A 288,358-nucleotide genomic window follows, 5' to 3' on the forward strand; every position below is an offset into this window, starting at 1 on the left:
TAGGCATAGAGGGTGGTGTTTGGGCAGCAGGATTGAAGGGGGATGGTACCAGCGGGGCGCACGTGTCGAGCATAGCACCTGTGGCAAGCAGCCTGTCAGAGGATGTTCCTACACCTGCCAAGTGGTGTATCCAGAAACAATGGAGGCCCAGCTTATAATTCTTCAACTGTGTGCAATGTTTAGAGAAATCATTGTACCAGGAAATAACTCTGCCTAAATGGGGCAGTCCACACTGGCAGGAATGTAGGCTGATCTGTCGACAACCGCCGAAGAATGACCTCAATGTTAAAAATGCAGATTCCCGGGTCCCACCCCAAATCTCATCGGAAGACCGCATTTTTAACAAGACTCAAAGGTTCGGAATTAGTGCCGCTAATTCTCTTCACCGGGAAGGAAGATTTTGCTGTAAAGGCCTAGCAGCCTCCTGTCAGCCAGTAGACCTAGGCTGAACCTGATGAGAGGAGGAAATTTTTCTACTATTAGGCAAAAACATATATATAAGAAACAGCAGATTAGGAAAACAATTAGGTGCCAAAGTGTGTAGTTCAAACCACGCAATGTGGGAGATCACAGAGAAATCCCTGTGGGAGGGGAGTGTTAGCCACCATAAATACCTGTTGAGGTTTCTTCTCTGCAGGGCATCTTTTTTTGGAGGTACAGACCTGGTTCCCAGGGTCCCTGGAGGTAAGATTGGGGTCTGTTATGTACTTCATATCTACTGTGAAGTCAGGCAGGTGGTCACAAGGAGCACAAATCCTGGAGTCGAACCTGAATTTAAATTTGCATTCTGCCACTGTGGCCAGGGGTGAATTACTTAAGCTCTGTATAAGATGGAGCTGTTGAAATCAGCATCTCCTGGGTTTGGGGGTGGGGCAAGCATGTGTTAAACAGAACAGTGCTTACAAGACAGTAAACTTCAGTATAGATTGTGAAAAGCCAAAGGCCCATTTCTGCCCACAGTTTCTTTGGGCAGAGAAATATTGAAAGAAAGCAATGTTTACTAAATGATAAGCTGAGAGAAGGTAGTTGTCTTGGGCCAGGATAAATTAGGGAGACCCTAGCGAAGAACCAGAAATAGGTTCAGTGTCTTCTAGAAATAATAAGCTCTTGTCTGTGTAGAATAGGAGGGGATAATTAGGTTGGACCCTGAGACACCAAGCTAAATGGTTTGTGAGATGTCCCTGAAACTTGCTGGGGGAATGGTTCCAATGCCCTGTAAAAAGTACACATCATTTTCCTCAAACCATTTTCCTTCCCACTGCTTCAAAGGCAAAGCTGGCATTAATTTGTAGAGTAATGATTTAGGTAGCAAGAATGGATAGGATAGAAAGACGGGCAGCTTAGAAAAAAGGCAAAAACAGCAGTTAGAAAAATGCCTCAGGTAAGCAGGTTCTAATATTGGTGGGGAAGTAGTTATCAATAGAAATTCATATAGAAGGGGCCGCCAATGCAAGAGAGATTGAAACTGCTTGAGGAGGTGAGAAAAAAAGATGTATGAAATGAGAGGTCAGACCTGGTGATTGGAGTATTTGCAAGCAGAAATACTCAACAAGTAGCTTGAAATAGAAGACAGGGAATCAGCTACAGGGAGACAAGGAGAGGAAAGGGCTAAAGACTGAGCTTTGGGGTATAACCTGGAGGTAAAGGGATCTAGTCTAATTGTTCACCGCTATATTTCTAGTGCCTGTCACCATACCTGACATACAACAAGGGCTCAGTAAGTATTTTTGGAATGAATATGAAGGACACAGCCAAAGAAGAAGCAATAAAGGCAGCAGGAGAGAAACCAGAATAGCACCCTTGAAAATGGTCAAGGAGGACAGTTTCAAGGCCAGTGGAGTGACAATAAGGCAGTAATTGCAAGGTTTAAGGTTTATTGGACATCTACTAGGTGCAAAAATACTTTGAACTAAAACTCTTAAAGTTTTGATGCACTTGGGAGATGTGTAATAGCCCATTGTAGTTAGAGCATAGTACTTAGTAAGGGAGAGAAGGGGAGGTGGAGGAAGCCATGGAATCATTTGAGACTACATTATAAACAGCTTTCAATGCCAAAACAAGGGTTTGAGCTTTATCTTGAAAACCAGTCATCTCCAAATATTTTCTTAAAGTGTACCCCTTTTATAAAAAGTCATTCAGATCAGATCAGTCGCTCAGTCGTGTCCGACTCTTTGCGACCCCATGAATCGCAGCACGCCAGGCCTCCCTGTCCATCACCAACTCATCCTTAGGAAACAGAATTTCAGAAGAGAGATGTAGAGAAGCCAGATTGCTGCAGGAAAGGAGGGCCTGGGGGCCAAGGCAGTGAAGACAAGAGTGTAGATGGCTCAAATGCTTGGAACAAAGGAGGAAAAGAAATAGGACAATAACTTGGGGGAAAACTGGGAGAAAGGTCTTCTCTTTTTTTGTTGTTGTTTTTGAAAGAAACCTCAGTAAAGGCAGAGTATTAAGGAGGCAGCAGAAAGCTGAAAATGAAAGCTGCAGGTTTGAGAAGACTAAATAGAGCACTGGGGCAGTGACTGTCAGATGTCCCACAAGTTTGACTATTACAGTTGAATCCACTTTGTCCCCTCTCTACGGGCCCTCGCACTTCAAGAGTCCTCGCCTTTCTCTTTGGGGCAGCTTCAGCCCACCCCGTCCTCTACTGGACTGAGGACTGGAAATGGATGCACACCCTCTGCAGTTGCTGTGTTTCTTCTCACAGCCCCATCATTCCTACCACCAGCTGTTAGGCCCCAGCCACTGCCACAGTCTGGAGGAGGCTAAACAGCTTGACAAGCACCTGTTGTGTCATACCCCCGAAGTTGTCCCCTGTATTTAGAAGGCCAGTCTTCCCCCAAACCCTATGCCCTCCATTGCCCCACTCCGCACACGTATATCACCATCATGTACCCCACCCCTGCCAGCAGAACCACTGGGCAATGCATCACCATTTTAGGGTTCACCCCCTAGAGCAGTTATGTATTCTCTGTCACTTGTTTGCCAAGAGCTTGAGGTTTGTGAGCTGAATCCACCTCACCACCACCACCCTCACCCCACCCCCCAGCTACCCCAAGTAGTGAACCACATATGGTCCAGCATTTCTGGGCTGTCACCTCCTGCCAAAAAGACAGCACCCAGCCAAACATATAAATAGGCAGTCACTGTCAGAGAAGCTGCCCACTGCCGAGTCCTCTGGCCACCTTGCCTGGCCTGGTCACCTGAAGATTCCAATCTGACCACATCACTCCCATGCTTAAAGGCCATCAAGTCCCACCTCCACCCATGGTCTTCAAAAGAAAATCCAAACTCAGTGGAGTTTCCAGACCCTTTGGGATCTGTTCCCACCAGTGCAAAGCCTGCCAGCTTCTTAACAGTTCTCCAAAGTCATTCTGTTTGGACATCCTTGCATTTGGAAAAGCATTTGTTTCTTCATAATCTGTCCCTGGATGTCCTCTTCATTACTTTCCTGGGTTCTGGGGCTCCTGCTCTTTTAGCATGAAAATTCTGCAAGCACTGATTTATACTGATGAGCAAGATACCTGAGTTCTAGTCCTGGCTCTAGGTGATTTTGGACAAATTGCTCACCTTTCTGGGTTTCAATCCTTCACCTGAGATAACTGGATAAGATAATATCCATGGTTGCCTGGGGAAATGATACTGCCTTCGTGGGTACCTACCTCTGCTGCCCTTCCTGCCACAGGACTGACTTTGACACACACACATGCCTTCTGTAAACACTCTTAAGAAAAAGGGAAGTTAACAAAAACCTGGCAGCAACAAGCCCAGCTTGGCATTTTAGATAACTATTCAACCAGGTCTTGATGGAGGAAAAAGCAGAAAGGAAGAAACTACCAGAGACATTTGCTCTAAACATCTGAAGGTGCTGGCACCTTTAGACTTTATGGGGAAGCAGAGAGGGCAGTAGAGGGGAAGGCACAGGGGTCCGTGCCAGGGAAGGTTACACACAGGCAGGCAGGGTAAGCCGTCCCACCAGCAGACCCAGGCCCCCACGCTTTCCTTCCCCCACTCTCAGGCCCTAGCAGTGAAGGCTCTATGAAGTGGCTATGGCTCCCCTGAGTGTCCCCTGGACACTAAAGTAAGGAGAAGATAACTCTAGCTGCCCCCTGCTCCTCCCAGCAGCCTCTTAAGACTCCAGACATCTGCCTCGAGGCTGAGCACATCTTGGTGGGGAACTGAGTCAGCTCTTCTTCAGTGAAAGCAAACACATTCCCCAGTTAGTCACTCAGGTGGTGGAAGACCCCAAATCACTTATTCCCTGAGCTATGCAGCCGCAGCAAGGAGATAGACGCACTTCCTTAAACCTGCCTTCATGGAGATGAAAACCCATGCTGTCATTCATTAGTTTACCTCTATTTCAGAAAGCATTTCCAGGACTTGTTCAATGGGTCCTTAAGAGAACCTTCTCCCACTGGCTCCTGACAGGATGTCAGTGAGGTCAGATGTGGTCATTCTCCAGCCTACAACCTGAGCCATGCCAGCAACATCTCCAGGACTGGCTAACATTTATCAAAAGCTTGGTTTGTGCAAAGCACTGCTCCAAGCACTTTAAATGAATTAACTCCTTGAATCCACAAGGCCCTGTGAGGTACATATTCTGATGCCACTTTACAGGTGAGGAAACTGAGGCACGCAGCAATGAGATGACTTGTCCAAGGCTACAGAGCCAATGGGAGGCAGAGCCAGTATTTGAGCACAATGTGGCTCTCAAGCTGCTTTCTAACCACCATTTTGGTTTTGTTTTTTTGGGTTTTTTTTTTAATGTTTATTTACTTATTTCTGGCCATACTGGGTGTTGACTGCTGCTCCGGCTTTCTCTAGTTGTGATGTATGGGTTTCTCGTTGTGGTGGCTTCTCTTGTTGCAGAGCATGGGCTTTAGGGCGTTAGGGCTTCAGTAGTTGGGCTCCCAGGCTCTAGAGCACAGGCTCAGTAGTTGTGGCACACGGATTTAGTTCCCCTTGGCGTGTGGGATCTTCCCGGATCAGAGATCAAACACATGTCTCCTGCATTGGCAGGTGGATTCTTTACCTCTAAGCCACCAGGGAAGCCCCTAACCACCATTTTGGGTTGTCCCACTAGGCCAGAAAAATTGCCCCAAGAGAGTCTAAATGGTCAGAGAGTCTGAACATTGTTTTATTTTGTCTTTTTTTTTTTTAAATTATGAAAGTATGATAACAGATTTTGCCCCAGGAGAGTCTAAATGGTCAGAGAGTCTGCATATTGTTTTATTTTGTCTTTTAAAAAAATTTTTTTAATTATGAAGATATGATAACAGATTTACAGGAGGCTTGGAAAATACAGAACAAGTTTCCATATAGTTCCACTATATATTACAATTATTTTTAAGTAGATAAATAAAATTTTTAGTTGGGGTTTTAATATCAAACTCTCAAAACTTAATAGAATGAATACCCAGAGAAGTAGAAGGATATAGTAGACCTGAAAAGCTCTGTGAACCAATTCAACATAATTAAGATTTATAAAATTTCACACAATGGTAGGATACAAATTCTATTCAAGTTGCCATAGACTGTAAACTAGGAGACACTGGAACATATCCAGGGACATAAAACAAGGTACAAAACTTTCACAGTATAAAGGTGTTGAAATCATACAAAATCTGTTCTCTTATCACTGTGGAATTATGTTAGGTATCAATATCAAAAGATATTTGAAAATAACCCACATATTTCCAAGTGCAATGTGACATTTACCAAGAGAGATCTTTGACTTAGTCATCAAAAGCCTCAATAAAGCTAGACTAAAAAAAACACAGAGGGTGATTGCAGAGAATAAAGCATTTAAATGAGAAATTAGTATCAAATTAATATTCAAGATACTTTAAACAAAATCCCATGTATTTTGTCTTTAATAACTTATTGCCCAACTTTTCAATTAACACAGCAATACATATTTTATAGAACATACATAAATATGTAATACATATGAAAACCCATATTACTACATTATTATGACTAGAGGTTAACATTCTCTAGTCTTTTATATACTGCTCTTTTAAAGTAATATATATATTAGCCTTTTAAAAATGGATCATACTCTACACACTAATTTGTATGCTATTTTCCTTTTTATTAAATTGAGATATCCTTCATATACCATAAAATTCACCATTTTAAAGTATACAATTTTGTAGGTTTTAGTATGTTCACAGCATTGTATAATCATCACCACTATCTTATGCCAAACGTTTCACCACCTTAAAAAGAAAACCATACCAGTCACTCACCATTCCTCACACACCCCATCTACCCTAGTGCCTGGCAACTAGAACTTCTTCCTGACTCTACTTCCAATAATCTACTTCCTGACTCTATGGATTAGCTTAGTCCGGATATTTCATATAGATAGAGTTATCTAATATATGACCTTTTGTGTCTAGTTTCTTTCACTTAGCATAATGTTTTCAAGGCTTCCTCCATGCTTCCTCCATGCTTCCTCCATAGCACATATCAGTACTTTGTTCCCTTGTATGGCTGAGTATATTCCATTGTATGGCTGTAGCACAGGTTGTTTATCCATTTATCAGTCAATAGACATTTGAGCTGTTTCCTCTCTTCGGTTATTATAAATAATGCTGTAAGGAACATTGCTTTCTAAGTTTTTGTGTGGACGTATGTTTTCATTTCTCTTGAGTATATACCTAGGTGTAGAATTGCTGAGTCATGTGGTAAATCTGTTTAACTTTTTGAGGAACTGCCAAATAGTTTAACATGGTGGCTGTACCATTTTGCAGTGAATAAGTGTTCCAATTTTTCTACCATCTTGCTAATGCCTGATAGTTTTTCTGTTTTTTTTTTTTTGGAGTCATCCTAGTGGGTGTGAAATAGTACCTCATTGTGGTTTTGGTTGGCATTTCCCTAATGATTTGCATTTCCTTCGTTGAGCATTTTTTCTTGTGCTTATCAGTCATTTGAATATCTTCTTTGGAGAAATGTTTATTCAAATACTTTGCCCATCTAAAAAATTAGGTTATCTTGCTGTTGAGTTGTAAGAATTCTTTATATATTCTATATAATAGAATCTTATCTGAGAGATGACTGCAAATATTTTCTCCCATTCTGTGGGTTGTCTCTTAACTTTCTTGATAGTGTCCTTTGAAGTGTAAAAGTTTTTAATTTTGTTTAATTTTTTTTTTTGGCCACACCATGCACAGCTTGCAGGATCTTAGTTCCCTGACCAGGGATTGGACCCAGGCCCCGGCAGTGAAAGATCCAAGTCCTAGCCACTGGGCCACTAAGGAATTCCAAAAAAGTTTTAAATTTAGATGAAATCCAGTTTATTTTTTTCTTTGTTGTGCCTTTGGATGTCATAGCTAAGAAACCATTGCTTAATATACAGTCATAAAGATTTATACTAACTAAGTACGGTTGGGCCTGGTTAGAACTTGGATGGGAGATTTATACTAATGTTTTCTTCTGAGAGTTTTATAGTTCTACCTCTTACACTATAAAACTCTTAAAAGAAAACATTAGTATAAATCTTCATGACCTTAGATTTAAGCCTTTGATCCACTCACTTTGAGCTAATTCTTGTATATGGTCTGAGTACAGATCCAAATTCCTTCTTTTGTATGTGGATATCCAATTGTCTCAGCACTAATGGTTGAAAAAGATTTTTTTAATTATATCCTATTTTTTAACAATCAACTATGACCATTTTCACTGCAATAAATCAATAAATACTATTTTATAGTAGTATTTTTATTAGCCATATGTGCTTCATCACATTGATGTAATTTATTTAACTCATCTCCTATTTACAGAATTTAAATTGTTTCTACATTTTACTGTCTTAAACAATACAATGGTGAATATACTTAGAAAAATATCTTGAGATTCATCTCTATTTTCTTATGAAAAATTATCAAAACAGGAAAGTCTGGATTAAAGGGTAGCTTTATTTTCGAGGCTTTAGATGCACACCATCACCTTGCTCTAGAACAGTTCTCAAACTTTTTGGTCTTGGGATCCGTTTACATTCAAAACCCACTGTGGTTCCTAACAGGCTTTTGTTTGTGTGGATTATTTTTATTCATATTAACCATCTGAGAAATTATGTGCTGTGCTGTGCTGAGTCGCTTCAGTCATGTCCAATTCTCTGCGACCCTATGGACTATAGCCCCCCAGGCTACTCTGTCCATGTGATTCTCCAGGCAAAAATACTGGAGTGGATTGCCATGCCCTTCTCGGGGGATCTTGAAATTATAGCATTAAAAAAAATTAAATGTTTTTATATTCATTTCAAAATAAATATAATGAACCCATTAAGTGTTAACGTAGGTTATATATAATTTTATTAAAAACAGTATTTTCCACAACAAAAAATGTTTAGTGAGAAAAGTGGCAGTTTGACACTTGTGCAGAGCCTTTTAATATCTGGCTTAATAGAATATTCTGAGGTGTCATATCTCCTTCTGCATCAGTCTGCTGAGATACTGAACATCAACTAGCCTCTGAAAAACTGCTCTCCACACTAATGGGAGAGAACAAAATGGCAAATGACATCTCAGTGTTATCAAAAAAATAGTTTTAAAAGACTGCCCGGCAGAGCTGAGAAATTGTTTAAAAAAAACATTTTTTTAAATAGCTTTGACCTCTCAGACCCCTAAAGAGTCTCAAGGAGCCCTATGGGTCCCTGACCACTCTTGTAGAAATACTGCTCTGTGGAAAAATTTTTCCAAATTACACTCTTACAACTGTCTTCTTTTCTCTGCACTTCCACCAACACTGGGAATTACCTTTCTTTAAATTTTATTTTATATTGGAATATAGTTGATTAACAATGTGTTAGTTTCAGGTATACAACATAGTAATTCAGTTATGCATATGCATTTATCTTTTCTTTTTTGAATTATTTTCCCATTGAGATTATTACAAAAGATTGAGGAGAGTTCCCTGTGCTGTACAGTAGGTCCTTGTTGGTTATCGATTTTATATCTTTTTTTCACATTTACTAATTTGTTAAGCAATAAGTTGGCTCTCTTTATGATTTGAATTTGCATTCTGTAATTTCTAATAATGTTGAAACTTTTTTCATGATTTTTATAATTTATGTTTTTCTTTTATAGGTTGCCTCTTCATATCCTTTGTACATTTTCTTCCTGAGATGAATATCTTCTATCTTAATAATTCTTTTTTTTTTAATCTTAATAATTCTAAGAGCATTCTATATATTTAGGAGTTACCCTAAATATATAAGCTGTAATTTCTAAGGCAGTTAATATAAATAAAAATAACCCACACAAGAAAAGCGTGTTAGGAACCGCAATAGTTTTTGAGTGTAAAGGGATCCCAAGACCAAAAAATTTGAGAACTGTTCTAGAGCAAGGTGATGGTGTACATCTATTATAGCCTAAATATATGTGCATCTGAATTCCAGGGATTGTGAATGTTGAAGTTTTTTGATGTGCATGAGTTTTTTTTTCCATTTTTTTTTTTTGAAGGATATTTGTACATGAATTTTGTGTTGTTTTATATAGGCAAACCTATCAGCAGTTTTAATGGTTTAATCCTTTCCTTTTGCCCTGTGCTGTGCTGTGCTTAATTGCTCAATCGTGTACGACTCTGTGACCCCATGGACTATAGCCTGCCAGGCTCCTCTGTCCTTGGGGATTCTTCAGGCAAGAATACTGGAGCAGGTTGCCATGCCCTCCTCCAGGGGATTTTCCCGACCCAGGGATTGAACCTAGGTCTCCCACATTGCAGGTGGATTTTTTACCGTCTGAGTCACCAGGGAAGCCCTCCTTTTGCCCTACCTATAGTCAAAGAAATTCTCCTCTAATTTAATTTCCCACCACCACCAGGTGAATGGGCCTGTTTGGCCTAGGAAGGCATTGAGAAGTACAGGATTAACGCTTTTATAGTATTAATAATATCTTCTTATTTTCCTTCTATTGATTCTGTATTACACAGTGAAAGTGAAAGAAGATCTTTAATGTAATCATCCCAGGACTTCACCCAACCAAATGTCCTTGGGGGAAAGTTCCTGCCTCCTCAGAACAAGGTGACAAAAGTAGGATTTATTCTTTGTGTATCTGATGAGGTGGATCTTACCTGCTCAGAAGGCTGGAGACTGCTGAGTCTCCTGTTCCTCACTGGGGAGGAGATAGCCCATCTGGGTGGGCCTCCTGGCCTCATGCCAACACTTTGGTGCCCAGCAGGTGGCTGTCTCAACGTACCTGAGATGGGGCCAATTTTTACCCAAAAATTTAGCAAAGGATTTGGGTCTCCAAGAAGTCAAAGCTTTATTCAGGGACAGTAGCCTAAGCACTCATGACCCATTTCTTAGGAAGAGACATTTTAAAATAAGAAAAGGAAACTAGAACTTAGCAGACTGACAGGATATTCTAGCTAACCACAAATTTACAGAATTATAGCTTAGCTACAGAGATCTTCTCCTTTTGCAACTTTTTGCAAATCTCTCCAGTAAATGCTACCTTCTAGAACCTGACTGCTCTCTGAAAAAGGTAATCAGAAACCATTACAGAGTGGATTTTTGCAGCCAAGATGGCTAAACTGCATTAAGCAGGGATTTTCCCAATATTGTTTCCCATATTCTCAAGCAGACTAGAGATTTTCTTTGCCAATCTGGCAGGTGAAAACAAATGTCATTGCATTGTGTGAATTTTCATTCCTTAGATTATTGGTGATTAAAAAAAAAAGAAAAAAAATATGTTTCTCAGCTGTTTGCATTTCCCTTTTGGTGAATTACCTATTAACATCTTTTTTATTTTTTTATATTGGAGTGGTCATATTTTTCATATTGATTGAGGAACTCATTATATAATAAAATAGTAATCCATCATATACTGCATTTTTTTCCCCTCAATTTGTCAGTTTCCTGTTAACTTCTGCTCTGCACAAGTTTCTAATGACTAAGAAGCTAAATCTATCAATCTTTAACTTCACGGTTTCTGCCTTTAGTGTCACGCTTGGGAAATCCTTGCCGAACCACAATTATTAGAAAAAAAAATCCTGTTTTTTCTTCTAGTGTTTTATATTTTCATCTTTTACATTTAAATCTAATCTACCTGAAATTGATTTTGGTATATATGGAAGAGAAAGCTAATACTTTTTTCCCCAAATTGCTGGCTAGTTATCCCATTGATATTTCTTGAATAATCCAGGAATGACAAATATGTGCCTTAGTGTAGTTTTCTGTTCCTGGGCCCCTGGAAGACATTTCTAATCAAATGCAGAGCTCCTGGCTAAGCCTAGACTAGGCCTCACAGCCCTGCTAGCACTTCAGGGCAGCCACCTCCTACTCCTACCTGTGAGACTTGGTATCAAGATGAAACTCTTTGTCATTCACATGACTGAACTGACTTAGCAGCAGCAGCAGCAGCAGACTAATCCTTAGGGCTTCCCTGGTAGCTCAGCTGGGAAAGAATCCACCTGCAATTGCAGGACTCCTCAATTCAGCTCCTGGGTCAGGGAAGATCCCCTGGAGAAGGGATAGTCGACCTATATTCTTGGATTTCCCTGGTGACTAAGATGGTGAAAAATCCACCTCCAGTGTGGGAGACCTGGGTTTGATCCCTGGGTTGGGAAGATCACCTGGAGGGGGCCATGGCAACCCACTCCAGTATTCTTGCCTGGAGAATCCCCATGGACAGAAGAGCTTGGCGGGCTACAGTCCATGGGGTCGCAAAGAGTCGGACAGGACTGAGCGACTCAGCAAAGCACAACACAGACTAATCCTTCTTCTTCTTCCCTATTGATATGAGAAGACCTTTATTAGAAATTACATTATTTTTTATTCTAGACTTTCCTTTCTGTCTTATCAATATGCCTGTCTTTTCCTGTGCCATCTCCACCTGTTGGTTATTACTTCCATGTACTAGAAGGTAATGACTGGTAGCATAAGGTTTACACACTTTGCAACACATTCTTGAATATTTTCTCTCATTTAAACTTCTAAGTTTATTGAATCAAAGTGCCTCCAGAATAAGTTAACAAAACTTAAAATTCATTTTCATTTAAATTTTATTTAACTCATTAATTTTAATGAAAATTTTAAATTCATTCCCAAATTAGGTACACAGTATTTCTTTCCATTTTTAAAGATTCCCTTTATGTTTTTGAGGAGTCCCTGGTGGCTCAGACAGTAAAGAATCCACCTGCAAAGCAGGAGACCTAAGTTTGATTCCTGGGTTAATAAGATCTCCTGGAGAAAAGAATAGCAACCCACTCCAGTATTCTTGCCTGGAGAATTCCATTAACAGAGGAGCCTGGCGGGCTACAGTTCATGGGGTCGCAAAGAGTTGGACACAACTGAGTGACTAACACATTTCTGAATAGTTTTATTTTAAGTCCTACACATTACTGGTTAACTTTGTTCCTAGATATTTATTTGTGGTGAGACCTTTTTTACTAATATAACATCTAACTTCTTATTACCAGAGTGTAGGGTTCATGAGAGCAGAGACTATATACGTTTTATTCATAACTGTAGCTCCCCTGTAGGCTCTATATAAATTTTTAAATGAGTGAAGGATAATAGCATAAAGCAGTCCTATGGTCTTAGTGTGTTGTTAATTTGTAACAGACAACTTTACTAATTTGATTAGCTTTGTTTTTCATGTGATTCTCTGGAATTTTCCACATTTAAAAATATGGCAATTATCTTCTTGCCAATATGTATTGTTCTTATTGATTTTTCTTATAAGACATTGAATTGAATAGATTTTTCTATTCAGGTTTCTATTGTCCTTTGAGAACAATCCTAAGTTATAGGGATTTTGCATTCCTTTTATGGTAATACTTCTAGTGTTTCACTGTTAAGTATGATGACTAGAGTAAAAGCAAATTTGATGGAAAAAATATAATGGTTCTATTCTGGACATGTTCAGAGGGATATTAGTGTGGAGATGTCCAGGAGACAGCTGGACACGTAAGAAATCTGGGCTGGAGACAAAGATTTGGGAGTTCACAGCATGTAGGTAGGAGTTGAAGCCTTGGGATAGATAAATTCACAAAGAGAGAAGGCCAAGGATAGAACTAGAGAACATCAGTCTCAAGGCTGAGTAAAGCCAAGAGGACACCATCAAAGAGATGAGAGGAAATCAGTAAAGAAGGAGTCACAGAAGACCAAAGGAATTTCTAGGGAGAGGAGGTGATCAACACAGCCCAACGGTGAGAAGAGTATGATGGAAAATAGGCCAAGGATTTAGTGTCTAGGAGGTCACCCATGACCTTAGCGAGTGTCAGGAGTGTTCATATTGTGATGGAGCTGAGCTCACCTGTGGCAGGTTGGGGAGAGGTGAGAAAGTACAGACCACCATAAGGACTCCTTCAAGAAGCTTCACAGGGAAGAGAAACCAAGAGATACAAGACTAAATTGAAAGGGAACAGAACTGAGAAAGAGATTCCGATTTTTCAGGTGGCAGTGACACGAGAATGTTTGTAAGTTGAAAGTGAAAAGACTATGAAACAGACTAAAAGTTTGAGAAAGAAATACAGGGAAAATATAGGTAAACAAAGCACAGAGGGCATGGAAAGGATGGGCTCCTGGGGGCCCCGTTGGCCTCAGTCTCCACTTTCTCTGAAGGGCAAAGAAGGATGCAAGATGGGTGAGGACTGGGCGTCTCAGGAGAAAGTAACTACCCACCTCTGTCCTTTCTGACCCTGACTGGCAGAGGAAGGAGGATGGGAGTCTGGACGGCAGTGAGGGTGCAGAATTACAGGCTGGGCCTGCTGAATAGGGAGGCCTGAAGGGCTACCGGGCAGACTTAGGCTTCCAGCTGAAACTGGAAATCATAAACCCACCTGGTCAGAGTAAAGGCCTAAAGAGATTCCAGTTTAATTGGTCTGGTTTTTAACTTGGGTATCAGGAATTTTAAAAGCTGCCCCTTGTTAAACCACAAGGTCCTACTATATAGCATAAGGAAGGAACTATGCTCAATATCTTGAGACAAACCATAATGGGAAACAATATAAAAAAGACAGTATCTGTATGTATAACTGAGTCACTTTGCTGGATAGCAGAAAGTAACGCAACATTGCAAATCAACTGTACATCAATAAACTAAAAATTAAAATAAATGAATGAATAAATATGTATAAATGAAAGAAAAAGAAAAAGCTGCCCCAGTGATTCTAATATGCAACCATGGTTGGGTATTGCTGGGGTCAAAAAGTACCTTTATGGGAATTCCCTGGCAGTCCAGTGGTTAAGACTCCATGCTTAACCAATGCAGGGGGCCCAGGTTTGATCCCTGGTCAGGGAAATGAGATCCTGTAAGCCACACTGCAAAGACAAAAAATAAAGTACATTTTGCATACGGAGACCCCAAACCTAGTTGGGAGGATAAAGAGAGGCTTGGCAGTTCTGACTGAAGCCTCAGTGTCCTGTGGGGGTGTGGACATACCCCCAAGTCACAAGAGGACAGATTCCTGCCTTGTTCTGCCCTTTGGTCAGGATCTGAATTCCTTTCCTGCCTTAAGTTAAAACACAGAAAGTTTCCCTGACAGAGAGACCCAGGAGCCCCTGGAATGGCAGTAGAATGCCAGGCTGAGGAATATGACAGTAGTTAGGGCAAACAATATGCTTTTCCGCTTAAGAACCAAGCCCTCGGCCTGGCTCACTCAGAGTATGTGTGTGTTTCAGGCTGCCTATTCAACTGAAAAACAAAAGCGGCTCTGAGACCAGAGTGGAGGTTTGAACAAGTGACCAGGATGACTCATGCTGCTTGGCTGCAGAGGTCAGGAGGCTGCCACCCCTAGTGGGCGGGGTGTGGGCGGGGCCTGGGCAGGAAGCGCTGCAGGTACAGTGGCTCCTGTGAACTTCCCACTTGGGCAGGCTGCCTTTTGGGTCAAGCAAATATTTTTACAAAAATTAAGACAAAAAATGTAACTTTCCAAAAAAAAAAAAAAATGTAACTTTCCGCTTACGGCTGCAAATTTCTGGTGGAAGCACACTAGCTGAAGCAAGGATGAGGCCAATGTCTCTTACAAAGCCCTGGGGATGTTCACATAAAGATCAGGTTATCAACATTAGGTCAGAAACTGACCTTTTTCAACACAGGCTCCAGTGGGAACAAGAGAAGGGCTGCCTAGCATGGATGCCCCTGTGAGGGGTCAGGAGGTAGGAACAGCCCAGAGGAGCACATTTAATGGACACTTTCAATATGCAGGTTTTGAGACATGAAGGAAACATTGAACCTATGCTGCCCATCGCATATGTTGCCATATGTGGCTGGTGAGCATGTGAAATGTGGCTGGTTTGAATTAGATGTCAAATGGACACCAGATTTCAAAGATGTAGTATAGAGGGAGAAAAATGTGTAAAATAGCTCATTAATCATTTATTGATACTTTTTTATACTGACTACACAGTTGAAATAATCATATTTGAACATAGTAACCTGTGTTATTAAAATTAATTTCACCTGTTTCATTTTACTTTTTAAAATGTAGCTATTAGCAAAGTTGAAATCACATTTGTGGCTTCCCTGATATTTCTGTTGGACAGTGCTGGCATATGCCCTTCACCCAATGAAGTTTTATTGGACACCTACTTTGCCCAAGGAAGCATGAAGGTACAAAGCCATATAATATTAATAATGGCTCCAGTTTTTACAAGGCTGACTACTTGCCAGGCACTTTGCACTGATTTAGTAACTTGCCCTAGTTAAGAAAACGCACTGACTTCCAGAACCCACATTATTAACCAATTGGCCAAACTACCTTCCTGATGGTAAAGACCTTGGGGTCCAGCTGGGGTACATCACAGATGCCTGCCCTGACATCATAAAGAGACTTTCACACAGCCGAGAATATCCAAGTTAAAAACTTACCCTCAGGATCATGTACATTTTAGATGTTTTTTTTTTTTAGCATAATTGAAACACACAGCCATCTAGCTGCATTCTCTTTCCCTTTTTTTTTTTTAACAAAGATTGCCAAACGTTTTTGACATGCTGGTCAGAGGAAGAGGTTCAGGATGTGACTGAGGAAAGAACAGTTGTTCTCCACTTGGCTGCCCAGTGCAATAAGCTGGGGAGCTTGGGGCAGTGCTGACACCTGGGCCCCATCCTTAGAGATTCTGATGTAATTAGCCTGGTTTCGGGTCTGGGTTTGGGGTTTTTTTTAAGCTGCTCAGGCGGAGCGGGGGTAGGTTCTAATGTGTAATCGTGGATGAGAATCACTGGAGTAAAAAGTTAACTGGTCCATATGGAGGTTGGATCTCCCGACCCCAGGCTCTCTCATTTGTTTGCTTCTGGTTCATTCTGCCCACCGGACCAGCTGAAGGTGTGCCCATGTCCTGAACTCATGACAGTGGGCTGCTGGGGTGACCGGAGCTCAGTACAAGAAAGGGGACAAAGCCCTAGAGCTTTGTAAAGCCTGAGCATTTTGACTTGGACTTTTTCTGAACTTGTGCATTTTTTAAATACAGCTACCCTTGGGCAACTCTATTCCACTGTATTTACTGCTCAAGTTTTATGTATTTATAAATCTATACCCACATACACATATGCTAGTGGATGAAATCAGCAGGAAGTTGTGGAAAGTACACTGGACAGAAAGCCAAGAGTACTTGCAAAGAGTAGTAAATAAGCTTCAGAGATTTACTGCACAGTGTAGTAAACAGTAGACAACAGTATTGTTTTATAATCCTCATATCTAATGAGATATCATAACTTAATGTCCAACCACTAAAAATAAAGGATAATTATGTATCATTACAGAGATGCTAATTATTACTGCAATGGCAATCATTACAATATATAAAGGTACCAAATTAACATGTTGAACACCTTAAATTTACACAGTCACACAGTGTTATATGTCACATATATTTCAATTGGAAAAAAATTTTTAAAAAGCCAAGAGCACTCCTTTCCAATTCAGTCTGCCACTTCAGAGATCTTAATTTCCCCATCTGTAAAATGGGTACGAGTTGGCTTAGGCAGGCCTAAGACCTCTTCTTTTTCCAGTAGTCATGTATGGATGTGAGAGTTGGACTGTAAAGAAAGCTGAGCGCCGAAGAATTGATGCTTTCGAATTGTGGTGTTGGAGAAGACTCTCGAGAGTCCCTTGTACTGCAAGGAGATCCAACCAGTCTATCCTAAAGGAAATCAGTCCTGAATGTTCATTGGAAGGACTGATGTTGAAGCTGAAATTTTGGTACTTTGACCACCTGATGCGAAGAGCTGACTCATCGGAAAAGACCCTGATGCTGGAAAAGATGGAAGGCAAGAGGAGAAGGAGATGACAGAGGACAAGATGGTTAGATGGCATCACCGACTCAATGGACATGAGTTTGGGTAAACTCTGGGAGTTGGTGATGGACAGGGAGGCCTGGCGTGCTGCAGTCTAGTTCAGTTCAGTTCAGCTGCTCAGTCAGGTCCGACTCTTTTCGATCCCATGAACTGCAGCACGCCAGGCCTCCCTGTCCATCATCAACTCCCGGAGTTTACCCAAACTCATGTCCATTGAGTTGGTGATGCCATCTAACCATCTCATCCTCTGTTGTCCCCTTCTCCTCCTGTCTTCAATCGTTCCCAACATCAAGGTCTTTTCAAATGAGTCAGCTCTTCGCATCAGGTGGCCAAAATATTGGAGTTTGCTGCAGTCCATGGGGTTGCAAGGAGTTGGACACGACTGAGCAACTGAACTGAACTGAACTGAAGACCTCTTCCAGTGTTGAAATTCCAGAATTCTATTTATTTGGCTGTGCCATGTGGCATGGGAACTCTTAACTGTGGCAAGTGGGATCTAGTTCCCTGACCAGGGATGGAACCCCAGGTCCCCGAATTGGGAGCTCAGAGTCTTAGCCACTGGACTACTAGGGAAGTCCCCATTCCAGAATTCTAGATTGAGGGCAGACTCTGCCTTAAACTTTGTGTCTGATTCCCCAGGGCAAGTCCCCTCTCTACAGCAGATCCTGTGCTGTTGGCCATGATGGAGATATCACCTATGAAACAAAAATTTCCCTCTGTATCCTATCATGCTTATCCCACCCTTCCCACCCCCACCCTCCTCATGTAAATTAGCCTGGGGACTCAGATCGAGAAACTTTGATCTCTTTATCTGGAGGCATAAAGATAGCATTGCAAAGCCTGTGGCTAGTGTGGAGGTGGCATGGTTCTGCATGCTTCACATTTTTCTGGCAAGTTTTATTCCTACCATATTCTCAGAGCAGGGACTTTCCTCCAACAAGACCCTGGGGAAACTGGTGATGGAATGTAGGGAAGAACAAGGACAGGGTGGGGGAGTCTTTTTGGAAAGGAAACATCAGCAAATTCTGATATGCAAAGATTTGAAAAACCGTTCACTTCAAGGTCACTCAGAAAGAACAAGGGACTGAGCTGTGGACTTGGTTCTCTCACTGTATCATTTGAAAAACGATGTTTCATGTTTCCAAGCATTAGGTGCCAAAAGGCCTCTCTCCAAACCCCCGAGTCCCATTCTGGGGCCCTCCAGCCCACCATCTGTCTGCACGCTGCCAGTGCGTGCTCTGAAATGAACATCTGACCATGTTCCTCCCTAGCTTAGAATCAGTCCCCAGCTTGACTCCTACCAGACCACCTCCATGACCAATAGAAAAAAAATCAGTAAAATCTAAGTTCTTCTCCACGTCCTTTGAAGCCCTTCACAATCTGGTCCCAGACTACAATTGTTATTCCATCTCGTGTAGATCTGTGCCTTTCTCCTACTCTCCAGCCCACCGAACCTTTTGACCTCCTACTGTCCCGTGTGCCATATTCCCCTCTGGGCAGCATGAGCTCCAGCAGGACGGACAGTGGCTGGACCACCCCAGCTGTGTCCACCCTCCAGCACCCATCCCGGTTCTTGGGACACAGGCTCAGTTAAGGTCTGCTGCCTAAATAACCAGCTAACTGAGCTATCATGTAGATTAAGGCCCCTGGACAAGACAATTCCTAAATTCTCTTCTGGCACTAGCTTCTGAGAACTGTTCCCCTGGGCTGAGCTCAAACCTGCTTAGAATTTGACCCAGTTCATACTAACAGTCACTGCAGTTTCCAATCCAGAAAAAATAGAGACAAGTGGTCTGACAAAGGGTTTGAAAGGTTTTTGTTTATTTTTAGTAAAGCATAAAAATGTTTAGTAAATCCTCTGGTTGCATAACAACGTGAATGTACTTAATGCCACTGAACTGTACGCTTAAAAATGGTTAAGACAGTAATTTTATGTTACATGTCTTTCACCACCATTTTTTCAAAAGGACCATTCTGAATGTTCAGTTGCTACCATAATGCCTCCTAAAGAAAATGGAGAAAGAGAAGATTCCTGGTCTAACAAAATGTTCAAGTATGATGATACTCAGAGTACCTTAATACCACTAATTTCCAGAAGTTTCAGCTGTCATGCAGCCCATATCTAAGAAATAAGCAAAAATAGCCTCTTAAGTGACCACAATAAATGTCACTAGACTAATTAAAGAGCTGATTTTATGAGGTCGGCAATCTCTACTTCATGGTCAAGGAAATTGAGGCTTAGAAAGGGTAGCTTGTCTAAATTTATACAGCTGGCCAGTTAAAGAACTAAGATTCAATACTACTTCAGGTGTGGAAAGATTTTTAAAAGAAAAAAAAATTCAAGTTCATGCTGTTTCCATTTCACCATGGTTTGACTTCCTGGATGCTGTAATATTTATAATGTCTTCCTTATATCACTTGGTTTGGTTTTTATTTCATTTTGTGCCATTTTTATTGAGGTAGAGTTGATTTACCATATTATATTCTTTTCAGGTGTACAACTTAGTGATTCAAAATGTTTATAGATTACACTCCATTTAAAGTTATTGTAAAATACTGGCTACATTCCCTATACAATATATCCTTGTTGCTTATTTATTTTATACATAGTAGTTTGTATGGTTTTTGTTTTGTTTCCCCAAAACAACTTTGACTGCCTGATCCAAATAGGACTTTACTGGAAGGAGACTAGGGGCTCAGAGAACTGAAGGAACGGCTAACAAACAGGGCCAGACTGGCAGGAACCAGGCAGCTAGGGGACCTTCTCTCTAGAATGCAATGGTTCATGTGACACACACTTGAGCTTGCCAGGCACAGAGACTCTCTATTTAGGTTTCAAATTCTCAGGAAGGAGAATCTGGTTTCCTGCCTGGGTTAGGTGTCTCCAGATCTATCAATTAGCTCTGCCAGGGAAATGGAGTTCTGGACCCCAGACTTGGCCACTGGAGCTCATCCTGGGTGCTGGCTCTCTTCTCAGAGAAGTTCGGGGAGTCCCTGTGGGCTAGGCAGACCTCTAGGTGTGTCCCTAGAAGGAAATTTTCTGGAGGAGGGAAGAAGGCATCAGGAGTGCCCTGTCACCCCAAGAGGCCCCTGTGGAAATAGGCTCTGAACTATATAGGCTCTGAACTATATAAATTCAGCCTAAGCTCTGCATATTGTTCCATTCATGGTTTCATCATTATTCGGAGTTACAAACTTTGGCAGCATATCTGCAATTTTAACCTCAGCGGACTTTTCAAAAACTGTTAAAATTCATCTCACCTGTGCCAAGGTGTCTCCTCTGGGGTTTGCCTTCCAAAGGCACCCTAGGGGGTTTAGAGGGTCAGAGGGTTGCTCAGGGGAGGAAGAAATGAAGGCCTACTACAATCTAGAAAGCTCAGAGCTGGCTGGGTGGCAGGCTGTGTTCATTCTCCAGGAACCCCGGAGGGCTCTCTGAAAAAGACAATTAATATGTATTTCATGCATTTTACTCCATTTAGCTGTGTGTGTTTGGGCCCATTGCATAGAAACCTGCCCCCACAGCCAGTCTCGTCTAGCAATAACCAAGCCTGGCCTAAATTCTAAAACTCATTTAAGGTTATCAGAACCATTAACTCTATCTCAAGTTCAGCTTATAGACACAGATCACTAACTACATTAAATGGCCAGCCTTTCAAAGTCATGAAGGCCTGTGAGTGAACCTGCAGCAGCAGCAACTACCCTTGTACAACACCTTACTGCCGGTTCAACTGCATGTCTCTACGATCCTGAGAAAGCTGTTATTACAACTACTGAAGGATGAGAGAAATGAGACACAGAGGAGTTCTAACTTGGCCCTAGAACAGAATCTTGGGGAATCCCAGACAAAATAGGGACTTGACTTCAGTCATCTGACCCCAGAGTATGTTACCTAATGATTGTCTACCTTTACACAGAGGGGCTGACCTCTCCATACAAAGGTACCTTTAAAGACTGCATCGGATTAGTTTCTCTGCCCAAGAAAATAGTGTCACCCTTTCCCTGTGTTCTGATTGCAAGAACAGCTGAGCTGGAGCAGATCCTGTTGACCATTTGTTGCCAAATCTCGGATTACACTGTAGACAAGAGGGGTTTTCTAGGACTACGTTAAAGTGAGTATAGTTAAGGTAAGGGTTTCAGGACCATGAACTAGAGAGAACCTTATTCTAAACCTCAGGATTGAAATCCAAAACCAGTTTTTGCTTTTGCCTGTTAGGTGTCAATCAAAACTTAGTTCAGCTTCAGTGCTTATACACAAGGTCTTCAGTGTTCTCTATGGATTGATGATTGTCTGGCCTCTCGGTCACCCCTGGGCGTGAGAGATGAGTGAAAGTGGCATGGAAGTGGGTAAGATTTGGGGAGACAGAAAAGCAGCCTCTTCGTGGTTCTGATCTGTGTTTTACAAACTCTGGGTCAAGCTTCACTGATGAGCTAAGTCAATTTACTAAGATTGATACTATTTTATTTTTAAAAAACTTTTGACCACACCATGCAGGATCTTAGTTCCCTGGCCAGGGATTGAACCCAGGCCCCAGAGATGAAGGTGCTGAGTCCTAACCACTGGACCACCAGGTACTTCCCTAAAATAATTTTTTAAAATAAACATTTTTGAGGGTAGTGGCTTGAAATGTAAAACCCTCCCTTTTTTTTTTTTTTTACAACAAGTCAGTTTAAAAGCCACTGGCTAGGTGGATTGAGAGCTGGAATGCCTAGGTTTATAATCCTCTGCATTTTATACTAGGTTTCAGCTGTCAGGAAATATCATGGGGGTTATTTAAAACTTGCCATGTAGAAGCATGAAGCCAAAACCAAAAGCTGGAAAGAAAAGATTTAGAAACTTGGTTTTAAAAATATTCCTAAATTTCCTGCATTAAAAAGTATAAAAAAGAGGGTTTCCCTGGTGGCTCGGTGGTAAAGAATCCACCAGCCAATGCAGGAGACACGGGCTGGATCCCTGGTCAGAGAAGATCTCACATGCCGTGGAGCAACTAAACTCATGGGCCACAACTATTGAGCCTGTGTTCTAGAGCCCAGGAGCGGCAACTACTGGAGCCTGCGTGCCATAGAGCCCGTGCTCCACAGCCAGAGAAGCCACTGCAATGAGAAGCCTGCACAGCACAACTAGAGAAAAGTCCACAAACCAACGGAGACACAGCACAGCCAAAAATAAATAAATAAAAATTAATTAATTAATTAAATTATTTTTAAAAGTATAAAATAGAATTGAAAGGTAAAAAACAAATTGAAGAAAATACTTGCACACACATTTCAGAGTCAATGTTCTTAATATAAAAATGACTATACTAATATAACACTGTAAATCAACTATACTTCAATAAAATACTTTTTTTTAATGGTTATACATAAAAGTCTGCATTTTCCAATAGAAGGAAAAAGGGCAGAGGCAAATCATTCAAAAAAGGGAGAGAAATATAAAGATGTCCAACTTCACCAATAATGTTACTTAAAACAAAATATTTTTTCACCTCCCAGTGTTTTTTAAATACCCAGTTTTGTCAAAGATGTAAGAATATAAAAGGCATCACATACAGCTGGTGGGACTATAATTAGATAAACTGGAGGAAAAATTGGCAATCCCCACCAGAAGCCTTGAATATCATGTACCCTTTGACTCAATAATTCCTCTTCAAATAATTTATCTCAAGGAAACAATGATGGGTGTGTTCAAGGTTGCTACAATAGTAGAAACTTGGAAAACACCCTAACTGTCCAACAATAGAAACGTTAAGATCTCCTTTGTGTAAAAACTGAAATAAATAACGTGCATAGCAGAGTGTCCTAGTTAAGTCCAGCCTGGGCTTAGAGTCTGGGCCATTTGTGGGGCTGGAAGGCTGTTAACTCCTCTGGAATTCATTTCCCTGAGCTGACAGGTGAAGGCAGGAGGAAGGAGAAGTAAAAGTGAAGTTGCTCAGTCGTGTCTGACTCTTCGTGACCCCGTGGACTGTGGCCCACCAGGCTCCTCCATCCATGGGATTCTCCAGGCACGAATACTGGAGTGGGTTGCCATTTCTTTCTCCAGGGGATCTTCCCGACCCAGGGATTGAACCCAGGTTTTCCGCATTGCAGGCAGGCGCTTTAACCTCTGAGCCACCAGGGAAACCCCGGAGATAGTTAGAAGGCTACAGCAATAACCCAGGCAGAAGGCAGTAACTTGGACCAGGATGATGGCAGAGGAAATGGTAAGAAGTGTTCATATCCTAGATAAATTTTGAAGGTAAACTGGCAGGATCTGCTAATGGATGGGTGAGATGTTGGTTTATGTGTGTTTGTGTGTGAGTGTGTGTGTGTACATGGGAACCCCACTTCATCCCAAGTGAATCAGATTGTCTGCATGCAGATAGTTCATATTTCTTAAAAGCTTCCCAAGGAGATGCTAACCAGGGTTGAAAACCACAGCTCTACATTGGTCATAGGTTATAGGAGACGCTCTTCTTTAATCTTTATTTTCTATAATAAAAGTTGTCATCACCGGGAAGGACATTTTAAACAAAACATCTCTCCTCCCCCACTCTGGGATATAAAATATGGGTAAGATAACAATCACAGGGCTTTATTTTAGTATCTCCCATTGCCAAATTCCTACCATCCTTCCATGGCTAGCAGACATGCTACCTCCTCTCTGGAGTCCCTTTAGCTCCCCCAAGCCCCTGCGATGGCTCATTTTTGCTTATTCATTTTTGGAGCGTAGTTCTCCAGATTTTGTGTGTGGAGCTTGCATTTTGACTGGAGGGAGTGGTCCTATAAACCCAGTCTGGAAACTGTCAAAGCAGGCCCTGGAGGGTTCTATTTGTCTGGAGGCCACAGTTCAGCTGGAAGAAGTGGTAGGGAGAAGGCCCGGAATGTTAGCCAATGGGACACAGACAGGCCAAAGGCTGGCCCCGGATCTGGGGTAGATCTGGGGTAGGCCGCAGCTTCCCCTGAGGCACTGGGCTCCTGGTTCATCCATCCTGAAGCCCCTGAAGGCAGGGAGTGAAATATTTGTATAAGCCATGGCCCAGGAATGTATCCCAAGTTCTCTGGCAGCAGACTCCTGATTTGGAGGTCTAATAAAAAGTTATGAAGAGAAATGGAGAAAGCCTCTTTCCCTCTTAGACCTCGGCTCCACACGCACTGTTTAGTAACCTGCTTTATAAGCTTTCAAGTCAAATTATGACTAGTTTTCCCATGTCAATACACATTCTTCAAAAATATAATTTTGATGATCACATGTATTATTCTCGTTACCTAACCATCCTTTCGGAGAAGGCAATGGCACCCCACTCCAGTACTCTTGCTTGGAAAATCCCACGCACGGAGGAGCCTGTTAGGCTGGAATCCATGGGGTTGCTAAGAGTCGGACACGACTGAGTGACTTCACTTTCACGCATTGGAGAAGGAAATGGCAGCCCACTCCAGTGTTCTTGCCTGGAGAATCCCAGGGACTGGGGGAGCCTGGTGGGCTGCCATCTATGGGGTCGCACAGAGTCAGAAACGACTGAAGTGACTTAGCATAACCATCCTTTAATCACTCCCCCATTGTTAACGTGTAGAGTATTTCTAGCTTTTACTTCATATTAAATACCATATATCTGATCTAAAAGGAAGGATTAGGATGCAATCCTCAAATTTTGAGACTACAACCAAGAGGAAAAGTTCTTTCATTTTTCAAAGATTTCCCTACTTTTTAAAAAAATTCTTCTTTGGAAGGGCAATCACTCTTGCCAGCATCTGAGTTATATTTGTCTTTACTATTATTATTTATATCTGTATATAGCTCTACAGTTCATAAATCTCTTTTCCCCACGTCATCTAATGGACCCAACAACACTATGAAACAGGCTGTTATTCCCATTTTACATTTGGAGAAATGAGGCTCAGAAAGGCTACATGTCATGTTCAATACAATTATTGAATGTCAGAACTTAGACTTGGGCCCAGGTCTTCGGACTCCTAAAACCACATCCTCTACGATATGCAAAGTATTAGGCTAGGGTGTCCTGGGGGAAGAGATGGACAGACAGCAGTAGAAGGACAGGTATGGAACAACTCTACAAAGCAGTGTGGTGAATGCCACTGAAGACATACAGATAAAGTAGCACCAACACGGGCCTTGCAAGGACAAAGCAGTTCCTCTCATTGGGGGACACTGTAGAGGTTTTTGGAGAAAAATGACTAAAAGTCAGATCTTTGAAGAGGAGTAGGATCTGGATATAAAGTAAGAAGGACTTTCCAGAGGCGCAGTGTGAGCGAAAGGAAAGAATGGCTGATTGTGGAAAGGAGCAGCACAGAGAGGGGTAGGTGGGGTGGGGCTGAGAGGAATGCAATGGTAATTGTAGCCTCACAGAAGTTAGAGCCAGAGGGCTTTGGAGCTCCTTGGCTGAGGAAACCAGAGATGGGAAGGAATTTGCTGAAGGCAGTAGGAGGCGAGCAAAGGGCAGGTTCTTGATTCTACCCTAGCCTCTGGCCACCCAGGCCAGTGCTTCTTCCCTGCAATAAACTTGATTGATCTCCCAAATTTAAGGGGCCATTTCCATGGCACAGTCTTTGCGATGGATCAAGGACCTGCAGCAAAATGAGAGATCAGCACCAGACCTTGGGAGAAGAGCCAGGAGGCTACCGCAGTGGCCTGGCAAGGTGACAGAGGAGGTCCGAAGAAGGAGGAGTCAGAGGAACAAAGAGGAGGGAACTGGGAGATAAATATTGCAAAGGTCACACAGCCAGGACCTGATCAGATAAGGGAGGGAATGGAGAAGGGACTAGATCTGAGTTTCCACCCCCTCAGAGAAGGCAGCTTGATGCTGTGAGGGGGGGTGGGGGTGGGGAGAAGTCAATGAGGAGCCAGAGAGACCAGGTAGACTTCCAAAAATTCCTGCAGCATTGCAGAGCAGTCTGCACCTCTGGCTACAGTTTGTGAAAGATATATAGGTTGCTATAGTTGTTCTGGAAAAATACACAAAAAAGTGGTATCACTCAGGGCCTTGGGAGAAAAATGGGTGGTTAACAGACAGGGGTCTGTCTGGGGTCTCTCCCTTTCAGATATACCTTTGGATGATGAGCCACGGGCATTAATATCTAATAGCAAAATAATTAGAAAAAGGTTTTCAAGTTGTATAGAAAATGGAAGGAAAGAAAATAACACAAAGGAGTAATGGTTCTTTTTTCCTTTGGAAGAGGAGACTTGAGCACCTTGAAAATGTGAGGGGGAGGGGATAGTGAACCGTGGCCCGGGAGTGCGAGTGGGAGGAGAGAGCTCCGAGGCCCCCGAGGAAGTCGCGTTGCCAGGGAGGAGGAAGACATTTAGGAAAAGCAGGGTGGGAAAGAGGAAAATGGAGGGAGTGTTGCTCGCGGATTCCGCTCAGAAAGCGAGTGTGACACTGACAGCCGGCGGGCCCGCAACACGCCCGTGGACCTGGGGAGAACGACCTCTCAGATCTCCCTGGTGAAAAGCGGAATTGCTCCTGCTCTCGGGGCTTGACATTCAAGGCAGCACTATTTACGGTGGTAAAACGGCAGAACTGTTAAGTAAACCGGCATGGCAGGAGGTCCCTTCATGCCATGGATTAATATTAAGTGAATCCCAACTGGGATTTGGGGTTTCCATGAGGAACAGAAAAGATGCAGAGCAGTGTATATTATATGATGCCGTATTGGAAAACAAAAGGAAATGCCGTGTGTGCGTGCCTATGTGTGTGTGTGTGAGAGAGAGAGAGAGAGATTTTACGTGGTCATGGGGGAAATCACGGAAGTATATAGGTTAAAATTGGGATAGTGGAAGACGAGGAAGGGAGAGGGGGCACTCCTTCCTACTTACACAGTAAAAAGGAGCAAGTGCTAAACAAAAGCAGAAACCACCCAGTACCGAGATCCGCGGTAAGGTAAAGTCCCTGAGGCCAAGGAGCCGGGGCGCAGGCCGAGTTGCACTAGAGCAGAGGGAGGGCCCGACAGCTTTATTTCCAATTCTTGGGCTTCGCTAAGGGCTTCCTCCCGGCTCTTTGTTAAGGAGGACCGGGAGAGGGCAGGGCGCGTGCGCTGCCCGCCCCTGCGGAAGGGCAGGGGAGGGTGCGCGGGCTGGGGCCCTGCCTCGCTCTGTCGCGCTGCAGGTCAGCCGGGCCCTGCGCCCGTCCTGGCGTTCCCCCGCGGTCGCTGCTCCTCTGCTCGGCCCCGCGCCTCCCACCGCCGGGCCGCCGCCGCCTCCCGCCCGGATAAAGACACCTGCCTCGGGCGCGGAGACTCGCCGCCCCGCTCTCCGGCCGCCCAGCAGCCCTTTGTTCCGCAGTCCCTTTTTCTTTTTTATCCCCCTCCCCCCGCCCCCATCTCCCTCAGCTCCTGGTAACCTCTCATCTACTTTCTCCGTCTTTACAAATCTGCCCGTTCTAGATATCTCGTCAGGAATCTCACAGAATTTGGCCTTTTGCGTCAGGTTTATTTTGCTTTGCATTATTTTGCATTTGTTTTAAAGCGTCCCACAGAGTCGGACACGACTGAAGTGACTTAGCAGCAGCAGCAGCATGTTGTGTATGAGGACTTCATTTTTTTTTTTTGCAACCTAAAATTTACCACTTTAATGCATATTTTAAAAATTAATAAAAGGAAGGCAAACATTAAGAAAATACACAAAATCCTAGAGATTTCAATTTAACAAATTTATAAAAAGGCTTGCTTTCCTCCATCTGAAGACACAGCAAGAAAATGGTTTACCATCTGCAAGCCAGGAAGAGGGTTGTCACTAGACACTGAATCTGCTAGCACCTTGATCTTGGAATTCTCAGTCTCCAAAACTGTGAGAAATAAATGTTCGTTGTTTACACCATCAAAAAAAAAGAAGCCAACAACATGCAGCTCGAAAATAATCAAGGGACAGCAAAGACTACACCCAAGTGAAGGATGGGAGTGGAGGAAAGCAGTTAGAACTGTCTTGTCAATAAAAATGTAAAGTGATTCATATTTCATTTTTTTAAAAAGGAAAACAAAAAAAGTAAAGTAAAAGAGTGAATTCTCTGACGGTCCAGTGGCTAGGACTCTGTGCTCTCACTGCCTAGGGCGTAGGTTCAATCTCTGCTGGGGGAACTAAGATCCTGCAAGCCAAGTGGGGTGGCCAAGAAAATAAAATGAAATAAAGTTTTCTAGTAACCACATTAACAAAAATTTCAGAGCAGTAAAGCATTTTACTGAGTCCAATGTAGTAAAAATATTATTTCAACATATAATCAATTTAAATATTAATGAGATATATCTCATTCTTTCATCCTTGGGCTTCAAGATTGGGGAGGTCACATAAGTGCTCAATAGCCACATACAGCTACTGTATTGAACAGTCCAGGGTTGGAACCTGGGGTGGGTGTCAGACAGGTATCAAGACCCATATTTCATCCCTTCCTAGGCTGTGTAAACACAAATTACTTGTCTTCTTTCACCTGTTTCTTCATCTATAAAATGGAACTAACAGCAGTACCCACCCTATAGGGTCATTGTAAGGATTAATGGTAGATGGGGCTTCCCTGTTGGCTCAGACATTAAAGTATCTGCCTGCCATGCAGGAGACCTAGGTTCCATCTCGGGGTCAGAAAGATCCCCTGGAGAAGGAAATGGCAACCCACTGCAGTATTCTTGCCTGGGAAATCCCATGAACAGAGGAGCCTGGTGGGCCATAGTCCATGGGGTCCCACAGAGTGCAACAGGACTGAGTACCTTCACTAACACTTTCAATCGTGCATGAAGCATTTAGTACGCACTCGTAAATGTAGATGATTATTAGTGGTAAATTAGATAACTACTAATTTGAATTAGTGAATTTTGGTATTATTGTTATTGTGACTTCATTCATTCCCATCGGATGTTGTGCTTTGGAGACAGTCCAGAGGGACAGTTAAAAGAAATGGACAAACTGGGAAAACTTATTTGCAACATATATGATAAGCAAAATATTATTTTTAATATGTAGAAAGCACATGCAAATAAATAAGAATATGAAGAATTTAAGTGGAGAATTCAAAAAAGGACACCCATATCTGATTTTTTTTAAAGGAAGACCCATTTGAAATAACTTCAGCTATCCTAAGAACTGAATGAAAATAAACACATTATACCATTGCTCAGTAACAAACTGGCAACAACCAGAATTGGGTGGCACCTAATTTTGAAGATGAGGTGGGGAGATCAACTCTATTCAAATCAAGATTTTCTGAAGTTTCAATCTTCAGATATACTCCTAAATTATCAAAGTAAACAAGCAAAGTTCTGGCTTCAAGGGGAAGCTAGCCAGACAGCCTTTCTATCCGCCTCATCCCTCTTCCAAACAAAGCTGAATAGCCACAAACACCTTTTGGCAAGTTTGATTTATGTTTACTTACCCCTTGTGCAGTCACTACATATTTGCTTTGGTAACAGTCCTTCACCACTATTGTTGACATTTCATGTACCTTGAAATAGTCCCAACATTGTTCCAAATTTGGGCAGGGCTAACTGACATTCTTACTTAAGCCACAAAACCCCCAGAATATTCTTAGACTTTGGCTAATTCCTTCAGGAATGCTCTATCTGCCAGCAGGTTCAGATACGTATTTGGGGGACCCAGTGTGAAATGAAAATGTGGGATCTCTTTTTCATAAAAGAAGGAAAAAAGCTTTATCCTTTCTTCTGCAGTCTCTGCCAACCTGTTATATTGTTTGCTTTTTTTTGGTTGTACTTTCAGGCATGAGAATACTCAAGGGGCAAGTGTGGACCCTCCACAGGTGCCTGGGGCCCTGCACTTTTCAATCTGGGAAAACTTGATGTAGGGCTGCGGGAAGAAACTCCCTCAGACTAAGTCAGCCTTTGGGTCTCTGCATTCTGCTCTGTGGCAGGAGCCTTGAGGTGAAAGATGCCTCATGGTACAGTCATCTCAAAGGGAGGGAGGGTTACAGGAAACAGGAAAAAAAAATACGTTGGTTAGGAGGTCAGAATATCATCCCTGCACGTACATGAGTATCTGAAAGTTGGATTAATGAATCATCTCCCAGAGAGCTGATCCACTCTGTGTGTTAATACATGAGGTCTCAAGCCAGGCAAGGCTAAGGGCCAGTCTAACTAAGCCCTGAGGTGAGTTGACACCATGGGGAATCTCTGTGGATTGGCTGGCCAGTCTTCGGCAGTGACCCTATTCTGTCTCCCTTCATACACTTCTAGGAAGTTTCCTAGACTGTTCAGGGGCCCAAATAGGAGAGAGGATGGTTAGTTGAAACCCTGCTTTATTGCATTACAAAATGCCTCTCTTGAGGCACTTCCAGGTCCCACCTTGGAGGGAAAAGCCGTCTGAACATTCAGTAAACATTCTAAAAGATAGTTGTGTTGGAAGCCAGGGCTGGGGATGTCTTCAGTTACAGCCCAGGGACCAACGTGCCTCACTCCATGTAAAGCCGGCTTCCATATGTGGGTGTTCCCTGCCTCCCCCATTCACTGGGAGTCCAACATTAAAAGAAGCCAACACAGGTCCCTCACTTTAGTCAGCCAAAGGATTAGAAATGATTCTTTCCTGACTCAGAGGGAAGGGCCCAGCACCCAAATACCGGCAACTACATGAACCAAAGAGGAGGGTGGGGTGGAGGGTTGGGAAAGCACCAAGTGGGCCTCATCTAGTGTCCTTTCCAACAGCTCCCCAGTCCCCAGTGTCCTTAGGGTTCGACTCTTCCCAGAGATGGTTCTCTCCTGTCTGGTCACTATGGTCAGCCCTGTCCCACCTGGAACACGTTCCTGTGACCACTTGAGTTTTGGGAAAAAGAACAGGGAGAAAGCAGAGAGCCTCTTATTGGTCAATATTACTCTTTTCCTCTCACCAGCATTTATATTATTAACCATCTTCTTCTGAAAAGCCTTTTTTCCTTTTTTTGGGGGGGTGTGTATGTGGGTGGGTAGGGGGGGAATATAGCTCTCTTCTGGTTCATTCATTTTTTATTCACTCGGTCGTGCCTGCTGTATGCCAAGCATAGTGATGGATGTGGGGGACAAAAGGGTGAGACTCCTGGTGTCTGTCTTCAGGTTCACTCACAAAGGGCCTCCCCTTTCCCTGGCTACTCTTCCACCTCTCTTACTTCCTCCTGTTTTTCCTCTCAGTTCGCAAAGATGTCCTCTCCTGAGGCTTTTTCCTTTGGTCCTCTTCTTTTCTCCTGCGTGCCTTCCTTCATTCCCATAACTCCAATGTCTCAAAAATCTCTTAAATCCTACCCCCAGTAGAAAACTCTCTCCTGAGCTACAGAACTGATTTTCCAACAATTGACCAGTTATTTGTACTTGAATGTCCCATAGTAACTCAATATAATCCAAGAAAACACTTCTCTAACTTTCCATCACTCCCACCCCCTCCTGCCTTACCCCTCGTGACCACCTTATCCTTGTGACTGCAATGCTTATGTAAACAAAAACACTCTTTCCCAGGACAAAAAGTATGGTTTGTTTGACTTTACCCATGCCCCTGATCTTCCACGGCCAATCAGTGGTCAGTTTCTACAGATTCTACAGCCAGGCTGTGTCCCACAGATGTCTCTTTATTTTCATTCCTGCCTCCACCCTGGTTGAGTCTCTCCTGGACTGTTAAAAAGCCTTTTATCTGGTTTCCATGGTCCTGGCTTTATTTAAAAAAAAATATTCTACTGAGTATTTTCCCAGGTGCCGCAGTGGTAAAGAATCCATCTGCCCATGCAGGAGATGCAAGAGACTTGGGTTCGATCCTTGGGTTGGGAAGATCTCCTGGGGTAGGAAATGGCAACCCACTCCAGTATTCTTGCCTGGAAAATCCCACGGACATAGGAGCCGGGCGAGCTACAGTTCATGGACTCGGGCTTTCTCTAGAGTGTGGGCTCAATATTTGTGACGCACAGGCTTACCTGAACCTGTGTCCCTGCGTTGGCATGTGGATTCTGAACCACTGGATCAACAGGGAAGTCCCTGACTTTTCCTGTTTTTAATGCAGAGCTCCCAGCAGGCCTTTTTCTTGTCTGCAAAGTCTTCAGGGATTCATGCTATCACCAGAATAAAATACAGAATCCCAAAGTTGACATCTAAGGGCTCATCAAAACAGGCCTGTCCTTTGCCACATATTCTATTTTCCATCAACACAGGCCATTCCCTTCTCCAGGGAATGAAGCCTAAGATTGAGGCAAAAAGAGTTGATTTCCCATGGCTACATCTTCTAGGGCCTAGCACAGAGCCTTGTAAGGAATCGCAACAAAATGAAATAGAAAAAATAACAACTTAGAATGAGAAGCCCTGGTTACTAACTGTTATACTTAGGTCACCTAATCTTTCTCAGCCTGTTTCCTTATCTGCTGTTTCCTTCCCTGTGGCATTTACTGTATATCAAGTAGATATATATGTGAAAGGTTTGACAGATAGCAAAAATAACCTATGTGAATTTTTTAGTCGATAATATTTATTCATTGAAAGTGAAATGGTTGAGGAGAATCACAGAGGGAACATGAGAAGCTACTCAGGAATAAGAAAGCACAGTGGTAAGCACTGCTATAGAAGGCTTCTTCTAAGTTGCCTAAAGATTCTCTCCTCCAGTTGCACCTGGTCACATGGTGGAGACAGTCATCTGGCCCAGTCCTAGCATGAGTGGGGCCAGGGACAAGAGTGTAAATGGAGGCCCCTTTACCAAATGCCACATACCTTCACAAAACAAAACCACAAAATATGAACTATGGTTTTATACAACTCAAAGTTTCACCAAAGTCGACTGAATTTAATTAATTTTACATAAATTGGGGTATACCTTGATAAGACTAGCAATATACAGTAATAAAATAAACATAATTCTTTTTTTTTAAATAATTTAAAAAAATGTCTTTTTGACTGCTCTGAGTTTTCGTTGTTGCGTGGGCTTTTACCTAGTTACGGTGAGTGGGAACTGCAGTGGTCTTTCTTGTTGTGGAGCATGGGCTCTAGGGCACACTGGCTTCAGTAGTTGTGGTATGTAAGCTCAATAGTTGTGGCTCACGGGCTTAGTTGCTCCTCAGCATATAGGATCTTCCTGGACCAGGGATAGAACCCATGTCTCCTGAATTGGCAGGTGGATTTTTTACCACTAAGCCACCAGGGAAGTCCTCAGAAACGTAATTCTTAAATTATCATACATCCCATGAAATTATTTCTCTTGTGCTCATTTTGGCAAAACCTCTAATGATGTGTGTGTGAAAGTCGTTCAGCTGTGCTGAGCGACTCTTTGCGACCCCATGGACTATATAGTCCAAGAATTCTCCAGGCCAGAATACTGGAGTGGGTGGCCTTTCCCTTCTCCAGCTAAAGATGTGTGGTAAGTGTAAAATACAAATGGATATTGAAGACTTGTTGTGAAAAAAAAAAAAAAGAAATGCACAATTTCTCATTGAAATATATATTTATTATATACTGAAATGATAATGTTTTGGATCAGTTCAGTTCAGTCGCTCAGTCGTGTCCGACTCTTGGCGACCCCATGAATCACAACACACCAGGCCTCCCGGTCCATCACCAACTCCCGGAGTTCACTCAGACTCACGTCCATCGAGTCAGTGATGCCATCCAGCCATCCCATCCTCTGTTGTCCCCTTCTCCTCCTGGCCCCAATCCCTCCCAGCATCAGTCTTTTCCAATGAGTCAACTCTTCGCATGACGTGGCCAAAGTACTGGAGTTTCAGCTTCAGCATCATTCCCTCCAAAGAAATCCCAGGGCTGATCTCCTTCAGAATGGACCGGTTGGATCTCCTTGCAGTCCAAGGGACTCTCAAGAGTCTTCTCCAACACCACACTTCAAAAGCATCACTTCTTCGGCGCTCAGCCTTCTTCACAGTCCAACTCTCACATCCATACATGACCACTGGAAAAACCACAGCCTTGACTAGAAGGACCTTTGTTGGCAAAGTAATGTCTCTGTTTTTGAATATGCTATCTAGGTTGGTCATAACTTTCTTTCCAAGGAGTAAGCGTCTTTTAATTTCATGGCTGCAGTCACCATCTGCAGTGATTTTGGAGCCCCAAAAAGTAAAGTCTGACACTATTTCCACTGTTTCCCCATCTATTTCCCATGAAGTGATGGGACCAGATGCCATGATCTTTGTTTATGTTGAGCTTTAAGCCAACTTTTTCACTCTCCACTTCCACTTTCATCCAGAGGCTTTTTAGTTCGTCTTCACTTTCTGCCATAAGGGTGGTGTCATCTGCATATCTGAGGTGATTGATACTTCTCCTGGCAATCTTGATTCCAGCTTATGCTTCTTCCAGTCCAGCATTTCTCATGATGTACTCTGCATAGAAGTTAAATAAGCAGGGTGACAATATACAGCCTTGACATACTCCTTTTCCTATTTGGAACCAGTCTGTTATTCCATGTCCAGTTGTAACTGTTGCTTCCTGACCTGCATACAGATTTCTCAAGAGGCAGGTCAGGTGGTCTGGTATTCCCATCTCTTTCAGAATTTTCCACAGTTTCTTGTGATCTACACAGTCAAAGGCTTTGGCACAGTCAATAAAGCAGAAATAGATGTTTTTGTGGAACTCTCCTGCTTTTTCGATGATCCAGCAGATGTTGGCAATTTGATCTCTGGTTCCTCTGCCTTTTCTAAAACCAGCTTGAACATCAGGAAGTTCACGGTTCACATATTGCTGAAGCCTGGCTTGGAGAATTTTGAGCATTACTTTACTAGCGTGTGAGATGAGTGCAATTGTGCGGTAGTTTGAGCATTCTTTGGCATTTCCTTTCTTTGGGATTGGAATGAAAACTGACCTTTTCCAGTCCTGTGGCCACTGCTGAGTTTTCCAAATTTGCTGGCATATTGAGTGCAGCACTTTCACAGCATCATCTTTCAGGGTTTGAAAGAGCTCAACTGGAATTCTATCACCTCCACTAGCTTTGTTCGTAGTGATGCTTTCTAAGGCCCACTTGACTTCACATTCCAGGATGTCTGGCTCTAGGTCAGTGATCACACCATCGTGATTATCTGGGTCGTGAAGATCTTTTTTGTACAGTTCTTCTGTGTATTCTTGCCACCTCTTCTTAATATCTTCTGCTTCTGTTAGGTCCATACCATTTCTGTCCTTTATCGAGCCCATCTTTGCATGAAATGTCCCCTTGGTATCTCTAATTTTCTTGAAGAGATGTCTAGTCTTTCCCATTCTGTTGTTTTCCTCTATTTCTTTGCATTGATCGCTGAGGAAGGCTTACTTATCGCTTCTTGCTATTCTTTGGAACTCTGCATTCAGATGTTTATATCTTTCCTTTTCTCCTTTGCTTTTTGCTTCTCTTCTTTTCACAGCTATTTGTAAGGCCTCCCCAGACAGCCATTTTGGTTTTTTGCATTTCTTTTCCACGGGGATGGTCTTGATCCCTGTCTCCTGTACAATGTCACGAACCTCATTCCATAGTTCATCAGGCACTCTATCTATCAGATCTAGGCCCTTAAATCTATTTCTCACTTCCACTGTATATTTTAAGGGATTTTATTTAGGTCGTACCTGAATGGTCTAGTGGTTTTCCCTACTTTCTTCAATTTAAGTCTGAATTTGGTAATAAGGAGTTCATGATCTGAGCCACAGTCAGCTCCTGGTCTTGTTTTTGTTGACTGTATAGAGCTTCTCCATCTTTGGCTGCAAAGAATATAATCAGTCTGATTTCAGTGTCGACCATCTGGTGATGTCCATGTGTAGAGTCTTCTCTTGTGTTGTTGGAAGAGGGTGTTTGCTATGACCAGTGCATTTTCTTGGCAAAACTCTTAGCCTTTGCCCTGCTTCATTCTGTATTCCAAGGCCAAATTTGCCTGTTACTCCAGGTGTTTCTTGACTTCCTACTTTTGCATTCCAGTCCCCTATCATAAAAAGGACATCTTTTTTGGGTGTTACTTCTAAAAGGTCTTGTAGGTCTTCACAGAACCATTCAACTTCAGCTTCTTCAGTGTTACTGGTTGGGGCATAGACTTGGATTACTGTGATATTGAATGGTTTGCCTTAGAAACGAACAGAGATCATTCTGTCATTTTTGAGATTGCATCCAAGTACTGCATTTTGGATTCTTTTGTTGACCATGATGGCTACTCCATTTCTTCTCAGGGATTCCTGCCCACAGTAGTAGATATAATGGTCATCTGAGTTAAATTCACTCATTCCAGTCCATTTTAGTTCGCTGATTCCTAGAATGTCGACATTCACTCTTGCCATCTCTTGTTTGACCACTTCCAGTTTGCCTTGATTCATGGACCTGACATTCCAGGTTCCTATGCTATATTGCTCTTTACAGCATCGGACCTTGCTTCTATCACCAGTCACATCCACAGCTGGGTACTGTTTTTGCTTTGGCTCCATCCCTTCATTCTTTCTGGAGTTATTTCTCCACTGATCTCCAGTAGCATATTGGGCCCCTACTAACCTGGGGAGTTCCTCTTTCAGTATCCTATCATTTTGCCTTTTCATACTGTTCATGGGGTTCTCAAGGCAAGAATACTGAAGTGGTTTGCCATTCCCTTCTCCAGTGGACCACATTCTGTCAGATCTCTCCACCACGACCCGCCCGTCTTGGGCTGCCCTACGGGCATGGCTTAGTTTCACTGAGTTAGATAAGGCTGTGGTCCTAGTGTGATTAGATTGACTAGTTTCCTGTGAGTATGGTTTCAGTGTGTCTGCCCTCTGATGCCCTCTTGCAACACCTACCATCTTACTTAGGTTTTTCTTACCTTGGCCTTGGGGTATCTCTTCACTGCCACCCTTCCTGACCTTCAACGTGGGATAGCTCTTCTAGGCCCTCCTGCGCCCGTGCAGCCACTGCTCCTTGGACGTGGGCTTGGTCCCCTGGCCGCCGCCCCTAGCCTCGGGCGTAGGGTAGCTCCTCCTGGCCGCTGCCTTATTAAAATTAATTTTACCAGACTTCCCTGGTGGTAGGGGACATGGGTTTGATCCAGGAAGATTCCACAAGCCACAGGGCAACTAAGCCTGTGTGCCAAAACTACTGAAGCCTTAGCACCGACAACCAGTGCTTCCCAACAAGAGAAGCCATTGCAATGAGAAGCCTGTGCTTGTGACAATTAGAAAAAGCCTACAAGCAGCAACCAAGACCCAGCAGAGCCAAACATAAATAAATACTTTAAAAAAATTAATCTCACCTATAGCTTTTACTTTTTAAGATATATGACAAAAAGTTTATTTATATTTTTAGCTTGCGTTATATTGCTATAGCATAGTGCTGACCTAAGGATTAAAAATTAAAATGAATTTGAAGTGTATAAAATCTGAATAACTCAAAAATTTTAACAAATGTAAAATATAAAAAATTTAAATTATTTTTCAAGTTTTCACAAATATTTCTTCTAAGACACTGAAAAATATTAAAGTTAAGGGCCTTCCTTGGCAGTTAGAACTCTGAGCTTCCACTGCAGGGGGTGAGGGTTCAGTCCTTGTCGGGGAACTAAGATCTCACATCCCACGTGATGTGGCCAAAAAAATAATTTTAAAGTTTTTTAAAAATTAAAAAGAAAAATATAAACCATAATTAATGAATATCAAACATTTAAATAAAGTGAATCCACACTTTAATTTTTAACAAATAGTTTAAACAGAATGACATATTAATTTCTATAAAACTAGAACTATTTATAATTCTAGGATTATATATATATTGACTTGACAAAGAATTATGCACATCACAGATACATTTATGAAAATTTAACAGTAATATGAGTCTATAATATTGAAAAAGTTCATTTCCTAAACTGTCATGTGCAATGCTGTGAGTATTTGGTAAGCTATGAGTACATCAAGAAGAAGAAAGAAAACTGATGATCTGCACTACTGGGAAACCATACTGTATTTTTCAGGAATCTGTTGTATCTCTACTATGGTATATTGATGGTGGAGAAGGCCTTATCCTAATCACCAGAACTTCGGAACGTGTTACTTTTTATGGCAAGAGAGAGTTTACGGGTATGATTATGGCAGGGATCATGAAATGGGGGGCAGTATCTTTGTGGGCCCAGTGTAATCACAAAGGTTCATATGCGAAGAAGGCAGGAAGGTCAGAGAGAGAAAGATAGAGAGATTGGAAGATGCTACATAACTGGCTTTAAAGATGGAGGATAGGCCACAGCCAAGAAATATACTTGGCCTCTAGAAATTAGAAAAAGGGGAGGAACCAGGTTCTCTTTTAGAGCTTCCAGAAGAAACAGAGACCTGCTAACATCTCAGTTTTAGGACTTCTGACCTCCAGACTGTAAGATAATAAACTTGTGTCGTTTAAAGCCATTAAGTTTGTGATAATTTGTTATAGCTGCAATAGGAAACTCTTGCCATCTGAGAAGAAGGATCCAACAATTATTTTTAAAAAAATAGTTTCAATGTTTATTTATGTATCTGGCCGCACTTTGTGGCATGAAGGATCTTAGTTCCCTGACTAGGGATTGAATCCCTGCCCCCTGCAGTGGAAGCACAAAGTCCTAACCACTGGACTGCCAGGGAGTCCTTAATTTGTTTTTTTCTCTTAATAATAAAGTGGTCTGTTCCTCATATCCTCCCTGAATGCCAAAGCAATCTTCCAACATAGAGGCACACAACCCAGAATTTTCATTGCATTTGGTCGCAGTCCCCTTTTGAGAACACAGGTTAACAGATGGAGAACAGGGTTTCTAAAGGCTTGAATACAGTTAGTAATAAGAGTAGATATTTAGGTTTATGAGTGGGACTGGACTGGCACTGAATACAAGATACTCAATGACAAAGATTCCTGTGAGTTCTTTAAATAATTTATTATTTTATGTGTTTGTGATATATGAGGCCCTGTGGCTCAGTGGTAAAGAATCTGCCTGCCAATGCAGGAGACACAGACTCAATTGCTCGGTCAGGAAGATTCCCTGGAGAAGGAAATGGCAACTCACTCCAGTATTCTTGCCTGGGAGCCTGGAGGGCTACAGTCATTGGGTTGCAAAAGAGTCAGACATGACTTAATGACTAAAACAATAACAAAGTATAGGTTACAGAGCAGGTACTTCTTGCTTGAAAGCAGGGTAAAAGAGTGAATCAGTTGTGTTTGCATGCCTGCTGAGTCGCTTCAGTCATGTCCAACTCCTTGTGACCCTATGGACTATAGCCCACCAGGCTCCTCTGTCCACAGGATTCTCCAGGCCAGAATACTGGAGTGGATTGCCATGCCCTTCTGCAGGCGATCTTCCCAACCCAGGGATCAAACCTGCACCTCATGTCTCCTGCCCTGGCAGGAGGGTTCTTTACCACTAGTGTCACCTGTTTGCTTGTTTAGCACTGATCTAATTAATTTCAAATCTAAGCAAAGGCATTGATAGAAGACCTGTTTATGATTAGAAGATCATAGAATCTTGTAAAAGTTTTCAAACCAATAGTTTGATCATACTTTTAAAAAAACTTTCAATTTATTATTATTTTTGGCTGCACTGGGTCTTCATTGCGTCACTCAGGTTTCTAGTTGGGGTGGGTAGGCTTTGTTGCCCCGAAGCATGTGGGATCTTAGTTCCCCAATCAGGGATCAAACCCTCATTCCCTGCCTTTCAAGGCAGATTCTTAACCACTGGATCACCAGGGAAGTCCCTTGATCATACTTAATGGTTACTTAGTAATTCTAGAGTTACTCCTTTAAAGTCTAAAACAAGGAAAGAATGCTCATTATTTTAAAACATTTTTCTATAAATTCTAGCCACTGCAGTAAGACAAAAAATAGGAGCTCTAGATATTTGAAAGAAGACAAAAGTATCAGTATTTGCAGATGATATGCTACGTTATCTGAAAATACTAGAAAATTTTCTGAAAACTCACCTAGCATTAATAGACAAATTGTTAATTATGTATATCCCAGTTATAAAATAGCTACAAAATAAATGTACAAAAAATGATAGATGTTTCTATATGCCAATAACATACAGTTAGAAAATATAATGGTTTTTAAAAAACCCTCAAAAACATCCAGAGCCTATGTGAAGAAAACTCTTAAATATTATCCAAAGACTTAAAAGAATATTTAGAGGAACATTCTGATTTGCATGGAAAAATGATTATTCCAATGTCTGTGTTTCCAATGCCACCAAACACTTCTTTAATTCTCAGTAGACACCGACAACAAATAATTCTGACACTATCTTCTAGAAGGTGGTGTTAGATCCCATAGTTTAAGAGCTCAGTTCCACAAGACTGCTCCCATTTCAGATACCAATTCCAAGTCCAGATTCTTACCTATGCTTCTGAGTGACCAGCTATAAATTGGAGGTTCTCATCACCTGCTCCTTTGATTCAATTACTTTACTACAGTGCGTCAAGGAACTCAGGAAAACAATTTACTTAATAGATTACTAATTTATTATGAAAGACTTTAAAGGATAGGAATGAACAGCCAGACGAAGAGATGGGAGGGACTTCCTTGTTTGCCCTGTGGTTATAACTACGCCTTCCAGTGCAGGGACATGGGTTCAATTCCTGGTGGGGAGCTAAGATCTTACCTGCCTTGTGGCCAAAAAACCAAAACATAAAACAGAATTAATATGAACTTCCCTGTTGTACAGTAAATAAGAATCTGTCTGCCAATGCAAGGGACACAGATTTGATTTCTAGTCCAGGAAGATTCCACTTGCCTTGGAGCAACTAGGCCTTGTGCCATAACTACAGAACGGCAAACACCTAGAGCCCATGCTCCACGATAAAAGCCGCCGCTGTGCGAAGCTGGAGCACCACAACAGAGGAGCCAGAGCCCACTGCAACTAGAGAAAGCCTGAGCACAGCAATGAAGACCCAGTGTGGCCAAAAATAGATAGATACAATTAAACAAATATATAACAATAAAAAATAAAAGTGCTGTACTACCAAAAAAAAGAGAGAGAGAGAGAGAGAGATGCATGGGACAATGTTTAGAAGGGCCCAGAACACAGTAATTTTTGTCCCCATGGAGTATGGCATATGCCACCCTCCTGGCAAGTAGAAAATTCTGATTAACCAAACTGGAAGCTCTCCAAATCCCATCCTTTTGGACTTTTTATGGAGGCTTCATTACATAGGTATGATTGACTAAATCATTGGTCTTTGGTGACTGATTTAACCTCCAGCCCCTCTCCCCTTCTGGGTGACTGGGACTGCAAGTTCCAACCTTCTAATCACATGGTTTGTTCCCATGGCAACCAGCCCTCATCTTTAGATGCTTTCCAGAAGTCACCTCATTAACATAAACTCCAGTGTGGTTCAAAGGGGATTGTTATGCAAATCAATACATCTATTTTGCTCTTATTACTTGAAGGTGTTTCTTCTTAAATTTTTTTTTTTTTTTTAATTTAGTTTTGGCTGTGCTGGTTCTTCATTGCTGCATAGACTTTTGCTAGTTGCAGTGACCAGGGGGCACTCTCTTCTTGTGCACAGGCTTCTCATTGTAGCGGCTTCTCTTGTTGCAGAGCATGGGCTCCACAGCTCACAGGCTTCATTGCTGCACAGGCAGCAAAGTAATTGTGGCACACGGGCTCAGTAGCTGTGGCTCCCGGGCTCTAGAGCACAGGCTCAAGAGTTGTGGCACACAGGCTTAGCTGTTCTGTGGTATGTGGGACCTTCCTGGAACAGGGATCAAACCCATGTCTCCTGCATTGGCAGGTGGATTCTTTACCACTGAGCCACCAGAGAAGCCCTGCTCTTAACTTTTAGAAATTCCAATGGTTTTAGAAATGGGATGAAGACAAAATGTACTTTTTTATTATAATAAATCACAATATCCCAATTATAAAGATGTCAATTTTTCCCCATGGGAAACTGAAAAATGGTCTCCTCAGACAGTAAAGCATCTGCCTGCAATGCGGGAGACCCGGGTTCAATCCCTGGATGCAAACAGTTGGACAAGACTTAGCACACACGCATTCCTATTTAATTAGGAGCAATCAAAGTATCTTCAAAGTCAAGGAAGGCCAGTAGCCACCAGAAACTAGAAGAGGCAATGAATGGATTCTCCCCTCCAGCCTCCAGATGGACTGTGGCATTGCTGACACCTTGAGTTCAACTCAGTGATACAGATATCAGACTTCTGGCCTTCAGAACTACAAGAATTCATTTCTGTTGTTGTTAAGCCATAAAGTCTGGTCATTTGTTATAGCAGCCATAGGAAACAAAAACATCCCCAAAAGGATATTTAAATTAAATACAATTCAATTTTTCATCCAATTCTACTTTTCTAGAATCTGTAAAAATTATTCTAACATTTTGAGAAAAATAAGAAAATTAAAATGGCCATAACATTCTTGGAAAGAAAAAAATGTAATGAAGAAGGACTTATACCAGCAGATATTTAAGTGTGCTTTAATGAAATTGTGATTACTACATGAGAATAGAGAAGTCAATCTATAGAATAGAATAAAATCTAAAATCAATTCTATCTATGCTTATATAAGGATTTAGAATATGATTAAGATAGCATTTCAAACTGGTGGGGTAAGTGTGGCTTGTTCAATAAAGGATGTCAGGCAAGTTGCTAATTAACCACTTGTATAAAAAAATAATAATTTATATTACTTAACTCATATCATGAATCACCATTAATTCTAGAGAGGTTAAATAAATATTTATGTATAAGTAAATTCTCTACCCAGAGAGAATTTTTAATAAATTATAAATTATTGTAAATCCAAAGGATGCCATAGTAGGCAGTCATTAAAAACAATGAGAAAAATATTTTATGACATGGAGAGATGACTGCAAGCACTGTTAATTGAAGAAGGCAGGTTATAAAAAAGTATGTACTGCACCATTCCATTCAGAATTTTTTACTATATGCATATATGGTTAGAGAAACAACTCAAAAGACAGATCCAAACATATCAGTAATTTTTTTCAGTGGTACAATTATGTGCTGAGTCACTTCAGTCATGTCCAGCTCTTTGCGACCCTATGGACTGTAGCCTGCCAGGCTCCTCTGCCCCGGGGATTCTCCAGGCAAGAATACTGGAGTGGGTTGCCACACCCTCTTCCAGTGGATCTTCTTCCTTCCAATCCAGCGGTCAAGCCCACATCTCTTATGTCTCTTGAATTGGCAGGCAGGTTCTTTACCACTAGCGCCACTATAGGCTATCTGTATTTTCCTCTTTTTACTGATCTGGATTTTTAAAAATAAATATACATTGGTTCTGAAAAAAAGTATTTAAATTTATGTGATTACTCTAATTAGGAGTAATCAAAGTATCTTCTTTTTCAAGATAAAATTCTAATATGCTTGGTTGCAAGGTATAATATATTGGTTTCACTGGGTACCTACTTATATTACTTAATCTTTCACAATACTGTTGAGACAGATAATAAAAATATAAAATAATCCCCACTTTACAGATAAGGCAATGAAGGCCTAAAGTCAAGCATCAGACTAGGATTTGAAGTCACATCTGTTTTTAAGGACCATGCCCTTATTTGTAATACCAAAACACTGGAAATAACCTAAACCTCCTTCAGGGGAACCAGATAAATTACACTACATTCATACAGTATAAAACTCTGCAGCTACAAAAATAAAACTGAGAATGCTCTCTGTACACGTAGAAGGAAATGTTTCCAAGATACAGTGTTAAGTGGGGGTGGAGGATGGGGAACCCAACAAGGTGCAAAAGGTTTGTATAGCATGGCACCATTTGTTAGAATGGAGTAAAGAAGAAAATATATTTTAGCTTGTATATACATAAAAGGCTTCTCAGGTAGCTCAGTGGTAAAGAATCTGCCTGCCAATGCAGGAGACACAGGTTCAATTGCTGGGTTGGGAATATCTCCTGGAGTAGGAAATGGCAAGTCACTCCAATATCCAGTATTCTTGCCTGGAAAATTCCATGGACCAAGGATCCTGGCAGGCCATGGTCTGTGGGGTTGCAAAGAGTCAGACATGATTGAGGGACTGAGCATGCACACACATGCACAGAAACATCACTAGTGGGATAAACAAAACCTAGTAACAGAGTTTTCTGTTTAGGATGGGGGAAATGGGCAGACTGGGAACAGGAACAGGAGAGAGACTTTTTGTTCAGTCAGTTCAGTCGCTCAGTCGTGCCAACTTTTTGTCATATACATTTTTATACTATTTTAGTTTTGAGCCATGTATATAAATTACCAATTCAAAAAAGTAAATACACATAAACATTTTAAAAGCAAAATAAAATAAAACAAAACTTTGTCCTTTCTGCTCTTCCACATGCCTTAGACGTCTTTGGAAGGTAGTCTGCATCCGCTTTTCAATGAGACACATGGGGTAGCAGGCCTCAGGATTCCTCCAGTGGCTGGAACAACAGCGTCAGCACAGAGATCAGGAAGACGGCCGGCCAGCAAGCAGTGCCAGGCCAAGCACGCCCTCTTTCCTTACTCCTAACTTAGAAAAACAAAACCAACATAAACCCACTCATCAGCATTTCTGTAGCCAGCTGTTAACCAATCCTCTTCCTGCCCTTTCCTTTCTTTTCTTCCTTTTTCCAGAAAAACCTGGAAAGCTCTGCAAAGCTTTGCAAAATGACTTACTTGCTCTGGCTGCCTTGTTTTTCTTCTCTCCTTTGGCCTGTGTCATCCTCTGAGGCAAGGACCGCAGTCTGACTTCCTGCCAGCTGGCCTGCTGGGTTCATTTCAGTGTCTTCAAAACACACACACACACACACAAAACACAACAACTGTATTTTCCTAAACCTACAAACCTCAAGTTAGGGGTCATTTTGTCCAGCTTCATCCCAAAGTAGAACATCTCAGTTATAAAAATTTAGGCGAGTAAATGTATTTGGTTTTAAACACAATCCCTTGGTTTCACTTTGTCTACCCAATCAACTCGGAGTGACAACTCTCATAAAATATCTGCTCGAGCTAGGAATCCCATGGGGCAGGACTAATTGTGTGTCGAGTTTAGCAGAGCAGAGAGCCCCAGTAAATTTCCATTTAGCAATTCAGTGACTGTCAGTTGACACCTAATATGTATCCATGGCTATCTGAGGCCCTGTGCTGGAGACAAAAACAAATGTAAGACCCAGCTCCGGCCCTCAATCTCTAATCCCCCGTTAGGACATCTTCAGCTCATAAATGTGTCTGGACTCATTCGTTTTGTTCTTTTAAATCCATTTGCAAGCTATCTACTATATCACTAAGTTGTGAACATTTTCATGGTTAGCCGTGTTCAGAAATATGATTTACAGGAATGGTTTTCTCTAGCTTCTCCCTTTTTAAAGACTTTTGAGAAATAGCTTTTACATTATAAAGATCATAGCAAGAGTTCAAACTCTGGGTAATGTAATCCACACAAGATTCACTAACCTTTCAGGGTGTTAATTAGTTATAACAGTGTCATAGTGTTCAGCTTTCAGTAGCTAGAATTCCTTGGCTAATATGCAGGAAATTTGAGATGTATGCCAGATGCATTCAATGAAAGGTTCTGCTCAAATCAAATGTGAGTCAAAAAGCAAGTCATTCTCAGCAACGTTGAGCTTGGCAGGGAATCAGGCGTCTAGAATCATATAATCCGCCCCAGCCCCGCAGAGTACTGGGCTGGAACACTGTCATTTAGTGAGTGCTGCTAAATGTGCTGGGAACACAGAGCAGAAGGCACCACAGAGACTGTAGGCCCACATGTATTACACATGCACAGCATCCCCAGGAATGACACCGTGAGATTCATCTGCCCTGGCTTAGTCTCAGGGAAAACCCCAACCAGGCTGAGGATCATGAACACCACAGACTGAAAGTAGCAGCCAGAAGCCACTGCACTGTTGTGGCTTCCACAGATCCTACAAAACACAGCGGCAGGAAGGAGTGTTGCCTTTCTCAGGTTTCCCGTCAGGACATCCTGGCTTGAAACACGGTTTTGTCACTGAAAAATCTGAGCTAGTCAACAGATGGGAGACTGCCAGATTGTGTCCTTGAGAATCTCAGAAAATTGGTCAGTTTGCAAAAGAGTTCACAAGCTGGTATGAAAATCACCTATTTCCATTAATAACTGGTAGATTTTCTTCCAGGCAAAGAGCGAGCATGAACCGATTCAAGGAATGGGGTCTGGAGAAGACTCCATGTACACATTCTGAGCAGACAAGGTCTTTTTTTTTTTTTTTTGGCAATGCTGTGCGGCTTCCAGGATCTTAGTTCCCCAGTTCAGTTCAGTTGCTCAGCTGTGTCCGACTCTTTTTGACCCCACGAACTACAGCACGCCAGGCCTCCTGGTCCATCACCAACTCCCAGAGCCTACCCAAACTCATGTCCATTGAGTTGGTGATGCCATCCAACCATCTCATCATCTGTCGTCCCCTTCTCCTCCTGCCCTCAATCTTTCCCAACATCAAGGTCTTTTCAAATGAGTCAGCTCTTCTATCAGGTGGCCAAAGTACTGGAGTTTCAGCTTCAACATCAGTTCTTCCAATGAACACCCAGGACTGATCTCCTTTAGGATGGACTGACTGGATCTCCTTGCAGTCCAAGGGACTCTCAAGAGTCTTCTCCAACACCACAGTTCAAAAGCATCAATTCTTCGGTGCTCAGCTTTCTCTATAGTCCAACTCTCACATCCATACATGACTACTGGAAAAACCACAGCCTTGACTAGATGGACCTTTGTTGGCAAAGTGATGTCTCTGCTTTTTAATATGCTGTCTAGGTTGGTCATAACTTTCCTTCCAAGGAGTAACCATCTTTTAATTTCATAGCTGCAGTCACCATCTGCAGTGATTTTGGAGCCCCCAAAAATGAAGTCAGCCACTGTTTCTACCGTTTCCCCATCTATTTGCCGTGAACCAGGGATCAAACCTGTGCCTCCTGCAGTGGAAGTGCGGAGTCCTAACCACTGAACCATCAGGGAATTCCCAGAGCCCTGTCTTAAACAGCCTTGGACCAAATTTACGACAGGATTTAACAAACTTGGGGTATAAGCATTACCATATAAGACAGTAGGTACTGTTTCACTTTTGACTCTGAAGATCACCTGTGAATTCCCCATTGCCCCATGGGTTTGCCACCCACATTGAACAGATCAGTTCAGCAAAACAGCCATCTCCCTGGGAGAACCACAAGATAAAAGTTGTTTCATCAGTAAATAATGTCCAACTCTTTCGCAACCCATGGACTATAACCCGCCAAGCTCCTCTGTCAGGGGATTTCCCATGCAAGGATACTGGAGTGGGTTGCCATTTTCTTCTCCAGGGGATCTTCCTGACCCAGGGATAGAAGCTGCATCTCCTGCACTGGCAGGCAGATCCTTTACCACTGAGCCACCAGGGAAGCCCACAAGATAAAAAGAGGATCCATTAAAAGGAGAGGAGACTGTAAGCCAGAGCCCTGTTCCCCAGGCTTGTCATGGCAAGCTCCAGATCAGAGCACTCATCCGTTAGTTCATTTATTCATTTACTCATTCAACAAACATTTATAGAATACCTCTGAGGTTTTAAGCACTATGCTAGGGGGTCTGAGAACACAAAGGCAAATCAGACCCAGTTTCCTGCCTTTGAGAAGTTCACAGTTGAAGATGGAGAGCCAGGAAGATCAAGTACAGTAAGGCACTGTGTGGGTATTGAGTGTGACTGCCCTTCTTATTGTGTGCATGCCTTGTTTCAAACATGGTGGTGCACAGAGAGTTAGGGAAGAGTGATGCCTGAGCTGCACACCTGAAGAGTAAATAGAACCAGGTCAGGGGAAGTGGGGAAGGAAAGAATGTTCAGGCAGTGTTAGCATCATGGGCAAAGGTACAGAGGAGAGAGAGAAGCCATGGCTACGTGGATTGAGAATAGAGGGCGGGAAAAGTGGGGTGGAAGAGATGAGGATGGATGGGGAAATTAAAATCAGGTGATCGAGGCCCTCGTTGTCATGCTAAGGCAGGAGCTGGGTCTCCCTTTGTGTCCCCCAGGGGATGGAGACACTGGTACATATTAGTTGCCAATAAATATCTGAAGACAACGAGGTGCCACTGATGGGTTTTAAGCAGGGGAGTAACATGACCAGGGCTGCATAGGAGACAGGCATATTCGGGGAAGACTTGAAGACACTTAAAGTGCATGCAGGAAGACCAGATGACCATAATGACCTGCAGTCATTGAGGTAAGAGATGAAGACGGGCTGAACTAAGGCAGTGCCGGTGGGAGTGGAAAGAAGTGAGTGCACACAGGATCAGTACTTCAGACAGGAGAGGGGCTGCCATTTTTAGGTCAAACAGTATGCTTGATGTTTATCACATCTCATGGGCAAAGCCAGACCACATGTGGAAATTACTGGCCAACCTGAAGATTCTTCAAGACCACAGACTGAGACTATAAAGCTGGTGGTCTCCATTGCCCATTAGTGTCTGGGCAAGATGCCCCTTCTCAGGTCCCCACAGAACTTCTCTTGTGCTTATTCCCATTGCCTCTTCTGTGGCAGAGGAAGCAAAAAAAGGAAAACACTGTTCAGAAAAGGATGACACCCAACTATCTCTAAGTGACCAATCTCTGTCCAAATGAACAGGTTGGGTTAAGATGAAGGGGCCCCAATCTCTTTACAGAATGTCAGAGGGAACAACAGAGATCAATTCAAGTCCTTTGTATACAGAAAGGAAGCTGGAACTCCAAGAGGGAGAGAGACTTGCCCAAGGACAGACCTAGAGAGGAACAAGAGAACAGGGAGGGACAGCCAAGAACACAAGTATGATCTCTACTCCCTGCCCCCGCCGCCCCCCCCCCCCCCATTAGGAAGTCCTTTAAAGTTCCCCTAACCTTATCATTAACAGAGGGGAGGAGGAGACAGGTAAAGCCAGTGTGTAAGATGAGCCAACTCAGCTAAGCCACACGTTTCCCCAGCTTCAAAGAGAAGAGAGATGACTACTGACTCTGACTGTTGTTACAGGTCAGTGTAGACTTTTGAGGCCCTGTTGTCCATCTCTCAGCTGTGTTCTGGGAGTACTATCTATTAACACTAGTATTCATACTATCCACCTTTGCTCTCGCGTCAACCACAAGTTTCTACTTCTACTATTCTGTAAGTCATAAAAACATTTTTACAGTGCTAATATTTTTGTCCCAGTTTCACCTCTGGCAGCAAGTAGTATGATAAACTTTATAGCTCTGAGTCTTGGTCAGAAAACAGTGTTGTCTGTTGGTGGGAATGTAAGCTGGTACAGCCACTGTGGAGAACAGTACAGAGGTTTCTTAAAAAACTAAAAATAGAACTACCATATGACCAACAATCTTACTACTGGCCATATACCCTAAGAAAACAATAATGCAAAAAGACATGTGTACCCCAGTGTTCACTGCAGCACTATTTAAAATAGTCAGCACACAGAACAACCTAAAAGTCCATCAAAAGATGAATGGATAGAGAAGATGTGGTACACAGACGGCTGCCATGGCGCACAAGTGCGGCTGCCTGAGGGCAGGGGCAGTGGCCGAGAGGAGCTACCCTGCATCAGAGGTAGGAGCAGCAGCTACGCTTTGCTGGAGCAGCCATGGAGAGAGACCCCACGTCCAAGGTAAGAGAAACCCAAGTAAGACTGTAGGCACTAAGAGAGGGGATCAGAGGGCAGACAGACTGAAACTACAATCACAGACAACTAGCCAATCTGATCACATGGACCACAGCGTTGTCTAACTCAATGAAACTAAGCCATGCCGTGTGGGGCCACCCAAGACGGGAGGGTCATGGTGGAGAGGTCTGACAGAATGTAGTCCACTGGGAGAAGGGAATGGCCAACCACTTCAGTATTCTTGCCTTGAGAACCCCATGAACAGTATGAAAAGGCAAAAAGATAGGACACTGAAAGATGAACTCCCCAGGTCCATAGGTGCCCAATATGCTACTGGAGAAGAATGGAGAGATAACTCCAGAAAGAATGAAGGGATGGAGCCAAAGCAAAAACAACACCCAGTTGTGAATGGGACTGGTGTTGGAAGCAGGGTTCGATGTAAAGAGCAATACTGCATAGGACCCCGGAATGTTAGGTCCATGAACCAATTGGAAGTGGTCAAGCAGATGACAAGAGTGAACATCGACATTCTAGGAATCAGTGAACTAAGATGAACTAGAATGGGTGAATTTAACTCAGATGACCATTATATCTACTACTGTGGGCAGGAATCCCTTAGAAGAAATGGAGTAGCCATCATAGTCAACAAGAGTCCGAAATGCAGTACTTGGATGCAATCTCAAAAACGACAGAACGATCTGTGTTCGTTTCCAAGGCAAACCATTCAATATCACGGTAATCCAAGTCTATGCCCCAACCAGTAATGCTGAAAAAGCTGAAGTTGAACAACAAGACCTTCTAGAACTAACACCCAAAAAAGATGTCCTTTTCATTATAGGGGACTGGAATACAAAAGTAGGAAGTCAAGAAACACCTGGAGTAACAGGCAAATTTGGCCTTGGAGTACAGAATGAAGCAGGGCAAAGGCTAATAGAGTTCTGCCAAGAGAACACACTGGTCATAGCAAACACCCTCTTCCAACAACCCAAGAGAAGACTCTACACATGGACATCACCAGATGGTCGACACTGAAATCAGACTGATTATATTCTTTGCAGCCAAAGATGGAGAAGCTCTATACAGTCAGCAAAAACAAGACCAGGAGCTGACTGTGGCTAGGATCATGAACTCCTTATTGCCAAATTCAGACTTAAATTGAAGAAAGTGGGGAAAACCACTAGATCATTCAGGTATGACCTAAATCAAATCCCTATGACTATACAGTAGAAGTAAGAAATAGATTTAAGGGCCTAGATCTGATAGATAGAGTGCCTGATGAACTATGGAATGAGGTTCGTGACATTGTACAGGAGACAGGGATCAAGACCATCCCCAAGAAAAAGAAATGCAAAAAAGCAAAATGGCTCTCTGAGGAGGCCTTACAAATAGCTGTGAAAAGAAGGGAAGTGAAAAGCAAAGGAGAAAAGGAAAGATGTAAGCATCTGAATGCAGAGTTCCAAAGAATAGCAAGGAGAGATAAGTAAGCCTTCCTCAGCAATCAATGCAAAGAAATAGAGGAAAACAATAGAATGGCAAAGACTAGAGATCTCTTCAAGAAGATTAGAGATACCAAGGGAACATTTCATGCAAAGATGGGCACAATGGAATAGTACTCCGCCATAAAATGGAACAAAACTGAATCATTTGTAGAGACATGGAGGGACACAGAATCTATCATACAGACTGAAGTAAATCAGAAAAACAAATATCATCTATTAATGCATATATATGGAATCAGAAACATGGCAAAGATGAGCCTCTCTGCAGGGCAGGAGTAGAGACACAGAGGTAGAGTGGACATGTGCACAGGAAGCGGGGAGATGGGGGCGGGGGAACTGGAATACTGGGGTTGACATATATACACTGTGCTCAGTCGTTCAGTCACGCCTGATTCTTTGTGACCCCACGGACTGCAGCCTGCCAGGCTCCTCTGTCCATGCAATTCGCTAGGCAAGAATCCTGGCATGGGTTGCCATTTCCTACTCCAGGGTTGGTCAGGACCAGACTTTTCAGTTCAGATAACTGCCATCAAATATACACTATCATGTGTAAAACAGATAGCTAGTGGGAACCTGCTGTATATAGCACAGGAGGCTCATCTTGTGCTCTGTGGTGACCCAGAGAGGTGGAAGGGGTGGGAGGTCCAGGCGGGAGAGGATATATGTATACACACAGAGATACACATACAACAAACCGTACTTTGTTGTACAGCAGAAACCAACACAACATTATAAAGTAACTACACAACATTATAAAGTAACTATACCTCAATTTTAATTTTTTCCCCAATTTTTAATAAAAAAAAGAAAAAACAGTGCTGTGACACACAAGGTGAGCAGGTTGAGATCCCTCCTGAACTTCGTATCTCCGGCTTCACAGGCACATCTGTGAACAGTGAACCTCTCGAGGAAACACATGTGGTCTCTGCAGATTCCACAGCCACCTTGTCTCAAGGCCTGACTTCCTCCCCTCCCCCTCCCCCAGACCCACCCACCCTGAGCAGGAAAAGGAGCAGAGAAGCTGTTTCTTTAGCTCTTTCCTCTTTCCCCGCTTAGGTCTATCACATCTCACAAGGTCAACACCTATTTTCTTAGAACCATAATATTCATATTTAGAGGTTTAGGGTACAATTCTGTCCTCTATCATTGCACCTGGTTTTTCTTGCTTTCAGAAGAGCTCCATTCATACATCATGGCTTACTGTTCCCCAGGCAGTGAGTCATATTCACAGACAAATTTTATCTTCTGGGTCACAACCTGGTCAGCTCCCCCTTCTCACAGAAAATGATCAAAGGCCCAGATCCGAGTCTTTAGCTTGCACATATATTTTACCTTTATATTAGCTTGTACATAATTCATTAAACATTTAAAAGAAGAAAATGAAAAAAAAACTTTTTAAGAAAAAAAATCCTCAGTACATCCTCCAACTTCCCCAACCCTTGTTTTAATTTTCTCCACAGCACATCTGACATACTATATAGCCCTTCATCCAACTCTTCTTCTTTCCCACCTTCCTTCCATAGTCTTTCTCCTCACTAGAGAGAAAGGTAGGGCTTTTGTTTGTTTTGTTCATTTCTATATCCCCCGGACACAGCTCAGCGCCTGGCACATACTAAAAACTCAAGACATGTTAAATAAACAAGCTGCTGACTAAACAGTTCATTTTCTTTCCTTTTCTCTGGGGCCTACCACTCCCTCTCCTGCCACAACAGTGTTTTTTCTTTGGCTTAACAGCTCAGAAATCAGATGACCATACATTTTACATCAGCTCTAGAGGGACTTCACTGAAATGGCAGAGGCTATTTCTTCTCCATCTCCAACATCTCCATCTACTGAAATCCTATCCATTTGGCAAATCCTACCCACCTCTTCTGTGACACCATCTTTTCTTTAACCTCTCACAGCAATCTCCCCCCACCTTGGAATCCATAGCACTTGATGCCTGTATCTCTCATCTAGAATTTAACACTTTCTGCCTTGTGCTGATAATTTTCCTGAACGTGATTGCAAAAGGAAGGTCAACAATAAGACAAGGGTAGTATTTCCTTGGCAAAGCTAGCTTCCTGCCCCTCCTCCCCAACTTAATTTCTTGCTGATTTAACAAGACCCAGACCTGGGCCTTACACTTTTAAGCCATCCCATGTAAAGGGATCCATCTCTGAAACACCTATTAACCAAGTTCACACAGAGGTTGCAGGGCATACAAACCAAATGCCAATGTAATGATTCATACCAAGGAACTGTGGACATTCTAATGGACTAGAATGCTTGAATTGGCCTGACTGGCTGATCTTTTCCTCAAGGGCTAAAGAGTGCTTGGTTAACAGAAACTGAGAACAAAAGTAATCAACCTAAAGTCACATCTCTCTTTATGGCAGGGCCCCCTTCCCTGCTATAAGAGCAGTTTGATCAAGGCCATCACAGGGCTCAAGTTCCCTCAGATAAGGCCTGCCCTTCCTTAGGTAGTACCAGGGCCAGTGCTCTACTTCCAAGGATGGCCAAACCCCTTCTCTCAGTTTAGACTCTAAACTGCTTTATCACTTAACCTAAATTACAACCACGTTCCAGCCTTTTCTTCTTGAGACTGCTCCCAGACATCTGATTAGTGCTTGGAGTGTCTTCAACCATTTGGGCAACAAATTTACAGACACTTCATAGGTTTACTCTCACGGAGAACTCATCATCCTTTACATGTGGATTTTACTGGTATGAAGGCAAACTTACTTCCTGTCACTGGGGTGTGTAAACTGCACTGACAAAATAGAAGACATTTCTCCAAAAAGCACCAGGGGGACCATGCCTTGTAGGTTTCAAACTAAGGTCCTAAGACAGGACAGAAAGAATTGCTTTGGCAGCAAAGAGGAAGGAAAGAACACCTTCCATTTAAAGTGGCCCAGAGTCAACTAACAAGGCTCATCTGCTCTCTCAATCTGAAATACAACAGCTACCTACCTTGTTCAAAACCAGGGAATATTCACCTACTAAGTCCTGGGCTTTGAGGAACGATTTCGAAATACCTAGGCCCTGATTAGTTTGCCTTATCCCAGGAATGTGTCTATCTTCTGCTCTAGCCAAGTTCAAGATTTTACAAAAAGAAAGCAAACAAAAGAAAATGGAGAGAGGACTAATGCTTTTGTTGCCTTACTTGGGTCTCTTGCAGTTCCACAGAAAACTAGCAGTGGGTATGGGTTGTCATTCTCAGGAAGTTCAGAGAACACCTCTCTGAGATAGCAGTAAACCTAACTTATACTCACCACACTTCTGTCTTTCACACTGCTGACTGGCAAACGAGCAATGGTTTGTACATGGAGCAGGTGCAGGAGAGGTGGCTTCTGCCAGATGGTGCTAAAAAAAGGCCCCAGTCTGATACACAAGTCTTTCCATTAACCCATCCATGACCAAAGCAAAGTGTGTATTGGGTGATCCTTCTTTGTTTTTGCGGACTTCTAGGGTCTCAAAGGCTGCCCTTCAGCGCTCCATCACTTAACCTGCTTTTTTGCCTTATACACATGGCAGGTGTAGCCAAGAGACTGGGATATGGAGAGGGTTTTAGTGTAATATGCCTTCACTCTTGCCCTCTCGGTGGTCCTGAGCACCTCATACTCGAGAAAAGGGCTGACTCTTCACTGTCTCTTCCTTGCCCGAGTCCTGCAATGGGACTTTAGTAGGGCCTCTGGGATCACTTGCTCTATCGCATTCTTGCTTTAAGAAGTGATGCACACCATTTACCCTGTTGAACCAGTTTCCTCCTCTCTATAAAAGGATAATTCAAACCTAGCTCACAGAACCAGCTGTGGGAATCTAATGAACTAACTTGCGTGAAAAGGCAAATACAGTCCCTGCTACATAAGCACTCCAGGATACATTCGTTTTCTTCCTTGCAGGAGATGGTCCTACATTGCTTACTCTGTTAGACCAGCTTCCTATAAGCTACTGGAGAGTGGCTTGTCCCCATGGCTCACTCATGCCATCCCAGGAAATGGCCATAGCACTGTAACATGAGATGAAAAATTCTAGGAAGGAGCAGCTAGAACAGAAAGACAACTGCACGGTGCCACAAGGCAGTGTGCCCTAGACAAGGCTCCCAGCAGGAAATCCTGTGGCCTCGCAGTATCACAGGTGCTGGGGCCCAGAGAAAATTCCCCTAACCACCCTTCCGTAAACTCTCATCAGGCCCCACATTCAACTCATCAGATAATGGATGAGCCCTCTACCACCTTTTCTTCTTAAGCCACTCACTGGACAGGCTGTGGAGCTCATGCTAGGAAAAGGGAAGTTTCTCTCCATTAGAACTCAGTACTGGGGAACCACACAAAGCATTTTAAGAACTACCCAGGGATTAACGGCCCTGCAACGTGGCCCTAAGGGTTAGGGTGACTCTAAGCCGGTGGGAAAAAGTGGAAAAGCAACTTTTTACATTTTGACTGGCCAACTACTACTAGGCTGCTAGGCACAGACTAGTGAGTCTGTGCAGTGGACGGTGTTTTGAAAACGAGATCTGAACGGCTCACTCAGGGGAGACAGGCCAGCCAGAGGCCACGCTCCCTTCTCCTTCCACAACAGGCAGGACAGCCAGGGCGAGGCTTGGGCGGGGAGGGGCCCGGGGTCTGGCGCGGCGGCTCTGGGTGCAGTCAGGCCCCACGTGCCCCGCCGGCCCGGCGGACCAGCCGGCCAGAGTCCAGGATCGGCCCCAACCGCGCGAGGTAACAGGAAGTCGGTGCCCGGCCTTACATAGGATGTGAAGGTTAGGGTGACGCCTGAGCGGCCTGGCCGGCTAAAGACTTCAGGAGAGACTCACGCCGGGCCGCCAGCACCCCTCCCCTCCGAGCCCGCCTCCTCAGCACCTTTGCCGCAGCTCGGGCAGCCGGCCCGGCCCCACTGTGGGTCACGAGGCAGCGTCGGCGGCGGGCGCGGCCGGGTCAGTCCCGGCAGGACCTGTGCCCGGCGCCACCCACGGCCCCCACCCGGCGCGCGCCACGTCCCCGGCTCCGCCCCGGGCCCCGAGAGCCACGCGGGGAACCCCGGTGACGTCACCGTCCTCCAGCTCTCGCCTTCCCGCGCTCTCCAGAAAAGACGCGAAGGTGGTGACGTGTCCGGGGCTTTGACGCGGCTGCGCAAAAGACGTCGGCAACAGAACGTCCTGCGGCGCCGCCTGGTGGAAGAAAAGCCCCAAGGTGGCCGGAAGCGGCGGAGCCGGCGAGAGGAGAACGTGACTGACGTCAGCTTGCGGAGCCGAGGGGGCGGTGGCCGCGTGATCAGCCTCCGCCCTCGGCGCCGGAGCGTCTTTCTTTTGCTACTTTTATCAGTACAGTGTGGTAGCTTATTCCCCTTTCTTTTAAGGTTATAACCTTGCCTTTTCTCGAGCTTAACAATGTAAGTTACATTGTTGGTTATAGAGAGTTCGGGGGGGGGGGGGAAGCAAAGGAAAATATATGAAGGAAAGGAATAGCAATATCCCTTTTCGTGTTTACTTCTGGCCTTTCTTTTGCTTTAATCAGGTTGTGAACTCGCTGTATGGCAATGGTTTTAAGTACAAAAGCTCTTGAGGGACGAAAAGCACCAAAACTGTTAGAAAAACACGATAGAGGAGAAACAGAATAGGTTAAGGGTAATAGTATTTAATGAACGTTTAACAGACTATCTCATTTACTATGCACATCATCCACAGGAGGAAACGGGCTCAGATCTTTTAAAAACTTGCCTAAGGTTACACGGTTCATAAGCGGGTAACGGAGTAAGGGGTTTGAACCCAGCGGTTGAACTCTGAACTTTAAGATGGAAGTCTGGGGAGAGGGTGAAAAATTGCATGGAAAATAGATGGTGGCAGAGCGGCTTTGTATTTCTATAACCGTCAGATGGTGACTAGTTCCCAGGAGCAAGGCTTCATCCGTAGCATCAGCTTTGCAGTAGTGCGCCATAAAACAGCTCCCACTAATATGTGCCTTGAACCACACAGCTATGTGCTTGTTACTGACCAGAAGCACTGCCCTCTCCCATTAGCAGTGAAAGGTAAGGGTCTGCACCAGCGTTGGTGTTAGATCCTGCAATTCGAAGTGCAACCTGCACTCTGGGAGCATTGCTTCAGTCCAGCACCTTGCTTCATCCAGCTGGATGATGAAATTGCAGGCTCCTGGACCCCACCCTGGAATTTCTGAATATATGTTCTGACTATATCCATGGGTGACTTCTGTGCACATTAAAGCACTAGTGTAAACATGTCCTCCCGCCCTTTCCTGTTGAGATAGGTGGGATGGTAGAAAGATGTGAAGGGAGCCTGGTGTGGGAGGGCAGGCAGATAGGAGGTTTTGTTTTTTTGTTTACCTGACAAGCCACATGACTTGTGGGATCTCAGTTTCCTGACCAGGGATTGAACCTGCGCCACAGCAGTGAAAGCCCGGAATCCTAACCACTAGACTACCAGGGAACTCCCTGTAAGGAGGTTTAAAAAGAGGATCAAATAAGGAATGTCAGGAAATATCAGGAGACGGGCCAGAAGAAAAGTAGGAAATCAGAATCTATAAAAAAGAAAAAGGGACTATGTTGAGTAAAGCAGGTTCATCTTGGGAAGTTCACGGACAACATAGACACAGGGCTGTTCTCTGTGACTGACTTTTCTGTGTTGTCTGTGACTTTTGGCTGGGAGAGTCCATTCATTCAAAGGGCTGGAGGAGGGCAGCCCCTGCCCATTCATTCCCTCACCTTCAGTGGATAAAGCAGGAGTTCCCTGAATTCTAGTGGAGGGCAAATCTTGGCCTGTTTCTGACATAGGAGACCAGGCAGTGATAGAGGAGTTCCTCTGGGATGACATATACAGGTTGCACTCTCTAAGTGGCCTGGCCTGGGGGCTGGTGTGGGTGCCTGTGTATGCACATGTGGGCTGGAGGGAAAGGGAAGTGATTGGCTGACCAGACAGAACAGGAATCAGTGAGAGAAGAGGGGGACCTTCCGCAGAAAGTTACAGAGCTGATGACCTCTGGTACCTTGAGAGAGCCAGGTGGCAGGCCTACAGAACTTCCCTTAGGTGGGTGGTTCTTAGAGTCAGATTTTCTGAAGGTCTCTGGCCTCTCATGCCTCTGAATAGTAGCAAGCTGTTGAGATGCTAGCAATTTTGGTGGAGGCAGATGTGAACCAAAGTGTCCTGGGTGTAGGAGTAGCAAGTAGTTCTCACCATACCCACTGTGTTAGGGCCCTGGCTATGTTGCCTGAAGGAGGAGTTAGGATGCCCATAAGTATACACTCAGTCTGAAGATGGTCAGTCTGTGCAGTAGGCAGGAGGCTGTGTGGACATGGGAAGGTTTTGCACTGCCCACTCCAGAATACAAACAGTGGCTGCAGCATGGAAAGGCAGCAGATGGGCAGCCCTCAGAGTTGGGAGAGACCAGCAATTAATGGAGGAGGTGTGCAGCAGATGGTACAGGTGGGAGTGTGTATGGGTGGGTGCAGGGTTTGAAGAGCACTGGACTGATGGGAGTATCTAGGCCCCCTCTACTCATGTAGTGAGGGGCAGGTCTGAAATGAAGTCAGTGCTGATGCTGTCCCAAAGGTATTTGGATGCTGGGAGTGGGTGCAGCAACCCTACTGGTACTCTTAGGACTGTGCTCAACCTGGTAGATGGTGTCAATGTAACTCCGAACCCATGCCAGATTTTGATGGACTGTGTTGATGGGCCAGGGGGGGGTCCTGGGTGAACACCCCAGCACTGGAGAGGCAGCCTCTTTGAGTAAATTATTTGCCCCAGCTATGTATTTTATGGCCCATGTGGTTCTAATGGCTCCCAAGGTTAGAGTCAAGTACTGCTAGACTGAGCCAGGATTTGCCTGTCACTCACAGGTTTAGCTTGATCAAAAAACTGTGACTGATGTCCTCAAAGACTGAAGTGAAGGACTTAGGATAGGCCAGCCACTATGTTTCTTTGGGTATTTTTACTTTTCAGGCAGGCACTCCGCCTCACCTAGCTTTAATGTCTCCTCTTCTCTATACTTATCCAAGCCCTTCCTATCTTTATTTTGTCCACGTGGCAGGGTTTGTGGGGTCTTAGTTCCCCGACCAGAATTCAAACCCGTGTCCCCTGCAATGGAAGCATGGACCATCAGGGAATTCCCCTTTTCCTCTCCTTTAAAGCCCAGCACAAAGTCTAATTCTCCCTGGACCTCTGGGTTCTCAAGGATCTTCCCCATTGTCTAAAGCACTTGAGAACTCTCCACACAAGCCAGCCCCTCAATTGTAGAGGACAAACAACCCTTAATTTGCCTACCCATCTCCTTCATGTAGGGGCACATGTCCTTCTTTTACCGAAAATGCTCATAGACCCGTCTCCCACCTCAATTAGGTCCATCACACCTTTCTTTGGGGACTTTGGACTTTGTACTTTCGAGCTGAGCAGAGCAGTCAGTCCTGCTCTAGAGCGGAAGTGATAGCCATAGTTCCAGGTGCATTTATTGTTGTTCAGTCACTAAGTCTTTTCCGACCCTTTGTGACCCCATGGGCTGCAGCACACCAGGCTCCCCTGTCTCACCATCTCCTGGAGTTTGCTGAAATTCATGTCCATTGACTTGGTGATGCTATCTTAGCATCTAATCCTCTGCCACCCCTTTCTCCTTTTGCCTTCAGTCTTTCCCAGCATCAAAGTCTTTTCCAATGAGCTGGCTCTTCACATCAGGTGGCCAAAGTATTGCAGCTCCAGCTTCAGCATCAGTACTTCCAATGAATATTCAGGATTGATTTCCTTTAGGATTGAATGATTTGATCTCTTTGCTGTCCAGGATGTGTTAGGAGCCAGATATCCTACCAGAAGGAGCTGCACTGTGTTGATAGTAATGAAGCCTCAGGAGAGGTAGAGATGGGTCAGATGGACCCTGGCTGCGGGGTTCTGAGGCCTAACCACACCCCCGCTCCACCCAAGGATAGTTGTCTAGCCCTATTTTAGTGTTCATGAACCAGTCATTCATTCCTGTTTTTGCCTGAGCTGGTTAGAGTTGGCTTTTTGTTATGTGCAATCAAAAATGCCTACCTACACACTTCTCTTGTCTTCCAAAGATAATGAATTATGAAGAATTTATAATTATAAAGCAATATGATAAAGTGGAAAGAACATGCACTTTGGAATAAAATGAAACATTTTTAATGCTATTTCCAGTAAGATACTTAATCTCAGAGAGACTGTGTAACTTTATAAAAGGAGTGGTGGCTAAATTCAAATAATGATGAGGACTAAATGAGAAAAATGATTAAGTGAGATTATAAATGAAAATGCCTGGGATGTAACAGGCAAATAGGAAATGTTCCATTCTCTTCTTTTCTCCTTAAAGGCAGGCTTCTATTCTGTGACTTTCAGTATCTCCATTCTGTGATCAGTGAATTAAAAAATAGAAACTGAATCTTACCACCTGTTAAGCTTTTTGGAGAGTAATGAAGGAAATAAAAATGAAGTGAACAAGCAATTACAAGCATTAGTTTGAAACGTCAATCAATATTGCCTTGACACCTGAATCTCTTTTTCCTAGTTCACTATCACCTAAATCTCCCAAAAGGTTTATACTTTTATAATTAGGCCAATACAAGATATAATTTATAAAAACTAGTGACACTGTGCTTTATTTGAGAAGAAAATAAAAGGATATGATTGGAACTCTGTCAGGATGATCTTCAACATTTTGCCCTAACCAAGGTATTATTAATTTTCCAACATGTTAGTATAAGGTGGAGTGCTGCTGACTTCTTAGAGAATTAGGAAGAGGTTGAAACAAACTCTAAAGGTGAGTCCTTCAGGAAGATAAGTGAGCTGGTTTTGTTTCTTTAAAAACTCTACCTAGGAATATCATCCAAGTTAAATGTAGACTATACAGAGCAGCACCAAAAGGGCTATTTACAAGAAGAGTTTTTCTTCAAAAGAATTCACTTGAATGCACTGAGAAACTGCATCTTAGCTAAAAGTAGTTCACTAAGGAACAGAGCCATCTAAGTGTCTAACTAGTATTTAAAGTTGTCAAAGGGTGGGGATGTGCAAATTTAGCAGCAAAAGACTCTTGTTTTGCTTCAAGGAAAAGTGATGGTGGTCAGCGGGGCCAGTTCCAAGGGCTGGTCCAAGGGGGGCCGCTGGTCTTGGTACTCTGCCACATGCCCGTTGCGGTGGTGCCCATACTCAAACTTGATTCGAAGCTCACCAATCTTGGATTGGGGAAGAATATCTGGGATCCACTCAATGATGAAAGGTGTTGGCTCCTTTTGATCTGGGGAAGTGTTGCCTGAAGATAAAAAAGAAAAGAAAAAAGAATTGATTAGTACAATTCCAAAATAAATTTTCACAAATTTTAAAAAGAAAAAGAAGTTAAAAAAAAAAAAAACTATATGAGAAGGAAAAAAGGTGGGGGGTGGGCAACAAGAATAATCAAGGCAAGCGAAAAGTGATTACTGCTCTATCTATCCAAAATAAAATTTCAGGGAACTGTCTGGCATTCTCAAATAAAATAACACCCAGCCTGGATGAAAATAGGGCCAAAAGAATCATAAGGAGAGGCCAGGCTAAGAGGGAAAGACAGCTGGATGAGATGAAAAGGGAGACTAGCAAGAAAAGGTCAAGTTTCAAGGAAACCAGAAAGAAACAGAATTAAAATCCAAATGGTTCTAAAATATATTACAAATCCATAATAACCACAAGAGAGTTGTAATGGCATATATCTAGACAGAGGAAAAGAACAAAACAGAAAGATCCAAAATGGATACAAAAAGAAGAGGAATTTAAGATAAGGCCAAAGTGGTATTTTCAATTAGTGTAAGAAATACAAGTAAGTGTTTCTTACAACAAACGGGGTGCATCAACTACATAATTATCTGGAAGAAACTAAAAGATGACAGAATCTTACTTCATAACTTACATCAAGATAAAGTCCAGAATATTAAAGATTTAAATGTGAAAAACTCAGATTAAAGAATGCTCTTGAATAAATATAAAGTACTAGCAGAATTAAAAATAAGCATATGGTATCACCTCTAAAACATGGAGACAATAAACATAGAAGACATAGTCCATTTAGCAAAAAACAGAAAAAACAAAAAGACAGGGGGTTTTCCTGGTGGCTCAGTGGTAAAGATTCTGTCTGTCAGTGCTGGGAACACGGGTTCAGTCCCTGATCTGGGAAGATCCCCCGTGCTGAGGACCAACAAAGCCCATGAGCCGTAACTACTGGGCCTGTGCTCTGAGCCAGGGAGCCGCAACTACGGAAGCCTGTGCGCCCTACTGCTCATGTTCCACAACAAGAGAAGCCACGGCAGAGAGAAGTCTGCACAGGGCAACTGGGAGTAGCCCCTGCTTGCTGCAAGTAGAGAAAGCCTGCACCGCAAAGAAGACCCAGCGCAGCCAAAAATATTCAGTAATAATAATAAAAAACAAGAAGACAGAAGGCCAACTATATTAATTATGGTAAAGGGGATATATTAAAATCAGAGAAAAAATAAATAAAATACTGATAAGAGTTTCAACAAGAACAAAGTGTCACAAAAAAGTTAAAAGGATGGCAATCATCAGAAAAATGTAAAACAAAAGAAAGCTGGTGTCACTGTTGTAATACTGAATACAGACAAATTAAAGGCAAATGTTATTTTTAAATTGATGAACTGTTGCTATAGGCTGAATCTATATTCTCTAAAATTTCTCCCTAATATTATTGTATCCTCCCAAAATTTATAAATTGAAAACCTAATTCCCAATGTAACAGTACTTGGAGGCGGGGCCTTTGGGAGGTGATTAGGTCATGAGGGAAGAGCCCTGATGAGTGACATTGAATGCCCTTATTTAAGACCCCAGAGACATCTATGCTCTTTCCAAAATGTGAGGACACAGAGAGAAGCCTGCTGATGGCTATCTTTGAACCAGGATGCAGGCCCTCATCAGACATCGAATCTGTAGGAACCTTGGACTTCCCACCCTGCAGAACTGTGAGAAATAAATCTCTGTTAAGTCACCTAGTTTACAGTATTCTGTTACAGCAGTCCAAAGGGACTAAGATAATATATTTACATTGACATCTATCAATAACTCTGCTGCTGCTGCTGCTAAGTCACTTTAGTTGTGTCCGACTCTGTGCGACCCCGTAGACGGCAGCCCACCAGGCTCCCCCGTCCCTGGGATTCTCCAGGCAAGAACACTGGAGTGGGTTACCATTTCCTTCTCCAGTGTGTGAAAGTGAAAAGTGAAAGTGAAGTCACTCAGTCATGTCCGACCCTCAGCGACCCCATGGACTGCAGCCTACCAGGCTCCTCTATCCATGGGATTTTCCAGGCAAGAGTACTGGAGTGGGGTGCCATTGCCTTCTCCGGTCAATAACTCTAATGTACCAAAAAACATTGCATTACAATACTTAAAGGCTTTTGCAATATCAGAAGGCATGTAGAGAAACAAAACTGTAGTAGTAAATTGTATTACAACTCTGCTATCTAAGTTTTATAAATCTTAAAGCTATACAAAATTTTATATTGGATAAATAATACGTTTGCTAGCACAAATTCATATCATACATTAGGTTAGTGAGAAAATATTTTTAAATTCCTTAAAAAAACTGAAAAGGCACATCTTCTGAACTCAAAATAATAAAAGTAGGAATGGATACTTAAGAATATAGAAATCAAAAGCCTCAACCAAATAGAAATTTTAAATACAAAGTATTGGGAACACAGAAACTAAACTACGATTATAGACTATTTAGATATTAATAAGAAGAACCTTAAATGTTCCTATTATCAAACATGAATTTTAAAAGTTAACTGATAACTCCAAAAGGTATAAAAATTAAAAAGTTCCAAGAAAATGTTAGAAAAAGTTTTTAAAGAGTTCAGAAAGTTTAACAGACAAAAGTGGAAAATAGTTCAAAACACACAAATCATTTTCTATATAACTACTACCAAGACCCAAAAAAGATAGCCTCCAAAAAAGAAATTGTAGGCAATTAATAACCCTCTTTATGAAAGTGAAAGAGGAAAGTGAAAAAGTTGGCTTAAAGCTCAACATTAAGAAAACTAAGATTGTGGTATCTGGTCCCATCACTTCATGGGAAATAGATGGGGAAACAGTGTCAGACTTTATTTTTCTGGGCTCAAAATCACTGCAGATGGTGACTGCAGCCATGAAATTAAAAGATGCTTACTCCTTGGAAGGAAAGTTATGACCAACCTAGATAGCATATTCAAAAGCAGAGATACTACTTTGCCAACAAAGGTCCATCTAGTCAAGGCTATGGTTTTTCCAGTAGTCATGTATGGATGTGAGAGTTGGACTGTGAAGAAAGCTGAGCGCTGAAGAATTGATGCTTTTGAACTGCGGTGTTGGAGAAGACTCTTTAGAGTCCCTTGGACTACAAGGAGATCCAACCAGTCCATCCTAAAGGAGATCAGTCCTAGGTGTTTATTGGAAGGACTGATGCTGAAGCTGTTTGAAACTCCAGTACTTTGGCCACCTGATGAGAAGAGCTGACTCATTGGAAAAGACCCTGATGCTGGGAAAGATTGAGGGCAGGAGGAGAAGGGGACGACAGAAGATGAGATGGTTGGATGGCATCACTGACTCAATGGACATGGGTTTGGGTGGACTCCGGGAGTTGGTGATGGACAGGGAGGCCTGGCGTACTGTGGTTCATGGGGTCGCAGAGTCAGACACGGCTGAGAGAATGGACTGAACTGAACTGAATACTTATGAATAGATAATAAAAAATCCTAAATAAAGTATTAGCAAATAGAATCTACATATATATTAAAAGAAAAAAGACCACATAGGATTTATTCCAGAAATGTAAGATTATTTCAATATTAGAAATTGATTCCTAAAATTCATATTGGACATCAACTGTACTTAAATTTCATTGCACTTGGGTCAGTAGAATTTATCTTTAGAGGTTTCTCAAAAGATGGTAAAAGGTATTTAAAAAAATTCAACTCCAGGGAGCTGCCTGGTGGTCTAGTGGTTAGTATTTAGCACTTTCACTGCTATGGCCCAGGTTCAATTCCTGGTTGATGAACTCCTGCAAGCTGTGTGGCAAGGCCAAAATATAAATGAATAAATAAAAATATTTTTTAAAAACTATATTAAAAATAAAATATAGCTCCAAATAAAAATAACTTAATAAACTAAGAATATGATATGCTATTAAAATAAAAAAAATTTATCTGAAATTAATAAACAATAGTTCATTATTTACTAGTGAAACTTAGAGCAGCTTTTCCCAGAAATGTATTCTATATGAAATACTAATGGCATTCCCCTGAAAAGAGTTCACTGGTCAAATAAATTGGGGAAAATTTAAGTTATATAAAGTTCAATACAAATCTTTATTTCAGGATCTTTTTAATATGCAAATTTATAGGATGAGTTACTAGGAGAGATACATTATATTGTAAGACACAACTCACTACTGCCTCCCTACTCCAATTGTAACATTTTCTGAGATCTGAGTGTATCTTACAACTAGGGAAGTTTTCATATGGCAAAATTTCTTTTCCAACCAAAAAAGTTATTACAAAGTTGACTGAACATCTTACATTCAAGGGTCTTCAAATCAAAGAAATACAGTATATAGCATTTTTCAAACTTATCAGATCACGGAACACTTTTTTCAGAGAATATTTATCACTATCTCTTCTTCAAGACAGTTGGAAAATGCTATGCTGGGGGAATTTTACTATAGTAAAAACAATAATTTATAGTACTATAATAAAATGAAAATCACAGCTGCTAGCTTTACTATTATTCATTGTTGCTCTTGAAGTTGTAGGTAATTTAACAAGAAAAAGACAATGGTATAAACATTTGATAAGAAACAAATTTGTCATCATTTTTCAAGTGATATAATTAATTTCCCAAAAACCAACAGGGAAACAACTATCATCACTAATAGGAAGTCATTAAGGACAGCAATTTGATAGTAATTATACCAAAATCTGGAGAAGGGCATGGCAACCCACTCCAGTATTCTTGCCTGGAGAATCCCATGGACAGAGGAGCCTGGCAGGTTACACAGTCTGTGGGGTTGCAAAGAGTCAAACACGACTGAAGTGACTTAGCATGCATGCATACCAAAATCAAAAGCTTCCCATACACTGGCAGTAACCAGTTAGACACATGACAAACATCTTACTCACAAGAGTAGTTAAAAATATATTTCACAGGAGTTTGACAAAATAATTACAAATTCTAAATTTCTCCATGACATAGTTCACTGCCCTGAAAGTGCTTATAGCCTAGTTAGTGGAAAGACAGGTGAGTGAGTACTGACTGGATGGCTAGGACTGAAGGCTCTGACTGCCTGGGGTTGAAGATCAGCTCTACCACTTCACTAGCTGTCTAACTCTGGGCAGGTTACTGTACCTGTCTTCCCCTCGGTTTATTCATCTGTAAATGGGGATCACATTTACAGATGTGATCGGCCCTGAGTAGGCCGATGAGCATTAAGTGAATTAATCTATATAAAGCACTTAAAATAACACCCAGCACAGAGCTCATTAAGTGCATTTTGTTGCAGGTGTCATTATTACTAAAATCCCGCAGTTAAAAATAGACAAAGCAAAAGCAATTCATCAAATACAAATGACTAACTGAAAAACTTACTCATTAATATTTGAGGGTAATGTACATTAAAAGAATGATAGGATATTTTTTGCCTATCAGATCAACAAAGATTAAAAAAGAGAAACTCTTTCATACACTTTAGCAGGAGTAAAGTGTAGAATTAGTACCATCTTTCTGGAGAGCAGTGTGACAAAAAAAATCAAAAGTCCTAAAAATGTAAATAAACTTGGACTCTCCAATTTCACTTTTCTCTTTTTAAATACTTTTATTTATTTCTGATTGCACTGGATCTTCGTTGCTGTGCAAGGGCTTTCTCTAGTTGTGGTGCCTGGGGGCCCCTCTCTAGCTGTGGCGCTCGGGCTTCTCGTTGTTGTGGCTTCTCTTGTTGCAGAGCTCAGGCTCAGTGGTCGTGGCACCCAGTCCAGTCTTAGTTGCTCTGAGGCATGTGGAATCTTCCCAGACCAGGAATCGAACCTGTGTCAGGTTCGATTGGCAGGCGGGTTCTTTTCCACTGTGTTACCAGGGAAGTCCTCCAATTTAACTTTTAAGAATTTATCCCCCAAAATATCCTAAATAAGTTAGGAAATAATTAAGGCCATAAAAGCTTCTTCTAAAAGGAAGTTAATTATAAAAGGAAGCATTGTTTATAATAGCAAAAAGTCTGATATAACTTAAACTCAGGGTTGATCAGAGTGAGATAACTTAATGAATGAATTTTATGCAGCTGTTTAAAAATGTCATATTCACAATAGCCAAAAGATCAAGCAATCCAAGTATCCAGACAGATGAATGGATACACAAAGTGTAGTCTATACATATAATGAAACATTTCTCAGCCTTAGAAAGAAAATTTGACATATGCTACAATGTGGACGAACATTGAAGACATTATGGTACATGAACTAAACCAGTAACAAAAGGACAAAAATTGCATGATTCTAATTTAAGTAGTCAAATTCATACAGACAGAAAGTGGAATGGTAACTAGGGTTGGGGGAGGCAGGAATGCAGATTAGTATTTAGTGGGGACAGTTTCAGTTGAGGAAGATGAAAAACTTTTGGAGACGAATGGTAGGGATGGTTGCATAACAATGCCAAAGCACTTTGTGGCAGAAAAATTTTATGCTTAAAAATGGTTAAAATGTTCAGTTTTATATTATATATGTTTTATAATAATAAAAAAGTCTAAAATAATGTTGAAGACAGACATGGAAAGTTGTTCATGATATATTTTTAAGTGGAAAAAGCTATTTAGATATGATACCATGTTTCAGAAACTCTTTCTATGTACAGAAAAAAAAAAGAGTGTACACCAAAATCTTAATGGTGATGTCATCTATGGTGGGTAGGATTGTGCTGTGTGCTAAGTCACTTCAGTCATGTCCAACTCTTTATGACCCCATGGACAGAGGACCCTGGTGGGCTTTTCCTGCAGCCTTCCAGGCTCCTCTGTCCACAGGATTTTCCAGACAAGAATACTGGAGTGGGTTGCCATTTCCTCCTCCAGGAGATCTTCGCGTCTTCTCTCTTACGTCTCCTGCATTGGCAGGCGGGTTCTTTACCACTAGGGCCACTTGGCAAGCATGGCGGGCGGGATTATCGGTGGTTTTTACTTTTCTTTATGCTCTATAGTGAAATCTATGATTTCTATATAATGAACAGGTATTACTTCTCTACTTTTATTTTAAAAGCAGTGGCTCAAATGAAACAAAACACCTTATCCCATGACTGCCTTTACAAAATGTATGAATGTGTCTTCTTCACTTAAGGGCAAGACCCAAAGTCCAGGACAGCATAATACACACAGGTGACCTTCAGAGGAAGGTCTGCTATTGAAACCACCAATTTACTTACCAACTTTGAGAAAAGTTTTTAGTTCCAAGGGTCGCAGCACTGGTTGCTTTTCTATACGACCGTAGGTTTCTGCTATGCTCTCTACTTCTACTTTAGGACATTTAAACAGCTCATAGGTCCCATCTCGGTTCTGGATAAAACTCCGGGTGATTTCCAAAGGCATCTGGAAATGGAGACAATACCCAGAAAGGTGAGAAAGGAAAACCTTTACAAGTAGACAAACAATGGATGACAGTAGGTTTTATTCATTCTTTCAAGTGCACTCAAGACTTTCCCTTGTATTTTCAAGTAAATTTTTTCAACAATTCTGCCTTTTCTCCTATATATTGTTCATGGCTTTCCCTTTTTTCTACAACTTTAATTTGAATTCCTGCCAAACCCTAGTGAACTGAACCCCTAATACCTTCATGGCTACATAACTGCTGCTGGCAGAGATCTGCTCTAAAGTCACTTTATTCCTTCCTCACTGCTCTGCTGGCAGCAGTCTTCTCCTAAAAACTCTATCGACAACACCTACAGCGCATGTCTTGTGTTTCCACCATCCTTGGCACTGAGTCAGACAACGCCTGAACTGAGTTTTATCTTTGCCACTAAACAGCAGGCTGAGCTTCCCACAGCCTGTTTATCATCTGCAAAACACAGTCCACACCAAGTCATGGCTGTGAGCTGGAATAGGGTGATATAGGTAAGTGATGTGCAACAGACAGAAGCTCGGCAACTTGACTTTACTCTGGGTTGTTTCGGTGCCTCCCTGCGCACCATGTGTTTCTTTCTGTGACATCCTGCATTTAAAGAAGTTCCTCCATTGTCTTTATGTCAGGCTAGGGCTAACATAAGTCTTCCCTAGTGTTCACATGTAAGTTCTACAAACACCAATTTATTATTTTTCTGAACATAACAACGCCTTGCAATCAAGCTAATCTTAATGTATGAAATCACAGGATGTTGAGTTTTCCACAATATTTCATTATCATAGGAAGGGAAAATCCTCAAGTTTTTAGGATCTGCTTGAAAAAAATGTTTAAAAATGTCTAATACTATCCCTGTAAAAAGGAACACAAACTAAGAATCATTTCTCTAATGAGAACTCAACTGCAGTTTGGAGAGGGACACCAAATTGTGCTGGACCTACTGACTTCACAAGTAGCATATCATCTCAAATTATACATATACTTCCCAGGTGCCTGCCAGTTAATCTAGGGCTCACCACAGATAGTAAGGGAGCATTATTTAATTTACAAGAAAAAGCATCCTTGTTTTCTCATCCCAAAGGAAAAGAAAAGAGGATGCTCCAATTGAAAAAAGAATACAACCTCAGGTTCCAGTGAATACCTATTAAAATCAGAGTTGGAACCATAAAGCCACAAATGTTCCTGAATAATCTCTTAGGATGAACAAAAGGAATTCTCTGTAGTGTCCGTAACTCAACGAGCTGGTGCTTCCTGCACTTGCTTCTCTCTCTTCCCCACTCTGCCCTCCCAGTGTTGTAGAAATCAGCTCTTACCTCCGGGGTATCTAAGATTTGTTTAACCTGCAGGATATTCGTGATATGCCAGGTATACTTGGAAAAGGTTCCCAGTGGCAAGGCATCTTTGCGAATAAAAGCTTTAAAGTAAAAACAGGGGACAAAATTAAGTACTGAAAAATAATAGCATTACCTGTGCTCTTTCACTGAATTTGTCATTTTAGTTTCTAGAGAGTTCAGTGAAGTGATATTCGTGCCTTATAGAATTTTGCCCTCTAAAAAAGAAATCCTGGGCTTTCCTGGTAGCTCAGTGGTAAAGAATCTGCCTGCCAATGCAGAAGACCTGGGTTCAATCCCTGGTCCCAGAAGATCCCACATGCTCTGGAGCAACTAAGCCCGTGTGCCACAACTACTGAGCCTATGGTCTAGAGCCTGGGAGCTGCAACTACTGGAGCCCGAGTACTCTAGAGCCCATGGTCAGTAACAAGGGAAGCCACTGCTATGAGAAGCCTGTACAATGTAACTAGAGAGTACACCCCGCTCTCTACAACTAGGGAAAAGCCCACAAGCAGCAAGGAAGATCCAGCACAGCCAAAAGTAAATAAATAAAATTAAAAATAAATCCTATTTTTTCTTTTTTGGCTGTGCTGCATGGCTTGCAGGCTCTTAGTTACCTGACCAGGGATCAAACTCAGGCCCTGGCACTGAAAGCACTGAGTCCTAATCACTGGACCACCAGCGAAATCCCTAAAAAAGGAATTCTAGAAGCAAATCTATGAACAGGGTTTTGGCAAAATGTGGAGAACCAAATGATATGGATTTTTGCTATATGAAGTCTCTGATGCTTCCTTGAGATACTAATTTTGGGCATCTTAGAAACTTCTTTCTTTGTTTCATAAAACTACAGACACAAGACTCTATTATAAAACAGCTTCTTACAACTTTAGATACATCAGAGGTCAAATCAGAGTCCTTAAAATAATTACACAGAGTTTAAACCTTGCTCCTGCAGTTGCCAATCTATTACCCAGCTTCGCGATTATAAAGCAGTTCTACTGAAGGGCCTAAAAACATCTAAGGGATGGGTTAAAATTAATACATTAGACCTCAAGTGTAAACGGGAAGAATCAACATTGTCTCAAACGTTAGAGAGATAAGGTGTAAAGATGGGAGATTTTTATGGCCCTAAACAGAGTGATTCACAGTATGTACCATTTAAAGTGAAAGTGAAAGTGTTAGTTGCTCAGTTGTGTGCAATTCTGTGATCCCGTGGACTGTAGCCTGCCCGGCTGCTCTGTCCATGGAATTCTCCAGAATTCCTATTATATCATCAAATAACAATTTACTGACGAAATAGCTCTGATTTCCAGCTATAGACACTCTTGGGCTATTAGCCCCTGAGCAATTTTTTCTTCCTCCTTTTTCCTCCCTCATTTTACTATACTACCTAATAAGTATCTTGAGATCTCTAGTAGAAAGATATTATATAAAATCAAGAAATAAGTACCAGAATACTGTAATGGTCAAATGTACCAAGCCTGAGAATCACTCCAAAAAGAAAATCTCCCTCTATCAAAAATCAGGAATCGTGAAAAAAAAGTTTTAGTGTTTGACACATACTGTAATATGCTTCTAAGAAGCCAACCCAAATAACAACTGGAGCTTGCAATGCTTTTGTTGAAACTGGCTCATATCTAGAAAATACCCAACTTCTTGGTGGGCACCTTCACTGCCCTTCATTGGTGGTTCTTTCATCAAGTTGTGCTTTCTGAATCTTTCCGTCAACTCTTACTAGAATAAGCATGAGGCCTTCGAAGTGTGATCATTATTCTAAGAGCTGATGGGCTAAGGCTTCATGCTCTGAGCATGTAACTAGAAGACCTAATCCTGAAAATCCTGCACAGTTTTTCCCAAACATAATTCTGTAAGGTCCAGACATCTACAGCTATTCCTAAAGAAACATCTCGTACCTGTGGTAGAGTTGGGAAGCCGTTTCTTCGCGCTGCCGATGGATATTCTCTGTTGCAGGGCATCAAAAAAGGACTGAGGAATGTGGAAAACCAGTGGCTCTGGTTTGCCTACAGGAAATAAGAGGAATTCATTTAAAGAAACATAAGTGGGCTTTCTGGTGTGGAGGGAAAAGTAGAGGAAATGGAACTGATGAGCAGTAATAACTAAAAATACCACCGAGATTTCTTTATACAGAGGCAAAAACGAGCTTTGATGGACCTTTATGAGTCTAGCACTGCACTCGCCCTACTCCTGATCCCTTGCAATTATAACCGATTCTTGTCATCTACCAAAAATAACTTTTCTAGTCCTCAATTTTGTAAACGCCACCACAGCACAGACTTCTCCCTTTAAAGAGGACATGAAATGAGATGAGGACATTGAGGCTGAGTTGAGAAGGTAAACTTGATTCACTCCTGCTCACTCTCCCAGGCACTTGCTGCTTGTGTTCATGCTCTCAGATGGCCAGAACTGTGAGTGCCAGAGACTGCAAAGTTAGTACACTATCCAATAAGCATCAGTCTTCTCTCTGATCTGAAGATAGGAAAACTGTTTGAAAATACTTAACAAACTTCTTTTTAAAAACTTTCAAAACACTAGGTCAACAAAACGTCAACAAAAAATAGTGTTCAGGAGAGAGGCTGAAAAAACTCAGAGTTTTTCTTACTAACTCTGCCCAAGGGTCAAGCTCCAACACAGCAAAAACATCCAGAACCAAGTGGATTAATAGGTAACTTCCATCTCCCTGGATGCAACTTAAAGAGCAGTTCTTAAAGACAGTTCAGATACCTTTTTTGCAATAAAGATCAAATCAAGAAAAATAAAAGGTTTTCTGGAATTTCATATTAAGATTTTACATCCTTTCAATTGATTTTACCTGCTTAATTGAATGTAGAATGTCAATAACAAAACTGTCATTGCTTTTGAGCCACTATAATATTAATATAGGGGCTTCCCTGGTGGCTCAGATTGTAAAGAATCTGCCTGCAACTCTGGAGACCTGGGTTCAATCCCTGGGTTGGGAAGATACCCTGGAGGAGGGAATGGCTGTCACTTCAGTATTCTTACCTGGAGAATTCCATGGACAGAGGAGCCTGGTGGGCTATAGTCCACAGGATCACAAAAAGTCGGACACAACTGAGTGACTAACACACTTTTGAATATTAATATATATGCAGTTGATTTTATTTTTAGCCATGTGGCATGACTTGCAGGATCTTACTTCCCCAACCAGGGATTGAATCTTCGCCCTCAGCAGTGAAAATGTGAAGTCCTAACCACTGGACCACCAGGGAATTCCCGTATAGGCAATTTAGAGAAGTCACTGAAGAAAGGAATTTTAAAGTTTCATCTTGAAATTAGATTACAGGCTACATGCAAAGATCATTACGACTCTAAAAGTGCTAACTCACCAGAACTCAGCTGATGGGATGCTAGGGTTTAGGTTTATAAATTAATCTTGAAAAACCCTTGTAAAAGACACAGAATCACAGTGCTGGAGGGAGCTGATGGTGACTTTGACAAAGGTGGTGGTAACAGAGATGGTGAGAGAGGGTGGTATAAGGAATGGGATGAAAAAGGGCCATAGTTTACAGCTTACATTATTTTCAATGTTCTATTTTATGTTTTGGGAGGTGGGTTAGTAGATATTTATTATATTATTTCAAAAAATATATAAATAAATGAAATTTTAAAAGAAAAGAAAAACAGACTCTCTTTTTAATCTTCCCCAGTTTTGTTTTTTTTTTTAATGATCTTCTACCTTTGCAGCATGCAAAATCTTTAGTTGTAGCATGTGGGAGCTAGTTCCCTGACCAGGGATCAAACCCAGGCCCCCTGCACTGGGATTGTGTCGTCTTAGCCACTAGACCACCAGGGAAATCCCTAAACTTCCCTAGTTTATTTTGTTTTTCTAAAAGTAACTTCTAAAATTTTATTTCTGGATAAATTTTATTTATTCTGAACCAAGGTATATAAAACTAAGCATGTATTTCAACACCTCCATTCTTGTTCCTTTCTTCACCATGAAGCCACAACTGTTCCAATCCTTTAACTCATCTCCTCCTACTGAGTGTCTGCTGTTGGGCTACTATTCCCTTTGGGGTGCTTTGTATTTAAAATGATATTCATAAAGTTCAACATATTCAGCAAAGAACATCAAAATGTTGTGAGGTTTATAAATAATGCCATGAGGAGTGTTTGAAGACCTGAGATGTATCACTTGGAAAAGAGAAGACCTGTCATGCAGGCCAATGGGTGTGTGTGGTAGCAGGGCCTGTTACTCGAAAATGGGAACAGAAAATTACTCCATGTGGCTGGAGCGAAGACTAAAACCAACAGGAAGTATTATTAGCAAACATTTCCCCTTAGTATGAGGAAGACCTTCCTCACAGCTCTCACTGTCTAACAATGTTAGGAGCTGCCTCAGAAAGGAGTGAACTGCTCACCACTGCACAAAACCTGAAAACCATCCATCAAGGATGCTTTTCAGGCAATGGGCAAGGCCTGGTAGATGGTCCACTTCTGAAATTGCTGAGGTTCTATGAGGCTATCATGATCAACCCGAATGCAGCTTGTGTTCTCCAATCTTCCTTAGCAAACCTGTGCTATGTGCTGTGCTTAGTCGCTCAGCCATGTCTGACTCTTTTCGACCCCATGGACTGTAGCCCACCAGGCTTCTCTGACCAGGCAAGAATAATACTGGAGTGGGTTGCCATGCCCTCCTCCAGAGGATCTTCCCGATCCAGGGATCGAACCCAGGAATCGAACCTGCATTGCAGGTGGATTCTTTACCATCTGAGCCACCAGGGAAGCCCTTAGCATATCCATGTAATTTTATATAATTATCTTAGTCTCACGGACTTCCCTGGTGGCTCAGACGGTAAAGCGTCTGTCTACAATGCAGGAGACCTGGGTTCGATCCCTGGGTAGGGAAGATCCGCTGCAGAAGGAAATGGCAATCCACTCCAGTACTATTGCCTGGAAAATCCCATGGACAGAGGAGCCTGGTAGGCTACAGTCCACGGGGTCACAAAGTGTCAGACACGACTGAGCGACTTCACTTTCACTTTCATCTTAGTCTCACATATTTAGATTTTTTTCCATACTTTTTTCCTCTCATGCTTTAAGTTTGAGGGTTTAGAGTGACCTTCTGAGGCTTGTTATCATCCTCATCAAATACACACCCTAAGACCAAGTCTGTCTATTTTTATTATTATTTGCTGTGGTTTTTCTTTTCCATCACCAAATTCAATTTTGTTGGTCCTGCATTTTAATTATGTGATTATTCCTTTATTTCATTTAGATTTCTACCGTCTTGTGGTCCAGTGACCTCTACACTGAAGCCCAATTACTTTTTTTTTCAAAACAGAGTAGAGCTATACACAATCACTTTAATTTCTCTGACTTTCAGCAACAGTGCAGTTAGATGACCAACACTTACCATCAAACTGATAGTGCATGGTTTGATGGATGCGTTCTGTGACACTGGCCAGCCAGTCTTGGAAGGATAAGGTCACTTGTGCCTCATCTAACAGCTGACCACAGGCTAGGAAAACGAAAAAAAAAACGTCATTAATTTTTATCTTTTCTTACAGAATTTAACAGTTAACTGAACTCTGAAAAAGCTAAGGAGTTTATACTATACAAAAGAGCAACAAGCCGAAATTCAATGACAGTAGGTAAATTAAGTGAACTGGAATACTGCAGGGATTTTCTTTTTAAAAATCCATCTAAAAAAAAAAATCCATCTAGAGAAAGAAAAAAAAAAAGAAATAGGAAGCTCTGAGAGACTAATAGGTTTAAGATTATTAACCACAGAAAGTTTGCAGCCTTTCAACATCAAACTGCAAACTGAAGAATGGTTGGTATAGAGTCATTAATTGACCAGATTCCCGATGAGTGTGTCTATATACTGACCTACCGTTCTATTTCTTCTCCTGAAATGTCTTCACATGTCTGAAGTATATATCCCCTTTTTATAAAGACGTAAAGATGCCAAAACTACTATTCATTTAAAATTAAAATTATCATAGGTAAAAGCATCTAATGATAAGCTGGATGAAAAACTATTTTCTTTTTTCTTTGTATCAAAGTGATACTTCTAATTTGTTTACTTCCTGACCTTCTACAAACATTTGTTCTTAGAATGTGTAAGTTCTTAATTAAAATTGAGATTTGGTCTTGTGCTATTTGCTGACATGACTGAAGCGATTTAGCATGCACACACACACGCACCATCTGCTATTTATATATTTATTGGTCTTGTCTTCAAAACCAGAGTGTGAGCGTAGAGATGACGTCTAATTTTTAATCATCCCGCCAAAGTATATGAGAGTTAAGAAGATGCTGATCCCCAAACATACAGGCTTAACTCTTCTGCACAGAAAAGTGATATATATATATATATATATATATATATATATAAGTTATGTTCAAATAAAGTCATTCTGTCTCAAAAATTCAGAATGATATTCCTGTTACTGCCTTTCAGTGTTTTCAAATTTCACTAATTTTGTATTTCTTAACAAATATTTATCATTGTATAACTGTAAAATATGTTTCTTCTTCAGTTTTGAACCACCTATACCAACTACATGTGGGTAATGAGCAACAAAAATAAAATATTCTATAAAATCCATGATGCTAAATCATGTCAGTAATTTTTGTTGCATTTGTTATTTAAAAGACAATTTGTTTGTGAGCTTGTTTTGAGGCAGTGGGAGGGATTGCACAGATCTTGGCCTTGGTGCTTGCTATTGTTTATCTAGGGGGACAACATGCAACATTTCACGTGATTATATTCCCCTGGGCTTATTTAGGATAATTTTCCACCTCTTTACCCTATTCTGAGGAAGGGACACTTACCCTGCCTTTTTAACGAAGAAGCAACCACAGGCTTCTTCAGGCCACTTTTCCTTAGATTACTGCTCACTGTATCTGGAGGTAGCAGGGAACTGTTCGTCTGTGCACCTAAACCACAATCATCATAGTGTTTAACAAGACGTCTGCAGAGTATAAATCAATTCAACGTTAATTTCTGAAGTCTAAAACATATAAAATGCCTGTTAATTTCTACATTAGCTTAGCTTCAGTTTCTAAAAGGAATTAGCATTAGCCTTTATATATAACATTTAAAGTGTCTTACACTCTTTACAGGAAGTTGGTGGGGGGACTAGAAGTGAAAGGAAGAAAATAAATTCACCCTTTGTTCTACGTCTCAGACAATCACTATCAATTTTCTGGTGAAGCAGTGTTCATTTTCTTTTTTATAAATAGTTTATTTTGCTGGTTTTGTGATTTTAAGGACCTGTGATTACATCCGCCTTCATGGATCACTGCCTTGCCGTGGCGAAGGGGCTTGCGTAACTCAATGAAGCTATGAGCATGCCATGCAGGGCCACTGAAGACCAATGGGTCATAGTGGAGAGTTCGGACAAAATGTGTTCCACTGGAGGAGGGAATAGCAAACCATTCCAAGTATTCTTGCTGTGAGGACCCCATGAACTGCACAAAAAGGCAAAAAGATAAGACAACGAAAGATGAGCTCCACCCTCCTTGCTCCCCGCCCCCCCTGAGCTCAGAAAGTGTCCCCTGGGCTAATGGGGAAAAGTGGAGGGCATCACTAATAGCTCCAGAAAGAACGAAGCAGCTGGGCCGAAGCAGAAATGATGCTCGTTGTGGATGTGACTGGTGATGGAAGTAAGTCTGATGCTGTAAAGAACAGTATTGCATAGGAACCTGAAATTTTAGGTCCATGAATCAAGGTAAATTGGATGTGGTCAAGGAGAAGATGGCAACAATGTTGAACATCGACATTTTAGGAATCAGTGAATTAAAATGGATCAGATCAGATCAGATCAGTTGCTGAATCGTGTCCGACTCTTTGCGACCCCATGAATTGCAGCACGCCAGGCCTCCCTGTCCATCACCAACTCCCGGAGTTCACTCAGACTCACGTCCATCGAGTCAGTGATGCCATCCAGCCATCTCATCCTCTGTCGTCCCCTTCTCCTCCTGCCCCCAATCCCTCCCAGCATCAGAGTCTTTTCCAATGAGTCAACTCTTCGCATGAGGTGGCCAAAGTACCGGAGTTTCAGCTTTAGCATCATTCCTTCCAAAGAAATCCCAGGGCTGATCTCCTTCAGAATGGACTGGTTGGATCTCCTTGCAGGCCAAGGGACTCCCAAGAGTCTTCTACAACACCACAGTTCAAAAGCATTAATTCTTCGGTGCTCAGCCTTCTTCACAGTCCAACTCTCACATCCATACATGACCACTGGAAAAACCATAGCATTGACTAGATGGACCTTTGTTGGCAAAGTAATGTCTCTGCTTTTGAATATGCTATCTAGGTTGGTCATAACTGTCCTTCCAAGGAGTAAACGTCTTTTAATTTCATGGCTGCAGTCACCATCTGCAGTGATTTTGGAGCCCCAAAAAGTAAAGTCTGACACTGTTTCCACTGTTTCCCCATCTATTTCTCATGAAGTGATGGGACCAGATGCCATGATCTTTGTTTATGTTGAGCTTTAAGCCAACTTTTTCACTCTCCACTTCCACTTTCATCCAGAGGCTTTTTAGTTCGTCTTCACTTTCTGCCATAAGGGTGGTGTCATCTGCATATCTGAGGTGATTGATACTTCTCCTGGCAATCTTGATTCCAGCTTATGCTTCTTCCAGTCCAGCATTTCTCATGATGTACTCTGCATAGAAGTTAAATAAGCAGGGTGACAATATACAGCCTTGACGTACTCCTTTTCCTATTTGGAACCAGTCTTTTGTTCCATGTCCAGTTCTAACTGTTGCTTCCTGACCTGCATACAAATTTCTCAAGAGGCAGATCAGGTGGTCTGGTATTCCCATCTCTTTCAGAATTTTCCACAGTTTATTGTGATCCATACAGTCATAGGCTTTGGCATAGTCAATAAAGCAGAAATAGATGTTTTTGTGGAACTCTCCTGCTTTTTCGATGATCCAGTGGATGTTGGCAATTTGATCTCTGGTTCCTCTGCCTTTTCTAAAACCAGCTTGAACATCAGGAAGTTCACGGTTCACATATTGCTGAAGCCTGGCTTGGAGAATTTTGAGCATTACTTTACTAGCGTGTGAGATGAGTGCAATTGTGCGGTAGTTTGAGCATTCTTTGGCATTGCCTTTCTTTGGGATTGGGATGAAAACTGACCTTTTCCAGTCCTGTGGCCACTGCTGAGTTTTCCAAATTTGCTGGCATATTGAGTGCAGCACTTTCACAGCATTATCTTTCAGGATTTGGAATAGCTCAACTGGAATTCTATCACCTCCACTAGCTTTGTTCGTAGTGATGCTTTCTAAGGCCCACTTGACTTCACATTCCAGGGTGTCTGGTTCTAGGTCAGTGATCACACCATTGTGATTATCTGGGTCTGAAGATCTTTTTTGTACAGTTCTTCTATGTATTCTTGCCATCTCTTCTTAATACCTTGTGCTTCTGTTAGGTCCATACCATTTCTGGCCTTTATCGAGCCCATCTTTGCATGAAATGTTCCTTTGGTATCTCTAATTTTCTTGAAGAGATGTCTAGTCTTTCCCATTCTGTTGTTTTCCTCTATTTCTTTGCATTGATGGCTGAAGAAGGCTTTCTTATCTCTTCTCGATTCTTTGGAACTCTGCATTCAGATGTTTATATCTTTCCTTTTCTCCTTTGCTTTTTGCTTCTCTTCTTTTCACAGCTATTTGTAAGGCCTCCCCAGACAGCCATTTTGCTTTTTCGCATTTCTTTTCCATGGGGATGGTCTTGATCCCTGTCTCCTGTACAATGTCATGAACCTCATTCCATAGTTCAACAGGCAGTCTATCTATCAGATCTAGGCCCTTAAATCTATTTCTCACTTCCACTGTATAATCATAAGGGATTTGATTTAGGTCATACCTGAATGGTCTCAGATGACCATTATATCTACTACTGTGGGCAAGAATCCCATAGAAGAAATGCAGTAGCCCCCATAATCAACAAAACTGTCCGAAATGCAGTACTTGGGTGCAGTCTCACAAACTACGGAAGTATCTTGGTTCATTTCCAAAGCAAACCATTTAATATCACAGTAATCCAATTCTATACCACAACCACTGACAGTGAAGAAGCTAAAGTTGACCAGTTCTATGAAGACTTATAAGACCTTCTAGAACTAACACCAAAAAAAAAAGATGTCCTATTCATCATAGGGGATTGGTATGCAAAAATAGGAGGTCAAGAGATACCTGCAGTAACAGGCAAGTTTGGCCTTGGGAGTACAAAATGAAGCAAGGCAAAGGCTAACAGAATTCTGCCAAGAGAATGCATTGGTCACAGCAAACACCCTTTTCTTACAACACACAGATAACTTTACACATGGACATCACCAGATGGTCAATACTGAAATCAGATTGATCACATTATTTGCAGCTGAAGATGGAGAAGCTCTATACAGTCAGCAAAAACAAGACCTGGAGCTGAATGTGGCTCAAATCATCAGCTCCTTATAGCAAAATTCAGGCTTAAACTAGAGAGAGCAGAGAAAACCACTAGGCCATGCAGGTACAACCTAAATCAAATTTCCTGTAATTATACAGTGGAGGTGATGAATAGATTCAAGAGATTAGTTCTGGTAAACAGAGTGCCTGAAGAACTATGGATGGAAGTTTGTAATATTGTATAGGAGGCATGGACCAAAACCATCTGCAAGAAAAAGAAATGCAAAAAGGCAAAGTGGTTGTCTGAGGAGGCCTTACAAATAGCTGAGGAAAGAAGAGAAGCGACAAGCAAGGGAGAGAGGGAAAGGTATACCCAACTGAATGCAGAGTTCCAGAGAACAGCAAGGAGAAACAAGAAGTGAAAGTGAAAGTTACGCAGTCGAGTCTGACTCTTTGTGACCCCATGGACTATACAGTCCATGGGATTCTCCAGGCCAGAATACTGGAGTGGGTAGCCTTTCCCTTCTTCAGGGGATCTTCCCAACTCAGGGAGCAAACCCAGGTCTCCTGCATTGCAGGCAGATTCTTTAGCAACTGAGCTACAAGGGAAGCCCAAAAATATTGGAGTGAGTAGCCTTTCCCTTCTCCAGCAGATCTTCCTGACCCAGGAATCGAACCAGGGTCTCCTGCATTGCACACTATTCTTTACCAGCTGAGCTATCAGGGAAGCACACAGAGAAACAAGAAGGCCTTCAATGAACAATGCAAAGAAATAGAGGAAAACAACAGAATGGGAAAAGACTTGAGATCTCTTCAAGAAAATTAGAGATATCAAAGGAACATTTCCTGTAAAGATGGGCATAACAAAGGACAAAAACGGTATGGACCTAATAGAAGCAGAAGAGATCAAGAAAAGATGGCAAGAATACACAGAACAACTGTATAAAAAAGATTTTATTGACCCAGATAACCACGATGGTGTGGTCACTCACCTAGAGCCAGACATCCCAGAGTGTGCAGTCAAGTGGGCCTTAGGAAGCACTGCTGCCAATAAAACTAGTGGAGGTCATGGAATTTTAGCACAGCTATTTAAAATCCTGAAACATGATGCTATTAAAGTGCTGCACTCAATATGTCAGCAAATTTGGAAAACTTAGCGGTGGCCACAGGACTGGAAAAGGCCAATTTTCATCCCAGTACCAAATAAGGGCAGTACTAAAGAATGTTCAAGCTACCAGACAATTGCACTTACTTCCCATGCTAGTAAGGTTATGCTCAAAATCCTTCAAGCTAGGCTTCAGCAGTACTTGAATCGAGAACTTCCAGATGTACAAGCTGGGTTTGGACAAAGCAGAGGAACCAGAGATCAAATTGCCAACATTCGCTGGATCATAGAGAAAGTAAAGGAATTCTAGAAAAACATCTTCTTCTGCTTCATTGACTACACTAAAGCCTTTGACTGTATAGATCATAACAAACTGTAGAAAGCCCTTAAAGAGATGGGTATACCAGACCACCTTACCTGCCTCCTGAAAAACCTGTATGTGAGTCAAGAGCAACAGTTAGAACCTTACATGGAACAACCGAATGGTTCAAAATTGAGAAAGGAGTACAACAAGGCTGTATAGTGTCACTGTGTTTATTGAACTTATATGCAGAGCACATCATGAAAATGCAGGGCTGGATGAGTTGCTAGGAGAAATATCAACAACCTCAGATATACAGATGATACCAACCTAATGGTAGAAAGTGAAGAGGAACTAAAGAGCCTCTTGATGAGGGTGAAAGAGGAAAGTGAAAAAGCCGGCTTAAAACTCAGTACTGGAAAAATGAAGATCAGGGAATCTGGTCCCATCACTTCATGGCAAACTGAAGGGGAAACAGAGGAAGCAGTGACAGATTTCCTCTTCTTGGGCTCCAAAATTACTGTGGATGGTGACTGTAGCCATGAAATCAGAAGATGACTGCTTCTGGGAAGGAAAGCTATGACAAACCTAGACAGTGTGTTAAAAGCAAAGACATCACTTTGCTGACAAATGTCCACATAGTCATGGCTATAGTCTTTCCAGTAGTTATGTACAGATGTGAGAGTTGGACCAGAAAGAAGGCTGAGTGCCAAAGAATTGATGCTTTCAAAACTGTGGTGCTGGAGAAGACTCTTGAGAGTCCCTTGGACAACAAGGAGATCAAATCAGTCCATCCTAAAGGAAATCAACCCTGAATACTCATTGGAAGGACAGATGCTGAAGCTGAAGCTCTAATACTTTGGCCACCTGACATGAACAGTGGACTCATTGGAAAAGACCCTAATGCTGAGAAAGATTGAAGGCAGAAGCAGAAGAGGGTGACAGATGATGAGAAGGCTGGATGGCATCACCAATTCAATGGACATGAACTTGGGGAAACTCCAAGAGAAGGTGATGGACAAGGAGGCCTGGCAAGCTGCAGTCCATGGGGTCGCAAAGAGTCGAACAACAACAACAAAAATTATACCAGGATTACCAGATTTAGCAAAAACAAATTTTTTAATTTCAAATAATTTTTTATTATAAATGTGTCCCAAAAATTACATGGAAATACTTACACCCAAAAAATTATTCACTGTTTGTATGAAATTCAAATTGAATTGAGTATTCTGTACTTTATCTGGCTACCTGAGTGATCTAACACTTCTACAAACTCCTTACAGTCAATTTTAATGGCTGCCTGGCATTCTCTCAAGTGGTTTGTTTAACTATGCCCAGTGGTTTGGCCCCTTAGTTGCTTCTAATTTTTCATTACCATAAACAAATACCCAATGAGCATCTCTGGACAAAATGTTTTTCCTATATCAAGGATTATTTCCTTTAAAAAAGATTATTTAAAAGTAGAATTACTGAATTACAGGGTATACATTTTTTTTTTTAATTTCAAGTTTTCTGGGGAAAGACTCATAAGTAAACATTTAACCACAATCTCTGCTCTATATTGCTGCCAGAATTCTCTCTCAAAAACACAGAAATAACCAAGTCGCTGTCTCTCCATCTTTCTCCAGCGTCCCAGCACCTAAACCACACACAACCACTTGACCCGCCTCCAGTAATACTCCCTCTGTGGACAGGAACATTTTTCAAGGTTCTTAACAAATACTGCAAACTACTTTTACAAATGACTAAAGCAACTTACCCTACATTAGCCATGCTGAAGAGACCAATTTGCCTGTGGTCTCATCACGTAAAAAAAAAAAACTTTGCCAACTTGGTATCCAAAAGTATCTTGTTTTAATTTTGTTTTTATAAAACATTTGCATTTCTCTCTTCACTAGTGAGTCTGGAGTTTGGTCCACATGTGCAGACCAGGTAATATTTTCCTTTCATTCAGAGTCTAGGTCTTTTAACACTTATCAACTACGCCACTTTAGCATTTTCACATTGATTTATATGAGTCCTTAACTGACACTGATATATTTGAATTAAAAAAGAAAAAAAATACACATATAATGCCGCCTACTGAAAATGCAGAAAACAAAGTATATTTCTAAATTATCATGGAAAATATAATTAAACACTATCACAAATTTTTAAACAGACATCTATCAATGAAAACTTTGTAAGTCTATCCTAAGGCAGATTAAGGTGTAAAACTAGTCTGAAATGATTCAGGGATGAACAAACATATCAATAATACAAGCAGAGTTTGAGTGGATCTTATACTTGGCCAACAGAACCAACTCTTAGCTTGACAAAGAATTATCAATAAGGGTAAAACTTTTTTTAGACAACAACAACATTACCTCTTGTATTTGCTGAGATTCAGTGAAACATATAAAACACAGTAAAACAATATCTAAAGGTCACACCACCAACAAACGAAACAGCTTCTCACCAGATACTTCCTCCTTTTTCCTCTTCTTTGGCTTAGAGGCGGTAGACTCACAAGCTGATACTGGTGATTCTGAATGGCAACCTAACTGGGGCACAATAACCTCCTTTAGACCTAAAATAAAACAAATTTCTGAATTATTAATACTATCCATGAATAACTATGGGTCCCAACCTAGAGAAAAATTAATTTCTAAAAAATCCAAATCCCCAAAACAAATTACAGCATGACTGCCTGCTTAAATCAGTTCGTTTAAAGAACTCCCCAAACATACGTTCTTGTTCATGGGCCATTAATATGATAAAAGGCTCTACAGAGAAATGTAAAACAAAAAATTTGGGAGTTGCTGCAAGCTAAAGATCGTTCAGAAATGAAAATAAAAGCACAAGATAAAAATGTTAAAAACAACGTTAAGTCTTGATGTAGAAACTTTAAAAGATTTTTTGAGTAAGGTACTAGTTTTCCCCATCTTCAAAGATAAGAAACAAGCAAGTGAGACAAAATAGAAGGTACTTTTTGTTTTTTCTTTGTTTTTACTAACATAGGGCACCTGTAGAAAAGTAAAAAAATCAAAGCAAAGCTAACTTTGCTTGATTCATTGACTCAGTGAAAATGCCCAAGTTTCATTATTGTTAATTTCAACCAACCAACCAACCTTCATGCAAGTGTGCTGACTGGAATTAAAAGAAGGAATGCTTTTCTTTGGATTTATCTAGCAACTGCTTCTGAAGGTTGCTAGGACAATCTCCAAATGCCATCAGTGGGACTCTTTCATCGCCGTTTTAGAAAAACAAGAGTAAATGTGTCAACCACACCACCTACCGCTGGAATCAAAGTTTAGGAAGTCTGAGAATTCCTGAGCCAATGTCTCGTCACTGGCAAAGGCACAGATGCAAGCAAAGAAATGAATGCATCTCTGGACCGCCTCATCCTTGGAAGCATTCGACTTGTGTGACTTTAGAGTCTGGCAGGAGCAGAAGAAACGGCGTTCAGGCAAGCTTTTGGCACCAATTTTCTGCACAAAGGATGTATGTAAATACCCCAAACTATGCTTCTGGCTTGCTTTGCATTTCACCACCAGAATGTTTTTAGTAATCCTCTGTACAAGGGGACCTGTGGGTTCCGTGGCCAACTGCCAGATGGTTTGCTTGGTTTCTGGGGAGGCCTGCATGGCATTCAGGACCGAGCTCTTTAGAGTCAGAGGGGTGGCCTCTGCCTGGCAGTTCACTGCCAGCTTGATGTGCTGGCACTGGTTCTCCACAACGCCCTGGGTGGCAGCTTTCAGGCATGAGGGAACATAACACCGGCCAGAGCTCAGCTGAGTGATGATGGTCCCGTCCACCGTCTGGATGGTCGTCTCTGAAACACCTAGCTCCACAAAGCATCGGTAATCGGGGCCCCGGTCTCTTTGCCGCACTGAGTAGACTTGCAGATCGGAGCCTGTGATGATTTTGACAGCTTCAACACTAGGCTGCTTCCGGGCACCGTACCGGAAAATGGTCCCACATGTCTTGTTCTTACAGCTCAGTCCCCGGGTTCCATTGTATGTGCCACATCGGGGACACTTTCTGATCCCCCTCAATGTGGCCTTCCCCAAATCAGATAAGAAAGCTGGAACTTTGGTCCTTAGAGAGTTTGGTTCCATTTTTCACAGGTTCTAGAAAGGACAATAAGCTCATCAGCCCGAGTATACATGTACAAACACACACACAGTTAAAATCACTTACAATATGTAGTACAGAAAAGTAAAATGAAAAGAAGCTATCCACTGTAGAAGCTATCAAACTGTACCCTCAAAGAAAACATCCATTTAAACCCTCAAATAAAATAAAAGTGTAGGAAACTTTGCATTTTGCATCTCTCTAGTTTTAAGGCCTAATGTAATAACTGAAATATTTCTCAAGATTCAGTCTTGTTTTATACAACAAGCTAGGTTAACCTAATCTTTTTTTGATCACACCAAGGGATCAATGGCAGTGGAAGCACAGAGCCCTAACCACTGGACTGCCAAGGAATTCCCTAGTTAACCTGATTTCAACATGCACAGATGTTTGACTTGAGCAACTGGATGAGTTCTTTCTCTTTCACCATTCCCCACAAAACTCAGACCAATCTTACCTGTATCAATTGCCAGAGTATCCAGAAAACAGTATAACCTGAATTCGTAAGACCTAAAAAATGTTTCATTAGTTTGTGATGATCATAGAGGACAAATGAAGATGCAACAATTTGCAGAGTAAAAAACACTGTTTAACTCAAGTCTTCTGAAGTTTGAACTCTGTGGTGTAACAATGGAGACATTCTGCCTCCTCCTTCTCGGCCAGCCAATGGCGAGGCTCATGCCCAGTGTTCCATAGTCAAAGATTCCCTCTGCCCTAAGTGGAGACCATGGCAGCCTGTAAGTAAAACAGGAAAAAACTATTAAAGTTATACAGAGAGTGATTCTTTCCTTTTAGAAAAGAAAAGTCTTTCACAAATATTTGAGAAATATTTGATAGAAATTATCATGGTTGTTTTATACTTCCAATCACAAGAAGGTAAAACAGTGCTAATGTCACTACACAGGGAGCTTTCAAAAACACCTAGAGCCAGGTATGTAAATAGTCGAACACTCAGCCTTCCTAAGAGTAATGCACTGCCTTTTTAGAGCACTTTATGCTTTTCAACATGCTTTTATGCTCATTATTTCATTTGAACCTCACCGTATTAGTGTCACCATATTTGAGCCAAACAACAATGGCTTTTCAGATGAAAATCAAAAAGTTAAGTAACTTGCGTGAGGCCACCTATCAAAATCAGCAGTGTGGTTGCCACTAACCCAGTGTCTGCTAAAAAGAATGTGAATTTCTGTTTCTGATTTTCCCCCAACATTATGAACATTTTCAAACATATAAAAAAACAGAATTATACAGTCAACCTTCATATACCCACCCACTAGATTCTAAAATTAACCTTTTACTATATTTGTTTATTACATATCCCTTTCTTCATCTATCAATCCCTTTCATATTTTGATGCATTTCAAAGTAAGCTGCAGGTATCAGCAGCATGCATATTATTAACTAAAGTTGAATATTTTTAATGCTTTTTAAAAAGGTAAATCTGCTTATGATTTTGAAGTAAGGTGTGAGATTTGCTTTTGCTCTCTGACCCCAAAGAACAGTCTTTTTTTTTTTTCCCAGGTGTGCTGAGTGTTGCTGTGTGAGGGCTTTCTCGAGTTGCAATGCATGGGCTTACTTGTTTACTTTCCCTGCAGCATGTGAAGTCTTCCCAGACCAGGGATCTAACCGATATCCCCTCCATCAGCAGGTGAATTCTTAACTACTGGACCGCCAGGAGTTAAGGATCACCAGGGAAGTTCCCAAAGAACGGTCCTGATAAAAGACTCTCCCTTCACATCTTCTCTAGTCCACTGATTAACCAATTGAAAAGTACAAATAAGAAAAATCTAGGAATGCCTACATTTTGGTGCTAAGAACTAATCCCCCATGTAATATCTGCTGAGTGAATGAAGTTTTGTGATATATGATTGATAGTAGGGTTCCTCCACCTTGGCACCACAGACATTTAGGGCTGGATACTACAGGGAGGGAGCACGGCCCCACCCATCAGCAGAAATTTAGATTAAAGACTTACTGGGCATGGCTTTACCCACCAGAGCAAGACTATTTTCCCCACAGCCAGTCCTTCCTATCAGGAAGCTTGCACAAGCCTCTTATCCTCATCCATCCGAAGGCAGACAGAATGAAAACCACAATCACAGAAAACTAACCAAACTGATCACATGGATCACAGCTTTGTGTAACTTAATGAAACCATGAGCCATGCTGTGTAGGGCCACTCAAGACAGATGGGTCATGGTGGAGAGTTCTGACAAAACGTGGTCCACTGGAGAAGGGAATACCAAACCACTTCAGCATTCTTGCCTTGAGAAGTATGCTGCCATGAGCAGTATGAAAGGCAAAAAGATGTAATGCTGGAAGATGAAGCCCCCAGGTCTGTAGGTGTTCAATGTGCTACTGGAGAAGAGCAGATAAATAGCTCCAGAAGGAATGAAGAGGTTGAGCTGAAGTGGAAACGACACCCAGATGTAGATGTATTTGGTATTGGAGTAAAGTCCGATGCTGTAAAGAACAACATGGCATAGGAATCTGGAATGTTAGGTCCATGAATCAAGGTAAATTGGATGTGGTCAAACAGGAGATGGCAAGAGGGAATATCGACATTTTAGGAATCTGAACTAAAATGGATGGGAATGGGTGAATTTAATTCAGGTGACCATTATATCTATTATCGTGGACAAGAATCTCTTAGAAGAAATGGAGTAGCCCTCATAGTCAACAAGAGAGTTTGAAATGCAGTACTTGGGTGCAATCTCAAAAATGACAGAATGATCTCGGTTTGTTCCAAGGCAAACCATTCAATATCACAGTAATCCAAGTCTATGCCCCAACCACTAATGCCAAAGAAGCTGGAGTTGACCAGTTCTATGAAGACCTACAAGACCTTCTAGAACTAACACCAAAAAAAGATGTCCTTTTCATAACGGGAATGTAATGCAAAAGTAGGAAGTCAAGAGATACCTGGAGTAACAGGCAAGTTTGGCCTTGGAGTACACATGAAGCAGGGCAAAGGCTAACAGAGTTTTCCTGAGAGAATGCACTGGTCATACCAAACACACTCTTCCAACAACACAAAAGACAACTCTACACATGGACATCACCAGATGGTCAATACCAAAATCAGACTGATTATATTCTTTGTGGCCAAAGATAGAGAAGTTTTATACAGTCAGCAAAAGCAAGACCAGGATGACTGTGGCTCATATCATGAACTCCTTATTGCAAAATTCAGACTTAAATTGAAGAAAGTAGGGAAAACCACTAGGTCTTTATGACCTAAATCAAATCCCTAATGATTATACAGTTGAAGTGACAAATAGATTCAAGGGATTAGATCTGACTGAGTGCCTGAAGAATTATGGATGGAGGTTCATAACACTGCACAGGAAGTGGTAACCAAAACCATCTCCAAGAAAAAGAAATGCAAAAATGCAAAGTGGCTGTCTGAAGAGGCCTTTCAAATAGCTGAGAAAAGAAGACAAACCAAAGGCAAAGAAGAAAAGGAAAGATACATCCATCTGAATGCAGAGTTCCAAAGAATACCAAAGAGAGACAAGAAAGCCATCTTAAGTGAACAATGCAAAGAAATAGAGGAAAACAACAGAATGGGAAAGAGATCTAGAGATCTCTTCTAGAAAAAGGGAACATTTCATGCAAAGATGGGCACAATAAAGGACACAAACAGTATGGACCTAACAGAAGCTGTAGATATTAAGAAGAGGTAGCAAGAATACACAGACCTATACAAAAAAAGGTCCTAATGACCTGGACAACCACAATGGTGTGATTACTCAGCTAGAGCCAGACATCCTAGAGTGTGAAGTCAAGTAGGCCTTAGGAAGTACTGCTAAGAACAAAGCTAGTGAAGGTGATGGAATTCCAGTTGAGGTATTTCAAAACCTAAAAAATGATACTGTTAGAGTGCTGCACTCGATATGCCAGCAAATTTGGAAAACTCAGCAGTGGCCAGAAGACTGGAAAAGTCAGTTTTCATTCCAGTCCCAAAGAAGGGCAAAGCCAAAGAACATTCAAACTACTGCACAATTGCATTCATTTCACATGCTAGCAAGGTAATACTCAAAATCCTTCAAGCTAGGCTTCAACAGTACGTGAATGGAGAACTTCCAGATGTACAAGCTGGGTTTAGAAAAGGCAGAGGAACCAGAGATCAAATAGCCAACATCTGCTGGATCATAGAAAAAGCACAGGAATTCCAGAAAAACATCTACTTTTGCTTCATTGACCACCCTAAAGTCTTTGACCGTCTGGATCACAACAAACTGTGGAAAATTCTCAAAGAGATGGGAATACCAGACCACTTTATCTGCATCCGAGAAACCTGTATGCAGGTCAAGAAGCAACAGTTAGAACTGGACCTGGAAAAACAGACTGGTTCAAAATTGGGAAAGGAGTACATCAAGGTTGTCCCCTGCTTATTTAACTTATATGGAGAGTACATCATACGAAATGCTGGGCTGGATGAAGCACAAGCTGGAATCAAGACCGCTGGGAGAAATATCAGTAACCTCAGATATGCAGATGACACCACCATTATGGCAGAAAGCAAAGAGGAACTAAAGAGCCTCTTGATGAAAGTGATAGAGGAGAGTGAAAAAGCTGGCTTAAAACTCAACATTCAAAAAACGAAGATCATGGCATCTGGTCTCATCACTTCATGGCAAATAGATGGGGAAACAATGGAAACAACTGACAGATTTTTATTTTCTTGGGCTCCAAAATCACTGCAGATGGTGAGTGAAGCCATGTAATTAAAAGACGCTTGCTCCTCAGAAGAAAAGCTATGACCAACCTAGACAGCATATTGAAAAGTAGAGACATTATTTTGTCGACAAAGGTCCATATAGTCAAAACTACAGTCTTTCCATCATGTACAGATGTGAGAATTGGACCAGAAAGAAGGCTGAGTGCCTAAGAATTGATGCTTTCTAACTGTGATGCAGGAGAAGACTCTCGAGAGTCCCTTGGACAGCAAGGAGATCAAATCAGTCAATCCTAAAGGAAATCAACCCTGAATACTCATTGGAAGGACTGATACTGAAGCTGAAGCTCCAATACTTTGGCCACCTGATGTGAAGAGCTGACTGATTCATTGGAAAAAACCCTGATGCTGGGAAAGACAGAGCAGGAGGAGAAGGGGATGACAGAGGATGAGATGGTTGGGTGGCATCACCGACTCAATGGACATGAGTTTAAGCAAATTCCGGGAGATAAGGAAGGAAAGGGAAGCCTGGCATGCTGCAGTTCATGGTGGTCACAAAGAGTCAGATGCAACTGAGCAACTGAACAACTATTATGGGGGGCTATCCTGTGTGTCACAGGATGTTTAGTGGCATCCCGGGTCTCCACCACTAGATCCCAGCAGCAGTCAACGTGCCCTCCCCAAGTTATAAAAAAACAAAAATGTCTCCAGATATTGCTAAATGTCCTCTTGGGGGGCAAAATCACCCCTTTAAAAACACCTAGAGACATTAGCCTGTTTACACAGCATTTCCTTCTGAGGTCAATACATTTTTTTGGTAGGTATTCTCAATCAGTCAAACGTGGGTTCTTAGGAACGAGAACCCAAAGCTGATTATCTCTATGACCAAATCTTTTAAATTCTGAGCTTCAGATTGCTTTATATATAAATCAATTTTAAAATTCACTGATGATGATGATTTCATATTATTATTAAAGTGAAAAAACAGAACAACTTTGCTTATTAAAGGAGGAACTATTTGCCAGTTATAGTTTATTTTGTATATAAATAAAGTCTATGATCTTGCAAAAGCAGACTAAAGGACTAATGACCCTTTTATGCTCTACTTTCACTATCCCCACTTGCCCTTCCACCCCACAAATCCTCACTTTTCAAGAGTAAATACAGTTAACAGGCTGGCATATATCCATCAGACTATTTTCTGTGTTTATGAATAAATAAATATATATATGTACAAATGTGGGGTTTTGGTTTTAGAAAAATTGAGTTACATTATACTCAGTGTCCTCAAGTTTGCATTCTTAATATTTTACCACAGTTGAACCATCTCTATCAGTGAGTTTTAGTTCTAGACAATGTTGCAATTAACATCTTAAACAATGACTTTAGTATATAGGTGCAAGTATTTCAGTAGAAAAGATTCTGAACATTGTTTCTAGTTTTCTTAATTTATTGGCTACAGAATAAAATTTTATTGGGAGACAGAAATTTGACTTCTAAAAATGTTATTATTGTCTTATTCATCCTATCTCACTTTCTGTTCTCAAATACATTCCAAGCAGATAAAACATTCAAACACACACAAACAATGGAACCATCAATACACTAGAACAAAAAGAGGAGGGAATTTTTTCTTAAAATATTTTTTAAGGATGTCAGATTGAAGATGGCCTACATGACACAAAACCCAGAGTCCAGAAAATAGTAAACATTAAATCTAGAAATGATTAATTTTTCCTATTTAAGAAGCACAAGCTGGAATCAAGATTGCCAGGAGAAATATCAATAACCTCAGATATGCAGATGACACCACCCTTATGGCAGAAAGTGAAGAGGAACTAAAAAGCCTCTTGATGAAAGTGAAAGTGGAGAGTGAAAAAGTTGGCTTAAAGCTCAACATTCAGAAAACGAAGATCATGGCGTCTGGTCCCATCATTTCACGGGGAAATAGATGGGGAAACAGTGGAAACAGTGTCAGACTTAATTTTTTGGGGCTCCAAAATCACTGCAGATGGTGATTGCAGCCATGAAATTAAAAGACACTTACTCCTTGGAAGGAAAGTTATGACCAACCTAGATAGCATATTCAAAAGCAGAGACATTACTTTGCCAACAAAGGTCCATCTAGTCAAGGCTATGGTTTTTCCTGTGGTCATGTATGGATGTGAGAGTTGGACTGTGAAGAAGGCTGAGCACCGAAGAATTAATGCTTTTGAACTGTGGTGTTGTAGAAGACTCTTGAGAGTCCCTTGGCCTGCAAGGAGATCCAACCAGTCCCTTCTGAAGGAGATCAGCCCTGGGATTTCTTTGGAAGGAATGATGCTAAAGCTGAAACTCCGGTACTTTGGCCACCTCATGCGAAGAGTTGACTCATTGGAAAAGACTCTGATGCTGGGAGGGATTGGGGGCAGGAGGAGAAGGGGACGACAGAGGATGAGATGGCTGGATGGCATCACTGACTCGATGGGCGTGAGTCTGGGTGAACTCCGGGAGTTGGTGATGGACAGGGAGGCCTGGCGTGCTGCGATTCATGGGGTTGCAAAGAGTCAGACATGACTGAGCGACTGAACTGAACTGAACTGATTGGGGTATGTTTTACACACCATAACATAAACCCATTTTAAGTGTAAAATTCAATAATATTTATTGTTTATAGAGTTGGGTATCCATCACGACAATTAAGTTTTAGAACACTTCTACCACCCCATAAAAGAGCCCTCTTGCCTTCTGGAGTCAATCACCACACCCACCCTTAGGTAATCACTAACCTACTTTCCATCTCTATAGATTTACCTTTCCTGGACACTTCATATAGATGGAATCATACAATATGAGGCCTTTTATGTCTGGCTTCTTTCACTCAACATCATGTTTTCAAGGTTCTACCATCTTGTAGCATGAATCAGTACTTCATTCCTTTACACTGCTGAATGGCATTCCACTGTATGGCTATATCATTTTGTTTATCCATTGATCCTTATACATACTTGGATGGTTTCCACTTCAGGGTTATCATGAACAATACTGTCGAGCACATTAACATGTAAGTCTTTATGTAGACAATAGTCTTCATTACTCTTGGGTAGAAACCGAGAATTAGAATTACTGAGTGGTAGGGTAATTTTACATTTACCTCAATAAAGAAGTTAAAAAAACAACACTGATAAATAGGAGTAGTCAGACTTCCCTGTAGCTCAAATGGTAAAGAATCTGAGTGCAGTGCAAAAAAACAGGGTTTGATCCCTTGGTCAGGAAGTTCCTCTGGAGAAGGGAATGGCAATCCATTCCAGTATTCTTGCCTGGAGAATCCCATGGACAGAGAAGCCTGGCGGGCTACAGTTTGTGGGGTCACAAAGAGTTGGACACGACTGAGCAACTAACACTTCGGGGTAAGTTTAAGTGTAACGTTTTAAGAAACTGCCAAAATGTTTTCCAAAGTGACTGTGCCATTTTACATTACACCAGCACCATTATACATTCTCACAAACTTTCTCCATTTCCTGGCCAACATGTGTTATTGTCTCCTTGGTTATGGCCATTAGATTATAATGGGTGTGAAGTGGTACCTCACCATGGTTTTTACTGCATTTCCCTAGTGAATAATGATGTTGGTCACATTTCACATGCTTATTTAGTCATATGTCTATCTCTTTGGGGAAATAACTATTCAAATATTTGACCCAGTTTAAAATTATGACTCATTTGATTACATGAAAATGGTATTTTTCTTTATGGAAAAAAGTACCTTAGACTAAGTTCAAAGATGAAAACAAACTAAGCAACCAAAGCAGTGGAAGACTTGTACAGTGAAAACTACAAAACATAACTGAAAGAAGTTAAAGACCTAGAAAATGGAAAGGCATCTTTTCATGTTCGTGAACCAGAAGAGTTGATCTTATTAAGATGGCACTACTCTTCAAACTGATCTACAGATCCAATGTAATGTATTCCTATCAAAATCCTAGATGCCTTTTTCTGCAGAAATTGACAAAATGATCCTAAAATTCATATGGAAATGCAAGGGATCTGGAAGAGCCAGAAAAGCTTGAGAAAGAAAGTAGAAGGACTCTCACTCCTGATTTCAAAATTTACTACACAGCAAATTAAGACAATGTGGATAGAGAAGGAACAAATACTGTATTACATCACTTACATGTAGAACCTAAAAAGACTAAACTCACAGAAGCAGAATGGAATGGTAGTTGCCAGGGGCCTAGGGCATTGGAGAAACCAGGAGATGTTAGTGAAAGGGTACAAACTTTCAGTTGTAAGACGAATAAGTTCTGGGAATCTAATGTAGAGCATAGTTACAGTGGTTAAGAATCCACTTGCAACACAGGGAACCCTAGTCCAGAAGATTTCACACACTGTGGGGCAACTAAGCCGGTGTGCCACAACTATTGAGCCTATATTCTAGAGCCTGTGAGCCACAGGCTGTGCACCCTAAAGCCCTTGCTTTGCAAGAAGACAAGCCACCAGAATGAGTAGCCCACACAGCACAGCTAGAGAGTAGCCCCTGCTCACTGCAACCAGAGAAAGCCTGGGTGCAGCAATGAAGATACAGGGCTTTAAAATCTTTATTCCAAAAAGAATAAATGATTTTTAAAAAAGAAATGGTAATTATGTGAAGTGATGGAAGCATTAGGTAATGCTATAGTGGTAATCATTTTGCAATGTAAGTGTGTTACACTTTAAACTTACACAATGTTATATGTCAATTACATCTCAATAAAATTGGGGGGGGGAAATGACAATGTGACAATAGACATACAGATAGATATAGAAACCAATGAAATAGTATTGAGAATTCAAAAGTAAACTCTCTCATTTATGGTCAGTTGATGTTCAACAAGGATGCCAAGATCCATTAGTGGATAAAGGACAGTCCCACCAACAAATGGTGCTGGAACAATACATAGCCACCTGCAAAGGGATGAAGTTTGGATCCCTGTTTCACACTGTATATAAAAATTAACCCAAAGTGGATCGTAGACATAAATGTAAGAGCTAAAACTATAAAACTCTTAGGAAGAAATACAGGCATATATCTTTGTGACCTTGGAATAGGAAATGGTATCTTAGATATGACACCAAAAGCCTGAGTGACAAAAAAACAGAAAAATTGATCTTAATCAAAATCAAAAACAACTGTGCTTCAAAGGATGCATTAAGAAAGTAAAAAGATAACCCACAGAATGGGAGATCATGTTTGCAAGTAATATATATGATAAAGGACTTGTATCCTGAATATATAAAAACATTTATAAGTTAACAGTAAAAAGACAAATAACCCAATCTTAAAATGAGCCAACGATATGAATGGATATTTCTCCCAAGAAGATATACAAATAGCCAATAAACACATGAAAAGATGTTCAAAATCATGCCATTAAGGAAATGCAAATCAAAACGAGATGCCATTTCACCAAGATGACTAAAAAAATACAGACAATAATAATGATAAAGAAAAATTGGAACCTTCATACATTGCTGATAGTATTATAAAATGCTGCAACCACTTTAGAAAATTGGTGGTTTTGTACATAATGCTCATTGTAGTAGTATTCATAAAAGCCATAAAGTAGAATCAATCCAAATGTCCATCAACTGATGAATGGGTAAACAAAATGTGATATATCCATACAATGGAATATTATTTGGCTATAAAAGGGAATGAAGTTCTGATATATGGTATGGTATGGATGAATGAACCTTGATATACTATGCTACATGACAAGAAACCAGACATAAGAAGCCGTACATTGTATGATTCCATTTAAACGAAATATCCAGAATCAACAAATGTATAGAGACAGATGAGTGGCTGCTAAGGTCTGAGGGGAATGGGAGGGATTACAAGTGACTGCTAATAAGTGTGACGTTTCTTTATGGGGTGAAGGAAGGTTGCATTACTCTGTGAATATACTAAAATCACCAAATTTAACATTTTAAAAGGGTGAATTTTATGTTATATGATTTATATTTCAATAAATCTGCCACTAAAAACAAAAGGATAAATTGAAAATCAACAAGGACCTACTGTATAGCGCAGGGAACTCTACTCAATACTCTCTAATTACCTGGATGGGACAAGAATCTGAAAAAGAGTGGATATATGTATGTATATACATGTGTGTACAGAATCACTGTGCTGTGCACCTGAAACTAACACAGTACTGTAAATCAACTATATTCCAAGATAAAGTAAAAATTATATTTAATGGGGAAAAATAAATATTTGAAATGCAAATCAGATCAGATCAGATCAGTTGCTCAGTCGTGTCCGACTCTTTGCGACCCCATGAATCGCAGCACGCCAGGCCTCCCTGTCCCTCACCAACTCCCGGAGTTCACTCAGACTCACGTCCATCGAGTCAGTGATGCCATCCAGCCATCTCATCCTCTGTCGTCCCCTTCTCCTCCTGCCCCCAATCCCTCCCAGCATCAGAGTCTTTTCCAATGAGTCAACTCTTCGCACGAGGTGGCCAAAGTACTGGAGTTTCAGCTTTAGCATCATTCCTTCCAAAGAAATCCCAGGGCTGATCTCCTTCAGAAGGGACTGGTTGGATCTCCTTGCAGTCCAAGGGACTCTCAAGAGTGGTGTTGGAGAAGACTGGAGTTTTTACAAATCAATAAAAAAGAAGCAATCCCACTAGAAAAATGAGTAAAGGGCGTGGAAAGACAACTTATTAAAAAAAAGGAAAGAAAATTTTTTTTCTGGTGGTGTGGCTTGTGAGATCTTAGTTCCCCAACCAAGGATTGAATCTGCCACTCAGAAGTGGCAGAACAGTATCCTAACCACCAGACCACCAGGGGATTAAAAAAAAAAAAAAAAAGTTTTAAATGTCCAAAACTCACCCTTGCAATAAGCAAGAAGCAAATTAAAACAGGACTTCTGCAAAGTGACAAAAATGTTATCACAGGAGGATGTGGAGAAACACACTCTGCATTGTTGGTAGGAGTGTAAACTGCAATATCGTCTTCAAAGGGATGTAAATGAAACTTAAAACACACTTTGACATAACAATTCCACTTTTAAGATTCCATGAGTTCAAGTCTCACATGAACATGAAACATGCACAGGGGTAGTCCATGCAATGTTGTCCAAAACTGCACGAGAACAGAAGCAGTCTAAGAGCTAACTAAATAAATCATAGTGTAACTATAAAATATGCTACTACAGAGCCATTAAAAAGTATCAGATCTATATGTATTGATAAGGAACAAATATCAAGATACACTGTGGAGTAAAAAAAAAAAGGTATAAAACTTCGTGTTTAATGTGATACTCCTGGTTTAAAAGAGAAAAAAGGAAACAGGGAAGACACACACCTATATAACATATTGCCTCAAAAGAAGTGACGGGGGACTTGGGAAATGGAAAGAGGGAGGGATATGCACATTTCACTGTTTTGGGAAATGGAAAGAGGGAGGGATATGCACATTTCACTGTTTTGTAAGACTGAATTTTAAACTTGTACTAGTATCATTTAGGATTCCCAGATGGCTCAATGGTAAAGAATCCGCCTGCCAATATAAGAGATGCAGGAGATGAGGGTTTGATCCCTGGGTCAGGAAGATCCCCTGGAGGAGGAAATGGCAACTCACTCAGTATTCCTGCCTGGAAAACCCCATAAACAGAAGAGCCTGGCAGGCTACAGTCCAAGGGGTCACAGAGTCAGACACAACTTAGCAACTGAGCACGAGTATTACTTCTTACAGAAAGCATACATGAACAAGTAACACAATTTGTAAATGACACAGATAGAGTAGGATAATTAGTTAAGTTTAGAAATCCTACTATATTTTAGTATAATTTACTAGCCTTTTGCTAATATACAAATGTCTTAATTAGCACCAGGACAGTTCCAATTAGGCCAGAGAGGGTCAAAGGAGGAACTAATGACGTAAGCCCTGATGCAGGTCCAAGAATGGGGGAAGGTGGTCTTCTCTCTTCCCCACTTCTCCTTTGATTATAAAAATGCAGCCCTATTGAACAGTTCTCAGGGTTGTGCTCCCTTGCTGGCTTGCTTGTATCTCTCAAAAGCCTCCTATGCTAATAAACTCATTCTTTACCCGCCACTTTGCCTCACACTTAACTCTCTGAGCTTCACTAAGTCCTGACACTAGTTGAACGGTTTCAATTAAAAGATCAATATAGTGAGTTCCCATTTCCTCCTAAGTCAGGGATCTTGGGTTTAAGTCCGAATTTGAGTTTTGGCTGAGTCCCACCTGAGAAGGAATGCAGATTCATAAAGAATCTGTATTTGAGTTCTGCCTTAAGGGTCTCCTTTTCTGGGCAAGTTTTCTGAACAGCCTCCTCGGATGGTGTAGAGGGACTGGGGCTGGAAGAGCTACCCCATGAACACTCCCTGTGGTGGAGGGCTTTCAGCCACGTGCCATTTGGCTGTCGAGCTATATTCAGGTCGCTGAACGCTGTTTAACTCTTGTGAAGCACAGTAAGTGAACGAGCACCATGAATAAAACATAAAACTTGCTAATATTTATTGAGTACAAGTAAGCCCTTTCCATACATTTACTCATGTAATGCTCACCACGATCCTTTGAAACAGGTATTATTTTACCAGTGGCTCAGAGAAAGCAGGGATTTGATTCCTGTTCCTCGGCCAGCCTCTAGATAATCTAAGGTGAGTTTGGAATCTGCTGGATTCTTTGTCAAACCAGAAAAGAGAGGAAGGGGCAAGACTCAAGGCAGAACTCTCAACTTCAGGTCCAGGCTGCTTCCGTTTGCCCTGCGCTGCCTCGGAACACCGGAGAAAGCTCAAGATCCCCTGTCACCCGGCCAGCGGGTCCCGCACCTTCCACCTGGCTTCCAGGACGCAGCCCGCCCCCAGACGCATCACCCGGGAACCTATTTCCCGGCATCCTCCCCGTGCGACCGCTCACTTCCGGTCCTAAGTAGGCCCGAGTAGAAGCATCACTCGGCTAGCACCCTGCTCTTGGGAAACGCTATCTGCCGGGATTCCCGGCTGTACGCCCCTGTCCCACTGCCGCCCACGCCTTCGGTCAACACAGTCCCCTTACCTGCCCTGCGCCCCCCACCCCGCGGCCCCGGGCTCCCACGCTGATGACCGCCCTCACCTCCTCTCTCTTCGCCTGCCGCGGCCTTTTACAAACGCGGCCAAACTGTTCGCTGTAACGACAGTCGTTATTGGTCCGAGCCGCCCCGCCTCAGTTCGCGTTGTCTGACGGGAGTTGTAGTTTACTCGTCCTAGAGGCAGCGGACAACGGCTGCGGAATCAGGTGGTGGAATCTGCTCCTACCAGGCGATTGTACCACTTAAGTTTTTTTTTTTTTTGCTATGGCAAGAGTGCTCTGGACAACTCTGCTGGTACTGAAAGGCATAGACAATTCTAGGGCTGGTCATGGCTAGATTAGGCCTGAGTGAGTCCTGTTTCTGAGTAGAATTCCATCCGTCATTGATGCAAGTCTTAGATTTTATATATTTTTAGCAACGTCGGCTGCGATTTAGTGTTTTGTCAAGGGAGTGTTGTCCACCAAAGTATTCGCTGTTTCTATCACTTGTGTGTTTGTATCAAGTTATCTTTTCTCCCTTAATTATACTCTGACGTATTACTTGAACGTTTTCCCTTAGAAGGGGTTGGAATTGAGTTAATTGAGTTCCGGCATGACCTAGTTTTGGTCCATGGAATTGCAGAATAAATCTACATACTCTTTGTTGACAATAGCTGCTGAGTACAAATGTGTTAAGGGTGAGGCTTGTATGTACTGGAAAACCCCGAAATGAGATTTCCTGCACCTTTAGCCTTCATCCTGCTACTTATTAATCGTTGCACTGTGGACTGGTCACCTGAGAACTGTCAAATGAAATAATATGAATAAATAAAAAGGTGAGAGTTGTGTTTGTTATATTCAGGGACTTACTGAGGACTGTAGTCAATGAGATAGTCTCTCAGCTCTGAGGAAGTGATGTGAAGAGGTTAGCGGAGGAGGTTAGCACATGTATGATTTTGGAGAAGGGGTATGTGCATCAAGCACACGTTGGTAGAGGGGTGCTTCTGGTGACAAAGCACAGGTATATTAGTTAATGATTTTAGTGTTTTGCTAAGTATGGAAAGATGCAGGAAACTAGGTTCATAAAATCTGAAAATATCCATATGAAGTCCTATTCTCCCAATTTTTCCAGAGCAGAGTGCCTTGTTTCTGATCTCCACCCTGAACTCCCTTCAAGGTGTGTTGAAGGTCAGTGGCTAATAACTTAATCCTTACAGAGCCAGATGGTGAGTGGCATTCTTTAGCTGGCAGAACCTTAGTCTTCTTAACTATTAATAAGAGAAGAGGTCCCTTCCGTGATTAAGATTTGATATGTTGTTTCCTAATCTGGAGGTAAGAGGGAGAAGGGCACATTTTTCCTTTTCCATGAAATTTTTCCAATTTTGTCTTTCCATTTCAAGTTTTAAAATGATCATCAGAATATCCTGGATCGGGACTTCCCTGGCTGTCCAGTGGCTAAGAATCTGCCTTCCAATATACAGGGGAGGTGGGTTAAATCTCTAATTAGGAAACTAAGATCCCACATATGGAGGGACTAAGCCCCTGCACTGCAACTACTGAACCCACACGCCCTAGAGCCCATGCACCACAAGAAAGAAGCCCACAAACCACAACTAGACAAAGTCCACACTATACAATGAACAGCCCGTGCAGCCAAAAAAAAATTTTTTTAAGTATATCCTGGATCATCTAAATGATCACCTATTAATACAGTGGGGTTTCAACGTCTGGTTGTGTTTATGATTATATTAGTGCCAAGTGGTTACACAAAACAGTTGTTCTCAGCTGGGAGCACTGCTTACACATCTAGTAGATGCCATAGGTGTTGAAGATCCTCCAATGCACAGGACATCCCTTACAACAAAGAATTATCTGGACCAAAATGTTAATAGTGTCACAATGAAGAGACTCTGTTGTAAAGAGAGAGTGTTTAAAATTTTTTTCCAATGGAATTGCCCAAATGCATCCTAAGAGAGCTGTGGGTTTTCCAGCTGATACACATTATGTTTCAAACAACCTCATTCTAAAAGAGGTTTCTTTCTTCCAAGCCAGGCATGCTGGGTTCTTCAATTCCTTCTTCAAATAAGGGCTTTATACAAATAAGGGCCTTCTTTATTTCAGTATGCTAATATTTTTTTTACCCACTTAATTCTCTCATTGTTTTTATAGTATTTTTCTAATTGTCATAGGTTTGGGATTTTTATTTTTCTTTCTTCTTTGGCTCTCCTGGGTCTTCATTGCAGCGTGTAGGCTTCTCTTGGGGAGCACAGGCTCTAGAGTGGATGGACTCTGCAGTTGCAGAGTGTGGGTTTAGTTGCCCCTAGGCATGCGGGATCTTAGTTCCCTGATCAGGGATCAAACCTGTGTCTCCTGCATTAGAAGGTGGATTCTTAACCACTGGACAACCAGGTTAAGTCCTGGAAATACTTAATTAATAAGGTAATAGTAGATAACCTTGTCTTCCTGACCTTAAGAATGTTTCTAGTTTCTCCATTTGCATGAGCCTAGCTTTCACTCTAATTATACTTAGTTAAGAAAGATGTCTAGTTCAAAAATATTGTTTCCAAAACTTCCTCTATTACTTTCAAAGATAAATGTTATCTTTTTCCTGCAACTTGCTTCTGTCACTTAACATAAGATACTATGATCATATTTCTTTAAAAATATATATATATATTTTTTGGCTATACTGGGTCTCGTTGCTCCAAGGGCATTTCTCTAGTTGTGGTGAGTGGGGGCTTCTAATTGTAGCGCACAGGCTTCTCATTGCGGTGGCTTCTCTTGTAGTGGAGCACAGGCTCTAGGTGCATGGGCTTCAGTAGTTATTTATTATTCAATTTGCAATCACTATGTCTAAAAGTCCTTGGAGGTCAAACGGACAAAGGACATAAACAGAAAAGTCACAGAAAAGAAACACAAACAACCAATTACCATGGGAAAAAAATCACTAACTTTACTTGCAATCAGGGAAATAGAAGAGATCATTTTACATGTCTCAGATTGGCAAAAATGAAAGCTTAATAACAATCAGCATTGGTAAAAGCCAGGCAAATGGGTGCTTTCAGACATTTTTGGTTGGAGTGTAAAATGATACAACTTTTAAGAGGGCAATTTGACAATATGTATCATACAATTTTTACACTTTAAATTCTTTAATCCATCTCTCAATTCTAAGTATCCTAGAGAAATAGTACACACATGCACACAAACACCTTCTTGAACTGCTGTTCCAGTTTTTTTATATAAAACAGAGGTATTTTTTTGTTGTGTATTTCCAAATGGGTGAACAGTAGAGGTTTTGTTTTTGGTGATCATTTACTTACCTTTGTGATTTATTCATAATTTATTGTCTTGAGATGTTAAAAAAATTATTGCTTTCTTAAATCTATCTGCTCCTTCCTCTCTGCTTCCTTTTCTCTACAGCCCACTAAATCAGGAAGGCAGTCTGCACTGAACATCTCCACCTCCCACTCCCTAACCTACTGCATCCACATTTTGTTCCTACTGTTTCACTGAAAGTGTTAGTTTTTAAAGTCACCAGATACTTCTTTATTGCTAAATCCAGTGAACATTTTTCCCCTCTGCCACGCTTCACCCTTGACTACTATTTCCTTGAGTGGTTTCCTTCCTGATCTCTGCAACATTATTGGCCTTCAGTATTTCTCCCCTGTCAGGCAGCTCTTCCTCATTCTCCTTTGCAAGCTTAGCTGTCTCTGCCCCCTTCCATACAGATAGACCTAAGAGTTCTGTCCTCAGGCCTCTTCTCACTCTACTGTCTCTCTGGGTGACTGCCACTCCTTGGGTTGAACTACCACCTAAATGCTGATGACTCCCATCTCTACTCCAGTCTGGATCTCCCTTCCAAATTCTACAACATTGTCTACTGGATATTTCTACCTGAATGTCTTACGTGCCTACACCCCACATTTTGGAAGGTAGATCTCATAGAATTGGCCCTGGTGTGGTCCTTTAGTTTTAGCTCTTATTACCTCATGCCCAGTATTTTATCAGCACACAGCAGAGAGCCATTTGTTTAAAATGAAATTGAGATAATTAAATTAATTAAATGATTTACTACCTACAGGGTATCTATACAGCACTGAAGAAAACAGTCACCAACTTTTAATGGGGAACACAGGTTTTAAAGATATAATCGCATAAATACATAATTTAAAATTATGACAGATGTTCTAAAGGGAAACTATAAGATGACGGGAGAGGCTCCTGATTTAGATTGTGGGTAGAGAAAGGAAGAAGTTTTAGAGGAAGAGACATTTAAGTGGAGAGCTGAAGACAAACAGCAGACAGATAAAAGGCATTCACACGGCAGGGTTCTGCAATGGGAGTTCTGATCCCCAATCCACTCTGCTATGCCTTGCTTTGTAAAGCATTTCACCTGTGCCAGCTGGCTCACTATTAGGCTCTGCCAACAGAGGGACCTAGAGGAACATGCAAGGCAATGACAGGAAGGAATGTTCCTTATGGGTTCTGGTTCAATCTTTGTATTCAGTGTGCAATCCAATGGATCGGTGTACAGAAGACCCAGGGGTGCTCCCCTCAGTGGTTCTCTGGACCTGCCCCTGCTGCACCCTCAGGCTACACTTTTCCTCACTTGCAGCTGCTTCTATGGCAGCTTTGGGTGCACCAGCCTGTAATACCCTCAAAGGCTGACAGATAAAATACAGGACACCCAGTTAAACGTGGATTCCAGTTAAACATCATATAACTTTTAGTTTGTTTCATGTAATATTTGGGACTGTGCTTTCACTTGCTAAATCTGGCAACCCTAGCTCCCTCACCTGGTGGACCATTTCTGAAGATCAACTCTGGCCAATGGTAGGCAGCTTCTAAGGAACAGGTCTGGCCCACACCTTCTGGCATGTTTCTTACCAGGCTGCAGGTTCCTGCGATAATCAATAATCAAGCCCACTTTGAAGAGGTCAGAAACTTCAAGTGCTCTCCTAAACCCTTAGCACTGTCCACTCTGCTCAGAAGTAGTATCTTTTTTTTTTTTCACTTGCAATTTTTGCACTCCTTCTAGGGGTTAACCATTTTTCACTGTTTACACTAAAATTTCCCTTTTCAAATTTTAGTGGTGGTCTCTGTATCCTGATGGGATTCTGATATATAAAGTGGCTTGTAGTGAAGTTGGGTAAACACAGACTACTTTAGAAGACAACTGCAGGCTGTGTTAAAGATTTTGGTCGTTGTTTTTCAGTTTCTCAGTTGTGTCAGACTCTTTGTGACCCCATGGACTGCTGCATGCCAGGCTTCCCTGTTTGTAACCATCTCCCACGTTTGTTCAAACTCATGTCCACTTAGTCAATGACGCCATCCAACAATCTCATCCTGTTGCCCCCTTTTCCTCCTGCCCTCAATCTTTCCCAGCATCATGGTCTTTTCCAGAGATTTTAGATTACATCCTAAATATAATCTGAAGCAAAGACTTTCAAGAAGGGAAGAGTCATGATCAGATCTACATCTATGAAAGATTCCTTTGGGCTTCTGATTCTGGCAGAAAGGTAAGTAGTCTGGTACCTGGATCTTTACCCTTCTCCTGGAAACCACAGGGAGCAATAAGGAAAACCTATGACCACCAACTCCCACAAACAGTATCTTAAGTGAAGCCAGAGATACAGAGAAAACTTGACACATTGAGAAGAAGTGTGGTACTGGATGGGAGGCCAACTGAGTTTTGTGGGGGAAGGACAGGGAGTGAGGAGGGGGCCAGTAGTGGCAGACCTCAGAAATCACTTGCAAATATTCAGTCTGAGAGCCAAACCGTGAGTGGAGCCAGCTGTCAGAAGGACTGAACTAGTATGTGAGTACTGGAAGAGGCAGGGAGGGAAGATGTGTTAAGTGCCTAAAAGATCCAGAGGAGATGTCTTTCAGAAAGCAAGTTAGGGGATCTCCTTGAAGACAAGAGTTTTGTCACTTAATGGAGCACATGAAGCAATCAAGGGTGCTCAGCTGGCACAGAACTTCTGAACAGGGCCTCATCCCAGAGAGGAACCATGTCTACACTTTTAAGCAGACAATTCATTGTAGCCACAGAGAAGGGAGGTAAGAAACCCTGACAGGTTCTTTCCCCTTCATCCTCCTGCTGGTACTTGGTCTAGAAAAAACCAACCATTTCAAATATGAATAAACAGAAAGATGTAAGCACAGCATTTGTACCAAGACACTGTAATTAAAAATAAGAAAGACAGCAAAACTTACCCAGAGTTTCCCCGGAGAAAACTCACAAGAAAATGTTCCCATAAAGCAGTTGAAAATAATACACTGACATTCCAATGTAAATTTTAAAAATCTAATGAAGCAAATGCAGCTAAGAAATGTAAGAATTCAGGGAAGAGCTGTCCCTAAAGTGAAACAGAAATTGGTAGAATTTAGGAAACAGAAAAAAAAATTTTTTCCCCCCAGAAATGAAGGTTACATTAAAGGAACACAACTGAGTCAGGATACCACAGGAAGCACATTAAGGAACAGAGATTAGAGATGAGAAACGCAGGGACTTCCCTGGCGGTCCAATGGTTAAGACTCCACGCTTCCAAAGCAGGGGACGCGGCTTCGATCTTTGGTCAGAGAACTAAGATACCGTATGTCACGGTGCCAAAAAAAAAAAAAAAAGCAAACGAAAAGATAATTAAGAACAAATGACAGAAAGTGATGACAGGCAGAGGAAATCCAACATACAACTGGAGTTGCCAGAGAAAACCAAAGCAGTGGAATAGTACAAATATTTATGAATATAATTCAGGAAAACAAGAAATATTAGCTTGGTGCATGTACTTGGCTCAGGGAATGTTTCTTTTCTTACACAATGTTTTCCCTGGCTTGTCTCTTCCCATTTGCCTGATTTTCCAGTATTTAGTCTTTTCACATTCTCCATAGTTCTGTGAAGCTTCTCATAATACACAGCTCGACCTCTAGAGAGCCTTAAGTCTGGCCTGCTGACCATCAATCTGGATTGGCTGCCAGGTCTCTTCACAACCGTAATCCTAGGACTTCCTATTATCTCACTCCTGTTTGATCCTGTTTCTAGATACTACATTGTATTTTTTTCCATGACTTGTTCTGATGGAGTTTATCCAGTTTTTCCCTGAGAATCAGTCTTCTATGAACTTACATATCTAGTCTTTATTCTATTGTGACCCATGACCATAATTCATTTACACTTCTAAAGATAGTGCCCCACTGATTCCTAGGTTCAATGTTGTCATTGGGTATTTTTCTTAATCCTTTTTCTATCTGGTAAATTTTAGGATGGGCCCCTTACAGGCCTGGCATCCTAAAATTTTATAGTGGTATGGCTTCACATGAATCTTTCCTATTTATTGTACAAACTCAACATTAGCCTTTCTTCAACCTTTAAACTCAAAAAATCATCAGGGAAATTTCCCTTTATTTAATAAATTCCACCCACTCGCCTATTTTCTGTTTTCTTCTTGGAACACTTATTGATTTTATATTATAAACCTCCTGAATTGATCCATATTTATTTTTTCTACTTTTGATTTCTGTTCTAGGACATCTCCTTGTCTTTTAATACTCCCACTGAATTTATTTATTCTCATTTCTTGTTGTGACATTTTATTAGGATTGTTCTAATTTCTTGAATACAGTGTGAGTTTTCAGATTCTTGAGAGCTGCTTTTTATTTAGCTCTACCTTTTGCAGTCAAAGTTTTTCTCAATTTCTGGTGACCTTTGGCTGACTTCATTGAAAAGTGAAGCACTAAAAACCTGTTTGGAAGGTTTGTGTACATGGGTAGGGCTTACTGGTCAACACACTCCACTCTAAGAGGATTGGTGGCCAGTTACTTTTTGGTTTTGTTGTTCAGTTGCTCAGTTGTGTCCGACTCTCTGCGACCCCATGGACTACAGCGTGCCAGGGTTCCCTGTCCTTCACCACCTCCTGGAGTTTGCTCAAACTCATGTCCACTGAGTCGGTGAGGACCTTCAAATATCAGCATGTGTCTTTTCCCTCCAGAGCAGCTTAGTATTTCCACAGTAGGAGCCTCTAAATCTTGCATGTTTAAGTATGGTTATTGGTCTTCTAGAGCTGAAAACAGATAAGCTAGGGATCTCATTTATCTAGTATATAAATCTGCTTAACTCCTACTTTCTGTGCAGTAACTCATTTAAGCATATTAACCCTGAGTCAAAAATCTACTTTTTCCTTTTTTAGGTGAATTACTATTAGAATAACTTCGGCCTCCAACTTCAGAGGCCATAGGGTAAAGTACTACTCAACTGAGACTCATTCATATACATTTTACTCAAGGTTCTTAAAATTTGTGGTTTTAGAGGTATGTTCTTCAAGTTCTAAACAGTCAAAATGTAGTCACTGGAAAAAATGCAATAATCCTGTACACAAAGAAGATTTTGTGTTTAGAAATCATCACTCTTTCATTGAAAGGGTTTGCTCTTTATTTCCTACAAACACAGTTTATTTTTCCAATTCAACTGTAACCTCAAGAGCACCCTGTATCTCTTGGTAAACTCAATTCTAATTCTCTATGCAAACTAGTCCTTATCAACCGCCTTTTCCAAAGTAATAGAACTCTTAACACACATACAAAAGGAAGCTAAGCAAGCACAGAAACAAAACAAGAATAAAACTAGAATGTGAATCTCATTTTCAACAGGGAGAGAATATCAACAAGGAAAATGAGATCCTGATTTCATATAATAAGTTTTCTACAGCAATTCTTTGCAGTATCCCAATGCAAAGCATGGTTTCTGAAATAAGATTAAAAAGAAATATAACAAATACCTGAGTGAATATAACAATATGGCTAGACCAAAAAGAAAAAAAAAAATCTCACACACAATAATCACTGCAAGAAGATCCCAAAGGTTATAGAAAACATAAATGAACTTTAATATCCAAACAGTCAGGGCAAAGAATACTGGATTAATGAACCCCTTAAGTGTGAACCACTTCAGGTTCTTTACAGTACCAGATGTATTTTAAAGTAAAATCTGAATGCATATTGCAGAGAAAGAATTCATTTTAAAAACTGTAATTTCCTTACTGGATACTAATACCAGTATGATTTTTAGACTGTTAATTTTTAAAATGATTTAACACTGAGAATAAGATTTAAAGCAAAGTCAGCAACGTTCCTGAATTGCAAATGTGTTCAGTAGTAACCCTTTGAGTAATACTACTTTCTTCTCAAAAAGTAGTCTGTACATTTTAGAATTGTGCAATAAAAAAATATTGGCTAATAAAAAGTGTTATTACTTGAGATAGTCAAAATGAAAGGAAAACTACACTTTTGCTTAGATTATTTATGCCCAAATAATTTACCCTGCAGTCCACAGATGTACAGGACATAAAATTTTTTTGAATAAGAGAAAAACAACGAGGGTCCTAAAACAGGAACATAAACCAGAAGAATCTAAAAACAGCATCCTATTATTTCATTTTTTGAGTATTTCATTTAAGCTGCTTTTGGTTGCATGCCCTGATCTGTAGAAGTTAACAAGGAAATAAAATTTCCAAGTGTTTACAACTGCATAGAATTGAGCCCCAGAGAATTATACATTTATGAGCTGTCTTTCCTGGGCTCTGGTTTACTAGAGTACTGGCTTAGAGACCAGTTCAGGCTCCTATGCTGCTACCTGGAGAATACAGGCTAGAAATCTCTTAAGATTCCACGGGCCTTTTCTGTTCCTAAACAAAATACCGGGAGCTCTCTGGTCTTAAAAAGAACAACCAAGCATCCAAATAGGTATAGTGGGGATCCTTTTCCTTTGTGAGTCAAACAGGAGAGTTTGTGACTTTTATTGAAAACAAAATAAAACAAAATCTCCCACTATTGTTCTAAGAGACTCTGAAATGTACTAGAAATTTCAAAACTAGAACAATGCCATCACAGATTAAACTTCTTAATGCTTGGAGCCAACCCAAAATAAAACTGGGAACTCCAGGAAAACAGGTACCAAAAGAATCAAAGTAATGATTGCACTGAGGCTTCTCCTCTTCAAAGGCTGTTTAAGGAGGTAGGATTTCAAGGGTTTTTGTTATTTTTTTGTTGTTGTTTATCTTTTGGCCTCTGAACATTTAAAAAATGCTTCGCCCGGCTGGTCATTCAGGCTAATTTTGGAGTTCACAAGGAACCACCATGCCTGACCTAAGGATATTCTACAGTTTCACAGCTATCATTTGTACATTAAAATCAAGTTGATTTACTCTTTTTGAGTAAATGTAACTAGAATATGGCAAATTAATATATTTTTTTACATACAACTTTGTGTCTCAAAATTCTTGAAAAACAAGAGCTGATGACTTTGTATTCAAAGACTACCAAAGTGTGTATTTCATATTCACATGCAAACAAAACTTTATAAATCTCCTGTCGACTGCATGATGCCTTTAAGGATGAAATGACATACAAAGTTTGGTAACTGTGCAAAATATTAAATTGCTAAAACATTTTACATAATGAAATAATACATGTAATTATAGAAGTTGACATATGAAATTAACATGGGTTCATAAGAACTTATCACATTTCAGAGATTTTCTTTAGTAAGTTTTTGTTTTTATAATTCCTGGTACACAGCAAAGTTTATCACAGAAGATAAAAACCCTTTTAAACAGATTCAACAGGGAATTCTTGAGGCACCTTCTCATATAAAACACAAGATGTATACAATTATCAATCCATCTGAGAAAAGTTTTCAATCTAAATGAACATCATTTTTTTTTCCATTTAAGTGTATTTTACAGAACTTTAATAAGGCAAGACAAATTTATGAAAAAATGTAGATACAAAAATGATGTAAACTAATAATTTATATTTAAAAACGGCAGAGGGAAACCGTGGCGATGGGACAGCTCAAACAATGTCTATTTCAAAAAAACCTAAAACAGAATTGTGCATTAGCTGAAGATTACAAAGAACTTCTAGACTCTGCACAGTTTTGGTTTTTCTTTTTTTTTTTTTACATCTTTATATTACATGTTTTAAATCATATCAGGAATGCAAACTAGAACTGCACACTACTTCAGTGGAAAAAAGTTCAACATTGTGCAATTTTCTGCCTCAATTTTAAAAAAAGTGGCAGCAATCCCTGCATTTGTATTTGAAACAAGGATCTGAGAATCTTTATCAAAAAAGGTAATGAAGGCAAAAATTGGCAGACATCCAGCATCTTGTTTCTTTTTAAAACAATGTGGATGATTAAGTAATTTCATGATTGAAAAATGAATCTTTTAAATAAATACACTGTATCTGACATTTGCACTGACTGATTTGATAAATCTGTAAGTAAACAACGGCTTTACTACTCCCTGTAGCCTAAAGCCCCTGACTTTAGATTCTGGAGTCCTTTTTCACTGGGTTTCATACCCTGCCACTCGATACCCTGCAGGCTGATTAGGCATCATGCTGCCATTCTGTCCTGGAGGTGGCTGCACTCCATAATTTGGTCCCATCCATGGTGGAGAAGACTGTGTCTGACTGGTGGAGAATGTGAAAGAAGCAGAGGGGAAGGGAAATCCACTGATTAAAATAAAATGTAATGCCAAGAAGAAATTACACATATGTGGGAAATATCCTTTTTCTTAAGCCCAAATATAAGAATAATTGTTATGTCAGAGAAAGCAAAGGCAAAAGGTTTTTTCTTTTAAAAATAAGTATCCATGTAGCTTTAATGTGTATGGTTTAATTCTGTTAGTTTAACTACAGCTAAGAAAATACCCTTTATCTATAAACATTTATTCCCTTTGAACTCAGAAAAACTCATCTCTAATCTCAGAACTGTTCTCCTGGGGTTTGACATACATTGAACAAGCCACTGTCTGAAAGAATCTTGATCATCTGGTATAATACGGACTTGCATTTATATTACTCAAAGAAGAAATTAAAGTATCTATTAGTATATGTAAGCTTATATTTCAACATAAGATTAATTTTAAATAAAAACTGTAAAGTGTTTTTCAGAAATTTAAGTAAAATTACATAATTCAGGATGTATAAAGAAGCTTTTGTATAACAATGTATGAATAAACCCTTTTGCACAGGAAAAAAGCCTAATGAATAAAGCAACTAGGATCGAAATAACTGTATCCAAGAAAGGCCAGTGACCATTAGTCACATAAAAACCTTAACAACTATTAAGTTCCTATTTTCTTACTTAAATATTTGTTGAGTCATTCAAGCATTACCAAAGTGCTTATAATGCTGGTTATATATCAAAGCAACACATTTGCAGGCAATTTTTAAAAGATATACACTTAAAACTATAAAGTAAAAAACTCTCTAAGTCCTTCAAAGGCTATGCTTTAGATAGAAGGCCACATTACCTGCTAATTACTTAAAATCTCTTCCTAAGTTCTTGACATTTTCAAAGGTTAATAATAAAGGAAAAGAACAAGTGTGCTTACTTAAATCCTTGCTGGTTCCACGGCTGGCCATACATTCCATATGCAGGTACTTGCCAACCATTAGGCATATACTGGCCAATTTGTTGTGCATTCCCATACCACTGGCCCCACTGGCCGTAAGCTTGTGGATATCCAATTTGATTCTGCTATTAAACAAAGTTATAACAGATAATTTAGTATTATTTGAAATTATAGGTGCATATATAGTCCTTATATACCACAAATACATAACCATAACAGATAGGGTCATCATTACAATGAAAACTAAAGGATAAGCAAGAGTAAGTTGTCACTGCTAAAAAATAGCAAGGTCATACTGCTTCAACTCTACAGTGATGCTCTAAATGCCATATTCTTTGAGCCAGCAGGTAATGCCCTAGAAATAAATATTCAACTCAAGAGAACATTTAAGTGTTTTGTAAATTATCCATATGACTGTTTCCTTTAGATAAGGAAGATATGAAGACTATTCTTATATTCAGTTTACTTAAGAAAGTTATATAGTTTAGGATTTTCTCAATCCTATCTTGATGTTTCATTTACTATTTCCTCATAGACATGTTTGTGGGATCAAGTTTGAACTACTAGAGCTGCCTGGAAAAACAAAGGTGGCAAAATCTGGAAGAAAATGCCAAGGTCCTAAATATATTTATAGCTTTTGTTTCAACTGAACTCAAACATGCTTGTGAGTTCTCCAAATAGTATGTAAGTCTACTAAGAATTAGAAAAAAATTTAATACCCTGTCAGGTTTGTTAGAACATTTTAAAATCCAATGTGGTGTGAGTATGAGTCAGTTGAGGCAGTCACATTCATCATGTCACCACTGCATCCATGAACCATCACTCTGGAACTATAATATTATACATGTAGGAAGAGCCCCTATATGCCATCATTGTAGCTAGAAACATTAACAAGAAGCTTTAACAATTTCATTTAAATATACCTATTAGCCCAGCCATTACTTTGCAAAGTCAAGAACCCTCTCACCTGTTGCACAGGATTTATCATATCGAGAGTTTCTTTGCCCCAGTAGCATTTCACAACATGGCCTTCAATGGTAGTTCCATTAACAGAAACAATTGCATGTGCTGCACTTTCATGGGAATTGAACCTATTGAAAATAATATTAAGAATTACAATGATATTACAATTACAATGATATTACAATTACAATAATATTAAGAATTACAATATAAATTGTTTAAGGTACTTATAAATAAAACGTATTTGAAAAAATCAAACTGGGCCTGAGGTAAAACAGGAAGTTAATATAAGAGAATAAAATGGCCTATGTTTTCAGTTTTTGGAGAAAATTCTCTTAATAGAAAATGATTTGCCTTTGTATTGGAAGGAAGGAGTTATTGTGGCAAATTTAATAAAAGCTAGATTAATTTCTATTTCTTTATAACCAAAGAAAATTTTAAAGAAAACCACTAACTTAAAAGTTCAAAAATGATCTGGAGGTAAAAGTTTTTTTAAAAACCACACCTACCGAACAAAAGAATATCCTTTATCTGGAAAGACTCGAATTTCCATTATTTGTCCAAATGGTGAAAAAGTCTGACGCATTAGTTGTTCTGTTACACAAAAACCAAAACCGAATTGCATTAAAATCCTACCAATATCAAGTACTTTAAAATTAATCTTAAGATGCCACATAGGTAAGGTCCCCGCACCTGTCAGCCCCGAAGTGACGCCTCCACAGTACACAGTACAGTTGCTTGGACTGGACTGATTTACGACCTCATCATATGATAGCTGTTTGGTGTTTGCTGGGGAGAAAAGTTTAATATTTTTAGTTCACAAAATGTTCAGAAAGAGGAAAGCAATATTAACTATACTACTGTAATGGTAATATTTATCTTGATCAAAATGCTTGTTTAATACATATTACAATTTGATTGAGGATTAAACCTCCCCCAAGAATGTCTAAATATTATTCAGTATTCTCTAATTAATAGGAGACTTGACATTAGAGATATTACTTATTATTTATAATTACAAAAATGAAAACTAAGTACATTTTTGAACAGTAGTCTTGATTTGCTTCTCATCTATTTCTGCAATAAGTCTCCGGGAACAGCTCTAACATTTAAAATCTAGTGTTTTTTCCTCCAAAATTCCACATTTCCTTTTCTTCTCCAATACACCTACACTCATATGTACTCTTTGGAGCTGGAGGCTTTCGGGTTGCCCAGTTAGTTCTGATTTGTCTTCCACCAAGCCACTGGCCACCCATCTGTTGAATGGCGTTTTCGGCATCCTGTTCCACACAACATTAGAAATGACAAAGAAGCCACTATTAGTTGACGTTAAACAACTGTTTGCAAAAGAGAAAACTCATGGTTGCGTTCCACAAATGTTTTCTTAATGGAATACTTTATGATATTCACAATATATGACAGCTTTCCTAAAATACAATGGTGCTTTTATTTATTTTACAATGGCGCTTTTAAACTGTCTTTCTTTTACCTCATAAGGGCTTTTGGGAATTTTTAATCACCTGAAAGACGTGAACTGTCAAGTTCATGTAACAACCCAGACTATTATGGATGAAAATCTCACTTTATACAATCCAACAAGTTTTCAACAACAGCGTTTGGTTACTCATTCATCTTACAAGTAAATACTGAGCAGTCATCATGTTCTAGACAGCAGTTAACGTTAAGTGCTGGGAATACAGTCAAAGAGGCAGACACGGTCTCTGCTACCATGGAGCTTCCATTTTTTGGAGGAGACAAATTAAGTAATTATTAGTTGTGGTAAGTGCCATGACAGAAACAAAAGGCTGAGAGCAAGAATATGCCATACTGAGATTCCTTAAAAAACTGGAAATAGAACTGCCTTATGACCCAGCAATCCCACTGCTGAGCATACACACCGAGGAAACCAGAATTGAAAGAGACACGTGTACCCCAAGGTTCATTGCAGCACTGTTTATAATAGCCAGGACATGGAAGCAACCTAGATGTCCATCAGCAGATGAATGGATAAGAAAGCTGTGGTACATATAGACAATGGAGTATTACTCAGCCATTAAAAAGAATACATTTGAATCAGTTCTAATGAGGTGGATGAAACTGGAGCCTATTATACAAAGTGAAGTAAGCCAGAAAGAAAAATACCAATACAGTATACTAACACATATGTATGGAATTTAGAAAGATGGTAACGATAACCCTGTATGCAAGACAGCAAGAAGACACAGATGTATAGAACAGTCTTATGGACTCTGTGGGAGAGGGAGAAGGTGGGATGATTTGGGAGAACAGCATTGAAACATGTATAATATCATATATGAAATGAATCGCCAGTCCAGGTTCGATGCAGGATATAGGATGCTTGGGGCTGGTGCACTGGGATGACTCAGAGGGATGGTATGGGGAGGGAGGTAGGAGGGGGCCTCAGGATGGGGAACACGTGTACACCCGTGGCAGATTCATGTTGATGTATGGCAAAACCAATACAATATTGTAAAGTAATTAACCTCCAATTAAATAAATTTATATTAAAAAAAAAATTTACCTTAGGGCAGCACGATTAGGGAAGGTCTCTTAGAAATGACTTTTAAGCTGAGGAAAAGGAGCTAGAAAAGTCAAAAAACCAGAGTGTTCCTGGTAGAGGGAAAACCACTGCAAAGTGTGTTAAGGCAGGCATGAGTTTGGTACACATCTAAAAGAAGCATGTGAAACACAACTAGTTTCACTGGAATCTAGTGTGCCAAAAGGAAAAGTGTGAGAAGAAAAAACTGATTATTTTAAGTAAGAGATTATCATGATCCAATTTATGTCTTAAGAAGACCATCCTTATGTTTTAAGGAGAACAGTTTGGGGAGATAGACAGTAAAAAGACACTTTTTAAGACTAATATAATATTCAGATTAAAAAAGAATGTTGGTGACCAGGACTAATACAGTAGCAGTGATGTAATCTAAAGGAAGAGTCAACAGAATAGGGGTGGGGGGGCCGTGTGCACAGTAACTAAAAGGGCAGGAATCAAAGCCGATTCCCAGGTTCCTGCTTGGGCAGCAGGGAGGACAGTGCTAGCATTGACGGAAATGAGAAGTCTGGGAGGCAGTGGAGGAACAAGTTTGAGGAAGAAACGATTATTTAAGACACATTAAGTTTCAGATATATGTAAGACATCTAAACGAAGATAATTTGTTAGTTAAGTGTGAAGTAAATAGAGCTGCAGATATAAGGTTCAGAGCCATGAAGAAAGGCTGGAGAGAAAAGAGTGTCCTAGAATAGAGCCCTGAAAAACAGCAAAATGTGAAAACTGGATAAAGGAGAAATTGCGAGCTAAGGTGACTAAGAAGGAATAGCTAGTGATGAAGGAAGAAACCCACAACCATGTACTGTCCAGAGCCAAGCAAGCAGAAATCCATAGGTGAACCTGAAAAGAGTAGGCCTGGTATAGAGTAAAGAATAAAGCCAACTTAAGAGTAGACTGAAAAGGACGTGGGCTTCAGCTTTGGTTTGCCTACGTCAAATGTGGGCTTCACCTAGCACAAAACAACAGGTAAATTTAAGGCTAAAAGCTGTTCTTAAGACACATAAAAAGGAAATGATTCTTCTTAAAAAAACAAATATTGCTTTCCACACTAACCAGTCTGAACTCTGTAAGATGTTTAATAACTATCTGCTGTTGGATGAACTGTGTCACTTAAATTTATATGAAGTCCATCCAGCCTCATAACTGTGAAAGTGACCTCAATGCATTTGAAATAGGGTCTTCGCAGGTATATTATTAAGATGTGGTCATACAAGTTAGGGTGGGCCCTTTTAAAGAAGGGCTGTTGTAAGAACATGAGAAGTTAATGAGGACACACACAGAGGAAAGAGGGTCATGTGAAGACAAAGGTAGAGACTGGAGTGATGCAGCTACAAGTCAAGGATGCCAAGGATTGCCAGTTACCACCAGAAACTAAAGAGGGAAGGAAGGATACTTCCAGCATCTTCAGATGGAGCATGGCCATGATGACAACCTGATTCTGGACTTCTATCCTCTAGAACTTAGAGACTCTTTCTATTACTCTAAGTCATTCAGCTACTTTGATACAGCAGCCCTAGAAAACAAATATAATTACATGCTCATATACAACTACAGGAAAGAATTCCTCCACTGTAACAGGAGGAAGAGGGAGAAGGTGAGAGCATTTAATGTAGGTTTGGTGGTAAAGCTGAGGGAATTTCTGTATGATAGCTTTTACTTTCTCATTTGAAGCTCAGGGTGATGATGGAGAAAAAGAGGGAGGAATATTTGAGAAGAAATGAGGGAGCATGAAACAGTTTTTCAAAGAACAGGAAATCAATTTTACTAGAGAAACACAGGTTTACAAAGACAGTACCATGTGTTTATCTATGTGTAACTGCTAAATTAGAAGTGAAACCAGCTGACTCAATTTCTCTATAGCAACACTCCGTTACTTCAGAGTAGGCAGGGAGGTATGTTCAACCAGTACTGGAGTCTGCCTAGGACACACAACACAGGAGAGGCAAGGGAGCCAGGGGCAACTGCAATCAGTGCTGTGGCACTTCTCAACACCAGGAATGCCTGCCAGTTACATAGCACAAATTTATAGAAACTAAAACATAAACTTGGGAAGATCAAATTGTATCACTTATGCAAAGTTATATACCTTTTGTGTGATGACTGTCAGGATTATAATCCATGTCTGGTAACTACAGAGGTCACACACAGACATCCTCTGCTATATCTGACTTCCATACTAACTATGCATTAAATAGTGACATATAGCAGGGTAATATATTCCATAATCCCAAATGCAAAAAAGTGAGTTTTTACTCCACCCAAAGACCTCAACCTGTATCACCAAGTATCACAAAACATTGACAACCTATTTATCAATCCTTTAAGGTAAATGTGGCTATCAAATTCATTGCATGAGGTATTCTTCTACCTTCCCTAAATATTATGCTGGGATTAACAGTAAAGCTTTACAAACTAGTTACTGTCTCATAGTTTTTATTTTTTCATCTCCTTTTACACTTGGTAGATGGGACCATACATGACAGAGCTTTTACATCTTCATCTCTCAATATGCTTTACCATTTGCAATTTTTCTTCTAATATATGGATTTTTCCTGACCTCTTAGATTAATACCTGCTTCTTAGAAGACACTTTCGCTTCATTAGAGGAAGATGATAGTTAGAATGTGATCGAAAGATACAATGCCTCTGTGTGAACAGCCGACACACAGTTACGGTGCATTCTACCTTCTTTTGCCTTAACTTAAAAGCCGTGTTAAGGACTTCCCAGGTGGCGCAGTGGACAAGAATCCGCCTGCCAATGTAGAGGACACGGGTTCGATCCCTGGTCCGGGAAGATTTCACATGCTGTGGAGCAACTAAGCCTGTGTGCCACACTACTGAAATCTGTGTGCTCGAGGGCCCGCAACAAAGAGTTGTGCCCCCACTCTCCACAACTAGAGAAAGCCCTCTCGCACCAATAAAGACCCAGCACAGACATTAATTAAACAAGAAAAAGGCCACGTTAACATTTTTAGGGCTGATTTTTTATTTGAAAAGTAAATTTTGAAAAAGTAAAACTGCTGCAAGCTGGCTGTTATAGTGAATATCTGGATAGGGAGGAATAACCAGACATTAGTTTCAATACAGGCAGACACAGAAACTAGAAAATATAAGATAATTTGACACTAGTTGGCATAACTGCAAACAGTTGTTTTTAAAAACTCGGAAGGAACTGGTACAATAAATGATGCTTATAAATTTCACCTAAAGTTATCAAGAAATGATACCTATTTCAAATACTCCCTTTACTAAAGAAAATCCTTTCTAAAATACATTTCATAGTATCAAAAATTTTAATGGCTCATTCTAAGGGACTCTTGCACAAAAAATACAGTATTTTTGCACTTATCACTGGCAAACAATCGTAACATAGAGGCAATACAATAAAATTAAAGGTTAATGGAGCCTCAGTATATAATCCAGGATTAATGCATATAAATTCTCCTACCATCCACCCCTATATTTTTAGAAGTGTGATATCTCTGCATTTAATTGTTTGGAACCTCGAGTTATCACACTAAAAAAACTATTTACTTGAATTAGTAATATATTTACAAGGTTCAAACTTCACATAGTACAGTACAGCTAGAAGTTTCTCGCCCTCCTTCCCATGTGCCTCTCATTACCTGCCCCACAAACAGGAAACCTTACAAGTTTCTTGTTAATCTCTGCAGGGGGAATGCAGGGGGAAAAGAAATCACCCCCACCCTGCCCCCTGCCACGCATACACACATAATGAGATCTCTTCTTTTTTACACAAAAAAGTTTTTTTACCTGACAATTTCCCATGGAAATCTTTCCATAACCAGTACTTACAGAGGTTCCTCATTCATTTTCCTTTTGAAAACACCACAGTATTACATTGTATGGAGAACATACCAAAGATTTTATCCAGCTGTCATATATGTAAGCCTTTCCTTCTCTATAACCGCCTTTCACCTCTCATTTGAGAAACTATGCTATCCTTCCTTTTCTCTGCAAAACTCAGAAACTTCAAGCCTATACAAATTCATGTTCAATAGTGTTTACTGAATGAAGGAAATGATGAGACATTTTCAAATACATTAATATACTCTTTTTAGAAAAATTCCCATCCACTGGAACATTTTATTAGTTACTTTTAAATTAACATGGGAATATAAAACAGGGAGAAAACAAATCAAATATATATGAGATACTCAATATCCGTCCTATCTTTGGATGATGATTTAAACACCTCTACTTTTTATATTCTGAAAACATTTTCTCAGTACTTTGCATGCTGCTGCTGCTAAGTTGCTTCAGTCATGTCCAACTCTGTGCGACCCCATAGACGGCAGCGTGCATCAGGGTGCTAAATACATGTGCTTAGCTGCTCAGTTGTGTCCAACTCTTTATGAGCCCATGGACTGTATAGCCTGCCAGACCCCTTTGTTCACAGGATTCACCAGGCAAGAATACTCGAATGAGTGGCCATTCCCTTCTCCAGGGGGTCTTCCCGACCCAAGGATCGAACCCCAGTCTCCTGCATTGCAGGGGATTCTTTACCATCTGAGCCACCAGCGAAGCCCAAGGTGCTAAATAAATGTTGACTAAATAACCAAACAGGAGAAAGAAGGTATCCTCTAGTAAGAGTACTAATTATCATGACATGAACAAATGGTAGATGACAGAAATGACTAATAATCAAAATGAAACGAACATTTTTGTTCTTTCTTCTTATATTGCACATGCACTTTTTATTGAGCTCACCCATTTGTTGAAAAAGGAGACAAAGCCATATCCCTTAGACTTTCCTGTCGCCATGTCTTTTACCACTCGGGCATCTCTGAAATCAGAAACAATCAGAAGTTTAGGTTTGCAAACTCTCCTCTGGATATCAAGCGAGAATTTCATACACAACTCATTTTCATGTTTCATCTTCATTAAAATGAACCTTTAATACAAATTTACCTTTTATTCTATAAAATTTATTATGTAGTAGCAAATGAGGCTTAATTTTATAAACATGCAAATCAAAAACTTTAAATATATATGTATACATTTTACAGAAACTGCCTCCCACTTCAAAAAGTTTTTACATTTTTAAATATTAAGCATGGTAAAAGCAGCTATTCACATGAATTACTTAACTTATAGGGTTCACTGGCACACTAAATGAATGGCTTTCTTTAACCATGCAATTTATAATTTGCTATTTTACACTATATACTACCTAATCATTAAAAAATTAAAATAGAAAACTGGAAACTAAAAGAATGAAAAAGATGTATATTCCCTAAATCAATTAATTTTTTTCATTTTCTCAGATCAGTTCATACCCCCCTTCTGAACTATGGGTAAATTTTGAGAACTTGACATTTTCAGAAATGTTAAACTATTGAAGAAAAATACTAGACACACACTTTAGTCTTATTCTATATAAGAAAAGATTTTACACTAAATTCTAAAATAGCAATCATATAAGATTGATTGGAAACTACAAGATATAAAAGCAAAATTTTAAAAAGTCAGAAAGTAAAAAAGCACGCCAACATTTATCCACTGTGAACCGTAGCTTGTAGTTAGCCAGGGCAATTCTGTCCATTCTTCAGAGATACTCTGCAAAATAACCAGAGCCCTATTATTTGAGATTGAGTGAAAAACCCAGCCATGATAGCTAAAACTCCATACCTCAAAAAATTGGACTCAAATTGTGCTTCGCAGGCAATCTGCTTTTAAGTTAGCCAGGTATGTCACAATGCTTGTTCTCTCAGGACACATGAACAAAACAGGCACTTTCACAACAAAAACCCAAGTCAGAAAGCCATGCAATATAATTTTATATTAAAGTATACATAAGCATATTTTGATAAATTTAGGAGTGATTTATTAAGTGCTTAGGGTCAAAATGACAAAGAGGTGATGGTGAAAGAGGAAAACTAATGCAAGTCACTTCTCAATATGTAAAAATACTTATGGTACACATGCATTTAATTTGTTGCTGATTCTTTTCTACAGCAGAATCTGTTAGACTACCCTAAACTCAAGGAACAGGAAAAATTTAAGCTGTATAAATTAGGGAAAGAAAGTGCTGTAATTTTTATACCCAATATTTAATAGGCCAACACTTACTACACAATTTTTATAAATCAAGCACTGTTGTAGAATCTACAGACAATACCTGACTATCATGAGAATCTCTCAATGTATGTATTTATCAATGTATCTCCTTTAATTAAAAAAAAAAAAAATCAAGAAGTGATGCTACCAACTGAAAATGGTTCCTTCAAATTTAGAAACACTAACTCTTAGGATAACCTAAAGCTTAGACATTATCTCAACTGAAAATTATACAACTTAAAGGTCTTATCAAGAAAAAAATCATATATACATCAGTAATCATAGTAGACTCTAAGAAAACCTACAGACTACAATTATGATACCAACATATTTAACAAAAAGAAATGATTGATTTTTGATTAAAAAGTAATGAAATTACTAAAATTTGGATGTCATTTAACTTACACTCACCAATTGTTAAACAATCTTTATCTTAACCCTAAACTAAATATCCACGCTTTCAGAAAAGCGACTTCAATCAAAATCTAAACATTTAATAATATAGCATTTAATCTGTTAAAATGTTAGAAAAGCCTTTTCTTCTTAAAGTTAAGTTTTACGAAATGTTAGCCTTGATTCTTATATTATCTGAAAGAATGCTCTAAAGAAGAAGTAGCAAAGATACAGATCAAAGTTCTTTAATCCTTTACAGTCCTGTGACTATGCTGAAAGTGGATAAAATTTACAAAGATACTACACACCAAAATGAAAACAAGCACAAAATTTTGTATACAGAAATTTATTAAGCCTTTAAGAGGTAAAAGGTTAAGACTATCCAATCTAGATATTTGAAAGCCAGCTAACCATCATCAAAACCCTAAAACAGACTAAAAAGAACAATCAAGAAATTAGAACTTTTCCTAAAGTCAGTTCTAAGAGATCAAGAAAAATGTTACCTAAAAGAAGAGCCCACCTATAAACTCTCATCTTGTGACTGCCTTTAAAGTTGGCCCCTTACTTATGATCATTCTTTGGTCACTATCCATTTTCATCCTCCTACCAGTGAACTAAAACTCTTCAAATGAAAATTCCCAAATTCAACATCAATATCACCAGCATTTACTTTCCAGTCTCCTTCTCATCTCTGCTGTTGGTCTGTTCATCAAACTAAATCAAAGCTAGAATTTCCTTTTTTCTACTTTTCTAGCTGGAACACCAATAATAAAGCAACCAGAAACTCTAAAAACTTTGTTTTCTAGATTCAACAATTACTTCTAAGAAAGTGCAATAATCAACTTATTCTTACTCTATTACAGGCATGCTTTTCAAAATATTAAAGTTCTTTTATGATGAATACTCAAGTGAGCTATTTATAACAGGCCTAAACTGTACAATTAATAACAACGCAAGCAATATAGTGCTTCACAAAATAGTAAGAGGCATTATTATTGTTGTTAATAGCAACAATAACAACAACAAAATGTTAAATGGAATTAACATTAATAACTGCTTTTTAAACTATTAAGGTTTCTTTTTGTTAAAATATATTAACAGAAAATGCATGGTATCATAGAAGTGCCAAAGGGTCTAAACTCCTTAGTCACAGCACAAGTTCACTAAAGATAATGACCAGGCTAGCAAGACACTCATACAAGAAACAGGATGCAGGACAGCACATTCATCTCTTAAAAACTAATGCTAATTGAAAAAAAAATTTAAGATAATTGAAGACCAAAGATTTATCAATGGGAAAATAATCTTTGGCTGTTAACTACTTGAATAGGCTCTAAACAATACATTTATTCAAGTAAATATTAATACATTACATTCAAGTGTCAAAATTTATGTCCAAAAACATTCACAACAGATTTTCAAATTACTTCTATATGATTGTTTCTAATTAAAAGCATTTTAAAATTTATCCTCTGTTACTTACGATATTCTTCCAAATGGTGCAAAAGCAGCTTTTATATCTTCAGTTGTAATTTCTGGACTGAGATCACCAACAAAGACATGGAAATGATCTTATAGGGGAAAGGAAGGGGAATTGAAAAGAAAAATACAATTTTAGAATTTAAAAAAATGCTAAGATCTATTCAATAAAGTATTCTTAAAATAATTTATGTATTACAATAAAGTATAAGTAAAACACTATCCTATATCTAGACAAATTCTATCAGTTTTAAACATAATGAATAATGAATCAAGGTGACAATACAGGAAAGATTCTCCTATGATATATCTAATGGGAGACTGACAGTTACATTTCTACTTATAACCAATTATTATACTGGCCAAAATAAACTATTAATATATAACAAGTTTTGCAAAAAAAAAAATATATATATATATAAAAATAAATGACTTATTTACCATTCTAATAGTAATTATTCACATTTATTCAGTTTACCACTACATTAAATCTTTACAAATTAAAATAGTGGTATTATGAATTATTAGGCTAGATTTGCCTCAGTTAAGACAGTTTACTGAAGCTAGCTATGCGATATACTTGGTTTAACCATATTTTGTGAAGAACAATCAAAGAAATACCTTGCATTGCAACAGTTTGATGTTAAAGTATTTGAGTTTTCTCAAAAGCCAACAGTTTTGGTTGCCCAGACATTACACCATTCAGTTTATGTGAATCCATGTGCAAGTGAACTAAGACTGAAGGCAACAGAATGAAAACAGTAATCCCTTCACTTTATATCAGAGTCATTAAAAAAGCACTGGAGAGAAATAATGATCCCATATATGAAGTTTTCTTAAAAAGACAATGCTCAAAAAAAAAAAAAAAAAGAAACACTTTAAATATACAAAATAGTTGGATCAACACTTTAAATGGACATACACATCAATTCTGACAAAGTATATCTGGAAAGAAAAGTTACCCCTACTTGGCAGGCCTTAAGCAACATATTAGGTTGCCATTTGGAAGACACAGTTTCAAGTGCAACTCAAGCAATAAGAAGATCTGGGTATGAAGCACAGAACTTGACCTCAAGGAAACAGGGTATCTTGCCCTTCAGTGGTGAAGTATTTCTAAGGCATCAGCTGCTACCAAGGGGGGAATCAGAGAACTTGAAATAGCACCCAAGTAGCGGACAAGCCACACTTGGTCAACACTGGGAAAAAGGGGGAAAAATATTGCCAGAGAGACAAATAGAAATACGATCCCTCCCTCCCCGCTCCCCACAACATCAAACAAAAAAACTTCAGGTGGTTAGTGAATACCCTTTCAAGAGATTTCATTTTATGTTTAAGAAGATACAATTACCTTGTGAACGCTGTGTGCTGACAACGGTACTACCTGATGACAAAGATTAGATTTGTTCTTAAATTTATTAACACAAACACAGTCAATCATATCTTAGGATAACGATCAAAACATTACTGCAAATGCATGATGTTTATATGTTTACAAGAAAACTACTATGTACAATAAACACAAAAGTTCAAAGAGTATAAAATATACTTACTGCTTGTGTCTTTCTTTTGACTGCTGGGAGTTGTTGCCCAATTCACTTTGACCTCCTAAAAAAATTTTTTCTACATTTATATTTCATAAAAATAAAGGTCATAATCAGGTGTTACAAGATTTGCATCTATGAATACAATGGTATTTGTCTGACAAGACGCATTCAAAATTTTCTGGTCAAAATTTCAATACTTTTAAAAAAAGAATTAGCAACTTTGTTTCATTAAGTAAGGACATTAAAAAAATCATTACCATCTGTTATCATTGTTATCATTATTTTTTTTTTGAGAAAAGGCTTTTTTAACATTAGGAAAAATGTAGAAAGGACATAATCTCAGAATTATTTCATTTTTCCCTTAAATATTTATTTTTTAATGTACAGTTCTGCAAATAACAAATCCTAACCATACATAACTTCTCTATTAACATTCAACTAATCTGCCTAATTGCACTCATCTCACACACTAATAAAGTAATGCTCAAAATTCTCCAAGCCAGGCTTCAGCAATACGTGAACCGTGAACTTCCTGATGTTCAAGCTGGTTTTAGAAAAGGCAGAGGAACCAGAGATCAAATTGCCAACATCCGCTGGATCATCGAAAAAGCAAGAGTTCCAGAAAACATCTATTTCTGCTTTACTGACTATGCCAAAGCCTTTGACTGTGTGGATCACAAAAAACTGTGGAAAATTCTGAAAGAGACGGGAATACCAGATCACTTGACCTGCCTCTTGAGAACTCTGTGTGCAGGTCAGGAAGCAACAGTTAGAACTGGACATGCAACAACAGACTGGTTCCTAATAGGAAAAGGAGTACGTCAAGGCTGTATATTGTCACCCTGCTTATTTAACTTCTATGCAGAGTACATCATGAGAAACACTGGGCTGGAAGAAGCACAAGCTGGAATCAAGACTGCCAGGAGAAATATCAATAACCTCAGATATGCAGATGACACCACCCTTATGGCAGAAAGTGAAGAGGACCTAAAAAGCCTCTTGATGAAAATGGAAGAGGACAGTGAAAAAGTTGGCTTAAAGCTCAACATTCAGAAAACGAAGATCATGGCATCTGGTCCCATCACTTCATGGGAAATAGATGGGGAAACAGTGTCAGACTTTATTTTTTGGGCTCCAAAATCACTGCAGATGGTGACTGCAGCCATGAAATTAAAAGACGTTTACTCCTTGGAAGGAAAGTTATGACCAACCTAGATAGCATATTCAAAAGCAGAGACATTACTTTGCCAACAAAGGTCCGTCTAGTCAAGGCTATGGTTTTTCCAGTGGTCATGTATGGATGTGAGAGTTGGACTGTGAAGAAAGCTGAGCGCCAGAGAATTGATGTTCTTGAACTGTGGTGTTGGAGAAGACTCTTGAGAGTCCCTTGGACTGCAAGGAGATCCAACCAGTCCATCCTAAAGGAGATCAGTCCTGGGTGTTCACTGGAATGACTGATGCTGAAGCTGAAACTCCAATACTTTGGCCACCTCATGCGAAGAGTTGACTCATAAGAAAAGACCCTGATGCTGGGAGGGATTGGGGGCAGCAGGAGAAGGGGACGACAGAGGACGAGATGGCTGGACGGCATCACCGACTCGATGGACATGAGTTTGGGTAAACTCTGGGAGTTGGTGATGGACAGGGAGGCCTGGCGTGCTGCGATTCATGGGGTCACAAAGAGACACGACTGAGTGACTGAACTGAACTTGCCTAAAGTACCAATAAATTTTTTTTCTTTTATTCTTCCCCATTAGTAGTCAGCATTCCTATATATTTCAATAAAGCCTAGTAATTCAACAGTTACTTCAGTATTTACCATATGCAAGGAACCATGAAGAATACTAACATAAACACATACTCTAAAAGCTTTACCCCATCTTTTTAATATTAGTTGTGATCGTTTTATGTAAAATAAATACGATGCTTCTAAAATGGAAATAAAACCTTTTACAACTTAGAATTTTCCAGTGCATGTCACCTTCTTTAATTACGATAGCTTACCTTACCCATTATCTTCCGCCCATTCATAGCAGCGAGTGCTGCAGCTGCATGACGATGCTCATAAAACTCCACAAAACAATATGGATCATTTCCGGCTGTCTGTTGAAGAAGAGACACAAAAGTCAGTTTTATGCTTTATATACTCTCCTTACTTTAAAACTATACAAAGTTTTATATAGCTCAGTATCAGGCCATGGAGAATGAGGGGCTGTTCTGCAAGTAAATGTTTAAGATAAGACAGTAAACAACAACAAAAAATAACTATTTTTATAGAAAGCTATCGTTTTCAACAGCTTGTATTATATACTATATGTAATTTAATCTTTTATTAATGACTAAACCTTCTAATTAACCTTCTTAGACCTATTATTAAAATAGAAGTAAATACACTCTAAAAACTGAAGACATTTTCAGATAAGTAAAGTTTTAAAATAGGTTTTAGAACGTGCACTTTATGACATTAAAATTTTTGCCTGCTTAGAAGGCCTTTAAACATAAAAATTCTTGAGAATTCCCTGGTGGTTCAGTGGTTAGGACTCCATGAGTCCACTACGGGGGCACGGGTTCAATCCCTGATTGGTGAACCAAGATCTTGTAAGCCACTGTGCAGTGCAACCAGAAGGAAACTCTCTCCTCTCTTCTGTTGGTGATCGAAGTAGTTGAAGCCTGATGACAGGCAAAGCCTGGGTGTTTTCTTACAAGGAAGTAGAAAAAATACCCAGTGTTTTCACACCTCTTGGTGTAAAACACCAAATGGCTTCATAGTCCATTTTACAATTCTTTCCATAATCGCCCAAGCAGAATTGTTAAAATAAGAAACTAATTCAAAAGACTACAATGATAATAAAATAAAGAAATATGCCATTTTATTTCATGCACAACTAACAGTAAAAAAAAAAATGTCCCTGGCAATGATTTCAAAGAATTTTAGGGTAAAGAGGCAACCACCAAATTGATGACATTGAAACTATCCATTATTTATTTTTAAAAGCATTAGAGAATATATAAGTGTTAATTCAAACTAATGCTATTCTTAGTGGGAGTTCTACTACCAAGATCCATGTTGACAGGCATCAGAATCAGAAAACTGGTTAAAAAAGTGGCTTACACGTAAGAATATGGCAATCAAATAAATAAGAATGTTCATTTCACTTGTGTCCAGAAAAATAAAAACTATACTTTTTAGATTAAAAAAAAAATTCTAAGCATATGCATTATCAGCCTTTGTACTCTAAAGTCTTAGTCACTCAGTCACGTTGAATTCTTTGTGATCCCATGGACTGTAGCCTGCCAGACTCCTCTGTCCATGGGATTTCCCAGGCAAGGATACTGGAGTATTCCTTCTCCAATTCATACTCTGCTGCCAAGTCGCTTCAGTCGTGTCCGACTCTGTGCGACCCCATGGACTGCAGCCTACCAGGCTTCTCCGTCCATGGGATTCTTCAGGTAAGAACACTGGAGTGGGTTGCCATTTCCTTCTCCAATGCATGAAAGTGGAAAGTGAAAGTGAAGTCACTCAGTCGTGTCTGACTCTTTGCGACCCCATGGACTGCAGCCTACCAGGCTCCTCCATCCATGGGATTTTCCGGGCAACAGTACTGGAGTGGGGTGCCATTGCCTTCTCCCAATTCATACTCTAGGGAGTATAAAATTAATAAATATGAACATCAGTCCAACAGTGTGATGTGAACAGACTGGAATTTAGACTTTAATAATAATAAAATAATGATAAGCAGGAGAAAGAGTAGTGAATCTAAGTCTTTGAGTGACCAAAGTCCAATTTATACAAAGCGGTAGAGGCTCCCCTAGCTAGTCTTTTTCTGTAGGTGCAGCAGTCACTAACATTTTGCTAGCGATCTTTACCAGAAAATTGAGAAAGACCTAGACAGAGAGAGAATAGCACCCTATAGACCTATGGAGAGAATAGATCAATCTGGGTTTACATCCTTGCTTTGCCTCATTTTTGTATATATTAAACAGGAATAACATTTGCTTTGTAATGTTTCTATTTAGTATTTTTGATGAGGCATCAGTATAAAAATGATAGGCAGTAAACATTTAGTAAATGCTATTACTAAGATAAGGAAGGAGACCCAGAGGAAGGAAAGACTGGTTTTAAATTCTCCATCATTTCCCTTTCTCTCTCCCTCTTATCTTTCTCTATGGGTATGGGAATCTTTCATTCATTATCCAAAGGCATACAGATATTAAATATGATTAACAGAACACTTCAGAAGAGTGTAAAGAATAAAAACATCGTTGAATCCATCTGTATTATGTGTGGGTGACTCTGCCACATTAGGAGAAAAGTTTTGACATTTTAAAATACAAGACAACAAACCAAAGCCAACTGGCTAAATAATTACTTTTAAAAATACCAAGGTAAAAAACATTAAACTGGAATATAGTAGAAGAGAAAGTAGTAGATACCGATACATACATGACTTTCTTTCCTGGAGAAACAAAAACTAAACGTTTAAATGCAGGAAAGACCATGGGATAAAAGGATTTCTCTTTAGTACTGTTTTTCTCATCAAGAGAATTTGAAGCTGCCTTTTTACACATATTATGACTCAGGATTAATAACGATTACATGAGTGAATTGATGTTTTTTCTATACATTAAAGTCTGATGATTGGAGAAGGAAATGGCAACCCACTCCAGTGTTCTTGCCTGGAGAATCCCAGGGACAGGGGGAGCCTGGTGGGCTGCCATCTATGGGGTCGCACAGAGTCGGACACGACTGAAGCGACTTAGCAGCAGCAGCAGCCTTAGAGTCATGTGTATAATATCAACATTCCAGTATAGATTGGGTTGTGCCAAGTTCAGTCCTGTTCCTCATTACTGTCTCTTCCAGTATAAAGTGAAAACTCTGACTCCTCTACCCTGGGGCAAAAGCTCTGGATCTCCTGCAAGCAATTCTTTAATAAGCCCACACCCATCTCCCCAAGATAAGCCCCCTTTGCTGTAACCATGAACTCTAGGTATAAATAAAATCAAGAAACATTTCTCACCACCGAAGCAAAACAGCCTCAGTATGCAGATTCAGTTATCTACATCTACTTAGAGTCCAAGTACTGATTAAGACTTACGTCTAAAACATCTGTATCCCTTGGGAGGGGAGTTTGGGGGAGAAGGGATACATATACGTATGGGTGAGTCTCTTCACTGTTCATCTGAAACCATCACAATATTGTTTGTTAATCGGCTCCAACCCAATACAAAATAAAAATCTACATGCTTGTTTTAAAAAAAAAAAAAAAGTCTGATGAATGGGCACTGCCACAATTCAAGAAAAACTTGAATTGTGACCTTTAAAAATAAAGTTTAAAACATCTTCACAGTATCAAAGTCTATTATTTCTTTTGCCTAATTTCCTATTTTAATTAATAACTGAATTTCTAGATTTGCCAATCAACTGACACCACATAGAAAACAAACAATTCTGATGCCTCAATACATTTTAAAACAAGAGTCCCACATATAGTTCTCATCCGTTTTGGAAATGATTAGATCTAGTCTCTCTTTACTGAGTCAAACAAACTTGGTGGCCAAAATGGACTTACTACAAATTTACTGAAACCTTTATGAATTTAGACTGTATAAACCAATTTAAGAGATCCTGGAAATAATGGATTTAAAGAATGTATTTAAAACAAAAAAAAGAAGAAAGTTAACTAAGTAAAATACCCTTACATCCATAATCATTTTGCAGTTTTTACAAGGTCCAATCTGGCTAAAGAGCTGGAGAATTAGAGCTTCTGTGACATCTCTGGAAAGGTTACCAACGTATCTGAAACACAAAGAAAAACAATTCACCACTTAAAATTTGCTTCTTTTAAATCAGTTCTTAAAGTTGAATACTGAACAATGAATTGGGGGAATAGGCAGATCTTTGCTGTGTACTACACTATTTAGGAACTTAAAAAAGTTTGAAAACTTCAAAATCTCTTACAAAACAGATGTAATATATGTACTTACAAATATACTAGACAGTTTAGTAGAGGGAAACTAGTAAGTATCTGTTTTTAGTGCAGGTTGCACAAATAAAACTTGTTGCTTTAAGTTTATAGGCTTACCTTAGGAAGATATGCCTAAAATCTCTCAAATGAATCATTTGACATGTAGAACAATTCATACAATCAATCCTAGAAAACTCTGCAAGTATTCTCCTTCTACAGTATTACTGAGAACATTAAATAAAATTTCCTCAATGTTTAATTCACATGATTGTCCTAAAAGTGTCCAATTGAGGTATACTTTGGTTTAGACAGTAAACATATTTTTGAAAGATGAATCAATCACTATCGAACTGTTACACATGCTCACAAAATAAAGGGAAGCCTTTTAATGAATATCACTGATCAGTGGAAGCAGAAAGGGAGTAGAAAGATTCTAGGAGAGACTTTTAACAGATAATATAAGTTGGTGACTAACAAAATTACTGTAAATAATGTATTACAAGACAACATGACTGGGATGATCCTTACTTTTTTGGGGGGAGGAGGATGATCCTTATCTAAGGGTTTATAAATATTCAAAATGGGATTTTGAAATGAGATTACCTCAGGTATGTTAGTTTTATTACTTCTGAAATCAGAGAATGTAGTCTCCCAACAACTATAGATGTCTTAATTCTTCTGCTAAGAATCCTTCAGGGAATGTGATGAAAGGTATGGACCCTCTCCCCAGAAAAATAAAACACCTATACGTGCCAGAAAGAGTGGATTCAATTCCTTCCTTCCATTTACCCATTCAACAGACTACTGAATGCTTATTATGAAGGCATAGGAATAGGCTAAAATGGCAAAGATAGAAGTGCCAAGTCTTAAGAACAATGAACAATTCCTTTACAGAAAAATGCTAGACAATAATCTTAGACAGACAGCATTAAATTAACGATGTGTAAGCTCTACTGAAATCATTGATTCAGGCATGAACCATCAATAGATGTAAAACTTAGGTGAAAGGCTGGTAAGAAAATGGATATGTGCAGGGTGCCTAAAATGTCACATAGATTACTTAACATATGCAAAGGGAAAACTCACCTTAAAAGTGAGAACTCTACACCGGTCAGAATGGCCATCATCAAAAAGTCTACAAACCATAAATGCTGGAGAAGGTGTGGAGAAAAGGGAACACTCTTGCACTGTTGGTGGGAAAATAAATTGATACAGCCACTATGGAAGATGGTAGTGAGATTCCTTAAAAAAACTAGGACTGAAACCACCATATGACCCAGCAATCCCACTGCTAGGGATATACCTTGAGGAACCCAGGGTTGAAAAAGACACATGTATCTCATTGTTCATTGCAGCACTATTTACAATAGCTAGAACATGGAAGCAACCTAGATGTCCATCTACAGATAAATGGATAAAGAAGTTGTGGTACGTATACACAACGGAATATTACTCAGCCATAAAAAGGAACTCATTTGAGTCCATTCTGATGAGGTGGATGAACCTAGATCCTATTACACAGAGTGAAGTGAGTCAGAAAGATAAATATTATATTCTAACACACACATACGGAATATAGAAAAATTTTATTTATTTACAGGGCAGCAATGGAGACATAGAGAATAGACTTATGGACATGCGGAGAGGGGAGGAGAGGGTGAGATGTATGGAAAGAATAACATGGAAACTTACATTACCATATGTAAAATAGATAACCAATGGGAATTTGCTATATGGCCCAGGAAACTAAAACAGGGGCTCTGTATCAACCTAGAGGGGTGGGATGGGGAGATGGGAGGGAGGTTCAAAAGGCAGGGGATATATGTATACCTGTGGCTGATTCATGTTGAGGTTTGAGAGAAAACAACAGAATTCTGTAAAGCAATTATCCTTCAATAAAAAAATAAAAGAAAAAAGTGAGATCTGTGGGCCACTTTGACCCTGTGATCAAACTTTAAATCATGTTATGAACGAACAATGACACATTGTGTACACAATATGAATTATACAATATCATATATGAAATATTCAAGTCAGAAAGATCTAACTTGAATTTAGCTAAGCTTAAATTCAGATCTAAGTTTACAGGATATTGGGCATATAAAACAATTACACAAATTCAGATCTGGGATATTATATAAGGTGACTTATTTGATATCTTAAAGATTACCCTCCTTAAAAAAAAAAAAGTAAAAAGGAAGGCTACTTTTGATTAAGAGGGACTTAAAAGACACTGACAACTTAATATTTACAATGAATAATCCTTGACTGAATCCTAGATTAGCGAGGGGGTGAGAAATCGCTTTTTCTTACAGAATTCTGATTAATAAATGTATAAGAAATGAGGGAAATCATCATTAAAACACCTTAGTAATAATGTTACGGGTAAGAATTCTTTGATACACCTCCCTTTATGAAGTGAGGCTTAATTTCCCTCTCCTTGAGTGTGGGCAACTCTTAGTGCCTCAATTCTGACAGGGTATGTTGAGAAAAAAGGTAGTCACTATACAGTGGAGATAAGATCACAGCATCCGGTCCAATCACTTCAAGGCAAATAGACAGGGAAACAATGGAAACAGTGACAGACTATTATTTTGGGCTCCAAAATCACTGCAGATGTGACCGCAGCCATGAAATTAAGACACTTGCTCCTTGGAAGGAAAGCTATGATCAACCTAGACAGCATAATAAAAAGCAGAGATATTACTTTGCCAACAAAGGTCCATCTAGTCAAAGCTATGGTTTTCCCAGTAGTCATGTATAGATGTGAGACTTGGACTATAAAGAAAGCTGAGCACTGAAGAATTGATGCCTTTTAACTGTGGTGTTGGAGAAGACTCGAGAGTCCCTTGGACTGCAAGGAGATCCAACCAGTTGATCCTAAAGGAAATCAGTCCTGAATATTCATTGCAAGGACTGATGCTGAAGCTGAAACTCCAATCCTTTGGCCACCTGATGTGAAGAACTGACTCGTTAGAAAAGACCCTAATGCTTGCAAAGATTGAAGGCAGGAGGAAAAGGGGCCAACAGAGGATGAGACGGTTGGATGGCACCACTGACTCAATGGACATGAGTTTGAGTAAGCTCCAGGAGTTGGTGATGGACAGGGAAGCCTGGCGTGCTGCATGCAGTCCATGGGGTCGCAAAGAGTTGGATACAACTGAGCGACTGAACTGAAATGACACAGATCAGTACCCTTCATAAGTGCTACAATGAAAGATATCTCCTCACATATTACAGGAAAGTAAAGAGACATGACAACTAAACACAATGTATTTTGGATTAGATGTTGGAATAGAAAAAGGACATTAGTGGGAAAACTGGGGAAACAGTAACTGGGGAAAACAGTAATAAAACTTGCAGTTAATAGTATTGTACCAATCTATTAAATTCTTAGTTTTGATAATCATACTATGGTTATGTAAGATATTAACATTGAGGGAAGGGTGAAGGTGAAAACTCTGAACCATCTCTTTAACTCTTCACTGTCTATTTTTACCCAACTCATGTGCCTATAAGAAACCCTAAGGATTGCATATGTCTAAGGGAAAAAAATGGCTCTTCTGAAAATTTAATTCTAACATCTACTTTGCTAAAGCTAGGTAATTCAGTGATAAACTGACAGTATGTAGGGAACCTGGAGTCTGTCATTTACTCTGCAAAACTTCAAGATTTTTCTCAAATTTTTTCTCAGAAACTCAAAATTTCTAAGTGATTTTCCTAGTTTGAAGATAGCTAATAATAAAAGCTACTATAAAAAGCATTAAGGTCTGTACTGCCTTTGTATCTATTTAATGTGGCCAGCTATATAATGTAAATTCCTGGAGCCTTTATCAATTAACTTCACACAGCTGTTTATTAAGTCTCTTCAGAGCAAGTTACACAAACAACTTTTTCTCAACCTTTGACACCATTACAATAAACCTTAAGTTAACATATGTAACAGTCTCAATTTTATAAAACAAGTTTCTTTGGTTATCCCATACTTTGTCACATATTATTCTGTTTCTGAAGCGAAGGATTTCCTATTAACAGCAGATTTAAGTTACATATGTTGTTTTTTTTCTTTCAAGGCTGCCAAACATCTTCCTACATTTAGAGAAATCTTTACCCTATGGCAAAGCCTGACTCTTCTTCAAAAGATGAAAGGCTAAATATGGTTATATAGTCTACCACGCATATGATCTGGGCTGGGTCCAATACTTTGGCCACCTCATGCGAAGAGTTGACTCATTGGAAACGACCCTGATGCTGGGCAGGAGGAGAAGGGGACGACAGAGGATGAGATGGCTGGATGGCATCACTGACTCGATGGATGTGAGTCTGATTGAACTCCGGGAGTTGGTGATGGACAGGGAGGCCTGGCGTGCTGCGATTCTTGGGGCCGCAAAGAGTCGGACACGACTAAGCGACTGAACTGAACTGAGGTCATATTAGAGATACCAGCCCTGAACACAGAAGACAAAGACAGGGGTTAGAAGCAGAAACGGAAGAGAATCCACTTTGGTGGCAAACAGCAGCAGAGTCCCATGTCCAGTGGAAGTTGAAGTTGTAATACCAGGCCCTCACTGTATGTGGTAGGAGTATGCTTTCTGGGATAGTCTATAGCTTGATTAGAACTGTGGGCCTGACAGTTGTCTCTCTTTCCTGAACATTTTCTAAGCCAGGTTCCATAAACTTCCTCCAAATTCTGAAAGTGTCCTCTCTCTCTGTATATATATATTTTTAAGGAAGCATGATTGAACAATTCTGAAACTACTTTTTGAAATTCTAAGACTGAGCAATAAGTGAATATACTGGGAATATATATACTGGCAATAGAAGCCAAGTTCTTCACAGTTGGGAGAATGGAGTTACAAATACAGAGAGGGGAAAGAACAGAATGAACTCTGTAGCATCAGACTAGAATTGGAAGTATCAGTGCAAACTCTTGGGCATGTGTATCTCATTCATTTCCCAGCTCTAACCTCCAAGTGGGCCTGGTTCAAGGACCTAATGAAGCTCAGCTTCTTGATGTCTCACTGCGGAAAGAACTCAGTGAGACAAAGTGATAGGTAACAAGTGGATTTATTCACAGAGAAACACTTCACAGATAAGAGTATGGCCCCAGTATCTTTTTCTTAAAATCAAATTCCTTTCATGCTTAAATTTTTTTGCAGCAATGCATTTAAAGAAATTCTGATGGATACCAAAATTGATTCTGGAGCAGCTGAAAGCCAAGATTTCTTGTCACCATGTTGAATAGACTACTAAACCAAAATGTACATTTCTTACATTTATGTAGTTATAGTTTTTCAAGATGCTTTTTATTCAAAAACATTAAAATATCCTTTTCTAGGTGTTCCATGAACTTCTTGTTAACAGCCTAGATTGAAGTATGTCATGTTGATATTTATAACATCACCTCTGAGATCATGCACCAATCTCATACAAAACTGCAAAGTAAATGTTCTCCTTAGGCAACTGGATAAAATATGAACTATGTATTGGTTAAAAACACTCTATCAATGTAGTTTCCTTAGTATGAAAATTATATTGTGGTTATATAAGAGAATGCCCCAATTTTTAGATTTATTTAAGCCCTAAATGTATTGATGTTTTCTCAAATGGTTCAGCAAATGTGGCTATTAGCAATTGGTAATTCCACATGAAAGGTATCTAAGTCTTAAATGCACTATTTTTGCTACATTTCCATAGGTTTTAAATTTTTCAAAATAAAGTTACCTGAGACGTTTCAATGGAAAAAGTCATCAATGCCAGTAAAAACTTGACAGCTCTGGGATAGGACTTCATGTCAATTTAACATATACATTATTTTAAGGTGATATTAAGTTCAAATAGTTATAACACTAGAATCTAGAACACTTTAAGTATTTATTAGTACAGCTCTGGAAAATTTAACTTACAAAGAAAAATCTGCAAGGCAGAATGCTGTATTGGGTTTGTTTTGAGCCACAATCATTGTATAAAAATGTAGAATTTGATATGAAGCCTCTGAAAATTTGAGTGAAAAACATGAATAAATAGGTTTTAATCTAATGATAAATTTCATAAGAGTAGAGACATATTTTCATTCATATCTACTACTTAGAACTCTGCCTGGAATATTCTACGTGCTCTATAAATACTTGTTAAAGAGATAACTGTAGCTGATTCACTCGGCTGTACAGCAGAAACTAACACAACACTGTAAAGCAATTATACTCCAATAAAAAAATAAAAATTTAAAAGAGGTAACTGTATTCTCTTAGAATTATTTTTGAACATTTGCAATGTGATAGAAAATTAATCCATTTTGCTGGAGTTATTCTAGTTCAGGGGTAGAGGTGTATGTCTCTTACTAATTATGAAATTATGACAAGGATATATTGTACACCACAGGAAATATAGTCAACATTTTATATTAAAATAGCAATATATTTTATAACTATAAATGGAGTATAACCTTTAAAATTATACACTAGTAATTTATATAATACAGTGTATCAATTATATCTCAATTAAAAAAGGAATTATGTACAACAGTAAATACTTGTTTTACATACTATGTATGTATTAGTCGCTCAGTCGTGTCTGACTCTTTGCGACCCCATGGACTGTAGCCTCCCAGGCTTCTCTGTCCATGGGATTCTCCAGGTAAGAATACTGGAGTGGGTTGCCATCTCCTTCTCCAGGGGATCTTTCTGACCCAGGGACCAAACCCAGGTCTTCTGCATTGCAGGTAGATTCTTTACCATCTGAGCTGCCTGCGAACCCCCAAAGTATCTGCAGCTCAAGACAATATTCTGGTTTCCTTTACATCCAAGTCCTTTACCTGGGGTTTGCTTCTGATGGGAGGAGGGACACCTTTTGCTGCCATGATGGGCTGGACAGGCAGAGGAGGATAAAATGGGTGCAGGCCAGTGTCTGTTCTTTTCTCATGTGTTGGGGAGATGATTCTGCTCTTGCCAGATGGTATCTAATCTCTCCATGAACAATCTAGCAAGCTCCATTGAAGCTGAGGATGGAACTTGGTAAGAGCCATGTGGCACATAATATAAATATTATATGCCAGCATCATAACCTTGTAACAACTGTCTCTTCTTCACAAAAGACCGCTGCATGATAGCAGAAATCCTTTATTAGTTGGCATCTCCTTCACTTGGATATCAGACCATATGCAGTCATCCATCCCTTGTTACTCTGAAGGGATTGGTTCTTGGACCTGCCTCTTCCCATGGATACCAAAACCCATGGATGCCCAAGTTTCTTCCATTTGGCTTGTCATATTGAGGGTTTCACATCAGTGGATACAAAGGGCCAATTGTAAACAAATCAGTCTGAAGAAAAAACTTGCCAGGTGGCGCAGAGGTAAAGAATCAGTATGCAATGCAAAAGATAAGGGAGATGGGAGACAAATTCGCTCCAGTATGCTTGCCTGGACAATCCCATGGACAGAGGAGCCTGGCGAGCTACAATCCATGGGGTCACAGAGTCTGACACAACTGAGCACACGCAAACATGCCCTGAAGACTTACTAAGACATTCAGGCTCTCAAGGCAGTTCTCATTTTTATTTTGCAACAAACTAACATTCTAGATGACTGATAATTACGCATTTGCAAATTAAAGTTATTGTCGACTTCACTCTCACATTCAACATCAAACCACTGGCAATTCCTGTAGCTTTATTTTCAAAATGTATCCCGAATCAAATCGCTTCTCACAATATGGTTGACCCTTGAACAACATGGGTTTGAACTGCATGGATCCATTCATTCATATACATGTATTTTTTTCCACTAAATATGTACTACACAATCCACAATTGGTTGAATCCACAGATGCAGAGGCCCAACTGTAAAAGTTCTGCATGGATTTTTGATTGCTCAAGGGCTATAGCTCCTAACCCTTGCATTGTTCAAGGGTAAACTGTACCATTTCCAGAGTACTGCTGACAAGAAACTGAATCCTGGTGGTCTCCAAAGAGGCAGTGCTGAACACGCATTTGGGGCAAATGAAGGTATTTCCTCTAAGCCATTTAGGTACACAGGCAATACTGAAATTCAGACTATATCTTACCCTCAAGAATGAGTAAATCTTGATTCACTGCTTGAAACTATACCCGTTTTTAAAACAATTTTATTGATCACTTACCATGGATCAGACATTGCCAAGAACATATTAAGAGTCTCTGACTCCGAAGGTTATTCACACAAACATTTTGTATTAAAAGTAAAAACGTTGCTGGCAAAACTTAGGGATGAGTACCTACTCATATTTAATCAGGATTGGTTTGACTGGAAGAATGGGAGCTTTGGTTGAGAAAGGTAGAAGCAAGGGAGGAGATATTAGGAAATGTTAAAGTATGGACAACTTGGGGAAGATTCTTGGATGTGGTGTTCTGGTAGTATACAAGGCAAAATCAGTCATAAATGTGAGTCAAAGCTGAGGACTGCAAAGTGGCAGGCTGATGAACAAAAAGGTGTATGACTTGGGATGACTTACTTAAATTCTAATCTCAGCTTTTCCTCAAATGCAAAATGGACACATTTACTGCAGAATTCTGATGAGGATTAAACAAGCACATGAAAGGCTTAACAGCGAACGCAAGTATTTGTTGAATAAAACTTCCTTCATTAATTCTCCCACAATGGCTGGTCCTCTGTCCCCAGACTAGTACTGCATGTTTCTGTAGACTGACCTGGGAAAGCGGAAGTTGTCTTCATTATTTGATATTCCCAAATCAACATACTAAAAAGGTTAAGTTCTCAGATTATTTTTGGCAGTTTCTGAAATTAAAAATTTTGAAATAAGAACCTTGAAGACATCATAATATAAAAAAAGACAGGCAGTTTCTTAATTCAGTATGCTGTTGGATATCATACTTGCAGTGAAGAGACAAAAGGGAAAAAAGGGTTCCATAAACTCTATGGGGTTAATGATTTTTTTTTCCCCAGGGAGTATTCATCTACAGATACAATTTTTCAAAAAACAAAAGTCATGTGCTAATTGCTGCATCCTAGTACTAAAGGGCACTAACATGAGATAAAATAGCAAAAAATTGTACTTATTTATTAAGAAAAGAGTGACTATATTTCTCATAGATTACATAACAAAACTATTTTTTGGCCCTAAAAAAATAATTGACTACATTGTATTTCATAACAACTATAATATGCAGAGTTGCAAAAAGAAACCTAAGAGTGTATTTTTTTTTAATGCAGAGGGTTCTCAAATTGCCAGTATTCGAAGAATAAAAATAAGAAAGCTACGTCAAAAATTGGGCTTTTTCTTATTTTCGAGAAGAGTAACAAAGGCAGGATCACCTCATCGGATAGTACTTCGAAAAACAAAGGAGAATGCCTGGGGCGGGGGGAAAGCTACGCTACAAAGAAATGATCCCAAACTAAAACCACTTAACACTACAAAAATTCAGAGGTGACTAAATATTTTAGTTAAGGTACTTATCAATTGTTGCTTTATTAAAAACTCCCCGCTCCTTCAACGACATGTCAATCACAAAAGTAGCAAGCGAAGATAAAAGAGCATTAAATCCACTTCCCCTCAGTTGATATATACCTCCGGGTGAGAGTTCCATTTTAAAAAAGCAGTTTCAAAATCCTTAGGGGTCCGATTTGGGGCTTTTTGATCGGGGATGGGGGGTTGCCACAGAAAAAGAGCCAAAGTTTAAGAAAAAACAATTGACTTTTTCCCAGTTGGCAACTGCGAGAATAAAGTTTACACCCCTGAAAATGAGTACACGGATTTTCAAGACAAAAATTCTTATCAATGAAAAGAAAATGAAAGGAAGAGTATCTGGAGAAAATCAAAGTAAAATGAAAGCGAGACGGTTGTAAAAATCAGAATAGGTTAATCAAGAAGCGGGGGAAGGGATGCAGGAGAGAAAGAAAGCATGGGACAAAAAGGCTCGCCGAGTTCTAAAAAGAGGTTTGAATGAAAGTCTCTTCTCCAGGCCGAAGGCCGCCGAGGGCCCGGGACGAGGCCAAAGGCCAGGCTGTAGGGGCAGTTAGGTGTACGGACTAATTTAGAGGCTGAGCCCCATCTCCTTCCATTTGGTTCTCACTGCCTGGGTGTCGGTCCCTAGACATCCAGGTGAGCGCCAGAGAGAGTAACCTTGATAACGCGGCGTCCACGGGGAACAATAGGCTGGGGAGCGGCGCAGAGCCGAAGGCTCGCTCCGGGACGATCACCATCCCGCCCCCCTCATCGCTGCCCCAGACTCACAGAGTCTTAGGCATTTCGTCCTCCATGGCTGCTGCTGTCGCGGCGGCGCCTCCAGGTCCAGCTCCCTACCCTTTACTACCTCACAAATCTTTTGACCAGCTATGGCTGAGGGGTAGCCGGGATTCTCGGCTGACCGGAGGTTACCCCGCCTCCTTCTTCGGCGGCAATTACACTCAACTGCCGGGCCCAGCGCGAACAATGAAGCCCCAATACAAGATGGCGGCGAGCCGGGAGCCTTGGAGCAGCCAGGGAAGTGACCCGGGCCGCGCAGGCGCAGAGAAATTTTGCACTTTCAACCTCCTGGCCGCCAGGCTGCACCTCAGTCCTTATATTCACTTGTTGCGCAGCCGTGCTTCCAACGACGCCAGGGGGTTGTCTCAGACTGCGCAGGCGTAAAGGTTAACTGTTTAATGACTTGAGTAAACATTTTTGAATTCCACCTCCAGATTCGAATGTGTCAACAGTGATTTATAGTAAAATATAAATCTTCATGGAAATGAAAAGTTGTGTTTCTAGAAGAAGAAAGACTCTAAAAATTACCCAAAGCGGGGACAAAAACGGTGTGCGCCGCCCGGGAATCGAACCCGGGTCGCAAGAATGGGAATCTTGCATGATACCACTACACCAGCGGCGCTCACGGAAGCTGGTTCTGCCGAAATACCTTAGGACCAAGTACACGAGGACGTTCGTTCCCAAATTAGGAAGATTTAGTCATTTAAAAATAAAAGTTTACCGAGAGTCTCCATAATCTGTTACTTTTCAGGTAAGAGATGATTTCTTTTCTTTCATTTTGGTACGGTTGAATGGATGTTCCTACTTTTTCTGTATGAAAAATCTCACTTAAAAAAAAATTTTTTTTTTTTTTTTGGAATTTAAAAGAGTTTCCGGGAGTTTGCTAGTAGTCCAGTATTTAGGACTCCACGCTTTCACTGCCGAAATCAGGTTTAAACTCTGGTTAAGTATTCCCCAAGTCACGCGGCGCAGCCGGAAAAAAAAGTAAGAGTTTCATTAAGAATTTGTCCTCTTGGTGTTAACCAAATTTTTGAGCCAGGAATATATTCCAGATCTTTGAGGAATTTTTCTTTATATTTGAATTTCCTTGGTATAATCAATGTACATTGGAAAATATTTAAGAAACAGTTATTAAATACAGATCAATCCAAGAGTTCTAAAACTGAAGGAATAAGAGGATATACAAATTTTTATCCTCTTCCAGGGAGGCAGAAAAATGTATGTCAGTATACTCATTACGCATTTTGTATTGCATTTTAAATTATGTAAAAAATTTTTTAAACATTGGGAAATGTACATGCCCAAAAATGTGATGTTTTCTTTGAAGTAGTTCATTTAGACTGCAGCATTTTTAGATAATCATTTTTGAAATTGAATTTAGACTCTGTGGTACATTGTTGGGATTTTATTCAAAGACATCAAGTAATAATATTTTGAGGGTGAACAATATAAATTTTTAAAATGTGTAATTCAGGAATTTCCTGTGGCCTAAAGGTTAGGGTTCTGGGGTTTTTTTTTTTACTGCCATGGCCTCGGTTCAATCCCTGGTCTGGAAACTGAGATACTGTATACCATCAGTCAAAGGAAAAAAAGTGTATAATCCAATGGTTTTTTAGTATATTTACAGAGGTATGCACCCATTCTATAATCAGTTTTAAAACATTTTCACCCCCCGCCCACCAAAGGAAACCCTTACCAATTAGAAGTCACTCCCAATACCCCATCTCACTCCTCCTCCCCAATCCACTGATCTTCCCTCTCTACAGATTTGTCTGTTCTGAACATTTCACATTGTCCACAAAAAAATGATTAATGGTTAATCTAAGAAAGAAATAGAGGAACCTCCTTGGTGGTCCAGTAGTTAAGACTCTGTTCCCTCATCAGGGAACTGGATCCCATGTGCCACAACTAAGAATTCAAATGCCACAACTAAAGAGGCCACAGGCCACAACTAAAAATTATATATTATATATATATATGTCTCCTGCATATGGCAATTAAGACCTAGTGCAGCAAGATATTAAATAAATAGGTAATTAAAAAAAAGAAATAGAGAATTTTATTCAAGCCAATTTATAATCAAGAGGATTCTAACCCAGGAGACAGTCTCTCAGCAAGCTCTGAGGATTTTCTGCCCATTAGAGGTTAGTGCTCAGGGCTGCCCCATGCTGCTGCTGGTGAGGGAGCTCCAGCCCTTGTGCACAGGAGGCCACCCCGGCCTGGTGGGCCCAATCAATGGTGGATCTGGAGGTGGTGCCTGAGCGCTCTCTGGGGAAAGAGCAATATGTATTGGCACTGGTCTCCTCTTTTAAACATGACCTCATCCATAACCTGACTCGGGAGAGGATCAAACTACTGTTTGAAGCTTTCAATCAGAAACTTAAGGTGATTCAAATATATCACTTGACTAATAGATAGGGAAACAGTGGAAACAGTGTCAGACTTTATTTTGGGGGGCTCCAAAGTCACTGCACATGGTGACTGCAGCCATGAAATTAAAAGACGCTTACTCCTTGGAAGGAAAGTTTTGACCAACCTAGATAGCATATTCAAAAGCAGAGACATTACTTTGCCAACAAAGGTTCGTCTAGTCAAGGCTATGGTTTTTCCCGTGGTCATGTATGGATGTGAGAGTTGGACTGTGAAGAAGGCTGAGCGCCGAAGAATTGATGCCTTTGAACTGTGGTGTTGGGGAAGACTCTTGAGAGTCCCTTGGACTGCAAGGAGATCCAACCAGTCCATTCTGAAGGAGATCAGCCCTGGGATTTCTTTGGAAGGAATGATGCTAAAGCTGAAACTCCTCTTGCGAAGAGTTGACTCATTGGAAAAGACTCTGATGCTGGGAGGGATTGGGGGCAGGAGAAGAAGGGGACAACAGAGGATGAGATGGCTGGATGGCATCACTGACTCAATGGACATGAGTCTGGGTGAACTCCGGGAGTTGGTGATGGATAGGGAGGCCTGGCGTGCTCCAATTCATGGGGTCGCAAAGAGTCGGACACGACTGAGCTACTGAACTGAACTGAAAGTACGGTTAAACTATTGTGGTGTGCATTTTAATTGAGCAGATTGACCAGTCTTCGGTGCAACCCATCCTGGAGTGGACAACTCCACTGCACAGCTTTTTCAGCTCAACCTCAGAGGACTGTCTTTCTCTTTTCAGCTAGACTCATGCACCAAGTTTCCTGAGTATGAGCCCAATTTTGCCCATGTTCTGGCTTCTCTCCAGGTACCCCACAGAGCAACTGTGAGATGAATGTACATGTACAGTGGAAACAGCCTGCAGGATACTGAGGCTCCCATGATGCCCCTGAGATGTTTCCCAGGCAACATGTATGCTGAGAGTGTAGATAATCTTTGATATGAAAGTGGATCCTCAGGTTTACAACTTTGCCTACTTGCCACAGGTGTGGACCCAACTTATTACCAGATGGCCCAGATGCAGGTATTTGAAATCTTAGTATATTTTGGCGATTCCTGCCAAGATGTTCTTAGCACGCTTGACTCTCCACACAAGGTCTTCTACAAGTCAGAAGACAAGATGAAGATTCTTTCTCCTTCGCCTCACAAGCAAGTTCCATCCAAGTGTAATGACTACGGTTTCTTTTTGGCTGCTCTGAGTCTTCCTTAACAGCTTGTGAACTGTTTTGTTGTGGAGCACAGGCTCTAGAGCATGTGGGCTTAGTTTCCCTGGGCTATGTGGGATCCCACCAGGGATGGGACCCATGTCCTGCTTTGGAACGTGGATTCTTAGGTACTGGACCACCAGGGAAGTCCCATGACTGCTTTTTAACTACTTCACTCTCAGAATGAACATCTGCTTTGATGGGAATACACACAAAATGAAGAGGTTTGTCCTACACACCAGTTACCCTAGACATTATAATTTTAATATGTATCACTACAGTGAATTCAAGATTCCACTATCTGTAAAGAGAGAAAACACAGAGGGTCAGACAGAAACACACATGACCTACAGCAAGTGGGACAACATTCAGGAGCTTCTGGGCCATCCTGTGGGGTGGGGGTGGGGGTGGGGGGAACCTGTTGTCTTGCACAAGTCCTCCTGCCCAAACAATTCCAACCCATTTGGCTCCACATTCTGCTTTGGCCTTAAACAGATGGTCTCTGAGGTCAGGCAGAACAGCCACATTGCCTTGGTAACTCCCTATGGCCCTCCAGGCTTGGTGCCCACCTGAGAACCATGGAGCTGTACTCTAGGAACATCAGGACCCATGAAACTGCTACTCCATGAAACTGTACCACATACTATTCAGCAGGCCACCCTGTGGGTTTTCCTGGACACCTCGCCAGTGTGGAAGGGCTATTGTGATATGTTAAGGTGGGGCTCAGGCTGGGTGCTCTGCCATGAGGTGAGAGGTCCAGATATTCCTCTGTCCCCCATTCTCACCTGCTGGTGCCAGCAGGGGACACAGACTACAAAGAGAAGTGCAACTGTGCATCTTGATACCCAGACCCAGGAGCTCTCAACTAACATGTAAGGAGACAGGGCTCTGTCTTTCCTGTCCCACGCACCCTGGGAAAAGTCTTTTTGGGGACTCTTTCTGTGATTGAGGACACAGGCATTCAGGATAAGAACAAGGTCCTGCCTTTGGCCCAGCATGGCCATGTGACCATCAAGGCAAGCAGGAGCATGCCCATAGTACTTAGTGGTGACTTTTTTTGCACTACATCCACATTAGTTACTTGATGAGCTGGTGGTGGCCAGGACGGCCCACCTACCCTTCCCTGTTTCTTTCTTGTATGTGCTCCCTGCCAGGCCTAGTGGACACACCCAACTGGTTGAAACACAACTTTCTACCATCAAGGTATGTGCCCAGACCTGGTTCCCACTGCTCTTGGAGCCAGCCTGAAAAGTTGCCTGTTTCCTGACTCTTCCCCAAACTGGCTGGTAGGACTGCATGTTTCCATCCTGTTTGCCTCTTTCATTTAATGCCAAGGTTTTAGCTAAAGACATCTTCCTTCTTTTGCGTGTGTTTCAGCATTCTGTTCTGCACTGTGGGCTTGGCTCTCCTGCCCTGACTCTGGACAGTGTCTCCTGGCCAGGCCCATTCATGGTGCAAGGCCTCTGGGGCTCAAGGAGGGCTGGGCTGCTCAGTCTCTCTGTGGGATTTGCTAAAGAAAGTAGCATATGTGTTTTAAAAAATTAATCCTTTTGAAAAGAATTGAGAAGTTTATAATTTTACCCTGTTTTTAATATTTTGGCTTAGCAACTTGTGGCACATAGATGAGAATTTTGAGAGTTTTCACCTGTGTGTACAGATTTTTGTAAGTACAACTCTTTTGTAATAAACTTATGTACAGCCTCACCCTGTAGAGTTTTTAACAACGAGTGTGCAGAGGACCTGCCCTGGGCTCCTTTGTGGCGCCCGGGCCGATAGCCAAGCTTATGTGGCATTCCCATAACTTTGTGACTGATTGTTTTCCTATGTAGACTGTGGCCTGGCCAAAGACCCGCACACATCCCGCTCTGGGGCAGCCAGAACTGTTCCCATCCTCCTAGAATGAGGGAACATTCCTCATGCCCTGCCCATAGTCCTCCTCCTATGGCTTCAGCAACAGCTCACCTTGTGCTGTTGCTGGAATGTTAGCACTTAAAAAAAAAAAGAAAAAGAAATTAATGCAAAGTTATATACATTTTAAAGACAAAACAAATGATGACAGTTTGCATCGTCCAAATCTGCATGTACAGATGCAGATTAAGGATTAAGAAAGAAATGTGGGAATTCCCTGGAGGTCCAGTGGTTAGGACTCAGTGCTTTCGTTGCCCAGGACTGTGTTCAATCCCTGGTTGGGGAACTAAAATCATGCATGGTGTATGGTACACCCCAAAAATAATAATAATAAATAAAATAAGAAGAACATTTGAGCTAGAAATGAAAACCCTCTTCAGTTGAGAAGGAAAAGAAATAAAACATCCCCATGCTCAATCCCTCACGTTATATCCTAAGGAATTACTTTTCTGGTGCCAGAAATACTTGCTCTTTACCATCAAGCAGGAATTCCTGTGTCTTTTAAGGAAATCTGGTTAACACATAATTGCAGAAGCACAGTGCACACTAAAGAGAAGTAGTGGCCTAAGTGAGCAGAGAGAGTTTTATGTTTAAATTTTTTTGTCGTGCCTTAAAAATGATTTTATTTCATCAACTCCTTCTTTTGATCCTTAATCTTTTGATAGGAGGCATTTGGTAATCAAATATTTGGTTCCTTGATGCCACCCAGAATGGTTGCTTACCTGCTCTAGGACCATCATATCCCTCCATTCCTGGTTCTAAAAGTCTGCTCTTTCTTTCCTTTTAGGGGGGATTGTACTAGTAGAGGGGCTTCCTCTGTGGCTGAGTCGTAAAGAATCTGCCTGCAGTGCAGGAGCCACAGGAGACTCGGGTTTGTCCCCTGGGTTGGGAAGACCCTCTGGAGGAGGACAAGGCAACCTACTCCAGTATTATCTCCTGGAGAATCCCATGGATGGAGGAGCCTGGTAGGCTGCAGTCCATGGGGTCACTAAGAGTCGGAAATGACTGAGCAACTTCACTTTCACTTTTCACTTTCATGCATTGGAGAAGGAAATGGCACCCCACTCCAGTACTCTTGCCTGGAAAATCCCATGGACGGAGGGCCTGGTGGGCTGTAGTCCATGGGATTGCTAAGAGTCGGACACGACTGAGCGACTTCACTTTCACTTTTCACTTTCATGCATTGGAGAAGGAAATGGCAACCCACTCCAGTGTTCTTGCCTGGAGAATCCCAGGGATGGGGGAGCCTGGTGGGCTGCGGTCTATGGGGTCTCACAGAGTTGGACACGACTGAAGCGACAGCAGCAGCAGCAGTACTAGTAGAGGGGCTTCCTCTGTGGCTGAGTGGTAAAGAATCTGCCTGCAATGCAGGAGCCACAGGAGACTCGGGTTTGTCCCCTGGGTTGGGAAGACCCCCTGAAGGAGAACAAGGCAACCCACTCCAGTATTATTGCCTGGAGAATCCCATGGACACAGAAGCCTGGTAGGGTATAGTCTATAGTGTCTAAGAAGAGTTGGACAGGACTGAAGCGAATTAACACGCATGCATGTACATATTGGTAGAATGTCTGGCAAGGACTAACGGTCAATCCAAATTGTCCAATAGAACTTAAGCCAGTTTTACATTGTATATGCATTGTGAATGTTCATTATTTTATAGGGAACTATAGATGTGATCAATAATTTCAAGCAGTTTAGATGTTACTGTCTTAGTAGAAGTTGGTGATACACAGCATGAAATGCAGGAAGCCATCACTTTATAAGTCACACAAACTGTAATCAAAATTACCATCAATAATAACAATGCCAGGGACTTCTCTGTGGTCCAGTGGGTAAAACTCTGTGCTCCCAATGCAGGGGGCCTGGGTTCGATCCCTGGTCAGGGAATTACATCCTGCATGTTGCAACTAAGACACATGAAAATTGAAGATGCCCTGTGCTGCAACTAAGACCTGGTGCAGTCAAATAAATAAATATATTTAAACGAGTAACAATACCGTTAGTAAAGATTCGACCTCTTCCTTCCCAAACCAAACCATTTTCCTCGCATCTCCCCTAAACTCGAAAGAAGGTCATTCAGAGTGGAAATTGGAGTCTTCATTTGTGTCACAATATGGGTTATATTAGAAGCCTCTTGGGAAGCAGTTAAAAATATCCAGGGCCACGGAATTTTCTCATCATGGAAACTTATGAATTAAGCAAGCTAATGACTTGGTTACTATCATTTAAGGCTTGCTGGGTGAGTTTTGTTAAAGTCTCTGTGAATGATGACATCTTCAAATGAAGGAATAAATTCGTTGACTAAGTGATCATACCAGTGGAAGACTGATCCCTGTGTGCTCACTTTAAAGGCAGATTGACAGGGGCAGTTTCAAAGGCTACCTCCTCTACGTGACCTTGAGCATGAGTAAAACTAATAGTGCATCTTTCTAACCAGCCTGGGGAGAGCCAAGGCCATAAATTTGTTCCATGAATTCACTGGATCTTAGTAGGAGCTAACTAATATTTTAGCATCTAGTGAAAAGGAGTATTTATGGCCATACTCCAAACAAATGTCATTAACTGGCTGGATAAGAGAGTCCCACTTAGTGATATCAGCAGTAGCTTATGCAGTCCTAGAGTATCTTTCTTCTAAAATAAAATTTCTAAGCGCCATCCAATTAGAGCCTTGGAGAGAAGTCCACTACAGTACACTAGGAAAAGTTGGACATAGACTATTGACTGTAAAACAATTGAATTAATTTAAAACTCTACATAGGATTTGTGTCCGTGATAGAAAAAAGTTGGTTTATACAAAAGTCCAAGAAATCAGTAAAAAACTATAAATGATCATACACGTCAGGTCCAGCATCTTAGGATAGCTGTCTACCTCTGATATTATCTTCTTGTCCTAGTGTGGGTGTCCGTTTCCCTTCTATATGAGCAATGTATTAAAGTGAGTTGAAGTCAGCAGGTCTCTCTACCAGCCCAGTGCAGGACCCTTTTGAAGTGGGAAATAAGAATCCAAAAGTCAATTTCCTTCAGTTTTACTGTATGTGAGTTAGTTAAGAATACCTGGTAAGGATCTTCCATCTAGGTTGGAGATAATCCTTTAAATAATGCCTTTCCTAGTATACATAATCTGCCTGATTACAGGTCATGGGGTACTTGATCTTCACCCAAAGATAGATTTCTGTGATAAGCTTCAGAAAGAAACTTAGAATGCTCTTGAAAAATTTAAAGTTAACAATAATATAGCATAGTAATGAGAAGCCATTCAGGAAATGAATGTTAGGCAGTAAATTAAAAAAAAAAAAGAACACTAAAATTTAATATCCACAAAGTTATATTGTTGAAACATAATTTTTTTTCTCTCTAAAATTATCCTCATTTCCTGATTTGAGAGAATAGCATTGAAACGTGTATTATACGTGAAACAGATCGCCAGCCCAGGTTCAATGCATGAGACAGGGTGCTCGGGACTGGTGCACTGGGATGACCCTGAGGGATGAGATGGGGAGGGAGGTGGGAGGGGGCTTCAGGATAGGGGACACATGTACACCCATGGCTGATTCATGTCAATGTATGGCAAAAACCACTACAATATTGTAATTAGTCTCCAATTTAAGTAGATAATTTTTTAAAAATAAAAAAATAAAAGGTATCTGGAAAAATAAAATTATCCTCATTTCCACCAAATATAGCCAAATTAAGACTAATTTGTTTGCAAAATAAACCTGGTTTCAATAATTTGTCTTGATTATTCACGTAAGGCACTAGTGATAAAGAACCTGCCTTCCAGTGCAGGAGACATAAGAGATGTGGCTTTGATCCCTGGGTCAGGAAGATCCCCTGGAGGAGGGCATGGCAGTTCACACCAGTATTCTTGCTTAGAGAATCTCATGGACAGAGGAGCCTGGCAGGCTACAGTCCATAGGGTTGCACAGGGTCGGACATGACTGAAGCAACTTAGCAGCAGCAATTGATTCTATAGGCTCTTTAAATTGGCTTTTCTGGAAGTTTTCATAAGGAATCTCAGGCTGAATGTTTAAAAGGATTCTCAAGGGCGGTAAAGCCACCCCAAGGGCTTGCTATTAGATTCTCACTGCGCAGTATCTATAGATTTGGGTGAATTCCTGTCTTCTAGTGGTCTCCAGAATATCTGGAGATTCCTTTACCAGCCAGGAGGTGGAGTTCTTTCTTTACCTAGTAAGGCTGCTGAGAACCCTGCAAGCAGAGTACCAGGTTGTTTCCAAGAGGCTTTATGGTGTCATAAAGTTCACGTTAGATCTTCAAAGCTGTTTGGTCATATTTGATTCTATAAATACCCTGTAATGCGACATTCAAATAAAAGCCAAAGTAATATTACCAGTGTTTCCAGTTATGCACTCTTATAAGAAAACTTCTCAAATAACTATATTGCTTAAAAATAAGAATATTCACTAAGAGTTTCCAAATTCTGGAATGAGCAGTTATGGAGAAAGGATAAATATTTAAATTCTGCTTAAAAAGGTACAAGTTTCCCTGGTGCCTCAGATGGTAATCTGACAGAATTACCTGGTGCCTCAGATAGAATCAGCCTGCAATGCAGAAGACCCTGGGTCAGGAAGGTCCCCTGGAGAATGGAATGGCTACTCCACTGTTTTTGCCTTCAGAATTCCATGGACAGAGGAGCCTATGGACAGTCCATAGGGTTGCAAAGAGTCGGATACGACTGAGTGACTAACACCAAGTTGCTATAAGTCTTTATTAGCTTAAGGGGAAAGATTTCCTTAAAACTGGAAAACAAATATTGAAAGCCAATAATATTTCAGACAAATAGTTATAAAAATTATATTCATCAGTCCATTCAGTCCTGTTGTAGCTAATTCTTGTTGATCTTGATTGTCTGTTAAGAGTTTATGAAACCATCATCAGTTTTCCATTAGAATTCTTTAATTTCTTACTCAGATTAGTGGTATGATTTGAAAGTTATTAGAAACTGTACTTGTCAAAAGGTCCTTACTAAGAATATTCTTGAAGATGAAATATCTTTTTCCAGAGTATCAGAGAGCAACAATAGCTGTCTGTTAAATGACAAAAGACTTTAAAAGGGGTGGTTAAAGATCTATTTACAATATAATTGATGAAAGAATCTTGGTTTCATCAGATCAAGTTCTTTTTCTTGCTAATTTTTTTGAACATATAATAAGACCTTATTTGACTTATAGTAATGCCCATCACTTCATGGGAAATAGATGGGGAAACAGTGTCAGACTTTATTTTTTGGACTCCAAAATCACTGCAGATGATGATTGCAGCCATGAAATTAAAAGACGCTTACTCCTTGGAAGGAAAGTTATGACCAACCTAGATGGCATATTAAAAAGCAGAGACATTACTTTGTCAACAAAGGTCCGTATAGTCAAGGCTATGGTTTTTTCAGTGGTCAAGTATGGATGTGAGAGTTGGACTGTGAAGAAAGCTGAGCACCGAAGAATTGACGCTTTTGAACTGTGGTGTTGGAGAAGACTCTTGAGAGTCCCTTGGACTGCGAGGCGATCCAACCAGTCCATCCTGAAGGAGATCAGCCCTGGGTGTTCACTGGAATGACTGATGCTGAAGCTGAAACTCCAGTACTTTGGCCACCTCATGCGAAGAGTTGACTCGTTAGAAAAGACCCTGATGCTGGGAGGGATTGGGGACAGCAGGAGAAGGGGACGACAGAGGATGAGATGGCTGGATGGCAGCACCAACTCGAGGGACATGAATTTGGGTAAACTCCGGGAGTTGTTGATGGACAGGGAGGCCTGGCGTACTGCGATTCATGGGGTCGCAAAGAGTCGGACATGACTGAGCGACTGAACTGAGGTGAACTGAACTGAAAACTGTTTTTGAGTATTTTTCAAATCATATGAACCTAAAATTCATTTGAATTAGTTTCTTTTCTATTTCTGAGTATTTACGTAAGAGTTTAATTTTCTTTAAGCCAATTAAATACAGTTAATTTACAAGTTAATTTTGGTAAAGTCATTCACAGTAAAGGTATATCATATCTATAACTTACATACATACAGGACTTCCCAGGTGGCTCAGTGGTGGAAAATCCACCTGCCAATGCAGGAGCCACAGGAAACATGGATTTGATCCTTTCCTGGAGGAGGAAATGACAACCCACTCCAGTATTGCAGAGTCCGACGTGAATGAGCACGCACACATATATAGACAGACACAACCAGAGATTTCATGACTTCATTTTCAAATCTAGTCATGAATCAGGGATTACAGTATAAACTCACTGGTTTGTAAATAGCAATTGGAGTGCATGCATGCTAAATTGCTTCAATTGTGTCTGGTTCTGTGCAACCCTGCCAGGCTCCTCTGTCCATGGGATTCTCCAGGCAAGAATACTGAACTGGGTTGCCATGCCCTCCTTCAGGAGATCTTCCTGACCCAAGGATCAAACCCACATCTCTTTTGTCTCCTGCATTGGCAGGCAGGTTCTTGACCACTGTGCCATCTGGGAAGCCCCAAAATTGGAGTAGTTAATTTTATTTGCGTGAGTTTAAAAAGGCCTCCTTTCCATTTTTTTCTTCTTAGTCTCAGGAATTGCAGATGGTTTAGATAGGAGTAAGCTAAGACTTCTGAGACCCTTGGTAGAAAATTTACATATCAAGGCTTAGGGAGAGAAAAGCGAGTTCCTCCTAGAAGAACTTGTTCCATTAGGGTCTGAATTCTGAAAAGATGTTGATCAAGCTGGCATTATGTAAATGAATGTGCAAAGCCAGCCTGGAAAGGTGAGAAGAGCCCCATCTTAGTCATTTTGGGGGCGCAACGTTCCTCAGTTCCCAAATAAATAAGCATTTGCAAGTATTTTGTCCATATTTCAGTTCAGTTCAGTTGCTCAGTCGTGTCCGACTCTATGACCCCATGGACTGCGGTACACCAGACTTCCCTATCCATAAGTGTTGTCCATAAGCCCTACTGGGGTGCCCATAGGTGCCTGTCAGCGAGCTGTTAGGCTTTCGAGGAACAATTTCCTATTATTAATTTGGTACCCTAACTCAGATACGATCTGAACAATTTTCTGAGAAGAGTGTGGTGGATCAGATGTGTACTGTTTCTGAGTTTAAGCTCCCCAAAGAGTTAGCCTTGGATTTTTGACTCTTTGACATGTCTCTGTTTTTCCCTCTGGTAGTTTAAAACTGCTTTGGGTGCTCAGGGCACTAGATGATCAGTCTTTACATCGTGCGTCTCAGGAAGAGCAGCATTTCCTTAATGGTTGTGCTGGGATTCCCTGTGAGACTGGTCCACGTTGGAAGGATTGATCTTCAGATGCTTCCACTAGGTTCTCAGTTGCCTGAGGACACCTTGTGGCCAGAAGGAGCAAATGTCCCTTTTCTTCAGAGCAGAATAATTCACCTTTCATTTCACTAGCAGTTTGTTCAGACCATGTATCTACTTGTTTGTCAATTAAGCCAGATTTAACAAAAACATGGCCACCTATGTTTCCTTGAGCACTCCACTCATATCCCACTACGTCCCTGCCTAAGAAACGTACAAGTGCCCCTTAAGTCTCCAAGAATAAAATTTTCAGGTCATCATTTGATATGATTTGGGGCTTCCCTGGTGGTTCAGTGGCTGACTTTGTGCTCCCAATGCAGTGGTCCTGGGTTCGATGCTTGGTCAGGGAACTAGATACTACATGCTGCAATTGAGTTCACAGGCTGCAACTAAAAGTTCCCGCGTGCAGCAGTGAAGACCTGGTACAGCCAAATAAGTAAATATTTAAAGCCAAACAAACAGTAAGATCTCAGCATGAGAACTCATCGGGATACCTGCAGAGTACTGAGAAGGCAGCTGCAAAGAGTTCCTAGAATATGCCACGATGTATTCAATGGCAAATTGAATAAATGACCATAAATAGCATTCATTGACATAGATTCAAGGTCCACTGTTCTTGTTTTATTATTATTGTTTTTGTACCTCTTAATCTCACTTATCTATTTCATTCCTGCTCATGACCTCCACCTCTGACAACTACCTGATCATTCTCTGTATCTACAACTCTGTTTCTGTTTTGTTATGTTTATTCATTTGTTTGTTTTTTAGATTCCACACATGCGTGTAATCATACAGTACTTCTTCTAAATCCATTCATCTATTGATGGGCACTTAAGATGCTTCCGTATCGTGGCTGTTTGTAAATAATCCTGCAGTGAACATGAAGGTGCACATATCTTTTTGAATTTTTTTTTTTCTGGTAAATACTCAGAAGTGAAGCAGTTGAATTGTATAGTAGTTCTGTTGTAATTTTTTTTGGGGGGCAGCCATGTTGCACAGCTGGTGTTTTTTTTTTTTTTTTTTTACTATCCAAATGGTTTACCACAGTGGCTGCACCAGATTACACACCCACCTACAGTGTACAAGGGTTTCCTTTCTTCTGCATCCTCACCAAAAGTTATTATTTGTTGACATTTTTTTTTTTTTGTCTGTGCTGCTTGACTTACGGGATCTTAGTTCCCCAGCCAGGTATTGAACCTGGGCCCTCAGCAGTGGGAGTCTTAACCACTGGACCATGAAGGAAGTCCTGGTGAGTAGGATGTTAACATCACTACTATTACTGCATTTCAGTCAATGTCTTCCTTAGGTCTGTTATTATTTTATATCTGTTTTTCCCCCTATACTACAAATAATGTTGCAATAAGCATCCTAGTATATATATCCTTGTAACTAGCTCTTTTATTTCTATAGAATAGATTTCGTATTTGGAAATTTTTCAGAAATTTGGGATTTTTGAAATACGTGTTATCTCTCTCTACATATCTTAAAACTAATGTTTTTAAAAGGTTTTATTCATTTACATCCACATGAACAAAGTCAGTTCCTGAGATCATCAACTACTTCATCTCATTTTCTTCTGCATTAAATTGTTTTTAGTCTTAATTTTTGCTAATATGAACAATTAAGACTTGTATCTCCCTGTTTAAGATCAAGTGCATTCATCTAAAGTACTACTTTCCTTGGGCTTCCCTTGTGGCTCAGCTGGTAAAGAATCTGCCTGCAACGTGGGAGACCTGGGTTCGATCCCTGGCTTGGGAAGATCCCCTGGGGAAGGGAAAGGCTACCCACTCCAGAATTCTGGCCTGGAGAATGCCATGGACTGTATAGTCCATGGGGACTGTATAATCCATGGGGTCACAAAAAGTCAGACAAGACTGAGTGACTTTCACTTTCAAACTGCTGCTGGAGTTTAGCATCTCTTCATGTGTGTTTTTTTGACCAATGGTACTAGCTTTCTCTTTTTTGATTTGCCTTTTATATACCTGCTGATAAGTCACTTCAGTTGTGTCCGACTTTGTGCGACCCCATAGATGGCAGCCCACCAGGCTCCCCCATCCCTGGGATTCTCCAGACAATTTATTTTATATACCTAGTGTATTTATATTGAGTTGTTTACCTCTTTCTATCCATATGTAGAGCTCTGTGTATATTTCTGATATAAACTACAATCTTGCCTGTCACATTAGTGACAGATTTTTTCTCATGTCTTTTTAAAAACTTTAAAAATTCTATCTCTAGCTATCTGAGAATGTTTAAGTTTTATGGAATCAGATGTGTTTATCTTTTCATATTGCTTCTGAATTTTCTGTGTTGTTGCCACATCCAGCACAGCGAGTGAGAAAGACCTGAAACAGGGGCAAGCGCAATGAAAGGACAGGCACGTATAATTTGGCAATCGAGGAGTTGGGGCCTTCCTGTTCTCCATGGCAGGAAGAGAGAATGGCTCCTTTCAGTCCACACTTTTATTACCAGAAGTCACATGAGATCATTAGGGAATAGCTATACTGGGGAGCTTGATTAATGAAGGCTCTGCTGTTGATCAGGAATATCTTGTTTTGTTTCCATGAGGACAGATGCAGGGGTGGGCAGTGAAGTGGAGCAGAGAGCATGTCCCGCCCCAAAAATGTCCCTTCAGCATGCTTGCTAGGACAATCAGGAGGGAACAGTTTGCCGCACCCTCAAGTCATGAGGCAGGTCCTGATCTATGCCCCACCAGGCTGCAACATGCTGTCTAAGACAGAGTAAGTAATCATTTAGACTACTTAGAATAAGAAAGAAATGAGCTATGGGGAAATGAGAAGGTAGAAAATGAATTTCTTCAAGGTGGTTTGAAAGAAAGAAACATGGAGCTTTGGCAGAGTTATAAATATCAGTGTTGTCAAAGATAAAAAAAAGTTGGACAATATTTAAAGTTTAAATTGTAGTCAATAATATAGTATCACAATAGGGGAAGGTTCAGTTTGAATACAATGTGGACACTAATTAAGTTTAAATTTGTATTAGTAATATACTATTGCAATACAGAAATTCCCATGTGAGTTGAAATCAATTTCAATTTGTACAGGGGCTTCCCTGATACCTCAGTTTGCGCCCCATTCCTGTATTCTTGAGCTTCCATTGTGGCTCAGCTGGTAAAGAATCCTCCTGCAATGCAGGAGACCTGGATTCAATACCTGGGTTGGGAAGATCCCCTGGAGGAGGGAAAGGCTACCCACTCCAGTATTCTGGCCTGGAGAATTTCATGGACTGTATAGTCCATGGGATTGGAAAGAGTTGGACACAACTGAGCGACTTTCACTTCACTTCAGTTTGTACAGAGATGGTCTGCTCTTTTAGAAAGGCACAGAGAATAAAGGGAGTGGAATGATTTGGAGCTCAGTAGTACTTTTGAACTGTGGTGTTGGAGAAGACTCTTGAGAGTCCCTTGGACTGCAAGGAGATCCAACCAGTCCATTCTGAAGGAGATCAGCCCTGGGTGTTCTTTGGAAGGACTGATGCTAAAGCTGAAACTCCAATACTTTGGCCACCTCATGCGAGGAGTTGACTCATTGGAAAAGACTCTGATGCTGGGAGGGATTGGGGGCAGGAGGATAAGGGGATGACAGAGGATGAGATGGCTGGATGGCATCACCGACTCAATGGATGTGAGTCTGAGTGAACTCCGGGTGTTGGTGATGGACAGGGAGGCCTGGCATGCTGCGATTCATGGGGTCACAAGAGTCGGACACGACTGAGTGACTGAACTGAACTGAACTGAGAGTCAAGGAAGTAAAGTTTTGGAAAATGAGAAGCAAGGGTTAGTTCAAGTGAAACTCACAGGGTTTCCTTAACTTGTGTTTATCATAGTTAGACTCATACCATTCCTAAGAGGCTAGAAGATAGGGGCTGTATCTCTCAGGTTGCTCAGTGATAAAGAATCCACCAATCAATGCAGGAGATGTGGGTTTGATCCCTGGGTCAGGAAGACCCCCTGGAGGAGGAAGTGGCAACCCACTCCAATATTCTTGCCTGGAGAATCCCACAGATAGAGGAGCTGGTTGAGCTACAGTCCATGGGGTTGCAAATAGATATGACTTAATGACAGCAGGCATGCACGTACTCAAAGTGTTTGCTGGAACAAACACTAATTTCTTTTTAAAAAAAATTTATTTGGCTGTGTTGGGTCTTAGTTGTGGCCTGTGGGATGTTCATTGCATTATGCAGGATCTTTTGCTGAGGTACAAGGACTCACCAGTTACAGTGCATGGGCTCAGTAGTTGTACTGCACTGGCTTAGTTGCTCCTGGGCATGTGGAATCTTAGTTCCCTGACTAGGGATGGAACCAATATCCCCTGCATTGCAAGGCAGCTTCTTAACCACTAGATTACCAGGGAAGTTCCCACAAACAGTAATTTCTTTTGGCAGCTTTGTGTTTTCTCAGGCACTAAAAAGGGCACTAGGGTCATTCCCAAGGATGCAGCTTTGAGCTGTTAGCAACTATGTTAATGTTTTGTTCACTTTTTTTTTTTTCATTTTTTTCATTTTACAGAAACAATTGACTTAGACCACTGTGTAAATTTAAGGTATACAACATAGTGATTTGACTTACAAAAACGACAGAATGATCTCTGTTTGTTTCCAAGGCAAACCATTCAATATCACAGTAATCCGAGTCTATGCCCCAACCAGTAACACTGAAGAAGCTGAAGTTGAACGGTTCTATGAAGACCTACAAGACCTTTTAGAACTAACACCCAAAAAAGATGTCCTTTCATTATCAAATCAGAGCAGATCAGATCAGTCGCTCAGTCGTGTCCAACTCTTTGTGACCCCATGAATCGCAGCACGCCAGGCCTCCCTGTCTATCACCAACTCCCGGAGTTCACCCAGACTCACGTCCGTCGAGTCAGTGATGCTATGCAGCCATCTCATCCTCTGTCATCCCCTTCTCCTCCTGCCCCCAATCCCTCCCAGCATCAGAGTCTTTTCCAATAAGTCAATTCCTCGAATGAGGTGGCCAAAGTACTGGAGTTTCAGCTTTAGCATCATTTCTTCCAAAAAATTCCCAGGGCTGATCTCCTTCAGAATGGACTGGTTGGATCTCCTTGCAGTCCAAGGGATTCTCAAGAGTCTTCTCCAACACCATAGTTCAAAAGCATCAATTCTTCGGCGCTCAGCCTTCTTCACAGTCCAACTCTCACATCCATACATGACCACAGGAAAAACCATAGCCTTGACTAGACAGACCTTTGTTGGCAAAGTAATGTCTCTGCTTTTCAATATGCTATCTAGGTTGGTCATAACTTTCCTTCCAAGGAATAAGAGTCTTTTAATTTCATGGCGCACTCACCATCTGTAGTGATTTTGGAGCCCCCCAAAATAAAGTCTGACACTGTTTCCACTGTTTCCCCATCTATTTCCCATGAAGTGATGGGACCAGATGCCATGATCTTCGTTTTCTGAATGTTGAGCTTTAAGCCAACTTTTTCACTCTCCACTTTCACTTTCATCAAGAGGCTTTTAGTTCGTCTTCACTTTCTGCCATTAAGGGTGGTGTCATCTGCATATCTGAGGTTATTGATATTTCTCCCAGCAATCTTGATTCCAGCTTGTGTTTCTTCCAGCCCAGCGTTTCTCATGATGTACTCTGCATATAAGTTAAATAAGCAGGGTGACAATATACAGCCTTGACGTACTCCTTTTCCTATTAGGAACCAGTCTGTTGTTCCATGTCCAGTTGTAACTGTTGCTTCCTGACCTGCATACAGAGTTCTCAAGAGGCAGGTCAGGTGGTCTGGTATTCCCATCTCTTTCAGAATTTTCCACAGTTGATTGTGATCCACACAGTCAAAGGCTTTGGCATAGTCAATAAAGCAGAAATAGATGTTTTTCAGGAACTCTCTTGCTTTTTCGATGATCCATCAGACGTTGGCAATTTGATCTCTGGTTCCTCTGCCTTTCCTAAAACCAGCTTGAACATCAGGAAGTTCATAGATCATATATTGCTAAAGCCTGGCTTGGAGAATTTTGAGCATTACTTTACTAGTGTGTGAGATGAGTGCAATTGTGCAGTAGTTTGAGCATTCTTTGGCATTGCCTTTCTTTGGGATTGGAATGAAAACTGACCTTTTCCAGTCCTGTGGCCACTGCTGAGTTTTCCAAATTTGCTGGCATATTGAGTGCAGCACTTTCACAGCATCATCTTTCAGGATTTGAAATAGCTCCACTGGAATTCCATCTCCTCTACTAACTTACATTCCTAGTACTTATTTATTTTGTAACTGGATGTTCATACTTAATGACTGACTGCATCCAGTTTTCCCTCTCCATATCCACCTCTGGTACCAAAAATCTGATCTCTTTTTCTAAGAATTTGTTTGTTTTGAAATGTAAGTTACCTATAGTACTGTTACTGTTAAATACAATACCAGTACAGGACCAATACTGTTGGGTCCTGCTGTATAACGTAGTGATTCAATATTTCCAAACATTAAAAAGTAGTCACCACGATAATTCTAGTCATAAGTCAATGTACAAAGATACTGCATAGTTTGACTATAATCCCCACACTGTATGTTTCTACCTGTTACTCATTTATTTCACAACTGGAAATGTATAACTTTTTAATCGCCCTCACCTATTTCTTTCCTCTCCCCAGTCCCTCTCCAATGACAATCACTTCTTAACTGTCTATTATCTATGATACTGTTTCTGTTTTGTTATGCTTGTTCATTTGTTTTGGCTTTTTTTTTTATAATTTAATTTATTTATTTAGGCTGCTGCATGACTTGTGGAGTGTTAGTTCCCTGACTAGGGATTGAACCCAGGTCCAGCAGTGAGACTGTGGAATCCTAACCACTGGATCACCAGGGATTTCCTTGTTTTGTTTTGTTTTTTAGATTCCACATATAAGTGAAATCATACAGTATTTGTTTTTCTCTGTCTGGCTTATATCACATTGCATAATACCTTCGAGGTCCCTCGATGTTGCAGATGACAAGATTTCATCCTTTTTTATGGCTGAGAAATATTCCATTATTTATACCACATCTTCTTTATTCATTCATCTATGGATAGACATTTAGGTTGCTTCTGTATTTTGGCTACTATAAATAATACTGCAGTGATCATAGGGGTTTATACATGTTTTCTAATTAGTATTTTAATTTTCTTTAGATTAATATCTAGAATTGGATTGCTGGGTCCAAGTAGTTCTATTTTAATTTTGTGAAGAGTTTCTGTAGTATTTTCCACTACAGTGGCTGCATCAATTTACTTTCTCACTGATAGTGTACAAAGATTCCTATTTCTTTACATCCATGCCAACATTTATGATTTCTTGTCTTTTTTATAATAGCCATCTGACGGGTATGAGGAGATATTTCATTGTGGTTTTGATTTGCATTTTCAAATGGTTGGCAAAGTTGACGCTCTTCATGTACTTGTTGGTCATCTGTATGTCTTCTTCGGAAAAATGTCTGTTCAGAGCCTCTACCCATTTTGAATTTTTTTTTTTTTAATGTTGAGTTGTCTATGTTCTTTGTATATTCTGGATATTAACCTCTTATTGAATATATCGTTTGCAAATATGTTCTCTCATTCAGTTGATGACCTTTTCATTTTATCTACACTTTCTTTCACATGCAAAAGTTTGTAACTTGATATAGTCTCATTTGTTTATATTTGCCTTTATTTCCCTTGCCTGAAGAGACATATCCAGAAAAATACTGCTAACACTGATGTCAAAGAACTTACTGCTTATGTTTCCCTCTGGTTTAGGGTTTATGGTTCAAGTCTTACATTTAGTCTTTAATCCATTCTGAATTTATTTTTGTGCATGGTATTAGAGAGTAGTTGCATTTGATTTTTTTTGCATGTAGCTGGCCAGTTTTCCCAAAACCATGTATTGAAGAGGCTGTTTTTCCCCTATTGTGTATACTTGCTTCCTTCGTCATAGATTAATTGCCCATATAAGTGTGGGTTCATTTCTGGGTTCTCTGTTTTATTCCATTAATCTATGTGTCTGTTTTTTTGTGTGCCATTGCCATACTGTTTTCCTTACTGTGACTTTGTAGCAAGGAGCATGATACCTGCAGCTCTGTTCTTCTTTCTCTAGACTGGTTTGGCTCTTTGGAGTCATTTGTGTTTCCATTCATATTTTTAAATTACTTGTTTTAGTTTTGTGAAAAATGACACTGGCGCTTTATGGTCATTTTAACAGTATGAAATCTTCAACCACTTAACATAATATATCTTTCCATCCATTTGTGTCATTTTCAATTTCTTTTTTCATTGTCTTATAATAAATTTTCCAAGTACAGGTCTTTTACCCTCTTATTTAGATTTATTCCTAGATATCTTATTCTTTTTTATGAAACTGTAAATGGGATTGTTTTCTTAACTTCCCTTTCTAGTAGTTTGTTGTTAAGACTTAGAAATGCAGCAGATTTCTGTATGTTAATTTTGGATCCTGCAACTTTACTGAATTCTTTGATGAGTTCTAGGACTTCACTTTCACTTTTCACTTTCACGCATTGGAGAAGGAAATGGCAACCCACTCCAGTGTTCTTGCCTGGAGAACCCCAGGGACAGGGGAGCCTGGTGGGCTGCCATCTATGGGGTCGCACAGAGTCGGACACGATTGAAGTGACTTAGCAGCAGCAGCAGTAGTAGTTTTCTGGTAGTGTCTTTAGGATGGTCAGTGTATGGTATCATGTCATGTGCTAACAGTGACAATTTTACTTCTTCATTTCCAGTTTGTATTTATTTTATTCCTCTTCCTTACCAATTGCTGTGGCTAGGAGTCCCAATATTACTCTCAATAAGTGTGGCAAGAGTGTTCATTCTTGTCTTATTCTTGATCTTAGAGGAAATGCTTTCAGCTTTTTATCATTGACTATGATGTTAGCTATGGGTTTGTCATATATGACCTTTATTATGTTGATGTATGTTTTCTCTAAGCATACATTGTTGAGAGATTTAATCATAAATAAATTTTCAATTTTGTCAAAAGATATTTCTCCATCTATAAGATTATCATATTATTTCTATTTTTTTGATTAGTTAATATGGTATATCCTATGATTGATTATCAGATATTAAACCTTACTTCCATCCCTGAGATAAAGCCCACTTGATCAAGATGTATGATCCTTTTAATATATTGTTGAAATTTGGTTTGCTAATATTTCATTGAACATTTTTATGTTCATCAGTGATATTGGCTTATAATTTTCTTTTTGTTTTGTATGTAATTTTCTTTTTTTGTGATATCTTTCTCTGGCTTCTTATCTCTTGGCCTTGTAGAATGAGATTGGATACATTCTTTCTTCCACAATTTTTTGGAGTAGTTTGAGAAGGCTAAGTGTTTACTGTTCTCTGTTTGGTAGAATTCACCTATGAAGCTGTGTGGTTTGGGCTTTTGTTTGTTGGGAGTTTTTCTATTACTGATTCAGTTTTATTGCTGGTAATTTGTTTGGTCATATTTTCTATTTCTTCCTAATTTAGTCCTAGGGTATTGCACATTCCTAGGAATTTGTCAGTTTCTTCTAGGTTGTCTGTTTAATTGGCATATAATTGTTATTAGTACTTTCAAATGATCATCTACATTTCTGTGGTATTGGTTATATCCTCTCCGTTTTCATTTCTTTTTTTTTTTTTCCGTTTTCATTTCTGACTTTATTTATTTGATCCCTTTCTCTTCTTTCTGTTGATGAATCTGACTAAAGGTGTGTCAGTGTTGTTTTATCTTTTCAATGAACCAGGTCTTAGTTTTACTAGTATTTTCTATTGTTTCTTAGTTTCTTTTTAATTAATTCTGCTCTGTAAATTTATGATTCTTTCCTTCTACTGACTTTGAATTTGTTTGTTGTTTTAGTAGTTCCCTTAGGTGTAAGCTTAGGTTGTTTATTAGAGATTTTTCTTTCTTGAAGTGGATTTCTATTGCTGTAAACTTACCTCTTAAATTGCTTTTGCTGCATCCCATAGCTTTTGGGTCATTGTGTTTTTGTTTTTTCATTTGTCTTCAGGTATTTTTTTTTATTTCCTCTTTGATTTCTTTAGTTTTTGAGTAGCATATTGTTTAGCCTCCACATGTGTGTATTGTGGGGTTTTTTTGGCATGTTTCTCCATTGTTGTTGATTTCTAGTCTCATGGTGTTGTGGTTGTAAAAGGTGTTTGACATGATTTCAATCTTTTAAATTTTACTGAGACTTACTTTGTGACCTATCATGTGACCTATCTTGCACTTGAAAAGAATGCATATTCTGCTGTTGTTGAATGCAGTTTTCTTTTTTTTATTTATTAAGTCCAACTGGTCTGCTGTGTCATTTAAGACCAGTGTTTCCTTATCAATTTTCTGTCCAGAAGACCTGTCCATTGATGTGACTGTGGTGTTAAATTCTCCAATATTTCTGTGTTTTCCCTACCAATAGCACCGGGCTTCCCTTTATATCTGTTTGAATTTCACATCTTCCAATTTTTTTTCCCCATACTACAATCAGTGTTGCATTAAGAATCCTGGAACATATATCCTTAAGACTGATTCTTTAAATTCTGTTGAATAAGTTACTGAACATGAGATTTCCAAATTAAATATATCACTTTCTATATATATATCTTACTAAATAATTGTCTTTAAAAAGTTATAGTCATCCATAACACCAATAGTTAGTATCTGAAAACCCCACCCAGTCCACCTCAGTTTTTCTTGTATTAAGATGTTCTTATCATTAATTTTTGCCAATATAAATGATGAAAACTAGTATCTCTTGTTTGAATTTGCTTTTGTGTAAAGTGCTATTGGAGTTATCATCCATTCATGTGTGGGGTTTTTGGTTTTTTTTTTGCTCAGTGGTACTTGTTCTTTCTTTTGTGATTTCCCTGCTCATGTATTTAGTCTGTATTTATATTGAGTTGTTTAACCCTTCTTATCCATTTGCAGAGCTCTTTGTATGTTTGTGATATAAACTACAATCTCATCTGTCATTTAAAAATATTTATTTATTTGGCTGTGTTGGTTCTTAGGTGTGGTATGTACGATCTTCATTGCATCATGTGGGATCTTTCATTGCAGCTTGTGGATTCTCTAGTTGTGGCACACAGGCTCTCTAGTTGTGGTGCGTGGGCTCCAGAGAGCACAGCCTTCGGTAGCTGTGGCATGTCGACTCTCTAGTTGTGGCACGTGGGCTCTGGAGTATGCAGGCTCAGTAGTTGTGGTGCATGGGCCTTTAGTTGCTCCATGGCATGTGGGATCTTAGTTACCCAAAGTGAAAAGTGAAGGTGAAGTCGCTCAGTTGTGTCTGACTCTTTGCAACCCCATGGACTGTAGCCTACCAGGCTCCTCCATCCATGAGATTTTCCAGGCAAGAATACCGGAGTGGGTTGCTATTTCCTTCTCAACCAGGGATCAAACCTGCACCCCCTGCATTGCAAGGCAGATTCTTAACCGCTGGACCACCAGGCGATTCCCTCATCTACCATTTTGATGGCAAATATTCATTCTCATGCATTTTTTAACGTTTAAAATTTTATCTCTTGCCATCTGAAAATGTTTATGTTTTATGTAATCAAATATGTTCTCATATTGCCTCAGAATTTCCTTTTATTTCTAAGACAGAATAAATGTCATTTGGACTATTTAAAATAAGAAGAAAATCAGATGTGTGGAAATTAGAAGTTGTGAAATGAAATTCTTTCAGGGTAGTTTCAAAGACAAAAACAAAACAAAAATCAAACCAAAACCAAAAAGCCTATGGAGCAGTGCTGGAATTATTGACTTGAGGGTTGTCATTGATAAACAATGCCAGACTCAAGTTAATGTTTAAATTTTAGTCAGCAGTATGCTGTTGCTGTAGGGAAAAGTCCAATGTGAATTGTACAAATCAAGTTTGATTTGTACAGGGATGATATTTTGATTTAAAAGGAGAATGAGGAAATAGGGAGGGAGATGAACAGGGGCCTAGTAGAGTCAGGGAAATGTAAGATTACAAAAATTGAGCAGCAGGGATTAGTATAAGTGAAACTCTTCTATTTTCGTTAACTGGTGCTTATCAAACTTAAACTCTGACCTGAATAATATTCTATTGTGTGAATATATGTGTACCATATATTTTTAATCTTTGCTTGCTTCCATATCTTGGCCGTTATAAATAATGATGCAATGAACTTAGCAGTGCATACATATTTTCTAATTAATGTTTTCATTTTGGGGAGATAAATAACCAATAATGGAATTGCTGGATTCTTTGGAAATTCTGTTTTAATTTTTTGAGGACTCTCCATACAGTTTTCCACAGTGACTACACCAATTGACATTCCTACCAATAGTACCGGGCTTCTCAGGTGGCGCTAGTGCTGAAGAACCTGTCCGCCAATTCAGGACGGGTAAGAGAAGTGGGTTCAGTCCCTGGGTTGAGAAGATCTCCTGGAGGAGGCAATGGCAACTCACTCCAGTATTCTTGCCTGGAGAATCCCATGGACAGAGGAACCTGGTGGGCTACAGTCCATAGGGTCGCAGAGTCAGACACGACTGAAGCAACTTAGCACGTACCAATAGTTCCAGAGGATTTCCTTTTTTTTCTTTTTTCCATGCCTTGTTATTGCCAACATTTATTTGTTGTCTTTTTAAAAACAGCCATTCTGACAGACTGTGAGGTGACTGCATTGTGGTTTTGGTTTGTTTCTTTAATGATCAGCAAAGTTGACCCCTTTTCATGTTGGCCTGTTGGCCATCTGTATGCCTTACTTGGAAAAATGTCTGTTCAGAGCCTCTGCCCATTTTCCAGTAGGGCAGAGGCTCTGAACAGACATTATTTTTTGATGTTGAGTTATATATGTTCTTTATATATTTTGGATATTACCCCCTTGTTGGCTATAGCATTTGTAACTATCTTCTCTGACTCAGTAGGTAGTATTTTTGTTTGTTGACAGTTTGCTTCCTGTACAAAAGTTCTAACTTCAGTGTAGTCCCATTTGTTTATTTTTGCTTTTGTTTCCCTTGCTTGAGGAGACATATAAAAAATATTGTTAAGACAGATATTAAAGACTTACTGCCTATGATTTCTTCTGGAAATTTTATGGTTCAGGTCTTAACGTTTATGTTTTTAATTCATTTTGTATTTATTTTTGTGTATGGAGTGAGAGAGTAGACCAGTTTGATTTTCTGCATGTCCCTGTTCAGTTTTCTTGTCATCATTTATTGAAGAGGTTATCTCTCCCCCATTGTGTATTCTAGCCTCCTTTGTCATCATTTAATAGCCCGTGTGGGTGGGTTCGTTTCTGGACTCTCCATTCTGCTCCATTGAGCTGTGTATTTGTGTGTGTGTGTATGCCACTACTATTCTGTTTTCATTACTGTGGCTTTGTAGTATAATCTGAAATCAAGGCGCATGACACCTAAAATTCTGTTCTTTCTTAAGATTTTTTTTTTTTTTGCTGTTCAGGATGTTTTGTGTTTCCATATAAATTTAAAAAATATGTCCCAGTTCTGTGAAAAATGCTATTGGTAGTTTGATAGGCAATGCATTGATTCTATAGATTGTCTTGGGTGGTACGGTCATTTTAACAATATGAAATTGTTCAGTTCATTAGCATGGTATATCTTTTCATCTGTTTATGTTGTCTGTAATTTTTTTCATCAGTTTCATATAATTTTCTGAGTGGAGGTCTTTTACCTCCTTATTTAGACTTATTTTTAGGTATTTTATTCTTTTTAATGTGACTGTAAGTGGGATTTCCCCTTTAATTTCTTTTAATAATTTGTTGTTAGTAATAGAAGTTCAACATATGTCTCTATATTAAATTCATACTCTTGAGTAGTTTCTTTAGGATTTTCTATGTATATGGTGTTGTGTTATCTAATAGTGATAGTTTTACATCTTCCTATCCAGTTTGGATTCTTTTTATCTCTTTTACTTGTCTGATTGGGGTAACTTCCACAAATATGTTGCACAAAAGTGGCAAGAGCAATTTCCTTGTTCCTGATCACAGAAGAAATGCTTTCAGCTGTTCACTGTTGAGTGTGACATTAACTGCGGGCTTCTCATATATGGCCCTTATTATGTTGAATTTTATTTTCTCTGTACACAGTTTGTTGGGATTTTTAGTTCTAAATGCATGTTGAATTTTGTCAAACACTTTCCCTGTATCTTTCAAGATGACCGTATGATTTTTATTCTTCAATTTGTTAACATGGTGTGTCATGTAGATTAATTTTTGAATACTGAGCCCTCCTTGCATCCCTGGGATAAATTCTTGATCGTGCTGTATGATATTTTTAATGTAATTGTTGAATTCAGTTTGGTCATATTTTCTCGAGCATTTTTGCCTCTGTGTTTGTAAGTGATATTGGTCTATACTCTTTTTGGTGTGGTATCTTTGTGTGTTTTGTTTTCAGAGTGATACTGGCCTTGACATGTATTTGGAAGCACTCCTTCCTCTGCAATTTTATAGAATAGTTTTTTAAAATTAAAATTTTTTTTTTAAAATTTAGGTGTTAACTTTTCTCTAAATGTTTGGTAGAATTTACTTGTGAAGTTACCTGGTCCTGGACTTTTATTTGTTGGGAGTTTTTCTATTACTGTTTCAGTTTCATTACTGATAATTGGTTTGTGTGTGTTTTCTGTTTTTCATATTTTCTATTTCCTCCTGATTCAGTCTTGGGATATTACACATTCCTAGGAATTTGTCAGTTTCTTCTAGGTTGCCCCTTAACTGGCATATAACTGTTCCTAGTACTCTTTTATTGGAGAAGGAAATGGCAACCCATTCCAGTGTTCTTGCCTGGAGAATCCCAGGGACAGGGGAGCCTGGTGGGCTGCCGTCTATGGGGTTGCACAGAGTTGGACACGACTGAAGCGACTTAGCAGCAGCAGTACTCTCTTATGAGGGCTTCCCAGGTGGCGCTAGTGGTAAAGAACCCGCCTGCCAATGCAGGAGACAAGAGATGTGGGTTCAGTCCCTGAGTGGAGACTATCCCCTAGAGGAGGGCATGGCAACCCACTCTAGTATTCTTGCCTGGAGAATCATAAGATTCACCAGAGGAGCCTGGTGGGCTACAGTCCATAGTGTCACAAAGAGTTGGACACAACTGAAGCAATTTAGCACTCAGACATTCTCATGATCCTTTGTATTTGTATGGCGTTAGTTGTATCCTCTCCCTTTTCATTTCTGACTTTATTTATTTTGTCCCTCTCTCTTTTTTTTTCTTGATGAGTCTGGCTAAAGGTTTGTCAATTTTGTTTTCTCTTTTCAAAATGAACCAGATGTTAGTTTCACTAGTATTTTTTTTTTGTAGTTTTTACTTAGTTCTTCTCTGAGTTTATACTTCTTTCCTTCTACTAACCTTAGATTTATTTGTTCTTTTATTAGTTTCCTTAGGTGTAAGTATAGGTTGTTCATTAGAGATTTTTCTTGTTTCTTGAGGTAGGCTTCTGTTGCTAATAATTATCTCTTACAACTACTTTTTTGCGTCCCATAGCTTTTGAGTCATTGCGTTTTTGATTTTTCATGTGTCTTCAGGTATTTTTTGATTTCCTCTTTGATTTTTGTAGTGATCCATTGTTTGTTCAGTAGCATATTATTTTGCTTCCATGTGTTTGTATAGTATTTTCTGCACATTTCCCCCTTGTAGTTGATTTCTAGTCTCATAGTGTTGTAGTTGGTAAAGATGTTTGATATGATTCAAAGTTGTAAACTTTTATTTTATGGCCTATTATGTGATCTATCCTGGAGAATGATGCAAGTGCACTTGAATGTGTATTCTGCTGTTCTGAATACAATTTTTTTAATATAATTATAAAATCCAACTGGTTTACCATGTTGTTCAAGACCAGTGTTTCCATACTGATTTTCTGTCTGGAGATCTGTCCATTGATGTGAGTGTGGTGTTAAATGCCCCCCAATTTTTGGACATTCCCTGGTAGCTCAGTGGTAAAGAATCCACCTGCCAGTGCAGAGACACTGGTTCAATCCCTGGTCTGTGAACATCCCACATGCCACAGAGCAACTGAGCCTGTGCGCCACAACTGCTGAGCCCATGCTCTGTAGCCCAAGAGTCACTACAGTGAGAAGCTCACACACTGCCACTAGAAAGTAGCCCTCACTCGCAGCAACTAGAGAGAAGTCCATGCAGCAGTGAAGACTCAACACAGCCAAAAATAGATAGATAGAACAAATAAATAAAACTATTTTTAAAAATTCCCCCTAATTTTTGTGTTGCAGTGAATCTCTCCCTTATGTCTACTAGTATTTATGCCTGGTCCTCCTCCCTACCCCCCGATCCTGGCCCTCAAGCAATGTTGCAGTAAGCATCCTGGTACATATATCCTTATGACTGATTCTTTAATCTCTTTTGAATAGATTTCCAAACATGGGATTTATGAATTAAATGTTATCTTTATATGTATCTTAATAAATAGTTGTTTTTAAAAGGTTTTGTCACTCACACTCCAACCAACATAGTTAGAACCTGAGACCTATATCTATTCTGCCTTGTTTTTTCTGCATTTAGATGTTATTTTTATTAATTTTTCCTAATATGATTGATGAAAACTGGTTTCTCATTATTTGCAGTAGCATTCTTCTAAACTACTACTGGAGTTGAACATCATGTATTTTTTGACCAATGACACTTGCTTTTTCTTTTTTGATTTACTTAACTATGTACTTAGTCTGTATTTATATTGAGTATGGAGCCCTTTGTATGTGATATAAACTACCATCTTGTCTGTCATTTTAGAGGCAAATATTAATTCTCATGTATTTTTTTTAACTTTTAAAATTCTATTTCTTGCCATCTGAAAATATTTATGTAATCAAACATGTTTATCTTTTCTCATATTGCCTCTGAATTTCCTTATCTTACCTAAAGGCAATAAATATCATTTAGACTATTTAGAATAAGAAAGAAATGAGATGTGTGGAAGTAAGAACATATGAAAATGAATTTCTTTGAGTTAATTTCAATGAAGAAAAAAGCCTGGAGATGTGGTAGTATTATCAATTTGAGTCAAAGACAAACAAAGCCATACACTGGTTATAGTTTTACTGTCATCAGTAATATACTATTTCACTGGGGAGAAGTGCAGTGTGAATACAAACTCAAACACTTATCAGTATTTAAATTTTAACAATAGTATACTGTTGCAATAGGGAAAAGTCCAGTGTGAATTGTAGAAATCAACTTTGATTTGTACATAGATGATCTCTTGTTTTAAAAGGAGAATGAGGGGATAGAAGTTGGGGAATCAGCGTGAAAGTGGAGAGTGAAAAAGTTGGCTTAAAGCTCAACATTCAGAAAACGAAGATCATGGCATCCAGTCCCATCACTTCATGGGAAATAGATGGGGAAACAGTGGAAACAGTGTCAGACTTTATTTTGGGGGGCTCCAAAATCACTGCCAATGGTGACTGCAGCCATGAAATTAAAAGATGCTTACTCCTTGGAAGGAAAGTTATGAGCAACCTAGATAGCATATTGAAAAGCAGAGACATTACTTTGCCAACAAGGTCCGTCTAGTCAAGGCTATGGTTTTTCCTGTGGTCATGTATGGATGTGAGAGTTGGACTGTGAAGAAAGCTGAGCGCCGAAGAAGTGATGCTTTTGAACTGTGGTGTTGGAGAAGACTCTTGAGAGCCCTTTGGACTGCAAGGAGATCCAACCAGTCCCTTCTGAAGGAGATCAGCCCTGGGATTTCTTTGGAAGGAATGATGCTAAAGCTGAAACTCCAGTACTTTGGCCACTTCATACGAAGAGTTGACTCATTGGAAAAGACTCTGATGCTGGGAGGGATTGGGGGCAGGAGGAGAAGGGGACGACAGAGGATGAGATGGCTGGATGGCATCACTGACTCGATGGACGTGAGTCTGGGTGAACTCCAGGAGTTGGTGATGGACAGGGAGGCCTGGCGTGCTGCGATTCATGGGGTCGCAAAGAGTCGGACACGACTGAGCGACTGCACTGAACTGAACTGAGTGGAGTTAGGGAGGTGAAAGATTACAAAAATTTAGAAGCAGCCATTAGGCAAGTGAAGTCACTTTGCTTTCGTTAACTGTTCCTTATCAAATTTAGTCTCCTGTCCTTCCACTAAGACTAGAAGATAGGGGCTCTCTATCTTCGTTTGTTACCTGGAACCAATACTAAATTTTTTTTGGCAGCCTTGAGTTTTTCTCAAATAGGCACTTTAAGGGAAGCACATCCTCATTCCAAGGATGTGGCTTTGAGCTCCTGTAAACTATGTTAGTCTTCATATGCTAAAGTTGAGGTGCTGTTGAGAGGAGGTCTCAGAGGAACCTGGCTAAAGAGAATTTGGTCAAGGAGAGAATCTTAGGCTTCAGCTTCCTAAGGTGGACTGTTTTCTTGAATACGTCTTTGAATAAAGATTTCTAGTATTACTTTATATTATACTTCATGTACATGTTAACATTTTCCATAAATGACATAAAAATATCTTTTTAAGTTTTAGTGACAGAATTCTTTTGAAAAGGTAAGTGGGCAGAATAAGAAAGGCTTAACTCCACCTCCACTGTCTCTTCACCAAGGGTCCTTTCAGCACAATCTTTCCTAGGAGACCTGTGTCAAGGTCACTGACATGGTAAATTCTAATCAACCAGCGTGTATTTATTGAAGGCCTTTTAGGCTAAAGGTACTTAGGTGTTGTGGGCATGATGTAGTTTGGAAAAAGGAAAAGACATAATTTAGCTCTTTCTTTATAATTTGTAGAAAAAGCAGACTTAATCTTCATATTTTTATGTTCTTACAAGGAAGTGTTTAGTTTTTGTGTGACTTGCATCTTGTTCCATTAATGCCTCCATTTCTCCTGTTTGTACTGTGTTCCACTGGCTGTTCCACAAACACGCCAGGCATTTCCCTTGCTTAGAAAGGTCTTTCTTTCCCTAGCTCACTTTCTCACTGCAAGTATTAATCAGTCAGTTGTTTCTGACATTTTGTGACCCCATGGACTGTAGCCCGTCAGGCTCCTCTGTCCATGGAATTCTCCAGGCAAGAGTACTGGAGTGGGTAGCCATTTACTTTTGCTCAAATGCCATTCTGCTCAATGAAGCCTGATCTGACCACTCTATTTAAAATTGCAACATTCCCCATTTCTCTTTCCCCACACTATATCATTTGCATGTTTGTTCTAGTTGTCATCGGGCTCCTTCCCCTAGAATGGCTGTGTCATTATATTTTTAAAAAACAATATTTTCTTTACTGGTTTTTCTCAAGTACCTGGAACACTGCCTGCCACTTGGAAAGAACTCAATAAATGTCCAATAAATGAATCCTTTTTTTGTAGTGGATTTTCTATTTCCTTTCTCGAAGTTTAACCTTTCTTTTTATCCAACTTGTTTTCCTTCCATCCATACTATTCTTCATGGTCATGTACTAGTTTTTTTCTTTTCTTTTCCTTTTTTTGGCTGGGAGGGGTATTTTAATTACAGAAATGGAATCATATAATACCCATCACTCAGTTAGCAGCTTTTCTCACCTAACAATACTGCTGCTGCTGCTGCTGCTAAGTCGCTTCAGTAGTGTCGGACTCTGTGTGACCCCACAGACGGCAGCCCACCAGGCTCCCCCGTCCCTGGGATTATCCAAGCAAGAACACTGGAGTGGGTTGCCATTTCCTTCTCCAATGCACGAAAGGGAAAAGGGAAAGTGACACGACTCTTAGCGACCCCATGGACTGCAGCCTACTAGACTCCTCCGTCCATGGGATTTTCCAGGCAAGAGTACTGAGTGGGGTGCCAGTGCCTTCTCCGCACCTAACAATACTGCTGCTTAAGTCGCTTCAGTCGTGTCCGACTCTGTGCGACCCCATAGACGGCAGCCCACCAGGCTCCCCCGTCCCTGGGATTCTCCAGGCAAGAACACTGGAGTGGGTTGCCACTTCCTTCTCCAATGCGTGAAAGTGAAAAGTGAAAGGGAAGTCGCTCAGTCGTGTCGGACTCTTAGCGACCCCATGGACTGCAGCCTACCAGGCTCCTCCATCCATGGGATTTTCCAGGCAAGAGTACTGGTGTGGGGTGCCATTGCCTTCTCCAACGCCATTCCCTTCTCCAGGGGATCTTAAAAGGAAAAACGGGGGAGCCAGGGATAGGATTTCACTTTGAACTATCCTATCCCTGGGCTCCCCCGCTTTTCCTTTTAAGATCCCCTGGAGAAGGGAATGGCAACCAACTCCAGTATTCTTGCCTGCAGAATCCCATGGACAGAGGAGCCTGGCAGGCTACAGCCCATGCGGTCGCAAAGAGTCGGACGCGACTGAGCGACTGTCACTGTCACTGTCAGTGCCATTTACGCATTCATCCCATATCCAGCAGTTCCGAACCTAGTAATCACTCGGTAAAGTATTTCTTGCACCCCTGGTCTGTTTTTGGCAGTGATTAGCTGTGACCATTGTTTGAGCGAGAGCGATTGTAGGGACAGAAGAGGGCACAGCTGAAGAAATTAAAAGCTGGGGTGAGCCTCCTCTGGGGCCTTTGGTATCTCCCTGAAGCAGGGTGAGTTGCGGGGGGTGGGGTAGGGCCGGCTTGGAGTACCCAGACCACCCGGTTGGGAACTCCAGGAGGCAAGTGTGGCCCTGGGGTGTCAGGGGCCTGCGCTGAGGAGTGGGGGTAGGGTGGGAGCGGACCTGGGCGGGGCTTTGAGGGGTGAGGCCAGCCAGGGGGCGGGGCGGGCGGAGAGCGCAGACTCAAATGCGGGTGGCATCCTGGCGCTCCAGTCCGACCGCAGCGCTTGGAGAGCCATGGACCCTGCAGCTCCTGGGCTCGCGTGCTCGATTCTGCGGCTGGGGCTGGGGCTGTTGCTGCTGTGCAGCTGGTGGTACCCTGGGAGCGCCGAGCCGCGGGCCCCGCCGGAGAAGATCGGTAGGCGAGGAAGAGGCGGCGCGCTGCGGGGTTGGCGAGAGCGCGCCCCGCGCCGGGACGTCACTACCAGCTGCTGCAGGCCGGGCGCCCCTGGCGCCCGCTGAGTCGCGCGGAGCCAGCCCGCTGCGAATGTGGTGCTCTTCCCAGTTCGCGCCTCCGAACCGCTTTCAGTGCCCCAGGGAACGCCCTTTCTCGGGCGTGGAGACATGCCCACTTGAGAAATGGGCAGTGGAGGTGGGGTTGACCCAGACCAGTCCGCAGGCGGGCGCCCGGCGTCCCTGCAGCCCCTGTCTCGGGGGTCTGGGGCTCCAAGGAAGCAAAGGCCCCTCCCTCGGCCTTCCCTTGCTGCACTTGTTCAGAGGCCGGTCCTCTGGCTGCTCAGGGAGCGACTGGCCGATTCCGCTCTGCAGATGAGAGGCGCATGCGGGCACAGCACGCCGAGCAGCGCGAACAGGCTGACCGCGCTGACCGCGTGTGCTTCCCGTGATGGGCTGGGGGTGTACCCCTCCGCCGTCTGCTTTGTTGAAGTCGGCTGGCTTGCAGAGCAAGTACTTTACCTAGGACGAATACCCAGCGGAAACAGTCACTCTTTTAGTTTGATTGGTTTTGGTGGTTTGCTCCCTGTTTATTTTGTTTTGCTTTTTTGTTGTTTATTTTTATTCCTTTTAACCCATTTTCTTTGGGATCATTAAGCTATTTACATTAACGAGACAGAACAAATCTAGGCAAAAATGGCGGCCACTTTATTTAAAATGCGTGCTGGAAAGGCCCCACTTCCTCTGTTCCCATGCATTGGGCACAAAGGAGCGTGTGCGGGCCGCTTGGTGCCTCCGCAAAGAACTGTGAGAGCCTGGGGCATCTGGCTGTGGGGGAAAAAAATGTAACAATCTACTACTACTGTTGTCTGGGGGCAGTGTCTGTCCAGATTTAGAGTTGCTTCTGTCTTCACTGCAACTGTCCCTTGCCTCCCCCTCCCCAGGCTTCCCTAAATTGTCGATAACTGCTTTAGGTAATGTCGGTTGTTGATTTACGGCGGTTCAAAAACAAACATGCGAAGCTGGTAAGAGAAAAAACCCTGTTCCTTTTTTTCCCCACCGTAGCGGTTATTGGAGCTGGAATTGGTGGCACTTCAGCAGCCTATTATCTGCGGCAGAAATTTGGGAAAGATGTGAAGATTGACGTGTTCGAAAAAGGAAAGGTGGGAGGCCGTCTGGCCACCTTGAATGTGCAGGGGCAAGAATTTGAGTCAGGAGGTTCTGTCATCCATCCTTTAAATCTGCACATGAAGCGTTTTGTCAAGGATCTGGGTATGTAATTTGGTCTGAGAGCAAAGCAGACTTCAAAGTGCATGGATATTGTTATCAGATAGGGAACTGAAACTTTTCTGCCTTATTAATTGTCTTTTACAGTGAAGCTGGTAAAACTGCTTTCCTTACTTTCCTGCTAGCAATTGGCACTGCCTTAGGAGCTGCTCTGCTGTAATGGGACACTACAGTATATCTTCAGTTATCTGGAATTACAGCCATGGGGCGTGGGTTGGGGATGGTTGCTGTTGTTGATTCTTATATATTCTGGGTTTGTGTTAAAGAATCAAAGAGTGGTTTGAGTTAGCAAAACCTAGCATGCCCATTTTATAGCTGGGGAAATGAGGCTCAGAGAGTTGAGGTGTCTGACTTAAGGTCACTCACAGCTGTAGGGGCAAACGTGTGCCTGGAACTTGGGACATCTGACTGCTTTGCTACCAGGAGAGGTATTGGACAGGTTGTGGGGAATGCCTGGGGGGGCCTCTGTAGGCTCCCTCCTTGGGGAATATTGTGTAATTTTGGCCTCCTTCCAGTTACGAGAAGTGTTGAGTTACCTAGAATAGGATTTGCACAGGAATGGAAATCCTATTTTCCTTAGCTGCTTTCCACATTTCCTGTGGATGCTTCTAGGGCCTCTTCGCTCCACAAGGGCAAGTGTGTGCCAGGAGCAATTTATGCTGATTTTAAGATGAATTCAGCTGTCCTTTGGCTTTTTCTTTTGCCTTTTTTAGTCTTTTGAGACTAAATATAGCCAGTTTCTAATTTTGATACAGCTGCAATGATCATCCAACTCATCTTTAAGGGAATCTGCTTTTGGACAGTGTGATGTCTAGAGTATCACACACTGTTCTAAAGATAGAGCTCTGTTAACATGTCTCCTGAGAACTGGGGGAAGCCCAGATTCACTTATTTCAGAATGTCCCCCATAGCTTCAGATTACCTTCTCTCATTTGATCAGTACAGAAACCATTGACTTAGTTACCCTTTCTTTGTTTTTGCAGGTCTCTCTGCTGTTCAGAGCCCTAGTGGCCTAGTGGGGGTGTATAATGGAGAGACTCTGGTATATGAGGAGAGCAGCTGGTTTATAATTAACATGATTAAACTAATTTGGCACTATGGATTTCAATCCCTCCGAATGCACATGTGGGTAGAGGATATATTAGACAAGTTTATGAGGTAATTTTTTCTCTTCCATTTAACCTAAGACCTTTTATTAAATAATCTGTAGGAATTACAGTTTTGGGGAACAGTGCTCTACCTAACCACAAAGCCTATTTGTAAGGTCGTTAGGAAAAATGTTTTGTATATGATATGCAGGGCCTTTATCCACTTGGAACGTGAAAGGGTCATTTATTTTTGCTTCTGAAAACATATTTTGTAAATGCTTATTTAATACTAACTCTTTGAAGTCTTAGGACAGCTGTCTGAGGTAGATACCGTTACTAGCTGCTGCTTGTAGGATACTGGAAGGTGGAGGCATAGAGAGGTTTTAGGTATGCAAGTCCACCTGCCTAGTACCTGGTGGAGCTGGAATTCTTACCCAGGCAATCTGGCTCCAGAGTCCTCCCTCTTAATCTCTGAACTGTTTTAGTGTTGTGTGTAGATGGATAAGGTGATACATACAAGAGCTTGTAGAAAACTTAAATGAGCTTTATTTAACTGTGACATGATGTTTCAGTGAGCCAGCAGCCTGAAATAGCATATCAGTTCTGTGCCCCAAGAATTTAAATTAAGGTATTGTATTCCCACACTGTCCTGCATAGTGAGAATATAGGTGCCTATTTTCCTTCTGTTTTTCTGTATTTTCAAAAAGTCCTTTACGTATGAATATGCATTCTTTTGGTAAGTAAGAAAAATAACATAAAGTAACCAGTCTAGAGCCTTCCCTGGTGGACTAGTGGTTAAGACTCCACACTTCCAATGCTGGGGGCGCACATTTGATCCCGGTTGGGGAACTAGGATGCCACATGCTCTATAGCTCAGCCAAGAGAATATTAAAATGAAAACCATTCTGACTTTGAAAACTATAGCTTATTTTTTAAAAAATCTTTTTATTTTGTATTGGGGTATAGCCGTTTAACAATGTTGTGATAGTTTCAGGTAGACAGCGAAGGGACTCAACTGTACATATACATGTATGATATAACCTATTTTTCTTTTTAGGTTGTTGGCATGTGCTAACTTTTATGCTGGTTTACAGTTTTAGATCTCGGAGAAATGCAGCTTGTAAGAGTTGAATAGGATAAATATAGTTTCTGTAACTTGTAGTAGTTGGAGATTTCTTTCTTTTTAAGCATCATTCTGAGGTCAATTCCTTGAACATCTCTCCAGTTACTGGAAAGATCAGCTATAGTGCAGGTTGTTCTAACGTAGTCATTCATTCGTTTATTCATTCACCAAATGTTGAGTGCTTAGTTTGTGCCAGGCAGTATTCTGGGTCTTAAAGATGTAGACCCTAGAACATACCCCTGCCCTTAAAGAATATATGTTCTAGTAGAGAAACAAGCAGTTCACTAGGAAAATGTATAGAATTTGTGTAGAGCCAATCACTTTTTAGAGAAAGGTGGCATGTTGCTACATCCTCAACAGGAAAATCAAGTTCACGTGGCCTGAGATACAGCCTCGCCTGTGTGAATCAGTTTTCTTGACATGTAGAGAATTGCCTTTTGAGAAATTAAGAAATCACTTTTGAAGTGAATTTATTGTGTTACAGAACTGTGAAAAAGGCCCAAGGAGGGGATACATAGACTATACTATTTTTTTAAAACGTGAAGGGCGGGATAAGGGGGTGGGAGGGAGGTTCAAAAGGGAGGGGATATATGTATATGTACTTACAGCTGATTCACGTTGTTGTACAGCAGAAACCAACCCAACATTGTAAACCAGTTATCCTCTGAATTAAAAAAAATTTTTTTATTGAAGTATAGTGATTTACAATGTTGTGTTAATTTCTGCTGTACAACGAAATGGTTTATTAATACACATATACATTCTTTTCTAATATTCTTTTCCATTATGACTTATCACAAGGTTTTGCATATAGTGGGGTTTCCTGGTGGCTTAGATAGTAAAGAATCTATCTTCCTGGGTTGGGAAGATCCCCTGGAGAAGGGAATGACAACCTGCTCTAGTATTCTTGCCTGGAGAATCCCATGGACAGAGGAGCCTGGCAGGCTACAGTCCATGGGGTCACACGGAGTCAGACACAACTGAGTGACTAAGCACATACACATACATTGCATATAGTTCCCTCAATATTATACTATTTTTGATTTATAAAACAATTCCAAAACATGGAATTATGCAACCCCGCCCCGCCATATATCTTTGATACTTGATTATAGAGTGCTGACCGTTACGTTGTTTAAAGGGCCATGCATTTCTGTTCCTTTCTATAAGAACATGCAGATCTTATTTTGATAATTTTATCACATCCATCATACCCTGTTGGACAAACGGCAAGTATTGAGCCATCATGTGCCAGTTGCTAAATAGTGAAATACTGCTGGTCTTATGAAATAGCTTCTGCCTGCATGTTTTCTCTTCCCCAGGAATCTTTTTCCTTGCCCTCAGCAGGGAGTCTTGACTCAGTTCCAGGGCTATAATCAGTCTGCTTTCTGTTTAATGCTGTTGTTGTTCAGTCACTAAATCATTTCCGACTATTTGCAACCCCATGAACTGCTGCATGCCAGGCTTCCCTGTCCTTCACTATTACCCAGAGTTTGCTCAGACTCATGTCTGTTGAGTCAGTGATGCCATTGAACCATCTCATCCACTGTCGCCCCTTTTTCTCTTGCCCTCAATCCAGTTGTTAAATGCTTGTAGTACCACCTATGTCACAAAAACCAGGATTAGGAGCCACAGAGGTTGCCAAAGAGGAGTCAGGAACAGTGAATTCCCTTACATTTCATTTTAAATTTTATCTACTGTTTTCAACTCCACGGTTTGTTTTTATTTTCTATTATTTATTTATCTTTATTAGCAGTCTATGTTTGTTCTAATCTACATTTCTTTGTTTGTGGCCAAGATGTGTGGCATGCAGGATCTTAGTTCCCCAACCAGGGATCGAACCTGTGTCCCTACATTGGGAACACAGAGTATTAACCACTGGACCACCAGGGAAGTCCCTAATCTATATTGTTTTCATACGTGCTTTAGTTCTTTAGATATGGCTTCCTTTACTTCTTTGAGCGTATTTATAGTTGCTGATTTAAAGTCTTTGTCTGGCAGGTCCAATGTCTGGATTTTCTTAAGGAGGATTTCTGTTGATTTTTGTTGTAAACTGGACATTTAAAATAATATTGAATAGTAACTCTGGACGTCAGAAATCCGCTCACCCCAGGGTTTGTTACTGTTGCTGTTTGTTTGTTAGTGACTCTGGAACTAATTCTATTCTTTGTCATGTTTGACTACTCAAGTGTGTGTGTGTGAGGATCGCTTGCAGTGCTCTGGCAGGTGGTTTATAGCTCTAGCCTTTACTTCTGGCTTGCTCAAAGCCTCAAGGTCAGCCGAAGGTGACAGATGAGGGCCTTCTCAGGTCTTTCCTGGGCATGTGACAGTCTTGTACATGGGCATGGCCTTCTAAGTCCCTAGAAATGAATTGGGGTTTTTCATTCCCCAGTATTTCTTTTTAAAATCTTCAGATAAGCCTCTTGTTAGCCCCACTTGGTATCACAAACTCAGGCAACAAAAGTTTTTGACAGATGTGCTCAGGATGGGCTGTTTGTATAGAGTGAGGTAAAAAAAGATAAGCCCTAATCTAAAAAGAAAAGGTTTCCCAGTGGTAAAGAGTCCTCCTGCCTATGCAGGAGACACAGGTTCGCTCCCTGGTTCAGAAAGATTCCCTGGAGAAGGAAATGGCAACCCATTCTTGCCATTCCAGTATTCTTGCTGGAATAATCCCATGGACAGGAGAGCCCGATGGGTTACAGTCCATAGGGTCTCAAAGAGTTGGACACGACTGAGCATGCACACATAAACAGTCTAAAAGACACAGCAAACTAGTGGCTATAACAAAAAAGAAGCAGACTCACAGATACAGGGAACAAATACAGATGCAGAGAACAAATACAGATACAGAGAACAAACTAGTGGTTACCAGTGGTGAGGGGGGAAGGACAATGTTGGGGTGGGGGCATAGAAAGTATAAAGTATCGGGTGTAAGATAGGCCGCAGGATGCATTGTGCAACGTGGGGAATGTAGCCAGTATTTTGTAATTGTACGTGGAATTGTCCAGTTGCTCAGTCATGTCCAACTCTTTGCAACCCATGGACTGCAGCACGCTAGGCTTCCCCATCCTTCACTATCTCCTGGAGTTTTCTCAAACTCATTTCCATTGAGTCAACAATGCCACCCAGCCATCTCATCCTCTGTCGTCTGCTTCTCCCCCTGCCTTCAGTCCTTCCCAGCATCAGGGTCTTTTCCACTGAGTCAGCTCTTCGCATCAGGTGGCCAAAGTATTTGAGCTTCAGCTTCAGCATCAATCCTTCCAATGAACATTCCTGGTTGATTTCCTTTAGGATTGACTGGTTTGATCTTCTTGCAGTCCAAGGGACTCTCAGGAGTCTTCTCCAGCACCACAGTTCGAAAGCATCAGTTCTTCAGCACTCAGTCTTCCTTATGGTCCAACCCTCCCATCCGTACGTGACTACCAGAAAAACCATAGCTTTGACTGTGTGGACCTTTGTCGGCAAAGTGGTGTCTCTGCTTTTTAATATGCTAAGTTTGTCATAGTTTTTCTTCCAAGGAGTGAGCGTGTTGTAGTTTTATGGCTGCAGTCACCATCTGCAGTGATTTTGGAGCCCAGAATAATAGTCTGTCACTGTTTCCATTGTTTCCCCATCGATTTGCCATGAAGTGATGGGACTGGATGCCATGATCTTAGTTTTTTGAATGTTGAGTTTTAGGCCAGCTTTTTCACTCTTCTCTTTCACCTTCCTCTAGAGGCTCTTTAGTTCCTCTTCACTTTCTGCCATTAAGGTGGTGTCCTCTGCATATGTGAGGTTACTGATATTTCTCTTGGCAGTCTTGATTCCAGCTTTAACTTCATCCGGCCCAGCATTTCATGGTGTACTGTGTATATAAGTTAAATAAACAGGGTGACGGTTACAGCCTTGATGAACTCCTTTCCCAATTTTGTAAATGGAGTATATCCTTTAAACATTTTAATCAAAAAAGAATAAGTCCTGACAAGGCAAATAGTGGCACTTCTCTGACAATGGGAATTTGGGGATGCCCTAAACATGTCTTATTGCCTCTGTGGCTGCCAGCTTGCTGGTTTCACAGATATTGTGGTTGCAAGGCTGCTGATTTTGAAGGCTACCTTGTTGCTAGCAAGATGGGAATGAGCTTAGGGATAGTTCAAATACCACAGCACTCATTTGTTCTTACAGTCAGCCATCTAAATATTCCTGGGATTTTAGCAAATGTTTGGTTTATTTACAGAGTTCCAAAAAAGTTGATGTTGACAGTGTTTGCCAGTGTTCTCACTGCTTTTATGTAGGGACAGATTTTTCTAAGATTCTTACTCCATTTTGGAAGTCCTTCATCCCACCTCCACTACTTTTTTCTGTCTGTGCCTCCTCCTGCTCTCCTGGATCTCTCTGCTTCTCTGCCAGCTCCAAGTGTTTCCAATCTTTTGGTTTACTTTCCTCCTTGATAAAAGAACCTGTCTGCCAGTACAGGAGATGTAAGAGACATGGGTTCAATCCCTGGGCCAGGAAGATCCCCTGGAGTAGGGCACAGCAACCCACTCCATTACTCTTGCCTGGAGAATCCCACCAACAGAGGAGCCTGAAAGATTGCAGGCCATAGGATCCCCAAGAGTCAGATACAACTGAAGCAATTTAGCACAAACTGTTGGTAAGATGCTTGTGTTTATTTTATTGCCTGTTGTCCCATCTAAAACAAAAGCTCTGTTATGGCAGCGATTTTTCTTTCTGTGTTGTATTGACCTCTGTATCTTTAGCATCTAGAACAGTGTCTGGCTCAAACTGATGCTCCATATTCTAACACATAACAAATATTAAAAAATTATATAAAAAAGAGAATCTAGAGGCAGATAAATCAGTTATTCATGTTAGTAGTTTGAATATAAATGGAGAAGGCAATGGCACCCCACTCCAGTACTCTTGCATGGCAAATTCCATGGACGGAGGAGCCTAGTAGGCTGCAGTCCATGGGATAGCTAGGAGTCAGACACGACTGAGCGATTTCACTTTCATGCATTGGAGAAGGAAATGGCAACCCACTCCAGTGTCCTTGCCTGGAGAATCCCAGGGACGGGGGAGCCTGGTGGGGTGCCGTCTATGGGGTTGCACAGAGTCTGACACGACTGAAGTGACTTAGTAGCAGCAGCAGCAGCAGTTTGAATATAAAGCTTCGCTTAAGATCAGGGAGATTAGAAATAACAGGAAGGATGTTAGGAAGGTTGATAAGCTTCCCTTCTTAAGTGGATGAAGCAGAAAGGAAAAATGAAATGTTTAAAACTAAATGAACTGAGGATGATGTGTAGGATGTTAGGAGTAACCCATTGTTTTGGTTGGAATTGGGGGTAGGAGGAGAGGATCAAGCCTAATGGAAAGGTAGTTTAATTTTAGACATGTCTAAGTGTGCTGGAAGATGAATGAGAACAAGACATACCCACTTCCTGAAAGGTGATCCCAGTGACCATATTCATGCAGAAGAGTGAATTCAAAGGACGGTGGACTTCCTCCAGAGGAGATAGAGGGAAATGGAGGCCAGGAGCCTTTGGGATACCTGGGAAAGATGCATCTCACAGGATCGGTAGGGATTCGTCCGAAAGAAACAGGAAAGCCACTTGGAGTCTTAGGCTGCTGTTTTCCTTCTTTGTGTGTACCCTCCCCACTATCTGCTGTCTAATGGCCATTTCTCTTCTATTCAAAAGGATCTACCGCTACCAGTCTCATGACTATGCCTTCAGTAGCGTAGAAAAGTTACTGCATTCCCTAGGAGGGGACGACTATCTTGGATTATTTAACCGGTCACTTCTTGAAACCTTGCAGAAAGCAGGCTTCTCTGAGAAGTTCCTTGATGAAATTATTACTCCCGTCATGAGGGTAAATTATGGCCAAACCACAAACATCAATGGCTTTGTAGGTAAGTCAGGACTTGAATAGTTAACGGACATTAGTTGACAGTGTGGTTTACCTAATGCTTTGGTGGCTCCTTACTTTAGGCCATGATTTGGAGATGACTACCTTCCTTTGTGAAACCTCAGACACAATGAAAATGTTGGCAAAATTGTGCATGTGTAGATGAACACTTCTATGGGAACAGTCTTTGGTTTTTATTAGTTGAATGGTCCTTACCTGGGGGGAACTTTGCTCTGAGGGTCATTTGGCAATGTCTAGATTTGGAGCCCGATGCAGCTACTCGGGAAGGGAGAGTGGGTAGAGGGCCCCTTACAGAGTCAGAATTAATATGTTTTGTCCTGCCGCCGACAGGGGCAGTGTCAATGGCTGGTACTGATCCTGGCCTTTGGGCAGTAAAAGGTGGCAATAAACTTGTTTGCTCAAGGCTCCTTCAGGCTTCCAGAAGCAATCTTGTGTCAGGCTTAGTAATGTCCATAGAGGAGAAAACAAGAACCAAGCAGACAGGTAAGCTTGAACTCCTATTTTATTGTTTCTAATTTCCCCTGCAGAAAATAATTGCTCAGGGAGAAAAACCTGTTTCTCCGTCTCTCACTCAGTTCCAAATGATGAAATTTTAAATTGGAGGTTAGGTGTTGTGTATCATGTGGAAATAGATACACATGTGCTCAAGTACAGTGGCATGACTTTTTGGATTTAAAAAAGAATTTCATCCTCAAAAGTAAACATTTCATATTTTGTACCTATTGACAGGTTTTATTTCCATTCCAAGTAGAAAACTGGCCTCAGTGTAATACAAATGCAGGGGCCAGTTATCTTAAGGGATAAAACTTATTTGCTGCTGCTGCTGAGTCACTTCAGTCGTGTCTGACTCTGTGCGACCCCATAGATGGCAGCCCACCAGGCTCTCCCGTCCCTGGGATTCTCCAGGCAAGAACACTGGAGTGGGTTGCCATTTCCTTCTCCAATGCATGAAAGTGAAAAGTGAAAGTGAAGTCGCTCAGTCATGTCCAACTCTAGCGACCCCATGGACTACAGCCTACCAGGCTCCTCCGTCCATGGCATTTTCCAGGCAAAAGTACTGGAGTGGGGTGCCATTGCCTTCTCCAAAACTTGTTTAAGTCCTTAGAATTATGGAGAAACTATTAAGGTATAGAATTATTTTTAGAAGGTATAAAATATAGTATGTTAGAAACACTTTAAAAAAATGCTTTTTTATTTCCTCTAGGAAATCCCTCAAAGGTGTATGAAGTGGTCTACCAAACTGGATCTGAGACCCATTCAGACTTCTATGACATTGTCCTGGTGGCCACTCCATTGAATCGGAAAATGTCCAATATAAATTTTCTCAACTTCGATCCTCCAATTGAGGAATTCCATCAACACTACGAACCTTTAGTGACAACTTTAATTAAAGGGGAGTTGAATTCAACTGTCTTTAGCTCAAGAGCCTTAAATGAGTTTCATCTTGGTACAGTCTTAACCACTGATAATCCAGATTTATTCATTAACAGCATTGGGCTTGTGTCCCCTGTAGAAGAAGACAATAATCCTCAGCCAAAAGCAGATACAGCACATGTCTGGAAGATCTTTTCTGCAGCAGCACTTACTAAAGAACAAATTTTAAAGCTCTTTGTGTCCTACGATTATGCTGTGAAGCAGTCATGGCTTGCATACCCTCATTATACACCTCCAGAGAAATGCCCCTCCATCATACTCCACGATCAACTTTATTACCTCAACGGCATAGAGTTTGCAGCAAGTGCCATGGAAATGAGTGCCATTGCAGGCTACAATGCTGCTCTCCTCGCCTATCACCGCTGGAATGGGAACACACACATGATTGACCAAGAGGACTTATATGAGAGACTTAAAACAGAACTATGAAACACCACTCTCTCCTTTATCCCTCTCCTGGTTCCAAATGGAATATCACTGGCAAAAAAAAAAAAAAAAGAACGTAGTCTGAACAGAGATGATTTTGAATCAGATATTTCACCATTATCATCATTTAACAAAATAATCCCAGTGAGTCATGAGAAACGCAAGGTTCTAATTAAGCATGAAGGTAAAACTATTGCATCTTCAAAATTGAACTCTTTCTTGAATATCCATCAGCAGCATTTCGCAAACTTGTCTGATCATAAGAATCACCTGGAGTTTGTTAGACATATGAATTCTCTAGCTCCTCTGGAGGTTCTGATTTAATAGGTCTGGGATGGGGCCCTGGATTTTGAACGAAACTTTAAAGCATTTTAAGCTGAGCCCTTGAGGAAGACTTACCTTTTAGTTCAGGGCTAGTTCATTTGCGCTTCACGGTTGGATGTGATCTTCATTCAGGTAAAATTACCATGGTAACTGGTATCTTATGCCTGGCTTTAGTAACTTAATTTTGCAAAGGACATATGCCCATGCTTGAAGCCTTGACTTTCAGAATGTTCTTTTGATTGCTTCTGTCTCTATTTCATGAGTGAAGTTCAGAAGTCTTAGTGTAGTATAAAGATGTCACACAAAAATCTCAAGTAAAATGAAAAGCAAGTATAGGCTATTGATTTAAGAAATTTCTTAAATTTGTCTTCTATTATCAAACCCTCACCTGAGGAGCTTTGAAAAATGGTGATAGAGCCCCACAACAGAGATTGGTTTAATGGACTAAGGATAGGACCTGAGCTTTTTGTAGCTTTTTAGAGTTCCTAACGTACAACTGGGGTTTAGAGTCACTGATGTGGGGGTTTATGATGTTTTCAAAGGGTTTTTAGTGCCTTAAAAGTCCCAAGAAACTCAATCCATTATCAAAGCAAATCCATGTTGCAAAGGATTTCTCTCTGTGAGAACTCTAGTAGTCTTGGTAGTAAGAACCATTGACAGTCTCACAGCAGAGGCAACTTAGATGACTGTAGAGCCTCTGGCACGAGAATATATTCAGACCCCACACTTGATCAGATCCACTTTGTGTTCACACTGTTAAATGCTTCTGAAGGTACTGTAGCATTTTGATTGAGAAATTGGTTGTTGAAATCTTGTTCTGAGGCGGTGGTTCGGCTGTACATTGCAGTCACCTGTAGGACTGCTTCCTGAATGATTCCAGGATGTATGTAGCTAAACTTGAGACCCGGTTCTCCACCTGTACAAAGATCATGAGTGTTCTTATAGTCACTGGAAAGGACAAAACAAGTAAAAACTTGTGAATTCTAAAAGTAACTGAACTGCAACCAAGTTAACATATATTGTCTTTTTAAAAAAGTACTCCTCCAGATTATAGCACTTGCTCCTTTTAGCAAAAAGAACATTGATTCTTAAAGCAATTGATTCTCTACAATTGTGAATATAAATATGCTGATAAAATTGCCAAGATATTTGATGTAGAGGCAGGAATTAAGTTTGTCAGAGTTAGCTTTTTACTATTTTTATTCTTAACAAGTATGTTAAGAGGCATTCCTACTTTTTTCCTTTTGTGGTTTAAAAAAAGACAGTAGGTAGAGTATACCACTGTTGTATATATGCTAAAAGTGGGTGAATTCTAGTGGAATAATTTCTAACATCCGCAGACTTGTTTTGCAATGGCAAATATTTTTAGAACACCAGTTTTAAATATTGCTGTTGTATCAAACCCAACTCTGATTGTTTTCCAACAAGGCATCTGAAGTTGTTAAAGAGCAAAAAGGTTATCCATATAGTAAGCGTATTAATTTTAATGCCACTAACAGAATTCAAAAAGACTTAATTGGAAGACAGATCTGTCAGGGCCCATTATTCCAGGAGGCTACTCAAGTGAAATTTTTACAGAAGAGACTGGTAAAGATTATGCACAGGCTGAAGGAAGGCCAAGTGCTGCGCCAGTGTTACTGGAAGGCTTGTTAAAACGTGGCTGGCCTCACCCCTAGAATGTTGCAGGTGTGGAGCAGCATACGAAAGACTGCATTTCTGTTATGTTCCTATGTGATGCTGCCAGTTAGGAGCCACACTTAGAAATTCTACCAGTTCTAAAATTCAACTTTATGTGGTTGCAGTGTTAGGGAAGGTTTAAAGAGGAGAATGGAAAAATAAAAATGTATGGCCTTCACATCAACTCTAGTTTGATCCCTCTAGCTATATTTTTTCTGTAAACATTTCCTATAAATAGGGAATACCATTTTACATACTTGTTTACAAGTACCTTACATACTGTGTATACCCCACTCTCTAGTTTTAAAGTGATTCATGATTTGTAGGCTACCAGATCACAAAAATAAACTTAAGCATTTGCTTGATAGATTTTTTTTTTAAGTTAGGTTTATGACACGTTTGTGATATTCTCTTACTGGAGTTTGTGCACCATAAAATTTACAAACTAGGTGAGTATATTATGGGCAGCATTATCACCATCTTCTATCCCACAAAGAACCACAATGCACTGGAATGTTTTCCTCCGGAATTGTATTTCTACTCTTGTATTCAAAAATTTTTCCCACTTATGTTCAAAATAAAACAAAGACATCATTACTTCCTGTGTTTTACTTCTGTTCCACTATATGGTTGACCCTTAAAACACTGGGGGGTTATGGACACTGACCCTGAGCCATCAGCTCTCTGCATATGCAGTTCCTCTTTTCAGTCTGGAATCCGTGGATTCAGCCGTGGATGGTGTAGTACTGTAGTATTTACTACTGGAAAAAACCAGTATATAAGTGGACCTGCACAGTTTAACCCATGTTGTTTGAGTGAAACTGTACTTGGAATGTAGATGTATGTGAAAAAGTCAGAGTCTGTCCAAGTTATTGCAACAACTTTGAAAATTCCAGTTAATGTTTTAGAAGAAACCCATTCAGGTTTGCAGCTTCTTTAATTTTGTTCAGTAGTAAAAGATATGGGAAAAGGGTATCTTGCCAATGTTTCATATTTAATAAGATTTTTCTATTTTAACACATTAAAAACCTCTGAACTAATCAGTCTCAACCAATAACAGGTCATGACAGAAAAAAATCAGAATAAGAGCAGATATTCTAAGTTGAGAACAGCTAAGAAAGCATTTTTGGCTATTACAAAAGTTTATTTAACAAAAAAGTAAGAAAATGTACACAACCCAATTTTTCTGGTAGTAAAATGTGGAGAGGGGACACATGGAAGCGTTGATTTCTCTGGTGAACACAGCCATTGTTCATACTCGTTCCAAGGCTTCTAACATGATGATACTATTTCCTCGTATTACCTAAGAAAAAATGAATTTGAAAAGAACACTATTCAATAGATGTATCGATGATTTAAAGGATTTTCATCACCTAATTAATGGTTTTATTAAATGTCAGTTTGTGAGGCTTTTTTCCCCCTAGTCAGTGTGTGTGAGTGCTCAGATGCTCAGTTGTGACCGACTCTCTGCGACCCTATGGATTATAACCCACCAGGTTCCTCTGTCCATGGGGTTTTCCAGGCAAGAATACTGGAGTGAGTTGCCATTTCCTACTCCTGGGGATCTTCTATAAAAGAAGTCAGGATACTCATGAAGCATAGGCGAAATGGCTGATAAAATGGGATAGGAAAGTCAAACTGGAAGGGGACTGTGAAAATAAGGAGCCCCTGGTGGACTGTAGGTAATACAACCACAAATCAGTTAAATAGAGCCAGACAGGTGAAAGGACAGGATGGGGCATCCTGAGTGAGATTTGGGGCTTTGCTAGTAGCTCTGCTGGTAAAGAATCCACCTGCAATGCAGAAGACCCTGGTTCCATTCCTGGGTCAGGAAGATCTGCAGGAGAAGGGATAGGCTACCCACTCCAGTATTCATGGACTTCCTTGGTGGCTCAGCTGGTAAAGAATCCGCCTACAATGTGGGAGACCTGGGCTCAACCCCTGGGTTGGGAAGATCCCCTGGAGAAGGGAACGTCTATCCACTCCAGTATTCTGGCCTGGAGAATTCCACGGACTGTATAGTTCATGGGGTCACAAAGAGTCGACATGGGGTCACAAAGAGTCGGACACGACTGAGTGACTTTCACTGAGTAAGATTCAAAGTAGAGCTATGCTGGGAGGCAGCTGGCATAGCTGGAACTTGTTCCTTTCTCCTCTCATTCTACTTGCTTTATTTATTACACACAGTGTTATATACTGTCTTCCTCACTCAAGTGTCATTTCTGTGAGGGCAAGGACTTGCTTGGTGCATCTACTCAGCGCCTAAAGCAGTGGCAGGCTCACAAAAGGCTCAATTAAGCAAACAGATGACCTGCATCTGATTACTGCACATGACAGACTGGGAAGGACCATGACAGGTGGGAAAGTGTTGGGGAGCCTGGCAGAGACAAACAGCAATGCTTATGGTGAGAAAGTGGCAAAGAATTACAGAGCTGCACTGAAAATGACAATGGAGACCAAAAGAAGCTACAGACTCTCACTCTTCTTAACAAATTAGGAAAAGAAATGAAGAAACCTAAACAACATGATTCCTAGTTTTCAAGAGTTTTAAACTGCTGGCTTATTTGCAAGAGAAGATGAACATGACTTCTCACCAATCAAAACTTAAAAACCAAGAAGCCTTCTTCCTAGTTCCTTCCTAAACCTGTCCATTTGTGACTTTCCCCAGAAGTGGAGGGTGGTGAAGAGAAGTTATTTCAGATAACTAAGATTTTTAGATCTGAGGGCTTTTTCTTTTTGGCATTATTAAAAAAAAAATAAAACTGCCACTTTCCTCAATGTTTTCTAAAATGGTATCACACACTTCTTTGCCTTCTCGTATAAGACACAGGAATTAAGGCTCGTCTGCTTCACAGGGCTCTTCCTCTTTTCCCACTGTGTTGGATGCCCTATATTCCAGATCAAACTGGAACCCTGATCAGGTCCAGAATTCCATACTGCTCCTTGGATTGGGCTTGAGTACTAAGTTTGGCAAAGTGTTGCCCAGGCCTTTTCATGAAGGGGCACAACTGTCTAATAAAAAATACAAACCTAAATTGGAGCTACAGAAGCACAAAGCCAGTAAGAACTCCTGAAACATAGCATCAAAAACTACACAATTTTTACTATATTCTTAGGGGAACCTTGAAGTAGAGTGGAATCTTAAGGAAATAAGACAGAGGAGAAGCTACTGACTACTCTGGTTTTATTTCAGAAGAGGCTAATTGAGACATCATTAGGTAATTATCCACCTGAAAAATCCTGTATTAAGTAATTTCTTAAAAAACAAAAACAAAAAAACACCACTTCTTTTTATTTATTTGGTTGCACAGGTCTTAGTTGTGACTTTTGGGATCTAGTTCCCTGACCAGGAATTGAGCCTGGGCCCCATGCACTGGGAGCAGAGTCTGAGTCAGTGGATTGCCAGGGAAGTCGTGTAATAAATAGTTTCAATGGCCTCAGTGGGTCACTGATTGGACAAGGGAACAATGAAGCCAACTAAACTGTCTCTTTAGCCAAACAGCTTGTGAAAAAATAAAATAGTAACCATAGTTTCCCTTCTTTCCCTTAGAAAAACCATTCTTACATTTTCGTTAGGCTGTTTTTTAATTAAAGAAAATTGATATATTATCATTATTTCATTTTCAAAGTGTTAACTCAGCCATAAGAATTAGCACCTACTAATAGACTTATTTTAGTCACAGAACATGCATCAGAGATGGAAGAACAGACTACCTATCACAGTAAGTTGGAGCTCACTATTTGAATGACTTGTGATGGCACTGCTTTTAACCAATTTCCATGTAAGGAAAATTAACCCCATCAAAATAAGGGAGAAAATTCTGAGAAACATAAATACCTTCACTAATAAAAATTCTGAAAAGTGCCACACATTCTCAAACTGCTTTTAACCAATTTCCATGTAAGGAAAATTAACCCCATCAAAATAAGGGAAAATTATGAGAAACATCAATACCTTCACTAATATAAATTCTGAAAAGTGCCACACATTCTCAAAAGTTATTTCCTCAAATTAGAACTTTAAACATCAATTCCCTTTTTAATTCTTTTTATTTTTTTGGCGGATCTGTTGATACATGAACCAAAACCCTAATCCACCCTCTATCAGAATGAAGATTTCCTAATCTGTAAAAGGAAGGGCTAGAAGGAAATCTTGGGGTATTTTTAAAACTCTCTTTTATAAGAAAATGCAAATGATTTGCCAGACTTGTATTCATTTCAAGGGGACTGTACCTGAAGAGAAGGTCCATCTACGTGAAATGTGTGCAAGAGGCCAGGGAGACTCATATCTAGGGACTCCAAGTTGTTTTTCAAACCCTGACTGATTTGCTTTTCAAAATGCAATAATGGAAATATACTTGAAACAAGCAATAACACAAGCCTTGGAAAGGGTAATTAACCTTCTGTGAATGCATAAACACTGAAGTTTGATGAGTAGCAATCCTCAGCACACATTAAAATTACACAGGATCTTGTAACAGCACACACAAACACAAATTGCACCCTTAGACTGGAGAAGGCAATGGCACCCCACTCCAGTACTCCTGGCCTGGAAAATCCCATGGACGGAGGAGCCTGGTGGGCTGCAGTCCATGGGGTCGCTGAGGGTCGGACTCAACTGAGCGACTTCACTTTCACTTTTCACTTTCATGCATTGGAGAAGGAAATGGCAACCCACTCCAGTGTTCTTGCCTGGAGAATCCCAGGGATGGCGGAGCCTGGTGGGCTGCCGTCTATGGGGTCACACAGAGTCAGACACGACTGAAGTGACTTAGCAGCAGCAGCACCCTTAGAGATAGTTTCAACTGCTTTGAGGTGGACTCAGCATAATTGGGGAACCTGAAAACCCTCTATACTACTACTCTAATGAAGGGGCTTCCCTGGTGGCTCAGATGGTAAAGCATCTACCTGCAATGCAGGAGACCTGGGGGTTCAATCCCTGGGTCAGATGATTCCCTGGAGAAGGAAATGGCAACCCACTCCAGTAATCTTCCCTGGAAAATCCCATGGATGGAGAAGCCTGGCAGGCTACAGTCCGTGGGGTTGCAAAGAGTTGGACATGACTGAGTGACTTCACTATGGCTCTAATGAAGGAACAGTATGGGCCTCATTATAGAATAAAACACAAAAATAATTCCAACAGCTATTTCAAGTCCAAGGACCTCAGTGGATTCTGTGTAAGATTCAGATCTAACCTACAGGTAACTGGGGTATTACCACAGTTGAATAACCTCCATAAGTTAAACTAAAAGGAAGTTAAACTAAAAGGGGGTTGGAATATCTAATCTTGCCTGTAATTTGCCTAACTGCAGTTTAATCCAAGAGCTGGATAGAAGGGATGCTAATGTTTAATCCAAAAGAAAAATGAAATCTCTAAGAGAGATCTTGTATTTGTACTTACCACCATTCCAATATTGTTCTGTTGCCCACTAGTTGCCATCTCCACACATTCATCTATCACAAGATTCATAAAGGGATCAAATCCCCGCAATATTCCTTGGACATGTCTGCCACCATTTAATTTCACTATGTAAAAGGAAAAAGGAATTTAATAAAGCTGACCGTTAACTATCAACTAAACTACTCATTAAAAATCAAGTGAGAGAAAACCCTGATATATCTTTACTATATGCCAAGCACTGAGCTAAGCATTGTACATTTACCTCCACATTTAAACTTACAGGAATCCTATAAAGTAGAATCATCCTGACTCTTTATGAAGCAACTGAATTATAATATTTTTAAGTAACTGATTCAAGATTACACAGTTACTGTAGGGAATTCAAAATGAAGGCTGGAATTCAAACCGAAGGCTGCTTGTTTCTAAAGCCATGGTCTTAACCCCTACATACTTTGAGTTCTGTGCAGGTCAGATTTTTATTCCTTATCTGTTCTTTGTTTAAAGGAAAAAAGGTTACGTTTTCAAATATAAAATAGAAAATCATGTTAATTTTTATCAAAGTGAGAGAAAGCTTATATGAAATAAAAGTATGAAATACTGTGAAACTTACTAAATATCAGAAATTAAGAAAATAAAGCTATCTAGTTAGAATTCTGATAAACCTGCTTGCTTAAATGGATGTGAATTAGAGATCTGTGTGCTTTGAATTTTTATAAAGTTTCTCAAAACATTATTAATATAATAATAAAATATACTACCAAAGCAGATGTAAAAACTAATTTAATATTCAAAAAACACCTGAAAATAGAAAACCAAAAAGACTTACATGATAACTTCTTGTCCATAAATCTGAAAAAGCAAAAGGGGTAAAGATTATATAACTAATTTTAGATATTGTCAATGTAATCTGCTAAATTTATGTAACAGGAATAATTAAATTTAAAAAATTAAAAGCTTTGCACTGCTGTAAAGGATGAGAATGATGGGCTACCTCAGCTAGTACTTATACTGACTGAGCAATGTAACTTGTGAAGGGGAAGATAATGAAGAACGGAATGAGTCTAGAACATATTCAGTTCAGTCGCTCAGTCGTGTCCGACTCTTTGCGACCCCATGAATCGCAGCACGCCAGGCCTCCCTGTCCATCATCAACTCCCGGAGTTCACTCAGACTCACGTCCATCGAGTCAGTGATGCCATCCAGCCATCTCATCCTCTGTGGTCCCCTTCTCCTCCTGCCCCCAATCCCTCCCAGCATCAGAGTCTTTTCCAATGAGTTAATTCTTCGCATGAGGTGGCCAAAGTACTGGAGTTTCAGTTTTAGCATCATTCCTTCCAAAGAAATCCCAGGGCTGATCTCCTTCAGAATGGACTGGTTGGATCTCCTTGCAGTCCAAGGGACTCTCAAGAGTCTTCTCCAACACCACAGTTCAAAAGCATTAATTCTTCGGCGCTCAGCCTTCTTCACAATCCAACTCTCACATCCATACATGACCACAGGAAAAACCACAGCCTTGACTAGATGGACCTTTGTTGGCAAAGTAATGTCTCTGCTTTTGAATATGCTTTTGAAAAGTTGGTCATAACTTTCCTTCCAAGGAGTAAGCATCTTTTAATTTCATGGCTGCAGTCACCATCTGCAGTGATTTTGGAGCCCCAAAAAATAAAGTCTGTTTCCACTGTTTCCCCATCTATTTCCCACGTGAACTACAATAACATTCTTGTTGTTCAATACTGACCTAATTTTCAACAACAGGATTTACAAGCTTAAGAGAAAAACAAAGATTTGGTTATATTTTTGGTTATTTCCAAAACCAAACAAAGTTGTGAAGAAACCAGAAGGTAATCATACCATACCCAATCCAACAGGTATTTTATTCTATATTTGAGACAGTAAGTAGTGTTGTTTATTTAGTGTTAAACATCAATCTTAAGTGTTCAGGATATTCTTCAACATATAAGTTCACTTTGGCAAAATACATATTTTGAAGTTAAATAATTTGAATTAAGCAATAAAATTCCATATCAGCAGCATAGAATAATATGAAGACATGTAGTCAAACCAGTTTTTACCTCTTCCAGTTACAGGCTAAAAAATATGAATCTTCATTCAATTTTAATGTATATCATGGGAGAATTCAAAGATAAATAAGACAAAGGGCCAGACAGAAGTTGTAAGAAGAGACTTTTTTGCAATTACATGGACTGTAGCCTGCCAGCCTCCTCTGTCCATAGGATTTTCCAGGCAAGAATACTGGAGTGGGTTGCCATGATCTCCTCCAGGGGATCTTTCCAACTCAGGTATTGAACCCAACTCTCTTATGTCTCCTGCATTGGCAGGCAGGTTCTTTACCACTAGCACCACCTGGCAAGCCCATAAATTACATACATATAAATTAATAATAATTACCACCATTTAATAGAAGGGCAACTGAAGCTCAGAAAAGTTTAAATAAAATGTTAAGTCACACAGCACTGAAAAAGTCTGGTAAAATCAAATGGTCAGTTTGGCTGGAGAACACAGTATTCAACTATTAATGTGTGTAGAGTCTGGTGCCTGGAGTTCAGATGGAGGGCCCTGAATGCTGGATTAAGAAGTCTGCACTCTGTTATGCAGACAGCAATAAGTTACTGCAGCAGAACCAGCTGTGGGCATAACGACTGTGGCATATGTAAGTTAAATCATCATGCTATACGCCTTAAACCTACACAGTGCTGTATGTCAATTATATCTCAAGAAAACTGGAAGGAAAAAAAACAAAGACTACTCTGTCACCCATTTTTAAGAGCACTAGGAAGAATCTGGTTGGGCCAGGTATCTCCACCTCAGCATACTGACACTTGGGGCGGGATAATTCTGTTGTTGAGTGATGTCCAGTGCACTGTAGAACATTTGGCAGCAACCCTGGCCTCTACCTACTAGATTCCGGCAGAACCAGACTCTCATTCCTGCAGTTAAGAACCACTGAGTCATGCTAAACTAGGAGAAGGGTATATACACTTGTTAAAGATGGTATCTGTGAGAAATGTAAAGGAAGAAAAATACTAAAAGCCATTTTGGAGGTCGACCTGACAGGATTTCACAACTCATAAAATCTAGATAAGCAGAAAAAGGTGTTAAAACCAGTTTCGTCCTCTGAAATTCTCAAATAATGTCTTAATCAAAAGGAAGTCTTACAAGTAGAGAATGGTCCTTTGTTAAAAAATAATTTCACCAGTTCATGATGAATTCAGAAGACATTTTAAGATTTTACCAGCTCACTAATTGCAATTTCTCTTTTTCTTAATGTCAGGCGCTGTCTTAATTAACAGACTAACATATACACGGAGATTTTGCACAAAATATGTTTTCAATACAAGTGCATTTAAATGCAAAATCATTAAATTTGAACTTTCCCTTAAGTCTAACTTCTTTATGGGGCAAGCATAAATTAACTGTACATAAGGCAGACCAGGTGGCTGCCTCACAAACTGACCCCTGGATCAATTTTCCATCCTTGCTGCTAGCCAACTAATAAATGCAGAATTCTGGCATTACATAGTACAAAGACGACAGAGAAGTTACTCAGGAAACATGGAACTTGCTAAGTTCAGCCAAGAGTGTTTTAGGACGCTAAAACTTTAAACTGGGTGTTATCTACAGTAGGAATAACCTACTTGGAATCGATTTTACTGGGTTCAACCGCATTCCCCCACACACAACCTAGCCTTCTCTGATTAGAAACATGAATATTCCCACACAGCTCTGTTAACAGAGTAGATATCACACGACATTCACGTTTAACCTACGAACAAGAAATCAAGGAATATAATTTCTAAGTTAAAGCTCAAAGAAACAGCTACAAATACAGTCTAAGATTAAGGTGGCTTTTCACTCCTCAGATCCTATCAAACATCCATCTCCCTGGTTCCTTTATACAATCACTGTCCAGCCACCTTATCGAAAACATGCTGCTACTCAAGATGTTCAACAAAGTGTGGCATTCGAGACCTTCAAGAAACGAGGGAGAGGGTCCGGGAGACAGAGCTGGGAGCTCGGGCACGGGAAGTAAGTCAGCAGATGGTTGCGCCTTGTTGGCTTTGGTAACCGTATCCACCCGGTCGAAATACTACTTTTGCGCGGGTCTCAGGCCCCGAAGCACGCGACACTGGCCCGGATCTCGGCGTCCGCGGCCCAGAAGACGCACGCCAGGCACACTCCTGGGAGGATGTAAGGAACTCAAGGCACACAGGGAAGCGGCCATTTGGGCGCGGGCCCCACGCATACTTACTTCTTCAACTCGGGAGGGTGTGCTTTGCTCATGTCTACTCCGCGAGCTCAAAGGAGCCTCCAAACGGAATTCGAGTGGGCCTCACGCTTCAGCAGCAGGCCCGGGGCTTTGCGTCTGACGTCACTGATCCCGTTAACCAATTGATGGTCGGTCGCTTTCCCGCTTTACCTCGCGATACTTAGGGAAAGCCTGCGTTTGTCGATCAGTCCCAAGCTTCCGGTTGTGTAGCTAGTGATTGGCTAGGACGGATTCCCCGTCATTCTTTTCTGTGGATTTTCCAGGTGGCGCTGCTGCTGTTAAGTCGCTTCAGCCGTCTCCGACTCTGTTCAACTCCATAGACGTCAGTCCGCCAGGCTCCCTCATCCCTGGGATTCTCCAGGCAAGAACACTGGAGTGGGTTGCCATTTCCTTCTCCAATGCATGAAAGTGAGAAGTGAAAGTGAAGTCGCTCAGACGAGTCCGACCCTCAGCGACCCCATGGACTGCAGCCCACCAGGCTCCTCCGTCCATGGGATTTTCCAGGCAAGAGTACTGGAGTGGGGTGCCATTGCCAGGTGGCGCTAGTGGTAAAGAATTTGCCTGCGCCTGTAGGTGACGAAAAAGACGCCGGTTCCATCCCTGGGTCGGGACGATCCCCTGGAGAAAGGCATGGCAACCCACTCCAGTATTCTTGCCTGGAGAAGCCCATGGACAGAGTAGCCTGGCGGGCTACAGTCCATAGGACCGCGAAGAGTTCGACACGACTGAAGAGACTTAGCACTGCATCTTTCTTCTGTAAAATTGGCGAGCGCCTCTAGCTTCTGAAGGACCCTAGTCAATCCCTTGTGTTTGTGGATTGCAACATTTCTCTTATTCATATGTACTAAATGAAAATAAGCTTTAAGAGGAGTGGGCCCCTAATATTTCTTTGGCCAGTGTGAGCCAATACCTCCATTATTGTGCTTCCCTTTGTTGAGCTTTACCAGCTGAGCTGCAAGGAAAGCCCAACAAATGTCCCTCTAGTCAAAACTATGGTTTTTCCAGTAGTAACGTATGGATGTGAGATTGGATTATAAGGAAAGCTGAGCGCCCAAGAGTTGATGGTTTTGAACTGTGATATTGGAGAAGACTCTTGAGAGTCCCTTGGACTGCAAGGAGCTCCAACCAGTCCATCCTAAAGGATATCAGTCCTGAATATTCATTGGAAGGACTGATGCTGAAGCTGAAACTCCAATACTTTGGCTACCTTATGTGAAGAACTGACTCATTTGAAAAGACCCTGATGCTGGGTAAGATTGAAGGCAGGAGGAGAAGGGGAGGACAGAGGATGAGATGGTTGGATGGCATCACCTACTTGATGAACATGAGTTTGAGCAAGCTCCGGGAATTGGTGATGGACAGGGAAGCCTGGCGTGCTGCAGTCCATGGGGTTGCAAAAAGTCAGACAGCTGAGCGACTGAACTGAATTGTGTCGTGCTTTGCAGATACCGCATTTTGTTTGCTTTTTCTTTAAATGAAAGTTTTGTGGCAACTCTGAGTCTGATGAATCTCTTGGTGCCATTTTTTTCCTAAGAGCATTTGCTCATTTGGTGTCTGTGTGTCATTTTGGTAATTATTATAGTATCACACCGGAAGACTCATGTGACATGCTTTATTGAGATATCTGCTTCACTGTGGTGGTCTCCAACCAAACTTTAGTGTCTCTGAGGTTTGCTTTTACTCTCACAGGATAATGTAATGCTAAGCCAGGGGTTCTGGAAACAGCTCAGATAGTGACCTCTGCACTGTTAAGAGAACAGAGTGACTGGGGCTCGGTTTTCCAAGAATTTCAATCTAGAGCTAGAAGTGTATTTCCTATGATCAGTCCTGCAATGCTTAATAATGCCTCCAAGACCCCATTTAAGGTACATTGCCCCTCTGTATACAACATGAAGTACTGCACGCAAATGAGGTCTAATTTGAGGCACTGATTTTCGAGACAAGAGTGTAGGTGTAACAAGTGGTCTCCATCTTGTTCCTTGTTTAGTTACTAGAGATAGATACATCCACATTTATGAATCAAATACAATTGGGATTATAGAAGATTTAGGCCAAAATCGAAAAGCATTGGTGGTTTTAAGTAGGGGATGGTTCTACAAGATTCATTTCTAATGTTTAGAAATAACTCTATTTAAATACCAGTGATAATAAAGACTTAAACTCATCATATATTTTGTGTTCTTTGGTACTCAAAATCCTAGTCCTTGCATTTTCTCTAGAGGGGTCATAACTGTATGTCTTTTCTACTTCTTGCTGTTAGTGTTTAAGTGAAATTGCTATTGTAGCATTTCTACACTTCCTGTCTGTGCTTTGTTCCTGCATATTTAACAGTATAAAGCTGTGTGTCTTTAATAAATAAAATTAATATTCCATAGTCCCTGGGTTGGGAAGATCCCCTGGAGGAGAGCATGGCAACCTGCTCCAGTATTCTTGCCTGGAGCATCCCCATGGACAGAGGAGCCTGGCCACAGTCCATGTGGTTGCGAAGAGTCGGACATGATTGAACAACGAAGCACAGCACACAGCAGAATCATTGCACAAAGTACCGACAAATCAGCAGAAGAATGTGATAATCACCTGTATAATCCTAACACTCAGAACAACTGTTAACACTGTTTGTGAGATGCCTTTAAATCTTAGCAATATACCCACTCAGCTTCTATGTCTATTAATATTCTTCCTTGATGTTATTTTTAGTGGGTATGTAGTTTCCTATTGTATGGATAGCACCATGGTTTATTTAATGAATCCCCCAATCTTGACATTTGGCTTGCTCCCAAGAAGTTTTACCATCATAAACAGGGCTGAGATTAGCATAACAAGGGTTGTTTTTGCAGACATGTTCGACAGGATGTGCTCAGACTCCCAGCAGGAACATAGGAGTCTGGGCGCAGTCACAACTGTTGGGATGAACGGCTTCTTGCCTGTGCTTTCAGTGGGACTGCTTGGCTATTCCCATGTATGTCTTGTTTTGTAATTAACTTGATCCAGATGTACCCAGGGCTCCAGTTAGGACTTTCGCACTGCAGCATGAAGTGGGGCACTGGAGCTGCGGTTGAGCCTTGCTGTGGATAGTGGGTCCTCAGGGGGTGTGAGCCCAAGGTGTTGTGGGTAGCAGAACAGGGTGGCAGCCTGTGAGCCCTGGGAAGAGAGGCCACCAGAGATATGTGCTGGAGCTTCCCGAGAGCCTCTCTCGAGGCTGTTTCCTTTGAAAGAAAAAGAAAAACAGCATAAGACACATTGCTTCAGTGGGATGAAGGGAGAATGAACCTTTGCCAAGGGATTCAGCCAGGACAGTGACGGTATCTGAGAGTCCTTCACGGGCTCTACCTCCTGCTTTGTTTCTCTGCTTTCCCCCCAGCTGACCTTCCCCTATTTCTTTTTCTTTTTTTGTTGATTAATCATTATTTATTAATACTTATCATTTATTTATATGTTACAGAAAGTAATTGAGTATAACTTTATGTTATACAAAAAAAGAAATCCAAAAAGAAACCTAACGACAAATAACAGCCATTGTATTTTTCTCCATAGTAAAAAAATTGTACAGAATTAAAGTGTATGGTATACTTTTACCTGCAGGAACAAACCAGGAGACCTTAAAACTTAGCGCATTCCTCCACACTCTCCTATGAAGGAGGAGACTGGCTGGGAAAGAGCACACGGGATCTTTCTGGGACAATGAGAACGTTGTTTGTTGAATGGGCTGTGGATCAGACATCTGTCAAACTCACAGGATGGGACGGTGCTCTCAAGAGCTCTGCACTTCACTATACATAAATGCATGAGTGCATGCTGAGTCGCTTCAGCTGTGTCTCTTTGCGACCCTATGGACTGCAGCCTGCCAGGTTGGTTCTTTACCACTAGCGCCACCTGGGGAGCCCATTCATAAATGATGCTCAATAATTAAAAAAAAAAAAAAAAATTAAATGTGTCCTGCAATTGCAAACCAGCAGGATCTTGCTGTTTCTGTGCAAGTTAACAGAAATGTGATAAGGTGGAGGAAAAATAGGAAGAAAGGCACAGGAGGGGCTGTCCAGGGAATGATGTCCCATGAGGGATTGTGGGAAGGGGTCCCTGTGGGAGGCTCAGTTGAGTCAGCTCCCACCCTCTGCTCTCTCACCTGCACGAAGGACCCAGGAGTCAAGCCCATGTGCAAGTTGGTGCCGTGGTGAGAGTCTAAGGTCCCCTGTGTTACAGCCCAGCCTGGTGCCTGATGCAGAACTGGGAACAACATGCAGGAAGCATTCCTGAACCTACAGCTTTTCCAGGGAGATCTTTAGATGGCTCTGGGCTGCTGCTATGCGCCACGATTTCTTGTGTAGGACGAGGAAGAGTCAAGAAGATAGGGCTGGGGATGCTCCTGACTGTTATTTCTGAGCATCAGAGAAACCCCCAGCTGGGACTGCCGGCTGTGCTTTTCCAGCGTGGGCCCTGGGGAAAGTGGTAAGTGGAGAAATTCTGTACTTGGAGAAAGCAGGTATCTGAGGACTGGGCAGTTCTGACTGAAGGAGGCAAAGCCAGTAAGAAGGACTGATGAAAGCTGTGTGCAGTGTAGAGCTGGCTAAATGCCTCTGCCTCCAGCTGGCCAACTCTGCCCTTTATACTGTCACATGTAAAACCAACCTGATTACGATATTATAAAACAAATTTTAGAGGGATTATGTGTATATATTATATCACAAGGGAAGCCCAAGAGTACTGGAGTGGGTAGCCTATCCCTTCTCCAGCAGATCTTTCCAACCCAGGAGTCAAACTGGGGTCTCCTGCTTTGCAGGTGGATTCTTTACCAACTGAGCTATCAGGAAAGCCCTATATATACACATATGTGTGTGTGTGTGTGTGTGTGTGTGTGTGTATGGTTTCCCAGGTAGCTCAGCAGTAAAGAACTCTTCTGCCAACGTAGGAGCCACAGGAGATGTGGCTTTGATCCCTGGGTTGGGAAGATCCCCTGGAGAAGGAAATGGCAACTCACTCCAGTATTCTGGCCTGGAGAATTGCATGGACAGAGGAGCCTGGTGGACTACAGTTCATGGGGTTGCAAAGAGTGGGACGTGACTGAGCCACTGAGCTTACATGAGTATATATATACTCTCACACACGCACACACACACACATATATATATAGTACTTCACTTAATAACTCACTGGATAGGTATTTGATAAATAATCTTTTGAAATAAAATTGTGTACAAATTAAAGGGAGGATCAGTGAGTGACTTAAAGAAGAAACTTCCCAGTGCTTGACGGGATAATATTATATACTGAGAAGACTTAAGCTACAGCAATAGACTCACTTGAGCTGGCTATTGAAAATGCAGCTTCCAGTTCAGTTCAGTTCAGTCGTTCAGTCGTGTCCGACTCTTTGCAACCCCATGAACCACAGCACACCAGGCCTCCCTGTCCATCACCAGCTCCTGGAATCCACCCAAACCCATGTCCATTGAGTCAGTGATGCCATCCAACCATATTATCCTCTGTCATCCCCTTCTCCTCCTGCCTTCAATCTTTCCCAGCATCAGGGTCTTTTCAAATGAATCAGTTCTTCACATCAGGTGGCCAAAATACTGGAGTTTCAGCTTCAACATCAGTCCTTCCAATGAACACCCAGGACTGATCTCCTTTAGGATGGACTGGTCCCCCTCATGATTAAATGGGTCAGAGGTGGGGACCCAGGAATCTGCATTTTAAACAATCAGGTGCTACTGATGTAGGTGGTTCATAGATACAAATTGACCAAGAACACCTACTACTAGAGTGGACCCACTCCAGGCCATGTGCTTGTGTACCTGCTTTTCTGAGAGCCTTTCCAGGCTGGCGTGTGCCTTTATGAGACTGGGGTGTGTTGAAGGTCAGACTGGTTTTTACAATCAGAGACAGGGAGGGCAGCGAAGAACAGCCTGAGTGAGGTGGGCTTTCTTTGTTGAAGTCTTTTGGTTTGATCCTTTGAGTTTGGCAGCTTAAAGAGAGCTAAAGTTCTCTTAGAGAGAATGGGACCAAGGAATGAGAAACTTAGAAGTCAAGGCCAGAGATGCCGTGTGAGAGGGGAGAAGACCCCAGAGAGGGCTGGAAGGACCCAGGGGAAGTGATAAAAAGGAGGAACTTACATCCACACAGCTCTTGACTCGGCCAAAGCCTTCATCTAGCCCACTCTGTGCTCATGTCAATGCTCTGAGATGGGCAACAGCATTCCCTCCTACGTGTGGACAGAGGGTGGCTTGGAAAGGTTAACTGACAGGCTATAATAAGGATGAAAGTCAGTATTTCATTCCGGGACCTTGTGGTTCCTAAGCTCTGGCTCTTTACCTAGTGCTTTTTTTTTTTTTTTTTCTGTGGACCATTTTTAAAGTCTTTACTGAATTTGTTGCAACATTGCTTTTGCTTTATGTTTTGGTTTTTTGGCTGCAAGTCTTTGTGGGATCTTAGCTCTCTGACCAGGGATCAGATCTGCACCCTGCCTATTGGAAGGCAAAGTCTCAGCCACTGGACCACCAGGGAAGTCCCCCTGGTGCTTTGAAAGATGCGTAATTATATACAGCCAGTCTAACAATCTATACATTATTTCATTATTCATTATTTCATTTATCCACCCAACATGAATGAGCTGCTACTAAGTCTCAGGTACTGAGGTAGGGCCCAAGGATTGACTGGAAAACCAACAAGACATTATTCTAGATTTTAATAGACACATACATTAAACAACCACACAGGTCACTACAACTTTGCAAACAGTTGTAAGGAAAGTTAGGAAAGTTGAAGGAAAGTAAAAAGGAAAGTTGCAGGCTCTATACAAAAGAAAGCAAGGACCCTTAATTTTGACTGGAGGATTAGAAAAGGCCTCTCTGAGAATGTGGCATTTCAGCGGAGACTTGAAAGGTGGGTAGGAATTAGCCAAGCTTCAGTGTAGGGAAGACGGTCCCAGAACTTCTGTGATGATAGGAATATTCTGTATCTGTGTTGTCCAGTATGGTACCAGTGAACCACATGTGATTACTGAGCCCTTGAAATGTGTCTCGTGGGACTGAGGAACTGAATTTTCAATTTTATTTAATTTCAATTATTTAAGTGTATGTATTGGAGAAGGCAATGGCACCCCACTCCAGTACTCTTGCCTGGAAAATCCCATGGACGGAGGAGCCTGGTAGGCTGCAGTCCATGGGGTCGCTAAGAGTCAGACACAACTGAGCGACTTCACTTTCACTCTTCACTTTCATGCATTGGAGAAGGAAATGGCAACCCACTCCAGTGTTCTTGCCTGGAGAATCCCAGGGACGGGAGAGCCTGGTGGGCTGCCGTCTATGGAGTCGCACAGAGTCGGACACGACTGAAGTGACTTAGCAGCAGCAGCAAGTGTATGTATAAAAAAGTCACATATAGGGACTTCCCTAGCGGTCCAGTGGTTAAAGCTTTGTGCTCTCAATGCAGGGAGCCTGGATTCGATCCCTGGTCAGGGAACTAGATCCCACATGCTGCAACTAAGTTCCTGTGTACTGCAACTAAGACCTGGCTCAGTCAAGTAAATAAATGTTTAAAAAAAAAAGTCACATATGGCTACAGCCATTGTATGGGACAGCCCAACTCCAGAACAAAGGAAACGTTTGTGGGAAGGACCTGAGCTGGAAAAAGTGGCTTCCTGGAGCCTAGTATTGGGCCACAAGGGGGAGCAGTGTGTCCAAACCTCATGGGGGGTTTTCAGTTTTACTGCGATGGGGAAGTTGTTGAATGGTTTTGAGTAGGGGGGTATCTTGATAAATTTTATGTTTTAAGAAGCTCACCCTTCACTGTACCAAAAGAATCATAGACAGTGAAAGTAGGGAAAAAAAGAAACCAGGGAGGAGGGGATGGTGATGGTTCAGCATAGGGTGGAAACCTGAAAGGAGACGAAGGGGACAAATTTATACCATTTTAATGTAGAATTGACAGAATATGTAGTTTAAAAGAAACAGAATCCAGGTTGCTGGACCTGTGTTGACTAATATGGTAGCTACCAGCCCATTATGGCTACTTAAAGTAATTAAAATTAAATGCAATAAAAAATGTTGTTTGCCCACAAGAGGAACATTTCAATGTTCAGTGGCCACACAGGGCTATCTGCTGCTACTACTGGACTGTGTAGCTTTAGTGAACATGTCCATCATGGCAATAACTTATGGCTGGTGCTAAGGTCATTTAGAAAAGTATTAAAAAATGGGTCTAAGAAGAGATCAAAAAGTCATCGCATTTGACACGCTTGTTTTGAAGGTGACGTGTTGGATGTGCTCAGGTGATGTCACTAGAGTGGTACCCACACCAGGCTTGCTCTCATATGGCAGCCTCCTGCACTGACTTGCTTTGTATACGCCTCATTGGCTAAAACTCCAGCTTTCCAGCTCCTAGAAGGCTCAGGCCCAGTTTCCACTCAGATTTCTTAATTATTCCATAGCAGTTCAGAGAAGGAAGCCCAGACAAAGCATAATCACCATTGCTGTTTCCTGATAACATAGCCCAGGGCTGGAGGCTTGGAGAACATCTTTAGTCCTTTCTACAGTAAAGTATATGTTGCTTTTTGAAAACCATACAGCACAAACTGAGCCTCATTTCGTCATTCAATTCCATCCCCTCACTCAGCCTCTCCACAGAAATACAAAAGACGTGGCTTCTAAAGAAGTACTATTGGCTTAAGTCTAGATCCCGAGTAGATCTTGTGGTTAGAGAAGCAAAAAGAAGAGAAAAAAACTGCATGAGTGAAATTTCCTGGTAATTCTGACCTGGTAAGTTCTGGGAACAATGAAGTGAGTACACAGGAAGTAGGTGAAAAGGGAAAACAAAAAGGTCCTTGTTTTCATCACATCTGCACTTCTGGCTATGGGCAGGGCTTCGCTTTGGATGAGCCAGGTGGAGGAACGGGTGAGAAGCTGTCTGAAGAGTGAACTTGGGAAGGAGACAGTGGAGGACAGCCGACCTCTAAGGTCGCGTGATCCCCCCAACACCTCGATGTGCTGAACCTGGACAGATGTCCCTGTAGGACAGACGTACCTCCTGTCTTCCCACAGTGCAGGAGGCTGCCACATCCCTCTTCAGTGGCGGTGGTCCTCAGTCCAGTAGCCTTCCGGCATCTTGTGTTGCTCTGTGCCTTGTTGGACTCTAGAGAGACGATCCACGACAAATGATGCACCCATATGTCATCCGCCTCAGACAGTGCTTGGATTCACACCCAAGCATTGGTGATTTCACTGACAGTTGAGTAGAGTAACAGACAAAGCTCCCACTAGTTGAGCCCTGCCTGTGTGCTGGATGCTGTGCTCTTTCATGTGCAGTAGCTCAATCAAACATCATGATGATGAGGCTCAGAAAAGTTATAGCAACCATATGACCCACAGTTGTGCTTTTTGGTATTTACCCAGATGAATTGGAAACGTATTTCCATACAAAAACCTGCACGTGGAGGTTGATAGCAGCTTTATTTATAATTGCCAAACTTGGAAGCAGTCCAGATGTCCTTCAGTAGGTGGGTGGATAAATAAAGTGTGGTACATCTTGACGTGGCTTCCCAGGTGGCTCTGTTGTAAAGAATCCGCCTGCCAATGTCACAGACATAGGAGATGTGACTTTGATCCCTGGGTTGGGAAGATCCCCTGGAGAAGGAAATGGCAACCCACTCCAGTATTCTTGCCTGGAAAATTCCATGGACAGAAGAGCCTGACGGGCTACAGTTCTTGGGGTGACAAAGAGTCAGACACAACTGATCATGTGCACACACACACACACACACACACATCCAGACAATGGATTACTATGCAGTGCTAAATATAAGTGAGCTATCAGGCCATGAAAAGATATGGAGGAAACTTAAATGCACATTACTAAGAAGTCTACCTGAAAAGATTCCATGGGATATGAATCAACTACATGACCTTCTGAAAAAGGCAAAACTATGGAGACAGTCAAAAGACCAACGGTTGCCAGGGCTGGAAGCGGGGAGGGATGAAGAGTCAGAGCGCAGAGATTTTGAGGGCAGTGAAACCACTCTGTGTGATACAGTACTGGTGCATATGTGTCATTAGACAGCAGTCAAAGGCGTACCACCAAGAGGGAAACTTGATGTAAACTGTAGACTTTGAGTGATAATGACTTTGGGTGACAATGTAGGCTCATCATTTCTAACAAGTGTATCACCGTTGGGAAGGATGGTGATGATGGCGAGGCTCTGGATTGGGGAGATGGGGGACATGAAGTCTCTATAATTCCTGCTCAGCTCTGCTGTGAACCTAAGACTACTCTGAAAAATAAAGTCTACATAAAAAAAAAAAAAAATTCAGTACCTGCCCAAGGTCTAGCCCGAGTGAACAGTGAAACTGGGATCCAGCACAGAGCTCTTTAACCCCAAATATCATTTTCTTCACCTTCACCCCCGCCCCGCTCAGTGCAGCCTTTTGTACATCACAAATACTTTTGTTTTTAATTCACAGTAACTCTATGACATGAGCATTAATCCCATTTTCTAGATAAGGAGATAGACTTCAAGAGATTAGCTTACTTAAGTCACGAGTAGGGTGGGTGAGTAGCTGAGTCAGAACTTGAATTTAGGTAAGCTGACTTGAAACTCTACATTCTCAGATAACACCTTGACGCCACCCCCCCCCCCACCCCCGCTGATCCAGAAACTCATTCTGACCTAGAAACACACAGGGTGGCATCCCTGCTGATTGCCTTCATCTATAAATTACTACGTGACATTTGCCAGCTGTCGAGTTATTCCATCTGAGGCTGGCAGTGGATGGAAACCTGTGTGTCATAGGTCTTGCTTGGCTCCCCTCTGCCAAGGCAAGATGCTGTTGGTCCACACCCAGAATGAAGGGGTGTGTGGTACGTGGAGAGAGAAAGGGCAAGGCAGGCTCCTGGGCTTGTATGCAGGGAAGTTTGGAAGCAAACCGGGCACCTCCCATCTCACCCCCGAGACTTGGCTCCTCTTCCCAGTGGCGTAATGGGCTTCTAGGCTGCCTTGTGGGCGGCCAGACCTCCTGGCTGTGGGGGAAAGTTGACAACAGGAGTGGAGATGCCCTTTCGAAATGCAGGGAGCATTCAAAACTCCCTTGTCCCTGTGTTCCCTCCCTAAGGGAAGTTTGACAACTCCCTGTTGGCGTCTGTAAGCTGAGAACTTCCCACGATGAAGTCCCGACCACCCGCTGGGCTCTCCGTCTCCTCCTCTCCTCCCTCTGCTTCCAGGCCACCCTCCTTTCCCTTGTTCTGTCCTAGGAAAGGCAGGGATGAAGCCTGACACCATGCCTGTCAGGTTGGCACGTCTCTCTCGGCTCACTGATTTCACTGCTGTGCGAGGGGACAGCCTTCGAAAAAGTGAAAAGTTGAGCACACAGCTGCTCTGGTGCCAAACAACTCAAAACTTAAGGTGATAACCACTGGGGCTGCCAATGTTGTGCCCTGCCCAAGGGTACCTGGCAGCACAGGTAGGTGGTGAGCGGGGTCTGAAATAGGGACCTTGGTACTCTCACTAGGCTGTGCTCCCTCAGCTCAGGGGGGCCATCTAATGAACACAGATGTGCCAAGTGGCCTGAGGTTATTTTAAAGTCAGTGGTGATCACAGTGGTAATCGCCGTTCCTATTGTTATTTTTAGTCCTAAGATCTGACCCAGTATGGAAAGAGGTTGAACTTGGGAGTCAAGGCCTTGGGTTCAGTTTAAGTTCTCCACTTATAAGAGGTAAGGACTTTGTCTTTTGACCCCAGTTTATCCCAAATGCTTCCAAACACATATTTTCACTGACTTTCCAAAAAAGAAAAATAAAATGAAAACTCTGTAAGGATGGTAAAGCTTGGGCCATCACATGGCAACCCACTCCAGTATTCTTGCCTGGAGAATCCCTATGGACAGAGGAGCCTGGTGGGCTACAGTCCATAGGCCGCTGTAAGCTGTCCAAAGAGTTGGACACGACCGAAGCGACTGAGCACATAAGGACAATAAAGCTTGGGCCACCAGTCCCATTTCATGGAGGCAAATTTAGGTGATTTGCCCAAAGCGATCAAGTCAGTAGGGGGCTTCCCTGGTGGCCCAGATGGTAAAAAATATCTGCCTGCAATGCAGAAGACCCTGGTTCAGTCCCTGGCTTGGGAAGATCTGCTGGAGAAGAGCAGAGCAACCCACTCCAGCATTCTTGCCTGGAGAGATCCATGGACAGTGGAGCCTGGTGGTCTACAGTCCGTGAGATCACAAAGAGTCGGACACAACCGAGTGGCTGACACTTTCACTTTCCGTGCTCGTAAGTAGAGAAGGCGTGGAACTCAGTGTCTTCCCTTCTGCTTCCAGTTCATACTTCGTAGCAGCCCCCCAACCCACCCACAGTTTAGCAAACCTATGTGTGCTAGGATGATATTCAATGCACTCACATTTGTTATTTGAGATGGTGGATGTATTGGGGGAAGGTCATACTGATGTCTTGTTTAATCCAGCACCAGGGGATGAATGTCCAGAATCAACCATGCATGCTGTAAGTGAATACAGTTCATGGGCCATCTGCTAAATGATACTCCCTTATTTTTGTATAGCCCTTTACCATTTAAAATGTCCTTCCAAATACAACATTTGAAGATCTCACTTGCTCTCTTATACCACCTGGGGAGGAGGCCGGGTAGTTCAGATGGATGAGAGTGAGGCAGTGAGAGGAGAAGGTGGGCGCCTCAGCTCATTGAACAGAAGCGAGGTCAGATGCCGACATTCTGGCACTGGGCCAGTGTCCCTGTGGGATTCCCTTCTGCCTTGAGTGAGGACCTAAACTCTTGGTTTTCAGAACCCCCAAGGGCTTCCTAGAGGTGACTCCAGGGCTTCTCCCTGAGGTTGGTGTATACGGAGGAGGGGATCATTTCAATCTGCTCTAATAATATTATTTAAGTTTTTAGTATCAGTCAGTAATACATACAGAGTGAACAAACTTCAGGAGGTGTATTTATTTTACCAGACGTGTGCTGGGGTTCTTGGCTGTATGCCAGTATACCAGACGGAGGAGGGACCAGCATGCAGAGTGGAAGGTGGATTAGGGGGTGCTCTTGGGATGGACATCTGCAGAAGGAAGGATTAGGACTGGGCTGAGGGGAAAGTCAGGGCAGGTGCAGTGGTAACAAAGCCCTTGTCAACTGAACCAACCCCGTGGCAAGCTCAGCCCTTCAGAGTCATCCTGAGTGGTGGTGATGGTACAGTCACCTGAGTCAAGTTGGGTTATCCTCCTGAGTCAAGTCAAGTTGGGTGCAAGTTGTCCCAGGGAGAGGGTGTGATTTGGGGTGAGGCAACCCTCTACCACCAAGGCGATGCTGAAGGGGGTTCTCAGCTGGCAGTGCTTGTAGCAGCTGAGGGAATAAGTCCTTTAGCCCTATAAGGGCATCTTGGCTGCTCATCACAGTAGCTTCAGTGGTCCAGCTTTGTGCCACCCAGACCCACTTGTAAGTTCTGGAAGCAGATCCTCTGGAATTCTGGTGGTCTCGTTCCCTGGGGGACACTTCCATGAGGAAATGAGACAAACCCCAGCTGATCTCACGGCTATATCTAATGCCCACATCTCCCTCCTAGTTGCCCATACCCTCAGTCGGCCCTTATGCTGGTCTCAGCAGCTTCCCTGGTGGTGTGACCAGAGAGATCCTTATCCCTGAGATGCTGAGTCTCATCAGTGCTCTTCAAAGACCACGACTACTTCATTTTTCATTTACTGTCAAGATTGGGGCACAGAGTACCAAGGAGCACCTGAGGGAATGGCCTGGTGCCCTTACCTGTCCCTCCTGGCTCCCACTGGGTCACAGCTGCCTGACTCCCTCCTGTGACTGTGTCAGTCAACCCTGCCAGGACAGTGAGTCCACTCCTTGCTTTCCAGCCTTGTGGCACAAAAACTCAATGTGCCCAGGTGGCAGCTGCAGCTAATCATTCAATGGAACCCATTTCATGGTCCCAGGTAGAAGTTCCCCTTTAGAGAACCCCCTTGATGATAATGACAGGCTTTTCTGCTTTTTATTTCATTACAATTTTGAGCTACAAGGAAAACCATGACAGACCTTAGTTGGACTTCTTTCTAAGTAAGAATCAGCTTTCCTTCTCTGTCATTTTCTTCTAGGCCTTTCTGAGCTCCAGAGATGCTTCTGCTCCCAGCTTTCCTCCCCAGAGGCCCCCAGACCAGAGACCCCCAGGACTCCATGGGAGGTGACCATTGCCTCTACTTCCCCTTCTAGATGCTGCTCTTGCCTGTCTCAGAGCCTGTGGCCTCACCCTTGAGCCCTGGTGCAGAAGGCATCCTTTCCAGGGCCCCAAGTATTTTTGATCATTTGTGTTTATGGGACCTGGAATGGGGCAGAGCTCAGTGGGCCATCTGTGTGTGTTTTTTTTTTTTTTTCCTTTTTCTTAGACAACCAGCTGGGATTGCCCGAAATTCCAGGTTGTGTGTTGTCTACTCCAAATTGGCACTTGCCAAGAGCATTGCCAATGACTGAACAACAAGGGCATTTGCCATCTGCCTCTATGCAGGAAAAAGACAGAATTTAAGGAACTGTCTCCAACCTGGATGGAAGGACCTTTTAATCATACTCTTCACTAGCTCATGCACAGTGAAATTAAAGGGAAAGTGACTCTTGGATTAATTCCCACTTCCAAAGGCCCCTACACCAGACTGGTCTATAGAGAGGAGTGCTGACCTCAATCTCACCTTAAAATGATGCTCAAACAGAGGAAAGTGCACTACACTGGGATGAGAAGACGGCATCGAGGGTAGACAGCTCGCCTAAGATGCTGGACCTGATTCATGCGATCATTTATAATGCTTTCTTGATTTCTTGGACCTCTGCGTATCATTCAAACATTTTCTATCATGGACATGATTCCATGCTAGTTTAAGACTCAATCCAATTGTTGGGTTGTGACCAATGACCTGTGTCTAGTACTTCTGGGTTACCTTGGTGGATTTCTCCCCTCCAGGACTCTGATTGGATACCCCCCCTAGGAAATTTATTTTAGAAGAGAGTTTAGTTCTGTTCTAAGAGTTGGACTGTGAAGAAGGCTGAGCGCCGAAGAAGTGATGCTTTTGAACTGTGGTGTTGGAGAAGACTCTTGAGAGTCACTTGGACTGCAAGGAGATCCAACCAGTCCATTCTAAAGGAGATCAGCCCTGGGATTTCTTTGGAAGGACTGATGCTAAAGCTGAAACTCCAGTACTTTGGCCACCTCATGCGAAGAGGTGACTCATTGGAAAAGACTCTGATGCTGGGAGGGATTGGGGGCAAGAGGAGAAGGGGACGACAGAGGATGAGATGGCAGGATGGCATCACTGACTCGATGGACGTGAGTCTGAGTAAACTCCGGGAGTTGGTGATGGACAGGGAGGCTTGGCGTGCTGCGATTCATGGGCTCGCAAAGAGTCGGACACGACTGAGTGACTGATCTGATCTGATCTGATCTATTCAAGATATTACTAGAAGGCATTCTCTCACCCGTCCAGTTAATAATACCTGCTCTGACTCTGGCCATAGATTTAAGTTTTCTCTTAGGGACACTCAAACTCAATCAGAGTGACAAGCTGAGTCTCAATAAAAAAAACCTGTAACCTCTCATCTACTGAAAGGAAAACTGCCACAATTATGGGATGGATCTATATGGTTAACACCAGGCCTATGGTCATTTAAGTTTAAAAGTTCCTCTGTGTTGAGAGCAAGTAAATCATACCAAGAATGATCACCCTAGTAATATTGTGAAACTAGGCTGAGTGCCTTATGAACTATGCCTACTATCATCCTTAGAGAGAGCAGGTGGTAAGGAACTCAGTGGATTTGTGGTACTCATTTATGGCTTGGTTTCTAACCGGATGGATAGGAAGGTGTAGCCTGGTATTCCCATGTACTCAAGGTCATATACGTAACAAGTCAGAGGTAACTCAAGACGATCTTAACATTGATGTGAGCTTGATGAGTTAAGACATCTGTATTCTACCAGTAAGACCATTTAGCAGATATTTTTGTTGTTGTTGTTGTTCCTTCAATGTGATTGGAGGATGTAATTGGTCATATCAAAGCCTTAACAACTTTCATAAGCTTTAGATGGTAGTAACTGGGCTATTAGCCTATTGAATTCTGAGATCTCTATGTTGAGAAAGGCGGTGCTACAAAACTGCAAGGCCCTTAACACATTACAGCATCTCAGGGAGGTACTTGTACTATAATACAAACAGAATGCTCTTTTCATACCTGATGAATTTTGGCTCAGACGGTAAAGAATCCGCCTGTAATGTGGGAGACATGGTTCAATCCCTGGGTTGGGAAGATCCCCTGGAGAAGGTAATAGCAACCCACTCCAGTATTCTGGCCTGGAGAATTCTATGGACAGAGGAGCCTGGCAGGCCAAAGTCCATGGGGTCACAAAGAGTAGCACACGACTGAGCGACTTTTACTTAATGTAACACAGTTGATGAGCCATATGAAAAAATCAGATTTCTGCCTTAAGTGACCGATTCCCTAGTCTTGACGACCTTTTAAAAAACTGGTTTGGCATGGCAGGCTCATGGTTGAAATATTTACTTAAAATTCCATGAATGTTATCAACGATATTATATGTATTTTGCCTATTTTACAAGATTATTGTTTCTTGTGTTACCAAGTGTATGATTGAGCCTCCAATGAAAATAATAATGACTAGACTTGACTCGGTTGATCAAATATATAGCTTGGTGTGTGCCTGGTGTGCTGCCGTCCATGGGGTCGCAGAGTTGGACACGACTGAGCAACTGAACTGAACCGATGTGATCAATGATCGTAACTGTCTAACTCTAGATATGGGAATATGCAATGAGAGGGAATACTTTCCTGGACCATAACTAGAAGACAGGTGTCCAGAGACATCTTTGACAATTAAGACCTAGTCCAGTGATAGGACATTGAGTGTCCCATCTGTTAAAATCTTCGGAGCTGGGAGCGTTCCTGGCAACGTGGGACAAAATGGTCATGAAGTTCCTCCCCAAGTATGGCCTAATTTAAGACCACAAGGGGGCACTGTCAACCACAAATTGGCTCTTGCTAAGCGGGCTGCCAATGACTGAACAGCAAGGGCATTTATTTGCCTTCTGCCTCTATGGAAACTGAACCCCGCGCTGCTGCAGCTGCTGACCTTCAGCAACCCGTGAGGGAGTTCAGGGTGGAGTGGGGCACTCTGTGCTTCAGGGAACCTGGTGGGACAGCTCTTTAGGTAGGTGGATATTTTCAGGAACTGATGTTATGATCCCGATCCTTGCATGACCTCCTATCTAGAAAACCACTAAATCCCTTCATGATGACATCAGATCCTCGTGACTAGGAGAAAACCTCTGGTAAAGTAAATGCTTGATTGCACTGAACTCCCCCTTCACCAAAATCTTATATACTGGTCTTCCTCCACTCCCTCTTTGGAGCAATCTCAGAGCTATCTGAAGTGCTGCCTCCTGGGCTGCAGTCCTCATTTTGCCCCAAATAAAACAACTCACCTACTCTCAAGTTGTGCATCTTTTTTCAGTCGACAGTGTTATTTACAGAAGGCCATGGGGTCCTGAGAGATGAAAACGATAAGCTGACCCCCAATTCCATAGCCCCTAGGAGCCCAGAGGTTTCTTTTTTTTTTTTTTTTCCAGAGGTTTCTTCTACTCGCTCCCCTGAGCCTGTTGCCCCAAACCCAGGACACTGTCCAGGGTGGGCCACTGAGCTGTGCAAGGAAGGGAGGGGAACTCAGCAGCAGAGCCTCTAACCTGGGCTGTCACCCATTTCTGCCCCTGCCCAGTTGGCAGGTATTTCCGAAATGTCTCTTGTGGGCACACACTGTGGTTTCATCAGCCTATAGAAACTGCTGGAGTCTGGGCCACTTGACAAGGAAACCGAGAGACAGAGAAGCCTGTGCGGCCCTGCTGCTCAGGAGAACTCAGTAAATACTCAAGGGAGCAATATTCCCGGCCCATATCCATAACCTACTGCGATCCTCTCCCTTCATTCCAACCCCGCCTGCAGCTCCCCTGGGCCACAGGGCAGCCCCCCAGAAATGTCAGTGAGTTGCTGTGTGGGTCTTAGAAGCTGGCCCGCACATGGCCACCACCTTCTTCCCCACTGGCCCCAGGCTTTCTGGATATTTGTGTCGGATGCTTACCAGTCTGGGCCCAGCCAAGACTTTCTTTTAGCCAGTAATCCCGCTGACAGACAGGTGTGAAAGGAACCCAAAGCAGACGTCACAGTCTGCTGATTTAATTATTGCTCTTCGGAGCAGCTGAGCTCTGGTCTGGAATGCTCCTAATGGCAGGTCTGTCTGTGGAACAAGAGAGACATTGTAAGATTTAAAGAGGGGCTTGACAGGCCCCACCTGACAGCACTGTCAGAGCGGCCACTGGGGGCAGACTCCTCCAGCCTCAGGTGTGGGGCCTTGTGCTCAGATGAGCTCCCAGGCCGGCCAGGAGGGGCTGCAGCCAGGATGGGGAGGACCAGGCAGAGTCACCCCCTGGGGGGGACGCTGAGCCGCACGCTGCACCATCCAACAGGTGCGTGGCCTTTTCTTTATTCACTCAGCACACATTTGTTAAGCACCTGTATCATTTGCCAAATGCCGTCTTCCCTGGGGACACGGTGGTGTGTGGTCAAACGCCCCGCCTTCCTGGAACTTTGCCTGCTGCCTGTGTCTGGCTGTGAGTTTGTGGGTGAGCCTAAGGCTTCTCAGGCGCGGAGTCTCCATGAGTGAGTGAGCGTTCTGTAGAACGTGGCCGGCCCTGGGGTGATGTCAGGGTTGGCTCTGGAAGATCCCGTGAAGTGTGGCTTTGGTAGCTTCCCCTCAGGCAAATCTTGGGCTTCCCTGGTGGCTCAGATGGTAAACAATCTGCCTGCAGTGGAGGAGACCCAGGTTCGATCCCTGAGTCAGGAGGATCCCCTGGAGGAGGAAAGGACTACCCACTCCCATATCTTGCCTGGAGAATTCCATGGACAGAGGAGCCTGGTGGCCTACAGTCCTTGGGGTTGCAAAGAATCAGACACGACTGAGTGACTAACACTTTCCCTTTTAGACTAATCTTGGCGCCTCAGGGGCCAGGTGAAAGGCCGACTGGTTGTGCTGCCCAGGTGGCCATTTCTGATGGCCCGTGTTTGGTGGGGGAAGGGCAAACTGCTTATCAGTGAGGACTGACCATTATTTCAGATAGTCTCAGGGATACAGAGGAAAACCATGGGCGATCAGGCCACTTCCAGGATGTTTGTGAAGAATGAACTGACAGGGGTAGTGACCGATCCATTTGTCTTTGAGCCTGCTCAGAGACTGCAGGTCAAGGTCTTTGCTGGAGCTGCTATGCTTCAGCCCAGGCCACCATAACTCCCACCTCTCACCTGAGCCCATGTAAAACAGCCACACCAGGTCTACGTGGCCGGTTCTGGATATGCTTGACTTCCTGAGGCCCACACAGCATTGCTCTTGCCATCTCAAACCCTCAGTCTAGTGCAACTGGGTGGTGAAGGACTGTGAGACGAGGGTGTTTTTAGCAGCAAAATGATTCAGATGGGGCACTTGCACACTTGAATGATCAGAGAATCCACGCCTTTCCTCTTGGGTTCTCTCAGTTTATGCTCCTATTTTCTTCTATTTCAGGTTGTATTTAAAGCCAATACTGAGGACCCACTCAGTGTCAGGCATTCTGTTTCCATGAATTGTTTCATTTAATCTTCCAAACAGTCTTGTGAAGAAGCATCACGAAATCTTATCATACAAAAGAGGGAACTGAAACTTAACAAGGAAGGAAGTTTGCCCGGCATCCCCCAGCTAGTTATGGGGTTTGACCCCCATGAGCTGAACTCAGACCTCCTGCTCTTAATCTGCGCTCTGAGGACCCTCCTGGCCAGGTGATGCTCATGTCTTGCTTGTCTCAGTCATGGTCAAGGCTGGGGTTTAGTTAGTTCAGGAAGGTGGCTGGTTTCCTCTTGTCTTTTGCTTTCAAGACCTGATGCTCTGCTTCTCCAGGCCTGTGGGTGAAATCTGCCCAGGCCCGTAGCCTGGGACCCATGGGAATCATTTGCTTCTGCTAGGTCCATCATCCTACTCACTCCTAGAGGGGACTACCGAGAAGGGGGAATGGGTGCTGGTGGTGCCTTTAACTACTAATGGAGCTCTCCTCCCAGGCTAACTCTCTGTGATTTTTGGGCATGTTGCTAACCTCTTTACACTTCAGTTTCCTCATCTGTGAAATGGAAGTAAAATGAGAACCTACCTCTTAGTGCTGTTGGTGGATTATATGAACTAATAGTAGGCATTTAGCAGGATGTCTGTCATATAACAAACACTGAACGATTATTATTTATGAGAGGTCTGCATATGATTCTAAAGTTGAAAAGCTCTGAAAATTGTGTGTTTGGTGTCAAAACTCATTTGGAAGCTAAACCTCTCCTCACGTGGGATGCAACTTTATTCAGAAATACTAATGAGGTTCTGGGCTTCCCTGGTGGCTCAGCTGGTAAAGAATCTTCCTGCAATGCAGAAGACCCGGGTTCGAATCCTGGGTAAGAAGATCCCCTGGAGAAGGAAGTGGCAACCCACTCCAGTACCCTTGCCTGGAGAATTCCATGGACAGAGGAGCCAAGCAGGCTACAGTCCGTGGGATCCCAAACAGTCGGACACAACTGAGTGATTCACTTTCACTTTTAATGAGGTGCTGCTTTGAAGCCTGCCGGGGTCATTACAGGGTATACTGTATTGGTACCACATCACCTTCCTGAAATCTGAAGAATTATGAATTCTAAAACACACCTGGTTCCGAGAGTTTAGGATAAGGGGTTGTGAACCTCCATTGCTTTTAAAAGCAGAGTCAGTATGTCCCCTAAATGAATTTCAGTAGTGGTGGCTGTCAACTCTGGAATTATGAGAGCCAAAACCCTATAAAGAATAACTCTCTTTTCTCCTAGAAGAAATGATAGATTGCTATTTAAGGGCAAAAGGGACTAGAGGTAGTGAAGTCAGTTGAAACAATATATTTCATTCTTCATTTGCTCATGTGATCACTGAGGAGTTTCCAGAGTGGTCTGGTCCTGGGGGAGAACAATCTTTAAGGACCATTTAAATTTTCCGATCCCAGGGCAGAGTGGTCATTTCCTACTTAATTAGTATTTTTCTAGGCAGGGCTGGGCAGGAGGGAGCAGAGCAGTTGTCCTCTCTCAAGGAATCTGTGCCTTTATCAAGGATACAGATACACATGCTTGAAATAAATACAAAATATAGCATTGTAGGAATACACGGGGTTTGAGAGGCATTGGGTGAGTCCCTGGGATCGGCTGCCAAGTGAGGGTCCTTAACTTCCTGCAGGAAAGAATTCAAGAAAAAGCCAGAGTAAAATGAAAGCAGGTTTATTGAGGGCAAGATGCAGTTCATACACAGAGAGTGTGGTCTGTCTCAGAAAGAGCAACCATGAAGTAAGGGGTGGTTAGTTTCTATGGGCTGGGTAGTTTCAGGGGCTAGTGGAAGGATTATTCCAACAGTTCTGGGCAGGGATTTCCAGGGATTGCATCATGGCTCACTTCTTGACATTTTGCTTCAGGACTGTCGTGGCACCTGTAGGTGTATCAGTTAGATGCTAATGTGAACGTGTACTGAGGTTCAAGATCTACTGGAAGTCAAATCTTCTGCCAGCTTGAGGCTGGTTGGTTCTAACCAGTTTCTGTCCTGTCCTCAATATCTGCGTCATTCTTTTAAAGATTGTGCCCTGCCCTCTTCCTTTCTTACTCATTAGGAGACTCAGGTGAGAATAGATTAGAAGATTATAAAATAAATATTCAAGTAAGTAACATAATTCACTTGTACTGTATTTACTGCAGGAGTCCCGAAAAGAGATCTTACATGTGGGGCAGCTAATCTAAGGCCAGATCATTTTCGGAAGAACTCCAGGGAACGAATAAGAAAGTAGAGAAGAAGGGAACTGATATTAGAGTGGAGGGGAGAGCAGAGACCTCTCTGAAGGGATTCAGTTCACCTTCCACAGGCACTAGGTATGTGGCTTGGCTAAAATTCTGAGTCTGTTTCCTCACCTCTAATGTGGAGAGCTTTATCTCTCTCTAGCTACAATTATTATCAATATTACACAAGATAGAGAATATGAAGTGTTCCTGGAATACCCTTTCTTCTTTCGATGGCCGTCTTGTCCCTGAAATCCAGCTCTCAGAATCTTAGTGTTCCTTGATTCCAAGATGCCTGTTGACCCCGGGCTGGGCAGCTCACAGCCTTGTGCAAAGGTGTATATTTGACAAAAGCTATTAATCAGGAGGAAACAGACACACATATAACCATTCAACCAGCTAAAACCTCAAACAAATAAGCCAATCCACTCCAGTATTCTTGCCTGGAGAATCCCATGGACGGAGGAGCCTGGTGGGCTACAGTCCATGGGGGTGCAAAGAATCGGACGTGACTGAGCGACTTCACTTTCACTTTCTCTTTCACATCAATCAGGAGGAAACAGACACACATATAGCCATTCAACCAGCTAAAACCTCAAGCAAATAATTACATATCCCCAGTGGTGATGCCCCCGTGGCAACATTTTGGGTTTCCCAGGTGGTGCGGTGGTAAAGAATCCACCTGCAAATGCAGGAGATGCTAGACATGTGGGTTTGATCCCTAGGTTAGGAAGATCGCCTGGAGTGGCAACCCACTCCAGTATTCTTGCGTGAAAAATCCCATGGACAGAGAATCCTGGTGGGATGCAAGGCCATGGGGTCTCACAGAGTCGAACATGACTAAGCAGCAGCACCACCACCACGCCTGGCTGCATCCAGCCCCTCCCATGATCTAATTCAGCTACATCCTCCACGCAACAACAGAGAGGGGAAGCCAGCCCATCCATGGCACTTTGCCCACAAATCAAAGATGTTTGTTCTCAGAGATCTTGTCTTCTCTTCTTCGTAGGGCCTCTTGGCCTGTTAACGCACTGCACCACCACATAGGAAGATTCTTGATAGATGGTGATTGTCCTGGTATCCTGGCTCCAATGCCCCATTGTCCAGGCTCAATAGGTCATACAAATACCAAATTCTATGTATCAACCAGGGGAGAGGTTAAGGGGAAATGGAAAACAAAAGGGAGTAGAGGTTATCGTGGTAGAAATGCAGAGTGAGAGAAAGCTGCACTGTATCTAATGCAGAAGGAAAAAGGCAAGAAATAGTCACCAGAACACTTAACACTAGAGCCCACCCCACACAAAAGCAGCTCAGGAGGTGTCTCAATTTGATGGGAAGCATCTTCACCCTGGCTTCCCTGGTGGCTCAGTAGTAAAGAATCCTTCTGCGTGTAGGTTCGACCGCTGGTCCTGGAAGATCCCCTGGAGAAGGAAATGGCAACCCACTCCAGTATTCTTGTCTGGGAATTTGCATGGACAGAGGAGCCTGGCAGGCCACAGTCTGTGGGGTCATGAAGAGCAGACATAAGCAACAACAAATCCTCACCCCACTCTAAAATACCTAGGAGAGCTGGGGCAGATGAGAATCTATTGTTGATAGCAGCAGTGGTTTAATTGCATCATCTTCATCGTCATCATCAGATCATCGTCAGCACCCACTTTTATGGAGGATGAAGGTTCACAGCCATCATCTCTCTTAGGGGAGCTGGGCTCAGGAAGAGCACTGGTCAGTGACCAGTGACAAGGGGGAGAGCAGTGTCTGGCTAAAGTCAGGGGATGCTGGAAGTTTAGCTGTCGAGGTTGGAAGACTTTGAACACCCAGCTGAGTCTTCATCTCTAGTCACTGGAGGGTCACTGGGCGTTGCTGAGAGAGCAAACGTTGTGAGAGAAACATGGTGTGAGGAATGCCTGTGGTGACAAATGACTGTGAACGCTTGACTGAGGAAGAGAAAGGAGTCAGGGAGATCAATAGGAATTAAAAGGAAGGATGGCTCCCAATGATATTCTTGTTTTGCTCAAATCTGTTTTATTGTCATTTTATCCACTGAAGTATTTATACGATTTATTGAGATAAAATTCACGTAACATAAACTAATCATTTTAGAGTGAGTAATCCAGGGCATTTAGAACATACATAATGTTGTGCAGCCACCACCTTTATCTAGTTCCAAAACTTTTCTATCAGTTAAATTAAAACCCTGTACTCATTAAGCAGTTTCTTCCCATCCGTCCCTCTCCTCCAGCACTTGGCAACCATCTTCCGTCTCTGAATTTGTCTCTTCTGAGCATTACATATATGTGGAATCACATAACATGCCACCTTTTGTGCCTGGTTTCCTTCACTTAGTGCATTTTCATGGTTCATCCTCTAGAGTACATCAGTACGTTATTTTTTAAATGGTAAAATAGTGTTCCATTGTCTGGATATACCAAAGTGTGTGTATCTGTTCATCCATTAATGGGCTTCCCTTGTGGCTCAGCTGATAAAGGATCCACCTGCGGGGAGCCGGTGAGGCATTCCACTCATGACAAAGGTCATGAGGAAGGAGGCTCGGCATACGCAAAGGCGGGATCGAGCCTCAGGAGTCCCCCCGGATATTCTCGAGCATTTTCCCCCAAAAAACCAGAGTCTGCCTACTTTATTGCTTTGTGCTCTCACCTCTGACTTTACTGGGGGCTGTCCCCTACCACCATCTCTCTCTCTCTGTCAAAGAGTTAACTTACAGCTCCAATTAATAAAGTTCCTGGGCAATTAGGAGTGTTTAAATCCAAACCCCTCAGATGGCTCTCTAACTCGCCTGACAAGTTTACCCGGACTCCTGCAGCTATGCATACGATTGTTTACAGTCTCCTAGCCTCCAGAGGCACGGGAAGCTTAAGATATTCAAATAGCTTAGAGCCTCTCAGAGAGTTAAAAACTGTCAGAATAAACTAGTAAAGGATTTCATTGATGAGTCAATGCTTGTTGCCAAGTTTTCACATCCCCTGAATTGTATCCTTGAATGTGTATTAATTAATAGTTGGTATATAGTAAAAAATAAGTAGTGGCCTTGGTGTTAGTAACTTTAGACCCTTAAGGTAATAAATTCTTTCTTTGTTGTAAACCCATTACACATCCGCCCTATAGGAATGCAACTTTATCTTTGGAAGATGGTGCCAAACCTTAAAATAATTACTCTTAGAGAAAATAAGTCTTTGTTGATAAGTCCTTGTCAAGAGTCATAAAATGTTAGTAGGCCTTCTGGCCAGAAGATGATGTAAATCACCTAAACCATTTGTATACGATAAATTTGCAGGAAAGAAACCTTGGTTTTTGATAAGAATCAAAGACTGCTGACTTTGCATCCCCTATTATCCTCTATGTGTAACTTAGGATATAAAAGCCCCTGTTAAAAATAAAGCTACGGGCCTTGCTCACCAACGCTTGGTCTCCCCATGTCATTCTTTCTTTTAACTTCCAGCTGAGTCTCCATCTGGAGCGCGGAACCCACCACGCTTACTAATTATGCCTGGGCTTCTAAGACCCACTCGAGAAGGTGTCTAGGGTGAGGCACCTTCCGCTATTCGAGAGGGCGCCTGCGGCCTACGTAAGTGGTGCAAACTTCTTGTCTTGAAGTTTTATTGGTCTCCCGTGTAAACCAAGCTACTCAGCTTCTTTTCTCCACTGAATTTTCCTACTGAGCTATCCTCATTCTATTACTCTTTATATCTTTGATAAATAAATAAATAGTCGCCGACGCCGTCTCCCCTTCGAATACCCTGGATCAGCCGGGGCTGGTCCTCGGCATCCACCCGCAATGTGGGAGACCTGGGTTCGATCCCTGGGTTTGGAAGATCCCCTGGAGAAGGGAATGGCTACCCACTCTAGTATTCTAGCCTGGAGAATTCCATGGACTGTATAGCTCACGGGGTTGCAAAGAATTGAACACAACTGAGCAATTTTCACTTTTCACTTTCATCCATTAATGGACATTTGGACTGTTCCACATTTTGGCTATTGTGAAGAGTCAATAGGAATATGCACATGTGATCCTGATGACGTTTTAAAGATGACTTTGATGATGTGTTTTTATGGGTTCTCTGCTTGGATGCACGTCAGACTTTGGGAAATATATCTCAGGGGTTAGTTTCCCAGTTTTAGTTACTGGTAAGCCAGGATGTTGGCATCAATAGGCAGAAAAAGTTAAAGAGCAGACAGCCCCCAACCCGGGGAAATGGCTCCACTTCATCTCAGGAGGCTGGGGCAGAGTATAGTCTGGCAAAGAACATACTAGGTTGGGGGCAGGAGACAGACCAGCATTTACGTGATGGCTCTTCCATCCCTGGGCTGTGTAGCTTCTGGGTGGGTCCCTGAAAATCCGCCTCCTCATTTCTCAAAAGGTGCTGTGATGCCTGCTTGCCTTGCTCATGGAGCTGTTAAATGGCTAAGGAGCTGTCTGGTGTGGGGGTGTTTCTACATCAGTTCAGGATCACACATTTGTGCTATGACTAGTACTTCCCTGTTAGGAGACATGCAAGGTAGCAACTCTGACTCACCGTCAGTACTCCTGCGTTCGTTGCAGTGCTTTACTTATAAGTATCAGAAAATGAGGTCTTCAGAAAGCACCTGGGTAGCCCATAGAATTGGAGGAATGAATGTGTGTGTGCTGTGCTTAGTCACTCAGTTGTGTCCGATTCTTTGTGACCGCATGGACTGTAGCCCGCCAGGCTCCTCTGTCCATGAAATTCTCCAGGCAAGAATACTGGAGTGTGTTGTCATGCCCTCCTCCAGGGGATCTTCCTGACTCAGGGATCAAACCTGCATCACCTTTTACCTCTGTGCCACGTGGGAATCCCAGGAGGAATGAAAAATCAGGCTCTAAAGGGCAAGTGCCAGATAGGGTTTCAGAGTCCAGGGGTCAGAGGCTGACTGCTGGGGTGAATGGGTAATGGACATTCTTCTGTCTTTGCATCACTCTACTCAAGGTTCCAAACCCCAGGAGAGGGTCTGATTGATGGGCTACTTGAGCAGGGGAGGGCAAGAATCCTTGACTGACATTTCTATCAAGGTTGCACACTGGGGAGAAGAGGTGATTCTCCAAGTGGAAATGGGTAAGCCATTAACAGAAGGAATGGGAAGTGGATGCTAGAAGACCTCAAAGCCTCAAATGTCCACTAGAGATAACCTCTTTGAACTGTTTATGAAGAAGCAAGTACAGCGGCGACAGCTGAGCCATAGGCTCTGGACTCCCCTAGGAGCAGAGCACAAGTTGGGGTGACTAGGGGTTTGGGGCAAAGGCTGGGGCCTGGTACCCACATACCCTGTGCAGGTTGCCACTCTGATACTCTACATTCCATGTGTGAGGTTCAGCATCTCAGCCTGAGAATCTGGACCAAATTGCATCTGGCAACTAAAAATACCCAGGCTCCAGGGAACCAGCAGAAAGAACTTTTCCAAAGCCAGCCAAGGTCTTCAATGTATGTAGGAACTCATTAATCACACCCTGTGATTCTTCTTTGTATGAGCTGTCTTTACACTTTAAAAATAAATAAATGTGAACCAGGGCCCACTGGGCTGCTCCTTTCTGTAGTCATCCATCTCGGAAGTAGTTGGTAAACCTTGCTGTCCATGCCCCCGATATAGTCTGCCCTGCTCCTTGGGAAAACAGGAATTTTCTTATCAGATCAACAGGAAATTCTATTTTTACTTGATGTTAGAATTAGAAATACAGCAGGGAGAGAGAGAGGCACTCCCATAACTAAACTGGGCACTAACTGACGCCCCCACTGAGGTGCTCCTCTCCCAAACATTGGTCCTGGGGTTCCCTCCCGGGGTTGGCTTCCTCTGAAACTGGCCCCCAGAAGGCACAGATAACAAAGGGCTGTGACATCCCAGCTTGATTTTCTCTCTAACCCAAGGTAACAATATTGCCAGGAGGACCACCTGTGACTCTAGGAGGGCAACACTCCATGCACATCATGGTTGGACCTAGAAAGATGCTCCAGAGACATCTGTTAAGACACAGAGATAGGTCCAGTTAGAAGTACTTTATAGCTGGCTAAGTGACCCTGACCAAGAGGGGCCCTATGCCAGAGAACCCCTTTCCCAAAAGCAGTTAGGTGAATGGCATTGATTTTCTCTAAGGAACCAGCCTCTGGGCCACCAGGGAAGGAAAGCTAAAGGGTACTGAGGCCTGACTGTGGGCCTAGGACCTACTAGTGGGGCCAGGCTGTTCAGTTTCCCCAGCAGCCATCCTTTTAAAATATCATCAGCATTTTCCCCATTATAAAGAGAAAAATGCAGAAGCTCTTAGAGGTGGTCAGAGACTGGAATTTGGGTCAACTGATTCCAGAACAAGCTCTTTTCTCTTTACCACCAATATTTCATTTAACATCTTGCTGCAGGTGAATGGATTCAGTGGCCGCTAGTGTGGGCGCAGCCAGCTGGCTGAGTGGCAGCTCTCCAGGATTCCTTTTGCCTAGAAGGAGCAGCTGTCTGTTTTGCGGGGCAGCTGCCTTTGCTTGGCTTTAACTGTAGCACAGATACCTACCCCACTCAGAGAGCTGGAAGAAATTCCCTCAATGCCCAGCTTGCTTGAACTTGAAAGTCACATGACTTCTTCTTGTAATCTGCCAATGTACCCTTAATCTTTTGTCTGGGGTCTGTATAAACCAACCCCTCATTTGCCACTGAGGGGTATTTTTGTTTTATTGTGGTTTGGGATATTTTAGTAGTACACTAAATGGGTGTTGCAAACACCAGGGCTTTAATCTGCCTGTTGATGTCATTCATTTCTCATCTCAGAGCCTCAGGCTCCTCATCTCTAGTGATAAGAGGCTTACCTAGACCTGTGCTCTCAATCAGAGGCCACTAGACACAAACAGCTACTGGCACTTGAACTGTGACTGGTCCCAGATGGGGTAAAGTGTGAGGCTGGAAGTGTAAAACACACTTGGATTTTGAAGCCCGTTCCAAAGAATGTAAACTTTATCATTAATAATAATTATATTGACTACACATTGAAATGATAATTTTTGGATATATTGGGGAAAATAAAAATATATTAAAATTAATTTTACCTGTTGCTTTTTACTAATGTGGCTACTAGAATATTTAAAATACAGATGCAATTTGTAGCATGCTTCTCATGGACAGGTTCAGTTCAGTTCAGTTTAGTCGCTCAGTCGTGTCCGACTCTTTGCGACCCCATGAATCGCAGCACGCCATGTGTCTCTATCCATCACCAGCTCCCGGAGTTCACTCAGACTCATGTCCATCAAGTCAGTGATGCCATCCAGCCATCTCATCCTCTGTAGTCCCCTTCTCCTCTTGCCCCCAATCCCTCCCAGCATGAGTCTTTTCCAATGAGTCAACTCTTCGCATGAGGTGGCCAAAGTACTGGAGTTTCAGCTTTAGCATCAGTCCTTCCAAAGAAATCCCAGGGCTGATCTCCTTCAGAATGGACTGGTTGAATCTCCTTGCAGTCCAAGGGACTCTCAAGAGTCTTCTCCAACACCATAGTTCAAAAGTATCACTTCTTCGGCACTCAGCCTTCTTCACAGTCCAACTCTCACATCCATACATGACCACAGGAAAAACCATAGCCTTGACTAGATGGACCTTTGTTGGCAAAGTAATGTCTCTGTTTTTGAATATGCTTTTGAAAAGTTGGTCAAAACTTTCCTTCCAAGGAGTAAGCGTCTTTTAATTTCATGGCTGCAGTCACCATCTGCAGTGATTTTGGAGCCCCCAAAAATAAAGTCTGACACTGTTTCCACTGTTTCCCCATCTATTTCCCATGAAGTGATGGGACCGGATGCCATGATCTTAGTTTTCTGAATGTTGAGCTTTAAGCCAACTTTTTCATTCTCCACTTTCACTTTCATCAAGGGGCTTTTTAGTTCCTCTTCACTTTCTGCCATAAGGGTGGTGTCATCTGCATATCTGAGGTTATTGATATTTCTCCCGGCAATCTTGATTCCAGCTTGTGTTTCTTCCAGTCCAGCGTTTCTCATGATGTACTTTGCATATAAGTTAAATAAGCAGGGTGACAATATACAGCCTTGACGTACTCCTTTTCCTATTTGGAACCAGTCTGTTGTTCCATGTCCAGTTCTAACTGTTGCTTCCTGACATACAGATATCTCAAGAGACAGGTCAAATGATCTGGTATTCCCATCTCTTTCAGAATTTTCCACAGTTTATTGTGATCCACACTGTCAAAGGCTTTGGCATAGTCAATAAAGTAGAAATAGATGTCTTTCTGGAACTCTCTTGCTTTTTCCATGATCCAGCAGATGTTGGCAATTTGATCTCTGGTTCCTCTGCCTTTTCTAAAACCAGCTTGAACATCTGAAAGTTCAAGGTTAGGTGAAAGGAAGTTTTACTGGAAGACTCCAGGTGGCTGCAGGGTCCCTGCCTCTGGCTGCTCCTTAGTCATTTGTCCTAATGTACCTCACAGAGGTGGTCAAGGCAGAAAGGGGAGGCCCAAGACTGCCTGTGTCCTTGTGACAACTTAACTTCTGTGGTAAAATGTTTGCTCTGGAAGGACTGCACCAGGGCATGACCTGCCCTCTCTGCCACCAGTATGAGGAAGAGGTCACCCTGCTCTGAGACCGTTCCTGCTCTGTGTTGACCAATCCCATAAGAATGTCAGGTATGTGGCTGATAGCTGCCAGGCTCCCTCAACTTTTGACACCACGTACAAGAGTACGAGATGGTCTATCATGTTTACACATGTTACCCCAAAGAATTGGTCCTTTTTATGTCGAGGCAGATCAAGAGACAAAGAAAAGGAATTAAGAGCATTAGACAGAAACCTGATGACTTAGTTAAAGGCTGACAGTACTTAGTATTCACAAGAACTGGGGTGTGCTGAGAAAAAACAAAAGGAGCAAATACACATGAATAAACAAGCTCATATCTTTCAGCAACTGTATTGTCAAAGGCCAAGAGCTTGAGTGGGGTTAATTAACAACAGTGAGTGTTATGTAAATGACTTCCAGCTAAAGGCAGGGCCTGATAGATGAGAGTCAAGCATAAACTCCTACCTGAGGGCAGCTGGATGAGGAACTATGGGAAGGGTAATTCAAGAATGAGCCAGTGCACACAGTCTGACCTATGCCCCACCTGGGGAAGGCCTGGTTATTCCCCAGGAGAGAGGGGATAAGCCCATGACATGGTTGGGTGATCCTCCTCAGCTGCAGGGTACCATTGTGAACACAGAGGGGTACATAGCAAGACTCCTAGAAGGGACTTTTGTCCTATATTCTCATTCTAGAAGTGGGGAAACAGGTCTGTGAGAAGGAGGACTTATCCAGGATCACACAGCTAAGTAGAGGCGGGCAGGGGCCAAGATCCCCAGACTCCTGCTATTAGGTCCTCGGTCTCAAGTATCCCACAGGCTGGGGTCATGGAAACAGCTTTGGACTGGATGCTAGGGGAATCTGGCGCTAGACTTGAGTCACTACTTGATGATGTGACCTTGGGCAAGGCCTTCCAGTTCCTTGAAGCTTTAGTTTCCTTGTCCATAAAGCAGTCCTTGGACTAGATGGTCTCTTAGACCTGATATAACAGCAGTCAGGATAAGCCAGTTTTTGCTGTGATAACACACAATCTCCCAATCTCAGTGGCTTAAGAAGCAAGGCACTTTCTCACTCCTACTGTATGATCACAGCAGGTCAGCAAGGTCTCGCTCGGGCTGATAGAAGCCTCACCTTGACACTTGTTTCATGGGGAAGAAAATGTAGCAGGTACATACCAGCTTTTCAAGATTTTACCCAGAAGATCACGGGTCACTTTCATCTACATTTGTTGGCCAAAGCAAGTCGCAAGGTCGCCCACCAAATGCCCAGAAAGGGAGAATGGGGATACTTGGCAGCAGTCCTACCAGTCATAACGTCCTTACATTATGACAAAACAATACAGAGAGCTGTGTGGGGCAGTGGGGAGGGGAGCACTGGCCTGGAAGCAGCCTGATGGAGAGACTGGTGGAAGAGGATGCACTCTGAGAGGCAGGAGTTGGAGCATGCTGGATCTAGAAGGGGTGGTGGGGTCAGAAGCAGGGGTGCAGGAAAGGACAAGAAGTGTGAACTTCATGCATAACTGCCTAGCTTGGCTGAAGTGTAGGTGCATGAAGGGAGGAATAGTAAGAGAGAAACCTGAGACCAGATCATGCGGGACTTTGAGTGCCAGGAGAAGGGGCGTGTACCTTGTTTGTTTGGCCTTGACATTTCTGAGCGGGTTTGTGAGCCTATTGAGTGCTGTGTGGACGGTACCAGTAGCTCCAGAGAAGTAGGGAAAGGAATAGCATGGGGTGTGGTGGGGGACCAGGTCAGAGGCCACTGCTGTCCTTGGGGCTGGAGATGATGAGGCCCCAAGGCCCTGAGGCTTTATTGTAGGGTGGGCGCAGCAAGGGGAATGGGACAAATGCAAGCAAGACTACCCAGGAAGGAACCTAGCACAGGTCTCAGCTCCCTAGACCTGGGGCTGTGCAGCCTGCGTTTTCTGAGCAGGAGCAGACACCCTACAGGGTAGGTGTGATAAGTTTATGAGTTGCCTGGAGCTTCCCCAGAGGTTCATACTTTTAAGGACACCTGGGGCCTTCTTGGTAAGGAAAGGTGCAAACTTGAGGGCTTGTAGGGGCTCCCCCTGAACTTTAAGGGGAGAATCAGGGTGGACCCTCCTGCCTGATCTGGAGTTGTGGTCAAAGGCACAAAGAATGACCAGAGCCAAACAAAGGGGACCCCATGCATCAGCTGTCCTCTCTCATTCAGTTTCGTTCATTTTCCTCCCGGTCTCAGCTTGACATTTCTCAAGTGGCTGCAACCGTCCAGAGTTAATCCAGAAAAGATGTTGACGAGGCCCTCCCAGCCCCTGCTGCTTGCAGTCCTCCAAGACTCTGAATATGATTATTTAAAGTAATAATGAAAAGCAAAACAGGAAATTCTTATCTGTTTTGGCAGGAAATTCTTTAGCTGCATGGAAGGTAGAGCTCTGGGGGTCTGTGCCTTCCAGGAACCATTTGGAAGTGATTTATGGTCCAAGATGGCGCCAATCCCTCCTTGACGCCCCCCCACCTCCCCAACCCCTCCGTGTTGGAAGCGGGAGGGATGAGCTGGACCCTGGGAAGCAGGACCTTCATTATCTCGGAATGTGCCTTTCTATTGATAAGATGTTCATTGTCTCCACTAATAAGTTATGGTCCTATTTTTGTCTTGCCCTGGGATGGGAAGCACCAAATTTAGGCAAAAACAAAGATGTTCCTTTTCAAGTTTGAAAAGTTTTAATTCCTCACTGTGGATTATTTTGTGTGGAAGGCTAAGTAATAGGACTTGAAGTAGAAGGCTTACGTTGACTGAGGACACATGAATTACACATGTTGTGATAGACCCTCTTTATGCCTCATTATATTCTCTAATTATGGGTATTATTTTCTTCATCTCCCAGATGAGGTAAGTAACTTACCCTAACCTGGTCTGAGTCACATAAGTAGTAAAGGGTGGAACCAGAGAATTGTTTTCAATAGACTGAGTTATCTGAGGGTCCAGGCCAGGTTGACTTTGCCCATCAAATGTGCCTGAAATACAGTAGGTTCAATTAAAAACAATAATTCTAGAATGCAAAAATTGTGTCTGGGAGTGGGGAGGTTGATTATCAGAGCTTTGCTGCAGCGTTACATGTCGAGCCCCCTTGTTCAGTTCCTGGAAGCTCTTTTGATTACTTCTAGTATACACAATGCCAGAGAGGACTGATCTCATTCGAATGTTGAAGGATTATTGATTTCTACCAAAGCCAGTGTTATGGGTTGAACTGTGTCCCCTACCCCCCAAATTCACAGGAAGTCCTAACGTCCAGGACCTCATAGTGTGACTGTACTTGGAGATATGGTTCAAGGAGGTAATTACCATTAAATGACATCATTAGGATGGGCCCTAATCCAATATGACCAATGTCCCTATAAAAAGAGACAATCAGGACATAGGCACACACTGAGGAATGACCATGTGAAGACACATGGAGAAGACAAGCGAAGGAGAGGAGCCTCAGAGGAAATGAACATGCCCTTGACTTTAGGCTTGCAGCCTCCAGGACTGTGAGGAGATACATTTCTGTTGGTTAGATCACACAGTCTGTAGCACTCTATTCTGGCAGCCCAAGCGGACTAAGACAGCTAGTCTCTCTGTGTGTCATTTTCGGTGGCCAATACAGCCTCATGTTGTCTCCTTGCATGTTCCTGATTGCACTTTGATTTGGGAATCTGCATCAGGACAAGGCCAGTGCTGGAAGTAGTCTGAAGCTCAGCTCAAGCTAAGGGTCACAGGCAGAAGATTTGTGCTTGAACTGGCCTTGTCCACAGACTCTCTTCTCCCGCTGTGGTCTAGACGGTGTAATGCTTGCATCTGGAAGATCTAGGTCCTGGTTGCTGGGCTGTCACAAATAGGCTGGCTTTTCCTCTCTCTGAGCCGGTTTCTTTATCTGTATTTGTCAGGCTGGTGAAGGTTTTGTTTTTAACCAATTTTTAAATGGCCTCTGTTGAAAGTGGCATGTTTACCAGTTCACCATCGACCGGCACTCTGTCACTGTGCACCTGTATGCTTTACTGGTGTGCATTTGAGCTAAAACCTCTTCTGTCTCCAGCAGCCTCTGTGTATGTGATGCTGGGATAGTGGATCATGCAGCTGAGCCGGGGCTGGGCCCCAGATTAAGGAGGCTTCTCACAGCAAAGGCAGTTCCCTCTGCTGCGAGGCCTCCTCTGTGGCTTGTGTTTGCGTCTGCTGTCCGGCCAGCTTGTCTGTCTTCATGTCTCTTCAAATTCCACTCTGTGAACTTGGGACTCCCCCTCCAGTTTCATACTTGGTTAGCACTGACCAAGTTTTAGGTTCTCCCCAGGCCTGACCACATCAAAATCCCATACTCACCCATTCATTTATTCGTTCACTCAACAGTTAGTTATTGCTGGCTTTCCAAATGTCTTTCCAGCTCATTGTTACCTCTGGAGCTGCTAGCTTATTTACAGTGTAAATAGCTGGAACAAGAATTGGCAAACTGTTTTTGTTTATCCCTTCTAAGTGAATTGAGAGTCCCTTGGATTGCAAGGAGATCAAACCAGTCAGTCCTGAAGGAAATCAGTCCTCAATGTTCATTGGAAGGTCTGATGCTGAAGCTGAAACTCCAATACTTTGGCCACCTGATGCAAAGGACTGACTCATTGGAAAAGACCCTGATGCTGGAAAGGATTGAAGGCAGGAGGAGAAGGAGATGACAGAGGACGAGATGGTTGGATGGCAGCACTGATTCAATAGACATGAGTTTGAGTAGGCTCTGGGAGTTGGTGATGGACAGGGAAGACTGGCGTGCTGCAGTCCATGGGGTCACAAAGAGTCAGACACGACTGAGCAACTGAACTGAACTGAAGTGAATTAGATTTCTAAGTTATAGGCATTATAGACCCATTTTACAGATGAAGAAATAGAGGCGTGGAGAGCTGAAATTCCTTACCCAGAGTCCCTTGGGTAATAGCAGAGCCAGAAGCTATTCTAGTTCTGGTTTTTTCCAGGATACCTTGTTTGTGTCTAACTCCTGACAAATATAAAGGGGAGAGATTTGTCAGCCTTGGAGAATTTCCTAAATTCTAAGAAAAGATGCACTAATAAGGAATTGTGTGCCTAAATCCTGCTCCTGTGAAACCACTGTTAAAAGAATTGGACGCAGGCTGGGGGAGCCGGGGGGAGGTGAGAATGCAGCTGTGCAGGGATGTGGCCAGAAGGGAGTGAGAGAATGTCGGTGGAAGTTCTGGCAAGTTCACCCCTACCACATGGGACAGGTCTGAGATCTTGCTGCCCAGGTAGAACTTTGTAAAAATGTGGTCCAAAGCCGAGGCCGGGCCTGGGACCTCGGCTGTAAGGAGCTTTATATGTCAGGGGCCGAAGACTAACAGTGAAAGCTTGACCTTGAGTTGAAGGGCAGAAAGCTAAAAGGTCAGTGACCAAAAGGTTCAAGATAGCTGGAACAAGTTAACCGAGAGCTTCAATGGGGAATAGCAGAAGACACTAAGCCTTCAGCCCTGAGCCAGGCTAACTGAGAAACTGAGAATGTACCCAAGTGTTCTTTGTGTACCAAGATACTCCCAGTGGAATAAACATGGATGTAGAGAAAGCCTTCCTTTCCAGGTTAGTCTTTCGACCTCTCCCAGGATCCTGTAATTCTCTCTACTTCCCCATACTGATCCATTTGAATTTTGTAGGATAACCATCTCTTTCTGGTTTGCTTGGGACTTCGCTAGTTTTAATGCTGAAAGTCTCATATCCCAGGAAATTGTCAAGTTAAGGGCTAATCAGGATGGTAGGTCACCAAAGATTTCCCCCCCAACCATTGACTCCTTCCTAACCTGTGCACATGCATCCTCTTTGCGAAACAATTCAACTTCCTTTATATATATATATTTAAACTTTTATTTTGTAATTTGTGGTTGCACTGGGTCTTCTTTGCTGTGCGAGGGCTTTCTCTAGCTGCTGCAAGCGGGGGCTATTCTTCACTGCAGTGTGCAGGCTTCTCGTTGCAGTGGCTTCTCTTGCTGTGGAGCACAGGCTCCAGGGCACACGGGCTTCAGAAGTTGTGGTACATGGGCTTAGTTGACCTGCGCATGTGGCTCAAACCCCTGTCCCCTGCTTTGGCAGGCAGATTCCTATCCATTGTACCACCAGGGAAGTCCTCTGCTTCCTTTTGAGCTCTTATTCCATTCTTCTTTGTTTATAGGTTGCTAAACCTCCCCAACACGTCCTTCATCTCCCTATGTCCCCAGGCCCTTCTGGGTGACTCCTGAACCTCCCCTATCAAACTTCACCAGTCTTTGTTTTTGGTAGCTTTTCTGTTGCATTTAGTGCCGCTGGGTTCTGAGATCCTGTCTTCTCCTCCCAGTTCTGAAGCTGCTGCTGCCCTGCCTCAGGTCTAGGGAACAACTGTACCCTCTGCTGCCTGGGATGTCCCTCCAGGTTCAGGTCTTGGTCCTGTGCTCTCACTGATCTGCAAGATGCCTGAAAGAGTTAGTTGATCTATTCGGCCAACTGAATAGGGATGGCATGGACCAGAGAGTCTGTGCTCCAGATAGAGAGGTACTCTCTTTAGTAGATTTTCATAAGAGCTGGTTACCCTTGGTTTGCGTGTTTTTGGAGACAGCTGTTACCTGAAGTCCAACGTGGGAATGGGATATTTCTACCCAAAGGCACGAAAGTAAATCTGGATATGCCTTAGGCAAGAATTCAAGCATTTGAGGGAAACATCCCATCCTTGTCTTGGGAGAAGAATTCTTGTCCTTACTTTGGGGTGAGAAGGCTCTCTCCCCACCTGACCTTGTGCCCTTCTTCCTCTCAAGCAGGGAATCAAGTTCCTAGTCACCAGTCAGAACCTTGATGGGGACAGACAAGGACTAGCTTGTCAAGTCCTAAGAGCATTGTTAATGTGGGAAAAAATGCTGCTACATGATGAAAGGCTTTTCACTCATCAGAGACTTATTATTCTTTCCACTGCAATTAAGGTGTAGAATGGAGCAATACCGTGACAGTACAATGTCAGCAACTATGGATCAGATGGGTCACGAGACATTTCAGACATGAACAAGGTCAGCAGCCCAACTAAGCTGTTTTAGTGACCAGTGTCACAAGTCCTGAAAGGACTTTGGAGAATAATTTGTCTATTCTTCTGGTCCCTACTGGAGCTGTATGTAGATAATCTCAAATTTTCTATATTCTGAATGTTTCCCTAAGGAGTTTGAGCCCTTGGCTCCTTTCATGAAAAATATTCCTTCATTTCTTTAGAAAGCATTTTTTTGGGATATAAAAAGTAGACAAAGTTGTATCTCTCTTCTTGAAAATTCTCCAGTTAAAGAGGGGAAGAAAACAAGAATATACCTAAGAACAGCCACCCTTCCCATGGCTAATCTCAGCCCTGACACTTCATGGATATCAACCTGGGGCAAGTAACAGTCAAGTCTCATCTGAGTCCATGCAAGGCTGGAGGCTTCTCGGAGGGCAGCCCTCAAGGGATCCACTCACTGGGCCTCTGCCACTCTGTCCAGCTCCAAATACCAGCTTGTTGTCCCTGAGTAGTCCAGGCCGTTTGGGAGAAAGCAACAAGAATAGGAAATGCAAACCTGCTCATGGTAGCTTAGAGCTGCTCGACAGACAAAATAAAGACACTTGAGACCCTTAACAAATAGCTCTGACTTACGTTATTAGGTGCTGAATTTGTGGGTGCATCAAGTGCAGGAAAGGGAGAGATGGTCAAGGACTTGTGACCAGGGCTGAAAAGAGAGGAAGGCAGTAACAAAGCAGGGTGGATATATTGCCGAGTTGCCTTCTATGGGAGGGTCTTGGCAGGTGGCACGGGGAGGAAAGGGTGCAGAGCCTTACATCTGAAGGACGTGGCTCAAAGAATAGCCTGCCCAGGTGATGGGCTGCAGAGTTGCTGGTAATGGCCTTGGTGGCTGGGTGAGCTGACTGGTTCGTAATAGGTTCACATTGTCCTGCATCTGCAAATGGCTCAGCTGGAAGCACTTTTCAGTAATGCCTTTCCAAAACTGGAATTTCTTAAAAGAGACAGGATAGGAAGATTCTGTTTTGCAAAGTTGTTCTCAGGTACCCTTCAAAACTGTTGTATCACTGAAGAAACAGGACAAACACAAACATCAACACACATACATACACACACACAAAGACTCTCAGCTGCTCTCTTACACACACACACACACACACACGCACACACACACACACACAAATGCTGAAGCCCTGTAGACACAGTGATACTCCTAACATTTGGAAAAATTGTTGAATTAGGGCCAAAACCTACAATAACTGAAATAACTTTGTATGAAATCTTTTCGGGCAGAGGGAAGAAGTCAGGGGAAGAGCATTGGAAGGATTGCCTTACTCTTCATCCTTGTTTGATTAATACTCACAGAGAGGGGGTGTGGGTTGAAATCGATCATATTCCCCACACCCCTCAATCTGCCTTTTTTATTTAAAAAAATGACTCTGGTTTGAGATATATGAATGATACATTTAGTTTTCAAGGGAAATTTTGCTTTTGTATTAGAAGAAAATGAAAGAGTGCATTTTTAGAAACTTATCTAGAGAGTTGCATTTCCTGAGCTGTAAGGAAAAAAAAAATTCTTTCCCTTCTCGTGACTTATCTCCTTTTCTCTCAACAATAAGTCAACTTGGGTCTTTTTTTTCCATGCCTGGATTAAATGAGACCAACACGGAGAGAAATGATGGGACATGATGGTTTCAAAACTTGGTCATGCTGGAAAGGCAGGCCCTGAATGGTAGAACTGAAATGGGAGGGGCTGAGAAGGAGTTATGAGAACCAGGGGACAAGTGCTCCCAAGATAAGCTGCAGCTTTGCAGACAGCTAATTAAATGAGCACCTATTTTCTTTTTTTTAAAACTTCTTATTTTGTATTGGAGTATAGCAGATTAACAAAGTTATAATAGTTTTAGGTGCACAGCAAAGGGACTCAGCCATACATATACATGTATTCATTTTCCCCTAAACTTCCCTCCTGTTTAGGACTCCATATAACATTAAGCAGAGTTCCAAGTGTTTAAAGTAGTTCTTTGATGGTTATCCATTTAAAATATAGCAGTGTGTACATAAAATAAGCATCTATTTAAATCTTTCTTCTCTAGACCCTGGATCCCTCAACTCAAAACTCAACCCCTCTTAACACCTAGCAATCGTTGACTGTATTGTCTCAGTGAGATGGGAAGGGAGCCAGGTAACCCAGACCCCAGAGTTCATGCCAGGCAGCACTTCCTTCACTGTGACATACAGCTACTGAGGGCCATGTGGGCAGAGAGGGATCTGATTTCTTTCTTTCTTTTTCATTAACTGGCTTTATTTTTAGAGCAGTTTTAGGTTCATGGCAGAACTGAGCAGAAGATATAGAGAGTTTCCATACACCCCCTGGCCCCACATACACACAACCTCCCCAACTCTCAACACCCCCACCAGAGTGGTGTGCTTGCGACAATGTATGAACATACACTGACGCATCATATCACTCAAAGCCCACAGTTAACCTTAGGGCTCACTCTTGGTGTTGAATCTTCTATGGGTTCTGACAAGCATATTTTGCTCCCGTATATCCCACAACCATATTTTGCTCCCACATTATCCCACAGATGCAGTTCTGGGTATATGTCGATTGGGCAAGTGTTATGAAAACGATATCGTGACTGTGAAAGATACCACATCCAGAAAGGTTTGGTCCAGACATGCGGGTGTTGGTGGATAGTTGTAGAGATCCAGAGCTCCATAGGTGCCTGTCTGAGGCTGGTTGGACACGATGATTTCCAAGGTCCCATTCAGCTCCAGGACCCGTGCTTCTGTGGCCTAGGCCAGACACAGCCAGGAACTGGCCTTATGAAGGCATGTCCTACAAGGGGCGCTGTCCTCTCTGACCAACATGGTCTTCACACAGCAATTCACTGGAGGTCACCCTGTTGCTTGAAAGTACCTGAAAAGTTTCCTTTTTTCTCAAGACTTTTCCAAGGTGATAAAATGATTGAGACTATGGAATAAGATCAACATAATTCATTAAACTATTAACTATGTCTAGCTTATGCGTGTGTGCTAAGTTGCTTTGGTCGTGTCTGACTCTGTGTGGCCCTATGGACTGTGGCCTGCCAGGCTCCTCTGTCCATGGGATTCTCCAGGCAAGAACACTGGAGTGGGTTGCCATGCCCTCCTCCAGGGGAATCTTCCCGACCCAGGGATTGAAGCTACATCTCTCACATCTCCTGCATTGGCAGGCAGGTTCTTTACCACTAGCGCCACCTGGGAATGTTATTTATTTAAAAAACTACACATAATATATAGTGTGGCTCTGGTGCTAAATTTGATGCCTCTTCACTGAAGCACTGGTGACATTTTAGTTTAGGAGGGATGTCCTACTGTCCCCCTTTCTGTGACCACAAAGCCATAGTAGACTGGTCACGGAAGGTACCTTGGGTCCTCCCATCAGTGTTCCAGGCAGCTGCTACTTGTCCATGGCCGCTGGGATGTGGAAACCAGCTCTGCAGATGCTGATCCCCATCAGATATTCTTTTGTTGCCCCAGTTCTTTTTCATCCACTGATCTTCTATTATACCCTACAAGTCTGCAATTAAAAATTGCAATCTCATCCTTATCACTAGGGCTTTCACAGCTAATGTGGAAAAGTGTCTATGCAGTGGTTCTAGACTTCGGCTTAAGGACAGCATCTTCACCAATTCAGCTCCTAAGGAAGTGTCCTTCCCTCTAATGCTTCCTTTTGGAAAGTATGCTCTCTCCATCATCTATGGACCCCCATCTCTCTCTGAGCTGAAGCACATCCAAGAACAGGAGAGACATGCTTTTAGTAAGAAAAGACAAAATTATAGATTGAGCGTGATTTGGAAAAAATAATTTCATTATACAAAGGAGAGTCCTATGGCCCTTCTCCTCATCACTAATAAACAACCCTTTGGCTGGAGCTGCCTGAGGTGTAACTCTGGAACCATTTCACCTTTTCCCCTGCATTCCATGGTGCCAGCTTCTCCCAGTAATTCACTGCGGTGTGCCAAGTAGCTTTGGTGCCACATGGCACTTATTTTCTGGGAAGGCTGACTCTTCTATTTGCATGGTCAACTCACTAGTCCCCATGAGACCAATCTCTGGTTGGATTTATCACTGAACCATTGACTGTTCAATTGTGCCAACCAGTATTTATCGAGCAACTTCTGTCTGCCAGATCCTTTCTTTTATTGCAGGTTGGCTTCCCTGGGAAGCATCCATCCCTGGGATGGAGTTTAGCATTGTCGTTATTGGTTAGTTGCTAAGTTGTGTCTGACTCTGCAACCGCATGGACTGTAGCTCGTCAGGCTTCTTTGTTCATGAGATTTCCCAGGCAAGAATACTGGAGTGGGTTGCCATTTCTTTCTCCAGGGGATCTTTCCAATGTGGGGATCAAACCCCCATCTCCTGCATTGGCAGGTGGATTCTCTACTACTGAGCCACCAGGGAAGCTCAAGTTTAGTATGTAGCAGGTTTATTGGAGGATGCTCTTGGAAAGGGGAATGGAAAGATACAGGAGGAGGCTGAGGGAGGTGTTGGGCTGCAGTGTAGTAATGAGGGGTGGGCTGAGCCCGTGTGGAGCTCTAAAGTGAGAGGGCCCTTCAGAACTGTTCCAGGTGGGGCCAGGCTCTTATAGCCCCTCACTGACCTTCACTGGTGCAGCTGTCCATGGGAAGAGGGGGTGGCATCGTGGGAGGCAGATCACTGCCACCAAGGACAATTTCTGGAGATGTCTTGAAGTTAAGGGCTGGCAGCTGGCAGCCCTGCAGCTGGGGACATAAGCACTTGAGACAATCCAGGTGACACAGCAAGGCAACCCCTGCCCTGTGCTTAGCTTAAGCCTTCCAGGCCCTGGGGAGGAGTTCATTACCTGGATGGTAAGAATCAACAAGGATGCAAATGACAGTCTTGTGAGGGGGCAGCTGCAGACAGAGATGCCCTAGGGATCTGCAGGTGGTGGGGCTGCTGGTGGAGGTAGAAGAGCCACTTGCTTAGGGGGAGTGTTTGAACTGGGTCTTAGAAAAGCCTGGCTTGCAGATTTTTGTTCTTATCCAGTCAAGACAGCTTGATTGAAATCCTTGGTGCATGAAGTGGGCTTGCTTGTACACAGACCATGAGACCTGGATTCCAAACCAGATGTTCGGTCAATCCCCAGGGCTGGGGAGTGACGTCTGACCAAGTGCAGCAGCTTGGAGTCAGTTTGCTTGTTTTCTCTTCATCTCAAGAAGTTCCAGGAAATGTCACTGCAGAGGTCAGGGCTGCTATTATCTCAGGCCTCACTTCCCGTGGCCCCTGGATGTGCCACGAGATCAAGAGGACAAGCTACATCTGCTCTGGGGCCTGGACAGTTACTCTTCTCGGGGCAAGAAGCACCCTCTGACTTCTTTGCAGTTATCTATTTTCATGCCATGGTCTGTTCCTGAGGGGACTTACTGAGGGAACTTTCTGGAATGAGGGGAATTACTGTGTGCTGTTGAGAAAGCTGTAGAGGCCTTTAGGAAGCAGATAAGATCCAGAGGGGAAGCCTCCATAGGAGCAGGTGCCTGCACGGTGGTGTGTCCCAATACCCACCCAACCCTGAATCTCCTGCCTTCTTTGCTGGATTGACAGGCCCTCTCCCATGGGGCCATGCTGCTAGATTCGTGCCTGTGACCAGAGTCACAGCCACAGCATCTGGCCCCATGGTCACAGTTGCAGACTGTTGGTTCCTCCAGTCAGCCAGTGGTCCCCATGGCCCCAGTCCTGAGAGAGGGAACAGACATGGCTGTTGGGAGTGAGGGTGTGTGTGTATGTGCTGGAGAGGGCAGAATGCCCAGCTGGGAAGCAGTGGTCCTCTGGCAACCTGGATGGAGTGGAAAGGAGAGCAGGAGAAAAAGAAGAGAGGAAGTGGGCTGTGAAAAAGGAGCCCTGGACTAAAGTCAGATTTCACCAGCAGCATCATTACACCAGTATGTCTGAGATTCTCTCGAAGGTGAACCAAATCCTGTGCCCATTCCACAATGGGGTTGGGAAACAATGAGGGTCATCTCCTCTTTACTCTAACCTGGTGTTTCCTACCCTCTCAGCTTCTTGTCTCAAACCAACATCAAGAGATGCTATTTGAAAAAACACTGGCTGGCAGGAAAGGAGACTTCACCTTACCCAATGCTGTGATTCTGGGACTTTGTGAATGAGGATAAACCTTTGACATTTGGGTGGTGTGTTCAATACCCTGGAGGATCTGCTCTGACCTCTCTGACCTATGACACCCATAGGTGGTCTGTGCTGGAGCCAGGCTGTCGTGCTGCCCTTGCAGCCCACCAGTGCGTACACCTTGACTGTTCACAGCCCTCAGCAGATTGTGGTGGCCAGGAGTCCAGGCAGGGATGGACTGCATTTATGCCAGTGGCAGGGGCCCCAGTGGTCTAGGGCCTATGGGTCCCTACAGGTAGTCTCCGGGCCCAGGGCACCTTTCAGGTATTCAAGCACTGCAAGCCTTGCACTTCCCAACTCCTCCACACCTCCTGTCCATTCTCCTTTCTCTCTCTGCCTTTTCAGGCTTGGTTGCTTTCCTTCCCCCTGTGCATAGGAGTCTCGCCTCCTCTGTGAGACATGAACTTGCCTCTTCCAGCACATAACAACAAAGCTTACATATACAATGTGCGTGTTACTGCTGAACTTTCTTTGTGTTCTCATGATATCTCCAAATAATTAAAATGATGCCTACTTAGGGGGAAAATGAATGGGGGCACAGAGAGGCCACATGGTTAATTTTGATGCTGGACTTAGGTGGCCCCAGGCCCTGCACTTCCTGTGTCTTCTTTGGGTAGTGATGTGCGTACATGCTGACGTGCATGTACACTTGCCTAGGGAGGGGAAACTCTACCCATGAAAATTCTACGGGAGGAGCTAGAACTGCTAATTTTTTTTCCAAACATTTCCTCATTTTATAGTCTTAAGTGTTCTGAGTGCATACATTCATACCCCCTAGATTCTTAGAAAGAGATTATTACTTTGAAAATTCCGCAGTCATTATTCTTTCTAGAAAGCCCTGTCATCTCCTCTCTTGCTCATTTATCCAGCAAGAACCACTTCAGTGTATCCTCCCAACACACACACACACACACACACACACACACACACACACACTGTGGTTCTTGGGTATGCTAGGTATGGAAGGACCGAAATTTCTAACCCTTTCAAGTTGGGTGACACACCCCACCCCTCCTCCAGGAAGCCTCCCCTGTTGCAGCCTGGTCCTCTCTGCACATCTCAGCGGTGCTCAGGCGCCCCAGTTAGGTGGCGTATGATCATGTACATTCCTGTCACTATTGCAGACCCCTGTTTCATCTGACGTCACAAGCAAGTCTTCTAGCTTCTTGAGCACAAAAAGGAAGCTGTAAAGTCAGGAAGCTTCTGTGTTAGCTGCTGGGTTCACCTCTGGCATGATCCACTTCAGCCAACTCTCCCTTGAGTATATCTGGTTGGCAGGACTTAAAATCACAAGGATGTGACTTGAAGGATGTGAACCTGGTTGCCAGGGAGTCTGGGAATTGTAGTTCTTCTCTTTCCAACCTGTGCACTCTCTGTCTAACTCAAGGCAGACAAACACTTGGTCAATCCTCAGTGTCTATATAATCACAGAAAGAAGACAGGTCCTAAGTATTTGCCTCCATTAGTGCAAAGTTCTTCAGCTTAAAAAGTGGCATTGAAGGACCGGGTCTGGAACATTACAGCAGATGCCTCAGGCACTAAGGACTTTGTGCCAATCACCTATGCCCTCAGCTTCAGGTGACCTTGGTTCTTGAGAAAGCAGAAGCTCAGTCTCCTAGAAGACTTACCTGTACACTTACTCAATGGACTGAACTATGGAAAGAACTTAGCAGGTATTTTGGCTGTGATAGTTTAGGTAATGCTGGAGGAGAAATAGCCCATGACTGTCAGTGGCTTAAAATTAAAATGATTGTTATAAACAGTGCTGTGATGAACACTGGGGTACACGTGTCTCTTTCCCTTCTGGTTTCCTCAGTGTGTATGCCCAGCAGTGGGATTGCTGGATCATAAGGCAGTTCTATTTCCAGTTTTTTAAGGAATCTCCACACTGTTCTCCATAGTGACTGTACTAGTTTGCATTCCACCAACAGTGTAAGAGGGTTCCCTTTTCTCCACACCCTCTCCAGCATTTATTGCTTGTAGACTTTTGATCGCAGCCATTCTGACTGGTGTGAAATGGTACCTCATAGTGGTTTTGATTTGCATTTCTCTGATAATGAGTGATGTTGAGCATCTTTTCATGTGTTTGTTAGCCATCGGAAGCAACCTAGATGTCCATCAGCAGATGAATGGATAAGAAAGCTGTGGTACATATACACAATGGAGCCGTTAAAAAGAATACATTTGAATCAGTTCTAATGAGGTGGATGAAACTGGAGCCTATTATATAGAGTGAAGTAAGCCAGAAAGAAAAACACCAATACAGTATACTAACGCATATATATGGAATTTAGAAAGATGGTAACGATAACCCTGTATACGAGACAGCAAAAGAGACACTGATGTATAGAAAAGTCTTTTGGACTCTGTGGGAGAGGGAGAGTGGGATGATGCCATTTGGGAGAATGGCATTGAAATATGTATAATATCATGTATGAAATGAGTCGCCAGTCCAGATTCGATGCACGATACTGGATGCTTAGGGCTGGTGCACTGGGATGACCCAGAGGGATGGTATGGGGAGGGAGGAGGGAGGAGGGTTCAGGATGGGGAACACATGTATACCTGTGGCAGATTCATTTTGATATATGGCAAAACCAATACAATATTGTAAAGTTAAATAAAATAAAATTAAAAAAAAATTAAAATGACTAGAGTTTGTATCTTGCTCATGCCACCTGTCCAGTACAGATTGGTAAGGGATTTTAGAGAGACCCAGGGACCTGGGCTCACCAAGGCTCCCACATGCAATCCTGGCCAGGCAAGAGAAGCAGAATGTGGCAAACTGCATGCTTGTTTCTGCCCAGAAGGGTCATGTTGCTAACCACCATAAGTTGGCAGCCAAAGCCTAACTTTAAAGGGGTGGAAAGTTCGGTCCTTCTTGTGCCTAGAGGACCCAAGAACCACAATGTGGGGAACACTAATTACCTCCACAGGGAGGTGGGGAGAGCAGCGTCCTTACTTCCTCCCGTTTCCCTCATGGCTCCAAATAGGATTACTGACATTTCCTATTACCATTTTTTTGTCCCTCCAAGCACTGAAAATTTCAACTTGAAAGATACTGATAAAATTTTTACTTGAAATGGCCTGTGGGACACCAGCACAGTCCCCAGGGGCAAAATTCTCATCATGCTTTTCCTCAGATACATCAGTTTTTCTGAGTCTGTCATGATTTTGTGGGCTGGGAATGCTATGTGTTTATTTTTGTAGAAAAACCCTGTCTGCCTTGGATTAGAGAGGGGAGACGATGGGCCCGAGAGGCAGACCCCAGGAGGTTTGCGGTTCAGCTCGAGCCCCACCCTCACCCCCAGCTTTCTCTGCCCGTCTCCCACCCTCCCCCACTACTGGAGGCCATTTTTTACTCTCATGAGCCCCCGCTTTGCCTGCCCACCCTCATCCAGCACCTGTCATAGTTCCTCATTGTATTATCGATGTTTATATAAATGTCTCACTTCCCCATCTAGGCTGTGAGCTCTTTGAGAGCTGGAACTTGATTTGATTTGATCCACCTAGAATTGTGCCCCCCTGCACAGATGGCACATATTCAGTATTTTTGAACAGCTCAATGGATGTCTGAATCTCATCTTGGGGTCTTTTCTGCAGGAGATTCTCAGTGTCTTCTGAACAGAAAAATGGATGGATAGAGGCATGGATGGATGGACAAATTAGAGAATAAGACTGAATCTGTACGGAGGCTAGTTAGCATCTCACGGGGAAAATAAGTCTGTTCCCCTAATGTGGCTCTGCTAATAAGCTAACATGTAAACAAACATCTGGAACAGAGGAGACCAATGGGAATGGGGTGATGCAGGGCAACCTCTCACCATTCTGCAAACTGAGGCCAGGCCCTGCTATGGCAGTAGTGTTCCCCGTACAAGACTGAGCGCTCAGGTGCCAGGGGCAGGTTTTCTGGGGACGGGGCATAGGGTGTGGCTCTTCCCATCTGAGCATTTCTGTGGTCCAGACTGAGTGTGGGGAACGGCAAGCCAGGCCGGTGGGGCCTCTAGGGCTTCCTGCCAGCAAGACTGCCATGACAAGGCTCTGCCCTCCACTTTAAATGTTCTCCAGGCTGAGGCAGGAGAGTTCCCCAAGCCCCCAGAGACTGTGAGAGGTCAGTAGGTCCAGGCAGCGGGGGAGAGGGACAGCCCCAGAGAAAGTGCTCCCCATCTGTCCCGTCATCTGTGAGGAGAAGGTTCAAACACCATTTCCTCTTTCTCAGGAGATGGGAGAAGTGTCAACACGGAATTCCCATGCCTCCCAGATCTCTCCGGGGTGGAGCCTTGAAGAAGGGAGGGCAGAGACACGGGGAAAGGAAGGGCAGGAAAGTGGCACATGTGTGTGCAAAGGCGGGGTGAGGGGACCGACAGACAGCCCTCTCCATCTAAAAGAAGGACAGAAACCTCCCCTCACTCTGCTGTCCTTCCCATTCCTCTTCAGTTGAAATAAAGGCATAGAGCTGAGAAATGGTCCTCTGCGGGCTTGGCACCTGAATTAGAGGAGGCTGGACCTCTGTGCCTTGGTTTTCCTTTGGTCTTCATTTCATGAGAAAGAGAAATGTGTGGATGCAGAAGGAAGCCCAGGATTTGGGGACCATCTTCCCTCCAGAGTGGCAGGGTGGTTCCACCAGGCAGCCTGGGTAGTCAGTGGGCCTGGAGAAGCACCAGGCCAACGGGACGCTACCTGTGGATGCTGGCTATGGGTGGCCCCGATCCTCTGCCAGAGATGCCCGAGTTAAGAACCAAACTCCTCTCCGTCAGCCTCCCACGTAATCATGCTCCATGGCCAAGCAGATACCAAAGGATAAATGTGCTGTATTAACATGAATACTAATGACAAATGCACTGCAGTAGTAAGCACATTGTAGATACGTAGAATATTTTCTATATAGTCTGAACATAGATACAAAATAACTTATACTTGTTTTTGTTTTCCATCACAGTAGGAGCATAGCATACAAAGTGATTGGTTCAGTGGCCACAAAGCAAGCCAAGGGAGAGACTGTAAGGGTGGCTGTAGGGCATCAGGAATGGTGGGGATTTGCCAGACACTGCAGAGTCGTGGGTCCTGCAGAGAACATGGCCTCAGACCTCTTGAACTGGCCTTCTCAACAGTTAGCAGGAGGTCCCACTTGAGAAGAGTTGGAGGCTGCATTTGAGCCGGGATGATTCAGGCTGCGGGGTGGGAGGCGGAGCAGAGTCAGAGGCAAACGGCACCCAACAGGCCAGCTCACATTCCTGCTGCTGCTGTTGGGCTTCTGTGAGGTTGGGAACATGGGGCGAATCGCCAGAAGGCACGGTTTGCTTCTGTGCTGTGACAGATGGCCAGACTGATGGCCCACCAAGTGCTGGCTGGCCCCTCTCCCTTGCCAGCCTTCTCTGGGAGCCCGTGAGGGGCCTGCGTGCTCAGCTAACTCTTCACAGTTTGTCATTAGCCAGAAACACAGGGATCCTGTCCATCATCACAGCAGAGGGCAGAGTCTGTGGCCCTAGCCCCATCACATGTGAGCTGTGTGACCCGGGAGGGTCACCCGAACTCTACTGAGTCTCAGGCTCAAATGGGAGGGGCTAACACAGACTTCCTTGGAGAGTGGTTAAGGACAACTTGGAATAAGGTATATGAAGCGCCTGATGCAGCTCCTGGCACTCAGAAGGGGTGGATAAATGTGCCAAGTACAAGCATCCACACAGAGGCCAGGTGGGAAAAACAGGGATCTCACAAAATCTGTGGAATAAAACCACCATTGACTGGCTACGAGAGCAACAGATAACAGGGCAGTTTCTTTGCTTTCTTTCCTGCCAAGTTTTTCCCTTCTCTCTCTGGTTCCGGGATTCTTTGAAAGGAAATGCAAGCAAGTTTAAAGCCAGGTCTGCCGAGGCAGTCAGAGCCTCAGCATGGGAAAGAAGAGGGCTCACGGCTATGGCTACGTCTCTTCAAGTCTGGGGTCTGGTTCCCTGAGGACACTTCCCCCTTCACTCCTCTCCCTGCTGAAGCCCCCTCCCCTCCCATCTCTTGGCCCCAGAGCAGATTTCATGTTAGCAAGTCAAAGAGGTGGGGATAAAGCATAGAAAAAAGTGGATTGTCTATTAAGTGAAAAGCCTTTTCCGTCTGCTCTGGGTCCAGGGAATCTGGAGGTGGGTGGGCCATCTGTGGCCGAGTGAACGGCCTCCACAGGAGAAGGTGGGTCTCCGGGCAGTGGGACCAGGGAATGAAAGAGGGATGGAGACTGAGACATGATTCCTGGGACTCTGGGTGCTTCTGTTTCAGCCAATACTGGGCACTTGGAGATGTATCCTGGAAACCTGGGGATCCTTGTTCCCTCTTAATCTGCAGTGCCAGTCTCAACATCTGTGTGTGTGTGTGTGTGTGTGTGTGTGTGTGTGTGTGCGTGTGTGTGTGATTGCCTCTCCCATCTCTTCTAACACCTGCCTGCTCTGGACCTCCCTGCCTCCCATCACTCGGTGGCCTTCCTTTTGGAGGGGGGTACAAGGTGGGCGGGCAGCTCGTTGGGCAGCTCATGCCCCTCCAGCTTGACCTTGATGAGGTGGTTGGCCAGTGCGAACTCCTCATCATCCAGCATGCCATCCTTGTCGATGTCGGCAAGCTTCCAGATCTTGCCCAGCACGCTATTGGGCAGCTTGGAGCGCACCATCTCCTTCTTGGCGTTGGCGCCCGTGATCTTGCCATCCACTGGTGACAGGGTGTAGAAGATCTCATCGTACATGGGCTTATCCCTGGCCACCACCCACTCGGCATCATCGATGCCCTCCCCGGCCCCCTCCCCGTAGCCGTGCCCGAAGGGGCCATGGAGGGTGCCCTCGAATGCTCCACCCTTCACTATCTGGGCGGGCCGCTGGGTCTCCTCCTGGCGCACTAGCACCATGAGCTGGGCAATGTCATGAGCCAGCATGTCATCCACCACCTCCAGCAGCTTGCTTTTCAGGGGCTGGAATTTGCTAAAGTCCTGGGCTTGTAGCTGGTCCTGGGAAGAGAGAGAGAAAAAAGGTGAGGACAGAAGACAGTGGGCCCAGAAAAGATATGAGAGAAAGAGACAAAAGATATATTGACTCTTGGTGGATTTTTCAGGAGAGAGGCTAATTGCAGGGGTTGGAGAAGAAAGATTTAACAACTGGTTTGATCTGTTTGGGGCTTTCCTGATAGCTCAGTTGGTAAAGAATCTGCCTACAATGCAGGAGACCCCAGTTTGATTCCTGGGTTGGGAGGATCCGCTGGAGAAGGGATAGGCTACCCACTCCAGTATTCTTGGGCTTCCCTGGTGGCTCAGTTGGTAAAGAATCTGGCGGCAATTGAAGACCTGGGTTCGATCCCTGGGTTGGGAAGATCCCCTGGAGAAGGGAAAGGCTACCAACTCCAGTATTCTGGCCTAGAGAATTCCATGGACTGTATAGTCCATGGGGTTGCAAAGAGTCGGACACGACTGAGCGACTTTCACTTTCACTTCATTTTGATCTGTTTGGATTCCTTTAGTGTTCTAGGAAGCAAATACAGTCAGGCCTCCATATCTGAGGGCTCTGCTTTTGTGGATACTACATCATTTTATATTATAATGAACTTGAGCATCCATGGATTTTGGTATCTGTGGAGGGTCCTGGAACCAATCCCAGGTGCATTCCAAGGGACAACAGTCATTAAATTTCTCAGTTCCTTTTGGCTATTGATTGAACAGTGAGTGGCTCTTGAATGCACCACCCCTCTGAGACTGAGTCATGTGGGTCTGTACTTCAATAAGGGTTACACTTGAAAACACACTCCACTACATGAGCTCATTCTCTTCCTTGTGACCTTCTGAGAGTGGGAAATCACATTCTATCACCATTCAGGAAGGAAAAAGGGAGGTACAGGCAATGAGAAATAAATCACAGTAGAAGCCAAAGGTCATTCCCAAGCCAATGGTTCTTAATCAGGATGCTTGAGGGATTTTTCAATGATCAGCTTCTCCCTGAGGGTTCTGACTCAGGAGGCAGGAGCAGGTTGGCAGCTTTAATAAAAGCTCCCCTCCTTGTCTTCCCATGACCACCACACTCCATGGTAAAAGAAATGTGTTCTGCTTTGCATGTCTTTGCCATTTTTAAAGGTCCCAGGTCTCAAATATCCCCAAATTCTCCTTGGCCGCTATAATGACAAGATGAGAGCTTCTGGCTTCCACCCTGGCTCTGGCCACAGCAATCTCGGGACACTGGGAGGAGGCCAGTTTACAGGGACAGTCTCAGGACAAGCACACAACAGAAAAATTTAGAAAACACTCATGGCTATATTTCAAGACCAAGTGTGAGCCTGGGCATCCTTACCTCCATTCCAGGGTGGGGCTGGGAGCGATGTGGAGGGTGGAGCAGACAAGCCCTTTCTCCTGCCCTTGGGCACAACCTCCCTGGTCCCTGCCTCTCCCAGCCTGTCCATGTCGAGGTGTGTTTTGTGGGCTCCCAACTAGGGGTCCCAGTGTCTTCCACAATGAGTACTCCCATCAGCCCACACACATGTCCCCACAGTACAGTTCTTTACGTACTGAACCAGTATCCTTAACAGAACCTGACATCAGGTGGGCAAACAAGCGAGAAGGTGAAACCATCTGTGTTGCAAAAGAATTCCTCACGTTAAAAAGTCATATGATCCCTTTCAAATGTCATCTTCCCCAAAGTTTGCTTACAGATCATTAAATTCTTAACAGAAAGAGAAACTGAAAGTTGAAGCCCAAATTATGTGAAAACAATTCTGAAACAAGTGACTGGCTCAATGTGGATAGTTACAGGAACGAATGGATACACAAACAAATGCATACTCTGGACATCTATGTTTTTCTTTCTTTTTCTTTTACTAGATAGGAAAGCAAAAATGCATACATTTGGGACTACACTGATGTTCTGAAACCCTCTGAGCAACAAGGGCAAAAACAATATTACTACTACATTTGCTATTTTTCCTAATTCCCTAATTCTTGAAAACTTTTCCTTTTTAAATAATTACAGAATCATGGAAAGTTGCAAAAATCATGCAGGGGTAGGTTCCTTGTGGTCATCTCCCTGCCTCCTCTACTGGAGAAATCTCACCTAACTTGCTACTGCATTTAAAAAGCATAGTCTGTGCCAGGCCATGCTAACTACCTTACAAACATTAATCTGATTTCTGCTCACAATATCCATATAAGGTGGTGCTTTTGTAGCCTCAACATGTAGACAAGAGACAGAATGTTAAAGAGGATCCAGTTAGCAGGGTGTGGTAGGTTTTTGCTTAGACCTTGGACAGCTCCTGGGGTTTCTATTTGCAGCCTACGTAAACATTACTAAAACCACAGGCAGGTTAATTACATTTGTAAACCTCAGTTTGCTCACCTGTGAAAGGGGGATGAAATGCCTCCCCCAGAGGGTTGTTTTGGGGGACATAAGAAACTATGTGTGACCGACCCTGGCCCAAGAGAGGCGCCCATGGTGCAACCCAAAGATGACAAACTCCTGTGCAGACTTCTGCTTCTCGGTGGCGTATGTTCAAATCACTGCCAAGGCAGATCTCAGCAGTAAACTTAGGCAATGAAGGGCCAAGAGATGTCAGGTGACTCGTCCTGTTTCACGTGATGTGGTGAGGATTCCAAACTGGTGGTGACCAGGACAAGGGAAGGTCATAAGCTGGAGGTATCAGAGCCCCCTCTAACACCGCTGCTCACTGGGAGCACCGGGTCTCCATGTTTCTCCCAGGGCCCAGGTCTGGCACCTGTTGGGCCAGTGTCAGCCAAGCAGGAAGGGCAGGCCCAGGGCTACCTGCCTGCCTGTTGATTCTGGGCTGAGTATCCCCAGGACATCCTAGGGTGGTCTACTCCAAGCTTGAGCTGCTCAGTCAGCTTGTCCCTTTCCTGGAGGCCCCAGACCCTGGTTACCTGCATCCTCTTCAGGGCGGGGAAGTCCCCAGGTGAGATCTGGTGCTCCCGCTCAATCTGGCCATAAATCTCAGCCAGATTGTTCACCAGCTCCTTCTTCTTGTTGTCCTTTCCGAACATGGAGGGCATCTCCTTCTTCAGAGAGCTGATGATATAGGCGTGAACCTGAATAACAGGGGCAGGGAGAAGCCTTCAGATTAAGACCTCTAGTTCTTTCCTTTACCATCAAGATCAAGTTCTTTCCTTCCCTCCAGGGCACCTCTCACCCCATCTTTTCCCACAAATCTCTGCTCCTGCTCCTACTTCTGAAATAAGTTGTCTCCATCCTCTTTCTCTTCCATTGCTTACAGCACCGAGCTGTTTCACTAGATCTTGGGGAAAGGGGAGCTTGTGAGGAGGTTGAGGTCAAAGCAGTAACAGGGATGGTAATTCTGATGATGATGTTGATGAGGAAGACCGTAACAACAGCTAACACGAACAAAGCACTTGTGAGGATGGCAGGCACTGTGATGAGGGCTTTCCCATCTTTATTCTATGTTGTCTTCTAACCCTTTAATTTCACAGATGTGGAAGCAGGCACAGAGCAACTAAGGGCCTTGCTGAGGTTGGGATCACACTGTAAACTATGGAGTTGACTCCGATCTGGCCATCTGACACCAGGGCATGTCATCGTAACCACCACACTACCCTGCCTCACCCACTCTGAGTGCGCATGGCTGATGCTCACAAGGCAGTGACTACTGGACATCTTCACATGGGCAGACAATAGCTCAGGGCTGCAGGCAGTGGCCCTCTCACCTTGCAGCTGACCCCATCCCCAAACCACCGGCCTCGCCCATGCTGGCCCTCTCCTGGAGGCAGCCTCACCTTGGCCAGTCTGGCTCTCTTGATGAGGTCATTCAGCTTGCGCAGGGCAGCGTTTCGGGGCAGGCTCTGGATGTCTCTGAACAGGTCCTGCTCCTCGGCCTCAAAGAGCTTCCGGTTGTCTGGGATGAGAAGCGGGTGGGACCAGAAGGAGCCGATGTAGACCCGGATCACCTCGGGCGTGTTGACAATCTTCCCCAGGGACCACATGAGGGCCCCGTACACCCGCATCAGCTGCTGCGTCTCTATCTGGTCAGCCTTGTTCAGCACCACTCGCATCTTGTCCTCGTGGTTCTTGAGGGCTTTGATGACTTCCGAGAACTCATCGGAGATGTCCAGCTTGTGGGCGTCAAAGAGCAGGATGATGCGGTCCACCCGCTCGGCGAACCACTCGAGGACAGCAGCGAAGTCGTACCCTGTGGCAGAGCAGAGTCAGGGGGTGGGGCCTTTGGGGTGAAGGGTAGGGATTTGGGGTGAGGCGGCAGTGCAGTGGAAATAACATGGTCTCAGGAGTCAGATCTGGGTTCAACTCTGGCTCCTCCATCTTTTCACTATTTGGCCTTGAGCCAGTTACTGACTGTCTCTGAGTCAGTTTCTCCATCTATAAATGGGCATACGAATAGTATCTAGTTAATAGATTTTTAAGGACCAGAGATGCTCAGCTCACCTAGCAGCTAGAGAGGAAGCAGATTCACCTCTCAGTCTCCTCTTCCATATAAAGGGCAATAGATGGGAATGTGAGGCTTACAGAGGTAAAGTGCCTTGCTCGAGGGCACACAGCCCAGGAGCAGCAGCGCCGGGATAAGGATGGAAGTGTTGGGCCTTCTGTCGCTTCCCACTGCCACACCGCTGGCAGGGCGGTAGGAGCCCTTCCTTAGGTTCTGGGTGGGCTCAAAGACCCTGGCTCCCAACACCACAGGGTTTTACAGGCAGAGACCTTGGGGTCCCACAGCTCTCTGCCACCATTGAGTGGGAGACTGAGCCAAAAGGAAAAAGCCATAAGTTCCCGCCCTGTCTCACAGAGGAAGATTAGAGACCAGGGAGGGTCATCCGGCAACTGCCTTGCCATTGAGAGAGAGGCAAGCAGCCCTGCTCGCCCGTAACAAGGTCCTCGGCATGAGTACAGCAGAATCCCCTGGAGAGACTGTTAGAGCCTCAGACTTCGATTCAGTTCACATCACGACCTCAATTCACCCCCACACCACCCTCTGAGGCAGGCACAGTCCCACTTTACAGAGGAGAGACTCAGAGATGAGAGGAGAGTCAATTGCTGGTGTGTGTGTATGTGTGTGTGTGTTGGGGAGGGGGTGTTCAGGACTAGACCTGGCTACAGGGCCCTGGGCACCCTACACAGTCCTGCGGGCAGTAGTCCTGCACCTGTGAGCCCCCTGCCTCCCGCTCCCCTCCTTGTGCCCAGGCCGGACTCGCAGTTCCACTGAGCCCCAAGGTCCCTGCCCGCCTGCTCGGGGGGGCCTGCAGCCTGCACCCACTCCCTCCACCATCCCTTCCAAGGGCTGGCTCTGGCTAGATTTAATCTTCCTCAGCACAGCCAGGTGGAGGGCGGCTCTCACCTCACCTCCAGAAGGCAGCCCCTCAGAGCCATGGGCAGGAAAGGGGGCAGAGGGCTCAGAAAATCAAGGCAAACTGACTTCCGGGCCCCAGTGCCCCAACAACCTGGAAAACAGGTTGCGACCTTGCTGCTGCGGTGCCTGGAACCAGCAAGCTTGCCCTCTGCCGTGGCTGGGGAGGGCAGTGGGGCTCAGCGGCCTCTGCCCTTCTGCTGAGGCCTGCTCCCAAATCTAGCCGGACAAGGTTTTGGCTGTGGTGGTGCCGGCTATGGGGAGGACGACTGCAAAGAGCAGGCTGCCCCTTCCCTATGTCCCTCCCTCCTGTGTGGTAGATTTCAGCCCTCACTGCTCAGCACACCTCATGTGGCCGCTGGTGGCAACTGCTCACCGTCAGCTGGGCAGTCAGAGCCACTAGTCCTGGACACTTGACACGGCTCAAAGCAAGCCGCTGAGACTGCCCAGGGCTTAGGACCAGAACGCAGGTCTTCGGGCTCTAAGCCCAGCTCTCCAGACACAGTGGAGAAGGGGGCCAGCGAAGCTACAGAGAAGAGGCTCCCGGCCTCTGAGCCCTCGCCAGTCCACAGTGATGGTAGCCTTGCACAAGGAGCCTCCGCTGCAAAGACCTGGAGGGAGTGGGGCAAATCCCGGAAGCCTGATGGGACCCCGCGTGGGGAGGGGCAAGAGAGGGATGACACCGGGTCATGCTGCCAGAACAGGGCCGTGCCCGTCCCTACGGCTGGGTCAGGTGCCCCTCAGGCAGGTGCCGGCCTCTCGGCTGACCCAGGGAACCATCAGGATGCATTGTCCTCCTGCTGCATCCGGAGCTGGCGGGGCAGGGCCTGCGCATCCTCCTCTGCTTCCCTGCTCTCAGCATGGTCCCCGGCACACAGTAGGTGCTCTATCAGCACGTGCTGCTCAGAACTGAAATGTGAGACCTGGTCTGCCTTTTACATCCCAGGGACAGTGAATAAGCCATCCCTGGGCCTCGGTTTCCTGGTCTCTGAATTGGACCTGAAGGAAAGCTACACGGCTCAAAATAGCCTGGAGTTAAAACTCCCCTCCAGATCCTCCCCATCATTCTATACAGATAAAGAACTTTCTCCCCCGAAGAAAGGAATGGACATTGAGATTGATTACATTCAGTTCCCAGCTAATCCCAGTCTCCGGCCGGTCTCAGGAATTCCTTGCGCCGGTTGCTGAAAGCTAACTAATCAAAAATAATCATGAGGAAAAACAGACCCCCTCAAAACGATGTATCTCTGCATCTATGTTTTCTATATATACCTACTCTCTTTTTGACTTAGCACAGCAGCTCACTAATCTGACTGCTGCCCCTTCTCGCCTCATTAAAGGTGATCTGTTCCTATCAAGTGCCGGTCTCCTTTTTCCGAACCTTGCTTTCTCTAGTTACAGAACCCACCATGCCCTGCCAGAGGCTGGCTGTGAGGATCCAATCAACAACAAGGATGCAGGTGAGACTGCCTGTGACCCTGGCTGCTCCTATGGCTCTGCCCCTCTATGAGGCTTCTTTCAAGCCCGAGTTTCTATGACTTGGGTGTGCTCTCAAGGGGTCATCTGAAGAGCACTGGTCTGGACACGCCCACCTCTAGTTTCTGCTCAGCTATCAACTTGCTGTGTGTCTTGGGGCAAGAAGCCTTCCTTCTCTGGTCCTTGGTCTCTTTGCTTGTTAATCCGGGGGAAGGAACGCTGGGGGCTGCTGTCTTCGATGTCCTGGGTGCCCATATGAAGGCTGCTCCTGCCTGAGGGCAGGCAGATGGCTTCTGGGAACCCTTTCTAGGATTTCAGAAGCACCGAGGCCTCCTCTTCATCCTTCCACTTTTGCAAATTCTGCTTGCTCTGGCAGGGCTGGCTATCAAATTACCAGTGTGGGGGGATGCTGAGAAAGCTTCCTCCCCAGGTGTGGCTATGAGGAAATGAGAGTCAAGCAATGACTCTGTCAGCTCTCTGAAGCTCAGCCTCCCTGCTCCTGGCTATAGAGCCTTGCGGGCTCCAGGCTGGGTATCTAATTGGTTTTGTAGACTGAGATTATGCAGATCCAGGAATGGGAGCATCAGAAAAGCACGGAGTAGACCTATTCAGGAAAGGGGAATGGGCTGCTCTCCCATTTAGTTTCTGTGTGGATTTAGGCAAGTCTGAACCTCAGTTTTTCAGCTGTAAATGGGGATACAAATGACTGACTGGTGAGGGATCAATGGTAGAACCTTGGTTACAAGAGAGCCATGGGGAGGGCCCAGACTCAGTCTGGAGGCTCTGTCGGGACATCTGGGGTGGTGAGCCCCCTTTCCCTCACTGGTCCTGGGAACGGCTCAGAGCCCCACAACAGAGCTCTCAATTCCCTGCAGTAGCCCAAAGGCTCATGAAATGTGGACTAGTGGGTGGTGGGAGATTCAAGCTCTGGAAGACTGATGGTGAAGCTTGCCATCCTGGAATTACAGGTAGCAAGTCTGCCTCCTCTGGGAGAGCGGGTGAGCAGGCCCCTGGAGCAGAACCTGGGCAGCCTACAGGCCTGCCCCCCACCCCAGGCAGGCTCTAGGGCACTGGAAGGAAGAAAGCATTTCTAAGTAATTCCAGGCAGGAGGAAATCAATGAGACAAACAACAATAAGTGCAGCAACTCCTTAGTCATCAACCAGCTTCCTTCACAGCCTGAGAAGCAGTGCAAGGGTGCTGACAAGGCAGCACATTTCTTGGTATTTTCAGCCACACAGTCTCATCTGACTCTCATAACTCTCCATGTGCCAGGAGGTAAACAGGCAGAAACATCTAACAGGGAAGGGAGAGGGAACAGAGAGGTGAAGGGGCTCGCCCCAGCTCACACAGCCAGGTGGTGGTAAACTTGGGGCTAGGACCCAGATCCTGACTCCCCTCTGTGTTCCCTTCTCGGCTCAGAGCCCCGCAAGGCTGGAGCTCTGGGCGCTGAGCTTATTTGAGGTGGGTACATAAAAGGTCCTGTTCCAGAATTTGTCAAGATTTAAAGACATCTTAGAGAAAGAGAAATTAGAAGGTATCAGCTTGCAAAGTGTGGGACCAGTTAAGATGACAAAGACCACACTACATGCCTCCCAGAAGTCACCTTGAAAAGCGGCCCAACAGCCTTGTCCCAGGCCTCCCAGGCGGCCACAAGGTGTCCGTGCACCCTTTTGAAGGGACTCGGGACTCTGCTACTCCGCCCTGGCATGTGACAACCCTACATGTGTATGTATAGTATGTGGTCCGGGGGCCTGGAGGTCCCTAAGTGAGGGTGCCAGGAACAGGCCAGGGACGGGAGACTGAGGATTGGCCCTGACCCTCCGGGTTCTCCAGGGGAAAGCTGCAGAGGAGAGAGTGCCCCCTGATCTGCAGATGAGAGCGTGCCCCCATTCCTCTTCTCTGAGCTCCTCGTGGGCAGGCAGGCTATGCTAATGTGCTGAAAAGCTACTGGACAGGGAAGCAGGAGACCAGAGTTCCCATCCCGGCTGTGTGACCTGGGCAAGTGTTCTCCTGCTCCGGCCCTGCTGAGCTCACCTGCACAGGGTGGGGTCCGCTGGAGTGATGTGTGCAGTGCACCGTGGGGTTGCTTTTCTAAGGTGGGGCCTGTTGGGGTTTCTAGCTGGGAGGCGGACAGGAAATGTGGTTCCCAAGTGTGAGGACACTCAGGCTTCCGGAGCCTTCCTCTTCCGCTGCATCCTTGCTTCTTCCCAGTAATGAGTCCCGGGCTGGACACATCCTGTCACTTCCAGCAACTGCCTCCCTGCCCCTCTCCCGCCCACCCCAAAGCATCTGCATCCAGAGACAGTGTGGGCTGGGACTTCCCAGGTTCAGGTTCCCGGACGTCCCTGCTTCCACTCTCCCACAAGACACACGAGACACCCCCAGATCTTGGCAGAGGGGCCACGCCCTGACCAAGGACCACACTTGGCCCAGCTCTGGCCTGGCGCCTGAGTGCTCCACCTGTGAAGTCTGAGGCCTGGGAGGGGCCTCTGGGAGAAGTGGTGCACCAGGCCTTGGCCCAGAAGAGGCTCAGTGGAAATGTGATAACGATGCCTTGTTTCCCTGGTGAGACACAGCCTTGACCCTGGCATGAGGCTCAGTGAGCGGAACATGGCTGGATTTCAGGCTTGACTCACCGCCTCGGTCTGGTGTGTGCCTGCTGGGCTATCCAAGGACTATCCTGGCCCTGGGCTGCAGGAAGGCAAGAAGCACCAAATCTGTGCTGTGGCCAAACCCAGAGTTCTGAGAGCCTAGGCTAAAGGCCACAGGAAGAGTGTTTGGTTCTGTGCACATAGCCTGTGTGCGTGCATGGGGGGATGTGTGAAGGGAGGCGTGATGTATATAGACAGAGGGTTATATGCATATAGGTAAACACTGAACTACCGAATTCTATGGCTGATTGTGAAGGATGGGGGGTGGTCTTCATACTAGAAACTTTCCTTATCTGGGGTGTCCCTGATATCTGAGGGTGTCCAATCCCCACCCTCTATTTTCCTGGTCTCTGTGGAGTGCTGAGGTCAGCCCTGCCCCAGGCTGATGATGCAGGACTGGCAGCTCAGCTCTCAGCTCTTGTTTTTATCCCAGGCTACTTTGCCAGCAGCTGCGTTTATAGTCTAGGCTTAGGAGGGCAGAGATCAAACAGGTCTGCAGAGACACACACTGGGCTATCACTTCTCCCAGAAGTGGGGAGAGACCTGGTGGCAGTTGTCATGGGGTGGGAAGGAGATAGGAAGAGCAGGCAGGAAAACTGAGCCCCCAGTTTACTGTAGAGAAGCCATTGAGGTCCAAAGATAAAGTCAGGAGAAAGAGGAATAGGAAAAGAACAGAATGGAACAGAAGCTGAGGAAGGCAGGCATCTCTAGAAGCAGGGTTGCCATGTACAGTTGCACAGGCAGTGCACTGCACAACTGCAAGGAAGGCCATTGTATTGATAGATTGCCCTGGTGCTGTTTAACAGGGAGGCCCTGGGTGTCATAAAAACAAAAGAAGGGAGCTCACTGTGATCCAGTTCCAGAGCTGATGTCCAAGTTTCCATTACTGTCTGTGGACAACACGAGGTCAAGTGATTACCCTTTGTTACTCACAGGGACATTAAGACGCAGGGGAAAATGTGACCTACTCAGACCCACAGGTTCTAAACCCCAATGTTCTAAACTCCCAGTCCAGTGCCCTTGGAAACCCAAAGGCTGGAATCTTCTCTGGACCCCCGGTCAGGCTGTACTTGTAGGAACGTAGCCACCCAATGCTTGGGGAGTTCAAGGGGAGAACTTTGTCTTCTCTCTTCCACGAGGAGACACAGGCTGTCTGTGTAAATCCCCTTTAGGCCTAAACTCAGGAGGACCTAGAGAAAGACTTAAGGGGTGATGGTAGGGACTGGTCAGGAGGAAGGGAATAATTAGGGAAACAAATAGAAGCAGGCAGCTGTCCAAGCTGCCCCCTGCACCCCACTATGGGGCCCTGAACAGAGTGCTTCCAAAGGGCAGGTAGACCAGAGGGAGGGCGTGAGATGCCCCTCCCCCCCAGGCCATCGGTTCTATGCCCGCCTCACCCCTGCACCACCATACATGCACCTCACCCCAGGCATGTGTGGGAGGAAGGTGGGTCGTCACCAAAGGTCGCCCAGAGAACTCTTGCCTGTGCAAAGTCTTCCCTTCCCAGAAGCTGCCGTCTGAGTGCTGGTTTGGCTCCTGCCCAGCTGCCAGCTCCAGGACTGGGGTGGGCATGGCTTCATCAGCTTTTCTTACCAGAAATACAGCATCAGCACAGAAAGGGTAGGGGGCTGCCTGGGGCACACAGCCTGGTGTGGCTGGAGAGGCTGGGGGAGCATAGTCATGAGCTGTAGCTTTAAGACTTTTGCAGTATCCATCTAGTATTTTAGAGCTAGGAAAAACCCAATGATGCTGGTGGTGGTGATGACTGGTAAGAACTCATTTTTACTGGGCACTTGCTATGTGCCAGACAGGAGATTTTTCACTTGTGTTATTTCTTTTAATCCTCAAACAACCCTAGAAGGTAGATAGACTTATGTCCCCTACTCTACAGGTGAGGCGGCTGAAGGAAAGAAACCCTCCAGGTCACTCTACCAGGAGGTGTTAGAGGCAGGCTCAGAACGCTGGTGGTCTGGCTCCCGAGTTCAGGCTCCTGATCCCCCATGCCAGGGACCTCCCTCAATGAGCAGTCACCCACATCTGCTGGAATGAGCATTTTCAAGGATCCAGCTCCCTGCTCTCACACCCCAAAGCACACTGTCATCCTCACGCTGTTGGATGAAGTCCTCTGCCAGCACTTGCCTCCCCTGCAGAGCTGCCAGCTCCTGGGGCAGGGACAGCAGGACCTTCAGAACAAGCCAGGGTCTGGCCCAGGAAGAAACCCAATGAGGTGAGTAAGGCAGACGCTGATATGTCCATTTCACAGATGAGAAGCCTGAGGCCAGCTGCTCCTGAGTGACAATGGACCTAAACTCTGGTGCTAGCCCCTGCCTAGGACCACCCCACACAGCACACGAGGCAGCACTGACTCATTAGGAGGCAGCAAGGCCCCAGGAACCTCTATCCTGGTATAGAAGCCGGAGAACATTCTGGAAAGAACACAACACAGAGCCAGGGCCAAGCCTACTAGGGGCCTCGCTTACCTCTGCTGATCCTCTGCTTCTCTCCAGAGAGGATGCCTGGTGTGTCGATGACGCTGATGCTCTCCAGCACGGGATTGGGCAGCTGGGCACACACAAACCTGCATGGGTGGGAAGAGACGTGTGGTGAGCCGCCATTCTGCCCTTGCCTCTCAGGCACCCTCCTTTTGGCCCCATACCAACCTCTCCTGCCCTGGGCAGAGGTTCCAATGCAGACTCCCAGCCCAAGTTAGACCAACCCCCATAGTGGACCCAGGATCTGTACTTGGAGGAAGCTCTCGGGGGCATCCTAAGGCAGCTGTGGGACTATGTCTGTGAGCCCCTGCTGGCAGGGCCACCAGGATGTCCAGCACTCGATCCCTGCCACCCCCCGGGAGCACAGTCTGGTAGAATAGTGGAGGTGTGCACAAGGATATGGGTACCATGGGACCAGCACCCCCACGAGGTCAAGTGAAGGACTCAGGAGATCCAAGGTGGAAGGAAGGCTTCCTGGAGGAGGAGACACTACAACTGGACTTGAAGAATGGGCCACACCACGCAGGAATGCTTATGTGGGCTTTTAAGAGGCTGTCCAAATACCAAACGTTGCTATTAGGATAGCGTGCATGCACGCTAAGTTGCTTCAGTCATGTCCGACTCTCTGTGGCCCTATGGACTGTAGTCAGTCAGGTTCCTCTCTCCATGGGATTTTCCAGGCAAGAATACTGGGGTAGGTTGCCATTTCCTTCTCAAGCCTTAATCAAGGAAACATTTCCAGTGTTACATACCAAAGTCTCCAAATACAAACTGGTAAACCTAAGCTGGATCCTTCTTACTTCAAGCCTTCTCTCTTAAACGCCATTTTTGGTGGAAGCCAACAAGGTGTCTGACCATCACAGTTCATGGTCCCACTGTCTTGGGAACAGACAGGGAAGGGAGCCTCTGCTCTCCAGTAAGGTGGCTGCAGAAATGCAGGTCAGGTGAGGAGGCCAGGGATGCATGGGAAAGAGAGTCCAGGAAGCCACACAGGGGAGACAGAACCTGAAGTAAGACCTCAAAAGGTGACCAGGTTTGCTGGGAGGACAGGGGTGCAGGCAGGAAGCCAGGGTGCGTGCGCGCGCACGTGTGTGTGTGTGTGTGTGTGTGTAGCTAGGTGAAGATACAGAGACGCACAGAGTGGAGATGGCCATGTAAAGATGGAGTCAGAGACTGGAATTATTCTGATACAAACAAAATGCCTGGAGTAACCAGAAGCTGGAAGAAGCAAGGAAAGATTTCCCCTATGGGCTTCAAAGGGGGCATGACCCTGCCAACACCTTGATTTTGAACTTCTAGCCTCCAGAACTATGAGTCAATATTTACTTTCAAGCCACCTAGTTCATAGTAATTTGTTCTGGCAGTCCTAGGAAACTAACAGAAGCAGGTGGAGATGCCACACGGAAATGAGAGGGGGAGGGGAGCATGTGTGTGTGTGTGCGTGTGTGTGTGTGTAGGCACCAGGCCAGGGGACACTATCACTGAGATGAGAACCAGAAGGCTGGAGCAGCTAGACACGTGGCCAGACAGGGAGGTTGGGGCCAGATTATGAGGGCCTTGAAAGCCACATTAAGAAATGCAGATTTTATACTGAGGGTGGTAAAAATCCATTGGAACGTTCTAAGCAAAAGAGTGATACAATCTGATTTGGTGGTTGTCAGCTTCTCCAGATCAGTTTGGTAAGTACTTACGAAGCACATGCTGCGTTTCTGGCACTGTGCTCGATAGTCCGTGGCACGGCCCCTGTCCTATTAAAGCCCATGGTTTCCTCTATGCCTTGGGCCCAGCCAGATTCTTGTCCATAGGTTCTAAGGCACACCCCAGCATTCCTCAATAAATTCCACGTTCTGCTGAAACCAGTTTGAGCAGGGTTGCTGTCACTTGGTGACCAGGAGGTCATGTACATGGGGCTGGTGTTTGGGGCCAGGGCTCTGGTTGAGCATCACCCAGGCCAGGTGCATGGAGTGAGAAGGGCAGGAAGCTGAGGGGAACACCAGGTCACAGAGGCCAGAGCAAGAGGGGGCCGGGGAAGACTGGAGAGGGTCTGCCAGGGAGACAGGAGGAGGCCAAGGAGCTTGAGAGGGGATGGTGGTTGAGAGATGGGCTGGGGTGGGGGCCGAAAGTGCTGACAGCTTATCACAGAGAGGTCACTGACAATGTTCACATGGGCAGCTGTGATGGGGAAGCCGTGTTCCACAGGGTGGGGGCAGGAAGGAGAGAGGAGGTGAAGCCCAGAAGCTTGGCTGTGGAAGGAAAGCGAGGGGGTAAGAGCTAGTAGGGCCTGCTGCAGGGTTCTCAAGAAGATAGTTCCCTGTGGTAAAGGAGCCAAGGGAGGGTGGAGCTGTCAGGAAGAGGAGTAACCGACAGAGCCGTCCCTGGGAAGATGGCTGGGTGTTGGGGGTTCTTGGTTGGGGGTGGGGAAGCGGCAGACCTGAGGGTAAAAGAGGATGCAGCTCTCTGGGCTGCATGGCGGGGGAGGACCAACGCAAACAGGCTCCACTTGTGGACAGACTGGAACCAAACCAACTGCAGGGAACCCAGGAATATGGGATTCCATCTTCTCTAGAATGGGAAGCAAGGTCATCCAGTGCAAGAGGAGGCTGAGGAAAAGGCTTGGGACACCCCTCAGAGGAGGGGAAGGGAGATGTCAGGGCGGAATAGGGTCCCTGGGCAGTACAAGGACAGGAAGCAGGCACCTGGGGTGTAGCCATCCTGTACATGGCTGCAGTGAAGCCGGTGGTACATGGAAGGGCCTCCCCGACTCCCTGCCCTGCCCTGCTCCTTGTTTTTCCTCCCAGGGGACGTGCCTGGCCGGTCAGTGAACAGTTCATATATACATCTGTCACTCAGCTGTGGCAGCTCTAGCAGAGAAGTCACAGGGTTCTTGCATTAAGCCACGTTCTTGAATCCTCTCTGCTTATATATATACACACACACATATATATATACACATTTTTTTTTTAGTTTTCTCTTCCTGAAATGTCCTTTTTTAACCCTTTGCATGTGACTTCACTCATCATTGAATATCTGTGTCAAATGCCAACTTTCTCACAAAGTCCTCTTGCCTTGGAGGAGGAGATTTACTCTCATCCTATTTTACAGATGGGAAAAGTGAGACACAGACCAGTTAGGTAATCTATCTAAGAGCATGGTGCTGTTGGATGGGTTCTTAACCCAAAGCCCATAGTCTTTACCTTTACTCTAAATGCCTTCAATTATAGAAAGTAGCTTACATTTTTTTTAATGCAATATGCATGCAAAATTGTGGTGTGGGCCTACATTATAAGCCTGATCAGGGGATCAGCCTGCACTCTAGGTAAGCAGAGTAATGGGAAGGCCTGGGTCAGCTTGCGGAGCAGCCACTAGAGCTTCTTCCACTCAAACTGACCCAGTGACCCTAGTGTTTACAGGCTGACTTGTCTCAGGGGAGGGGACTTGTCCAAGGTCACATAGTGGGTTTAGTAGGAGGGACAGTGATCAAAGCCAGGGCTTCTACCTTAAGTCCAGGGTCCCTGCCACCAGATAAAAACAATGTCCAAAACAGGAGGAACCTTCCTCTGCCTCCTTCTAGCTGGCTGAAGAGCCCTTCCAAAGGATAGGCAAAAGCTGGGAACTACAGAGGGCAGCCCTCTCTGCTTTTCCTGGAGGGACGTGTGGATTAGAGATGGGATTTAACTAGTTGGATCCCTCCCCCAACTTGATCAGGAGAAATCAGGCCAGTGTTAGCAGCTTCCATATCCCTAATCAATGGTGGTTTCATTCCCACTAAGAAAGGGACAATCAAGAGAGATTCCAGGTCTAGAAAAGATACAGGGTCTCCCAAGATCCTGCTCTACCCTTTCATACTCCAAGGAGAAAAGAGAGCACCCAGGATGCGTGCGTTCCCTCTGTACCCACCTGTTCAAGAAGGCATTGCCAAAGGCGTTCAGTTTCCTGAAAGGTTTCTTAGGATCCACCACCAGGGCATTCCCGGGGATGATGCCCTCCATCTCGCCTTGCATCACCGCAATGAAGGAGTCAGTGGTCGGCTCGGGCCCAATCCTCATGCCCGGGAAATCCTGTTCCAGGAGATACCTGGTGGAAGGGAGCACAGTCATAATGGAGGGATGCTGTGGGCAGATCAACACCGCCTGCCCACAACAAGGCAGATGCTGGGGTGAGTCATGGTGGAGGGGCAATCAGGGAAATTTCATGGAAGGGAGAGATTTTCATGGATGCGGAATCCGAAGACCTTTGGGAGGAAGTGGGATTTCAGTTGAGCTTAAAATATCAAATCTGCCCTTGGTCCTTTTCTTTTCACCTCCATGATGCAGAGGGGTGGGTGGGACAAGCAAGGTTTGGGCTCAGAAATAAAGCATGGCTTGAAACTGATTCCTACACAGAATACTGTGGACTTTACAGCTAATGGGAGTCTGCCAAAGTACCTGTACACAGATGTGGTTAGAATTAGACTACCCCGAGGCTCTGGCGGCTGGCCATAGGTGGTTATTGATCTGTTTAGCCAGTCATTTAATGTAAAGAGAGCTCATACATGATAGAAAGCGTGTGAGGGGTTCACTAGGAAGAGGATCCCCATCCCACCCTAGACTTTCAGTCCCACCCTCTAGGACAGCCACCAGGCTGTGGCCCCAGGGCATATGTGTTTTTCTTTGCTCTCCTCCAGGCCTGAGCATAGAGAGCCTGAGGCCACCGCCCCTCTCCACAGCCCCCTTTGGAGCCCACGGTGAGCCAGAGAATGAAGAGAACAAACTGGAAGGAAAATCAGACTCTTTGGCAGGAGCTCAGAACAGCTTCGGAGAAGGCAATGGCACCCCACTCCAGTACTCTTGCCTGGAAAATCCCATGGATGGAGGAGCCTGGTAGCCTGCAGGCCATGGGGTCGCTAAGAGTCAGACACGACTGAGCAACTTCACTTTCAATTTTCACTTTCATGCACTGGAGAAGGAAATGGCAACCCACTCCAGTGTTCTTGCCTGGAGAATCCCAGGGACGGGGGAGCCTGGTGGGCTGCCATCTATGGGGTCGCACAGAGTCGGACACAACTGAAGTGACTTAGCAGCAGCAGCAGCAGAACAGCTTTGAGCCCAAAGTGCTTAAGGCTGGACTGCGGGCAGAAGAGTGCAGTGCTGCCCTGGGCTGGGACTGGCTGGAGGAGAGTCCCAGGGGCCACGACGGACAAGAAGCTAAGGGGTGGGTTGCCCAACAAACAGAGACCCTTGGGTGAGCCCTCAGTGTGTGCCAAGACCCTCCCCCTAAACCTTAAGGGGCCATGTTCATGCCCGGAGGGAAAAGTCAAGGAGCCCTTAGGAGAAAAGATGGCAAATCAGAGACTGCTGGCCAGGAAGGGAGCCTGGGAACTCCTGGGCCAGTGGGCCTCAGCCCACTGCACGTGGAGCCCGTGGAGCTCCAGCTAACAGTGCTGGGTCCAGCCCAGGGGTTCTGACCCGCTGGTCCAGGATGGGGCCCTGACCACTGGTCTTTTTCAGGAACTCCCTGGTTGATTCAAATTGCAGCCCGGGTTGACAACCTGCTCTGGACACTGTCATTATGCCGATAGCTCCACTGACAATAGCATGTCCAGGCAGACATCACCCTCATCACTTCAAGAACGTAGCTCCTCTGGCAGCCCTAGTAGGTGCAGCTGGGGTCTCTGTATCCGAGCCCTGCATATCTGAGAACACAACCAACTGTTGAATGTGGGCCCTATGGATCTGGAGGGTCTGCTGTGCTGTGCCATTTTATACTTGCAGGGGCTTGAGCATCTGCAAGGCAGGTGGGGTCCTGGAAACAGCGCTCCGTGGACACCAAGGAACGAGGGACAGCTGTATGGAGGAGCCCAAGGCTTTGAAGGGTTATGGGGCTTCCTCCACGTTAAAGAGCTAATAATGGAGCAGGAACCCAAACCCTTATCAGTCTAACACCAAATCCTTCACTCTTCAACTGTCTCTACCCTAAGGAAATGCTCTTTGCCACCACCACCCGCCCCCAGCCCCGTGCCCACCCTCTGCCCAGCAGGCGGCAGCCAGGGAGACTGGCCGGGGTTTCTTCCAGCTCATGGGCATCTCATTGTGTTCTGAGCTGTTAGGTTACTCCGTGCTTCCAGGGCAGTTCAGTTGCCACAGGGCTCGCTCCCCAAGGAGTTAGCAGGTGAGCTGCCATGGAGGAGATGCTGCTGGGGGCCACCCACCTATACCGGCAGTTTTAGGTTGGTGAAGCCCCTCATCTCCCTCCAACATCTGGGTGTGAAGACAGGATTCCCTCCCATGAGAGGCCCATTCTGAAAGCTGGGTTGTGATGAGAATGTATCACCCCAGCGGCCCATGGGCAGAGCTTCCTCTTTCTCAAGCACACCTTCTCCTTCAGAGCCTCAGGGGAGAGGCAGGGAGCCTCAGGGCCTGGGGCCAGCAGACCTGGTTTCTCTAACCTTCAGAAGGTTCTCGACCTCTGCAAACCTCGGCACTTTCCTCTATAAAATGGGAGGTCATTGTCCTGATTTATTAAGCACTTGTGCCAGACAGTGTTCCAGACTGTCCATGAATTATCTCGTTTCATCTCACGTTTCCTCTGATGTGAGCACTATAACCCTTACCATCAAATGGGCCTCATAGGTAAATCCATCTCACTGGGTCTTCTGAGGGTTAAATTAGTTATAGACCATAAGCGCATAAACCAGTACCTAGCACCTAGATCACCATCCCAAAGATCAAAGTATTTGTTGCAGGATCAGACAGTCAACAATCTGTCTGCAATGCAGGAGAACCCAGGTTTGATTCCTGGGTCAGGAAGATCCCCTGGAGAAGGGAATGGGAACCCACTCCAGTATTCTTGTCTAGAGAATCCCATGGACAGAGGAGCCTGGTAAGCTCCATGGGGAGGAACAAAGGGTGATGCTCCCCAGCATAGCCAGGGCCACTTCCTGGGAAGTTTCCAGAGCCTCAAGCGGCCCAGCAAGAGCCCTTTGGCTAAAACCACATGACCCTGGATTTGCTGACCACACATGGGTCTGGAGAAACACAGAGTTCAGTGAGTCCCAAAGCAAATCCAGGGACGCAGTCAAGCCAAGCAGAGAACCCGGGGCTGGGTAAATTCTCAGGGACATCTGGGTATGACCTGCAGCCCCGAGGGCCCCCTTAACAAAGCCAGCACTGTGTCCAGAAAGGAAAACCTATTGAGGGCTCTCGTGGCTGCTTTCTCTGTGGGGAGAGATACAGATCGCCTCTGTTGCCAGGCAAAGACATTCCCACGGCAGGGTAAAAAAAGAAAAGTTAATTCAGGCCCGGGTAGTAGCAGCGGAGATGGGGAAGCATGAGAACAAGGAGGGGCTGGCGGGCAGAGCACCCACTGTGAGCCAGGTGCTCTTCTGTGCCCCTTCCCTGAATTATTCCACTCAGTCAGTCCTAGAAGTGCTGCAGGATGGCTGAGTTATTTCAGTTTTGCAGGTGAGCAAATGGAGATGGAGACTGCCCCCATTCAGGGCCAAATACAAATATTCAGAGGCCCAAAGAGCAGAGAAGGTTTGGGTGTCTCCCCGACCTGCCATCCAATGTAAAAGAAATAAAATGGATATAAGGAAGACAAATGCAATTCCGGTTTTCCCCATGAGGACTATTTTTCCTAAGCAAACTGTTTCCTAAGATCATCTCCCTCATTTTCCAGTGTCCTTCTTGGCTGGCAATCTAAGTATGTGGCTTGTTTTACTGGCACCTGAGCACTCAGGGTGAGGCGTAGCCAAGAATCAACCTAGTCTGCTTCTGGGGCCCCTGCCTCTGCAACGGTGGGGCCAACCCTCCCTGCTGTTGGGACAGCACCCAGGGCGGGGAACAGAGGGACCGGGGCCACCAGGAATGTTGCCCGAGGCCGTGGCTGTGCTGGACCCGATGCCTCAGCTCAGTTAGGGAATGCGCCTTGATGGGTGGCTGCTTCCCTGCAGATGTGACCTTGGACAAGTCCCTCCAGAGCCCACTGCCTCAGTTTCCCCAGTTTTTATAAAATGGGGCTAATCCTGGGTTTCTTACTAGCTCAGGGGGGCAGAGTGAAGGTTTTGCAAAGACACACATGAGTTTTGGAAAAGCAATGGCTACACCAGACATGGGCTCACATCGGCACAGATAATAATTAGAGAAAACACATGTCTGTAAGTACCCAGTGCATTTCTACCTGGACGGACTCCAAACCCAGGGTCCTCGCACCTCCGTGAAAATCCACATAGGTCTTAATTTGCATATCTTGAGGTGGACACTAAAGGCACACATCACTTTCTGCCTTGTGTCACAGGTATTTGTGTTAGGTTAGTTAGTGTTAGCTGCTCAGTTGTGTCCAACTCTTTTTGACCCCATGGACTGTAGTCCACCAGGCTCCTCTTTCTATGGAATTCTCCAGGCAAGAATATCGGAGTGGGTTGCCATTCTCTTCTCCAGGGGATCTTCCTGACCCAGGGATCAAACCCAGGTCTCCTGCATTACAGGCAGATTCTTTATTGTCTGAGCCATCAGGGAACCCTATTTGCATTATATATCTGTATCTTTGGTCTCTCTAAACGTTGTGTACTTTAGCTTTAAAATGGGGTCAAGACAATACTACTTGTCCGGTTGGCCTCACAGGGTTTCAGGGAGACTGTAAATCACTCCAGAGACACAAAGCGAGGTAAGAGATGGGTGACTCAATGGCCGAGTTGAGGTCTGAGTCAGCTCTTTGCTTTATGGAGTGGTCACCACTGTCCCTGGTTCACAGAAATGTCTACCAGGGGACAAAGTGACCCAAGCGCAAAGGAGACCAGTAGCCAGACCAGTAGCCAGACCTCCTACTAGCCTTGCCTTGCCTAACCACCCCTGACACAGGCTGGCCTAAATAACCCTATGAGGTAGCTGACATTATTCGAATGTTAGTGATAAGGACACTGAGGTTCAGAAAGCTTAGATCCTTCTTAACAAAGTCTCCTGGCTGGAATGGGTGGAGCCTGGGTTCTGCTGAGCTTCCCATGTTCTTCCTGTGGCTGCATTGTCCTGTCAGTGGAATGGGATGAGCTCTTCCCCAGAGGTCCTTCTCCCAGTCCTGTTTCTCCTGATGACCTCCATACCTGACTCTCAGTTCAGTCCCGTTTAGTCACTCAGTCATGTCCGACTCTTTGTAACCTCATGGACTGCAGCATGCCAGGCTTCCCTGTCCATCACCAACTCCTGGAGCTCACTTGAACTCACGTCCATCGAGTTGGTGATGCCATCCAACCATCTCATCCTCTGTCGTCCCCTTCTTCTCCTGCTTCAATCTTTCCCAATATCAGGGTCTTTTCCAATGAGTCCATTCTTCACATCAGGTGGCCAAAGTATTGGAGCTTCAGCTTCAGCATCAGTCCTTCCAATGAATATTCAGGACTGATTTCCTTTAGGATGGACTGGTTTGACCTCCTTGCAGTCCAAAGGACTCTCAAGGGTCTTCTCCAACACCAAAGTTCAAAAGCATCAGTTCTTCAGTGCTCAGCTTTCTTTATAGTCCGACTCTAGCATCCATACATGACTACTGGAAAAACCATAGCTTTGACTAGATGGATCTTTGTTGGCAAAGTGATGTCTCTGATTTTTAATATGCTGTCTAGGTTGGTCATAGCTTTTCTTCCAAGGAGCAAGCATCTGTTAATTTCATGCCTGCAGTCACCACCTGCAGTGATTTTGGAGCCCAAGAAAAAAAAGCCTGTCACTATTTCCATTGTTTCCCCATCTATTTGCCATTAAGTGACGGGACCAGATGCCATGATCTTCGTTTTTTGAATGTTGAGTTTTAAGCCAACTTTTTCATTCTCCTCTATGACTTTCATCAGGAGGCTCTTTAGTTCCTCGTCACTTTCTGCCATAAGGGTGGTGTCATCTGCATATCTGAGGTTATTGATATTTCTCCCGGCAATCTTGGTTCCAGCTTGTGCCTGACTCTCAAGACAAATCTTAAGCCAGACATCAGGAGGTAGACCAATGCTCTGTCCTCTCTCCCTTGAGTAACACTCAGGCCTTTGTAAGAGGCAGGCAGATGTCCACCTAGTCACACTTATGGACTAGCAGATCAGATCCCTGACAGGAAAAGGATGTCCATGGACCTTGGATGGGTGACAGGAGTGAGGAGCTGCCGAGGCTGTGGCTAGCAGGTGCCTGGCAGAGGACAGTGGGTCTACTGGAATGGAAAGGGGCCCTTCACTAGCCCTTCAGCTTATTAGAGAATCATCCTTTCTTGGGGTGATGCTGCTACGAGCCCTGGGCAGCACAGATGCCAGAGAGGTGATGAGAGAGGGTACAACCACAGGTAAATGCTGAGTCACCTTTACAGGAGGATGCAAAGAGCCCCCTGAAAAAGGGGGAGCGAAAGGACCAGCTGAGTAGCCACCCAGCCCCTCCCCACCATGTGCCCATTCATACTGTAGAGGCTCAGTCATGCTACAGAAGGGCTGGGAGATGCTCAAGACCAGCTGAGCTCTCCCTATGGAGACACAGCCCACTCAGCTCCAGCAGCCCCAAGCCCCACACCCAAAGCCCCAGGCCCTCTACTACAGCATGGCCACAGGCCAGCGAGGTCCTCTTTGAGGCCTTGGGATCCCGGGCCTTATAGCCCCTGGGGCAGCCAGCCATTCATCTCTGTGACCAGGGAGCCAAACGGTGCAAAGGAGGAGGGACTTGAGATTGCAGGCCAGAGTGAGGAAGAATGAAGAGAGAAAAACAGCAGAGGTGGGAGGAGAGGCTGCCAGGCCAGAAGGACACAGAGCTACTGTACTAGGAAGAGGCAGCCTGTGTTGGAGGAAACAGCCACCCGGCCAATTTATTGTTTATTTTATTACTCTGGGTTGCTGGGCCTTAGGCCAGTGAAGTTGTTTCAGGCAGAGATCATAGCACATTAATTAGTTATTAGAAGAATGTCCTTTTCTGCATGTTCTTCCTGAGACAAGAAATAGACCCTGAGGCAAGGAAATGTAACTGAAAGGAGATGGACGCTAGGAGACAGAAGGCCAAGGGCCAGGGCAGATGAAGAGGCAAGTCTTTATTTCCAAGGGAAGGGTCCCTCTCAGGTTTAGGCTGGAATACAAGATGTGAATGGCCGCACTCAAGGCAAGAAGCGGGGAGGGGAGAGGCTGCACCTGTGAAGACAGGCTGGATTCTGCACCCAGGCGCTCCTAGCCACCCCAAGTGGAACCTTCTCTGCTTTGGGGAAGGCGTGTGGTATCAACTGACTCTTTTAAAAAGCAACTTAAAAATGTGATTCTTACTACCAAGATTAAAAAATCAGAAAAAATTAAACAAACAAACAAACCAAAACTCTGTACAACCTTTGGCCTAGTGATTTCACTTCTGGGAATCTCTGAAAAAACAGCCTAATACGTGGAAAAGTATTATACATAGAGATAGATTGATCCTACAATAATAGCACAAAATAAAATTAGAAACAACTTCAAATATTCAAAAGAAGTAGATTGGTTAAATGAATAACTGCATATACATACAGTGAAATATCATGCAGCTCTTAAAAATAATGCTTACAGAGATTTAAAAATTTACTCGAGAAATGTTCATGCTATAAGTGAAATAAATCCACATACAAAATTACATTATGGCATGATCTCAACTGTGTTATAAAATAGCTAAAAATACTGGAAATATGTATTATATGTGTTATATAATATGTATATATACACATATACATATATTATATACATACATCATATATATGCACTAAGTCACTTCAACTGTATCCAACTCTTTGCCACCCCACAGACTGTAGCCCACCAGGCTTCTCTGTCCATGGGAATTTCCCAGTCAAGAATAGTGGAATGGGTTGCTATGTCCTCCTCCAGGGGATCTTCCCCACCCAGGGATCGAACCCGAGTCTCTTATGTCTCCTGCATTGGCAGGGCAATGGACATGAGTTTGAGTAAGCTCCAGGAGTTGGTGATGGACAGAGAAGCCAGGCGTGCTGCAGTCCATGGGGTCACAAAGAGTTGGACACGACTGAGCGACTGAATTGAACTGAACTACATATAAAATATTTAAAATGGTTTCCCCTGAGTTGTAGGATGATGATGGGGCATTTTTTCGTCTTCCTCAAATTTACTCTTGTCTGCATTTTCCAATTTTTTAAAAAAATTACTGTTCAGTGGATTTAATGAGAAGAAAGGAAAATATGTAATTTGGTTTTGGAGGCCTTCCCTGTGCTGCCACCCCTCCTCCCCTGCTGGGATCTTCTCTCTAAAAGAGAGACAGCTTTTGATGCACGAGCTAAATTCGGTTACTGACATGAGTGGGGAGGGCGAATGCTTGTACTCAGCGGATAAGAAAAAGGAGGGCTCTGCCTCTCCCGGCCTTCCTGTCTCCCTCAGATAAGGAGTAATCTATAGCAATTCGGCTCTGCCACCTTTTTAGACCCAGTTAACAGCCAGCATGACTCAGGCAAAGCCAGGAGAGTGTCTCAGACAAGAGGCACTTAAACACGTCTGCTGTTCTGGGATCTTGCCCTCGGGGATGTTGGCTTCTCCCCACCTCCCCTCCCATTCTGCAATGTCTACTGGGAGCTCCTGTAGCAGAGACCCCCCGCACAAGGCCCCAGGGAGCCAGGCAGTAAGTGCTGGTGCCACAGGAAGGAGAAGTTCTAAACAACCTACTAAGAATTATAACCAAGGTGTGGCCAGAGGGCTGGGGAAGGCCATGTGATGGGCAGGAGCCATTTGTAAATGGCCTGTGCTTCCCATGGAGCCAGGTGGAAGATGTATGTTACAAAGGAAACCTTGCACAGAACCAGGAGGCTCTGAGGTGTCTTTGGCTGCAATGGGTGTTTAACAAAAAAAGGGAGATGGATTAGATCAGGGGTTTTTGCCCTAAGGTCCAAGGCTTGGACTCCCAAAATTATAGGTAATATAATTTTGTATGAGTATGAGATGTAGGTACTTTTTTGTAAAGATGAGTTCACAGACTTTATGAAAAGTTAAGAAGCAATGAATTAGATTGTTTGCAAGGGTCCTTGCAGTTCTAACAATATAAGACCTCCAAAAGCCAACAATCCCCCTGGGTACCCAACTTCAGAAATCACTCAGCCTCTCAAGCTGAGTGACTCCAAGGCTGTCCACCCCACAAGGAAAAACTCAGCTGATGTTCAGACATGTCATGTTAATATGGTGTGTGCCCTGCTCCCGGCTTGTGTTAAAAGCTTAGCACTAAAATTTGAATCTAGAAAATCAGGAACTAGACTGTGAACTTTTCTGCTTTCCTCACCAAACAAAGCACAGTGCTTTGCATGTTACAGGTCAATGAATGGAAACAAAAGCATCCCTGCTTTGAAACTTTCCACAGGAGATGAGCACCATTGACTGCGGGGGCAGAGGGGAACTGAACCCATCACCACTTTCTATGAGCCTGACTCTCAACACAGAGGGCCACTCAACACAGAGCACCCTCAACAGCTTTCAGGCCTGTGAATGTGTGAATGAGGCCAAGGAAGATGGCCTGGCCTTGAAGGCTATGTGGCCTGAGGGCTGGAGAGAAGCCTGTCTTCTAAAGATATGAAAGGTCCTTATCCCTCTGGTGGACAATAAGTGGACTTCTCTTGAAGGCCAGGAGGACAGCTGACTTCCTGAGGATCCCTACAGCCCGAGGATTCTGTAATTCAAGGGGATGGATGACTCACCCTCAAAGTTATAGGCATTGAGCCAACCATCTCCTCCCATGCATCTAGGACCGCATTCCCAGGTCAGCCTCCCATCCTGTTATATGGCTTTGGACAACTCATTTAACCTCTCTACGCCTCAGTTATCTTGCCTGCCAAGTCAAGGAGCTGGATGAGACCGTGGCCAATATTCTGTCCACCTCCAAAAGACTTTAATATGATTACGGAGCCATGAAGATCAACAGGAAACAAAACAGCATTCTGCCTCTAGACACTGCTTGTCTCCAGTCGCCAAGAGATATTTGTAAAGAGCTCTGATTGGAAAAGGAAACTGATGAAAGAACGACAAGCGGGCTCCCTGGCCCACCTCCTTGGCTGCAACTGTAAAGCCCCCGTGTGAGTGGCTGAAGCTTTTATAAGGCAAGGGAAGTGGTCCTGACCATCAAGCGCATGTCCATACAAAGAGAGGGTGTCAGACACCCCCACCAGCCTAATTTGTGACCAGGATACGTCTCACTTGTGCCTCCTGGGTTTCAGTTTCACCATCCATAAAATGGGTAGCATAGGGATGGCTCTGAACTTTACACTTCATGGGCTGAGTGCAGAGGAGAGGTGCTAGGTAGGATGGAGCAAGGGACCATCCAATGAAATTACAGGGTAAGCTTTGGACAACCCCCACACAAGGATTTCTTCAGAGATTTCAAGTGAAGACTTATCTCTTGTCCCCAGGAGGGACATCGGGAGTGAGCAGAGGGTCTAACGCTGGGCAGCTGGGTGGGCTGCTGGGGGACCCTGGCTGGCTCACCTTATGAAGGTGGTCTTCCCGGTGGAGTACTGGCCCACCAGCAGCACCATGGGCTTGTTGTCGAAATCGGCATCCTCCAGGGCAGGAGAGTGAAACTCGTGGAAGCGATAGTGCTCTTCCAGCGGCAGCAGCTTGGTCCTGTACAGTTTCTTGAGCCCATCGCTCACGGTCTGGAAGACCTCGGGGTCCTTCCTCCGGCGGTCGTCCGAGCGCAGCCAGCTGAACATCGCGGCCACCGCTCGCCTGCTCGCCCCCGGTGCGCAGTCCCAGCAGGAGGGCGTGGAGTCGGCGACCCCGGGTCCTTGGGGAAGGTGTCCCGCAGGGAGGGCCCACCGGGTTCCCAACCGCGCCGCCGCCTCACCGGAGCGCCGGGCTCAGCCGCACCATGGCCAGGACTCAGGGCTCGGGGGTCCCCGGGTCGACGGCGTGGGACCGCGAACGCGCTCTTCCCCTCCTCCCAGGACCAAGCTCAGCCCCGGCTTCATCCAGCAACCAAGGCCGGAGAGAGGAAAAATATCTGGGTTGGGCGGGAGAGCTGCGATTTTGGGAAAAAAGTCAAACCTGCAATTAAAATGTCAGATGCCCGGTCCCCCGGTCTCCCCCAGCTCTCTCCCACTTTGGCTCGGGTGCAGTTAAGGGATGCTTCGAATCTGCTCCCGCCCGCCCCGGAGGCTCAGAGGAGGCGGCGGCGCTGCCCAGCCCGCGGACAGCTCAGCATCTGCAGCCGCAGCCCGCAGCCCCAGGCTCGGGTTTAAATGCCAGCCGTGCAGGAAGCCGGCTCGCGGAGGAAGTCCCCGAGTACTGGCAAGACTGGCGCTGCCCTGCGGCCCCGGCGGGGAGAAGCTGAGCAGGGCGCCGCCATGTTTGTGGGCAGTGGCCCCACTGGGGACCCGCGACCGCTCGCTGCCTGGGAAGGAAGGGATGCTGAGCTCTGTGGGAACGCTCTAGTATTTCATTCCTGGCCTCTGGAGGTTTGATTTGGGAACAGCGCCCTCTCAGGGACAGCTGCGAAGACAGAGTTGACCTGCTTCACACTCTCCCTGCTCTTTAAATATAGGCTTTCCTTTAGTTACTGAGTTCAGTTCCTTAGGATGACAGGTTCTCTATTGTTAGTATTTTTCTTGGCGCATGGAAAGAAGAGTCCAATATTAGCTTGCCCCAAATGACCAACCCTATCAGTACACAAACTTTTCGCTAGATCTAGGTGAAGTTAAACTATTCTCATTCATTCATTTTTTCATTCCTTCCAATAAAATCGAACAAAATAAGCAAAACGTCCACAAGTATTAAGCCAGTATTACGGCACGATTTTGGTGACTGTGGTTACAAATTTGATCACCAAAATAAGCACATAGAGTCTCTGTCTTCCAGGAACTCCAGCCAGGCCGGGTTTTAAGAGGAGATAGGAACAGAAGGCCTGGGTGCATAGCGGGAGGATGCATCGTTTTTGTCTGGATAATCTGAGGAAGGCATCACAGAAAGCTTGACTGTGAGCTGGATCTTAAATGATGAACCCACAGAGAAGAAGGGGGACATTCCAGGCTGAGTAAAGGGCACTTGCAAAGGTAGGGGAACATGGAAGAACTTGGTGGGGTGAAGGCAGAGTCAACAGTTTGCTGCCAAGAGTATGGAATTCAGGAGGATGGCGGGGAGTGACTGAGGCCAGGCAGAAAAGGTTTTACAGAAACAGGAATCAACAGAGGGAATAAGGAATCAATAATAATGTTATTATTAATCATGGTTAACATGGACCAAATGCTCACCATGTGCAGGGGCCTGGGCTAAGTTCCTAGCAAGTATTGTTTCATTTAACCTTCGTAGCCTCCCTGGTGGCTCAGATGGTAAAGAATCTGCCTGCAATGCAGGAGACCTGGGTTCGATCCCTGGGTTGGGAAGATCCCCTGGAGGAGGGCATGGCGACCCACTCCAGTATTCTTGCCTGGAGAATCCCCATGGACAAAGGAGCTGACATGACTGAATGTCTAAGCGTAGCACACAGCAGCTCTATAGGGCAGATCACGTCCCCAGTTTCATGCCAAGGAGAAGCGGATGAGAACAGCTGGCCAGGCAGGTGTAGGCAAAAAGGGGTGCATTGTCTGCAGGGAATTTAAACACAATAATAAAACCAACTCAAAGTCGATCTGCTTTATTTTTGCACCAGTGACAAAACACCCCCTGCTGCCAGGGCAGATGGCTTCCACATACTCCTCTCCACCGATGAGGAAACAGAGTGGGCTCAGGGGCCAGGTGGGACTGTTAATGTGGGTAGCGGTGCAGGGGAGGGACTGGAGAAACAAGAGAGGCTGGAGGCCAAAAGACTGACTCGGAAACTATTCAGAAATTCAGGAGTTGGAGTAATTGGGATAGAGAAAAGATTATATTTAGGAGATTTTTTTTTTTTTTAATGGCATAGAATTGACAGATCTTGGTAAGCAGTACTATGGGTAAGGCAGAGTCTAGGATAATTCTGAATTTCCTACTGTTGGGGGCGAGGTTATGGCAACCCACTCCAGTGTTCTTGCCTGGAAAATCCCAGGGGCGGGGAAGTCTGGTGGGCTGCTGTCTATGGGGTCGCACAGAGACGGACACGACTGAAGTGACTTGGTGGCGGCGGCAGCAGTGGTGGGGGCAAGGTGGTTGGAGACACTATTCCACCAGTTTGGAGTCAGGAAGAGAGCAGACTTGGCATTTAAAGTCTGAAATGTGCTCATGGTGCCTGTGGGAACTCCAAGGGGAGGAGCGAGGCAAGGTACAGAGATTCGGGTGGGGATCCTCAGAGGTGGGTGCTGGCTTGCGTCTCCTTGGTTACAGTTCAGATCTCTTGACCCTCTTCTTGATCCCCAGAGCTGATCTCCTCTTTCTGAGCTTTCTGCACCTTGATTGAGAAATCACTCAGATGAATATTTCACCTTGGTGTTACTTTAGCACTGGCATGTGAGTGTACAAGGCAACTTTCAAAATTTTTAACAACTCACATGGCATAGGAATGGAGCAATCAGAACACTCGTCTATCTTTCCAGTGAAGCAGGGCCTAAGGCCCCCCGCCCCTTTTGGGTAGAGATACAAAAAAGAGTGAAAGCATATTACAATAATAAGACCCTCAAAGAGCATTCAAAATACACAATTAATGCCTGTCTTAATAAGAAAAAATTCCAATAGAAAGAATTAGTGGAAGACTCAAAAATTCCTTTTATAAAAAGAGACTACAAGACTGTCCTATAAATATGTTAAACCACATTAGTAGTGTTTGGGTGATGGGGAAGGTCTGGGTCTGTCCATGGAGAGAGGCCAGGATGGCCAGGGTGCCAGCAGGGAAGTCAGGGGGTTCCTTTATTGGAAATATTTCAATATTTTAGTAACTAGTACAACCATGATATTGTGTACAACTCAACATCAGCCTGAATACCTAATTTACTCAGTATACATGGATACATGTTACTCTAGCTCTTGGTGGTAAAGAGTTGGTGAAGGTCTTTGGGACACTACAGACTTTAGCCCGCCAGGGTCCTATGTCCATAGCATTCTCCAGGCAAGAATATTGGAGTGGATTGCTGTGCCCACCTCCAGGTGATCTTCCTGACCCAGGGATTGAACCTGCATCTCTTATGTCTCTTGCATTGGTGGGCTCTTTACCACTAGCACTCCTGGGAAGCCCTAAGAGTTGGGAAATATATCTTTTAAAAAAAGAACCAAGTAATAATGCAGCATGTCTATATACTAGCAATAAAGAGTTACAAAGGAGAGCTTTTTAAAAAGCTACGAAAAAAAAAAAATACCCTAGGGATAAATCTGACAAAAGATGTGCAAGACTGTTAAATGAAAAATGATAAAAATCAATGGGAAGACATGAAAGAAGTTCTAAATAAATGGGAGAGATGTACTATGTTCAATTATGAAAAGATTTCGTGTAAGAAAGATGTGAATTCCTTACAGCATAATTGCTAGATTCAATAATTGATAGAATTTAAACTAAAATCTGAACAGGGTTTTTCATGGAAATTAACAAGGTGATTCTAAAATGTATATAAGACAGTAAATAGTCCAAGAATAAGGTATTCCAGAAGAAGAATGAAGAAGAGAGGCAAGTATAAGGGTAGAAGGAGGAGGAGGGGAGAAAAAGGAGGAACACAGCAACAACGGCAATAACAACAGTTAGAGGAGGGAACTTGCCCTAGTAGGTGTCATTATCAAGTTGCAGTGGTTAAGGTGCTGAGGTTTTAGCATAGAGATAGACCAAGAGAAGACTGACCCAGTAAAATAGCCGGCAAATGGAAACCTGATATACACAGAAGTTGCAGTAGAGAATGCATTTATAAAGTCAAGAAGAATTCCTTCAATAAGACACCAAAATCACCGCACATGGTGATTGCAGCCAAGAAATTAAGGTGCACCTTGGAAGAAAAGCTATGACCAACCTAGACAGCATTAAAAAGCAGAGACATTACTTTGCCGACAAAGGTCCGTCTAGTCAAAGCTATGGTTTTTCCAGTAGTCATGTATGGATGTGAGAGTTGGACCATAAAGAAAGCTGAGCTCAGAAGAATTGATGCTTTTGATTTGTGGTGTTGGAGAAGACTCTTGAGAGTCCCTTGGACTGCAAGGAGATCCAACCAGTCAATCCTAAAGGAAATCAGTCCTGAATATTCATTGAAGGGACTGAAGCTATAACTAGACCTCCAATACTTTGGCTACCTAACGTGAAGAACTGACTCATTTGAAAGACCCTGATGCTGGGAAAGATTGAAGGCAGGAGGAGAAGGGGATGACAGAGGATGAGATGGTTGGATGGCATCATCGACTTGATGGACATGAGTTTGAGCAAGCTCCGGGAGTTGGTGATGGACAGAGAGGCCTGACGTGCTGCAGTCCATGGGGTTGAAAACAGTCAGACATGACTGAGCAACTGAACTGAACTGAAGACACCAAAGTGCATATTGCAAATGAGATGAATACATTTGGTAGTAGTAAACTTAAGTCACTATTATTCAACTGACGATACAAAACAGAATGTGAAGATATTTGCAATACATGAAGTCAACCAAAGAACATTCAAAATATACAATTAATGCTTGTGCATTATAAGAAAAAGACAAACATTCCAACAGAAAAAAATATATTAACAAAAGACACAAAGATTTCTTTTACAAAAAAGACTATGTGACTCCTACCCTATAAAAGTAAGAAAAGATGTTGAACCTTATTAGTAGTTAGAAAAATGCCAAACCACAATTGGACAGCACTTCAACACACCAAAATGGACAAAAACCACACACTGGATGATACTGAGTGGTGATGAGAATGTGGAGCGATGGGAACTCTCGCTCATCACTGGTGGATGTGTAGACTGGCATAAATGCCTTAGGAAATGATTTGGCATTGCCTGGCGAAGCTCAGGGTGTATGTGTCCTCCGTTCGCTCTGCAATCCCACACCTACACTTTATCTAGAGAGACTCTTGTCCATGTGCAGGTGCATGGGGAGAGAATTATGTTGAGGGCAGCATTGTTTTTAACAGCAAAATATTATAAGCGATGAAATTTTCTTCACCAAGAAAGTGGACAAATTGTGCCATGTTTATATGATAAAATTAATTTCATACAGATTCTTTACCATCTGAGTCACCAGGGAAGCCCATAATAAAATAAATAGTATACAAATGAGAAAATGCGGGGACTGGGTCTGATGCCAAAACATAGCACTGAGTAAAGAAAACCCGAGGTAGTCTATGATGTGAAGCATATGAAATACCATGTCTCTTAAATTTTAAATCATGCAAAAAGCATTTCTTGTTGTTCATGATGCTCAGAAGTTTTTTAAAATGTAAGGGAATATGTATGTGGCTTTCCAGGCGGTACAAGTGGTAAAGAATCCATGTACCAAGAAAGGAAGAGAAATTGGGGATGGGTACACAGGTGTCTTCTACTCTATTTGCAGTGTTTTATTTCTTAAATTTGAAAATGAGTATTTGGCTGTGTATTTATCATTCCCCCTATTCTTTTAAAAAAAATTCCTTGGGTACACAAAATTAGATTTTTTCCATAATTTTGATTGAAGACAAACTCCTTATACCTGGCTTTTTGGTTACGTTTTTTCTTTTTTTGGTGAACACACTTTTAAATAACATAATAAACCCCTGGTGTACCCATCATCCAGTCTAAGAACTGGAAAAATTAGCAGTAATTTGCATGTATCTATGTGTTCCTCCATTATTCTGTGCCTGTCTCCTAGCTACCCCCAGAGCTAGACACTATGGAATTTATTCCCTTGGTTTTTAAATTAATATTATCATTAATAATAGCATATTGTTGAGGTTTCATGCTTTAGAACTTTGTAAAAAACATATCCTGCAGCACATAGTCCCCTGAAAGTTTATTATTTTCCTACTCAACATTTTGTCAGCATTTGCTCTCAGCCCCATCTGGCTCCTAGCTGCCTCCCTCCTACCATGTGCTGCTCCTAAACACCCCACCTGGCTCCTATATTCTGTTACCCCGAGGTTCCAGGCAGTCAGCCTGCAGTCCCTGTCCCCCAGCATCCTCACTGATCTCAAGAAAGCGGCTTCACTCTTCCCGTTTCAGCTCCACTATGAGTAAGAGTGTATATTTAAGGTGAATGGAGACAATGCATGTCTACTGCTCAGTTGACTGCCTGATCCATTGACAGTGCTCAGGGTATATTGTTGGCTCTTAATATAATAATCTGTTATTTTTATTCATTTTGTGGGTACTGCCTTGTGTTCTAGACCTATTTAATAAGCCAATTTAATTTCGATATCAGTGAGTCACTTTTTTTGGTTCATTTGTATTGTAACTGAGGGTGACTCATGGGGTCCAAGAAATACAATTGCTAATAGTGGAATCTGTGGCATTTGCTACAGGCCCCTGAGGGTGGCACTATTCAACTGGGCTTTTGCCTTTTTTTCCTTTTTCTTTCCTTTCTCACCAAGACCACCAAAGTCGCGTTAGAAGTAGAGGGATGAGAGTATGGAAACTACATTGGGAACCTGGAATTAAAAAAAAAATGTCCCTGGCTCTAACTTGGGGATGTTAGAGAAATCAGAGTGACAGTCCAAGTGCAGACCAGTGTCCACAACCCTAGAACCTGAGCCTCTACCAGCCTGGCCCCTCCCAGGGGTGTACACCTTAGTTTACTCATTTTGTTGCGCTCTGTTGAAGAGGAAAGTGCATCAGCTCAGACAATTCCTCTTATTGGGAATTAGGCTAAGCTGTTTAACTTCTTTTTATGACAGTATCCTCATGTGTGAAACCAGGTCTAAGAATGACTGCAGAATGCTGTTGTGGGGAAAAATTGACACAATGTAGGTTACGGACCTAATACAGTTTTATAATCTCTGTATAAATATCTATATATAGACATATATGGCACAATTATATATAAATACATATATAAGTATGTATAAACAGTAGTTTATGCTCAGTGAACAGTAGTTCACTTTCCCCTTGAATGAATGAAAACTGGCTGCATACAAAGAAAGGGAAGTCTAGAATAAAAATAAGGAGATGAGGAATTGTACTCAAGAAATTTATAAACAGAAAAGGAGACGAAGTAACAGGCTGAGTTCAGTTGTTCAGTTGTCCCTCAGCAGCTTGCCCCATTCGTACCTTTATTGCCACATGTAGTTAATTGCTAAGACAGTCATATACAGCAGCTCTCATGGGCGGAAAGATAGTTTCATTCCTAGGTATACCAGGCAGGAGCTCACCTGAAAAGTCCAACATCACAAGGAGGAAAGCCCACACTGTGGGAGGCCGCGGATGTCTGGCTTTATTAAAATGTCTGCTTGATGAGCCCCTACAGCTCAGTTTTCTGAGAACCTCATCTCCCAAAGGCAAGACATTTGTAACTTACAAGGTATGAGCTGTAATTAGAAAACCTCATCACCTTCATCATCCGTCTCTGTTTTCATAACACTTGTGTTTCTAGAGGGTGGGCATTGCCCTCGTAGCATCTGGCCCTCACAGCAATGCTGAAAGTGAAGATAGGAATGTTTCCTAGAGAGGCACGCTCATGCACAGAGAGGTTGAAAGTGTTGCCCATGCAGGCATCCTCTGTGGAGCTATCTAACATCCTACTTCCTTTCTCCTTGACCCACAAAAGATGTGGGGCAGCCTACCCAAGTCTCCTGAATCCTGAAAAGTAATCCAACATTTGAGGCATTAGATGGAAGGGGAAGGGGGCAAGTAGAGGGTGCAGGGATCATGTTGGGTGGAGGTGAACTCATCCAGTGCTCCTTAGAGGTGAGCAGCATGTGCAGCTCTGAGCTTCTTGATGAAAGCAAAACCAGAAACCAGTTCTCGGTTCCAAGCCCAGAGACATTAATCTGTCCCTGCAGGTAGTATCTTGATTGCACCATCCCACCAAACAACCCCTCTTGGGTCATAAAAGTGACAAAGCAGTGAAATGACAAAAGTACAGGAATTCAGAGGGACCCTGGAACCAGTACAAGTCCCGAGCAGCTTTCCTAGGTGGTAAATTTTGCCTGTCTCCCTATGAGGGGAGGAAGAGGAAGCTCCTTGAGGAAGGCTGAGTTCTCATCTCTCTTAAACTCTAAATCAGGGGCTCCAAATTTGACTCATTGTGGAAGTGGCGCTTGATGAACAGAGAGGCTGGAAATGGGAGTTGCCTGCAGTTGGCCCATGAATGTAAAACAATAAGGCTATGACCATCACAGAAAGAACCAGCAGAAGGAACCTGATAAAGGCAGTAGATAGGAGTGTGCATTATTTAAAAATACAAAAACAGACAGTAGTGGACGTTAGAGCCTGCTCCAGTCTTTAAAAATCTGCTACTCAGCAACTGCTGTCTCAATTTTTCTCTATTTAAAAATTGTGTCTATTTTTATTTTAGTTAGTTTGTGTTTTGCTTATAAAATTATTTTTTTTACTTATTGAAGTTGAAAATTGTTTTCTAGGAAAAGCTATTGGTTTTATTCTTTATGATTTCTTCTATTACTACATTAAACTTAGAGTTCTCCTGCTTAGGAATTTGAATTTTTCTCAAAAGTATTCTGTAGTTTGAAAATTTTATATGTAACTTTAAAATTCATTATCAGATGTTTTGTTTTGGTATAAAGTTGTGGGATGGTGATGTATTCAAAATTATTTCCAGATTCTTTACAGTTCTCTGTTAAATAGTCTTCTGTTCTCTTTTGGTTTGCCAAGTCTTCATAAAGATACATCATTATAAATTATTGGATAATTAAAGCCTTATTTCAGAGTTATCCTGTTTCAGTGAGCTATGTGTCTATTTTTAGTAACATGCCACCTAAATTACTGTGATCATATGATACATCTTAATGTCTGGTATGATTATGCACTCTCCCTTACTAAATCGTTTTAACAATTTCTGAGTTTCACTTTCTTCTTGTCTTTGCTGTCTTCCCCCTCCTCTTTCTCTCATTCTTTTGTTCCTTCTAATTGAAAAGTAATTATGAAATTTGGGGTAACTTAGTTTCCATCTCATTTATGTTGATAGATATTTACTTATCCTCTACTTTTTCCCCAGTCAACATTATACCATGCATGTTTCACATATCCCGGGAAACTACTCGAATAATTAAATTGGGATGAAGGCTTATAATCAACACTATGGAGATTCCATAATTTAATTAACCACACTTCAATTGTGAGCATGTAAGTCATTGGCAGAAATAATTGCCAGCATTAATGAAACCTCTATTTCAGAGTTATCTATTGTGTTTTACTGAAAGATGTACACCTTTGTACATAGTTCTTCATCTACAGTTTAATTTACTTAAAATATATTTTATAAATGGAACCATTGGGAACATTATTAATTCTTTTGATACTTAGACCAAATTGCTTTTCAGAAGAGGCACAACAATTTGTATCTCTATTGCAATGATGTTAGAGTTCCTATGATTTTTCCCCCTCTAACACTGTATGTTATCATTTAAATGAATTCACCAATCTCAAAGTAGAACATAGTTCATTTTAAAAAAGGAGTGTATATATTATTATAAAAAAGTTTGAAATTTTTATTTGTTTATAAGCCATTTATATTTCTTCTGTGATTGTCTATTTTTGTTTGTCCCTCATTTTTCTAAAAATATTTAGTGTTTTTCTCGTTGTTTTGAAAATTGTTCCTTGTTTTCACAATAAGGACATTCATCTTCTGTCTCTGTGTTTATCCCTCCAGACTAAATTTAAAGATGTTTTGTCAATTACCTTCTCCTCGTCTCTGCCCTCCCCGACAAAACAAGATCATTGGGGTATTTTTTTTTTTTTAAATCAGAGTCTCAATAAAACTATAAATTAATTTTTGGAGAATTAACATCTTAATATTTGAATTTTCAATCCAAGAATATGATACAAGTTTCCACTTACTGTTTTACATCTGTGTAAATTTTTTGTAGTTGCCCTCAAATAAGTAAAAATGTTTCCCTTAAGATTATTCTCAGTTATTTTATATTTTTATTGTCACTATGAAAGTTATCTCTATTATGATAATTTCAAAATGCTTATTGCTGTATGAGCTTCCTTGGTGGCTTAGATGGTAGAGTCCACTTGCAATGTAGGAGACCTGGGTTCAATCTCTGGATCAGGAAGATCCCCTGGAGAAGGGAATGGCAACCCACTCCAGTAGTCTTGCCTGGAGAATTTCGTGGACAAAGGAATCTAACAGGCTACGGTCCATGGCGTTGCAAAGAGTTGGACATGACTGACCAACTTACACACACACTTACTGCTATATATAGGAATGCCATTACTTTAAAAAGTGTCTTATGTATTTTTTTTTTTTTACTAAATGCTCATTTATACAGTACTTTTTAGTTTATTCTGTTTTCAAGTTAAGTGAGGATCAACTAGTGTTTTTCTTCGTTATTAATACCATTTAGGCTTATAATTATGTTTCATATTTTGCCAGAAATTTTAAAACAATGTTGGGAATTTTAAAAAGAGACTTCTTGTTTTGTTCCTGATGTCAGTGCTATTCTTATAACTATCTGGATTCTTCTTCCTTTCATCTCCTTAGCTTTGGAATTGTGAACTCTTTCAACACTTATGCTTTTTTTTCTTGGTCAGATAAAAAATATTCTTGGCACCAGGCACGTAGCATCCTCTTAGATTTGACAGATACATGTGTTTTGTATATAGAGGACTTTATATACATAATTACATATTTGTGTTATGTACTCTGGGTGTTCTTTCTTAGAAGCCTGGGTAGATGGTGATGCTGTGAATAGAAACTGAGAGCACAGGAGGAGCAGTAGGTTTGGGGAGTGAAATCTACGATAGCCATAAGGATACTGAAGCTCAGTCTAGGATCTTCTCAGTGGGTTTTCTTTTTGTAGGATGAGACAGAACTCACATGTCTTAACATGTGACATGAGATTACATTGACAGCAAACTCAGTGTGAGTCAACACTAAAATGTAGCTGCCAAAAATAATTATAAGATTGAGCTGCATGAACACAAACACAGGAGATGAGAACTATCAATGCTGCCTGAAAGCCTGCTATAACGGTGGGCACTATGCTAGTTGTTCTTAGACAGATGGCTTACTTCATTTTCATGACAATTCAACCTCATGATTCTCCCAGAGAGTGAGCAGAAACTTAGTACCTAGAACGACGCAGAGCAGGGCATGTGCCACAGTTTTTATAAGTGTAGGTAAACCAATTGATATACCCAGATGTGGTTTGATGTGGTATGGTTAATAGTAAGGGAACCAATCACTATGTAGCATTATGAATAATTTTAGGAACTGAGATTTTAAAAGTTGTATTTAGAGGACTATTCCCTGCGAGGGCAAAAAATATGAATATAGGACGAGCCAGAAAGAATTAATCTACTACTGTGATATTACCCAGTTGCAAGATTTGGGTTACCGTCTGTATGCCAGTAATCTTAAACATTCCTGTCTCCTGTCTGAGCTTTCCCTGGATATGCTGTAGGCAGCTTACACTCAGGCCCAGGGATTAAGAGTTTCCTAAAGCTCTCTATAACCATTAAATCCAATCATTAAAGAACAATTATAATTATTATTTTAACACAATTTACTTATTATTATGGACTGGCCACTGGACTAAATGTTTTGTATTTATTATGAAATGAATAGAGTTGAATTTTCCCACTTATGTTACAAGGTATATATTATCCCTATTTTGTAGATAAAACTGAGATGTTAAAGCTGAGCCAGTAAGTGGTTGGAGCTGGGTTCAAACCTCAGGTTTCTCTGGCTCTAAGCGCAAGCTCTCTCTAGGACACAGACTCCAAAATCCAAGAAAGGACAGATCAAGGTAAAACACGCCAGGTACTCAGGAGGCTCAGACCTGAGGGTGACTAAGTGACTAATGTTTTCTGAGCTGCTGCCTCATCTCTGAAAGTCCAGACACTCAGTCTTCAGAGATCAGGTTCTTGGATTAAAAGGATATTTGATTTTCTATATTTTGAAAGGCATGTACAAACCCTTCCATGGAACTGTGGTGCCAGGTGTGTGAGTGCTTAGTCGTCCGACTCTTTGCAACCCCATAGACTGTAGCCCTGAGGCTCTTCTGTTCAGGGAGATTCTCCAGGCAAGAATACTGGAGTAGGTTGTCATGTCCTCCGCCAGAGGATCTTCCCAACCCAAGGATCAAACCCAGGTCTCCCTCATTGTAGGTGGATTCTTTACTGTCTGAGCCAACAGGGAAGCCCTAAGAAGCCCATAGGAGAAAAATATATTTCAATATAAACCTCTGCCAATATCTTGTTGAAAACCTGAGTCCACATATTCCATAAAAGCCTGCTGTTTTTTTGATGTAGAGAAAAACCCTTATTTTAAGAAAATACAAGATTGAGGATAGCTAGTAGACACAATTGTTAAGGTGAGGGTTTCCTTTGATTGGTGACCTGGAAGCCTTCAAGCTAGAGACACCACTTTTAGAGGGTCTTGTATGGCAGAACTCTCAAGAATAAGAGCTGCTGTATCGGCAGTTCTGTGGAGTCATCACCCTGGGTGGGATGCTACTGGCCCTGGGGCTCTTTCCCCTTTCCTTCTTGGATTTTCTGGGCATTAGGCACTATGTCTTACTCATTTTGTACCCCTGAGATTAGTCATGGTTTATTTACCATCAGGGCTTCTGTCTTGACAGAAACCTTGCCACTACCTCTTGGAAGGAAATATAAAAACCACACTGTTGTCCTTAGCAACTAATTTTCCTTGCAATGAGCATCATAATGGCAGACAAATGTACTGCCAGTAGCTATAGTTGAGGTTACAAGTCAAATGGAAAATAAACAAACCCACACCGATAGATAAGTAGAGGTAAA

At 42.7% G+C, this 288,358-nt stretch overlaps 5 protein-coding genes, 1 non-coding gene and 1 pseudogene across 23 annotated transcripts; 2 read left to right on the top strand and 5 right to left on the bottom strand.

Annotated features, from left to right (window-relative positions):
- Positions 1–60,251: 60,251 nt before the first annotated feature.
- On the bottom strand, positions 60,252–99,795 carry C11H2orf42 (chromosome 11 C2orf42 homolog). 3 transcript variants are annotated; one of them, XM_059891444.1, is made up of 11 exons: positions 99,764–99,795; positions 93,455–97,313; positions 86,438–86,715; positions 85,142–85,976; positions 84,323–84,433; positions 76,895–76,999; positions 75,471–75,575; positions 71,989–72,096; positions 70,058–70,158; positions 68,554–68,716; positions 60,252–61,390 (listed from the first exon to the last, which is right to left on the bottom strand). In XM_059891444.1, exons 4-11 carry the CDS (start codon positions 85,962–85,964, stop codon positions 61,182–61,184), a joined length of 1,725 nt encoding a protein of 574 aa, XP_059747427.1. In that variant the 5' UTR covers positions 85,965–85,976; positions 86,438–86,715; positions 93,455–97,313; positions 99,764–99,795; the 3' UTR covers positions 60,252–61,181.
- TIA1 (TIA1 cytotoxic granule associated RNA binding protein) lies at positions 86,520–141,572 on the bottom strand. Of its 14 annotated transcripts, NM_001076109.1 has the most exons (14): positions 141,344–141,547; positions 130,852–130,948; positions 127,156–127,254; positions 125,158–125,212; positions 124,956–124,988; positions 123,612–123,699; positions 120,386–120,461; positions 114,254–114,362; positions 113,776–113,871; positions 113,592–113,676; positions 113,087–113,210; positions 112,099–112,244; positions 111,062–111,172; positions 110,026–110,574 (listed from the first exon to the last, which is right to left on the bottom strand). In NM_001076109.1, exons 1-14 carry the CDS (start codon positions 141,367–141,369, stop codon positions 110,565–110,567), a joined length of 1,155 nt encoding a protein of 384 aa, NP_001069577.1. In that variant the 5' UTR covers positions 141,370–141,547; the 3' UTR covers positions 110,026–110,564. The 14 variants fall into 14 exon arrangements, 12 of the variants coding, with proteins under 12 accessions (XP_059747353.1, XP_059747354.1, XP_024854701.2 ...); XM_059891370.1 differs by lacking the exons at positions 110,026–110,574; positions 111,062–111,172 and adding an exon at positions 86,520–86,715 and having other exon boundaries at positions 141,344–141,572; XR_009496291.1 differs by lacking the exons at positions 110,026–110,574; positions 111,062–111,172; positions 124,956–124,988 and adding exons at positions 102,625–105,812; positions 105,917–106,059 and having other exon boundaries at positions 141,344–141,572.
- Positions 141,573–141,906: 334 nt separating this feature from the next.
- Positions 141,907–141,977, bottom strand: TRNAG-CCC (transfer RNA glycine (anticodon CCC)). Its single transcript has one exon. It is a non-coding gene; the product is annotated as a tRNA-Gly (tRNA).
- Position 141,978: 1 nt separating this feature from the next.
- On the top strand, positions 141,979–188,936 carry PCYOX1 (prenylcysteine oxidase 1). Of its 2 annotated transcripts, none has more exons than XM_010810115.4 (6): positions 141,979–142,106; positions 176,139–176,345; positions 177,344–177,518; positions 184,250–184,461; positions 184,809–184,961; positions 185,683–188,936. In XM_010810115.4, exons 2-6 carry the CDS (start codon positions 176,321–176,323, stop codon positions 186,339–186,341), a joined length of 1,224 nt encoding a protein of 407 aa, XP_010808417.1. In that variant the 5' UTR covers positions 141,979–142,106; positions 176,139–176,320; the 3' UTR covers positions 186,342–188,936.
- On the top strand, positions 142,121–146,126 carry LOC132346599 (phagosome assembly factor 1-like; annotated as a pseudogene).
- Positions 188,937–189,129: 193 nt separating the features above from the next.
- On the bottom strand, positions 189,130–198,132 carry SNRPG (small nuclear ribonucleoprotein polypeptide G). Of its 2 annotated transcripts, none has more exons than NM_001040543.3 (4): positions 198,011–198,132; positions 194,567–194,589; positions 193,741–193,865; positions 189,130–189,642 (listed from the first exon to the last, which is right to left on the bottom strand). In NM_001040543.3, the coding sequence occupies exons 1-4, from the start codon at positions 198,040–198,042 to the stop codon at positions 189,592–189,594; spliced, it is 231 nt and encodes a 76-aa protein (NP_001035633.1). In that variant the 5' UTR covers positions 198,043–198,132; the 3' UTR covers positions 189,130–189,591. The 2 variants fall into 2 exon arrangements, with proteins under 2 accessions (NP_001035633.1, XP_059747257.1); XM_059891274.1 differs by having other exon boundaries at positions 189,463–189,642; positions 197,731–198,082.
- A 48,343-nt stretch (positions 198,133–246,475) lies between these two features.
- Positions 246,476–275,430, bottom strand: EHD3 (EH domain containing 3). The gene is made up of 6 exons (NM_001098004.1): positions 275,065–275,430; positions 264,528–264,704; positions 260,619–260,716; positions 252,433–252,845; positions 251,566–251,730; positions 246,476–248,661 (listed from the first exon to the last, which is right to left on the bottom strand). The coding sequence occupies exons 1-6, from the start codon at positions 275,289–275,291 to the stop codon at positions 248,134–248,136; spliced, it is 1,608 nt and encodes a 535-aa protein (NP_001091473.1). The 5' UTR covers positions 275,292–275,430; the 3' UTR covers positions 246,476–248,133.
- Between the last annotated feature and the right edge of the window lie 12,928 nt (positions 275,431–288,358).

This window comes from Bos taurus, chromosome 11, assembly GCF_002263795.3.
Source record: "Bos taurus isolate L1 Dominette 01449 registration number 42190680 breed Hereford chromosome 11, ARS-UCD2.0, whole genome shotgun sequence".
Lineage (NCBI taxonomy): Eukaryota > Metazoa > Chordata > Mammalia > Artiodactyla > Bovidae > Bos > Bos taurus.

Excerpts from the sequence above, each read along its gene's own strand:
- C11H2orf42 (XM_005212876.5), bottom strand. The coding sequence starts at position 85,964 with ATGGAACCAAACTCTCTAAGGACCAAAGTTCCAGCTTTCTTATCTGAT. Across the intron at positions 68,717-70,057 it reads AAATCTTAGATACCCCGGAG|ATGCCTTTGGAAATCACCCG; the intron begins GTAAGAGCTGAT and ends CTCCATTTCCAG. Across the intron at positions 61,391-68,553 it reads AAAAACTTTTCTCAAAGTTG|GCAACACTTCCCCAGATCAA; the intron begins GTAAGTAAATTG and ends TTTTATCTTCAG.
- TIA1 (XM_059891370.1), bottom strand. The coding sequence starts at position 141,369 with ATGGAGGACGAAATGCCTAAGACTCT. Across the intron at positions 130,949-141,343 it reads GACGAAATGCCTAAGACTCT|ATACGTTGGTAACCTTTCCA; the intron begins GTGAGTCTGGGG and ends TTTGTGTTTCAG. Across the intron at positions 127,255-130,851 it reads ACTGCAAAATGATTATGGAT|ACAGCCGGAAATGATCCATA; the intron begins GTAAGGGTATTT and ends CTTCTTCAACAG.
- PCYOX1 (XM_010810115.4), top strand. The coding sequence starts at position 176,321 with ATGAAGCGTTTTGTCAAGGATCTGG. Across the intron at positions 176,346-177,343 it reads GCGTTTTGTCAAGGATCTGG|GTCTCTCTGCTGTTCAGAGC; the intron begins GTATGTAATTTG and ends TTGTTTTTGCAG. Across the intron at positions 177,519-184,249 it reads ATATTAGACAAGTTTATGAG|GATCTACCGCTACCAGTCTC; the intron begins GTAATTTTTTCT and ends TCTATTCAAAAG.
- SNRPG (NM_001040543.3), bottom strand. The coding sequence starts at position 198,042 with ATGAGCAAAGCACACCCTCCCGAGTTGAAGAA. Across the intron at positions 193,866-194,566 it reads TATGGACAAGAAGTTATCAT|TGAAATTAAATGGTGGCAGA; the intron begins GTAAGTCTTTTT and ends CCTTTTACATAG. Across the intron at positions 189,643-193,740 it reads AGAACAATATTGGAATGGTG|GTAATACGAGGAAATAGTAT; the intron begins GTAAGTACAAAT and ends ATTTTTTCTTAG.
- EHD3 (NM_001098004.1), bottom strand. The coding sequence starts at position 275,291 with ATGTTCAGCTGGCTGCGCTCGGACGACCGCCGGAGGAAGGACCCCGAG. Across the intron at positions 252,846-260,618 it reads GAAGCAGAGGATCAGCAGAG|GGTACGACTTCGCTGCTGTC; the intron begins GTAAGCGAGGCC and ends GCTCTGCCACAG. Across the intron at positions 251,731-252,432 it reads AGAGAGCCAGACTGGCCAAG|GTTCACGCCTATATCATCAG; the intron begins GTGAGGCTGCCT and ends CCTGTTATTCAG.